The sequence below is a fragment of the Aulonocara stuartgranti genome, assembly GCF_965226115.1.
Source record: "Aulonocara stuartgranti genome assembly, chromosome: 22".
NCBI classification, from domain to species: Eukaryota; Metazoa; Chordata; class Actinopteri; order Cichliformes; family Cichlidae; genus Aulonocara; species Aulonocara stuartgranti.
In genome coordinates this window covers 26215210-26503567 of record NC_138957.1, presented here as the reverse complement: position 1 = coordinate 26503567, position 288358 = coordinate 26215210, and the positions used below count along the sequence as shown (strand labels likewise).

Here is a 288358-nt window from a genome sequence, read left to right as displayed (position 1 = left end):
GGTTGAGCAGGTAAAGGATGGTGTTCTCAACTCCAAGTTGGGACTAGTAGGCAAACTGGAGTGGGCAGCCTATTTGCCGGAGCTGGTGCAGGATGAGTGACGACTCCCCATGGTCTTCATGGTCTTCATAATGTGTCATGTAAGTTCCATGGGTTTGTTGTCCTTACGGCCAATGGGATGTCCCGTTTTTAACACAGGGATGAGGTTCTCAGTCATCCGGGTCATTGCAGTTTAAGGAGCTTGGAAGGAAAAGTATCTGGACTTCCTTTAGTTTCTTGAAGATATTTCACCTCTTATCCGAGACGCTTATTCAGTTCTAAGGTCAAATGGTGGGAAGCCCCAGAGTTTTTTTTAGGTATGAGGCATGTCACTTGCCCCTCCCTTCCTTCCCTCCCCATCTCCAGCTGCCTCCCTCTTCCCGCTCCACCACAACCACCCACACATGCAGGGCCTTGGAGTAGGGGTGTGTCACCAGGGTGCAGAGGAGGCTACCCCCCCCTCTGTCCCCTTCTGGCTGCCTCTGCCTCAATTTTATCCCACAACTTAGACATTCACATTGCTCACACTCTCATTACACATACATATAGGATCTTGGGGGTGGGCACGATACACGGAATCCAAATTACCATCAGGGTGTACACCTCACCCCTGGCGTCGTTGCCCACCTCTCAAGGAGGAGGAGTTGGCCGACTGCGGTCTGGAGTGTGGGGCCTCCCTGCTGCTGCGGAGTCAGGGCGGTCTGCCTCTCCCCACCGCAGGGAAAAGGGTAACACCACCTGGGTCTGGGTGCAGTTCCCCCCTCCAGGGGCAAGGGTACCTAGACCCGGTTCGTAGAGTACGCTTGGGGAGTGTGATCGTGTGCACAGCGTCTCTTTATGTCTGTCTCCACGTTGGTTGAGTGTGGAGTAAGTGCATATGAGAGCATGAGGGTGGGAATGGATGTTTGTATCTGTGTGTGCCTGTATGTCTGTGTCTATATGTCAGGTTGGGTGTCAGGCGCCACCTCTCTGGGGACATCTTAGGCCCTCCAAGGTTTGGAGGCCTATCTCCCCCTACCACCACTTCCCCTGCCAGTGGCGGACTCCCTCAGACATCGGTGCATTGGTGGTTCTTTGTGTCCGGGGATGGGCGTCCAGGTACACACCGGCTCACTCCTTGGCGGCCGCTTATCGGGGCCTGAAGCCTGGGGCTCGCTCGGGCCACTTCGGAGGTGGGGTGCCCCCGGCCTCTCGGCCTGGGGCTCGGTCACTCAGGCACGGCTGGCTGCCGGCAGAGCTCACGGGCGCGTCACTGCAACCCCCCCTGGCTTCTGCTCCGCGGCTGCTGAGTGAGCCCTCATCTGGGACTCTCCTCAGCTCTTTCTGGGACAGTGGCGCAGCTGCCCCTCTGTTGGTCTTCCTTGGTCTCTTGTGTTCTGGGGGCCTCTGGATGTCTGGAGTTTTGATCTCCTCCATACCTGCTTCATGCCCCACACCCTCTAGCAGATCATTACATGAAGGAACCTTTTAAAAAAACAAGCGCGTCCATGCTCACAGGTGTACACACGGGTGATCACACCCACAAACTACACCCTTTTTGGCTCCTACCTCAAAGCACACTGTGTTCTGTTGATCTTATGTGCTGCACAATAATGTTTAACATTTAGTATTTACTGTCATATTCCCATATATCATTGTGATGTTGTTTATTCTATTACTCTTGTTTTCTTCTGCTTGTTTTCTTTTTTCTTTCTCAGCAGGTGATCCAGGTGATCGATATATGCATTTCTTTTTTTCTTTTTTCTGCCCATTCTGTTGGTTTTTGTCTTTTGCCCTTCTCCCCCGTCCCTCTTCTCAACTGTTTCTCTTTCCCTCTTTCTTTCTCCCCTTCTTTCCCCCAGTCAAGTCTGTCCCGTATTCAGTAAGTGAAAATAAAATAAACAATAAAAGGTGAATCAAATGGACCATTACGGCAAGGCTGGGATGGTCAATTTGGTAAAGTAAATCCGTTGGGCATCTTTCTTTGCCTTTAGACAACAATTCTGATGGCAAAAGAGCCAAACGGGACAGGCAAAGAAGTAAAAAAAAAAGAAAAAAGAAAAAAAAAAGGTATGAGGCATGACCTCTTCCACAGCATGGGCCAGGCCTTGAATATGCTTTTCTATTGCCATCATTTATCTCCACTGTTGTCTTCGTCCCTTGTCTTACTATCTCATGTTTACATTTGAACTTCCTGTTCTCAGTCTTTGTCCACTTTATCTCCATTTTTTATCCTGTGTGTTCACTCAGTATCACCTGAGGATTCACAAAAGAAATCAAAGATATGAAGGGAAGCTGATGACTTCTTTCTTCCACATTTCCCTCCCATGAACAGTCATTTGAATCAAACAGCTCTTTAGCTTCTATCCAGGACATGAAGTGAGAGAAAAGGGCTGGCCCAAGTTTCTCTTGGAATGCGTGCCGCTCTCCTAGAGCGACAGAAACCTCGGTGGTGCCAAGTACGCAGCTCTAACTGCTACCAGATGTACAATTATAACCACTTACAACCACCAGGGCCTGTTTGGTGGGCAAAAAAGGGAGATAAAGTACTTGGCAAAATAATGAACAATCTGCAGAAATATTTATCTGTTTCAGCTTTAAACTATTTCTTTATTATGGGCATTTTATTGCCTCTGAGATGCAGATTGTGTGTTCTGAACCACACAAAACCACTGCAGAAGTTACCATGTTTTATAAGCTAATTATAGACCAAACACACACACTGAGTGTGTATTGATTTTCCTCCAGCTCATTATTGAGGGAAATGGAATGAGTCAGATTTTTTTACAAAAAGGGGGGGAAAAATCTAAATACATTACTAACTTGTTCTGTTTGTTGCCTTTTGAGGGTATAATGTTCATTCAAGTTGACATATGGTTTGCTGAGCATGACAGGGAGTATAAAACATCATCTTTCTTGATTTTGCCCTGCCTGAACTGTACTTCATGGGAACTGGAAGAGATATGGAAAAAAAAGCATTTGTTTGAGGAGCCTTTTTTTGGAAAGTCAATTTTATTTCTTAATTTGTGAATTTCTAAGCACTAATGTGATGTCCCAGGTATGATAAAATCAGAAAAGTCAGTCAAGATTAATTTTTATTTTTTCTTTGGACAAGTTTTGCAGCAACACACTTGAGCTAAAGGTGCTTGTTCTAGAAACAAAGCCAAGTTGTTGTATTGGCTGCATAAGGAAAACCAAATGTAGTATCACATACTGGCCATTTTATTAGGCACAGTTGTTCAAGTAGTCGTTAACACGAATATCTAATCACATGGCAGTAACTTAGTGCCTGTAAGGATGTAGACATGGTTAAGATGACCTGCTGAAGTTCAAAATGAAGAATGGTGCTTTCAGGTAATTTGAACTTGCAACGGCTGTTGGAGCCAGATGGGCTGGTCTGAGTATTTTAGAAACTTTTAATCTGCTTGGATTTTCCGACACAACCATATCATTATAGACAGTGGTCCAAAAAAGAGAAAACATTCAGTGAGTGTCGATTCTCTGGGTGTAAATGCACAACTGATAACAGAGGTCAGAGGAGAATGGTCATACTGCTTTGAGGTGCAAGATAATTTAAATTCTCACTTCTCACAACCAAGGTATGCAGAAGAGCATCTCAAATAGTATCCACAGTATACTAACACCCAATGGCTGCTTCCAGCAGGCTAGTGCATCATGTCACAAAACTCAGATTATCTCAGTCAATGAATTCACTGTACCCAAATGGCCTTCACTGTCACCAGATCTCAATCCAGTAAATCACCTTTGGGATGAGGTGGAATGGGAGATTTGCATCATATTTCAAGGACATATTGTAATAGAGTGCTACGCCATTACTATATGTCCTTGAGCAAGATCCTGAATCCTCATGCCGCATTGCTCATGATGCATCCATAGGTGTGTAAGTCTGCATTTGATGCGAGCACACCACAACAAGTCTGCATTAGATTAGATGTGCTTATATCTAATCATGCACCTATAGCATAAAGCATGTGTGAATGCATGAATGTGCCTTTTTCACATGTCTTTCCATTTACTACTTATGTTTTCTTCATTTTAATTGGTCAGTCAACTTTTTAGTGTCTCACAGTCTCTTTCCTGTCATCAATAACACACAAAGACACCACTAAGAGCTGTATGTATGCACCTCAGGCTTTTCATTTATTCTACACAGGATGAGTTATACCAGGTTAATAGAACTAAATTAACAAAAGGCTCTAATACACACAGTCAGCTTTGCTGTTTCTGGCTATTATTTTTCTGGCACCAAATATAACAGTGAGTGCCCTCCGTCCGTATACTCTTTCTGGAGGAAATGATGACACATCATTGGGCTAAATGGAGATGATGATGAGTAATATGACAAATAAACTATTTTGGTAGCTCATTTTATCATCACAACCAAATCCAAAATACTATAAGACCAGGTCAGATACATTTTCCTGTTTTACTAGACTTGCAACATTGTCTGAATTACTCACATTCATCTGCTTCACAACAACTGCCTGTTTCACCAACAGGCTTCCCGCTGGTGGTGCGTGCTGTGCAGTTTATAGCAACAAATCACTTCAATACAGCATCTCAGTATAAGTTTAAAATGGTAAATGAACTGATTCTCATATACCAGTTTTCTACTCTAGTCAAGCATTCAAAGTACTTTATACAGCATGTCTTATTCGCACATTCACACACATTCATATAAGCCCTTTTTTTCTATGCCTAAGTGCTTTCTGTCTAACATTCACACACATTCACACTCTGTCGAATGCATCGGAGAGCAACTTGTGGTTCAGTATCTTGCCCGAGGATTCTTTGGCACGCAGACTGGAGCAGTCGGGGGATTAGACAACCAACCTTCCCATTAGTAGCTGACCTCTCTACCTCCAGAGCTACAGTAACCCCAGAAAAAAGAATGAGGATAATGTACTTTTCATGGTATTTTGGTAAAATGCCATACCGCCTGAGGTTAGCTTCTAAGGTTATCATTCAGAAATGGCAAAATAAACACCATGCCTGTATCTTTTTTCTTTTTTTGCATAAATCATTACTGCATCCTCATGTGAACAGCTTCAGTATCTTCAGAAATCCATCACCTGAGAGGTTAGCCATAAGGATTGCTAAGCTGTGATTGGAAAATTGCTATTCAAGGGATGGCTTTAGCAAACTCTCAATTCACAATGATCATCAGACCGTCCTGGCCACAATTTGATAACACAGTGTAATAGTATTAGTCTAAGATCTCCCATCTTCACACGTGTAATTATACTCTGCCTGTGTGGTCCACTTGCTGATTTTCCTACCTGCAGAAACATTGGTTTGGGTGAGTCATTGTTACTAGTGAAAGGACATTAATCATGCATGTACACAGACTTATGTTTTTTGTAATAATAAAGAATCCCCCACAGCGCTCTATGCGGCAAGATATAATGTTCTTCTTCTCTGGGAGCACAGTCGATACGCTCATCTTGCCAGATCATTTTGAGCCCATTTAGAGTTTAGAAAATGGAGATCAGTATGCCTATATTTCTTATGTTAATTACAGTTTTCCACGATTTAGGCTTTTCCAAATTCTGCTTTAACCATGTAACAATACCCTGTCTGTAGAATGATGGAAAATTCTCCAAGCACCACTACATTCCCGTTCATTCAGTTCAGGGAGTTAGCCCTCAATCAAATACAGTTTTGACAGAATAAATGTGCTGTCTGTCGGCCACAGGGTAAAATACATACAGACGACTACCTCAGCTACAAAAAGCAGGGCTATGCAAGCAAATAAAAAGCTGACTGAGCCAGACTGTGGCTCACAGGTGTGCGACAGTGTATATAAAACGTGGACAGCGTGTTATTACAGGTGTGTAACCACATGTTGACATACCCTCCCTCCTCTGCTGACAGCTTGTTATATGGTTCAGTCTCCTCTGACCCTCAAGGCTTGGTGAACACTTTAACTAGTCACTGTAACCTCATCGTTGCAGAGCATGACACCGTGATATAGTCTCTGTTTTGTGGTTACGAGTGTAATGACTGAAAGAGGCTCACGGGACATGGCAGTTGATCCTAAATCACCAGAGTGAGAGGTGTGATAAATATGAATAAAGGCTCAGTTTTTTAAGGCCTCCACAGAAAAAGAAAAACATTCCATAACATACTGACTTTACAAATTCTTATTTTGTCTTAGAAGAAGCTATGCAAAATGCAACATTCTCTCTTTAAAAGTGGACCGCTTTTTTGTCGTTGTTTCTTGATGCAGATTTAAAACAGTAATTGAGGTCAGAAACTCCAGCAGTCGGATGGAGTATAAACCTCCAGCAAGTGATGACAAAATTACTTTTTTCCAAATTGCTGACCATGGTTTGAAAGGGTATCAGTGATCCTCTCAGAAGCACAAGTGCTGCTACCTACACTTTATAGCTTATGTGAGCAAAATGAGTAATTATTTGATGCTAAACAGGAAACTGCGTAGAAAAAGATATGAGTGGGGAAAACCCCCCCTAGCCCTCAAACTGCAAAGAATAGCAGAAGCATCTTTTCTGGCCATACAACTTGCAGGCTGCCATAGTTTTGAGTTATCTTCTGGCTAATGGATAATGCATTGCTTTAGATGGAGAGGCTCTTGAGGGATGACTGTTATCAGGAAAGGCAGCCCAGAAACTTTACCAGCAGCACAAATCGTTGTGTGCCTCAACTTTCGGTCTTTTACCCAGGCTAATCTGCCATTTTTTGGTTAGGTTTAGGGATTAGAGATATACTAATACTTGTAATTACATGTTGTAACTGTATTTTTTACACTGTTGTCAGTTTTACTTCCTGTTTTTAGAAGTTTTCCCCCTCTTCTGGTTCTTTTTTGTTGTCTACCCTGTCCTTGTTAGTTTATGTTTAATCTGCAAGACTTGTTCCCCACTGTGTACAATATACAAGGTGTTATTTGTGGCAACAAAACCCCCAAATAAATATATAATAAATAAAAAGAAATTCTCTTAAGGAACCAGACTGGCCCTTTATATTCTGAATCATATTTACAAGAATATTTTGACATAAAAACAATATTATGCACAATATTCTCAGTCTTTAATCCAGGCAAATGCAATAAAACAAACAGTCTAACGCTGCAGAATTAAATCTCCCTGCTCAACTTCCACTTCCACTTTGGATGACTATTTTGCCCAGCGGTAACACTGAACTTCAGCATTTACTGTAATATGAAATAACATCAGAATGTAAATGCACAAAATTAAACCAGTTTCAGTTCATAAAATAATAAATAAAAAGTCTGTTACAGTAAATTCAAAAGAAAACAGTTTTTGCTTAGATGCTTTTCCTGCTTTGCTGTGGAGCATCATCTCCAGCGTGTCACCCCTCTGTCAACCACATCTGAAAATCTCCAGACAGGGAATGAGGCACCCTGTTCATTTACTGACATCAACGGTGCCTTTGTGAGTTTGAGAATTCATAAATATGTGATTTGGCTTTTTTGTGCATTTTCAACCTTTCCACACGATGGTCAGATTGGGATTAATTTTTCACAGGAGTGTTCATCACAGAAGCTGCTCCATGCCCAGTGAACCTTTACAGCAAGCTATGTCTTTCCAACAGCTGGAAGTGAGACCTTGTGCATAAGTGACACTCAAAAGTGTTAATGGTTGCTTTCATTGGTCTCCTCGAAATGTGATGATTTGCATTTCTCTTTTATTTAATTAGTGGTAGTTTTCATTTTAAAATTGCACCATGATTACATTCATTCACGTTGTGTCTCTCACGTGACGTCTTTTCACCTGACGAGGTTGTGCTCCTGGTAGTCAAGTAGTGCAGTAATTTCCAGTGGTCCGTTTGATTTGATGTTTCAACTCCTTGTGTATTACTTTTTGACTGTTTTTAGATTTTTCCTGATTTTGTTGAATACCGATATCAGAGGTCCAGCCAGACTGTCTAATACTTTCTAAACCACTCAGGCCTGGCAGGTAAAGTTAACAAAACGCATTGTGTGGCCTAATGTCAGCATACCACAGTGGATGACTGGAAAAAAAAGTTTTATGTTCTGACATTTTTGTAACACAAGGAGTAAATGCAAGAAGGGAGAAACAGAAGAGAGCGATGTGAAATAATTCAAAACGAAACACTAAAAATACTGGTGGGAATATTAAAGCATAAAGGTGTTTTGACTGTTTTGGATTTGGACACCTGCGCTGACTCAATTCCACCCTGACCAATGAGGCCTAGCCCTCTGTTGATCTGAGACATCCAGCAGTGTGGAGACGGGTTAATTCTGCATATTGCTAGTACCACCGATATCCCAGCATCCATTCATCCATTTTCTTAAGCAGTAGTCTGTAAAGGCAGGGTTTACCCTGGACAGGCTGCCAGATATTACACAGAGTCAGCCAATAATTCACACTCACGTGCACATCTTTGGCCATATTAGAATTGACAGAAGACTGTGGGAGGAAACAATATAATAGCAGTGACAGGCAAATTATTTTACCAATTTGTTCAGTCTGTTCAGGCAAGAGTCTGTAATACCCATAGGAAAAAAATAATTTTTTTATCCTAATACTCATTTATGTTGGAAATATGAAATGAAAACCTGACATTAGATTAAAAAAAAGTACCTTGGAATGAATAATTGAAGGGAAAAAGATAAACAGCTTTAAACAGAGAGAGAAATGCCACCATATTAGTAGATATTGTGTGTAAATTTTGGCATGATTAGGTCATATAAAACTAGCTCCAACTGTAGCTTCCAAAAAATTGTGGCACAGATTAAAAGTTTCTGTGACCCATTTGAAACTGTATTTGCACATTTTGAGTGGACTTCTTCACACAACAGTGTAATCCAGTACTTAAATCTGTTGTCAAATGCTGCATGAGCTGGTTGTACGAATGCTAACTCGAGAGGGCTACCATGAGAACCCAAGTCCATCTGTCTCTGAGTAAATTTGGCCTGTGAAGGTATTTGTGGCATTTGCTGCTATCTGCTTGAGTTGACGCTATCTAAATTTTCCTTTTCTGCTTCCAGCCTGGAGGGAAAATAATGCTACAAACTGACACTTCTGTCTCACCAGGGTGGTCTAAGAACAAGTATTTGACACCAAAAACTAAAAACCTTGAAATGCTGAGTGTTTTCTTCTACCATGCTTCAGTCACAGTGTGAATATGATCTACACTGTGTCAGTAGAAGTGACATTAAATATTGGTATTTTTGAAGCTTGATCCAAGCAGCACTAACATACTAAAATTAATTAATAAGTATTCATAATATAAAATGTCCCTTTGGGAATACCGTTGATGCTTGGTTATAATATCTACTAAAACTCATTAACTCACAAAACACCATCTTTGTGGTATTTGTAACACTTTCAGTGTCAATTAACTCTCCCTTGCAAAAATGTAAGAATAAATCATGGTGATTTTTATTATCATTAATTGCCCATATTTGTCTTGTAATTTATTTCATGACACATTTCCCTGAGACAGAAGATACAGCAGATTATTTTTACATTAGAAGAGAGCTGATTTAAAAGACTCTGCAGCTCTGGCCTGAAAAGTTAAGTCTTAAAAACACATATAAAGTCCTTTCAGAGGGTTCTCTTTAAAAAAAGAGAGAGAAAGAAAAGGAAAAGCATGAATGTTAGCTACTGGGAAAGAAACTTTTGCTTTTTTGTTTTTTGATTATTTTTGGTAATTAATGGCACTGAAGACCTCTGTCACACAGACCTTCAGACTGGTTGGGACCCCCTAGGAACCTCTGGTCATGTATTCAATGACCAGTTGATGAGTGGTTGATGGAGGCCGCTGCCAGGTGAAATTAGTCACGACCAAGGTGCTTTACCAATGACCTCTCTTCGATTGCTTTGGTTTGCAAACAGTTTCACTCTAACAACTGCCGGCAACCACTTGCTAGTCTTTTGAAGAATAAATACTTTTCCCTAGCAACTGGTGGTTGCCATTGTGGTCACTGTGAATGATACTTTCAGTTTCACAGTGACTGCCAGCAACCTCCACCAACCACTTCCCACCTGATTCAGCAACCTCGATGGTCGCTGGCTCGCCTCTATGACTGTGTGACTGGGATCTTAATTACCAAACTAGGGACAGGTGTAAAACTCCCATGGTTCAAAAATTCACAATTAATAGCCTAAAGCAAAAATCAAACTTGTTTGCAGGTGGCAGAGCCATGGTGGTCTGCAAGAAAAATGCTTTTTGGTTCACAGGGGATCTTTCCCTTGTGTTCACTGGAGAAACCAGTGAGAAGACCACACCATGTCAAACTGTATTTAATTTAGTGAGAAATCAAGGTCTCACTATGAAAAATGATGGTCAAGTGGGATATTTGATGCTGTTGACAGCATAGGACTAACATTCACATTTATGTACCTTATACAACATAAATCCTTCCATCAAACACTGCAGTCAGTTCTTACAGTATTGTACGTTTGTAACCTAAGATGATAAATGGAAACAAAAGCTCCTAAACTCCATCATATAATTTGTTACACCTAAATATTGATGTGTTATTTTGACACTCAGCAATATGCCATATGTTATGCTGAAAAGCATATGACAAAAAGGCAGCAACCTGTGAATTGAACTGTCAGCATTTTCATTCATTTGTAGTCGAGTATGAATAGAAAGCTTAGAGCTGAAAAACTGTTTCCACCTTCAGCTTTTTTAATAGAATATATTTACAGGTTACATACATATCTTCTGCCACAAAATCGAAAGAGTTTTGGATGCGGAGAAATGATGAGTAAAAATTTCAGGTTACAACGCTTTAATTCATGTTGTTTCCCCTCCTTCGAAAGAAAGCTCGTCTAGCAGTTTCTGGCAGGAATTGAATTTCCACTGATTGTGCACCTCCTGTGACATGCTGGTGGTAACTAGAATTTTAGGAAAAACCACAACGCAAGGTATGGGGTCAAGAATGATCATATAAGCAACTCCCTCTCGGTATAAATACTGGTGGTTATTTTTGGCAGATTGCTGCAGAAAACAACAGAATATTCAGCCATATTTAGAGATACTGACCAATAACCCACACAAAAATAAAACATATGACATGTAGAATTCATGTCTGCACAGAATGATTTCTACACATTTTACTTTACAAAGTCTATTCAGATGACTTGCATGTAGAATCGTCTGCTTTTCATGGAGGGAAGGATGTTATTTCAGTGAAAACGTTCTCAAAACCTGGGACCTGGCAGTTTGTTCTCCCATTTTAGCCTGCTTCAGCGTGTGTGGTTTTTCATGTTAAGAAAGACCACATTCACTGGTCTACAGGTGCACCATGAAGAGTTTAAACTTTGTCAGTTTATGAGAATGTGTTTTATAGAACTGGAAAGAGGACAATAAAAACCACTGCAGGGCTGGACTGGAAATAAACAGTGCCACATACCAGTGTGATCAACACACTTACTAGACCAAAATCATAGTCCGTTTAGCCTGGTCTGCTCTTTCTCGCTGTCAGTTTTTCTCCCTTTTTCTTTCTCTCAGCAGTGTCGACAGTAAGTGGGATGTTTTCCTTCCAGCCCTGGGGTTACCTTGGCAACTCAAAGAAAAGAAACGTGCTCAGAGGCTGTGCAAATTGAGGCGTAGGCCGAATTCTTTCCTTTACAAGCCGCAGGGTCCATGTCAAAGCCAGCCGGCCAGCCAGCAACCTAGCCAGCCACATGTCAAGAGACACCATCCAAGGCTTGTCTCCGGTGAGGGATCTCAAAAAGAAGAGCCGTAAATGTGAAGTATCAAATCTCAGGCAGAACCAGCTGGCAAAACACCATGACAAATCTTTAAGCCTACATCACTCTCCTCTTTGACTTCCATTTACCAGACAGCAATATCAGTCATCACTTTTCCACCACAAACAGCTTTTAAAGAAACTTCTACTACAAAAACACGCAAGCACCCGTAGCAAGAGAGCTATTGTGTGATGACATGACTCCAGAAGTTTAGCTTTTATCACACTTTGCATTTAATACTTTTGAAATGGTCAAAGTGCAGAATGAATGACGAGACTAGATTTATTTTCTTTGGAGTCTCAAGTTTCCCTACCTTGCCTGGAACACACAGTCATAACCCGTTCATACACCCTGAAGACCAGAATCCTTTTTTTTAGAGTTAGATTTTTAACCAAGAATGTGATCTTAACCAAATGTTTCTAAAACAGAAACTATTGTAAATAGCACATTTTATTGGGGAGTGTACTCAGCTGCAGATGAAAGTGTTTAGTGTTTAGCATAGAGTTTAGAAAAGTGACTCAGTGCAACAACTGCTTTTAGTAAAGCTGTATTAAAGCTGCTGTTAGCGTTTTTCAGAGTGACTGAGCTCTTGACCATGACACACAGGAACACTGGTAATTTTAGCCTGACTGACAATTACGTGATGGTTTGCCTGCAAAAATAAACTGGAACATTCAAATGTATGACAGCAAAAATACTTTACCCTGTCTCCAAGAAACCTTCTTTGCCTGGCCTTAATTGCATTTATCTATGCATTTAGCTGGTTAAATATAAAGACAGTGGGCAGCAACTTTAGGGGACAACATGGTGCATTTCCCATTAAAATAAGCTATTACAATCTGATAATGCTGCTTTTAACTTTTACTAACCACTTTTGCAGATATTTGGAGAGCTCTGTGATTTATAGCTGAGTAACACTGGAGTAAAAATAGAATGGCAACCCCCTTGCAACTTGGAAAAACTGGTAGTTGTTTGGTGATTTCGTTGAATCTTTTAGCATTCGGCAACCTAGTGGTTTAGCATGCAACACCCTCAACTTCTGGGTGACCACTTTTGATTGAAAGGTATTTAAACAGGTTGCTGGATGGGAGGCAATCTGTCTTCAAACAATTGCAGACTCTCTAATAACTGCTGTGCAATTTATAGACACAGACAGATTGCACGTTGCAAAGACTCTGAGTGAGTCTGGATCAATAAGTGCAGCTCATCTGGGAAGGGTCTCTTTGCAGCAAGCGACTCGACACGTCTGGTTGCCAACTGCTTGCTTTCTGTTTTCTATTGTAAGTGAGGTTGCCGAGTGCCTATTCAGTTTGCAGTCAAATTTGCATCATGTAGCAACCGCCTCACTGTTTGTGGAGGAACGTCTGAATTTATGTCTCAAATCTATAAGGTTCTGACTGGACTCTGAATGTAAGTAGTTAATGTAAAGTTGCGAACAACAGATTTGGAACTTTCCCCAATTTATCACTGTTAATCAGAATATTAACACAACTATTGGATCTAATTGGCAACTTGACCTCATTCAGTTGGAAGCAGATGGCAGACTGACTACACCATCGACACAGTGATAAAACAGCAATAACATGTAGTCAGTCTGCCATCTGCTTCCAACTGAATGAGGTCAAGTTACCAAAAACAGTGAAAAAACCCTAAATGCTTGTAGCAATGAGCTAAAAGCTTATCTTTATTCAATTAGTTCTATTCAATTCCAACCAGATGTATTTCTCAATAAAGTAGCTGTTGTGTAGTGTATGCATCAATGTAGAGGTTTTATGCTATAGTCACACCTGGGAAAGCAGTGGTCAGAGTTTGTGAAACCATGGCAATTATTGCAACTATGTGCAATGAAGTTGCAATTTCGTTGCTATCGAAATGAATTCTTCAAAGACAAGAATCAGGTCTGTGACCACTTGCAGTGGTTGCTGTCTTTACACCATCGACACAGTGATAAAACAGCAATAACATGTAAAGACAGCAACCACTGCAAGTGGTCACAGACCTGATTCTTGTCTTTGAAGAATTCATTTCGATAGCAACGAAATTGCAACTTCATTGCACATAGTTGCAATAATTGCCATGGTTTCACAAACTCTGACCACTGCTTTCCCAGGTGTGACTATAGCATAAAACCTCTACATTGATACATACACTACACAACAGCTACTTTATTGAGAAATACATCTGGTTGGAATTGAATAGAACTAATTGAATAAAGATAAGCTTTTAGCTCATTGCTACAAGCATTTAGGGTTTTTTCACTGTTTTTGCTGCTGAAGAATATCTTCTTTGTTCAATATTTCATGCCACTAAGCATCATGTAGCATGACAAATATATAAATATACAAACATGCTGTGTAATAGTATTTAGTGCTTCTGAAATATTCAGCTGAGGTGTTTCACATACAGAATGTCACTTTTTGCCCCACAACATCTGAACTAACCAAAGGCCTGAAAAAGTGGGCAAAAATCTTAAATCATTGATAATCACTCAACATTAAACACAAATTGCCTTTCCGTTTCATAACAGCTCTCCGCCGGCTTTAATTTATAATTCCTTGATCCGTCTCTGTCCCAGAAATCAACTTCCCATCCTGATTGGCTGCCTCTCTTTAGCGCTCCCTAAACGCACATATTCACCGTGACGGAGGCTGATGAGGGTGTTCTCCACCTGTCGCACTATTTAACGATAATTGCCTCTATTTTTCTTTTCTCCTCTTTTAAATAAGCCACTAAGGTATTATTTTAGCCATCATCCTAATTTAATTTCATCCCCCTCAGAGCAATTTAGAAAGATGACTGAGACTGACTTTTTTTTTTCTACAATTTCACTCACCCCTTTCCACTCTTCACTGCCTTGCCGTTCTACTTCCACTATCCAAATGGAATACCAGCGCCACATGCATTTTTAAAAAGAGCAGAGGGATGTTGGAAGCTCTGCTTTTGTGTGTACTGCATATGCATGTACTTGTGTAGGAATGCTGCTCGTGGTTTTTGTCTGTAAAGGAAAAACACTGACAAAATAGGCCAAAGGACCGTATCATCTAGGCTTTTTATACTCAGTTTTTGTATATCAGTGTTACTTCTGTCAGTGCACGTGTCAGAATGAGTGTGTAATGTAAGCTGGCACAGAAATGTTGAGTGTGGAATGATGACATTCACACAACCCGACATCCTGTATGTCAGATCATCCTGACCTCACCACTGTGAATAAACATACGGGTTTATTGTGCGTTCTTGCAAAGTCATCTTGCCATATGTCATCATCTTTCAAATCATCATGGAATAAATTGCTTCATACTGAAAACAGGAAGAAAAGGACATGCTTTCAGTGCAAAAAACCTGCCACCGATATGCCTTAAAAAACATCTTTATTTTGCTTTCAGTGTCATCTTCCCCCACAAAAGGCTGTGGGGGGATGAGCTGGGAACAGACATTCAAAGCAGTTGTGGGAAATTTTAAGATGACTGTTGACTACAGGAAATTTAAAGTTTCAATAGCACTTTGTAATATTGCCCTTAAACTAAGGGTGAAATTCCCCCACATTTAGAATGAAATGCCGATGTGATTTTTGTTAAATTAGGGTCTCATCAAATCCCTTGAAAATTCTTGCCATAGGTTTTTTTTATTTACAGGAGAGAAACATGTAAGCTAAATACTGATCAGTTAAATGAGTTAAATACTGATTACTGTATAGTTACAGTATAGTAAAGTATTACAGTAAAATACAGTATAGTTAATTCTGACTTACAGTAGAAGTTCTTTGTTTTTCCTGTAAAAGTGTGAATTGAAGTGTTCTTACATAAGTCACTTTAGAACCTTTAAATCACATCCAAGTTTTACAAAAATGTTACAGTACATCTGAAGAAATGACACACTTAGTCACTGGCTGTATGAAATTGTAAAGTGTTATTACACTTGGGGTGGGACTAAAGTCTAAAGATGAGTTACACTGAATAAAGTTTTTAAATGAATGATAAAGCTGTTTTGTGTTTTACTGTTTTGTCATAAACCCATCAGGTATACATTGTGAGTACTTAACACACACCTGAATGATCCAACCTGTCACAACTTCTGTTTGTTGAGTGGTCAGGGTAGTCACTCATGCTGATGATCAGTTAATCATGTCTATTTCATGAGCAGTCTCTGGCTCCTACTTACTTATGGAAGCAGTAAGGATGTACTCATATTTTAACAGGAAGACACAACAGCCAGTGAAAATGTTCTTTTTCAAAGGACTTTATTTTGTCCTGTTTCATTTTCTCTGTCTCTCTTTATATGATGTGTACTTGGAATGTTTATATAAATTTGGCTTGACTGAAAGTTTCATAGAAATATTGCATTTATATAACTTCACATACATAGTGATAACAGTGTGTATTGTGTGTTACATTTACTTCCTGTTTTATTTTGTGAATAAATCATGTTTGCTGCTGCTCCTGCTGCTCTGAACTTTTCTCTGCCTTTGTGAGTGCCACTGCTATCTCAATAATTTTCCCCCTGCAACTTGTTTCAATAACAAGTTTGCTGCAGTTGTTAAAATTCTGGAACATTTTTTTCTTATTAAAAAAAAATATTCACAATCTCACAAAAATAACAACCACAAAAATTACTGTCCACTTAATCATTGCGCTTCATTGCTCAAAATGTCACTACTAGATGCAATAAATAAGACAGTTGGATCGAACGATTAGTGTTATATCTCTTCCTCTCTGTGCCCCACATGGTGTTGAGGATATGCATGGATTTGTTCCTGTTTTTCCACTTAATCATTTTAAAGTCCCTCATATTTAGATTTATTATTAGACACTACGCAGTGTAAGGTTTATGCCACAGTTGCCCTAAAGTAACAGCAAAGGTATTTACCAAAATTATGGCTTTTTGTTTCTATAATCAAATCCATCAAGAATGATATTTTAATACTGAAATGTACTATTTTACAAAAATTAAAAGAATAGCAAAGTACATCATTATTATCATTTTTATTAAAATGTTAAATTGCAGTTATTTACTTTGATTATTGGACATAAAAAACAGTTTAGCGGTTGAATTATATGCTTGATCAATTAAGTATTTGTGGTTTCTCTTTGATTCAGTTTTAATATTGTCACATATAATAATAATAACTAACTGAGAGGAGACAATCAAATAGTTTTAATTGTTTAATCACACGTGGCTGGCAACACTCGAATACTTTTACTTTAAGTAGGATTTTTCTGGCAGGACTTCTGCCAGAAATCAAACATAAGTGCTGCTAATTATCTACAAGTGATTTCTCTGTTAAATATCAATAAAAGAGATTTCTCTCGTGGAGGGAAGTAAACCTTAACTTTTATAGCTGGTGGTCAGCTGGGTTCATCGGGTCCCACGTCCATTAGATCGAAGCCATTTATCCTGGTAGACAATTTATCAAATACCAGAAAGCAATCAGAGTGTGTATCTGTAATTAACAGTCATCTCTCAGATTGCCTCTACACCATTAAATACCAGACCAATATCTGAGCCTTGTATCCCTATTATCCTCTTCTTGATTAAAAATGCAAATGAAGCTCCCTCTAATTACACATTAACTGACATGGAACTGGACAAAGCAGTGTGTGCCACGTGCATGTGTGTGCAGAGGCTGTATTATTGGAAGGTGGGTAATCAAACTAATGGTTTGAGTGGCGACTTGTGAGGTTTTATGATTAAATTTCAAGGAAGGACAATTAATGAAACTTTGTTAACGTCACTCAAACTTTAAAGGCTGAAATTAATCTCTGCATGTCTGCAGCTGGCATTCACGTGTCAGGTTCTTACAATTCTTTGAAAGCATTTCATCCACAGTAAGGTCTTGACAGAAATCGCCTTAACTGGATCTAATTAATCAGTCAACATATCCTTAAGAGCACCCTGCAGCTTCAGCTACATTTGATTTTTGCACATGCCATAACCCTTGTGTGATGTTAGTTTGGGTCAACTTATCAGATGCAGGTAGTGCAGTAGAACCTGTTTCTGTATAAAAGAGGCCTACTTTTACTTGTCATTTTAATTGTGTACTCCAAGAATTACCTTAATTAGAACTTTTTGCTTTCAGTAGTCAAGAAGTAAAAATTAAACAGTGTCTCGTAAGCTGTGAAACAGACAGCGTGGCATTTATTTTTTAATTGTGGAGATCATTTTGACAAAATCAAGATAAATATAGGGTAGTGTCAACAGCCGTGCTATGCTGTCAGCTAAATGAGCGGAAAGAACAGAAAGTTTTGCTGGAGACTTCGAAGGTTGCAGACATAGTCGGTTACTCCGCTGAGTGACAATCCGTAACATTTCCATTCTGCATCCTTGTGCTCCCTCTCTGATCACTTTATTCAGTAAAAACTGATTTACATATTCTACTTTTTTTTTTCTTATCTAAAAAAGTGAATTAAATGCATACTAGATGAAGCAGCAGTCATTAGCAGGCTGTTGTACTATACAGCATTGTCCTTTATTAAGATCCTTATTTTACAATTGTGACACCGTATGATAAAATCGACTTAAATGAAGGAAAAGGAAAACAGATCTGTTATATTTTGAGCTGTTTCGATGTTTAAAAGGTGAGATTTCAGGAGACAGTTTTGTCTTAACTGCAAGTCTCAAACGACATGTTACTAAACCCAGATAGATGTCTATATCAGATCAGGTGCAAACAAACGGGGTCCAGACAAGGTTGCCAGGTTAGCCACTGCAGGAAGCGCCAAGACAAAAGCTAAGTAAACTAGTCTTTACAAAAACAGATTTCAAACAAAGGCAGCTTAAATGTCACCAGGTAGATTGGGACGGTCTGGCGAGAAACCATGGCAACACCTACCTTTGATATACTCCCTGCCCGATGACTTCATTACAAACAGTTACAGGAAGTTTGAATCACACCAAGAGGCTCCGCCCCAGGGCGGAAACCACCAACAGAGCCAGCCTGGCATCTCCACCATAGAGGAGGAATGGAAGGAGGTGGAAATAAAAGAAAACTCAAACTAGTCCTGCTAAACTATAACAATATCTTTATGTTTAGTGCTGTGCAAAGGTCTGACTGCCTAGCAATTCTTTTGTTTTGCTAGAAAAATTAGAAGTATATCCAGTGATTGATTGACACATGCAAACATACATGGCAAGACAAAAATTCTAAAGTCAGTATTTGGGATGACCGCCTTTATTCTTCCACATAGCCTGAATGCTTTTAGGCAGGCTTTCTTGTAATTTCTTTAAGTTGTCCTCAAGACTAGCTCTCCAAGACACTTGAAAAAGACTCCACAGTGTTACATAGATGACTGTAGGCACTCACTACTGTATATCTCCTGACCTTCTTTTCTCCCTGTTGTCCTTCCTGGAGAATGGCTTCGGGACAGCCGTCCTTCCACTGAGATAATTCCAGATGAAGCATCAGTGAAAAGTGGATGAATCAACTGAAGTGGCTTAGAAAATGGTTGCATAGTATGACTAGACTGAAAATGAGTGAAAAAGCACCCAATGGCCAAATAAAAAAATCTGAAAGACTCTCATAAGGAATGGAGAACTATTGCTCAAGCTCAGTTAAAAAAAAAAAAAAAAGACCAGAAAGTCTGGCTCCTTGGAAGCAAAATATGAAAAAACATAAGGAGCGGCTCAAGTCTGATGTCATCCATTGAACTTTCCAAATCAGATAATAAAGCTCTTTGAACATTTCTGGGCTGGGCTGTGTTTAGTGTAGTGGCCCAAACACTTCACCACACCTTTCACACTCATCATGCAGTGGACACTGAGAAGTTCTCCCACACAATCACTTGAGAAGAAGCAGCTGTAAATTTACGAACCACATGAAAAGACTGTTCCAATAGCATTTGGAAAGTGTGAGCCACATATTATATTATTTAAAGTCACTCATGTGTGTTGGGGGGAAGTTAACAAGTGCGCATTTTTTTTGCTTACTCTCTGCTGGCTTTGCTAAGAGGGAGGCAGTGCAGATGCAGGAATATGTGGCTCATCAAGGTACCTCACAGGAAAGCTGGAAAACATTTTTGCTACAGGAAGCTCAATTTTAACAGCAGGGGAAGACTAACAGTGGTTGGAACAAACTTCCTGTGGGCGACTCGCATTTCATCTCAGATACACAGAATGGTGGAACACGCTGTAACAGATTATCTGTAGTGTGGATGTCTCCTACTCAGTGTAATGCACTACAGTGATTTACAGCGATTTTCAAAAAGTGATTGAAATTTGAAAGTCAGCATTTCAGCACAATAATTAGTCCCAGAAATGCTGATTTTGTCCACATGGAGATGATCTATTTAGCGTTATACAGGTGTTCAGATTAGATTTGTCTCTGAATCACCGGTGGGTCAGTTTGGTTTGGGGATATAGTTTAGGGAATCAGCAACAATGGCTAAAGATGCATTCATAGTGTTTTAATAATTTAAAATGATTATTATTCTGCTGCCATTACAGTTTATATGAATATTTTCCCCATTTTTGCTATTTCTGATTTAATCAACTCTTGGTTATTTTGAACAAAGTTGCCTTGTTCGTAGAATTATTGTGCAAAGATCTCAAAGACAGGCCTAATGTCTTTTTTTGTCGAATAGCCATATAAGTGTTTTCCACTTCTAATGAATTTCATATGCACTTTCGATCTGAGTATGTACAAAGTATTTTGCTTGTTACCAATAACACATTAATGGTTGTCCAAAAAAAGCTGATCCCTAGTCTTCATGCGGACTCCAAAGCCAATCAAAGAGTGACATCATTGCCTGCTGCACCCACTCACCAGATATTTTATTAGGCACAACTGTTAATGCAAATGTCTAGCAGGCCAATTGGATGGAAGTATATTAATCTATTTGCACATGCTCATGATAGCCTGCTGAGGTTCAAACTGAGCATCAACGAGGGAAAGAATGGTAATTTAAGTTGCTTTGAATATGGAATAGTTGTTGGTGCCAGATGGGATGGTTGATCCTACTGGTCCACTGAGATTTTCAAACACAATTATCTCTAGAGAACAGGAGAGCTTAAAACTGAGCAACAATCCACATGGGCTCACTAACACTGGACAGTATAAGATTGGAAAAACATCGACTGGTCTGGTGAGTCTTGATTTCTGCTGCCATGTTCAGATGGTAGGGTCAGAATTTGTTGCAAATAACGGAAAAACATGAACCCACCTTATAGTACGCTTTGTTGCCGACCGTGTCTATCCATTTATGACAACAGTGTAACAGTCTTGTGATGACTGTTTACACCATGCCACAAAGCTCCGACCATCCTAAACTGGTTTCTTGAAGATTCCGATGAGTTCAGTCTGCTCAAAAACCTCCACAATCACCAGAATTATTCAAAATGCCTTTCGGGATGTAGTGAAACAGGAGATTAGTATCAGGAGCTGTCAAATCTGCAGCAACTTTGTGATGCTACTATGTGGATATAGACCGGAATACCTGAGGAATGTTTCCAGCCCCTTGTTGAAGCTATGCCACAAAGAATTAAGGCAGTTCTGACAGCAAAAGAGGGTCCAAAGCCGTACCAGCAAGGTGTATCTAATAAAGTATGTTGAGTGTATATAAAGCAGAAGGTGTATCTGGGTCTGTAAAAGGAAAGAGAAATGTGACTCCCATTGAAATCAGTGGCTTTTAGTTTTTATAATCTTAGCTAGCTGTAATGCTAATGTTAGCCTAACATAGAGCTTTAAGTTTTGTCATAACTCCAAAATTGTATAAAACTGCATATAAAGGCTTAAAAAATAGAAGATGTGATAGAATTTGACATGCAGCAAAGAAAAGATAAACAAGATGGTGATACACAGAGAGAAGGAAATTAAGGAAATGAAAGCATGCAATTTCTTTACCACTTATTTATCTTTAAATGAGTCAGGAGTAAATCAAGGTTTCTGAGCACTCGTCAGCCCGCTGTAGTAGCTGTAGTGACTCATAGAGCCAAATTGACTTCATTGTGTTCTTTCGCTAAATGTTACTAGATTAAAGGAGGAAACTGTTTGAGGAGATATGCATCAAATATTTATCTGAGGAGAGAAGATTAGAGCAGTGAAACTCTAGGGCAAAGGTTTCTGTAAAAAACATAAGAAAAGGAGCAAATATGGGTTCATATTGAGGTCACATGAACTCATATTGATTCAGAGATGGACAGGTGGGACCTTCATTTCTCTCTGCAGCCAGACTTCACTACCTTTCCCTTAAAATCGGACATGACACGTTAAACAGCCGTAACTGGAAAACTAAGTCACGCAAGAAAAGACAAATGGAGAATTTATCCAAGGTGCAGCTAGCCGTGTGTCTCTGCACTGGAAAGAAAAGAAATGAATAAGTGAGCGATAAAGACAGACACTTTGTTATCTGTCTTTATAATTGAAACAAAAAAAGAAAAAAGGCTTTTCTGTCACCACACATGGTTTGACACATATGTGCTGATCATCTGGCAGGACTCATCTGGATGAACTCCAGCTCGCTCACTGTGGGCTGCAGCGCTCTGCTGTATCTGCGTAGGCCTGGTTTCCTCTTTCTCGTGAAAACAACAGGATTGTAGTCTGCCGAGGGAATTTCCTCGGACTACAAACATCTTCTGTTTAACCTAGTCTGTGAGCAAGATGGATTTGGCTTTCTGAGAAAATCAAACCCTTTCATAGGTATTGAGGGCATTTCATTCTCTCAGCTATGTCTACTTAGCCTCTCCGTCTTATTGTTGTAGAGATTTTGCTGGTGGGAATACGAATCTATTATCATTCTATTCTTCTCTGCCTCCACGCAAGCTTTAAATTCCACTGTCACTCTGTCAAATATGTTTGACTGATTGTCACTTTTTCCCCACTGCTTTCTGGAAACCGGGTGGGAGAAAACATCATTGTATTTCAAATACTTAATCATTTAACTGTGATTTGTCTCTTCTCTTGATATTAAAATTGTTCATGAAAGTTTTAAAGCACAAAGGAGACCTGTCAATTCAGCACATAACACACCATAACATTAAATCTTAGACCGTACGGGAAGAAAAACAACAAGAGGATCCACTTTAGAGGTTTAACAAACTCAGAAATGTGCCTCAACAATTTTCTGACACGAAAATAATTACCACTGGGAGGTAGAATCTGCCTATCTGCCTGAGGCAAAGCTTTCACTGTGGCCTTACATATTGAATAAGTACTCCATATCCCCCCTTCAGGATGTCAAAGGAGTGTTTTTAGTCTGTGCAACTGATTTGAACTCATTGAGTAATTGCTGTTAAGGGAATCACACTGATGGATTTTTAAACTACTAGACGCTGAGCAGTATTGAGGGGAACTCAATTTGAGTCAGCTCAAATTTATGTCAGATGTCTTTCAGAATAACCTCGAAGTCTTCAAAATCCATTCAGCAAAAGGGAAGTGCACTGCAGTACTGCTATTTAGTTTATATCCTGCAAAAAATAAATGTAAAGAAACTGTTCAAAGGTGTCTTCGCGAAATGTGCGAATCTAAGCGATCATCAGAGCTGGTAATTGTAAAAAGGCTTGGAAAGGTCATTAGTTTGGAAAGTAGAATTACAGCCTTGTGGCTGAATACATCTGCCAACCAGCGATGTTGCAGTTTTAAGTTTCCATTTTGCCCAATAATTGCAGGGCTGCTGTGGACGGATGATGTCATTTTCTGTTCAGATTGCAACATTTCGGATTTGCAATGTAGGAATTGGTATAAAATAAACCTAGCTGTGAGAATAAAAACAGTAATGTTTCTTAGATGTGTTCTCATGCTTGGCAAAGAGAGAAAGAGAAAATCCTTATGCAAAGAAATGAAAAAAGGAAATTGTAATCATATATACAAACACCAGTATTTCATGTTGAGGTGAAGGGTGAAATATGATCTGGGGTTAATAAATCTGATTGGCAGGTTTATGCATATTACTTCTGAATTAGTTGATTTTTGATGTGCTGCAGCTTGGCATTACTTCCACTTGATACTTTCTCAATAATAACCAAATAATAACATGATCCACTTACAGCCTCAGCACCCTCTGATGTGTTCATGGTGCAGACATAAAGTTGCAGTCGCTGTACTTAACCTAAGCTAGCAAGCTGCAGAAGATGAGTAAGCTTAGGCGAGTAATTGTAAGTCTTGGCAGGCTTTTTCTCTCTCTTCTTTTTGGCCACTCTCCCTCTTTCACTCTCTTGGGTGTAGAGTCAAGCTTACCTGTGCCTTTTCATACTGCACTGATGCATTTGCAGTGCATTGCCATCTCAAGGCTGAGAATTTAAGGATGGGCTTTTATTCTCTACCAGATTGTTGCTTCCACCATTTCTGTTTTTTAGTTTCCTGCCTGGAGTTAAGTGTTGGTTCTCTGGAGAACTCACCTGTGTTCCTATGACGTATCGGAAGATCATGGCCAGCCATTTTTCTCTTTCGCTCGTCACTTACCTGCTACTCACCTGTCTGCTTGCTCTCCACTGAACGTCTGTCCTCTCTGGACCCCAACCTATGCACTGGTTACCCCTCCTGTGCATCAAGGAGTACTAACAAACCCTTCTTGAGTAATCCTAATGGAAATAGTTCCAGCCCAGTTGCTCACCTGCCGGTCATTAATTCCATTCATTCTGTAAATAAATCTTTAAAACCTTTATTTGGCTGTCTGAGTCTGCTCCTCGGGTCAGGAAATTGCAAAGTCATGACAGTAATATTGTTGAAGTTCCAGGTAATGAAACTTGTTAACAAAGCTTAACAAACTGTCTCTGGAGAGTTTGTCCCAAACGGTGTCTCTATATTAAATGTACAGTGGCTGCATTTCTGCTGGACTTCATAAAACAAATTATTACATGGTATATTTCAAACCAATTCTTTTCCCCATGCTACACAAGATCTCAAGATTTCCCCTTCTGTTAAATCCCACTTTAACCCCTGATCACAATCTCTCCAAGTGTTCCGGTATTATGGCGTTAAAGAACGGCCAGACGAATGCAGGATAAACACACAATATAAAAAATTTCCCCAGCCACGTGGAGGCTTAAGAACTAGACCGCTGTATTGGGATGTAATTTACCACATCAGTTCTTGAAAATAGAGACTTTGAAGCAACCTACCTTCTCTAACATCCTCTGAAAATGTGAACTCAAAACTTTGATCTTTACCAGCTAACAACACTGCATCTGAAGTCCTGTGTCTGCATCTGTGTCTGATGGTGGGGAAACCTCAGTCCTCTCTCATGTGGCTGTCTGCCCCTCAGCCCCAGCCTGTCTGTTTTGAAACCCACCAGACGCAAGGTAGAGTGAGGCAACTGAGGCGAGCAGTGCAGCCTGCCTAAAAGCCCATGCTCGGGACGAGGCGTCTCATCAAAGCTCTGGGAACGCCGAGCTCCAAGCTAAGTTTACTTGGCTGCATTTGAGCTCAAATATTTGAGCAGTGCTCTGTGGAACTGTGTGCCACTGGCAGAGCAACACAGGATCCCGTGTCCAAAACAACATTTTTGGGACAGTGTAGAAGGCTTGGAAGGTGGTTGTAGAAGTGCTCTGAATGTTCGGTATGTGCATCACGGATGTTTATGCACAGGCATCTTCAGTAGCCTTCCTTCCCTAATTCAAACTTGATAAAGTTTAATATTAAGGAAGATTTTGGACTGTATGCAGTCCACCAGAGTTACTGCACTTGAGTACATAATTGCAATTCTGTTGGGTTTTCATGTTTTTAAAACACTTCGTTTTACAAAAGCAAAATCTTGTAGCGATACCAGGAGTACATTTCTTGGAGGAGTTGTCCACCATATTCGAAATGATACAACAACCAGTCATGACGGTAAAAGTGTACCGTGGTGCCGAGAGGTTGCTTGGTGAAACTAGTCATAGAGAGGGTGTTAAACCAACAGCCTCATTGTAAGGTTGTTGCTTTGGTTGTTAGCAAATTGCCATTATCATCCATGGTTTGCAAGGCAGAAACAGACTTGTCCATCAAGTTGTAGTGAAACTGTGAAAACTGTAACATAAGCTGGAAATGGAGGTTATTTGGCTTCAAAATAAAAGTTGTGCCAGCTTGTTTCAAAAGGTGCAACTTTTACTTTGAAGCCAAATGGTCTGTGGAAAGCTGGCAAGCGTTTGACAGCTCAGCATGTTGCATTCAAACTACCGGCAACTGCAAGAATCTTTTCCCTGTTGCTGGTGATGGTCGAAGACTGGAGTTTTATCCACATGTCACCATGCTTGTCACGCATCCGAAATGATGAACGATGTCACATGATTAACAGGCATGTGACTGCAAAATAATAAGTAAAGGAAGTTTAGCAGAAAAGCAGAAACCAGTAGCTTCCATATCAGCTTTTAACTTGAAGTAAATGCATATGTCTTCATTTGGTTAAGTTTCCTTCTAATAATTTTTTTAATCTAATAAATGATTACAAGTATATTATCTACATATGCTCATTTTTAGCAACAATTACCTGCACTCCAGTGTTCTCTACTGCACGTTTATGTTATTAAAATAAAAAACAACAGCTACAGTTGTAATCAGATTGTTTTTTTCTGTAGATTTTTAGTAAACATCCTCTAATGTAGAAATAGATAGAGTCAATCAAGTTTAATGTAAATCATTGTTAGTGGAATGCCAGACAGTTGCAAAGACAAATGAGATACATATTATGCCATTCATTTCTTGACCTGAATCAAGGAATTTTCTCCAAAGCTAAGATTTTCAGAACTTTCCATACTAACAAATGCTTATATGATTAAAAAAAAACATTAAGCAGGTTTAGAGGTAAAGCTTTTCAGTGTATCAGCTTGTGTAGTTTCTGTAACTAAAGGCAATTAAAACAACTTAAATGGTGCCCTGACTCAATAAGAATTCTTTTTTCATCTTTTTTAAATATATATAAAAAAGTAGATATACACACCAGTATATCTGTACAGATTAGGAACTTGTGCTTTTTAATAGTTGCTCTTTTATTTCTCAAAGCTCACACAATAATGCATAAAACATACATTCACCACGGTCACCTAACTGAACAGTCCGTGAGTGCTTTACATCCACTACCGAGCTAATAGGCCCTCAGGATGGTGTTTACGTTCACTTTCACTCAACTATTAAGATATCATGTTTCAGGATTGGCATTTATAACGCAGCAGGCCAGTGCCTCTGTACAGCAGACTTACAGGGACGAAACATTAGACTATTGTGTTCCTTCTCCTCCAAAACAATAAAACAGCTCGTTTTATTCAGTCAAATTGCTGAAGGGTGGATTTACTCTCTCGCCTGTTGTACCATAGAAAGAGGTAAAAAAAAAAAAAAAAAAAAAAACTTCTCCAAGCATCGCAACAGCATTTTCACCCACTCACTTCCCACCCTTAACAACATCAAACACGCAAGAACGCTTTTATATGCAAATACTTTTGCTACGTTCTGCATTTTAATACCATGTATATTTGCTTCCCTAAAAACTGAATGCAAATTCCAATCCATCTGATCGACAGCATATTTTATGAAACAATATAAATAAGCAGCAGACTTTACATATGCCATAAGCATCTTGAGCTTACTGTGCTGTATGTATGTGTGACTATGTATGAGAGTACGTCTTGTTTTGCAACTCAGTGCTGTAGTGCCATCTAGTGGTTGTGAGCTGTAGCTGTTAAAATCGCTTCTGGAGACACAAACGAACACTGGCACACAAAAACCTTTCTGTCCTCTCCGGTTTTTACTAGTCACGCAGTCTGGTTTCTGTCCAGCAATCCACGAAGGGATACTTTGGGATCGTTTGGGCCCGAGCTGCCCTCTTATGGAAGGTTAGACAGGACACAGGCAAACTAAACACCACCACCTCTTGCTCCCTTGGGGTGAAATGAAAAACCGTTTCCTTCAATCCTACTGGGACATGAAATGAAATAGGTACGTGTGTGTGTATCTGAGTGTGTGCAAAAGTGGAAGGTTGCACTACTACTGCCCAGAAGATAACTCATTATTGTACTTAACAGTGACAATCTATTCCTCTGCCTCCACTGTGACCCTGACCCAGCAGAATCTCTTTAGATCCACAAACACTGCATTTAATAGTCTGTTAGCGTTGACCTTGGATCATGTGCTACACTTAAAAATGTGAAACCACGTGAGCCATAATGGAAGTGTAGCATTGCTGGGTCAATTTAATCTCCAGAACGCTTCACTGGCGATGAAGCATTTTGCAGCTTAAAAGCCAAATATTTCATACTGTGGGTGGAAATATCTCACAGTTTATCATAATGCTTCCTCTCGTGATACAACTATTTATACAGTGGTGTCAGGTATCGGTGGTTTGATTAAAATACGCAGGCAAGTTTGCCTTGTGTGTTTGACTTACCAAAGCTGCTTTATGACTCTTTGTGCTGGTGTTCATCAAATAAAATGAGGGAAAAGTGAGCCAAAGTTAACCAGCTTCAGTAAAGAAGAAGAAACTCACAGGGGAAAGTAATGAACAATAAACGAGCAATGAATAATGGAAAAGCTAATCAGAAAACTTTAAACTGAACTGACATGTTAGAACTGATTACACACACACACACACACACACACACACACACACACACACACACACACACACAATCACAACAGTATCGATGTAGTAAATCTATATTTTCTGCTTTTACCCTTTTAAAAGATATCCCCGATCTCCTAGTTGAATTAAGAGAAAAAGTCAGACTTTAAATACTCAAAAAATAGTTCTCACTTTAAAACATGAAGCATTTTTTTCCCTTTTTTTTTAGAGAAGACGGTCCATTTTGGACTGACATTCAAACCAGAAGCATATTTCCAGCTGGATGAGTAAATGTGCATATATATATATATATATATATATTTGTACCTGTTTGCAGTTGTTAATTCTATTTTTCTGTATCGTTTAAATTCCTACTGGGTGGACAATAATGAAATTTCCCTTAATGGATGTTTAAACATGACTGCAGTCAACACAGTTTACTGAGTGTGGATGTAATCACCCTGCGATGGAACCCGAGAGCAAGTACAAGTCATTTTGTTCATTTCCAATATAATATGCTGAGGTGCAGAGCCAGAACAAACTGTAGTAATACTTATGGGATACGAGAAAGTAAGTAAGGATGTTTGGGAAGTAGTGGTAAATCCCTCAGTAATGCAGCCACTTCCTCAAACAAATAACATAAGCAGAAATTTCCTGGCCTGCAGACATGCTGATTATTACCATACACACGCAAGAATAGATAGTATTTCATATATGCTATAAGCTTGTTTGTCATGCATTCGTTCACATGAATAGAAAGAAATTTTTTTATTCGCCCCTAAGTCCCTGAACAATGCAGCAAAGTTCAAACAGCGGCTAATATATTAAGGCTGAGAATTTTTTATACATATATTCACATTAATTCTGCACACACACACACACACACACACACACACGGACAAAAGGTTAAAACCCCTAATAGCCCCGTATTTACAACACACGCCTAGCAGCAGAGCCCCCGAGGCTGCTGAGTGATGAGCCCTCTTCTAGACAGCATGTCTGGGACTTAACTCCCTAAGCAGTGACATAGTTCACAGCTGTGTGTGTGCGTGTGTGTGAAGTCGTCATGAACCCACTTCATCTCACAAGCATGCAGAGTCCACTTCAGCCATTATGCTGCCATTCAAAATATTTTGTATTTTTGTAATATTTTACTGAACTTGCCCAGATGAAACAATTATTATGTTTTCAGTTTACTTATGTCAGTTTGACAGGGTTTGTGGAGGAGAGTCGAGTGTGTTTACTGAGATAGCAAACGAAACTGCATCGCTGTGCATAGAAAAGTATTTTTAAAGCAACTTGAGCTTTGTTTGGCATTACCTTTTCTGGCCAGCAGGTGGTGGCAATGCTTCACTGTGCTTCTCTGTTTCTTTTCCTCCATGAAACACTTGACCCACATTTGAAGCTTTGTGAATAAACCAGTTAAAGGAAAACTCAAACTAGAGATTTTAATTCTTAATACTATTCAGCATTTCTCTTGGCATTTGACCACATGTTCTTCTATGCTTACAAACTCCCTTTAATGTCACGTAGAACCTAAGCGTATACTGTAAAACAACAACGTTTCAGATACATAAAGGATTCACAACAAATGACAGCTGCGGTGACTGATGCGAAATATTCCCCTGCGCTACTCCATATCCTATCTGTAATCTCTTCCACAGCTCAGATAAATCAATAAATCAGAACCTTGTCTCTGTTGTTGCCTTTTACTGACTCTATTCCCACAGCAAGGATTTACAATACAGCCCTTCAATCCCTTTTCTTTTGTTAGATACAGAATTTCCAAATAGAGATAGAGACAGATGGAGAATAGGAGGCGGGGGAAAGATATGTTCTGCAGATGATTTATTGGTTTAAGTTCTTTTACGGGCTCATGTAGTGTAGGTGGGCCAGCTGCAGAATGACCATCGTAACCCAGTTCAGTTTTCTCTCTCTTTTCTCCATCTCCTTGTTATTAGCGGTACTTTTTGTCTATCTGAGTAGATAACGCAGGCCTAATAAATACTTTCAACTCTCCTCTTTTTTCCCCCACTCCTGGACCAGTGGTTATCAGAGGTCTTTATGACCCATCTGCCCCAAGGACATGTCGGACCGAAGCTGCAAGACACACACTCCTTTGATCTCTGCTGCTGAGCACTCGGAGGCTGTTACCTCCAGATTAGATTCAGTCATTTACAGAACAGGCTGTGACTCAACGGGAAACCAGAAATGTGCCTGCAGAATAACTGCAGAAATCGAGGCATTGTTCAGAACCCTGGTTCCTATGTCTAATAGCTTTTTTGTTTGATAATTTGTTTTGTTTTTACTCTAACTTGGGAGAGTCATGGTAATTTCCCTGACTGATTTCTATTTCATTCCACGATACTTATGTACATAAATTCACATCGTGCTCAAAGCAAGGCCAGATAAGATTGTTAAAGAGACTAATCGCATTATCTTCATCCAAAACATGAAGCTAGGTTTTACGATAGACAAAAGTGAGCAAATTATGGATTTTGGTTTAAATGGCATCAAACAGAACTCCAGAAAGGGAAGATGCACGTTTCTGAAATGTCAGCTCATTTAACCCCATTAAAATCTAGCAAGAAAAAAAATCACTGAGGGAAAACAGGGAAAAGAGATTCTCACCAGCAAAGTAAAGTTAAACCTGGACAACAAGAGCACAGCAAAGTGTTCAAGCTAACGATCAAACATCCTCAATGGGTTTGACTCAAGGATGACAATTAGGCAGTTTATCTCAGGTGGCCCTGTGTCTCTCCAGTAAACCGTGGTTTGCTGCACAGCACTATCAGTTGTCTGGTCATCATCCCAGACAATCTCATCTGACACACACACACACACACACACACACACATACCTCTGACCCCGATTCAGCTACGTGCCTCCAAGCAATACATTTGAGGCCCTGGATACTGCAGGCTTAAGCTCACTCTGTTCTGACGTCTACATTGAGTGGCACTAATGCGTACTCACCCCCACCAACCAACTGCATCCAAAGTGACACAAACACACACAAAAACATAGCACTGAAGAAAATAAAGGTGATGGTTTGGCCCTGCAACCATTACATCATTTGAAATAGAATTCGCCAATCAGTCATCTCTGTAGGGAGCGTTCCTAATCAGACTTTGCTTCATGGTTGTACAACATATAGCTTTGACCCAGTGTAACTGGCTTACTATGGTTCAGCTACTACCGCTATAAAGCACTGCTCTCCTCAAGTCACACACATCTTTTTTTCTGAAAAGTGTCTTTTTTAAAGCACTCATTTAAATGAATGTTGTCCCCACTTGGCTGTGAAGAGGTGCTTTAATTATTTCTTTTGAAGTTAAGACTTTTGAACCCTTAGACATCTTTCATGTTCAAACTTGTAGTTTCGGACTCGTGTTGCCTGACCACTCGAGGCTCCCAAGTCTCATTTAGTTTGGAAATGTTTCCCACTGAGGATGTTCAAAAGGAAATATGCAAACTAATGAAGAGATTTCTACTTAAGCAAGCCTGAGACTGGTTAAAAATTTGGGAAATACATTTTCTTACTTTGCTCTGAGTAAGATTTGAAAGCCAAAATATAAGAAGCTCATAAAATATGTTTGTGTTAAATATAAAATGTGATAAACGGAGAAATGAATTCAGGTAAGAACTGAGGTACATTCAAGGAGAAGACAGTAATCACATTATTAGGACCGTGGTGAACGACAAGTGTAAAATATGACTGTCCTTCTGTCTTTCTTACACAATATTTTAAACTTTATGTATTTATTATAGCTTTTTATTTATAGTGTATTATGGTTTTATTTAATTGACTGTTGCAAATTTTGTTTGTGCATTGTGAATGTAAAAGCCCGACAAAGGTTTTATTAGCAATAGCTACAGGATACACTCTCTGTGTGTAGCGCATTGTGCTCCATATTGGAATGATGTTAACCTGTACTGCTGCACTGTTACTACACCTGCACCTTGACACAAAATGAAAAATTGAAATTTTGTAAAATGAAAAACAAGGGAAAAACATATGGTAAATTTACAGTAAATATACATTCACTGCACTGCAATGCATTTCTCCCAGTTATATTTAACATTTGCATTCGACCTCCCAAATTTAGGCGATGGTGATGGTCTTTTTGAATGTTGTGTTTTATAGCTGCTATTTTTGTTTCAGTGATGACAGATGTGGAGTCAGTGATTAAACAAGCATGAAAACTCGGTTTCACCTCTCTCTCTCACTCGTGCACAAAAGCACAAATAAATTGTCAATGTTAATTCAACACAAGTGTTAAAACTCAGCAACGTGCCAGAGTTTCTTAGCTCAGAGCCTTTAGAGTTCATTTAGCATGGCTGCTAGTTCTGAACAGCTGCCTTAAATCCATCGTAGCTCTGCAATCAACAGCTGTTAGTGCAAAGAAGTCTGCTGTGTGCCGACCACCTCACACGTTACTGAAACTATCATTATCAGCTTGTTGCTGTTGAAATTATTCAGCCATATAAACCAAGGTATTTATCCGCAGCTTAACTTTGTCTCTGTGAAGTTTCCATGTTAACTACATTTAAAGTGTAGTAGGCAACATTGTGCTGCTGAGTAGAAGATTTTTGAGATTTGATCATGTAAAGTGGGTGCAGAACTCCTTTGAAGCCCATCATTCATCCCATTATCTGTATCAGCACTTTGGTAACTTTAAAGTGAAGTTTAGCGTTGTCAGTGGTGGGACTTCAATGCAGTGTGTGAGTTCTTCTATTTGTAACGATTTGTAAGTTATTTTATGAAACTCAAGATGTCCTAAAGGCAGATTTTAGTAATGACTGCCTGTATCGCCAGTGGAAAGACAGGAGTAGGTGAATGTGAAGGAAACTAAAACTGTGTGGATTTTAAAAAAAAATCATTCTATTATTTCACACAACCGCACATCCAAAGGGTGCCCACGGCCAGGGGACTGATGCCTTAATGAAACTTTTTATAATAATTATAAAACCTTGATTATTAATTCATATGACTTTATTAAATTATCCAATTATGTATAATATATAAATTAAAAATGTTACAGGTCGACTGGTATAACACAAAAATGTAATTGTTTTAATTTTATTTAAATTCCCTGTGACATTTTCTCCCCTGATACAGCTTCTAGGGCACACTTTTGGCCTTCTGAGCTAACCGTGATAACTATCTTTCTTAGTCGCTTTTATTAATAATGACTACATTTACTCCCTACAAGGTCAAATGGCTCATGGTCATGAATGACAGTATAGGGTAACATATCAAGCAGAGTTTTTGCATTTCATATTTGTCTGGCTTTTTGATTTTGTGAAGCACAAATGAACCTGGAACATCTGATTCCAGTTGAACAGAGTGAAAATGCCATGTTAAAGCATTTGTTCCATTTGGGATCATTGTTACATAGAAGAGAGATTCTGCATTCATGAAGCAAATCATTTTTATACCTAAAATAACTATGGTTGGTTATTGCTAATAGAAAATGAAATTAACAGTAATATTATTAAATAAATAAAATGGACCACTGCAAGACAACAGTTGACACATAAATTTACTGGCCACTTTATTAGGTATGCCTGCTCAACTGTTTGTTAATGTAATTCAGCCTGTCACAAGTAAACAGTGTATTTAGCAAAGGTGACCTCCCCAAGTTCAAACTTTAAGTGACTTTGAATGTAGCATGGTAGCTAGTATTGGGCCAAAAAAAGGAGAAAATATATCCAGTGAGCTCCAGTTGTCAGCAAAAAAGATGCCCTGTTGATACTAAAGATCAGAGGAGAATGGCCAGACTGCTTGGAGCTGCATGCAGCCATGGTATGCAGGAGAGCATCTCTGAATGTACAACACCTCAAGCCCTAAAGCAGACAGAGTATAGCAGACTGCACCTTGTGTTTTTACACCACTATACATTTAATCATTAGTTATTTTTAATCTCTGGTCTCCACATTCTGTCTTTTGTTCTGTCTCCTTCCCTCCATCCTCAACTGGTGGTGGCTGCCCCTCCCTGAGCCTGTCGGAGGTTTCTTCTTGTTAAAAGGGAGTGTTTCCTTCCCACTGTCACCAAGTGCTTGCTGATTATTGGGGTTTTCTCTATTACCGTAGGGCAGGAGTGTCCAACTCCAGACCTCGAGAGCCACTGTCCTGCAGCTTTTAGATGCATCCTTGTTCCGACACACCTGAATCAAATGAATGGCGCGTTATCAGGCCTTTCCAAACTTGATGGCATGCTGATGAGGTAATCCAACCATTTCATTCAGCTGTGATGGAGTAGGGATGCACCTTACAATCTAAAGTACCTTAATGCAACTGTTGTTTTGCTTTGGTGCTGTATAAATCAAATTCAACTGAACTGAAGAAGCGATTGAAGGAAAAGTAACTAATTAGGTAATAATTCCCATATATGGTTGACAATTTTCCTAGCGGATATGCAGCAACACTCAAGAGTTTTGTGTAAGCAACTCTGCAGATTGAAGCACTTTGAAGGTTTGATTTTATTTATCTTAAGTACCTTGCACTCTAACACTCTAAAATTAGTTCTTAAGCATTTTTCAGTACCAATATGTGCTCATTATTTAGGAGCTTTAATGAAAGTTCTGATGTGCAATTGGAGGTAAAACTGTTTCAAATTGGCTGCCAAAAGATAGGATTATAAAGGTTTATGCCTTGATGAAAGCGCAAATTCCAAATGCAAAATAACCCAAAGTTGAATGCTATGTGTACTCGAGAGGCCCTTAAAGTGACCCGCTCCACCAGCTTTGAATTACGGAAAAATTACTTTTGCCTCTATCATTGCAAGTCATCTGATTTCCAACAAATCCAACCCAAATGAAAATGTAATTTGCAACTCTCCTCAGCACTTACAGTGTGACTCACAATGACAATATTTTAAAACATGATGCCAGAATTTAAAAACAGCCTTCAAAGGGGGAATGACAAATCACCTAGAAGATCTAAGATAGCACGCTTTTTCCTCTTTTACCTCCAAATGTCCCGCAGAAGTCTGGAACTCATTTCTGTCAGTTTTCAGATAAGGTCATGAGTCGAAGCTTTCATAACACTCTGCAGAGCGCAGGTCTGAGCTGGTCGCACAAAGAGCCCATTCAGCTGCCACGGCAGAAGTATCCTTTCAACGCAGATGCCACCCCTCCAAGTCACATACAGGACACGCGAAAGAGCCCGTGGCTGTAACAAGCGTGGAAACCTTTTGGCAGCTCGCAGACATACACAACTCAGGTATGTGTGGTCGAGAGAAAAAGGGAGCAAAACACAACACTGAGATGAAATGAAGCAACTCTCTGGACTAAACCGCTAAATTGAGATCAGATTTATTAAGGGCCACTCAAGGGAACGTGTCGGTTTGCAGATTAATCACATTTACTCATGGTTACATGTGCAGACACACACCACACATGCTGGCAGAGTCAAGGGACCGGTGTGCAGTTACAGGATAAATCTCCTGAACCTCTCTTCATCGATCGCGCCGACCCCGACGGAGCCCGTGGAGCACGTTCAGCGATTCTTGTCACATTAGAGATATCAAGCAGACAGTTGTGTGCATCCTAATGCCAAATGAAATACATCATTACGTAGGTGGAGTGTGCCACAGTGCAGCGGGCTCATATCAAGGTTTGCGCCGCAAATTGAGCATAATCTCGAGCAGCTGTGAAAGTGATTGCATAATTGCAGATAAACTAAGACATCTCACACTCTGGTTCTCCCAAAGCAGCGCGCTCTGAAGGGCAGTTTGCTAACACAGCACGACTTCCTAGATAGATTAGGACAAATTGGCCATTGAAGTGAATTGTTTGGGAAATAAAATGCAAGCCTCTATAATGAAACGTGATGGCCAGTGTTGTGTTAAATATTTACTTTGACTGTAACCACTGAGAAATGAGTTCTTACATCCCAAAGGTGCAATTCAAACCGATGAGGATGTTGCAGAGGTGGTCCGCTGGTGTCGGTTTTGCACGAGGCATAAAACCAGGACTGCATCAATATTTGAGAATCATTTAATCTGCACCAGTGGGATCAGAGCGCACAGGCGTCAGGCATCCGGTTGGTCTCGAACTGTCGGAATGGATACCATGTGGTGCCTCTACCCAAATCAGCTGCGCGGTACGGCTGTCAGTGGTCGGTAAAAATAGAGGGTGTAAGAGAAGAAAAAGGTGTTTGCGCTGCTGATATCCTGAGACCTTTCAGCAGATATGAAACACAATTAATTGAGCACTTCGTCCCTACACTTAGAAGGAAGTCAAAGTGTGTGCACATTATCTCCAAACACGTCAACAACACCAGGCACTAGGGAGTGGAATAAACCAAAGCCCCTCCAGATACTTTGAATTATTTTATCATATCGAACACGCACACAAGCACCAGCGCCTGACATACATGCACACGACTGAGAACCTGCACATAAATGGCATCTGGTTGTCCAAGTGAAGAGTATCAAGTCATACTCTAAAATATACATGCCTCTAAAAAAGCTGAACTATGTTAAAAGATCTGAAGGGTACATTTTGATGTAAAGTTGATGCAATTCAAATCACAACTAAAGAGGAGAACTGTTTCTCTGAAGTTATCTGATTTACATGTTTCCCCTTTACTTCTGATGTTGCTTAGCGAGATGGCTGTATTCATTAAATAGCCCCCATAGCATATTGGCTAATGCTAAACTCCACCTGTGAGCTTATTAATGTCTTATTTTCCTTTTCTACCTGTGTTAAACAGGGAAGGTGTTGGTGTTAGGACTAAGAAGGCATCAGGACTGAGTGGTTGATGTAAAAGGAGCATTTTGAAAGTGTTATGTAAGATAATGGCTTTAACCTCCTAAGACCCGAACTCTTCCACAGCATGCATTTTTAATTTTTCTTTGATATTTGGGCTGATTGGGGCCCAGTGAATGTAAAAACAAAGAATTACCAGATTTTTTTTTTACCCAATTTTTGTTTCTAAGAAAAATAAGAGCCACAAATGAGGATATTTGTTTAAAATTTCGATAGAGCAGTAGCAGTATAATGTCCTCGTAAGTGGATATCAGGCCCTTGTAGAGCAAAATTTAGTATTTGGGTCTAAATAACCAAAAATGCGATGTCCACATATGTGGACGTCAGGTCCTAGGAGGTTAAAATGGGTGTTCCATGAATACTCAAAGCATGTATTTACATACAAAGTGCACCGTGATATGTGACTATGAAATGCGACATTTTAATTTCATTAAGTCCACTTTGTAAAATGGTGATTTATATAGTTACAAGGAGCTTTGCTTTAGCTGGCAACACCATTAAAGTGCTGCATACATGTTTATGTGGGACATTTTCGAGTCATGGAATATTTTGTTTTTAACAGCTTAGTGTTGCTTTTGCCAGAGCAAAGGATATGAATCCTTGTAACTAGGATATATCAGAACACATCTGAAACTGTTAGTCACGCTGAAAGGTCCATATCTGAGACATTTATTATGTTTTTGAGATAGCTTTCTGTATAATCACAAAGTTCACCCACAGCGCCACTGAGACTGCCTATTATCAACAGACTAAAGACCAAATAGCTTGGCAGCGAGTGCTAGCATTGGCGTATGGTTCTTAGTTTCCAAGCAGAAGTTGGATTTTATTCATTAAACAGCTTTAAGGTGACAAAAAGGCGGCAGTGATGACACAAGAGGGTGCTAGTAAGCATACACAGCATCAAGGAGCAAGCAAAGGCAGAGAAACACACAGAAACCAATTTAAACCCACTTCTTTTAATAGCAGTCAAAAACTAGTTTCCATTTTTATTATTATTTTCTATGCATTAAAGAATTAGCATTCAGCTGTTTGAATATAAAAATGAAGGAAACACTTGAGCAATCTTAGCCTTACCCAGCCGTCAATGGGTTGTTGATTTTGTTGTTGATTTACAGCTGGTAAATCATTTTCTCCTCAACAAATGACATAATGTAGATCAGTAAAGACCGTGTGATGTGCTCCGTAGTGGTATAATCACACACAATGCTGCAGTCACAAATGCTGTGTCACAATCAACTTGCAATTATTTCACTTTCAAAACAGTTGCTTTGAAGACAGGGACGACGTCTGTGACAACTTGCAGTCAGTTGGTGTCTTCAAAGTGACTTTGGTGTGTCAATAAAATGGCAATAAGATAGAATCAGTCTGCAATCTGCACTCAGTTTGCAATTTAATTGTGTCAACTTGTAATGTATGTGCTACATGTAATCTGTTAGTAATAAACCAGCAACTAACTGTGATTAAAGTAATGAAAATTGCAAATCTGTCTATGTAAACACCGAAATTCAAAATAAACTATGTATTTTCAGACTCAAGCCGGAACCTCATAGATCTGAAACATGAATTCAGATGTCTGTTCAGAAATTGTGATGTAGCTGCTGCCGTATCATGATTTAACTGCTAAACATACAACCTTGCTTTTATATAGAAATATAAACAGAATACAACCAGTTGAGTTATCTCTGCTATTGCAAAGAGATTTGTTGCAGTCGAGTTGCACTCATTAGCATTAGACTGACTACGACTGATTGCAGCATGTTGACAATCTGCCTGAGAGTGGAATCTGAAATCACGTTACGCGCTTTGCTGTGATACTGGGTCAGAGAGTGATTGCAGTTAGTGGGCAGCAGTCGTTTGGAGACAGGTTGCCAGGAGGTTGAGATGAGGCAATCAGTTGGTCACTGCAACTACTTGTAATTGGTGAAAAAAAAAAGTCTGTGCAGTCATCAGGCAATAACCAATTTTCCCAGTCGCAATGAAGTTGCTGTTCCACTTATATAGTTGTGTGACTGAGCCATAAGCAATTAATAAATTAGAAAAATGGTGCATAGTGGAAGCTTCAAATAGTTATGTCATTCAGACTTAAAATGCCTGCAACTATGTGAAAAAGAACAAAGTTTACAAACAGGCTTTTGTACCTAAAAATAAATGATTTGCATTTTTATAATGACCAGCAGGGGCCAGCAAGTCTGGCTGTTAAAAATAAGTCAGTTTGTGTAGAAGTCTACTGGAAAACAGCCGTTGACACCCTTGATTTATTTCCTCTAAACACTTTCCTGGTTAGTTTATGGTCTCGGTGACTAGTTTTAAAGTCTTTAATGTAAAACAGCATGATGTTTATTTTGTCCTCATTATTATATGGAAGGACAATTAAGCAGAGTAGGGTTTAGGGCGAGCTGAACTCAGAATAAAAGCACTTCCTGTCAGCACTGTCTAGAGTAAAGCTGTAAATGGCTGCAACTCCTCATGCAGATTTTATTAATGTGAATGCTGTGGTTGTTAATGCTTAGTCTTAAAAGCATTATTGTTCTCTCATTGTAGAGCAGATTTCCCTGCACTTCCTACAGTGGGACTCAAATTAAAACCTTTTACAGAGCCCAACATACCAGCTGAATGGCTAGAATTGTCTGACTACCACGGATATTGAAGTAAAACAATATAATTCATACCAAAATAAAAACAAATAATGGAACCTTGCCCATTGTGTTCAGTAAACTATGTTTTATCACAATCTCATGCCATATTATTTTCTGGCCACAGTCAAATTATCTAATTTCCATACATTAATAACTTGCGGGCTACCAATTGCATTTTCCTCACCAATGTCAACAGGCTGCCTCTGTAATTTTCTTAAGCTTGTCTTAAACACAATCTCGGTTGACCACAGAGTTGGCTGCACGAGTCCATTTTTAAATACTAAAACCCAGTGGCCAATCTCTTTGTATATTCTTTAACCCCGTTACCCAGAAAACTTAGCTGTGAACTTAATTCCAATTAATTGCTTGTTGGAGCCAGATGTGCCAGTTTGTGGCTCATTCATCACAAAACAGAAAGTATAAAACTATCAAAACGGAAACTATCTAAGCTCCTTTCACTATCCAACTTTGTGAATGACTCCTTCGGTGATGACCCAAGATTTAACTGTCCTCGACTTGATGAATAACTGTTACCTTGCAATTATTAATCAGCGGCTTTTAACTATTTTGTCCTGAAATCCAAACCATTGGGTTTAAGTGGAGCGAGGATAAAGATCTACTCCTACTTCTTAATGAGTCAGCATTAGACCTTGTCTTTGGCAGGAACCTTGTCAGTTTAACATCTGGAAGCAGCTTGATGCCAGCTTCTTCGGGGCCATTTGAGGTCTGTTTTAACTACATGCATTACTGAGAATTTGTTACACTTTCCTAGTAGAGGTGTTATTTGGGTTGAAATAATATTATTTGGCTGTTGCATTAGATTGGAATTTAAATTTGCATAGGAACTCTGCACTGGAGTGAACTGAACTTCCCATCTTCTTTTTAACACTTATTTCCTGTATTGAATGTTGTTACATTCGGAAATCTTGCATGATGCACCAGCACAATCTCTCTCTCTTTCTCTTGTCACCAGTTCCCTGCTGCAGTGCCATGTGTGCTTATTTATTTATGTTTGTGTGGTAAGTCGGAGATGGGTGGGTTGATAAAAAAAATGCAACTCAAACATTAATATAATCCCATTTTCTGCTCTGTCCTGCCAATGTCTTGCCCAGGGACAATTGGTGTCCAAGATTTTTCTCGTTTTAGTCTTTATGTCGCTGCCATTTTTGTGGGCTTAAAAAAGTTCATGGAAAGTCTTGTTTGCAAGGGTTGCTATAAGTGTAACAGATTCCTTGCTAGCGCTTTTTTAGGATGACGCTTGTCACCAGCAGTAGTTATAATAACAGGATGCCCCAAAATTAATCAAAGGCGGGATGTTTTCCTGTTAAACATCCTCTCACATGTGAGATTCGCTTTCAATACACCTTTATCATAGCTGCAAAAGAAACAATGTTTTTACATGGAACAATTCAAGCACGGTATATGATTAATTAAGCATCAGTCGGAGGTCTAGGAGGAAAACATTGTGGGCTCTCATTCCTTTTTCATAGTGTGTATTCAAGGCACAATTAAAGAAGCCCATTTTGTAATCCCAAGGACTTGAACCGAATGAATAAAATGCTTTATTCAAACATAACAGGGAGTAATGACGATAGCCATGTAAATATAACCGTAAATTATTTTAGATACAAAGACTAAAGATTTTCAGTAGAATCAAATAGGGCTGAAAGTTGGACTCTATGAGAAGTCACAGGGAAAGGTGAGCAGTCAGTATTGGTTATGACTGCTGTTATAAAATATAACAACCTCAGAATAAAGATGAGGAACACTTCATTTGCACACAAACCCTCTGAGGAGAATTTCCTTGGAAGTCAAGTTTTACACAATGTCCTTAGCTTTTCACCCCTTTCTGTGAAATAAATGTTTAGCCTTTAGTCATTGTAGTCGGGGATTTTTTTTAAAGTTGCACAATAATAACTGAAGGAAGCCAATTTCCCACAAAATAACTTGACAGAAAAGCTGCATTCTGTGCTTGAGAAGCCAAAAATGGAGAGAACTAGGATTTGTTAGGATTTTGTCTTTTTGCTTTCCACCAATTTATGGTTTTGCTCCTTTTAAATCACACTGATGACCACATAATTTATCAGAGGTCAAGACCTCTATTGTAACCATATCTTCTCTCTTTTTCTTTGAGCTGTTCAACATCCATCAAAAGGGCACAGTGACAAGACAGTGATTCATTGTTTACAATCCTTTCTTAAAACTGTGTCATTTCATTTTGAAATCTCCAGATGTAAATTTTATTCCTGGAATCAAAAACATATTCCGTATCAAAGGTAGGAACCACGACAGATTTATGATCTTAAGATAAGTTCCTGTGACGCCTTTGCCAAGTGGCTGGTCATCACCTTCTCAAGTTGGCCAGCCCTGCTAAGGCATGCATAGACGACTGTAGTTACGTCACTAGTAACTCTGGGATTTATACCTATCTCCTTCCTCCTCTTCTGTTGGAGATCCAGCATGGAATGGTCTTTGTCGAACCTGAAAAATGGCACTGACAGGCCAAATCTGACTATTTAATAGCCCCTAAAGAGACCAATCTCCAAACATGAAGAGCTTTTTTGGCAAGCAGAACACAGCATATGAAGGTATTTAGTACAAAATGTCTTCCTCACCGTGGCAGGAGAATTAATAGGACTAGCATGTTATGTGTAGCAACCACTTGATGTAGTGTTGAAAGGCTGGCTCGTTTCCAGTGTCCCGTGTGGTGTTGTGTGATAGGCGAGATACGGATGACATAAAATGTTCCACCCCACACATTTGTAGTTGATTATCTGCTTGGTGGGTCCTGATTGATGCATATGTATTCTGTATTGTCAGATATAGAAATCATAAAATCTGGCATCATTAAGAAGACGTATGGCGAATGCTGTGTGCCCAAATGTGATTACAATTTAAGTGTGAAAGGTCAGGAATTGAAAATGCACTCTTGTGTTGAAAAAGTCCAACAATCCAAAAGCTTTTCACAAGCCTTTGTTAGCGGCAGGCAAACTAACTTTTACTTTTGCCTCAAATAAATACAACTCTGCTTCTAAATGTAGACTTCAAATGGGTTAAGACGAAAGCTGGCTAGAAAAGACCTTTAGAGATGTTTTATCTATTTGAGTTTTGGAGGGAAACACACAAAAAAGAAATAAATTACAATGATTGATTGGTGCTCACTTTTTCCAAAAAATGTTACTTTATACTAGACGACTCTTAGTACGTTAGTATGGCAGTGAAAGAAAACACTGTTCCCATCCACACCCAAGACCTGGGTGTGGTTCATTGGTTTTCAATAAAACATCATCAAAACAACATTTTGATGGTTACGTCTTCAATTCCTCGTGAGCTGAACTGTGATCTTTCTACAGACAACAATATGCTTCGCATCAATCTGTCATTGCCGAGCATATGCATTTCACAGAAATGATCAAAAGTAAGAGCTGGGACAGACCACGCCATCACAAATCCATCGAATAAAAATAAGCTAAAATAGCAGTTAAACATTTTTGGTAATACACTTTACCTGTTTACTTACCAAGAGTTTCTTGCACCCAGTCATGGAATAGCTCAACATATAAGCCTCCAAGTGAGGCCAGTCAAGATGTCTGATTGTTAAAGAAAGAATTTACCCCAAAATAACATTTCTGTACTTTGCCTTTGGGCTGTGGGGCTGTTTATCCACCCAGATTAATCTGGTTTGGTGATATCTGGTATTTCATGACTATAATGGAACTAAACGGTTCTTGACTAGTATTGCCCAGAGCACAAAAAAAAAAAAAACAAACAAACACCTGAGCATTTTAAAGTAGGGAGCATTTTCTCTTTTGGTGAACTTCACCCACCAGCTGGATCACTCTACAGGACAAAGTGTTTGAGTCAAGAGGCTCACAGCAGTGTAACAGAATGTAAACATTTACAATATCTCCCCTCAAGTGAGCCGTAATGTTAGCTTTATTCTTGCTTTACATGATTGATGGATATAGTTAGTAGAAAAAAATGGACCACTCACACCAATTTTTGAACACTGGAACAAACCTAAACTGACTGTTTAACCATCTTCCTTGTGTATTTGTGCTAAGCTTACTGTCTAAGCCAGTGTTTCCCAACCACTGTGCCGTGGCCATAGGTGTGTCGTGAGAAATTATCAGGTGTGCTGTGGAAAATTATCTGGTTCCACCGTAACAGGCAGAACAATTACATTCTCTTCCACTAGAGGGCAGTACAACTACCTGCTCTAATTAAATGAGTTGCCAACTGCCAGTAAAACAGAAGAAGACAAAGAAGAAATTACATAATAGTCATGCTGTGAGATGACTCCAATTCTGCTATATCTAGTATGCTGGGACAAATTATTAATATGCTTTTTGTGATATATTTGTGGTGTTCCGTGTGATTTTTCACATTTGAAAGATCAGCGAATACTAACAGCGATCTAAGCTAAGCTGTCTGGCCCCCACTACATTTGGTCAGTGTACATATGTGAGCATGGGGCCCAGTCACACAGGCAAGAGACCAGTTGCCAACTGCCTTGCAACCACCGACCACCAGGGAAATATGAGTAATTGCTGACCTTTGGGGAATGGTTGCTTTAGGCTGCTTGCTGTTGCTGTGAAATCAATTGCTAATCCCCTAGTGTTGCAAGCCTCGAGACTGCTTAGTAATAGTCTGCCAACCACTGGTCACTGCAACAGGTTGGCAAGTGGTTGCAGGAGTTTGGTGGTTGCTGCTACAAGAAATTAGGTGCATATACACAAACTGCAAGAATGTCTGCCTTGAGAGTAAAAGTTGGCCTTTTTAAAAGTGTTGATTTCAGTGGTAACGCAAAACTTTTACTTGAATGTGAATGTACTGAGTTTCAGTACAATTTTCACAGTTTTGCTACCACTTTGTGGTTAGTTAATGAGTGCTTGCAGGAGAGTTGGCGTCCTCCGTGCAAACTACAGCTGACCGCAGCAATCCCCTAGTGACCCAAAGAAATCACATGGAGTTTTTTGGCAAACTCTCTTTGCAGCAGATTTCACCCAGACACCCACCAACTTTCCTGCAGCAGAGGCTATGCACTATGGGATAACTGCATTTACACAGCATTCTGTGTAAACGTATCACTGAATTATACAGTCATAAAGCAGTAAAATAATTAAATCCAATCTTCTTTAAGAATATAAAAAATTGTTCAGTACTAGTGCTAAAATGCAGAGGATCTGGCTCAGTCAGCTGTCTGTACAACTGAACTTGTACTGCACGGCGGTGGGTGGCTCTCACTGGGACATGGTAGGCATGGCAGGCAATGTGCCGGAGCTGCCTAGCCATCTGTGAGAAGTGGAAAGTGCTGTGTACCTCCAAGCCCCAGCTCTGTCAACTGTTAAAACACTAGAAGCAACAAACAGAACCAGAAGGATCGGTAAGCTGGTCAAACCAGTGTGTCGCGGAGGTCAAGTACCATGTGGTAGAGCTTTTGCTTCCCATTTGCTAAATTAGTTTCCATTTATTTTCACTTGGTAATAGCGGCTTTAGTGCGTGACAAGTTCATAGACAAATACTCAAATAACCACTAAGGACCTGTGTCGTGTGTCCTGAAGGCGAGGCAGTCATTGATTGTGTTTAGTGCTGGCCCTTTGACCCATACAACAATGTGACATGATGTAAACCTTTGTTGCACTTCTGGCTTTATTTAATGTGACATATCTCTTGTAAACATATACACAGCAAGAGCAAGTTTATGCCACTCCCCACCTTCCAACTGACTTCGTGACATCAAACTGATAAAGTTAAGTTATCACTTACGTGAGCACGAATCATTCGGGTTTGAGGAAATCAATTCATCAATTCTGACAGTTTAATGAGACATTTGTTTCTGATCAGCAGCCATAAAAATCACCACTGAGAAGCACCTCAAGTGTTTCAGCACGTAAAGTGTGACGAGGGGCGTGAAGATCTGGCTTTTGTAGCACACTCAGTGTTTCTGACAGATCACCAGGTGAATGACTGCCCGTTCTCTGCCAGACATGTTAGACATGCTCTGCTGCTATTTGAGTTTTAATAGGCAACTAATAGGACTGCTTTCTGGGAGGTATTGAGAGTCCATGCTACGCCGTGTCACTCACTCCCCTGACCTCATTGTGTTTCTAGAGGTTGATGCAAGCGTCACCAGACACTGACGCCTCATAGGTTGTTTCCATATGCAGAAAAGCTGTTGAAAACCATATCTATGTCGCAAGGTGGAAATACTGATTTAACTTTGGCATTATATTGCATCTTTTCTTTTCAGTTTTCTCCCTGATTTTGTAGTAAAAAATGTGATGCTTCCACTTATGAGGGGCAAGAGATACTGTCAGCAATAGTTTAATGTGTTATTTGACTCTTTCTAAACTCATTCTAGTGCACATGATTGACTTTGGCAACAGGCATTTGAACTTTGGCTCAACAGCATTTGACTTTATGAGTGTGCATAGTGTTGTGGTCACACAATACTTTTTTTGTTTGTTTTGTTTTTGTTAAGCCCTTTAACACTTACTTGAATTATGAATCATTTAAGCATAAAAACGGCGTCTAACTCAAGGAACCAGTGTCCTCACAACAGACAACTTCGGAAAAACTTTAAGAAGATGTATGAACTTTAAGCAAAGGGGGAAAAAAATCCTCTGAAGACCCGATACAGAACCCCGAGAGATGAATCTGGCCCTTGATTTGAATGATTTTCTGGTCAAAGGTAAACAGGCTGAAGTGTGATAAATTGCACACAAACTGGATGGAAAATCAGTAGCGTGATTAATCCAAATTTGAAATTCCTGATTCAAATCATTGGCAATATGTTCTGAGAATGTCAGGAGAGAGATACAACAGCGAGAACGCGGCGGACGCTGGTTTGGGGCTGTAGAAAAAGTACCATCAGATTTTGATCCACTAAAGTGGGAGCTTAAGTTTTTTGAAAATGATCCCAAACACAGCATCTTTAGATAGAAGAAAAACACACAATGGAATATCATCAGTCATGGATTAGCCTCCACAGAGCTCGGACCTCAGCATTATTGAAGCAGTGTGGGATCATCCTGACAGCGAACAGAGTAAGTGGCAGCCAGCATCCAAAGATGAGCTTTAGGTAGCTTGAAGAACTACTTGAAAAAATTACAAGAAAGCTTGGTTAAAAAAGTTCAGGCTTTGTTGTGGAATGAAGGTATTTAGAATTTATTTGCTTTTGCCTTATAAACTATATTTACATATATATGTTGCACATCTTTCAATCAATGCCTTCACCTATTTACAATTTTCCTATCAAAACATAAAGATAAGACTTTTGAACAGTACAGGGAGTGCAGAATTATTAGGCAAATGAGTATTTTGTCCACATCATCCTCTTCATGCATGTTGTCTTTCTCCAAGCTGTATAGGCTCGAAAGCCTACTACCAATTAAGCATATTAGGTGATGTGCATCTCTGTAATGAGAAGGGGTGTGGTCTAATGACATCAACACCCTATATCAGGTGTGCATAATTATTAGGCAACGTCCTTTCCTTTGGCAAAATGGGTCAAAAGAAGGACTTGACAGGCTCAGAAAAGTCAAAAATAGTGAGATATCTTGCAGAGGGATGCAGCAGTCTCAAAATTGCAAAGCTTCTGAAGCGTGATCATCGAACAATCAAGTGTTTCATTCAAAATAGTCAACAGGGTCGCAAGAAGCGTGTGGAAAAACCAAGGCGCAAAATAACTGCCCATGAACTGAGAAAAGTCAAGCGTGCAGCTGCCAAGATGCCACTTGCCACCAGTTTGGCCATATTTCAGAGCTGCAACATCACTGGAGTGCCCAAAAGCACAAGGTGTGCAATACTCAGAGACATGGCCAAGGTAAGAAAGGCTGAAAGACGACCACCACTGAACAAGACACACAAGCTGAAACGTCAAGACTGGGCCAAGAAATATCTCAAGACTGGTTTTTCTAAGGTTTTATGGACTGATGAAATGAGAGTGAGTCTTGATGGGCCAGATGGATGGGCCCGTGGCTGGATTGGTAAAGGGCAGAGAGCTCCAGTCCGACTCAGACGCCAGCAAGGTGGAGGTGGAGTACTGGTTTGGGCTGGTATCATCAAAGATGAGCTTGTGGGGCCTTTTCGGGTTGAGGATGGAGTCAAGCTCAACTCCCAGTCCTACTGCCAGTTTCTGGAAGACACCTTCTTCAAGCAGTGGTACAGGAAGAAGTCTGCATCCTTCAAGAAAAACATGATTTTCATGCAGGACAATGCTCCATCACACGCATTCAAGTACTCCACAGCGTGGCTGGCAAGAAAGGGTATAAAAGAAGAAAAACTAATGACATGGCCACCTTGTTCACCTGATCTGAACCCCATTGAGAACCTGTGGTCCATCATCAAATGTGAGATCTACAAGGAGGGAAAACAGTACACCTCTCTGAACAGTGTCTGGGAGGCTGTGGTTGCTGCTGCACGCAATGTTGATGGTGAACAGATCAAAACACTGACAGAATCCATGGATGGCAGGCTTTTGAGTGTCCTTGCAAAGAAAGGTGGCTATATTGGTCGCTGATTTGTTTTTGTTTTGTTTTTGAATGTCAGAAATGTATATTTGTGAATGTGGAGATGTTATATTGGTGTCACTGGTAAAAATAAATAATTGAAATGGGTATATATTTGTTTTTTGTTAAGTTGCCTAATAATTATGCACAGTAATAGTCACCTGCACACACAGATATCCCCCTAAAATAGCTAAAACTAAAAACAAACTAAAAACTACTTCCAAAAACATTCAGCTTTGATATTAATGAGTTTTTTGGGTTCATTGAGAACATGATTGTTGTTCAATAATAAAATTATTCCTCAAAAATACAACTTGCCTAATAATTCTGCACTCCCTGAACTGTTGAGCCCTGTTTTCCAAATGGCTGTTATTAAAATATAATATTAAAAGCATATCCTTTACAAAACATATCCTTTCAGAGTGCTATAAATCAAATCTTGGCACAGTAGCGAGTTTGGCAGCACACAGCAGAAAATCAATGCTGTGTTATTGCCACTTATACTGTATGTGTGATTACCAAGTAATATCTCTGCAAAAATTACACAGTCACCCTACATAGTAAAAACAAATAATGTTCCAGTGTTTCTGCGCTCGTGTTTTGGTTGACTTTAATCAAGAGCTTGTAAAAGCATCATTTTACAGGCACATTAGCAAGTCATTGTGTGACTTGTGCTTTTCAAACTACATTGAATTTGACTGTAGACATAAAAATGTTGCCCTTTTTAATCCCAGTTGCTGTAATGACCTAAGATTTAGTTGAGATATGTCAAAAGATGTGAATCACATATTGGATTTTTTTGTTCAGTTTATCTGCAGTACGGTTGTGTCATCGTCACAACACAGACTGGAAAGAAAAAAGGAAAACTCTGGAAAACTTTATGTTATATGGAGCGGTTATCGATGTGGTGAAAGGCAACGAGAAAACAAAAGCAGAACACCCTAATTCCTTTCGATTCCTGCGGGAGCACATGTGATGTGAAAATGAGGAAAAGGGCAAACCAGCTGACAACAGTGTTTTTTTAACCCAGTCCATGTTTGGTCCAGCCGCCTTATATGTGGTGACATTTCTTCATTATGTGAACCAGTGCAAACACAGAAACATGATGAGGCTGCCACATATGAAATATGGAAATGCACTTTTCATACAAAAATATTTTCATATTGCATTGCTGTCATCGAACATACTGGAACACAGGCTAAGCCAATGACTCTGAGGTGGCGACAGCACATTGTGCAGCAGTCACCTGGGCAGGTGATGACAAATATTCTTCATATTAACAAAAACAAACCCTTCATATTCTATATTCTATATATTGTTGGCAACAAAGCTCAAAATGAATTACTGGGTAGACACAAGACCAATAAAGTGACTATGTATTCAATCAAGTTAAATGATGAACCAGTTGGAAGATAAACTAAGCTTGCAACATGGAGCTATATCATCACCATCATAAAGGAGCAAGTGGCTGATTAATGTCAGAGTTACAAAGACAGAAAAATAAAGAGTCATCGTGTGCTGTCAACAGGTGATTAAAAACTGGAATAAGACCATACACGGAGCGAAAAAGAGTTTGGGAGAATCTGAGAAACACAGAAATTCATCAGTTTAAAGGAATGCGTTTTCATATTAAGTTCCATTATATCCAGACAATTCTTTAAACATTCAATCAAATCCTATTCATAATTCTAAACACATTTTTTGAGCATTTGTTGTGCATCTTTCTAACTCACGGTTGAAAAGTACTTTATTTCAAACAAATGAATGAAAAATGAATGAAAACATTTGCAAAAATGATGTCCAACAAGCAGCAGCACAACACAAGTATAAACCATAATGCAATATTACATTATGAAAATGCAAAACAGAAAATAGAGCAAAATTAAGATACTGAGCACGCCTGGTCATTCCTTAGCAGTTCCCCTCTAATTGTAAACCTAGCAGTAGAAAAAGTGTAGCATGGACCTTCTGTACTAATAGAATAACCGCGTGTCGGGTCTTTCCCTTATTTAAATCTGACCATTAGCAGTTGTCTATAATCTTGGACTTTCATCGTGCTTGATGATCTGTAGGAGTTTAAATAATGATTTAATTTTTCTGTAAACCTGTTTCAATTGCATTAAAAAAATAAAGAATCAATGCATCATTTTGCAGCTTCCAGTTTGGATTAAGGAGACAGACACTATCTCTACTTTTAAGATTAGGCTTAAAACGTTCCTTTTTGCTAAAGCATATAGTTAGAGCTGGATCAGGTGACCCTGAATCCTCCCTTAGTTATGCTGTAATAGGTGTATGTTGCTGGGCAATTCATTCCCATGATGCATGGAGTATTTCTTCTTCAGTCACCTTTCTCACTCACTGTGTATTAATAGAGCAGAAAGCTTTGAATCCATCCATCCATCCATTCGCTTCCACTTATCCTTTTTCAGGGTCACGGGGGGCGCTGGAGCCTATCCCAGCTGTCATAGGGCGGGAGGCGGGGTACACCCTGGACAGGTCGCCAGTCTGTCGCAGGGCCAACACATAGGGTCAGACAACCATTTACACTCACATTCACACCTAGTGGCAATTTGGATTATCCAATTAACCTATCCGCACAAACTGCATGTCTTTGGATGGTGGGGGGAAACCGGAGTACCCGGAGGGAACCCACGCAGACACAGGGAGAACATGCAAACTCCACACAGAAAGACCCCGGCCTGATGGTGGAATTGAACTCAGGACCTTCTCGCTGTGCGGCAACAGTGCTAACCACCGTGCTGCCCCCTTTGAATCATATTTGCTATTAATCTGTCTCTCTTCCACAGCATGTCTTTATCCTGCCTTCCTTCTCTCACCCCAACCGGTCACAGCAGATGGCCGCCCCTCCCTGAGCCTGGTTCTGCCAGAGCTTTCTTCCTGTTAAAAGTGCTTGCTCATAGGGGGTCATATGATGGGTTTTTCTCTGTATGTATTATTGTAGGGTCTACCTTATTATATAAAGCGCCTTGAGGTGTTGTGATTTGGCTTTGTATAAATAAAATTGAATTGAATTGAATTGAATTGAATAATAAGGCAGCATGGTGGCACGGTGGTTAGCACTGTTGCCGCACAGCAAGAAGGTCCTGAGTTCAATTCCAACATCAGGCCGCGGTCTTTCTGTGTGGAGTTTGCATGTTCTCCCCGTGTTTGCGTGGGTTCCCTCCTGGTACTCCGGCTTCCTCCCACCGTCCAAAGACATGCAGCTTGTGGGGATAGGTTAATTGGATAACCCAAATTGTCACTAGGTATGAATGTGAGTGTGAATGGTTGTCTGTCCCTGTGTGTTGGCCCTGCGACAGACTGGCGACCTGTCCAGGGTGTACCCTGCCTCTCACCCTATGACAGCTGGGATAGGCTCCAGCGCCCCCCGCGACCCTGAAAAGGATAAGCGGAAGCGAATGGATGGATGGATGACTTGAATAATAATAATCTATTACTAAAAGTGACTGAATGTTACAAATATGTGTTCAAAGCTCTCAGATAAACTCTTCAACTTATTGCTACTCTGTGCAATGTGACCAGGCCACTATCTTCTTTGTTAAGCTAACATGCCATGTCATTCCTCTAAAAATACTAAAGATGCATAAATGATGCTCTGATCTGATGATCTCTTTATAAACTATAAGAACTGTTCATAAAATTCACCTTTGTGTCACTATTCACAGGATTTTTTTTAAAACTTTGTGTTCTTTATCTTATCTTTTACATGTTTTTAAACAGTTGGTGACTGATTTAGCAGCCCACTAGTACCGTTTATTAACACATTTTAAAAGAGCCAGTATTCTCCTTTCCATTTTCACTGTTTCATCACTCGTAGATAACGCACGTTTTTAAAATAGATGTTCTCTCAAGAGTCTCTATAGTATACAGCACCTGACATGGTAAAGTCTTTGTGTACATTCTCGAGCTCTCGGGAGACTAACCTTCTGTCCATTAAAGGATTACCACTATGACAGAGCTGACAAAAACCTGCTCTGTCTCCTGTTAGCTATATCATACTTCATAATTTTCACAAACAGAGCTGTGAGAAGGTGTACGTAGGGTGGACAGAGGAACATAAACTCTTGTTCACAAGACTTATCAGATTCCTTCCTCGCCATTTTTTAAGGTATGCTAGGGGTAAATGTATGATGCTAAAGATTTAGGCTTATTCTCCACCTGTCCACCTGTTAGATTGTCCTACATCAGCCAAAAAATAAAGAGACACGAAGCAGCATGCAATCCAAGATGTGAATGTATGTCAGATTGTGTGTGACATTCAACTTTAAAAGTGCTTTGTTGCCAACCAGCATGCAGCTGAACAGACCCAAAGCATAGTATTAGCTGGACTTATTTATTGCTCTCTCACATATGATCTCATGTTGCACACACCTACACACTGACTCACTGTGTTTTTGATTCCACCAGCAGGTTAAGTCCAGAAAATAACCATCTGCTGATGTCATGCTCTTTTCCAAAGTTAGGAGGACCAACTGGCCCCATTACTGAAGAAGAAAATACTACGAGACAAATGGCAGCGAGCTGGAATCACATTAAGATGGAGCGAGCAAACAGCACTTGCCAGCAGTGAAATTAACAAAGTAAGTAAGAAGATAGAGCTCGGCTTACTTTGTCTTTTCTGATGTATGTCCGCTGAACAATGCACCCTATCTGAGGCCAACAATAAAAGAACTCTATAGTAATTGATGTCAAACGGTGGTCCAAGTAGTCAAGCTAAATTAGTTATTGCTAATTAAAGTTGCTTTGCTGTCTGATATCAGTTTCCAAAGCCTAATATCGTTATGGAGTGCTGACAAGCATGCTGCGCTTTAACCAGCCTGAGTGGTTTGCTCAGACTGACACAAAGGCATGTTTCTGTTTATGTCCAAAATCTGATTGTGTGAGTTAATGTGAAGAAAACATGGCGATATCAGCATTCATCGGCTTGTATCAGGTGTCAGCTTGCTGTTGCACAGGACTTAATTTTATCTGATATGGCAGGACAGAATGGGAAATGTACGTGAAGAATATTATCTAAAGACTAAGGAATGCGATGAGTGAAGGTCTTAAAGTTTGGAATAGATTTTGAATGCAAGCTGTCGAACCAGCCACTGGATTCAAAAAAATGTACTTGGACGGTGACTGTTTTTTCTTAGCCTTGACAATTAGAAGGCAACATACTGACAACTAGGCAACTGATCAGGACAACTCAAAAACTATGATGGCAGCTGTGTTGCAAGGCAGTGAAATTAGCAACAGCAATTTTTCCTTTCATTTTTTCTTTTTCATTATCATCTGTAAAGCTGTTTTATGGTAATAACGTTTAGCTTGCGTGTCACTACAGTACATTTCACTTTTACTCAAATGGAGTTTGTTTAGTCTTCATGGAGACAGCAGAGCTTTATGGAAAAAATAATGAGGCGCTTCTAAGAGATGCTAAAAGATTAAAATAAGCATTAAATTGTCACTGCATATAGCAATTAACAATTAAACAAGAGTGAATTATTCCATCTATGGCACACTGCCACATAACTATACAACAGCCTCAGTAGTTGTGGTGTGCCTGATGTACCAGACTTTGTTTTATATTTACATGGTGAATGACCAATGACTCTAATACACAGTCCCTATTTTATTTAAGTACACCTTGCTATTACCATAGATTCAACAAGGTGCTAGAAACATTCCTCAAAGATTTTGGTCCATGATTTCAGCTTCATGACATCCCGTTATCATGTTGGAAGCAGTGATCAGACAATTAGTACATTGTGATAATAAAGGGTTGGAAATGTGATGTCAAGTGTGCCCCCAAACCATTACACTACCACTACTAACCTGTTTTACTGATACTGACCAGGATGGATCCATTCATGTTGTTTATATCAAATGTGACCCTTCCATCTGAATATTGCAGCAGAAATCAAGATTCATCAGATCAGGAAACCTTTTCCCAATTGTCCAATTTTGATCAGATATTTTGATGGAATTCGTAGTTACTTTTTCTTAGCTGACAGAAATGGTACCCAGCGTGATCTTCTGTTACCGCAGCCCATCTGTTCCAAGGTTTGATGTGTTGTTCAGCATAGTGTGGAGATACAGAAATTCTTTTATTGCTGCCATATAATCTGCATCATTATAATTGCATTAATAATATTCTTTACAGCATTATTTCATCTAATAATATTTCTCACAGTTTTGATACTGCATTACAGTTGTTTATTGAAGATGTCCATTTGAGGATCCTTCCATTATGTTAACTTTTATTACAAGTACAGTTAGAAGTATTTTATACACATTGCATATCTGTGCTTATTTTGAGTTGATGTTCGGTTCATTAAGGGTCTTAAGCTTCACTGGCGTGACTGTCCAGGTGATACATGCTGAGGGAAACTAGAACATAGAAGGATAACTGCAATGCATGCTTACAGTACATATAATACATATAATCTAGGAATAGGCCTGAGCAGAGGCCCAAATGTTTCCAGCTTCTTGTTGCAAACCTGTTGCATTTTATTCTACTTGGTAACAGATGAGCAGAGTCAATAATTAGCCTCAGAGACCCTGAGGGCTTGAAGTTTACTACCTTGTATGGAAGGTGTTATAGAAAAGAGAAGTTCTATGTCTGCTTATAGCCATTAAAAATGTACGATTACCTGTGACTAATGTCTGGAACCTATTTTAATCTGTCATTGGGGGGGCGTGTACCCCACTGCTTTATAAGTGTCCACAACATGTATTTTGGTCAGAAGACATATGTTGATGTTTTCTCCGGGCTGTTAATAAACTCAACGTTTGATTGCACTTTTCTGGGGCCTCCGTGGTTTGTGACACTGCTCTACATTGATCGATTTCGCGACAATAGCATGCTTGTACAATAACAGAAATGGCACCCAATGTGGTTTTCTGCAGCTTTAGGACTTTGCTTATTACTGCCTCATTATTATTTTATTGATGTGTTGTGTGTTCAGATATAGTCTTCTTGGTTGTAACGTTTGGTCAACAAGTAGATATTTCATTTTTCTCTTACCATGATAGAGATGTTAAATTCTACCTTAAAATTTAAGGTATTTATTTTCCCTAGGTTGTGCTGGAAAACCTCCTCCCCTCATCTGGCTCCAGCAAATATTTAAAGTCACTTACAGTAAATCACCTGTCTTCCCTACTCTTACGCTGGGTTTGCACTTGAACATGCCGTCTTAATCATGTTGACATAATTCAATGTATTGAGTAGCTGCCACAGATATTTGGATTAATGAGCAGTCCAGCAGGTGTACCTGAAGTGGATGGTGAGTGTATATACTCAGTGCCCATCACTTTGGAGCTGACACTTTATATTGCATAATATATGTCAGCCACAAGTACTTGTCATTGCCATTAGTAGCCACTTGTGTCACTTTCCTTAAAGTTGAGAGTAGCTCAGCTCTGTAGCCAACCACGTCACAGGACTTATTTCATTTGAATTCCAATGACTCTACTCAGTAATTGTTGGTATGTTTCGATGTTTGCAGCTTTTTGTGGTTTACAATTGTCCACGACTAGTACAGGCATAGATAGTACAACAAAAGGACAAAGGGTTGTGCACAGTGGAAAAGTGAGAAAGAAAGAAAATAAGAAAAACTTTTGAATTATGAGATTTAGTAAACAATTCCTTTTTTTTAGGTTTTTTAAATATATTGTGTGTCAGTCTATAAATGTAACTTGTATGTTGTTTTCAGTTGTGCTTTCTTTGTCTGTATCTGTGTTTGTGTGTTCCAGTCTTCTGCTTTGCAGAGTTACTGCTCTCTAAAATAGACAGAACAGAGGGTAACATATCTAGAGCCACATAGCACATTCCCGGGGTCTAGCCAAACACTCTTCTGACCTTTGCACCAACCAAATATTGCAGCAGCAAAGGTCATATTTTGTTTGTGCATTTGCTTCCATGTGGCGTTGGTTAACCTTATGATTGCAAATTGAACGCATAGTGATATCATGTAAACTTGACTGTGACAAATCTGATCTCTGTGATTTGATGAAAATTTTATAATACACGCGAGAGACACAAAGTAAACTAAAGCATGCAAATTTGTGGCAGTCTGTAGTGAGGCAGGAATGAGGGTGAGGAGTTGGAAAAGGAAACATCAGATGGGACTGGTGACATGAAGTACACAAAAATAAACAGAACGTCTTAAGGAATACACATATCAACTTGAATTTGAAATTGACTTTGCTATAATGATAAATTGCTGAAGCATAGAGGAAAAACAAACACGAGGTCCGAACCACAAAAGCTTTTGCAAGTGGGCACAAAGCACCCATATTTCTTTTTCATTTATTTATGTTTTTTTGTCTGTTTCTATTGTTTACTGATGCTTTGTCATTCATTTTAGAGTTTTATCATGGTACCAGACCCAACTGCAGGACCACCAACAGTGCAGTTAACTTGACCGTGGGTGCCCCCTTTTTCCTAACTTTCCTATTTCTGTTTCTGTTGAGATAAGAAAAAAGAAAAAACGAGTTAAAGAAAACAGCTCTTCTTCTGAGGAGCAACATAAGATTTAATACCATACTGACAGACAGAAACCTTTTTACTTTTCCATTCACCTCGGCCTGAACTTTGTCTCATGTATCAAGGATGGGTGGAATTGAGGTTGGATAGGGATATGGCATGCTTTGACAGGAGATGGAGGCCATGCCTGTGGAGTACATATCGACCTGTGGATCCCAAGGGGAAAAGGAAGACTGACAGCCACCTTGTGCTAATGGCTTCCCACTGTCACTTTTCCAGTGGTCTCGCCCTGATGACATCATTGCTCCAGCAGGCACATGTCAGAACTGGTTGTTTACAAAATCCATCAAATCCAATGCTGGTTCAGCAAAAAGTAATACGCTTGGCTATTGTCGATCTTAATCAGGATCTTTCTGACAAAAGAGCAGATATCAAGACTGTTGTTATGTATAGTCACATACTGTTCTAGTCAACACAATGCTACAAACTGAACATTGTGCAAGTATGTTATCATAGCCACTGTCAAAATGCTCGAGTTTAGAACATTTAGAATTAAACTATATTACAAATAGCTCCAAATGCAAGTGCAGCTGAGGCTGACAGGAAATCTGCCAGTCAACCAACCACAATGACAGCACAAGTGACCCTAGGCGAGATTTATGCTAGCGTCCACTTCAGTCCAAGTGTCATTGGCTGTTAAATGTGTAGGTCCATGTGGATGTGCCTGCTCATTTTTGGTTTACTTGTGCACAAACTGTGCATGCGTACTAGGCGGTGAACTTCAAAGAAGTAACAGGAGTGACTCCTCAGCCATTGTTTCTTCACTTGTCTGTGTCCATGTCTGCAACCTAGCCTAGCATAATTACGGCTTGAGAGAGCAAACAATACATGCCCTAATAACACCGATAATAGGTGGACAGCAGGATTACAACAGCAGAGATGTTAACAGAAACTATTCTCCCATGTGAACCTGAAATCTCACATCACTCTTGTATTTTTGCAAGTAGCTCAATTTATTTATACAAATCACAACAGTCGCCTCAAGGTAGTAGTGTGATCTTTATGTATTTATCAAAGTCAGTATTGCATATTGCAAAATTCAAACTTTAAAACAGTAACACAGTCCCATTTATTTCTGCATTGTGACAGATATGTCAAGCCATGAACCACATGCAATTCTGGCAGCATCTCCTGCTCTCGTTTCAAATAAATGTTCTCTCCTAGCGGCTTTGATTACAGCCACATCAGACCCAGAAATTGTCAATAAATTTTTCACAATGTTGGGTAAAGTGCATGTCGCTCACCTAATAAATCGTGTTTGTCTAATTCATTTAAATATTCTCCTTTTGCACTCTGTAATAAGGCCAACAACTAAAATACCTGCGTCCATGCTTTCAGTTGTGAAATTAACATGCCAACTCTTTAGTAAATCCCAGCAGTAGCTTTTTTAGCATCAAAAGAGGAGTCTTGTGCTGGCACAGACCCATTAACGTGATTCCAAATCAGCCTGAGGAAATACTGAAAGCAATGTTTTATGAATCTATCCAACATGATGGTGGACTAGTAAATGGTCAAAGAAAACAAGCAAAGGAAGAAAATAAAATAAAAAAAAATCACAGGATTTCAACCTTTGAGGATTTACTGTCTGACTGTCATACACATCTGTATCATATTTAATGGCAGTCAAGCTAGTGTGTTGAAAAAGCCGCATTTTATGGCATCTGCAAAGCAGATGTATATTTAACAGGAAAGTCAAAACTTTGAGCTCAACAGTGAGGTTCCTGAAGTAAAAGTATCATTCATATTCTCCGTAGGGATTTTGACTATGTGCCACAATGTTTTAACCATCCAAAGCCGATTCATTATGAGTGACATTGTGAAACAATGGCATGTGCTCCTGTGGAAACCACAAGTCTGTATGATATAAACCTTATTTTAGCAAAAATGTGTTTTATTGGTAATGTTGTGGAAAAGCACTACACTCACCACAATCCCAAATTGAAACAGCAATGTCTCTGATTGGTGGAGTTCACTGCTACCATGGAAAATTTTAAACCCACGAACCTTACGATTGTTTAGAGAGCATGAAATTTGAAAACTGTCAGAATGAACCTCTGTGCCACAACAATAACTAGGCTATACTTTGTTACACACACACACAAAACACAACACAAACTTTAGAATTATTATTAACTAAATAAACACTACAATAATAAATATAATTAAATTCAAGAAAATTGGACGTTTGCTGTGGAATCTGGGATTTGCAATGGATTATGGGACAAGTAGTTCCTGAGCCGTCACACGGTCTATGTTGGATTTTATTTAGTTTTCCTTCATTTTCCCTCTCAAATCATTTTATGGTCATTAGTCACCAAGAATTTGGTTGGTATGTTTCAAGGATTAAAACTCTGTATATGAGGATTTTCTGAAATTTCAATGGAGAAAATGAACGGAAAATTAAATTTTGGAATCAGAGCCCTTTAAGTGCGCAACCATTGTTGCACTCTGTTCTAGCATGCTGCTTGTTGAACCAAGGAATAGTGTTTCAGGTGGGTCTGCTACATTTGCATATGAGGTTGGTCTGCAAGGAATTTAAGAATTACGTTTTAATTCGACTCTCAACAGGAAATTGCAAAGCAAAATGCGTGTTCGTTTTAGGCCTCGATTTATTTCTACTCAGCTGAATGTCTGCTTTTTTTTCTTAATCCTTTATGTTTGTCTCTCTACGGGAAAAAACCCCCCACTGGACGTTAAGCCCCATTATTATTATCCCACAGGATTTAAGTAAGCAGACTTGAAAACACGAGCCTATTACTCTATAGACTTACTGCAAAGTAGATGAAGTGCCTGCAGAGCCACTGGTGTAACTCTTTACTCCCTGCACATGCACTTCAGTACATCCATTCAGTCTTTCACAAAAACCACAACCACTCAAAGCACCCACAAATGCATAACTCTTTAACTATCACCTCTCAGCCATCTAGCATGAAGTGATGTCATCAATGGTCAAATGCTAACGAGGCTATTGTGTGTGAGATTAACGCTCCTTTGAGGCCCCAGCAGACCAGACCGTGGATCTTTCAGAAAGGATCTCAGGATATCACACATCAGAACTGAACTCAGAACAGGAGAATAATATGAAAATGACCCACATTTGCACTTGCAAGCAGATCCTGCCACTGATATGTCAGTAGCATGGAGGCTGGCACTAGTTCACCACTGCCTTGACATTCGTGTTTAAGCGCGTATTTGTGTCCCCTTCAGTCACCGTCACCATGACAAACTGTTAAGCTCAGGACCAAAAGAAATGGTTCCATCAGTGTTAGGCTGGGTTATACAACCATTTCATCAAATTCAAATCGAGCTGAAGCTATTCAAGCATTTCTGAATGAGTTGCTTAGGTTTGTCACTGGAGTCAAACGGAACGCTTGTGCCTTTTATATCCAGTGACAACACCCTTTATGCCCCACATTGGGGGGGGGCGGGGTTCTAGCCAACCATAGAAGATCAAAGACCCTCACATCTTAATAGTGGACCAATATGCCACTGAGTAAAAATATTTTTTACCATGAATTTTGAGTTGATAATGAGTTTCCAATAAATAAACACAAACTTTATTGTTAGTTGTCATTGGTGATCGACTTGGATGCAGAATAACTTTATCTAACAGTTGTTATCTCAAGTGGTTAATATCAAATAAAAGTTAAATAAAAATAAACGTGTCACAAATTCTTTTTGGTATCATACCTCCATCCAATACAGAAAATATAGTTAATAGTTAACATGTTGCTTTTTCTGTTTACCTGGGATTTGTGTCTGTAAAAAGTGGCATTTTACAAGTCATGTGACCACAAAATGATCCCTATGAGTGACCTCGGCATCAATCACACATGATCATATGATGATCAAATGGGAATTAAAAATCTATAAATCCATATGTTGTTGTTTATTTCTAAAGTGGGGCTGCTGATTAGAGCTGTGATTTTTTTTTCCTGTATGCATTTAAATATCAAAGATTTCTGTCCTGTTGCCTAATAAAGGAAAATTGCTTTAGTTTGTTGGCAGATCAAAGTGAAAATAATTCTTTTGACTGAAGAGGTATTTTTATTCTGTGTTCTAATAGTTACAGTTCCAGCAGTGTAAAAGAGACTTAGCATTAGGCATTAGCATTAGGTTAGAATCAAGTATAGAAACATGTATACATGTCCTGCAGCACTACATTTACAGGGTAACATATAGAGACAGATAACTATTCTGTCATGGTCCTGGGTCATTTGACCCAGCGTTTTGAATTTTCTGTGTTTTTGTCATTTTGTACTACGTTCACTTTAGAAGCACAAATTAATCTGTCCTGACTCAGACAACCCAGGAAGAGCATTCAACCTCCACAAAGAAAAGCCCCTTCCTGGATCTGTTGAACCTAGCTAACCGTCCTGCCAGCTAGCTAGCCTGAGCAAGCTATATGTTACCTTACTTCCATTTATTTATATATATATATATATATATATATATATATATATATATATATATATATATATATGTATACACATATACATATACATATATCTATGTATACATGTAGATTTTTGTATTTTACTAAACTGGGTATGTGTTGGATGTACATGTGGAGCAGGCAGAATGGGATGCCAAGAGTTAGTGAATCATTTTTCTCTCGTTGCTCTGTAAACTGTTTGTTTTCTCAATAAGTTTACATTCCAGTAAGATTTCAGATCTGAGACTATAGCACTCAGTTACTAACTCATAAATATAAACAGCTTGTGTGTTTTCCTTTGCAAAACAAGCCACTGCTGGATGTGAGATGGCTGAAAATTAAGCGTTTTGTGTTCCAAAAATGTTTTATGGACTTTCTTCAACGAAAAGCACGTGGACACACGCATTAATCTCAATAAGATGCTTCCTCACAGGATAAAAGTGATTACTAAGAGCAACTTTGAACTGATTTGCAGTGACCATATAAGGCTACAGAAAGCTAAATGCCCTCTAACCGTAGCAGCTTCAAACAGAAAAAACACATTTATTTAATGTTCTATTTTAATACCTCTGGTTTTCTGTGTTTGTCTGTTTTATTAAAGGCTAAAAAATTAATAAAAAAATAAATAACATTGTTCTTCCTACATTATGCATGTGAAAATATCTATACTGTAGCTTTAAAGGAATACTAAGTCATAATTCCTAAATTTGTTTAGATATTTTCATGTATAGCTGTGCATCAAAGTCATGTGCTGTTTAGATTTACAAGCCCCAGTTCTTACAATTATCTCCTCCTTAGTTTCCTTTGGACACAGGAAAAGGCGCCTCACTTTTAGGACACCAGCAAAGTACGTCAACCTAAGAAAAGCATTCCAAGAGCAAACATGCTTTGTGTCTTGGCCAGTCTGGGTTAGTCAGAGGGTTTGTTATCTTGGGTCTCCTTCATGCATTCATTCACACCACCCCTCTGCTCCCACACACAAGACCCAACTTTTTTCAGCCTTCTGATATCACTGGATACACAAGATGTCAAACCCACACAGGATTACGCAGAATTCTGTGACATGTACTGTGAGTATGCATAAGCAGAAGGATATACATAAACATACGCTGGATACAGTATTTGCACATACATCACACACACAAACAGAAAAACAGACACACTCAAGCATGTACACAAATTTGAATGTCTTGAACTGACGAGGAATGTTGAAATTCAGCCAGAAATCAGACAGCTGTGTCTCCCGGAATCAGAGATTTTAATAGGCTGGCCGTAACAAGGACTTGACCTTTAACCCAGGGTCTTTCAGCGCTGTATTTCCTCACTCTGCCCCTTGTTCTGGCTTAATGATAAAAAGGCATTCCATCTATCCCCTGCTCATTCTTGGATTTCACTTTTGTTTTCATGAAAACGTGACACTGGAAGGCATGTGATATACTTGTGATTATGTAAACTCTTGTAGTTAAGATACCAAGCAAAACGACACCTAAAAAGCGGTATGATTTTAAGTCTAAAACAAGCCATAATAGTTACAGTTTAATAATTTGTTACTCTACAAATTCAGTGGACAAGACCTTCCATAGATCAGGCTCCATACAACCATTTTTCAACCAGATGTGCCAGGTCTTCTACTGCATAAAGAAGTATTGGAGACAAATTGCACTCATTGGCGCAGACTGACTCAGACCGCTTGCAGTGCGTTGGCAATCTGTCTACATTTATAAACTAGACAGTGAGTATTTGCAAACTTTCTCTGAGTGATTGTAGTCTGTCTGAGTCAGACTGCAGTTGTTTGGAGACAGGTTACCCAGGAGGTGACCTGTGCAATCAAAAGTGGTCACCCAGAGGTTGAGGATGTTGCACAGCCAGTCTCTGAGCAACCAGTTGGTCACAGCAACTGCTTGCAATTGGTTGTTAAATGCAATGCAATACAATGAAATCACTGGGAAAAACATGGCTTTTATTAGTCATAAGGAGGTTGCTGACTTAGGTTTGCCAATAGAAAACTTAGCCCATGACAGTAGGCTTTGGCCAACCGAGAACGTGTTGACCACAGATGCTTTGTGACTGTTTGCTGAATTTTTACTTTACTCTATAGTACATATTAAATATTTGCATGTACATATATGTATATACTACTTACAGTATATATAGTGTCAAACAGACTTAGCAAACATTAAATGATAGAATGGTGGGCATTTTTGGTGTTCGAGTGCTCTCTAATAGTATTTTAAATTTACTGCAACAAATTCTATGGAATGAAAGATACTTAATATCTTGTGGTAAATGTAGCTCAGGCGTATGGTTTGCTGTCCATTAGCCACTACGTAGGTTTGCAGTTTGATCCTATGGCTACTTCCATGTAGGTGCTGCAGTTTATAAAACAATGCTTGTCCTGACTATGGATTTGTACTTTCAAGAGATAAGCAGAAGAACATATAAAGCTACCCCGAGCACAGGTGACAAGTTCGTAGCACCTGTTATTAGCTGAGCAGGGAGAAAAGAAGAGATAAATTAAATGCGTGCGTTCAAATTATTATTACTATTATTATTATTTTACACAGGCAAGGGAGCAGGTCAACCACATAAACCGGTCTGAAAGCTGATCCCCACAGTCTAAGCATGTCCTCTGTGCTGAGGTCTCTTTCTGCCAGGATCACTGGCGCACACACACACACACACACACACACACACACACAAACAAACGCACACACAAATACGTCCATGCACAGAGTCACATTCCTCTGCAGGCTCTGCGAGGGGCAGGCGCAGAGTGTGCTGGAAGCTTGGAACTGCTCTTCAGAGTGCGCGTCTCCCTCCCTCCCTCTCCCTCTCTCACTCTCTACCCCCAGTCGTTAAGTTTGCGAGCAGAGGAGGAAAGAACGGCAGAGAGACCAGGGGAGGTCTGACGACACTATCCCAGCATACCCAGCACCTACTTTAAATGCACACTCTGATAAACGCAGGCAGGCTCTGATTTACTGGAGGAACACCAAGAAATATAGCCAAGCTGTCACACTCCAAGACATGTGTGCAACTTTCCCTGCCAGGACAAAAGCTTAAGAGGAGGTTTGGAAACATACATGTGTGTCCCGTCCATGGCAAAAAAGTCTGCATGAACTCTGACTGCTGGAGGTCCAACTTAAGGATGGAGGATACATGTTTCAGGCTAACGTTTTCTGATTCAGCACTTAAGAGAACATCTAGTAAAGCATAGAAGGAGAAACAAGAGACACAAGAAATTTAATCACCCTCAACAGCGCTTCCAGGCTGATATGATGCTGTGGTACCACTACAGTCGTCACCTGCTGTCGCTGGCGGCGCTTCTGGTGATTGTGAGCTGCGGAGGAGGTGAGCAGCGGAGAGGGACGGACGGCAGCAGCAGTAGCAGTAATGGAGGGAGTACTACTAGTAGTAGTAGCAGCAGCAGTAGTAATTCCAATAACAGACGTTTTCATAAGATCCAGCATGGCCAGTGCACCTACACCTTCATCCTACCTGAGGGAGAGGGAGCTGGAGGAGGCTCCTGCAAGGAAGCGAAGGCCAGTAGCTCGCAGTACAACGCCAACTCTCTCCAGAGGGACGCTCCACCACCTGAGCCAGACTTTCCCAGCCAGAAGATCCAGCAGCTGGAGAACGTTATGGAGAATTACACCCAGTGGCTACAGAAGGTAAGGAGGAACTTTATGTGGAGCATCAGGTGCTAGATCTCTCTTTTCATTTAAACATGATCTTGGCTTAATGATAAGCTGAAATAAGAACGCAGTGGAATTTTCCTGTTTTAATCAGAACCACGCTGAAAATCTTAGAATTGCATCTGCATGAGTTTTTTCTTTTGAAGTGGCTGCTGTGTGCTATTTGTTGAGATATTTGTGTCTGCTTGGGTGTGTGGTCTCCCCAGAGCGTCTGTTTGTAGCTTCACTAGATACCTTGTTTTGGTTTGTGGACGAGGCTGTCAGACTAAAACCATGCAGTGTTTGCTGTTTTCATGTAGTCGACACGTAGTTTGTCAAAGTGCTTGTCTGTAGGAGAGTTTATGTGCCTTGGAAAAGTGCAGCTTTCTTTTACCCATACCCCCCCCCCAAAGGGTGATGCTGTGTGGCCACTTTCAAAATAAAATTCCAGAGATTACCACACAAAACACTGACAACATCAAAAATGTTAAAATGCACGGCTGTCAACTGGTTGACTTACACCTCATAACTCCTTCAGTTGTTGAGAAAGCAGCCTGGTCTCATAGTGGCATTAATCTTCTTTGCTTCTGAGTTGACAAACAGACTTTTATTAGTTAACAAAATATGTGTTTTTGATAACACACAAAAGAGGACAGACTGGAGTATTTGGTTACGTAACTGTGTACTGCGTCTCTGTCTAATACATCTCTGTTTTCCTGACGTCTTCCTACTTTTCTCTGTGTTAACCGCAAAATTCCACAGATGCTCATACAGCAAAGGTAGCTATATGTCAGTCACCCTCTGCTCTCCAGTGGGCTGTCTCTTTAATGGCAGGAAGTCAGAGGGAGCCCCAAGAGACTCAAAGAGGAGGAAAAGACATGGAAGGAGAATGCTCTCTTTATTTTTGTTCAAGTGTGAGTTTAGCCTGAAAATCCAGATTCATATAAAAGAAGTTTTATGTGAATATTTTTATTGGAAGAATTTATTGGTTAAATAACTCCTAAATTAAATCCTTTTAATGGGAATTTGAAGATCTGTGAGGTGTTTTGTTCAAATATGTTAATAAGATGCGAATTCTGAAGCCATATCTGATACTGCTTGGCAGGCACTCTGCTTTTTCAGGCTTTGAGACTTTGTGTCTCCGAAAAGCCCAAGACCGTCTCTCTGAAATGAATACACGATTCAAACAAACAAACTTTCAGTTTTGGCATCACAGGATCTCGTGCTCCTGCTCTTTCTACAGTGTTGTTGCTCCCAAATAAGATTAGCATGTCCAGTCTGCCATCAACACCTAAAAGCTGATGGCTTATTTTATTTTCCGCAGTTTGTAAGTCAAACACGCGCACAGCTAACAACTGATGGATTTCATGGATCACAGTGTAACGGGGAATTTATCAAGCTGAATTTCACCGATTAATCTGTTTGTATGCAATGAACATGTCCTTCGAAAGCTCTCAGAGCTACGCTGCGTCTGCTTTTCGTTTTCTCAGAGAAAGTAATTTTCACTCCACGAGTTGGAGGAAATAGTCATTTCTCATCAATTAACCAGGTAGTGGCAGCGGTCTGCTAGAGCGAGATGTTGACTGAGTTCATAATTAAGGGAGGTAGTGTTGGGGGCTACTCCACCCTCCAGCAAATTCAGAATATCTTACGAAACTACAGAACTTAGAAATGCGTCTCAAACCAACTTGGGTATAGCACAAGAGGATTTTGTCGCTACTACTGACTTTATCTACATTTAGCATTCTGTGTGTCACAGTTGTTTATGTAGAGTCACCATTAAAGGGAGGAAAAATGAGAAAAGACTTTTAGTAGTCAAACGTCTGAAAACTTGTGTATGTGTTTCTGTCTGTGTCTTAAGTGCAGAGAAAGGCCATGGTTTATAATAATACCAGCTCTATCTTTGCTCAGTGAACCTCATCCGTCTATGACAGTACAAGGGACCCTGTGAAAACACAACGGCAGCATTCGTGCACTGAAGGTTTGACTAATGGGACCTCTAGAATAACTTTCTCCTCAGATGTAAGGAAGAGAGCACCACTACTGCCATTGTGCTTCTCTCCTGACACCTAGGAGTTTATCGTGCAGGACCAAAGACAATCTTATCATGAATTTTCTGATGTATCTTCTAAATACTGTAAATTTAAATACAAAAGCAGAAAAAACAAGTATCAGAAATAAAGAGGAATTAGCTCTTGGTCATTTCATAAGGGAAGTTTAAACACACAGTGGTAATTCACGCTAATTGCACTACATGGGGGGGAGAACATCAGGATGCAGTTAACATTTTTCATTGGACAGAAGATTAAGCGTCTCAGTCGGTCTATCTATCTTAATCACGCCGGTCTTTTTACTGCTTGTCTAAAAGAAAGCTCGCCCTGATGTTGCTCCAACCAGCCCTGATGAAAGAGACGGACAGAGAAGATTATTATAGATAGCAACCCTGTGCCTGTGCTTTCAGTCCAGTGTGGGGGGTAGACAGTTAAGAGTGATGTAGCAAACAGCTGTTGGGGAAGTGTTTTAAGCCTGAGATCTTACCTTTGTCAACCCAGGGTAAAGTATATGGACCCGGATAACATTCCTAACCAGTCAAAGGTGGCTCGTGTTTGCTCAAGGATTACTTCTTTTTCCTGTCTGCAAGGTGAAGAGCCATGGATAAGCTTTCTTACCAGAATTTCACAGAATTATAAAAGGAACACACGGGCAGAAAACCCCCACAAAAAACAAGAAATGGAGAGAAAATAAAAGACAACAGGTAGGTGACTGTGTTTGGTATGCAAATGTGTTTTTATTTTTGACACTTATCTATAATACTTTTATTTTCTGTTCTTACCAAATATATTGTCCACAGTGATATTAATTATTCACTGATTTGTACTTTAATGGGGTTTATATTGGGCAATAGCTGAAAATGAAAAAAAAAAAAATAGAGAAGAAACACCCTTCAGTGATGTTACAAGTGTTGATGTTGCATAGTCTGTCCACCTGAGGGCGCTCTGCAACTTGTTGGCAACAGGTGTTTGCCAACAAGGAAGAACCAAACAAGTATAGATCAAAATCCTTTATCAGACAGGCTGTAAAACTGGGACAGTACATCAGACATTTCACAGGATTCAATTCCCACAATGCACCTGCTGCAGCAACTCACCTATCTGTTACAAACCAGCCAATCTTAGTACAACACAGAGTGATACAGAATACTGAAGCTAACAAAATGCTAAAATACATACTCAATATGCAGCAGGAAGGTAAAGTACGAGTTTTTTTCGAATTTTCTCCATATCTCATAAACAGGTGTTTTTGCTATTAGTTAGTTCCTTGCTAGAATGCAATACGGTTACAGCTTAGAAGAGATTTTGTTATCTTATGCTGGCAAGTCAGCTTTATTTATTATTATTATTTATTTATTTATTTATTTCAAACATATGTCACCATATGTCACGTCAAAGTGCATAAAAAAATCGTCCATTTTCAATCCAAATCCAGTGTATGCCTGTAAAATTCCACAATGAAACTTTGAATATATATAAATCTCAACCACAGTGTCTCACAAACATCAAACATAATCATTTAGCATCAAACAGCAGCAAGCTAACGTTTCCATTTCTGAAGCTTTTATAACATAAACTGTCTGGTCAATGCAGCAAACCTTATTTTTGAAATACCTAAGTATGAGTTGATCTTCTTGGGATTTAAAATATCTCGTGCTTATAACTTTGTGCAATTTAGGGCACAAAAAGGATTCCCAGTGTCATCTCGCCATAAGGTCTCCTACCGTTTATGTACATATACAGGCCATAATGTTCTAAAAACCTCCTATTAAAATGTTTTCTTCAAGCAGGCTGTCCCAAAATCTTAATGCTATCGGAACAACAGGACAATTTCACCTCGACTAAATGTTAGCAGCCGTCATGGAATAAAGAAGCCAGAAGATTGCAAATGTAACCAGGAGCCAGATTTAAATATGCACTCATTGCATAAAATGAGTTTTGTTGGTGGTGGAAACATTTTTAAAAGCTACATTTTATCAGCATCTACTTTTAAATTGTGTTTGGAGTCCCCCCCCCCCCCCCCTTTTTTTTGGGTTGTTCGATAGAGTGTGGATACAGGCAAGTTTTCATAACTGATATACAAACTGAAATGACCAAAAATATTGACTGAGCTAATAAGATTTTGATGTTCGACAATTTCCAATATTTAGTGTTGCGACATACTTAGATCAATACCAAAACTCAGCTTTATTGACATGTTAAAAGATGAAACTGGTGTTTTTTAGTGCACTTTAACAACAGATGGTGTTCTTTGGTGCACTGAAGTGTAATAAGATCTTCTCATTTCCCCCTCTTGTGGAAACTGCAGAAAGTTTCTGGAGAAGCCTTTGCCAAACTAAGCTGTTGAACATGGAGGGGAAATGACCATCCTGGGTGTCTTATCCCTGTGAAATTCCCATCTTTCTGCCTCTTGACGAACTTGACTGCGTTGCATAAACAGTGCTTTAGAGGATATACCAACATGTGGGCAGCAGCTTGTTTCCCTTCCATATTGGGAGTTCATTTGAGAAAGAGTGAATATGTTTCTCTACTTAATGCTGTCAGAAGGCCACACAGTGTGCCTGGGGATCCAAGGGGAAACCTATCTATTTTAGTAGTGACTTCCTCTATAAGAGTTTATTTTTCACTCGTAATGTTGTCCAAAGCTAACAATCGGATGATACATAAAGACGGGCAAATGCTCCAAGGAATAAAAAGTCTTGTCCTTCTGGACCTCTAAACTTGCAAAAAGGAAACCATAGAAATTACAGAAGGGCGCTCCAATAACAGCTTCCAGAAGGGTTTTCTTGGTTGCACTTGTGCTTTGACTGTAAGTGAAAAGGAAAGAGAACTTTCTGCTTCTGCGTGTCGTGGGAGCAGGGAAAAACATTACAACAATGCCGCAGTATTTCCACACGGACATGAAAATGGGGTTCAACACTGTTAATGTTTCTGATTTTCAGGGAAAGGGGGCATTTAGCGGTTTTGTCATGCTCAATAAGCCGTACCGCTTTGTTTTCAGACTCACCCGTTTTTTCCAGAGGTCGTATTTCAATTAACCGGTGGCTGCGAACATGATGGCAGCTTTGATACTGGCCAGGCAGGTATTGTACACCTATGTCTCTTTAAAGTCACATGAATGAAGCAGTACATTTCTAGGTAATGTGACAGTCCATTTTGAATTTGTCTAGTTTCCTTTAGTGCAGCGATACAAAGTTACCATTTGGTTTCTTTTTCCATCATTCATTTTAGTGAATTACTCTCAGGTGGGTACTTTATTGAGGATTTATTTTGCTTTAATTACAAGGTTATACATTTGGCTAAATGCTTGCAGGATTTATGACATCCCCACTGAAAACACTGTAGCTATAGCTTGTAGCTTGGCACCCATTCGTGCATCTGTAAAATAAATTGAGAGTTTCCTCTTATAGGCTCATGTTTCCGTGCACTCTCACTCTTCTAATGGTGCTAATTTTTCTTCATTTGGTCGTTAGAGGTATTACGAATGTAGGTACTCTTGTGATTTGGCCACTTGGACACAGTGAAAAAAGTCACGCACATATGCTATACCGTATTATTACTTTTAATCATCATTAAAAAAAATTTGGAGGTAGTCTGAAGTCTAGCCCCAGGCCATCTGATTGATGAGAGGTTGTATTCAGATTCCTTTTAGCTCTAATCTGGTCACCACCAACTTCAGAGGGACATATCTGACTTTTCAGCTGCTAAACGCTCCATTATGTTCACCTTTGCTAACTTTGCAAGTCTGCTTTTTAGTTGACATTAAGAACAAAGCGGTTTAACTAGAGCTTTTTTTTTTTTTACTTAAACAGCAGTTTGCCAGGACCAGAAGAGTCATAAGAGAAACAAACCAAACAATGAAGTCAGAAGCAATTCCAGCACTGAGACTTTGAAATAGCCTCCAACTCCAACTTTGTTTAGCTGACTCTCTGGACGCCTTTTAGTCAAGGAGGCCTTTTGTTGAGATTCTTATGGATAGTACCTGTTTTTAGTTAGCTGTTTTCCTTAATTCCTATATTTTATTTTTTGGATTGCTTTGTGAAGATATATCTGTAAAAAGTACTTTAGAAATAAACTTTACTTCCTTACTTATTTATATCTCAATATTTGTAAAAGCTCTGGGAAATTATTTAGAGTTAATAACACCAAGTCATCCATTCATCCACCCGTTCAACTTAGGGTGAAAGGTGCTGGAGCCTATCCCAGCTGTCATGGGGCAAGATATGGGGTAGGTTGACAGACCATCACAGAGCCATTGTTTATACAGCAATACAGATTATATCAGCTTTAAGGTAAGTGTATGTGTATAGGTTTTATTCTAGTGTGGTATTTAAATATTTTCTTATAAAATTGTTGAAATAAGAGGTTTTTTGTTTTTTTGCCTCCCAACAGAACAACCATACATAATATTATTCTGGGCAGACAAGTGAAAGCCATTAGTACTAGAGTGGAAGTTGTTGTCAGAAGAGTTGCCAAAAGCAAAAAGGTTCTTGTCTGCATCTTTGCCACTGCTAAGGTTGAGTGATTATGAGCCAAATATGAGATAATAACAACTTAGATAGAGTGGAACATTAGACATTATGGTCGATGTAAGTGCACGGTTAGTAATGTAATGTGCTGTTATTTTAGCCTGCAGCAAATCACGAGTGTGTTTAAGCTTACTTCAGTCGCAGAGCTGCCTGTTATCTTTTTTGTATTTTTGTTTTATAATGACTCTTGATAAACAGAGCAGATGATAGATAATATTACTCACCCATATCTGCTATTTGTTTTCCTCCAGACTTCGGTTCATGCAGGTCGTACGCTGTAAATCAAAGTTTGATTAAGGTCAAAGGAACTGATATGGCATTAAAAACAAAGCTCTGTTTGGATATTTGATATTTGAGCTGTTTGCAGAGAATACCCCAAGACGTCTAACTCGGTTTGAATTTGCAGTAATCTGTCAGATGTTCTCTTTTTTTTTCCCAACTGGTTTGTTTCCAGGAAAAGATAACTGATAAAATATCAATTTCTTGTATTGCTGATTCTGGCAATGTGCCGCAGAATGAAAAATAAGGATACGCTGTGAATTTGAATGCTCTCGCTACATGCTTCAGTTTGTGTTCATCCAATTTGGAAGTTCACTCTAAGTTGTGTTGTTTGATCTTCGTTTATGATAATTTTCAATCCCGTAGATATTTCTGTGAAGTGGAGGAAAAATTCCTGAAGCCGCCTTAGATGCTGCCTTTGAGGCCGGCTCTCCCTCCAGTGTCTCTTTGACTCTCCCTGACAGATGTTGCATTCTGAGTGGATGTCTTTGTTTGTCAACGCTGGGGAGCCTTCCAGAGGTTCCAGAGGGCAGCGCCGTTTCACCCTGCTTGGAGTTAGCCTTGCAGATTGTGTGTTTCTCGGATTCTAAAGCAAAGAAACACAAGAATCAAGGTCAGATGCTCCAAAATGAGGAGAAAAGGCCGTAGAGTGAGGCCAAGTTGTAGAAAACTGTTGACAGGAAGCGCATAACGGTGAAAAGAAGACAGAAGAAGATTGGGACAGACTCGGAATAGTAGGAAAGAAAACATAAACAGCTTCATTCCCTCGCACTGTGGCCTACATAGATCTTCAAATGAGTAATGGTTGTCTCCATTGTTTTTGTTGCGTTCTTATGGTGGTAGGATGTGAGCCACTTGTTCTTATAAGATGCTTATAAGCCCTTCGTGTCACATCTGAGCATTACTTCACGTATTTATTTAATCGTTTATTGTCTTGTGGCGCGAGTGAGGGAGGCGAGCTGCTCTGTGAGTATTGTGCAACGTATTGAATTACATCTTCAGACCCACACATCTTGATGGAATTCAGTCTGGAGCAATTCAGAAGGGCAGGCTGTTTATAACCTGCCTCTGTTTTCTTTGGGCGCTTTGGGCACATGAAGTGAGTCGGGTCTCGGTTTATCGCTTTAAGTGCTGTGATTGGTGTGACACTTCGTTCAGCCTGCTAGTGGCAATACGCACATGCACGAAAAGATATAGACGCACATGCAGACACATTTGCACCCACAAATCTTAATATTTGCTTTGAAAGCAAAGACACTCGTAACCCTGTACAGAGTTGTGTTTGCGTTAGCGGGGACCTGAGCCAGACTTCTCATATTTCACAGAATACCACAGCTGGAGCTGGCACACTCACTGCAGACATGTAGAGGAAAGTCAGTAAAGTGGGTTACCCTGTGACATTTCTTATGTTCCCTGCTGTTAAACAATAACACCCTCAAAACATCGTACAGTGCAACTCAAGAGTCCTCATAAAATCAATGACTCCGTCGACTGTTTCAGTATGTTTCTTTTCTTTGGTCGTTTTAGCTGTTTGTACTTTCGGTCACGCTGCTATCAGAGCTGTCGATTAGCTGATAAGGAACACCTGCTGCACGACAGAATTTGGTGATGAATTGCACCAAGTATGCAATTCACACGCCTAAAACGCATAATTCGTTTGTTTTTAAAACACAATCTAAGTATTCAATCAAGTACGGTAACAAGAGGCTCTAACGAATAATCTTTTAGGCAAGCAAGCTGTATATTGGATTTTTTCTTTCTAGTAAAGGCTCTAAAAAGTTCAACATTACATATAAGCAGATACTGATTTAGATTTTCATTAGAACTTGCTTTGTTGCATTACACCAAACTATAGCTAATCACTCTCCCACCAAAAAAACCCACCCAAATTGACATGGAAATAGCTCTTTTATATAATTCATAAATTCACTTTAAATGATAAATGTTGTAAAAATCAGTCTATACTTAATTTATCTAGTCCTACATATTTTTTTCTCTGTGCTCACAATGCAAAACCCATACAAACATGTTGATACATATACTCACTGGCCACTTCTTCAGTTACACCTTTGCGAGTTGGACCCTTTTTTGTCTGCAGATTTGTGGGCTGCTGCTGCAAATCTCATTTTCCACAACAACCCAAAGATCTGGTTGCCGTGGAAGCTATTTGAGAGCTGTGAACTCATTGTTATGTTCCAGAAAGCAGTTTGAGATCATTTCAGCTTTTGTGACATGGAGATTTATACTGGTGGATGGAGCCATCAGAAGATGAGAACGCTGTGGTCATAAAGGGATGGACAAGGTCAGCGACAGTACTCAGATAGGCTGTGGCATTTAAAAGATGCTCAGCTGGTACTAAGAACCTCAAAGTGTATCCCCCACAACATTACACAACCAGCAGCACGCCTGTATCACTGATATAATACAGGATGAATCCATGCTTTCATGTTGTTTACACCAAATTCTGACCTTTATAGAAATCTGGACCTTCATTTAGGACTGTTTATTATTGCTACATTGTTATTCGAGTGCGTGTTACAGGGGAAAACCTTGTAAAAACACTGCTGTATTTGGTGTCAGCCTGAAGCATCAAGCTGTTTTTGGTTTAGGCAAACAGTTGGCTGTAATGATTAGTACAGGTGGATTTTAGCAGTCAGTGTTGTGATTACTGGTAGAGAAAGCACTTTGCACACATTTAGGGATGGAAAAAATGTAGCGTAACATTTTTCTTCATGTACTTCCCCTCTGCAGCAACGGTGCAGTGACAGACTACCTCTAAATTGCGCTGCTGCACGGTGACTTAACAGGAACTAACTTAGAAATCTGTTGTTGATTGAAAAGATGGATGTGCTTGTTGGTCTGAGTTTACAACGAAAATACAAATGGTTACAAATAGTTCCAGAAGTTTATTTAAGTTGACATGTTTGCTGTGATTCTGAGGTGGAAAGGTTAATCCTCCAGAGGCCTGGACATGGACGTTAGTAAATCTGCACGCGTGAGTGTGTCACGTTCGTGTCCGTTTCTGCATGCGGGTTTGTGCACGACACTGTTTTATCTGCACAAGCCTGTTTTTTCGCCTGTGTTTGGATGAGATGACCTTGAGCTTAGCCGATAGTCTGAGAAGGATCATATGAGATGTTACTTCTCTGGGCATGTGCAATCACAAGGTGCAGAAACTGGAACAGAAGCTGACACATGCTGTCAAACAGCACTCACATTATCCATGTAAATGTATACACGTCAGTGATACATGATGTCTATGATGTCTCGTCTAAGGGAAGGATGAAGATATAACTTTTAACAGTTACAGATTGCAAAAAAGAATGGGTGATGTCACTGTTTTCCTAAAATCTACCTTGTATGGAGTAATTATCATTGTTTGCCATGATACAACTAAGATTCGTGGCTTTCTCATGGTTTTCAGTCCTACAACAGCACCAGACGGAGTTCGGTTCCAAGATTAGATGTTCATATTTCAGTTTTTCTGAGCGTTGTGGTACTCATCATGTTGGCTTAACAGTTAAGGTTTAAAGTTCATTCACGTCCTCAGAGATGGCAGCTTTCAAAAAGAAAACAAAGCCTCTTCTCTTTTTTTTTTCCACAGTGTTATTGCTTTACAGTCCATTTAGTACCTGGAACCTTTAAGCCCTCAAACTAATCACAAAAAATGGATAAGATGTTTTGTTGTTTGAGCATGACCATTTATGTTTGGTTGCACTGGTTGAAATCATTTGATCCATCCTTTGCTTTTGCTTTTGTTTATAGACATGTCTTGAGTGCCGCTGCCTATGAAATTCAAAAACAAACAGAAACTGAACACAGAAACCCAGGAATTAGACAGGTAATGCACACAGTGTGCACTTCTCTAAATGATCCTTTTCTCTACTTCTGTTTTCTTTAGCAACCTTGCACAACAGAAAAAGATGTGATGTAATTCCAATGACATGCTATGTCAAGAACCTTTCAATGTGTGTACAAATGTACTCGTACTGCAGTTTTTCTATGAAAAACATCAAACACGTGAGCAGCTAATGATCAAGATGCACAAACATGCAACATGTCAACCGAAGCCAAAGATCAAACTGCTCATTAGCTGCACATCGTCGATAAGAGCAGCGTCCACGTCCTTTTAAACATATGTGGTAAACTTCGGGTCAAAGCTGTTTCATGTGTGCATGTTAGCTGGTCTACTTCGGCCTCACTTACTTAGAAGTGCCTCGTGCAGCCACTGACAGTGCGTGTTAGCAACAGTGGAAGCGTGCAAAATGACTGAACAGTAACATAATCTGGACCTGGTGCGATAGTGTCTCTGTGTCTTCGGTATTAAAATCAAAGCGAAGCAAAGATTGTAAGAAAGACTCGGAAATGCAAGCACGTGTAGATGTGCAGATATGGGATGGAGGGAGGCAGAAAGAGAAAGTGAAGGAGGCCGTGCTCAGCTCACACTGTGGTGATTAACTATAGGAACAGTTTATAAACTCCGGAGTCTATGCTTAATGGGATGTTAGGATGAAAGATAAACACGAACGTGACATTGAAGGAAACAACCCTTGTCATTAAAGGCTCATTCGTTTTGATTTAAAAAGACGCCCAGCTTGGTAGGTAGTGGGGCTGGCACACAAACTACTGGAACCATTTTTCCCTGAGGTTTTGCCTGACTAGGAGGTTTAACATACAACGCTGTATGTAGTAAGGTTTCTGTCATGGCTGAAATTAAAACAAAACATGCCCCCTTTCATATATTTCTACAACTGTCTGGCAGAGGAATCTCCTGCTGGGATGTTTTGAGGGTATACTGGAATGCTATCTCAAATATTTGGACGTAATAGACTCCTCCATGGGATGGTGGGTTTGCGATCCCTGTGTGCTTAAGTAAAGGGGCAGACTGACATGGCCAGCAGCATAGACACACAAAAAAAGACTTTTAAAAAAGGGTGCATTCCTGTCCAGATGTGTCCCTGAGGAAAGCTTCTCATGTTGGATGACTAAGTGAGCCACAATATCTCAGGACTGTCCCTCTGCTGGTGCTCCCAGTTTAAGACATCTGGATGAATGGTAGCAGGTCCAGCTTTGTTTGCTTATTTGTTTTTCGTTATGCATTCCCATGTCTTGAATGACTGCAAGAACTTCCTCTCCCATAAGGCTAGATAAGCAAAATTAATTGGAGTAATTTTTGGACCATTTTGACATTAGATAGCACCAATGTAACTGGAGTATTTATGAAAATATACATTCATATGCACACTTTCCTTCACTGTATTTGTTTACATTTGTCATTGAAAGAAACCATGCTTTGTCTCTAATAGCGACTGTTACATCTGCTTGACTTAGGAATCATACATTAAATGCTGTCTTGAACCACCCCTCATTTCTTTAGGTACAGTGATTTATTGAATCATGTCCATCATGCAGTAAATAAAGGCTCTTTGGCATAAAAGAATTCCCATGTTAGAACTGTCTCACGCATGTAATTTCTTTAAGTACTCTGCAGGAGTAGCTCCCCAGTTGTCTATCAAGGTGATCCCATACTGCTTCAATCATGGTGAGGTTTGGGCTCTGAGAAAGTCAGTACATGACTGATGGTGTTCTTTTGTCTTTCTTCTTGTCTTTTTTCTCTACTCTGGGATGCTTTTACTGAATTAGCATCAGATGCTTTCCAGATGGTATTGCATCATGAATCAAAATCTGCTGATACTTGTCTGTGTGCATAATTCCATTCTCTTTGACAATATCCTCACACCACTGGCTGAAATGCAGCTCTAAACCATTTCAGACCCATTCTACAGAAGGCTGTAGATACTCACTGTTGTACCTCTCTCCTGATCTTTGCAAGACTGCTTGCCATTGATTTTCAGTGGGGACTGGTTTTTGTGTAATTTCAGTTTTTACTTAATTTGGCATACCTCAGCATTTTCTTCCTTAAGAATGGCTTCTTGATAGCCACCCTTCCACTGATGCCATTTCTGATTAGGCTTCGATCAATAAATGGATCAACTGACCTGAACTTGTCAAGTGTCCTCAACTTTTTTAAGGACACACTACACACCATGCTCAGATACGCCAAGTTTTTGGCTAATAGCTTTTTGGGAATTGCCTTGTTGGTGCAAAAATACTATTATATTGCTGTCAAGCAGTGCTATCTTGGCATTGTTCATAGATTCAGCTAAAGAAATGAGAATAAAGTGTGTTTTTGCGACAGACTGCCAGTAACCTAAAGTAAGGACCTAAAGATACAATTTTAAATTTATAATAATAACAATAATAAAAGCTTGTTCCTACCGTAGATTTTATGAGATGAGCTTGTTCTCTCGGTTTTATAGGAGTTGTAGCCTGTAGATATTATGATATTTTTATGTTTCTTGTCTAACACTTTGCAGTGATTTGAGTTATGTGTAGTTTCACTGGAATTTAGTCCTAAAGAAGCACCGAGCAGAGCAACTCTGAAAATTCATTTCCAGAATAAATTTTCCTCATGAAAACAAGCAGTGTCTGTATAATCGTATCAAAATCAGTAAATGAAAACCAAACATTGCTCTTGGATGTTCTCACACAAGTGCTACAAAACTCAAGTTCAAGGCTTTAAAATGTCCGTCTCTCTATTTTATGTCAAAAGACCGTGTTTGTCCATCTGTGCTTTTCATAACACAATGCCAACATTGCAATTTTTATATCTCAATCTGTCATTCTGACAAATAAAAGACTTTCTTTGTCGTATATTCTAGTAGTTTATCACTGAATGTATGTGTTATAGACATAACACTGTCAGACTTTGATTTAAAAGGTCCTTCCAAGTTTGACCATTCACGTAAGAGAAAGCATAACACAGATTACACAAAATTTATGTCTCAAAGAAACTAACAAAAAAAAAAAACAGACTAAAAGCAACAAGAGCAACACAAGCGGGTTTTCTTCTTTCTTGGGTTTTAATGTTTTTTGCAGATTTAACATAATCAAAAGAAGTATTAAATCTAAATTTGACTCGGGTTTGTGTTTCGAAATCGTGATTAAGAGCATCAGAATTTTACCCAGACCTTGTTGAAAATCAAGCCTCATTTCAATTGAAGCATTTAAATTATCTACACAGAGATCTCATCAGTTGTTTGGGAAAAAAAATCCCCACATCAAAAGGTATTATGTATATTCCCCCTTCTGTGTTTGTGATTTATTTGAATGGTTAACACTGAGTAATGATATGCAAAGTCGTATAGTTTAAGAATATCTGACAAAATGTGGAAAATATGAACTTCAATTTGGCTTAAAACTTTTGCACTCTGGTTAGAAGTTCTGATTTGTTTTTCCTAAGAAATATCACCCAGCCTTGAATATACCAGCCAGAAAATCTCACTTTCTTTTATTGGCTGCCCTGTTGACAAACCATCATGACAGTAAACCTTTGAAGGTTGAAAAATGGTGTGCGTCTGAACCTGCCAAGCAATTTTGGGTACTTCAAACTACGCACTATAATTGACCTAATCATTTATAAAGAGCTTGGTTTACTTAAAGTTGTGTACACATGTTTCATTATGTCCTTGGAAATACAAAACCACAACAAGATTAGCATCAATACTGTCTTGACAGGTTGACAAACGGGAAGAAAACAAGCAAGAAAGATATAAAGGGGGAAGAAAAGGCAGTGTTGGATCAAGCAGGTGCTGGCAGGCACTTGGTTGTTTTTCAGATGGCCAAATTCACACAGATCAAGAGAGCTGAGAGAGGGTTTGGACAACCCAATTCATTGCGCACTCCTATTCCTATTCTAAATTATCCACCATCAGCATGTTTACTTGCTTTCTTGTATTGCTTACAGACCTTCTCCAATGTAGTGGCATGACTTTCACAAATAATACATTCTGTGGGAACTACCTCCTTGCAGGAAGTCTATACTGACCTATAAAATCCTTCTGCACCAAGGGCACTTCCACAGTTTTTGAAATGGGAAGTCCCCCTGCCTCTCTTTTTAAGCTTTCTACTTTATACTCTGTGGAGTAGAAAATATAATGCCTTGATTGATGCTCAATATTTCAGGTGAGGGAATTCCAGAAAGTTGATTCTGTAGTCTGGATGGAGCATTTTCAGTCGAAGAAGCATTTCATCCCTAATCCAAGTGATTTCTTCAGTCTCGACTCAATGCAAGTTTCCCCAGCCTTACTTGTGCTTCGTTTAGGTACTTGAGTGAATGCACTCAAGGTGCCAACCAATGCAGCAATCCTCTAGAGGTTCTGCTGTTAATATCAATGTTCTCAGTCTTCTGCTTTTTGTGTAAGACATATGCCTTGAAAGGTGCTTTATTCATCAACTATAGAGGTTCACACACAGTGCTCAAGAGCTGTCTACCATATTGAACATGATAGAATCACCAGTCTTGAAGGAAAAATGCATATTCCCAGATGGATTATCGAGAGGTTTCTGGTGGTTGCTGGCTGTCATTGAGCGAAATCAGTCACAAAGAGGATGTGGTGCAAAAAAATCTCCTTTTGGTTATTTTGGTTGTTAACAGATTGCTTAGTTGCCAGTAGTTTGCATGTAAGATGATACCTTGTCTGCCAACACTCTAACTGTGCTAACTAACGGTACACTGAGAAAAAGTGAAACATGAAAAATTGCAACACAAACCCAAAGTAGTGAATGCTTGCCTGTAAAGTGAAAGTTGTGCGTTAGCACTGCAATTTGCATGATTCAACTGACGCGGTGTTTACTTTCAAGGCAAATGGTCTCCATTTCTTGCACAGTTTCACAAATGTTCAACTAGTGGTCAGCAAGTATTCGTAGAAAAGTCAGCATATTTAGTTTGAAATACCGGTGTCTGTAGCAACCTGCTAGTGACTATATCAAGGAGGTTTCATTGGGATATTAACGGGAAGTATTTTCTCTCAAGACCCAAAATTCCTACAGGGGTCACTGACCAATCTATAGGGCTGTGTGACTGTTGCTTCTGGAATGAATATCAGAATGACTGCATCAACCTCCAGCAATCACCAACTGGTCAGAATACCCATTGAATTGACTGGTTGCTGCAATATGATATTGGGCCGTTCTCTCATCCTGTCTGACTGAAGCCTTATTCACTTGATCCAATGTTGCAACACGTTCAAAATGGCAGACAAGTTGACATCACATAGTTAGACCTAAATAGTCTGTGTGAGCCAGAGCGGAGGGAGTGACACAGTTAATGACTCAGTTAGTGACTCGCTACACCAACGCAAGTACGAACCACACAAGAAACACGTAGAAACTTCCAGCTCTCTGCAAGCAAAAAACTTTGATTCAAAAAGTTAATAAGATTTACCATATACCCCAAGCATTTGTTCAGTAAACATGACAACTCATCTTATGCAATGGATGGGTTTGTGTGGTTGCAGCTAGCTGATATGTCTGTCAGGAAGTAGATGAGTGAGCACTCTGGAAGTTGTTAACTTTCATTATATTGTTAGAGCGCTTATCTACAAGGTGAACTAAATAGGATCAAACTACAGTGTTGTTGAGTTTCCAGTTGTAGTTTTTTGTTGTAGTTGTAGATTCTTCATGCAAGTTTACAACAGTCCACGGAAACGATAACTTTGTTAAAATAAAGTTTGCTGCAGCAGAAAATTATGTCACAGAACACTGCATATAAGCCTGGATATTATTCAGTAATTTACAGGTGTGGTGTAGCAAACAGCTCTTTTAAAACTGCCTGATGAAACTGTCTACTTTGACATGCCGGGCCTATGTTTGTTTCTTATTTATTTTATGTCAGTCTTTCTCACATGACATCCTGTTAGAGGACAAAAAATGTGGCAGCAATTGAGTAAATCTCTGGATGCTGGCCACTGGAGCAAAGGTCACAGAGATCTGCTACAAGTTCAGTCTGAGTTGTTACTCATCTAATCTTGACAGACTTTAAGACAGTGGTCCTAAAACCATTTAAAGGTGGCTTTTAAAACAAACAATCGAGTGACCGAGTTAGACAGTTTTTAAGATACGGCAGAAGTTTCTCCTATTTTATACAGCTGCAGAAAGTGGCCTGCAGTAAGTCAGGGTAGCACCTTCTAAAGCCCTACTAGAGTGAATTATAGACCCGGATTTTAAAGAGTGGTGTCAAATTCACCTTCCGCTGTCAGTGAACGATAAGAATGCATAAGTGGAGCCTATTTGCTGGCTTTGGGTCTAAGCCAGCAAATAGGCCTGTGATACATTGGGAAGGGCTGATGCGGGGGGTAGATCATGGTAAGTAATAACTCCCATCCTCTCTGTTAAAGTGGCCTGCAATGCATCCAGGCATGAGTGAAAGGGATGTATCCCAGAAGCCAGGCTGCCCCAGTAACACCATTACCATCACCTCCCTGCATGCACAAAGAGCTGGAGATAAGTAGAGATGTGACAAAGCTCCACTGGAAAGTATTTTAAAAAGTCCAGGCCTGCAGTTTCTTACTTTCACAGTGTCTCTTTGCACTGCTACTGCAATTGTTTAGAAGAAGATCAGAAGTTATTTTAAAATAGTAATCATAACAGAGAGTATCATTTAAAGGGATTATCCTGTGCCTGGCTCTCAAGCATTGGTATTTCAGTAGATCTGCCATAATTATTTGCAGGATCCGTATGTTGGATGTCTGACATGATGCCATTCCAACCTTTTTGCGTGTTATGCTTGGTATGAAAATGTGCTTGCTCAGAACGTTTCTATCAGCAACAGTTGCTTTTAAAGTCTCTATCCTGTCATTTACATTCTAAAGGGCTCAAAACAGCCTGTTTGGTGATTAACATCCAGTTGTGCCTCATAAACTGTTTACTCTGACCAGTCTGTGCATGCAAAGGGTACAGAGTGCACTTAAGGCACTGAAGGATGAATGTCATGGAGCGGAGCATAATTAGTAAAGTCACAGGCAGGCCACATGAAGTCAGCTTGTGCCAAACACACCACCATAAAACCTTAATACTTCTGTAAAGTAGCACTTAGGGAAACATAAACTTGTGTTTATGAGACTCTCACTTAGCAAACAATGATTATCTGAAAAGAGATGATAGATTTAGCCATTTCTAGAAGAAATTAAGAAGGCTCTAATAGTATTAAACTATTAGAAATTAGAAGTTACTTAAGGTCATAGTTATGAAAGTGGACTAATTAGTTTTGGTGAGAGACAAATATTTTCTACTAACCTTTTTGACCTGAGATGACCTGTACCTTAATGTGGCTAACAAGTTTGTCTATAGTCTGCCTATGTTACTGTTATAAGGGGTACATAGCTCTAAGTAATATTTTTCACTTGAAAGTATATAAAACTTTAAAAGCCCCTGCTAATATAATCACTTTAATGTTAATATGGTTTCTTTAGATCGCTCTGTATATCAGATCTTAGGCCCCACTCATAAAGGCACAGAGACCAGTTGATGACCATCTTGCAACCACTGGTTGTGAGGGTAAAATGAGTATCAGCTAAATGGTTGGGGGCAGTTCCTTTGAAACCAGTTGCTAAGCCTCATTCACACAGGCTGAGAGACCAATCAGTGACCCCTCTGCCAATCACCAGCTACTAGGTAGAAGTGCAGGAAGATGCTGAGTGGTTGATGGAGGAAGTTGATAAAAAGGTATAGGATGCTGCGCCAAAAAAACGTCCTGGCTTGCTGGGTTGCTGGCTGGTTTCCATGTTCGCCAGTAGTTTGCTTGGAAGACGCCAACTTGTCTGCAAATACTCACAAAGTACTCGTCAAGCAGTAGTGAGAGAAGTGCAAACAAACTGAAAAAAGTGACCGTTACCTTCAAAGTAAAAATTGGACCTTTTGGAATGTGTTGGTTACAGTGGTAAGGCACAGCTTTGACTTTGAAGGCAAACGGTCACCAGTTTTACTTACACTTTTTCAAATTTCACTGTCATTTGGAGAGTAAATGCTAAGCACCTTCTTCGTGATTGATTTAATCCAGTGAAGGCCAGCAACTTCGAGCAACTACTTACCAACTCATCAGGGAATACATATTTTTCCCTAGTAAACGGTAGTTGCATGGAATCACTCTCTAGGCCTCTGTGACTACTCATTACTACTGAATGAACATTTAAAACAGCAATAAGCACTGAGTGAAGGCTTAAACCAAATTATTTGTGCTGAATATTCATTTTTTTTAATTCCCTGTTTTTTTTTCTATCTTAGCAGAATAAAACCTTTGCATTTTCGTTATACACCCATTTTTCACTATCCCAATCTTGCTGCTGAGTGACACAAATTCAGCTCGGCAGTGGAAAGAACTATTTGCTTTTACTGCCGACAATAGTTTCTGCTGGTAGTCAGTAAAAGAAAAAACACTGCATTTAACTGGAGTCGAGGTTAGAAACCATCTAAATAACCCAACACCCACATAGACCTATTTTACAGCTTCCAAAGTGCTGATTTTACATGAATGGGCGTGTTTGTATAATCTCTTTTCTCCTTGGTACTTTCCACTTATGACCCTCGCAAGGTCCAGCTATGATTCAGCCACACTGAGACAAACCGTGAAGTGATAGCTGTTCTTAGGTTTCTGTCATTTGTCTCTTCAATACCGTTTTTTTTTCCTGAGATGACTTAAGCTGTGCCAAACCTCTCACTGCCCTGAGACTCGGGGCCTATGATTGTATGAAATCATCACACGAACCATAGAGTTCCAGATTTACCGATCACCTTTTCTCAGTCATAGTCTGTGGTTCATTATCAGCCAGAATAATCCATCATTATTAGAACTTTGCAAATTCCAGACTCCTTGTTTTCTTTCTATGTCTTGACGCCAGACCATTGGAGGTTATATGAAAAGTGACACTTATATCAGTCTTGTGTAGTTCACAGCTAGATGAAGCCATATTATGTCTGAAATCCAGCCTGCAAAAATGTTTAATTTTACTTCTATATTGTCGCCAACAGAGGATATTGCATTGTACGCTTAATTCAACTTGGCAGAGCCACACCAATAGCTGAGAACTGGCAATGTCTGCTGAAGAGCAACAGGGATCCGCCTCGGTTCTCTTTTATTATCCATCAGTCTTGGATTGATTAAAATATTGCAGTTCATTTATTTGCTATGAAAGCAAAAAAGTCTATTTTTTTTATCTGCATACAAATCATTTACTGGAAATAGTTGCAGGATAAATGTTTTCTATTGAATTATACAAACAGATAAAAAAGATATTTCTGTCACTTCTGAAAATGTTATGCCCACCAATATAAACTGTATGTGAAGTATATGCATTGTAGCATGTAGCATAATTTCTCCTTGTTTGTATCTGACAGATTTTTAGCCAAGTGCGTAGATTTTAGCCAGTTGTGCGTGGCCGCAGTTGGACACAAGTTTCTTGGTGGATTTCTGGCTACCTGCTATTATTCCTATACCCTGTATCCATACCTTTATATTCTTCACTGTTTAAAAAACCAAAAGAAAAACATGAAATTTCCTAATTATAACAGAATTCAGAGTTTATTCTTAATCCAGGTGATCTATGTAATTAATCTATAGGAGAACCTAAACCTTTACCGCCGTATTGTCATTTGTTTGGCTATGGAGCACAGACTAGTTTGGAGATAAGGAGGAAAAACTTCTATCCAGACAAGCTTCGGCTAATATCTATTCATCTGTTCAGGCATCAGCTAACCACCAGCATGTTTGTGCACCTGTATGAACTAAGGTCATTCTTCAATCGAGTTCCTTTCAAGTAATATGAAATAAAAAGTATGTGTGTATTTTTCTAGATAAACTTAAGAAACCTGGATGGTGAAGATGTTGGGATTTTTTTTCATTTATATGAGTGTATCCTCACATACACAGTGGATGGTATATTCTGGATGTCCGTCAGTAATCACCAGTGTCAGTATGCCACTGTCTTCTTTTTTGGGTGTAAATCTGTTGCTTCTTTCTCCTTGTTTTTTTTCTGTAGATTGAGAACTACATCAAAGAGAGTATGAAAACAGAGATGGCTCAGCTGCAGCAGAGTGCTGTCCACAACCACACTGCAGCCATGTTGGAAATGGGAACCAACCTCCTCTCTCAGACTGCTGAACAAACACGCAAACTCACTGATGTTGAGACTCAGGTAACACTTAAAAAATGCTTTCGAATGTTTTCAAATGCCTACATATTTGAGTGAATTGTTATAATAACACTGTGTAGGTATATCCTGTGCTTCACTAACTATTTTACACATTTTTTCTTAAAAAGAAAAGGCAAACTGGCCAAAGACAATAACGATGGTGTATGAATGCCTATCGATTACTTTCAGTACTTTGAGTACTGAAAGTTGAGTAAAGTTGACCTTTGAGTAAAAGGTGATGAAAAGTAAGTGCACAGGTCATTTTTAGCTCATTTATTCAAAGTACTGAATCACCTAATGGGTTTTCACCCAAGCTGTGCTCATTTTTATTGTTTTATGGGCAATAATCTGCAAATTGCAATAGATTGTGTACGTCATTGGTTACTAAAGCACTAAAACGATAACTGCTCACAATTTTTTTTTAAGTATAAACATAGTAGAGATAAATATGTTCTACATATTCCCATGTTCTAGGTGTAGGCTTGACAAAATGAAAACAAAGCTGGGGATTTATGTGTGGCTTGAATGTACAGTGCTTTGTTTTTTTTCTCAAGTGCTTTTGGTTTATCTTACATTTTGTTACATTGTTGCTGATTTATGATTACTGGGACTAACAAAGTATAATATTGATTTTTTGTATTCCGTATTTTTTTGCCGTGGCAGGTTCTGAATCAAACATCAAGGCTTGAGATCCAGCTGCTGGAAAATTCTCTTTCAACCAACAAGTTGGAGAAGCAATTAATGGTCCAGACCAATGAGATCAGCAAGCTGCATGACAAGAACAGGTAAACACACAATACACAATACAGACTGGCAACCGAAGATAAACCGGAGGTAATAAAGATGATGTATCGATGGGCGAAAGGCCAGCAAATTTACTAAACATTTTTCACTCGCTGCTGCTGTTTGCTGCATGATTGCATAAACAAAATCAAAAGCTTACTACCAGCGCTCTCTGACATTGTTAGCAGATTTTCCAAAATAATATTTAGTTATGTAAACAGCAGCAATGATAAGAAGCTCATACTCTCTTCGTGCTCAGTAGATCCAACTAAACCCCACGAAGCCTCGCTTTCCGTTTTGGACCACTTTGTATTTGTTGCAAAATCAAGCAATTAAAATATTGCTGTGGGATATGTTTTCATAACTCTAAACCATGTTCTTTACAGTGATTAGTCCTGCGGGATTGTGTTACATGATGTCGTTTTTCAGTCCATAGGTCTCACTGCGATATCTGCAGAGACTGAGACAATCACTTAAAAAAAAAAAAAAGATCGCCATTTGAAAGCATAGTTTCTGGTGAATCAGACTTCAGTTATGCTTGAAGCTTATGGACATAGATTTCCGAGAGCAATTTTCCTAAGCTTAAGCAATTATGACATTATTCAATCTCATATGTATTTCCTTTACCGATCTTATAACTGCAGGGAGGATATGATTATGAATTTGATGTCAACTTCTATCATCTTTGAGGTATTAGATTGTAAAGCTCAGATTCCGTAATAGCGTATTCACTTACCTCAAATGGGCCTGCAAAGTGAACAATGAAGCACATGTTTATACTGTGTGAGGAAAACATGGCAACTAACCCTACAGACATCATTGTTTGTATTTTAGTCAGGGAAAGTTCCTGAATTGGAGTTCTCTAATCACCTCATGGGAGATAGTGAGGGGAGTATTGCCACATGTTGATTATAATTACTTTGGGTGTCTGTCATAGGCGGCGCAGTGGGAACCAAAAGTCAAATATGAAGAAATTTAAATAAATATGTTTTAATCACCTGATCCCTGCTCATAATTGCAAATAAATGAAACTGATATGTATTGCATAACTAGTAAATCAGAGGCAGGATTAAAGCATAAACTGCCAAACAACTGTGGATCAGTTTAAATCCTGTGAAAACAAATGCAATTCCAGAGACGTTGGATGACCTGGAAGGAAATAATAATTAACAACTTCACCATGTTCCATAATAAACTCTTTCGTTTTGCTTTTCCCCTCAGCTTCCTAGAGGAGAAGATGTTAGAGATGGAGATGAGACACCGTGAGGAGTTAGAGACACTGAAGCAGGAAAAGGGAAGTCTCCAAAACCTCGTGGGAAGGCAGAGCGGCGTTATCAGAGAGCTGGAAGCCCAGCTGAGCCGGACCACAGGAAACAGCACGGCACTGCAGAGACAGCAGCAGGAGATGATGGACACTGTCCACAACCTGCTCAACCTCTGCTCTAAAGATGGAGGTAAGCAAACTGGAGTCATAAATGTGTAAAAGTTTGGAATGTTTCAAAGCATAAATATTGTTTTACACTGTAGCCATCTTGGAAAAGCATATCCTTTGATGTCTAGTGAAGTCAAGCGGGTTTATTGTCATTTCAAGCATGTGCAATGGTACCGTACACAATGAAGCGAGACAGCGTTCCTCCATAACCATGGTGCTATATATATAAGATACAACAGACAACACAGGAGAGGTCTGTGGTGCCAAAGAAGTAGATGAAGACAAGTCAAGAATTCTGAGGGCAAAAACCTTTGAGAAATACTTTTTATTCATCCCTAAGCAAATTATGTGGTTACAGTTGCTCCAACTTCTTAAACCTAATAGCAATAAAACAGAATTCATTTTAACAGGCACCAAATCAAAACTGACTAAAGTCCCAACAAGAAGTGTTTCATTATCCATTGATAATTCTGTTGTCACACCCTCCCCTCAGGTCAAGAGTCTTGGTGTCATCCTCGATAGCACTTTTTCCTTCACAGCACATATAAATAATATCACTCGGTCTTCCTATTCTCCTTAATATTAACCGCCTTCGACTTCACTCACTCCAAACAGAACTACCATACTTGTCAATGCTGTTGTCACATCTCGTTTAGATTACTGTAATTCTCTTCTTTATGGTCTACCTCATAAATCTCTCCATAAATTGCAGTTAGTTCAAAGTACAGCTGCTCATATTGTATCCAGAATTAGATCCACTGAACATATAACGTTCTTAAACAGCTCCATTGGCTTCCAGTTCACCTCCATGTCAATTTCAAGATCCTGCTTCTTACTTTTAAAGCACTTCATAACCTCGCTCCTCCATATTCATCTGATCTTCTCCATACATACTCACTTCGCTCTTCTTCAGCTCTGACTACCATGACACTCAGAGCCTTTAGTAGTCTCACCACTTTTAAATCACATCTCAAAACCCATCTATTCAGAATTGCATACACCTGATCTGTCTTAGTCCATTTTTACAGTGCTCCGCTTTTATACTTGATTTTATATCTTCATGCTTGTTTTTTTTTATTTACCTTATGTTTAAATTTTATTTTGCTTTGTTTTATTATATTTTATTGTTGCTTCTGTTCTGTGGTATTGTAAGGTGACCTTGAGGGTCTTAAAGGTGCCTATAAATAAAATGTATTATCATTATTATTATTATTATTATTATAAGACAATAAGGACAGTAACAAACTGAATTAAATCAAATAATACAATATATTATAAAGTTACAAAATGTAAGAAATAGCTCTAACATATATACAAACAGCTCAACTATAAATATGCAGAATATTACAGAGATTAAATATATATGATTGACATTTTACCCTAAACTGTAAACTTTGTTATTTGTTTTCACAGTAGAGAATGTGCAAAAGGGTGTAAGTATTGCACTGTGTACAGTGACTAGGATGGAGGAGTTGTACAGGGAGATCCTGTGACTGGCAACCCACTGCTGTGTGTAAATACAGCCTCAAATAGACACTTGCTTAACTTTAAATTCTTACTCTTGTTTCACCCTAAAGCAAAAATCAAGACTGTCCAGAATTCACCGGCTTGGACTATAATGGGGAAGAAAAGTTTATATTTATGTTTCTTTAAGACTTGTCAATCATCCATTGGTCGGACATGCACTGCTCTAAATGTTTTCTACCCCCATCACCGATGACCCCAACGCAAGAAGATGCTTACTGACCTTTGCCAAACCACAATGTGAAAAGCAAAGTTTGTGGATTGGCTATGTTAAGTTTGACCCGTGAGGCAGCAAGCTGTTTTGGATTACTTAGTTCCTCTGGTCAGATCTTTCTGTTACAATAGCTTTGATTTGACAATCCATGCGATATTATGATGAAACCAGTTCTACAAACCTTACCCCATGCAGAGTAACACAGGGATGCACTAGCTATAATGCCGAGCACCATTGAAAGCAGCATGAAGAAAGAAACATGCTTCTTATTGTAACCCGATGTGCTCCCATTAGAGCAATTTAGTGGCTCTCGTAAACCAGCGTGGTGCACTTTTCACAACAATCGCTTTTCACGCTTTAATTTTATAAAGTCCGTGTACACGGCTTCAGCGAGATGTTAGACACGACTCTGTCCATGAAGTAATTGGCTTATTTCATTCCTCTGGGTCCCTCACTGTTAATACGAGACTAGGGATTTCCCTTTTGGCCTAATGTTTGACCCGACAGCAATGCAACCTTTCTTGTTCGGTCAAACGCAGTGAACTCATTTACCCCCTTCTCAGGCATTTAAACATTAAAACCTACTTGATCCTAACATTTGCCCAAAATCCCTTTGGTCACAGGAGATTTGACATGCAAGTCCGTGTCAGGGGGGATGGTTGTAACCTCATTTCCATTTGTGGATTTCCTGCAGAGACGCCTCGAGACCCCACAGTGCTTCTCGACGTTTCCCATCAGACAGGAAACAACAAGGGCTTGAAAGGATGAAGGAGTCATGAGCGGATAGCTGCTGCACATGATTAACACATGCTTTGTATTTATCATGCTGCTGACTTTTGTCATTTTAATGTTCCATGCAGAAAAAGGTCACGGACTGCCTCTATGCTTAGTCTGGATTTGTATATATTACATTTAATTACCGGAGGTCTTTTGGGACCCTTTTGGGCTGCCTGGGCCATATGGATCATCTGCACATTCCTTATATTAAGATGCGTGTCTTGATGTGAGACTTGTAGATCTCTGTTTTGCTGTTGTTGTTGTAATTTAACAACATTGATTAAATTCTCTGGTAATCATTATTTTATAGCATATAACTCAGTGCCATGTGTGGCATTTTTAGAGTTGGTTAGGTGAGCAGGGTATCCCAGCCCATCCCCCAGCCCATGATTGGTGGCTACCCTAATAAGAGGGGATAGAAATGGAACATGGCCACTGCTGCTCTGTGGTTGGTCCTTTCCTCTTCCAAGGGGGTGTTGAAGGTTGGGGCGGGCATGCAGGTCAGAGGTCTGCCCTTTCCTCACCCCAGCCCAGATAAGTCAAACTGTAATAGCTCCTGGGGGAAGCCCTGTCTGAAGAAGGTGAAGGAGTTGGTAGAGCTCACTGGTCATCTGATGCACCGTGCCTGCTTTTCAGCAGCATTTAAAGCACAGAAGAAGCAGAGCTTGTTTTTCTATGTTCAGGGGGGGGGCTTTAGTTTGTTTGAGAAACAAATGAGTGTTTTCATTCGAGGGAAGATTTAGCATTTTATGCCATCGGGGGGCGTCTGCTTGCGTTAATAACTTCTTGTTTGGAAATGGAGCCTGAGCACTTCCTTTAAAACGTGGCCTCAAATCATCTTTGAGTGCGGGGAAACTGACAGATGCTTACAAAAAGCCCTAAATTTAAAAAAAGACTCTTTCCCACCAGCTGTCCATCGCTTGCTTTTCCTAAAATTGAAGTTTCCAGTGTGTGTTTCAGCTGTTGCTATGCAAAGTGAGGCCAGGGAGATATTTTCAGAATGACCAGATGCTGCAGTGGATTTCTTATATAGGTTGCAATCATTACTCGAACCTCATTAGAGAGCACTGAGCCACACATTGTTATGAACAATACCTGACCTCAGCTTTGGAACACTGTGCTAAAAAAAAAATCTGGCTGCTAAATGTGATTTTGTTTTACAGTGTTCTATTATCCAACTAAATGAATGACATTCATCATTTTTACAGCTGCTTAGTCAGAATATAATTATTTTAAGGTTCCATGCAATGCCTAAAAAACATGGCCTTTTCTCTGTGTAATGTCCTAAAAAAAAGAGCATGGTAAACCACTTCGTTAGACGCTCCAGACCAAATTTGCTGCACGCGATTGTTTTCATGCTTCACTGGCTGGTTGTAAAGTGTGTGCAGTTATTTCCATCCACCTGAATAACCTATCCAAAAGTAGGGATAACTCTGCTGCATTTTCTAAGGGTGCAACCGAAATATTTAATTTCTTTGTAGCGATCAAACACGCTGTTGTTGTACGTATAAGGGTAAAACTGCATATTTTATTCTGATATTTATTAAGCTAAAGTTTGCAATTTTATACATTTAAGCTACAAATTACAATTAGCGAGCATTCTAAATTGTTCTACATAATAAAACTAAAAAGATTACATAGACGGCACATATCCCCACTAGAGGCCTTGCATAAAGAATTGTGTCACGAAAAGAAAAGTATTTGGTACGGTAAATATTTCAAAACAAAGCCGCTTTCCAGTCCATGAACTTTGTTTGGCACCAGAGACTTGGGTTTGTGTCGTTTTCCTCCAATGATTTAGGTTGCGGTAACACTTGGTTCAGGTTAGAGAAGGGAGAATGGTTTTAGTTTAGAAGTCAGACTTTTTTTCTCTCGTTAACTAGAACACAATAACCACTAACCCTTTTACAAGCATCAACCAAATGGCGTTTGAAGCCCAAACATAAAAAACATCAAAGTAAAAGAATGATTTAGCTATTGGTGGCGAAAATTTGGCAAATCATGTAAATGTTGATAGGAATGTTGAGTATAAAGAGTTGAGTATCGCTAAAACATGGTTTGCATGTAGTATACCTTCTATGGAAGGAATATCCAAAAGCAAATCACGTGTACGTGTTATGTGTACTTTTTCAAGAGATATAGTTGATATAAAAGTGAGAGAACCCAAAACATTTTCACGATACCAGTGACCCTCCTTATATATTACCCTCAATTCCCTGTTTGACATTCTGTAGACCGTTTTACCCCGTTACATTGTCAGTTCTTTTTTTTATATTTAATGATTTATTTTAAATGATTTTTCTACACTGTCCTGGGCACACATGCTCTAGTATTTTTATACAGTACCTTGCTTCCAATTTCTCTTTGAAGTCTGTTAAGATTTCTGTTACTTGCATTCGTTCATTAGAGACCCAGCTTGGGTCTAGTTGACCTTGAATATAAATAGCATCGTGTTCATCAACTTGACAAGTATCTGGCAAAGGGAAGGGATAGGATTTTAATACTTTGCTATGCGATTTCTGAGATCCAAAAATAGGACAAAAGTAAATCATGTTGTAATAAATCACAAGGGCAATTATTAATCATCACTGCATTACGGTAAATGCGTTGTGGGAAGGAATTGGCATCGTTTTTTGTGTGTTTCATGCTTGATCTGCAAGTACGCAAAATAAAGAAATTCGCTTGCAATCACTTTAACTCTCAATGGCACTGAGGACTGATTATAGTCGCATGGGAGCAGGGATTTCTGTGGTAGTCCATTTAGCTCCTTTATTCAACCTTCCTAGTTCAAGTATTTGGGCTCATTTGGCAAGGATCCTGATTTATGCAAACACCCAAGCCCTGCTGGTCTTTTCACATGAACCCCCTGGTGAATACGAGTCCCAGCTGAACCACAAAATATTTTTTGGTAAATAAATATTGGGACATAAAAAATATTTGTAAAGCTGGGCAGCAAGCTGTTCAAGGGAGCCGCTATGAAGCTGGAGGGTCCGGTCCCCTCAGCAGACAGTCTTCTTCCACCAGGGTAGATGTCAAAGGCAATTGTGAAATAATTGTCCACGCTGTTACAGATTGAATACCAGAAAGCTCCCCTCTGACAGTGATCTTTCAGGCCTCTAAAATGTGTCCCGCTGTCTGCCAGCTTGGGGTCAATTACCACCCGACAGGGCCGTTCTTTGTTGTATTAGAGTCTGCAGAGCAAGGGTCCACTCCGTCAACCTGTCACAGCGGGGGATTCTTGTTGCCGACACTCAATACCTTGTCAAAATGTTCCAATACTACGCCCAACTAAGCAGCCTGCTTCTGCTGAGAAGTTCTGCATCCAGGAGAGGGGGTGGGGCGGATCAAAGGATCACTGACACATTTCACTTTTGCCTGACATTTTCTTTGACTCAACCGTTTCAACAATAAAAAACAGTGGTGTGAAAACTGAGACCAACCCCCTTCTATGAGAGGCGAAAGGCAGGGACAGCGAGGAGAGAGAATCGGAAGGTATTTCCACCAATATAGTATGGCTTGGAAAGTAAATAAAAACCACTTGTTATAACAGGAACTTGAAATTTATAGCTTGTAGTATTTTGTCCTTACCCCCTTGCTTGGTTTCAAAATAACGCTGCCATAATTATCAGCAGATGGAAATGGATGCAGCTGGTCTGTCACAGTCTAAAGCCTTCTCTCAGAGTGTGAAAATATCCAGCAATGATCACCTCTGTGCTGCAAATGAATTGGTTGCTCTAAAAGTTGATCTGGTGGTTACGCTCGCAGTGAGAATTTTATTATCTTTTTTCTTCCCCCTGTGAAATATGTAGATCTGAAATATTGCAGATTGTATCAGCTATGGGTTTGGTGCCAATTTGTGATTCTTATTAAACTCTACTTTTAAGATACAAGAGGTTGCACATTTTGTGGCGTTCAAGTGATAAAAAAATGTGCTTTAATTGTTTGAGACTTCAAGAAGGATTAGTTAATATTTTTTTACTGCATGGAGTGAGATTAGAAGATAAGTAAACTCACGTTTGTGCATTTTTATGGAGCTGGAGTGAGCTCAGTGTAAAAATGGGAAGCATGTGGAAACAACTGTCCAAGCTCACTCCACAGCTCATATAAGACTTCCTTAACCTGTCACACAACCAGGCAGGAAGTCGTTCATTTTTCACATCCAGCAGTCCTGTCATTTCCAAATTTCTTTGTTTTCCTCATTAAGCAAGTAAGAGAATTGTCGAGTTTTGGAGGTTTTGAGATTTTATTTTTCAACTTTTGAACACCACATATGTTAAACAAATGGCTTTAATTGTAAACTTCAGTCAAATATGACGTAACCTAGTGTTTTCCAGAGAATTTTCACTCATTGAGGTTATGCAGACAAAAACATGACGAATTTCTTGTGTATCTGCAGTTGTTCCTAACAGTACAAAGGTCATGGAAGAAGAGAAGAGGTTTCGGGACTGTGCCGACCTGTACCAGGCTGGTTTCCATAAGAATGGCGTCTACACCATCCACGTTAATGCACAGGAGACCAAAAAGGTGGGAAGCCGTGATATCATGCAGCCAGCATTTCTCTGTAATGTGAAAATATCTCAGCTTTCGTCACCTCTGAGGAGCATTTTTATAGTGAATTTACAGGGTTTGACTTGGTTTTTTAAAAATATTGGACTCCGCTTTCTCTGCATGAGCTAAAACCAACCCGTGGGATATTAGCCAATGATGAGTGTCAATGATGAGTGCTAGCTGCTGCGGAAATATTGAAAGCTAAAAATACATTTGGCAGCTCTGAGAGTTCAGGAGTTTACTAGGGAGGTTAGGTGCGAAACAGGACACCACACTGCTGAGCATGGTGACAAAGGTATGTGTGTGTATGTATTTCACATCTACGCTATTGAATTTAACTGAAGTGTATTTATCTGTTATGGCACCAAATATAACTAATCTAAGAGAGAAACCCAGCTTTTCCCTTTGAGCGAGCCCTTGGCCAACTTGGCTACGTTCTCTGATTGATGAGAGCGATGATTTCATGACTTAGGGAGTTTGTGTGTGAATCTCTGTTCATAGCTGTTTGGCTAATCTCCTTTTGAAATTTAAATTCACACAGCATTTTAATGTATAATGTTACTTGAGCTGTTGTTTATTATTCCAGTCTCCACGAAAGATGAGGAAACTATGGAGGATATTTGTTAAACAGTAGGCTATCTAAGCTTCAAGCCTCTGGGTGGATAGCTCCCATAGAAGCGTCTGACGTCTTTTTGGCTGGAAGATGTCCTGTCGACTTCCATGGTGTATTACTGAGAGATCTGCTAATTTTGTTCAAACAAACCAAGTTTGAAAAGTCTGTTTTTTTACATCTATCAATCCATTTCCTTCCGCTTATCCAGTTCAGGGTCGCAGCGGGGCTGGATCTTATCCCAGCTGCCACAGGGCGAGACAGTTGTCTTTTTAGAATGAGCTATATAGGAAAACTAGCTGCTGAGGAAATATAGCTAGCCTACCTGTCTTTAGCCTGGGTTCTTCATGTCAGCACTGAAAATTATTTTGTGTGTGTTACTTGCTATGCATAAAAGATCGACAAAATTTAAGTTAATTTAAAAAAAACATTATTTTATACTATTCTATACTTTTAGCGATGGTTGTAAAGTGGATGGTCATAGCATGTGTGTGTGTGTTTGGCATGCATGAAGAGCTAGTCTTAAAAAGAAGGGTTCTGTCTGGGCTACCGCTTTAATTATACCCAGGCTTTGTTCATGTGTGTTCAGCTGTGTGGTCTGGCTGAGGTGAGAGACCTTCTCCGCTAAACCCCGGGGTATCCGCCTCAAAACAAAGAGTAACACTGCAGATAGAGTGCCAGTACTGCATTATCAGCTTACACACACTGAGGTTAAGGGTTAAGGGCCACATTACACCCAGGTGTCTGCTGGTATGTGTCCATCCTGGACCTCCACTTTGATTTTGCAGAAACAAGGACCACTGATGAGGAACATCTCGAGGGAGCTGTTGAGGGATAAGGAGACGCTGATTGAGTTTGAAGAGGACCTAGATACATTGCATTCCCAAAGATGATTCATCGAGAAAGCAAGAGAAAGGAGTGTCTAGAACCAAATAATTGTCCAAGTGACCCTGCTCTGTTTGTAAATGCCGCTGAGAGTTGAAATGTTGAATGTTGAATTCATTAGTTTGGTAGTTACGTTACATCTTCAGGCTATGCAAAGACCTATGGGTGTTATCAGTGTTCTATCACCTTCATACACAGTACTTTCCAACCCTCCCTTTCTGTCCTTTTAACATTGCATAGGTCTACTGCAGAATGGAAACAGCCGGTGGCGGATGGACAGTCATCCAGCGCAGAGAAGATGGCAGCGTGGACTTCCAGAGAACATGGAAGGAGTACAAGATGGTGAGACAAGACAAATACGTGCACGCACTTCTCCATCCATGCACTCATTCATATCCATTAAAAACGAGAGGATAATGTTTGTTCTTTAAACACGAGACAGTAAGTGAATACACACCCAGAAACTGAGTGAGCGCACTCATCTGTATCCATTAAGCATAAATTACGAAACCGTACGATGAGCGAGACCTCCTGTTTCAAAAAAATACGCTTCCACTGTGTGATGATGAAAAATATCGTGCACACTTTGGCCTTTACTGAACATGATGAAAACATGAGAGTCGGGATGCACTGATCCAAGACCATTTGGAACGCTTCGGCCAGATGTCATTCCTCTTCGGCAATATCTCCCCTGTCGTTTTTGTATTAGCAAAATTGTCTAGGGTGTCTGAGACTTGCACTGCTCCTTAGCCGAGGCTTCACTGCTGTTATTCTTCCTCTTCTCCAACAGGAAATTACTACCTAAATCTGAAAACAAAGCATTTGTTTAGTCTCAGTCGAGCTGGGCCAGGTGTTTGTCATCAAGGATAAAGCTGTGCATATTTGCATTGAGGGTGTTAACATTTCCTACCTAGGCTGTGTTTAGATGGTAACTTGGATTTATTTTTTCTGCCTGTTGAATTGCTAGTGTTTGCTATAGTAGCTGCCTGTGTATACCTTGCACTTGCTTTCAGTTAATGTTTCCTCTTTCCCCGTATAATCTGTTTCTACTTGAGTTTTTACCTCATCTCTCAGCTGCTCTTGTTGTACAATTTATCAGTAAGTGGGAAAAGATAAAGCCATTTGGGGAATTACAAAGCAGAGAATTTGCACACTGGACCAGATATAAACCCACAGCAGTTTTTCAATGAGAAATCTTCATGTTGGCGTTTTTATTGAAAGAGCCTGAACAAAAATCAACAAAAGCAATATTGGAATAAGGCAGAAATCTCTCATTCAAAGCGACCTCAATCTCACTCTTTTGAGGTAAAATAAAAAGGTGAAAGGTCAGCAGCGTAAACGGTAACAGAAAGATATAAAATGATAAAAAAGAAAAGAAAAAAAACCCCAGTGGAAACCTTCCTGCCTTGAACAGGTGCACAGAGGGAGTGCACGGAGTGCATTCGCAGGACTTGGCTGACATTTACGCGGCTAATTAACAGCTTAGAGTCTCCTTGAAAAGTTTACAAGTCATCAACAAGTGTTTTATTGTGTTATCAATTTTCACATTCTTGGTCTCCCAAGTCTTGTACTTACACATTTATTGTATTTAGAAGATCTGTTAATATTTCAGCAAAACCTCAGACTCAGTTTCTTTGTGAGACCACAGAGGAATGTGGCGTGTGCATTAAAATATGATCTGAAGATCATGCATGTAAGTGCATTATCAGGTAACACCTTTATTTACAGTAACTGCTCAGCTGCCCATCAGTCTGAGTCACTTCTAATGTATTAATATCATGCCATGTGTTTAAGGGGGATCAATGTCAGCAAGAAAGCAAGCATTTAAAATGTGTTTGTTGTAGTACTAGATAGTACTTGAAAACTGGCTCCTTGGACCTTCAGCTAATGCAAAAACAGTTGAATTATTGAGCTTAAGTAGTTTAAAAAATATATATATATATATATAGCTAAAAGCTGTAGATAAACATTTGAAACAAAAAAAACCTTTAAAAATACCCATCAATGTGCATACACTACATGACTTTAAAAAACCCTGGATTTAACTAAGCAAATAGTTAAGAGCCTTCCTATTGCACAATAACTTCAGATATTAATTGTTTTGGCTGGCAACAGATTATTTAATCCTAACTGATGCGAAAGGCCATTTCAGAAGGATCAAGTTATTGGCCTGCTTCAATCAACGAAAACAACTGAGGAGATTATTGAAGCGAATCGGGTTTGGAACTGCCCAACATGTTATTCAAATCTGGAATGAGAAAGAAATGTAGTTGGAAAAAAAGTCTTGTATGATTGGAGTGGTGAAATCAAATAGTAAAATAATCAACAGTATGTTTAGCAGTGAAACTGGGAGCATTTCCACACAGACGATGTGAAGAGAAGTCAAGGAATTGGAACAAAAAAACTATGTAACCTTAGGAATATCACTTATCTGTGAGGCTAATAAAAAAAGGCTTTAAGTTGCTACAAGGCATAAAGATTTGACTCTGGAGCAATGGAAAAAGATCATATGGTCTGAGTCTAGATTTACATCTTGATGCATGCTCAATCATCCAGGTAAGTTCTTCAGTCTTAGATGACTGCAGGTTTCCCCAAAGTTATAATCTTATAATCTTATACAAATGTACGGTTTATAAGATTAGGGAAACCTGCAGTCAGCTGAGACTGAAGAAGTCACTTGGAGGAGTGATGAAACGTGTCTTCCACAGAAAACTCTGAGTCCAGATGAATAGAATCAACTTTCGGAGAGTCTAGATTTACTCATTCCAAAGTGATGGCTGGAACATGTTAAGAAGAGCAGCAGATAAATGTTGGTGCCTACAAACGAGCCTGCAGAGGCAGTGTTGTGATCTGCGGTTTCTTTATTTGGCCGGGTCTAGGTTCATCAATGTTATGTTCCCAGATAATACAGTCAGCTGTCTACTTGAATATATTGAATGACCAGGTTTTCCCATCAGCTGATTTTTTTTTCTTTCGTTGATGGCACCGGCTTATTCCGACATGACAACGCCACGCTTCATCAGGATCAAACGGTGAAAGTATGGCTCAAGGAGCATGAGACATCATTTTCACACATGGATTGGCCTCCACAGTCCAGATTTTAACCCCACTGAGAAGCTTTGGGATGTGCTGGAGAAGACTTCATTTGGATGTTCAACCCTCCCATCATCGGGACAAGATCTGGGCAAAAAAAATAATTTGTATAAGTTTATTGAAGGATCGCCATGGTGCCGTCATCAAAGCTAAAGGCGGTCCAATAAAATATTAGTGTGTGATTTTTTTTTTTTTTTTTTTTTGGCTGTGTGGTGTATAAGTGATAGGATGGGTGGTGCTAATAAATGACTAAAGCTCCCCTGACAACCAAAAAAAAAAACAAAGGTTGGGAACAAGTAAGTCAGTAAGAGATATGAGATCTACATATGAGATATGAGTGCTCAACATACACATTTCCTTTTTATCAGGACATTTTGAAAGTGTAACTGACATGCAAACCGAGCGCTCAGTCCAACAATATGACTAACCATCTCCTCATCTTTTTGTGGGCTGAGTGATGTAGATCAGGTTTGCGTGTGAAGAATCACAGAGCTTCAGAATTATATGAGGGAAAACTGTCAAAAGATCCCCACATGCAGCCTCTTCCAAGCAAGAATTTTTGAGATAAACTGTGGTCACAGTAGGAGGCATTGGATCAAACTTAAAGCCTTTTAGATGGGAACATCTCATCAGGAGCAAGATCAATTGTAGCGACAGAGAGAAAAAGAGAGAAAGTGGTAATGGGCCCCAGCCTTTTTCTCTTCCACCCACTCAGCAGGACATGGCTAAGGCCATAGGAATGCCCCGTATTTGTGTTCCCTCGTTGCTATTCTTTGTCACTACACACTCAGAGCACAAACACAACTTCTTTCTGACTTTACCGCTTTGACAATTTCAGCCCCTCTGTTTTACAATCTTTAACGGAGCAGCCTTGACTGTCCTGTCAGACCTGTAATGTCATCTTGCTTAGTGATATTCCCCCCTCTGTAATCCACTGCTCTCGCTGCTGTCAGAAGCACTTTGCCTGTGACCGGGAGCCACTGTGATCAAATACAAACTTTGGAGTTTGTTTGAAGGAGTGTCCATGCATGCGGTGTATGTTTTGGGAACGAATTCTTTAAGTAATAATGACTTAAACATGTGTGACTTTAGTGGAAGACAGAAATGGAAAAAAGGTGTGCTTCTAATTCAGCTGGTATCGATTTTTGTAATTTTATAGATAGGTAAGTCCATCCAAGTTAAAGACTGGGCCAAAAGCATGCTCAAGAAACATGTAAATATGTCTAATATGTAATGGAAGTCTTATCTATTTGGGGTAGGACGCTACAGCAGTACAAGAACATTTCTGCTGGTGGATAAACAACCACAGCATTTATTATCAGAGACGGTTTGTTCTGATCTAATTGCTGATTGATAAAAAGGAAAAAGTAAATTAGAAAATTCCTTCCCATTCATGCCATAATCCTCTAGTGTGAAGATGTTATCATCCAAGGGAAAAGTGATGAGATGAGCAATGAATAATCTCAAGTTTATGCTTTACAAAAAGTATTGTCAGTGGTATTTACATGCTGATTATTGAATTTTTCTTTTCCATTGCAGGGTTTTGGGACCCTGTCTGCAGAGCATTGGTTGGGAAATGAGTACGTTTACCAGCTGACAAACCAGAGGCAGTATGCCCTCCGTGTAGAGCTGACCGACTGGGACGGGCTCCAAGCCTTTTCACTGTACGATCGCTTCCAAATAGGCAGTGAGAAGCAAAACTACAGGTAATAGCAGACAAAGTGGGGGATTGTTGTGTTTTCAGGCCAGTATTTGCTTATTATTGCCATGTTACCAGTGTTGGATGTAGCCAGCTACAAAGTAACACATTATTGTAGTCATATTTTATTGCACAAAAGGACATAGCATGATGGTAAAGTGCAAATTGCATCCAAAACAGAAACAACTGTATTATACTGCAACACAACACTCAGTCTGTGCTAACATCTGCACCATAAGCTCTTTAAAAGATGGTCGAAGCTTCTGTGAGGTTACCTACTGGTTTCTGAAGTCCCATATTGAAGACTCAAGTGGAAAGTTTCTGCAATTGCCATCTTGGTTGCAAACAAACGCATGAGACAAGGAGGGTTGTTTGACTTTGAATCGCATGGTATGACTACAATTTGCAAAATAGACTTCATGTTTTACTGAATATGACACAAAACGAGTGATCGAAGGCATAAACTGATCACTAAAGTGTTTATAGACATCAAGACAAAAAGAAACATCTTGTCTTGATGTCTTGTTGCCTTGACATCAAATGTAGCTTATTTAAAGGGAGAATGCTAACACAAAGCTAATGAATGAAGCCCGAGTGATGTTAGAACTGCGCATGATTAGCGGCCCGGCCTTATTAGCATGACTGTCAGCTAAAAGGCAGTTTAACATTAAAATCTCTCTTCACACACACTTCACCTTCAGTGTGGCAACACTTTCAGGCCAACTCTTTAGCTTAGAACAAATACCACCAGAACCAATGCTATTCCAAACACTCGTACTTCGTGTTTAGTAGCAATTAGCAAATATTAGTATGCCAGCATGGTGAAGATTAGCCTGTTAGCTTTGTCACTGTTCACGTGTTAGCATGATGCCACTAGCGCTTTGCCCAATGCACTGCTGTGTCTCATTACAGCTTCAAAGCCTGCCATAGTTCTAGGCTTTTGCACAATGTTGACACAGTTCAGTCCAAACACAGCAGAGTGTCAGTCAAGTTTTGGCAGTGTTCAAAGCCCAACAAACAATCAAAATTATTCACGTAATATGGAAGCAAACAGTCTTAAAGCATAAAAATATGTTTTGAGTCACGGTTACATACACAGAGTGAGTCAAATGAAAGCTATTACACAGCCTGTGTGGACAGAATTGATTAAGAGCGAAGTATATTTGTTCCATCAGACAGCCGTGAAATGAATGATTGAAACGGCTGTTGTGTAAACAGTAAAGTGCTTTCAGAACTCAACTATCACACAACACAATGGGGTGTTTAATGTGCGTTCGGGATTTTGCCCAAGGGTACTTAGACTTGCAGGCTGAAGAAGTCTGGGATCAACCTGCCTCCTGAGCCACGGACTTCTCAGGGTGTGGACAAAGATTTGGTGTTCTCTTCACCTTTTCGTGCCTACATCATTGCACGTCTGGACATTCTAAGACTGTATCTATAGAATAATTCTGAAACGAAGCAAGGAAAAAAAAAGTAGACCGGAAAATAATACTTTAGCGGTAAGAAAAAATGTTCAAAAGTGTTAAGATTATAACCATGAATTGTAACCGAGCTTTCCAGACACCTCAATCATGTCTTTCCTGTTATATAAGTCTGTGGTCAGGTTTGTCTCTTAGCAAATTCCTTCCAGCCCAAATGTATTGCTTGTCATCGTCTCTTCATTGCAAACTGTACTTTGATTTGATGGATGCTTTGTCCTTGCGTGTTGCAGGGCAAAGGTTTCTGTTTTCTTTTGAGGGGGTTAATGATAACAGGCTTCAAACTATGGCAGATGCTTGGCCCACTTAGATGTGGAAAACTGATGCAAATTCCAGAGCTCCAAGCAATTGCTGGCTTCATAGGCGAAGGTCTGACATCTCCAATTCACTGGATGGCTGGTTCTCTGTGATAAGAAGTCCTTTTAGTTTCAAAGTGACTTTTGTTCATCTTTGAATGATGAACTAAGGAACAAGATTCTGTGGTTGAAAGCCTTTACCACAATCGGTCCAGAGCTCCATCAAAGAATACAAGCTTCAAGCGTTTCCCTGCAGCAGCAAGGCCGGTAGGCCTTTTGCCATATCTAATTTTCAGAATAGTCCTGCGACGACAGGGGTTTCACTTTACAAATTTTCTGTGTTGAGAAGCTTGTACCTGGAGTGGGCTGTGTGTTTTCTCTAAGGGTCTGGAGAATGGATTTCATTTAGGCGGAAGAGATCAAGTTGTCTTTTTTTTGTTATGAGTTGAAGTTTTGAGCACTCAAAATGTGAGGGCCGAATGAAACTCCATCCCTTGTTGCTTTCGGTCTTTATTTCTTGGCTGTGGTTCACAGATATGTGAAGTGCAGGCCAAACGTATTGATCAATATGTACTTTATTGTAAAAGTAAGAACTTTATGAAAGTGTTCAAAAGCTAAACACCATCCTACACATTTACATGCATTTCATTCACACTCATTTTTACAGAAACAAATGCATTTATTTTTTAACACCCTAATTCCGTTTGCTTTTTTTCACACATGATTTAACAGTGATTTCTTACATTTTTATGTAAAAACTGTTGTTTTTGTCACACAGCAGCAGGCAAAGGGCATCCCCAGCCAATCCAGGCTGTTTTCAACTCAGTTTCATACTGCTAAGGAGACATGCAGATCTCTATAAATAGATATGTTCTCGAAAAATAGTTGTGGTATGATAATCACTCATTGCTGCTCTGAAACATGGGCCAAAACAAACCAGATGGCCAGTCCCAAACAAACCGGTATTGCCACATTCTGTTTTGGGCTTTTTTTCTTCTGCTTTGGCACCTACTTCCTCTTAAATGTAAAAGAATCTGCAAGTTTGCCAGAAAGTTCGCCAGACTGCATTTATGTTGCTTTAAAACTTTAAAAGCGATAGCAAGTGATAGGGCCTGTGTTCTAGCTGGTTTTAAAATATTTTCTTTCATCTGAGGCAATTTACTGGAATACTGACTGCGCCAGCACTAGTCAGACAAACATTTATAAAGACCTTATACTGTACAGTCAGTCAGCGTGTTTCTTGCTTTCTTTCTTTCACGAGCATGCACTCTCTAAGCACTAAAGAAAGCAAGGCTGTGAACACAAGCACCACTTGGAAAGAAGGCAGAATTATAATCTAGGTCCACCATTGCGCACGACTCACCATTTATCATAAACAATACTGAGAATTGCTCGCCAGGAAATGCTTGTCCTGCTGCCAGCGTCTTGTTTCATCTACGTATACTGTGAAGCACAAACCACTCAACTTGTTGAGAGGGAGGGAGGTGTGCAATTATTTCTTTGTGAAATATTGGGTCCTAATCCTTTGCAGATGAAATCATGTACACAGCATAAATGTCACATTTATTACAAGTGCTGTAAAAATTTGGACCTGCTATTTATCTTTCCTCGGTCATCGGATTCTTGTGGGGTTTGCCCACTACAATAAAACTGTTAAAACAGCGCATTAGTAATAGTCAGATGATTCAGATAATTTGGGTAATTGATTTGTCAAATGTCAAATGCTGGTACTGGACGTTAAAACACAGACTCAAAGTATTTACCTTTAAACTGACCTGATTTGTTTGGGGGTTTTTTTTTTCAAATCAGCCAATCACATGACAGCTGCTCAAAATATTTATGCATGCGGGCATAGTCAAGACAACCTACTGAAGTTCAAACCGAGTATCACAACAGAGAAGAAAGGTGATTAAAATGACTTTGAACGTGGTATGGTTATTGGTGCCAGACAGGCTGGTTTATTCACTCATCCTTACTCATCTACTGGAATTTTCCCACACAACCATCTCTAGGGTTTACAGAGAATGGTTTGAAAATGACAAAATATTCCATGTTGATGTCAGAGGTCAGAGGAGAATGGCCAGACTGCATCAAGCTGGTAGGAAGGCAGCAGAAACTCAACAAGCCATTTGTTACAGCCAAAGTATGCAAAAAGACATCCCTGGAACCACAACACATTGAGCCTTAAAGCAGATGGGCTACAGCAGCAGAACATCACACCGGATGCCAATTCTGTCTGCTAAGAACAGTAAACTGAGGCTACAGTTCACCTTAGACCAAAATTGGTCTAAGGTTTCAGATGTTCAGATTGACTGGTTAAACAACCTGAAAGCATCGATCCACTCTGCCTTGTACCAGCGGTTCAGGCTGATGGTGTACATTGTTTAAACACCATAGCCTATCTAAGTCTTGTTGCTGACCATGTTCATCCTTTTATGGCTACAGTGTACTGCTTCCAGAAGAATATCATCCCATGTCACAAAGTTGATTATCTCAAACTGGTTTCTTGAACTTGACAATAAATGTACTTAGTTCATTAGGTTTCAGTCCAGTAGTGCAAACTGGAATGTGTTGGAACAGACGATTCATATTATAGATGCTTAGCTGAGAAATCTGCAGCAACTGTGTGATGCTATCATGTGGAAATCACTGAGTGTTCCCAGCACCTTGTTGAAGCTACGCAATGAAGAATTGAAGCACTTCTGAGGAAGAAAGGAGGTCCAATCCAGTACTAGCAAGGTGTACCTAATAAGATTGTAGATGAGTGCACTGTTTGCATGTATTCTTGAGTGCACTGAAGGCCATATTAAGCAGTCATGCCCTCAAAACGTTGTTTCTCCCATAAATCACAAGCGATAATATGGCGAGAGCAGGAGAACTGCATCAATGCAGAAACAGCTCATGAAAAAAGACAGAAATCTACACAGTATCTGCAGGGAGAACGCCGACATCAGCAAGGTTGTCTTAATCATGAATGTGCACATCTTAACACTTTGACAGGTATTTCATTTCACTGGACCTATGGAGTTTGCTTCTGAACCACAAAGTTACATGATTGTAAAGTGAGCTCATTTCACAATCGTATAAGCTTGAATTGTGGTTCAGTGGAAAACTCTATAGGTCTATTTTGGTTTTTTGCTTCATTGTGACTCAAGCCACCATAATTGCAGAGGTTACTTTCTTTATAAACAGCTGAAAAAAGTTCCCTATCATCATATCTAATCTGCTTGGTGTGCCACAGCATGGGTTGCAGAAAAGAAAATGGTCAAATCATTTCATGACCTCCAAATATTGTTCTAACTATAGCCGTCAGATGAACACAATCAGTTAATTACTGTCATTTGTCAAAGTTTTGTTGTTTCATTGAATGGCTCTGCATTGTCAATATTAATAGAAGAGACCAGAAAACATGGTTGTTCAGTATGAAAATGAAAGTTAAATAGCAAAGTAATGCAAAAAAGAATTAAAAATGACTAACTGTGAAACGTAAATGGAATAAACAAAAACAACAAAGATTTAAAGGGGGAGGGGGGATCTACAGAATGACATTTGCTGTTGTTTTATGATGCTTTTATAAAAGGTTTTCTTTGTAAATTAATAAATCACCATTATTATCATGAATCCTAGCCAGCAAAAGAATAAATAAGAAGGTAGAAAAAGTTGCAGGAGAGCTGTGAACACAATTAGCAGGAACAAAGGAATAACACAGAAAACTGACAAATACAGGATATACACAGAAAGTAAACTGCACTGGACACTCACAAGAATAGCCCACAATCATATTTTCACAATGGGTATAAGTATATGGTTTTTTTTGTCAGTCTGATTCTTGGAGGGTTATAGTTTCACTGAACTAAATAAAGATCATAGTTGTCCCAGGAGATTTCCTTAAATGAGAGCTTTTAAACAGCCATTCTTAAGGCAAGAGGAAATAAAGAGAAAAGCCTGATGTATGCCAAATAAAATAAAAAAAACTACACTGAAAATCAGTGGCAACATTTCTTATGGAGTGATGATATTTTGAAACCTTTGGCTCAAATCATTGTCAGTAAGTACAGAGGAAGTCAGGAGAATACACCAGTGAGGTCTTCTGTAAAACATGGTGGCAGCTCTGTCATGGTTTGGGGTTGCATTTGCATCTGTGCTGTTGGGAATCTTGCCAAAACTGATGGAATTATGAATGCAAAGAAGTACCATCAGATTTTGATCCAGAATTCAATAATATCTGGGAAGCGTCTGATTGGCAACAGCTTTATTTTTACCCTGGTCCCAAAAACACTGCCAGTATAAAAGCATACCTTGATAGAAAAACATATGAAGGAACGCCATCATTCCTGCACTGGCCTCCCCAAAGCCTGGGCCTAACATTAATGTAGCAGTGTGGGATGTTGAAAGAGTGAAGGCAGCCAACATCCAAAAAAGAGCTTTGAATGTCCTTCAAGAAACCTGGAGAGCTATTCCCGAAGACTACTTGAAGAAATTTTAATAAAGCTTACATAAGAGAGTTCAGGCTGTGTAAGACATTAACTGACTTTCAACCTTTTTGAGAATTATACAAACTTTGATTCTTTCTTCTACTTAGATTATATTTATATTGAGGTTTGGATATGTTTCAGTAACGACACCAATTTCCCATTTTGCTAGAAGATAAAAAGCAATGAGACGTGGTTCAAAATGTTTGTGCAGTACTTTAGTACTTTTTTCATAGCCTGAGTGAGCCTCTGTAATCTTTAGTTTCATGTAATTATTTCATTAAGCACAGGGAAAGCAATGTGGGTCACTGAATTTAATGCATCCTAAAATAATAATGCACATCTGAAGATCCAGATATGTAAAGCAATCGTTTCCAAAATTGTCTGAGATAGAAAGATTTACATCAGTTCAGTATATGCACATACAGAAATTAAAGTTTACATGAAAAAATCTTTAGTATGCGTGTTCAAAATCTCCCAGCTAGAAGACTTATGCAGTATGTTTATTTTTTAACGAGCCATTACATCTTTATTCAGATTCCCCATTGAGAAAGCCAAGTTCCTAAAATTCAGTGATTTCTCCATATGGTAATGACTAAGGTCCCTGTAGAATCAGATCTCGTTTAGATGTTTTTCCTTTGGAGATTTACAAAAGAAATTGGCAGAGATTTGAGTTGCAAAATATGATTACCTTCTTCTTTATCCAAGACTCACTCTGAGATTATCAGGGATACCTTAAATTGGAGCTAATTGAATCCCGTCCCTGCAAATTTCAAGTTAGATAGATTCTGATTCTCGAGGGTTCACAGCTTTCAGATATGCAACATAAAACTGATTGTACTTTCGTCCATCAATGCTAAGAATTTTCTGGGTCAGATGGAGAAAATCCAGGGTCAGTATGTGTGACAGTAAGCATAATAGGTCTGCATATTTTAACAGGCATGAATAAGATGGATATGGCAGTGGTCTTACTCAATGCAACAATGTAAATTATAAAGTGTATTGCCAGATTATAAGCACTATGACAAATGCCTGCCTGAATGATTTTCTCAGTGGAGCTATATGACACCCATTGGCAAGAGAGTAGCCAGCCAGATACCTCTGTGGCTCTGTGGTAGGAAGCTAGCCCTCAGTCAGAGTGATTAACCTTTGCAGTGGCTTAAGGCGCAGAGGATAATGCAGGACTTTCAGCTGACAGGGTAGTCGCCTATAAGTAGATGGGAAAAAAACAAGCATGCTTAGCCACCATCCGTACTTTATCTCTGGCATTTTCTTCAAAGAGCACCCTGAACTTTAGTGTGCCATACATTCCATTAGAAGTATTGCTTCAGGACTTGACCCAAACCTTCCCAGAATAATTCTTCTATGAAGTTACAATATGACAGAAATGTTCTCCCAGTTCAGAGTAACACAGAGTGTTGAGAAATAGAACATGTCAGCTAAAAAAAAAAGAGTTCAAAGAGGCAACGTGTTCGCAGATCTAGGACCCCACATGAATCCCACGTACTCAGCTGTAATCCGCTAAGTCTGGGAAAAAACAGCTTTAAGGGGTCATTCATGAACACTTTACTACTTTAAATGAAACAGATTTCTACACATATAAAGTTGAGTTTGTGTTAATTAATGCAGCCTTTGTGCTAAATTTTAGCCTAAACTTGAAAAAAAAAACTAAAACGTGCACGGCCTTAATTGTTCTTCTTAATAATGTTAATGACTGTGTTTTAGGTTACAGTCTGATAAAATGTCAATCACTGTAACCTAGTTTCACTTGGAAGTAGTCTCAGATAAACATATTAGTGTCATCGGATAGCTCACCTTACAGCGCTACAAATGATTTCCCACGTACACAGTTTGCAGCTGTAATACTCTAGAGCGTCGACTCATTATGACTGAAACCGAATCTGTATCTAAGGGTTTAAGGGTTCAGCTCAGCCAAATAACACTTATAAAAACTCAGTTTACTTAAGTTGTGTTTCCATATTCAGGTTTATTTGCTCCTTGATGTGTCTTTCCTAATATAATACGACTTTCTTGTGACACCGAACTTGGATATTTCTGTCTTTTTCAGAAACTCTTATTACAGTTTCTGTTTTCACATCTCTTTCAGTTTTTCTTTGTTCTTTTTTAAGATTAAAAAAGTCGATTTGACCTGGAGTAATCACATTACGAGCATATTTATAGTAGGCCTAGCTTTTCCTCATTTTACAGCATCTCAAACTAAGCTTAGGCCTTAGCTTGGTTAATGTTATCGATGAGCAGTTATTTAGCAGAACTTCATGTTGGCACCTTCAGACTCAAGATATGAAAGTTCATTTATGATCTGAGAAGGGGTCTCCTTCACCAAAGGAGTGAGAGCACATAGGAAACATGACCAGTATTTGGAAAAAAATGTCATCCTCTTCCACTCTTTCAACTTCAGCCTCTTCTTCTAAAGTCAGGGCTCTAAAACATGAAAATATGCACAAAACATGTTTACTTATTCCTGATATTGTCAGGATGTTGAATTACTTATTGTCAGCAGATAACACAGGATTTTGTGTGCGACCCTCCCGTCTCCAACAACAGTTGGTTAAAAGCAAACATTATGCCAGCTAATATTACGCTTAAGTGTCCTAAAAGTCACATTTCCTCCCAGATAAACAGTTTGATTACATTCTCACATTATGTAAGGCTTTATTTGCTAAGTTACCAAGTCGAACTATGTTTGATACACTTCAAAGAAAGTTTTATTACGCTGGCTAACAGAGGCTAACAGAGGCTAACAGCAGCGCTTACTGACAGGATTCCTCAACAGCTCAGTATTCACCTCAGTGTTGCTGTCATTGGTTACAAGTGAGAAGATTTTACAGCCACACGCTGTAGAGTAAATAGACAGGACACACAACACATTGCTGAGGTAAGTAGTGAACTAACAGCCTACACTCACTACAGATGAATGGCAGCCAAAGTTGTTACCATAGCTACGATTATGCACTTCAATTAGGAGGAGTAATAAAGCAAAACTCAGTTGACTGCAATCTGCAATCTATTGACATCTAGCAGCATTTTACACACTGTAACTTTAGAGCATCAGAAGCACCCAGCATTTCCAGTGGATGTTAGAGACCTGAGATGACACGTAACTCCTTTCCTGTCACTAAGACAACCAAATAATTCCAAAATTATTTTTTCACTAATGTACCTTGACGAATTGCATTACTAAGTTTCTTTAACGCCAGATCAGATTAGCGTCTATTGCCTTTTTAGTTTCCAGTCTGACTGAGCAGATGTCTGTCCTTTGATACATTTCATTAACAGGAAGATGCCATATCTGCCAAGGTCTTTTTCTTTGTCTAATTCTAAACAGGCTTCGGGAAAGGCATCTGTTCCTCTTGTATTCATAACTTGGCCCCTCTTTGGATTATCCCACTTACCATTTACGTGCTTAATGGAATCTGACAGGAAAAACTGCAGATGTCAGTCTTATTAGGGGATTTTGGTCTTTTAAATGTGCAGCATAGCTGGTAAGCACAGCCACAGAATACTCCGAGCAGTTTGTCAAAGCATCATTTCGAAAAGACTTCTTGAAGATCTGCTTTGGCGATTCATCAGGCAAACGCAGATCGTAAAGAGCTAAAGAAAACAGAGAGAGTAAATGTGAAGCACAGTCTGTTCTTTATCAGAGCGTTAGCAGACCACATCCTCGACATTGAATGCTGTATTTGTCGGGATCAGGAATTAGCTGATGGAAGTCATTCTACATGTAAGTGAGGCAGCACTTTGGGATGAGTTTACTTTGACCTGGAAAATATCTCCAAAAACATCTGTTGCCTTTTAGACACCAGATAATACTCCAATGTGTCACTGATTAAGTTTTGGACACCCATACAGGAACTTGCACATTTAGACACTTTACCGCTTGCATAATTGTAACTGGTCCTTATTAAAACTTGCCATGTCCAGCGGTCATTGCTGCCACTGATTAGAAACATGACTCACCCTTATGTCGTAGGATTGTGCCTTCTGGTTTAGTGGCTTAGCGAATTCCCCTCTGTGACTAGCAGACATACTTTTTACCCTGGTGCACAAATCGGCCGTTTACACAGCTGTCCAAATACAGGAGTCTTTCACGTTGAGTGATTTTCTTTCCTGGGAAGCCTATCAGTCTGGTTCTTTGAGATGCACAACCTGATGCCTCAGAGCTACAAGCCTCAAAAAGGTTTTGGGTGAGTTTACTTAAAACATAAATTACCGCATTTTGCATTTATTACTTTCTCATCAGAAAACTCAAAGTGTGAACTCAAAGTTCACAACATGCCCAAGCTCCCCTGTTGTCGATAAAATAATCTCAAGCAATTACTTTGTTTGGGAGTGAACCGTACTTAATAACAACAATAATAATAATGGAGACCTCACTGGCTTGGTGATGCAATCCTGATCTTTGGATGTGCAATTCCTTCTGCTGGGAGAAAGTGAAACTGAGAGCGTGAGAAAAACAAAGGTATCCATGGAGAAAAAAGTAAATCTGCGATATGGCAGGATAAGAGAAGGCGTGTTCTGTCCAATGGGTGCAGGAATTGTCATATCCCCATGCAGCACATATCACTCACACCAGGATTGAATTCACAGTGGGCCACACCCAGGAGAAATCTGCTTCCAACCTTCATATTAGTTTTCAGCTTGTGCTCTGTGCATTGAGTGTGTGAAGGAATTCATCTTAGTGATGGCTCATCAGTCCCCTAAACATGCTGGATCCAACATGCTATTTCAATAGCATCTCTTAAATTAAAAGGATATTTACCAAGCTCTGCTCTAGAGGCCTCAAGAAAGTATCCCTAAAATACACTTAGATAAGTATAAATCAGAATCAGAATACTTTATTGATCCCTGGGAGAAATTATTTTTGTTACAGTGCTCCATTATAAACCAACATAAACCAAGACAGACAATACGCTAACTAAGAATAGTACAATATATACATATATATACATACATAAGTCACTCATAAATAAATAGCTGGAAAAGAAACATGTGTAGTTGTAGCAGTAACCAGTGTGTTAAGTGGATGCGTTGTACAGGGAGATGGCCACAGGCAGGAAAGATTTCCTGTGTCGTGCTCCTGTGACTGACCAGCATGTCATGGAGTGGGTGGGAGGTGTTATCCAACATTGTCTTTATCTTGGACAGCATCCGCCTCTCCGACACCACCTTGAGGGAGTCCAGCTCCATCCCACATTACTGGCCTTACGGATTCGTTTATTAAGTCTGTTGGCATCTGCGACCCTCAGCCTGCTCCCCCAGCATGCAACAGCATAGAGGATCGCACTGGCCACAACAGACTCATAGAAAATCCTGAGCATTTTCTGGCAGATGTTGAAGGACCTCAGTCGCCTCAAAAAATAGAGACGACTCTGGCCCTTCCTGTAAAGTGCTGTGGTGTTTTTAGCCCAGTCCAGTTTATTGTCAATGTGTACTCCAAGGTATTTATAGTCCTCCACAATGTCAACACTGACCCCCTGGATTGAAACAGGGGTCAAATGTTTCCTGGTCTTCCTGAAGTCCACGATCAGTTCCTTGGTCTTTGCCACGTTGAGCTGCAGAAGCTTTTAAGGTTAAGTAAGCTTATGATTGCAGACGCTTTAAACGCCAGTGAAAATAATGCACTTTGGATTTAATGCACTGCAAGGGAAGATGAAAGTTAGTGAAAAAGTAAATAGATGCACCTAAATGAACTCATGCTGTTTTGAAAAAGCTCTGTTGATTTTTTTTCTCTTAACTAGAAGTTTAGTAAACTTGCACATCTATTACTTTGCTAAAATTAGACTTAATTAGGTAATTAAGAGAGAAAAAAGCTAATTAAGAAACATTTATGGCTGTGTTTACAGGGATAAAGCAAGAAAGGTAGAATCATACCTTCTTTATGTGCCATTTGCAGTTAATTCAGAATAAACTAGAAAAAGTAGTCATCATATGAGTAGATGGATGTTTACGAATCGTACTACTGAAAGTAAATCACTAAATTGGTTCAGAAGCACACTGATAATTATCAGTTACTAGTTTTATGTAGCTATTGTTAAAAATTCTGTGCAAGAATTCCACAACTAAAATGTTGTTTTCAGGTAAGTGTTATCTGCACATCCATTTATTTCTACTTATCCAAATCAGGATCATGTAGGGGTGCTACATGATCGCCATTCGATGTAACCCCATGCATATCTTTGGATTGTGGGAAGAAGCCAGAGTACTCAGATAGAACCCACACAGGCACAGAGAGAACATGCAAACTGCACACAGAAAGGCCTTATTGCTGTGGCAAAGAGGTGCTAACCACCACTCCACAATGCCACCCAATCTAGTGTACTTATAGGCGAAATACTTCGTTCTTATTTCATTCTGGTAGTACTGAACCATCTTCTCATTTTCAGTCTTGAAAAAATAAACTTTACCTGCAGAAAGAATATTACTAATAGTAGCATGTGCACAGTATCCAAACAATCCAAGAGAACTTACACGATAAATCACAGATAACATGAGAAAACTGCACTCCTGCTGCAAAATCTTCCTGGACTTGGTAGGAAAATTGACAGGCATGTTTGGTTTCATGACAAAAAAGTATCGTCCTACATCGTGAACAGAAGAAGTCCAAGGACTATGTACCTGACACAAGAAGCCAGGGAAGAAATATTGTATTGAGATTGTTCCCTGTGTGTCCAGCTATGGATAAATGATTTGTTAAGCAGGTTATTTATTCCTCTTTTACTGCAGGTAGCTGTTACAGGTCTGCATTTAATGATTTAGCCTGTTGTTGCGGTGTAAATCAGCGTTCACTGGCTCTGCAGGCTGACATGCGATTCCCAGACATTCTGTCTCACTCACACTTTCGTCTGTAATTCTTTCATACACTCCGTCTTTCATTCTTTATTTTAGATTCTCTCTACCCTGTTCTTAATGTTGTTCCAGGTGTTCCACATGTACTCTCTCACAACTGAAAAATAAATATCTCTCAGGAGATGTTTCCTGCACCACGTTATGTCTTCTCTGTGCTTCTCTCCCCCACTTCCTCCCACATACATGTTTTCGAGTCCTGACTCACTCCTTTTCCTCCTGATGTCTTTCAGGCTGTTCCTGAAAAGCCACAGTGGGACTGCAGGCAGACAGAGCAGTCTAGTAATCCACGGAGCAGACTTCAGTACCAAGGACATGGACAATGACAACTGCATGTGCAAATGCGCCCTCATGCTAACTGGTGGTAAGTGCATTCACGCAGTGGTTGTAACATTGTAGTTACACATGTAGTCAAGCGCAGGAAGAAGAGCGATCAGATAATCAAATCGCTAATGTCTCAAAAATGCTGCTAGTTTAAACATATTCATTTGAAGTCACCTGGAAAATATGAGTCCGGTCTTTGCTCCGCGTGTGTCTCGGCTCATTTTTGGGCCCTCCTGGGAGAAATGACTGACTCTTTAATTGCTGAATGGGTCTGCGATGTTTGTGTACAGCTCGGTCCTGGTCAGTTTGGGCACACACTATCAAAGCTGTTTGTTTTTTCATAACCAAAATTGTTTGGCTTCCCTAAGGGTTTGTTTAAAACTCTTGTGTTATCATTTTGGGTTTCTTGCTCCGTCGGACTTTGTTCTTCGTAATGTTGTCACATTCCCCATCTCACCAGATTGCTTTGTAAATGTCAACGTTACCACGACCGCAATTTCAACAATTACAAAAAGACCCCAAAGGATAACGTAGAAGAGGTAGAAGTATCGCTTTTCTTACGCAGTGCTCAGGACACAATGCACTTTTACGAGGGCGTGATGCAGAACTATAACTATTCCATAACCACAACCTTCACTGCACAGTCATAAGCTCGGGTCACTGTGATCACAAACCTCCTCGTTCTGCAAATGTGGCCAATTAAAGATCTATCTGTACCTATTAGTCTATATTCTGCATCCACTCCCACATGTGTAACACTGAGGTTGGAAACAAGCACAATATAAAAATCCCTGGGCGCGGCACCAAGTGTCAGAGAGATTTAAAACGTCTCTGCTTCTCATGCTGTGTAAGTGGAGCCCGCTGACCCTTGATGTCACCTCGTAGAAGCTCTGTTGCTGTGGATTCCTGACCTGGTACCAATCAAGGATTTTCTAAATGCAAATTTAAGATCAGAATTACCTCTTAGGTCATTCTAAATGCAGTGGATTACAGGGAACTTGGAATTGATCAATGATCAACACCCTACTCTGCTTGATTCATGGCCCGCCTGTGGCCAGCCGCAAATGAGAAGCATGACAACATGTAGCCTGATTCGAGGCTGAGCTGAACCCAGCGCTGAGTTAGTGGTACTGTATGCGGTATATCATTTGATTTACTCCCTGCATTTATAAGAACAAGTCTGACATTAAATGACGTCAGTACCTTGAATATACAAGGGGAAAATATGTCTCTGTTACCTTTATGAGGACAACCACAGCGTGCCGTGCTAAGAATACAGAGGAGGATACAGTACGGACACACATAATATATATATTTACCCAGCTCCAGAGCGTACAGTAGGGATGACGCTCAGACATCGGGAGTAAGGAGGACATCTTTCATCATGAGAACAAACTGCAGTGCTTGAGAGTTTTTCAAAGGAAAACATCCTCAAATATTTTACAAGTTCGTAAAAAGCTGTGGGCTGGAAACCGGGAGGCCACTAATCATTAATCCCAAAGGATCGAGATGTGCACACTAAATGTTTATGTGTATGGCAGCGGTTGTGTGGTCTGCAGTATATCAGCAAGTACTGTAAAAGATGGCAAGTGGTCCACATTTGCTTTATGGGAGGAAAGAATGCAATTTCAATAAAATAAAGCAGACTCAATAGAACGCGTTGCAAAAAAACAGGTTTTTCAGTTTAAAGACTAATTTTGTCTCAGTTGTTATTTTTATAGTACGTTTAGTCCTCATATATTAGGTGTAAAAAAATTAAAAACACTGGCTTTTTCATTTCGATGTGTGTGTGTGTGTGTGTGTGTGTGTGTGTGTGTGTGTGGGAGGGGGTATGTTTAAGTCTTTCTTGGTCTTCACAGCTCTGTTTTGTTCTCCACCAAGTGCTGGGTTGAAAATATCTCTCTCCTACTTGCTAAATGCTCACATTCATTGCTGAAGGACAAGCTGTTTTCTAGCTCTTGTTTGGTGCAGTGCAGGTTCTCTACATGGGGATTTTGGACATGCATTGTTAGAATTACTGAGATGCTTGATGAGTTTCCTGCCACTTTAAGCAACCCCCTTCCTTAATTATACTTTTTATTCTCAAGCTCAGAAAATAGCCGGCTTTAACCTTCTCTTCACTGAATTTCTTGTGGGAAGTGAAATTGCACTTGTGGTGGTGCAATTTCACTTCCCCACTGGCACTTGCACCTGAAATGATACGCAGCAGTGGAAATATAAAGAGGCGTGCACTGGTTTCCATGCCAGGTTAGCCATTTGTCCTAGGATGAAGCAGCAATCAATGTGAAACTTATATCTGTGTGATGTGTGCCAGCAACAAGGGCAAAACTCTGCTCCTGATTACTGACAGGTCTCAGTGAAATGTCATGCTGTTGTGCGCTGTGGTATTCAGGACCGCCAGAAGGGAGAAGTGCCATTTGTCACCATGTGACTGACACATTCCGTTCCTCCATCTATATCTGACTGTGTTCCCGTGTGTGTTCAGTGATTCAGATATAAGAACTGATCAGTGGCAGATAGGATGACATAAACCAGAAATTCATGAATTCCTGTTTTTCAAAATCGCAAAATTAAATAGATGTGAAACACACAGAAACAAGCAAGAAGTGAATTATTAAGAGCGCAGACTCTGTGGATGAAAGTATAACATAAACAGCATTTTATATCATCATCAAATAAGATAGAAAGGTACAGCTTTTCCCTTAATTCACAAAGGATCACAGGGGCAGGTAGCTCCTGTAGCATGTTTGATTTGTGCCCTTCGTGACATAAGCCCGAAGGAATTTGTGTCTTCTCCCAGGATCAAACCAGGAGATATTATACTTGTGAAACAAATGTCTAAAAGTAAGAGCAGAAACTGTCTGAATAACAATATTGCAAGCTTCACTGATAGGCTTTAAATAAATAAAAAAGACCTCTTACCCAGATTTGTTTTAAAGATAAAGTTTTTAAGATGCTTTTAATGTTATTTCCAATTTGTTTTTGAAAAAGTAGAAGGAGTTTAAAGATGTGCTTGTAGTAACTCTCCGCCCACTGCACAGGTGACACGGAGAATTAATAATCAATTAATATTGAGTTCTGTATTCACTCCTTGGTGAAGAGAGGCCAGGGCTATAAGGGTCTAACTGTGTTATTCCTGCATAGAAAATAAGTTAGAGCCGTGGAAGTGAGAGGAAAGTAAAGCATGATTTGCAGTTTCCAAATCTTTAACAGGCAAAATTTGATTTTCATTTCCCACCAGCAGGATGCTCGTGCTAGTGCATTTTCACAAAACAGCTCACGTTCTGGCAGATTTGAGAACGTTACATATCATTAGTTTTGAAAGTGATTCCATTGTCATTTTTATTGGCAGAAAATCACGGGATTCAAAATCCGTGGGCTGTGTCAACAAATCATTGTTTTGTTTTTTATTTCTTTGTGTTTTTGCTGTAGCTGTCCCAGCAACCACTGACACCGGCTGTTCCAACATTAGGCACATCCATTTTGCAGTGTTCTGCTGGTACTAACTTCTTGGCACAGACACCAGTCTCTTTCGGGTGGAAATCACCAGCGCTGTCACAGTGGAAAATATCACGTATCATTCAAATAAATGAGTTAAAAGGTGGACATTAAATATATGATTAAAGATTAAAAGTACTTCTGAAAGATTACTAATAGGATTCAGGCTACCAAAGATGTAGAAGTTCCTCGGCAGACATTTGCCAGTTGGTCCACAGTTTTAGCCTTTAAGAAGAAATGGAAAGCTATTCCCATGTACTTGAGAAACTGGATAAAACTATAAAAGAGGCCCTCTTAAAAACTCAACATGCCTGAGTTTGGTGCCTGAGTTTTGGCCCCTTCTTCATCTAACCGATATAGTTCAGAGAAATTATAAAATGTGTCACCTTGTGGGTGGAATAAAAGTTTCCCATGCCTCTCACTGCTCTGATGTCCCACTGAAGCACATACATGCACTGCTTTAAATAGAAGAAGGTCCCAAAAGTGTTCAGCAACAGGTACTGGCATGCTGATGAACCCACTGACAGCAACACATTCAGCAGATAGCAGGAAACGGTGTCTGAACTTATGCCAAGCCTTTGCGGGTGAGGCCATGGGAACCTTTCAACCTTCACAAAGCACAAAGCCTGCGGTTGAAGTAACTTTATAACTACAGCAACAATACAGGAATAATTCTCTGGTCTGTATTATATGTTAATAATACGTATATGTTTTTGTCTTTTTCCCAGGTTGGTGGTTTGATGCCTGTGGCCCTTCAAACCTTAATGGTATGTACTTTAACCAAGGACAACACATAGGGAAGCTGAACGGTATCAAGTGGCACTACTTTAAGGGCCCCAGTTACTCACTTCGAGCAACAACCATGATGATCCGCCCACTGGACTTCTCCTAGTCTTTTGAACTTGTGAACTCAACTTCCACACATTAGAGGGACATTTCCTATTTCCTACTCTCGTCTCACCTCATTTTCGCTGGACAGGGGAGTCACCCAGTGAATCTTTTCTTCAGCCTGCGCCGCTGTTGCTTCGTAACCTTTCCCGACACTGAGCTGAAAAAGCCGGCGCGAGGAGGAGGAGGAGCGCAGATCAAGGCGCGACGCACCAGAACTGATTTTCTGTTCCCAAGCGATTTCACAAGTTTGATGTTACAAATGAGGAAGACGTTGTAAATGTGTGAGCTTGTAGGGAATATTCACACAAAATGTCGCACTTCAATTTATTTTCCTGGACCTGTGTTGCAATAATGTCAAGGACTTGAACGTTTTTTGTTTGTTTGAATAGAAAGCAGCTACCACAGAGCTGCACAGACTCTAAAACTGCAGGACAGCATTGTGACTTTTTTTGTAACTTGTAATTAAAATGTTGCTAACAGAACACAGGCCATCAGTATCACGGTTGTGTTACATATTGTGTTTTTAGTATTATTTTTTGTTATCCTAACTGTACTCATGAAACTATCTTTCGTACAGTGTATACTGAATTCCTGTCTGCATTATGGATACTGTAAGAACTTTTAAGATGACCTTGAAATTCCAGTGGTGATATACAGTTGGTAAGAATTAGGAAGGTCGCTTGCAGTTATTCGCTGGCAATTATGCACTTGTTTTTGACAGAGTGTGATTATTTTTAGAGTTCACCGTGTGAGGTTATTATTGGATTAGATTCTGGACTGAGATGTATTTGCCTTGTGTTTTTGGCCGAGAAGCAACTAACACATGCCAAAGTTCACGATATGAGTGATCACCTTACCTTTGCTGACTGTAAAAAAACAAGACAAATATCATTCAAGGACATTAATCCCAATGCATATGCGACTCTGAGGGAAAAACATTCACATTTGCACACTTGCTACAAGTTATTCTTACAGATTTACACTATATATACTGTACATAGCATTCAGTATATAATACCACAAAGCAATTCGTTCATATTCACAAAGGTGTAAATGCTTATATTAAGCTAGCGTCTCGAGCGAGTTGAGGTGAAAGGGGTTGTTTTTTTTTGTCCAATAGCTTTCATCGAATTCCGACCTCTAAACTTTCGACAAAGAGCAGATCATTAGGGCGAGTTACATCCAAAATATTTTCCACAGACATCAACATGACACAGCCACAGAATCCAGCCAGTTTCTGTTTCTCATCAATTCGGCTTAAGAGAAAAAGAAGGAGTCTGGGTTGGATATGAAGCATGAAATTAATGATTCCACCAACTGATCCGTGTGAACATGTATTTCATAACTTCCAACTTATAAAAACAGAATCTACTGTGGTGTATTTACTAAAGGTACACACGGCGAGAAGATGAAGTGTATCTGGAACTTGTAAAATGACAATTGACATGTTTATTAGCATACTAAAATTGTAGAATTTAATGGGTGTGCATATAAAGCAGCATTCCTGCTTTTTTCTTTTCTTTCTTTTTTTTTGCAGTTTTCACTCTGCCAGAGGTACAGTGGTGTTTTTTTTTTTGAAGCTGAGCATAAAACATAGAAGTTAAAATAATAACCCTGGAAAAAATGTGCCTTTGATAACTTTGCTTTTACCTCGTTAACTTCTAGATTTGCTGATTTATTTAAACATCTTTTGTAACATGTGGTCAGTGTTGTGTTGCTAAGATTAAATAAAAGCGCATGTGATGCACTAATGTTTTCAATGTGCGTTTAGGCTGGACTTTGTCATCCAAAAATGATGTGATGATAGACAAAGGTTTAAACAAGGGGCTTCAGAATTTAGCCCTCATTACATCTCCCTTTTATTTCTCCTTTGCTTCAACAAGCCTCCTTTTACGATAAGATCTTTTACAGGAGTGTAAATCTTCATATACAAATGCTGTACTGTAAGCCGGGCAAAGTGAATGTGTTGGTGCAGAAAGACACGAGATAAATCACGTAGATAAACAGACGTGCTTTCATCTTCCTTTTTTTTTTGAAGAACCCAACCAGATGCTGCAGAGATTAAAACTCTCTCCCTGTCCACACAGTGGAGTGGCATTGTGCTGAGTGGTGGCTCACTTTGCTTGCTCACTAGTATTAATGACAGATTGCCAAAAGTGTCAAACGAAGCTGTCATGACTTGTAGTGTCTCTTCATAGTTGACATTCCTGGGCCTACTCAGAATAAACAAATTACTGCAGCCTGTGGACCACAGACTGTCCTTCAGCGCCTTCGCTGACCCAACACCCTCACTGGAATGTGTTCTTTAGAGGCAGTGGAGTGTGAAGAGGGTCCACAAAAACCTGGCAAACACCTTTGTGGTCCTAAGCGTTGTCCTTTGTTGGTGTGAAGACAGGAGGTACTAAAGACTGGGAAGTTTTGTCTCCAGTGATGGCTTAGGGATGTTGAGCAAAGTGGTGTTCCTCTTGTAATCTCCATATACGCACGTACACACACGCCACCAGCTTCTTACACTGACAGACAGATTACCGCGCTGAAAATGGATCCTTTCCTGTTAAGTCAGAAAAAGCTAAGGGTCAACGAGGACTCCCAGAAGGAGGTGAGGACAGACGGCACTGGAGCACAACCAAATCAGATATAACACAATACAGTGCCTGCAGTATGAACAGTCATACCGCAGGCCTTTGAAACCCCCTGAAGAGACCACCTGCTCAACTAAAACAAATACAAGTAATGAGGATTCAGAGAGAAGAAAAGTGAATCTGAAAACATAAGTGTAGCTGTCATCTGTTAATTCAATTATATCGGATTTCATTTTCATATTTCTTAAGAAAGATTATTGTAAGTGGATGGGCTGGAGCATATCTGAGCTAACATAGGGCGAAAGGCAGGGTCGACAGTCGATCAAAGGGCTAACACCGAGACACACACAACCGCTCACACTCACATTTACATCTGTGGCTAGAATATCACTACCAATTGCAGCAGCATGCCATCTTTCCAACATGACAGCCAACTGTTGCAGCATGGGTAGCAAAGCCAGCTCCAGAGGTGGCGGAAAACACTCAGGCCTGTCATGATGCACCTGGAACCACACAGTAAGGCTTTGAAATGGACACGATTTAAAAAGTACAAAATATTAGTATCATAATTCCTAAAGTGTTGACAAGCAGTAAAGTAAAGCATTTAATAGTGGCCCAGGCTAAAGAGGAAACAAAGGATGAATAGGCTGAATGCCAGGTATTAGCAAAAAAGTGTGACCTTTAACCTCCTAGGACCTGGCGTCCACATGTGTGGACATCACATTTTGAGTTGTTGTCACAGCCCTAGCGGGGCCACCTCCTGAGTTTGCCCTTGGGTGGGTGTGTCCTGCTGTCTCTCCTGTCTTACGTGTCACCTTTTTTCTGTACAGCTGACTCTCATCAGCAATTAGAAGTATTTAAGGCCAGAGAAAGGTGAGCTCTAGTGCCAGAGAGCCATGTTAGTGGTTGCAGCAAGTGAGCTGTGTTTTGTGACTGTTGGCTCCTACTCGGTGGAGAGGAGTGTGTTTGGTAACTAATCCTTTTTTACTTGCTTTTCAGTTCACTGACCAACGCTTGAGTTTTGTTTCTTTAAATGGTGATAGGGGCTTGTCTGTCTCTTTGAGTTTGGTTATTAATAGAAGCAGTAATAAAACTCTTTAATTTAACCATTTTGCCTCCCTGTCTCCTTTTTTCAACCTCATCCCTGGACCTTTTTAGGGGAACATAACAGTTGTCTAGACCAAAATACTAAATTTTGCTCTACAAGGGCCTGCTACCCTTCTATCGAAATTTAAAACAAACGTCCTACAATATGTGGATCTCATTTTTCTCAGAAACAAAAATCAGGTAATTCTTTGTTTTATTATTATTATTATTGTTATATTATTATTATTGAAGAATGTGCTGAAGAAGAAGCAGTTGTATTTTTGTAGCTATGTCCATTATTGCAACTGTAAACTAAATGAATGGTGTCAGCGAAATAAATTTGTTGTATCAAAAGCAGATGTTTATCACTGGAATTGTTTTTGTGCAAAATGTAGCTGTCTGTGGAACAAGCAACAAAACACACTCGTCTCCAGACTGAAGAGGCCGTAATGAGACTTGGTTGAATCCAAAATTTAACAAAGTTTGTCACATGAATGTATGTTGAGTCTGCCCTTGGACTAAGAGCAGAAAAAAGCATACGTCTTTGTAGATTTGCATTTAGTGGAGACCACAAATCAGCCTGCTATAAAGCATATAGAACTGTAAGTACTCAGTGGAGTCTTAACCCTAAATTGGTAACTACATCCTAAAGTTCTGCTAAAAAAAATCACTGCTCATGGCAGGACCTCCTGTCCACTGGAATCTCAGTTGCTCTTCTAAAAAGGCAGTGACTATAATAAAGCCATGACAGCTACCAGAAATACATTCGTGACTCTTTGAGAATCTGTGTGTGCATGTGTAGTGTTGCAGCTCTAAAGCCATCTGTTTGTTCATCAGTGGCATTTGGTGCGTTGAATGTGTTTATCTTGGAACCAGTGGTCAGTGGGCCTTTGTGTTGCAGTTGCTGCCCCTGAAAAGGAAAAAATTCCTACATTTCCACAAACAAACGTCTGGTTCATTTGTGGGGAACCTGAAATACCTTGAAGTGATGTAGGAAAAAAGCAACAACATCATTAGTGGGCATATCTTGTTTATATGTTGCACTGTTGCATGATCATTTTTAATTTTATATATATAGCATTGTATAATACATGTATTGTAATGACAATAAAAATACATTCTATTCAATGTCCTTTTGTTCTACATGTGAAAAAATAATACAAAAGGTCTCCAAACATCACTTATTTAGCATTTACTATTTATCTTGCTCATAGTGGTCATCTACGGTTGTAACCAGTGTTGGTCAAGTTACTTGAAATCAGCAATTACTAATTACTGATTACTTATCCATGAAAGTAATCCCGTTATTTTAGTGATTACTTATTTTCAAAAGTAATTAGTTGCTTTATTAGTTAGTTACTTTTTAAAAAGGTAAAACACAACCTGAATACGTATTAAAGCAATGGACCTTTCATCCCAGTTCTATTTTTTCTGCATAACCTATCATATAAAATTGGATCATATGAAATAGTCTCTTTTTAAAACTTGTTTTACTAATTTTAATCTTTTAACTTTATGCACATGGCATCAAGCAAAAATTTAATATGCTACAGTCTTTGGCTGGAAGAAATTGGTTTAACATTTAAATCTATTTTTTTGCATCCAGCATATAAAATAAAATCATTTTTTGTGTTTACACTCGCTCTTTCAGATAGATGCAAGTAAAACACAAAGACTCAGTGGCACAGAGTTGCTCTTACGCCTATTTTAAAATAACTTCCCATCGCTGGTTGTAACTCTGCAAAGTAAATATTTGCATCAAGATGCCAAAAACATGCAACTGGAGGTGTTGCATATACTAGTATTGTTACTATAACAACTGTAATACTTCACTATTGAAAAAATAATTGAAGATTATTTCTGCAAAGACGAGTGAGACAAAGTACTTTTAGTTATTGCAAACACTTGATTGCAGTTCTTGCCGTCGAATGTGGTGCAAAAAAAGAAAAAAATGGCCAGGTAGGTTTGGATAGCTTTTTTCCCTTAACTAATGAAATCATCATTTTTAAGATCTGCATTTAATATCAACTCGGGTTATCTTCGTCGAATATAAAAATGTGTTTGATCTGAAACATTTAAGTAAGACAAATATGCATTTGCAGGAAAACAGAATGCAAGCTATAAGCTGAGCAGCAGGTTAATACAGCAGCAGCGGCTACACTTCTTGGCTTGTGCCTACACATGACAGACGACGCTCTAAAAACAGATTGTTTATATACTGTCGATGATTCTCACACAGTCATATTTTAGAGTTTAGATTCAGTACATAACCAGCCTTGTTGCACATATTAGAACCGAGGCGTAAATATCCATTTAGGGTCTGGTTTGGAAGCTCGTGATGCAAGCAAAGCCACATCAGGTTGTTAAGCCACGTGTGTAGATTAAATTTGAGTACGTCTTCATCTGGCAGACAAAGCATTGTGAACTCAAAAACCTCGCTGAAAGGTTTAGAGAAAAACACCCACCTTTATCAAGCGCTTATCTCAGCAGGAATAATGCAGTGTTTGATTTACATTCCATAAAAAGTGTTGTGACAACCAAACTAAAGTTTCAAATTACAAACCCAGTATTTTTGGATGCAGGCTAAAACTAAAATCCATGTGTTAGATTTGCGACCAAGAAAAGGCTCCTTCCATCATTTTTAGGGTAGAAGTGTATTTAGTGTTTAGCCACATGTTATTTTATCTTTTTATTCCTATGACAACTTTTTTCTGAGGTTTAAATGGATCTCATACACCTTCAGTCATGAGGAGGAAGCTCCAAGACTAGCAACAATAGACAGAATCAACTGCCAGTAAAGCAAGCCATTTAAAAAGATGCAACAGCACAAAGCATGATATTGAAACAGCCTTGGTGTAGTCACCTCTCGAATTCATCAGATTGAATGAGGTCTGATATTCCTCATATTTGAGGTATGTAACTCAAATCATTCCCTTTCTCACTCTGGTACTCTGTAGCTTATCAAACGGAATGATACTTTATTCAGTTTTTTTTCAGTTAAAATGTTACATGTCGGAGTTTGTCCAAATGTACATTAACAATTCTCTGATGTCTCAAGACCACAAAAGACCAATTTTTATCTGGTATCGTCATGATTTACTTTTTCAGATTGTCGATTATAAAGCAGTTTGAATTGTATATGCTGGTCTTGAGCGAAAAGTCCTGCAGTTTAACAAAATAAATGGAGACGAATAGAAAAGTAAACGTATGTTGAGGTGCGGGACTCTCTCATGCAGAAAAACTCAAAAAGAGCCTGACGTGATTGATGGTCTGTGGGAGTAAGAATGACAGTTATTGTACACAGAGGGTGTGAAGCAAAGAAAGGCTGCAGGCAACGGAAGGGACCATTCAAACTGATAATAACACCAAGGCTTTGTACTTGCGTGGTTACTGAAGGGCTTGAAAGCTTTCAGCTGTAAATGTTGATTTGTTCACCAATTTAAGCAAAGGACAAATTATCCAAATGGATTTAGATGATTGTTAAACATCCTGAAGTTATGGGAACATAGTATATACTTTTTGCTTAATTACGCTGGAAAATCTGCAAAAAAGCACGGGTAGTTGGTTTGCATGTCAGGAAGTAGTGGCTAAAGAATATGAGGGCCGTATTTTAGTCGTTTTAATTTGGAACTCACTTTCCATAAAAGATGATGTAACAAGTGAGAAGTGTGTGGTCAATTATTGCTCCAGAGGCTGCTGCGGTTAGAAGTAATGAAGTGTGAGAGCTGAGTGACGCTATGCCAGCCAAAAGCAACATGTTTTTGTAAGATATCTGGTAACGAGAGCATGACACAAAACAAACAGCATGTGTTTTACTAACATATTCAATGCGTCTAAAATGCAGAGGCGCAGGCGTGCAAATGATCAAGAATACTTTGAAAAGCAGCCTGATTTGTCCTAATCTTCAATAAACCTTTTATCACAATCTGCACTTGGCAAGTCTGCGTCTTTATGTCAGAACACTTTGATATGTTCCTTGTTTGCGAGCCACAAATTTAACACAGAATTGCTGTTAGCAGCTGTGACAAAAGCCAGCATGTGCATCAAAGTGGCGTACGTGCAAGAGACAAAACGGGAATGTAAAAGAATAAAATGCCAAAACAGATAGTTGAGAATAATACAAGTTACATTAATTAGTGTAAATACTTTAATAAAAAATTAGATTAAGATATTAAAAGGTGTCATTTTTAAAACACAGGGATATACTTTTCAGAAAACTACTTTCAATCTCAGTAGAGAAGGCCAGGGCACCCAGAGGGAAAAAAATAAACCACTGGTGGATTTGAACCCAGCTCCATCTTGCTGTGAAGCAATGACACAATGGTGCAGCAATGCCAATTACCACTAAAGTACCTGTCTTTTATCATTTTTCTTATTCATTATGATATTTAATGAGAGAAAGTTCTTTATCTGGGTAAAATAAATCTTTGTTTTTGTGAAGTGCATTATATAAAGTGGTCTGATTTTTTTTATAGCAACGGAAAATCATCATTTTTCTGCAGGGAACATGTAGATTATGCATATAAATCTTTGCTGGTTTTATACTATAAATGCCCAACTCTGCAAACACAAGACAAAAGAGAAGCTGCACACTGTGGTCACCAAAATAACTGCGACTGTGTGTAATACACTTGTAACTTGGGTTCTTTGAAAATGGCAACAGCATCTGTGACTACTTGCAGTCAACTGCTGTCTTCAAAGCATCAACATGTCAATAAAATAGCTAAAACAAAGTTAATCTCCAAGAAATCTGCTATTAGTTTGTGACTGAGTAAGATCAATTTGGCAATTTCGTGCAATCTGTTGATAACACAGCGATCAGCCATAAATCATTTTGCAAACCTTTGCCAATCTTTCTGAGAGTGACTGCAGTCAGAGGAAAATAGGTTGCCTTTCACTAGGCAACCTGTGTGATCGCCCAGAGGTTGAAGGTGTTGCACGCACAAACTGTGGGCAACCATTTGGTTGCAGCACCAACTGCTTGTGATTGTTCTCCAACAGCAAAGACATTCAGTGCAATCACTGGGCAGCCAGTGTTTTTCCTAGAGGTTCACTGTTGTGTAACTGAACTATAACTGAGAAATGCCACCCACAAGCATCTGAGAACTTCCAAAACACTGTGCAGACTTTGTTTCACGGCACAAAGTCGAAAATCTAAGCTCGATAACACATTATAAATATTCAAAGTTATCATGTTAGCATTGTAACTGTGAGCGTTAGCGTCATTCGTCTAGATTTGTCAGAAGTCAGTGCTGTGTGTGCATAAGGAGAGCCTCAAAGCCCCTCAAGGAGACCATTTAATCCTTTATAAAGCCTTAGCAGTTATCAGTTACACATAAAAAAAATCTGTAACATTAAACAGCACTACTAATACATCATATAAATGTAAACACTGCCACTATGCTCCTGATTTGTCTGTTATTTTTCTTCCTCGTCTTCTTCCAGGCTCTTCGCTGTGTAAAACACTGTCATCAAACCCAGCGCATAAATCCAAACCAGGGACCTTTAAACTCTCCCTCGGCCTTCAGCTAATCAACTTGTCTGGTTCCAACAGTGCACTCTGTCATCCCGTCCATCCCTCCGCAGGGGACGAGGTCTCTTCTTTGCCTCACTGCTTTGAGCTAGCGCTAATTTACTGTCTTTCCCATCTTTATTTATAAAAGACAAATCACACAGTCAAACAATAACATCTATCCTCTTCGGAAGGAAGTATTAGTGGATTTTATAGTGGTTTACTTTTCCTGTGCCAAGACAGATTTGTACGGCTGACTTCTTTGTCAGGGTCAGCATTGCAGCATTTCAAGAGCTCAATACAGCTGCGTTAAAACTGCAGTTTTGTGTAGGTAATTCCAATTATTTGTCAAGAGCAGTTAGACAGTTATAGATATTGTTTATTGGCCTGAAAATGAAGAGGCATCAAATCAGTGAAGGTCTACAGACAGGAAAAAAGAAACATCCCAGTTACAGCTGTTCCATCTTGTCATTTCACACTGGCCCTGCAAACAAACCCTGACCAAAGTTACTTTTTCAATCACATCTGTTTCATCTGCATGTTGGGAAGTTGATTTGATCATTTTAGCAACACTCTAAGTATGATCAAAAGGATAACAGCGAGCACAACACAAATCTAGGAACACAGGCAAAGGTCAGAGTAACAGCTTGAGAGCCCCTAACAAATGCATTCCTGTACAACTGAGGCGCATTAATATCTGCAGCCAAATGAAACAAATTCAGTACAAGCAGTGCAGGGTAAACAAAACAGCAGTAACACTGCACATGTTCATAAGCACCAAGAAGCACAGGTGCAGTGTCTCTCCTTTCAGACTTCCTCTGCACTCATTGAGTCTAGAGGAACGTTCTTTCTCCTCACCTGAAGCATCTTTGTCACTTTTAGCTCCATGGATTCTGTGTCATTAATTTTTCATTATACAGTGAAAGATCAGGTTTAGTTGTGCAGCGTTGAGAAATAAGATACATAATAACTTCACTGCTCTTTGTGGATTTAGCTATCTGAATAATAACAGCAACATATAAGTAGATGTTTCATGAGCTGCATGGCTGATTTTCCAACCTCTGGACGTGATAAAGGGGTAGAATTCGATGAGTGAATCTAATCAGCATCATCATCAAACTGATATCTACCACTCTTGAGGTGTATGGTAAGCAGACTGGTCTTTATACAATGCCTTTCTACTCAAGCTCTTTCTACTACATGTTTTATTCACTCGAATCCACACATGCGACGCACACACACTCTTGTGGATACATTGGGGCAACTTGGGGTTGAGTATCTTGCCCAAAGAAATGTCAAAATGCATTAACCTGCCTATCAGATGTAATTGTTCATTTACAGAGGGTCCCAGAACACTGAGTCGTTCTGGATCATTCTACCCAGCTGTAACCTCTGATTACATCTGATGGGCAGGTTAATGGTTATTACTGTCAAATGAGTTCATTTTTGCTTGCTGCAGCCTGTTGCTTCCAGAGATAGCACAGAGATACTTGCTCAGTAATAGATGTGATGCTGTACATGCAGAAGACTGGGATGTCTTGCTCAGAATGCAGACTGGTCTGTGCTCTGTGCTCTGTCTGTGCTTGTCTTTATCCTCTTCATCAGACTTGAAGTGTTGCTGCAATGATCAAATCAACATCCCAACATATAAATGTTGGGATGTTGATCCAGAGCTACATCCAGCAATCTGGATGTAGCTCTGGAGAAACAGCAGATCATCTGCAAATCAAAGGTTTGGCGGTTTGAGCCCCTGCTGCTGCAGTCTGTATGCCAAAGTTTACTTGGGCAAGATCCTTGGACCTGAGTTGCTCTTTGGAGTGTGAATATTAAATAGAAAGCACTTAGGTAGAAAAAAATAGAAAAAAGTGTGTGTGTGTTATATAAAGCACTTTGAGCCCACGAGTAGAAAAGTGCTATATAAGCATCATTCCATTTACAAAGTATGGTTATGACTGAAGTGTAACTTTGGTCAGGATTTGTTCACGGAGACATTTTCCCTTCATTTTTATTTATGGAGCACCAACACATGACAACGACATTCGGCTCAATGCAAAAAAAATTTATTATATGGTAAAGACCCTAAAATAATTACCCCCATGTATCCAGGATGTTTTTTGTTTTATTTAATTTCCTGTCTTAGCCCTTTTTTTTTTCAACTCTGTGACGTGTTCATGGTGCACATGTAAAGTTGTAGTCGATCCAAGTGGTAAAAAAGTAAGTACAGTGAGAGGATAACACTCGGTTTCTTTGTTATCACTTTGATCTGCTCCATTTCTGGCTGACTGGCCAACAACATCACAGTCATGCGTATCCCACAGACTGGATGTACCATATATTTTGGCACTGCCCCCAACAGAGGCTGTCTGCGAACACGCCACCACGGGTCAAGGATAATTTCCCAATTAGTCCAGAGGATGTGATATCCATGTTTTCCAAAGAGAATTTTTTTAAATTAATTTGACCACAGAGCAATTTTCCACCTCACCTCAGTCCAGAGAAGATGGCAGCATTTCTGGAGCATTTGTCAATATTCTTGATATTTATAATCACCTCTGTAATATTTTTAATGTGTATAATTGAGCGATTTGTATATATTAGCGCTATTTCTTAAATCTGTAAACTCTGTAACATATTGTACTATTTAAATAGTTTAGTCTGTTACTGTTACTGTCTCGGAGCAACTGTAATTGCAAACTGCATTTGTGGATGACATAGCAAACTGCATTCACAGTGATTTCTAGACGTGGTCCTGAGCCCATGCAGGGATTTCTATGTTTTTAATGCAGGGCTACCTGAGGGCCCCCGAAGATCACACTGATTTTCCTTGGTTCTCTGAAACTTTTGACGATATTTCGAACTGCAGATAATGATATTCTCAGCGTCTTCACACATTTATGTCGAGGACCATTATTCTGAAATTGTTCCAGAATTTGCAAACAGTTTTCTGCAGATTGGTGAAGCTCTGCCCATGTTTACTCTGACTCTGCCTGTCTGTGATACCCTTTGATACCCAGTCATGTTGCTGAGTTGTTGCCAGTTAACCTAATTAATTTAAAAAAACAGTTACTTTTTTTTTGTCTTTTGTTGCCCAACTTTTCGAGAAGCGCTATTATCATCAAATTCAAAATGAGCTAATATTTGTCATAGAAGTAAAATGTTTTATTGTGAATAAAATGTGGATTCAAGAGATTTACAAATCGTTTATTTGCGTTTTACAGAGCATCTCAACTTTTTTGGAATTGGAGTTTTATTTGGATATTTGGATATTTTATTTATAATGCAAATTATAGGGATTAAATTCAATATGCAGTGGAACTTCCTGTCTCCTTAATAGTAGAAAGGCCCTTTTGCTCTGTGTGAAAATACTAAACACATAGGTAAACTATTTGTAGCCTGATGCTTCGTGTACTGCTCCAACAATGAAGTCATAGTGACCTCCAGTGGTAGACAACCAAACTAAAAACTCCTTCTCCAAAATTAAACTTTAAACTCTTAAAAAACAAATTGAGCATTGCCTTGATTGTGACCAACTTTAATGTTTTAGCATATTGGACTCCCTACAAGAAAATACAATTAACACAAAATAGAATGCAGTTATATGTATAATAAAATAAAATAAAATAAAATAAAAGTATCAGTCAAAAAAGGCAAGACCATGTTGAATAGTACTGCAGTACTTTATATTTTGCAGAATGGCTATGTTCTGGGAACTGTTCACCTTTGTATGTAAATACATGAAGCCAAACAGAGGCAGGGAAAGCAGCACTGACACAATGCAGGGTACAGAACATGCAGACATCAGCTGATGCGTGCTGGCATGGAGAGCTTGAATTTCCTGTCTGCCTGCAAGACCAAACCACTTACTGAGTAAGCAGGGCATTCTCATCTTGTGCAAGTATCACATTCTTTACTGGGCAGAAGTGCCCTGTTTCTTATTTTCGCCTCATATTTCTCCTAAATTTAAACCCAAATTTAGTTTCAGCCAGACATTCATAGCTTTTATCTGAGGTCAGTTCTTTTTTAAATCTCGAGTTGTGGCTGTGTGTCATATAAAAACAAAGAAGCCCTGTGAGGTAAATTGTCTCAGGGTGATTTTTTGTACCTAAACACAACATTTATTGTTTGAAAACAAACTCTTTGGCAGTTTCTAGATAAGGAAGTGCTGCATGTTTTGTCAATGAAATACAGTCTGTTCATTAAAAGCATTAAAAATAATGCAGTTTTTTTGTTACTTTGGATTAAAATTAATATTTTGTTTGGATTTTCAAAGCATTTGCAAGCACAGATTTTATTTTATCCCCAGACTTGAAAGCATAGTGAGCCCGTTTGTCCTTGTGGAGGAGCACTAGCCTTCCTCTCTGCACAGTTTGAAACTGTATATATTAACATGCTGAGTTGGTTTGAGAACATGTCCTCTGCTGATGCTCTCTGAGTCACTTCCACCCTCCATGACAGACTGCCAACAGATGCAACTTAATGCCTGTGTGCGTGTGTATGTTCCAAGTCCTATTTATAAACAGGCCCCTTCCTCATCAGACGTGCATATGTAAAATCAACACACATAAAACCATCTTCAAATAAAACAGCTCTTAAAACAGGACTAAACACCCCCTAAGGCTTGCAGTATGTTTTGATGATATTGCTAACGTCAGAATACATGCCACTCTCCACTGAGTGAGATGAGATTTCCTTACCTCTGCATTGGAAGACTAAACCACTGCATGCGTAAGCAAGACATCCCAGTCTTCTGCGGGTATCATATTCTTTCCTGGTTGAAACTCCCCAGAGTTTCCTTTTGTTATACTTGTTCTTTTTCTTTATAACCAGTTTCTTAACTAGCTACCGTTAAAAGCTAGTCGAGTACACAGTTAAGGTGCTGAATTTGTACTTTAAATTGAATATTTCTGTTTTCATGGTCATGTGAATTTGCATAATTATGACGAAGGAACTGACCTCCCAGCCCATTGTTCCTTCAGTGGTGCTAGTTTCAGTCATTATACTAATGTACTGTTGCATTTCTTTCCTTCTTACTTCATGCATCACTGTTGTCTTCAGAGAGTTAATCTGAAACGTTCCCTTAAAGCCCCACTATATGCAGTGAATACTGCAGCCCCTTGACCACAAAATATATTCAGACAGTTAAAGGGTAAAACGGAAAGCTTTATAGTAGCAAGGAAATCAGCAAATGGGCTCAGCAACTCTAAAGTTTCATAACACTGGCTAACATTAGCCACCATAACCTTGTGTTACACCAAAAATGTCAGCTTGTGGCAGTAAAGATGATACCATTAAAAGTGGGTTTAACTGCTTATGAGTTCAACGTATTCTTTGTAAGACTTTGTAAAACAGGTTTATACTTTTTATCAAGAGTCACAAGTACTTTAACCAAAAGGTTAGCAAAAGCTAGCAAAGCGAAGTAGAATATTGTGTAATTGTTGCAGATATCTCCCAGTATACATCATCATCATTAATATCTATGAAGCTGAACATGTTGAATGCATATAAAATGGTAAGTTTTTTGTCATTCTGTTTTGCACTTGTTTTACTGCCCTGTCCACCTCTAGTTACAAGCGCTTTAATCTGTGATGAAACATGAGTGCATGGGGGTGACCAGTGTCAGAGAAAGACGATCACGTTGGTAGCCTGGGATGACTCGAATACTTTCCACCATTAGGGTTTACGCTCCCCAGTTTGGAGCTGTGTGTGGGAGCAGGGAAACAGAGACAACAAAGGTACAGCGAGTCAGGCAGAGGATATGAGTTCATTTTAGCAAATCTTACAGCTTACTTGGGAGGATTAATTGTGCCTGTATTTACAGACTAATAGAGACAATTATGTCAGACAAACACAATGGCCAAGTTTCCCAAAGGAAACCATTCAGCAACAAGAACATCAAGAAGCTCCGCACTATTAGCATGGTGTGCAACCTGGCAAGCAGCTGGCAGCAATGGGTGACAGAGAATGAGAACAAGCAGGCCAGCGAGCCAAGCGGCTGGGCTCCGTCTTCACTGGGTGGACCAGAGGAACCCAAAAAGAAGTGGGTTTCAAAGAAGCCTCCATCCATTCAAACGCAGCAAACAGAAGCTTCTAAAGGTCTCACAGCTACACAAACAACGACATCAAAGACTGGTGAGGTTAAGACATCGGATGAGCCACCAGCGGCGTCTTTTATCAAGACAAAGCAAGTGGTGAAGACAGTGACCAGCAGCGCTCAGGAGAAGAGTGCAGGTATTGGGCTCCTGACAGAAAAAATCAAGAGGGAGCATCTCCCATCAGATGAGGAGATTGACAGACTGCTAAAGAAGAAAAGCTCGCCCACCCGTCGGAGGAAGTGCTCCAACATGGTGTCATCGCTGACCAAAAGCTGGAAGCAGGTGGAGAATGAGCAGAAGCTTGTTAAAGAAGGAGGAGATCCAAGAGAGGGATTCACCTGTGGGCGTAAAGAGGACAGTGGGCCCCTCGAGGCAGATGTAGAGGGACTGGAAGTAGATAAAACACACAGAACAAGCTTTTCAGAAGAAGCAGAGGAAAACAACTGTGAAGAAGACTCTGAGACAGCAGTGGGAATAAAAAGATCCTCAGTTCCAATGTAAGTAGTGTCACTGGGCTTCATTTTGTATTCAGAATTAAGTTTTCAAAAAAGAAAATGTTAAGAGGGAGTATAAAATGTTCACCAAATCAACTTTCATCCAACAAATTCTAAAAACTCAAACACTCTTTACTTCTTTTCAATATTTAAGAAATAGAGAATTGAGCTGACAGACTGGATGTTTTCATTAGACCACACAAAAACTTGCACACATTTATCATTTTTGTCTCCAACAATTACATTTAAAAGCAAGTAAAACCACAAGTTCTTTCTGTTGATTACTGAAACCCTGTTTAGTTATACAGGTAACTTTCTCATTAAGATTACACCTTTCTTTTTCAAATCAGATCTGGCCAAGAGAGAAGCAGAAATGATAACCAATATAACAATAAAAACCAGTACTGAGTGTCTTGTTCATTTTGTATTGACTTGTTGTGTCACTTGACATGCTTCACAGCTACAAAAAAGAAGCTGAGGATGCCAACAAGATCAACACGTTGTCCAAGAAATACAGCAGCGTGGGAAATCTCAAGAGCCGCTGGCAGAATTGGGCCTCTGAGCACACAGTTAATCAGAAACTCAACCCCTTCAGTGAATACTTTGATTATGACTATTCCATGTCCCTCCGCCTCCAGAAAGGTCAAGAGGGTTACGGACGTCCAAAGGAGGGTAGTAAGACGGCAGAAAGGGCCAAACGTGCGGAGAAACATATCCACCGTGAAATAGACGACATGTGCTATGTGATCAGAACTATGGCCGATCCGGACCCAGATGGAAAGACCCGGGTCACATTTGGAGAACTGTTTGACAGATACGTTCGGATCTCTGACAAGGTGGTGGGGATTCTGATGAGAGCCAGGAAACATGGGAAAGTGGAGTTTGAGGGCGAGATGCTGTGGCAAGGCCAGGATGATGGAGTTATTATTACTCTTCTGGTGTGATATTAACACCTGGGTCAAAGTTGTTCTTGAAATCCTCTTACAGCTTCTTTGCTTGCACACTGGAATTTGAACCTGAAATAACCCCCGTCATTGTCAGACAGCACTAAGAGGAGGATTTAAGATGCAGTTTGACCCAGGACTACTCGGTGGACACTTGCAGAACAATATCAAAAGGATACAAGCTGAGCTCGGCGGATGTGTCTCTCTACGGATTATCCAAAGAATACTTTTGCTGCTATTTTGGTAGATACTTGACGACTCTTTCTGTCAGTGTTTGAGCTGTAGCTGTCTTGCTCAGTGTTTTGCGAAATCTGCAGAGACTTAAAAGCTTTAAATCACAAGCGCTGAAGAGATAAAGTGTTGGGGTTTTGGTTCCTTAAAATCCATTCAGAGTAGCTTGCAGATTATCACGAGTGTCTCTTTTTCACTTCATGGTTTATGTTAATGAGATACTTGAGCATGTGCTAACGTACCAAATAATCAGCAGCTTTGCAGTATTCTGTACACTAATTCAAACATGGGTTGGGTTTCGCTGCCTGAATACATGCAGCTCAGCTTTCATTGCGCTACACCAGACACAATGCAGTGGAACGCCACAGTACTTTAAAACACCGTGGCCTTTTAGACCACAGCTCTTTGAAATGGTATCGAAGGTTGACCAACACTGCAAGGGAAAATGGGAAAACTCATTAAATTGGAGAAATCCACTTCATGAAAACCACCTGGCCAATACTGTGTAGGTCCTCAGTGACGGCTAATAGTCTTTAAGTCATTTCCACAAGACAGCTGTGGCTGCCCTGTGGCAGAAAACCTCCTGTGGGTTGCAGCAAAGGGTCTACTTTGATCAGGCTGTTGCTTGGGATCATTCTACAATCTGGGAAGTACTGAGGCCTGGTGAGCACTTTGTCCTCTTTTAGTGTGTTGCTCGAGGTGCTTTTGCTTACTATTAGAGGATGTGCTGGTACAAGATCACATTAGAACAGGATAATCAGTGTTAATCGCTTCAACTGTCAGTGGCTTTACAGGAGTGCACAGCAGTAAAGTGTGAATAAGTCAAAATTAAAGTGCTGAAATGAACGAAATTATAGTTATAAGCTGGATTCCTAATCATACAGTAGCCTATGATGACTTGCTGTATTCTGTGTTTTGTGATGCTTTTTGTCTTGGGATTAAAAATAAAAAAGAAATGATAAAAATAAATGCTTGGATATGTTTACCAGTTAATCACTTACTAAGCTGAGGGCTGGACTGGCCTCCGGGAGCACCTGGACATTGTCTGATTGCCTGAGGGTCGTTTTGGGCTGCAGTGAACATTCAGCTTCATCAGCAAGCAATTTACAGACTGAGCAGGGTCTGAGGATTACAAGCGACTCTCTCAGAGACAGACTGTGCACTTTCCTTTTGCAGTCTCCCTCCATCACACAGGTGATGCACACAAAAGACACACACATAAGAAGCCCCATCACCCTCCCTCTCGCTTAGGAAGGTAATGTTACCAGGTAAACCATCTCTTGTTGAGATGACATCATACAATCTAGTAAGAGTGGTTAGTTGCCTGGATCCAGCCACTCTTACTGGATTGTATCATGTCATCTCAACAAGAACAAATTAAGTTGCTGAATTTCATGTAGATGCTACATGATTTAATTACGTTTGCCATAGAAACATCAAATCAAATTAATTGAATGTTAATGTTAATATTATGTTAAACCTACACACATATATCGTGTTGACACAACACAACCAAGATGGATTAATATAACATGATTTGTTTAGATGGAATATAAGTGGCAAGATAAAATTACGTTCATCCAATTAATTATTATTTTTTTGAGTGTAGTAGCACCTCTTAGTTGCCTGCTATAAACGAGACTAATATCGTGGTGAGTGGTGAGTGTGAAATGGGTTAAGCTGCATGTGGTTAAATAATGAACTGAAACATCAGCCAGGTCCAATTTTTTGTAGATCTTTTTGATCAGTTTTATCACAAAAGTGTCCAAACAAAGTATTTTTACTACACAGTTGCTTATTAGTGTTATGGTTGGTTCCGACTGTAACGCCGTAGTTACATTTTTTTAATGTCAACATTCTCTAATCTAGGTTTGAGAAGGCAGACATGCCCTTTTGCTACTCTCATCAGAAAAAGTCCATTACACCTTTCTATTCTGTTGTAAAAGTTGCATTTAAATATGTTCATAAATAGCAAATGAACCAAAAACCACAAGAAACAATGATGGAGGACAAAGTAGCAGAAAAAATGAACAAATAAAATGTGCAATAGTGATCGACGGCTGCTAAGGTGATATAGTCCTCTTTCAGGTTTTATTTTAGTCTTTGCTCGGGCTCCATGTCTTCCTCTTCCTTGTATGATTAAAAAAAATGTGCAGATTGGCTTTCCTTTCTATCAAATAGAACATTGTATTCTGACTGGAACTGATATGAACACCCTGACATGTCTGTCAAGAACACAGGATCACCATGAGACATCATGTAAGAGCTGATAACATAAACTCCCATTATGTAAAGCTCTTTAACTAAAATGATATTCTTTAAAATTCTAAATAGTAACTGTTTTCAAGGAAGCGTTCTTAACCAGATATCCATTAGTTCATTGCAGAGTGGCTGAACCCCAAGTGAACAGGAAAAGTCTGCACAAGGTTTTGGAGGTTTCAGACAATATCACTGCCAAACAAGGCCGAGTGGTGGTTAAGTAAAGTGGTGGTTAGTAAAATCAAGAACAACTAATAATCTGGTTCTGCAGGATTTTCAGTCATGTTCAGATTACTAACATGCTAACAATGAGAAACATGCCTAGCTGACATACTTTATAAATTTGAACGCCAGCTACTGCATATACTTGTGCAACAGACCAGTGAAAACTTTTATCTCCTAATTCAAATGTGAGGCACTATAAATGTACACATGGTAGCCAGTTTCTTACTGTAAACTGGATAGTGTACTCACACAGCCTTCTTGAAGCTCACATACAGACTTAAATCCCACTCAAGGACTGCTTTCAAGGACGTTTTCTTAAAAGATTTCATGTGATTTTGTAAAGTTTCAAACTTTGCTACGCAGCTATATAAGAATCAGTCCATTTAACTAATTAGGACAAATCTGCATATAATTTTGAATGTAGCATGCAATATCACTGCCGAGCAGCACCTAGGGATGGTTTGATAATGGGAGACTAAAATGTATCTGTTTCCTGCTTATATATCTGTACTTACGGTAATTTTAGTCAAAAAGTGAAATCAACTGTGAAGTCTGCAGGTGTTCAATGTGAACACATTATATGCATGCAAATATGCTTTAACAGAAAATACCGCCCATCATTTGTATGTTGAAGCACTAAAGGGAGTATAAATGAACCAGGCTGCGTCTTGCTGTAAACTGGAGAGTGTAGCTGCACAGTTTTGCCTAAACTTAGACGCACGTTTCAGTATTCGCGTCTTCATCTTTTTGACCTAAACAACCAAGCAGACAGGTGAGACCATTTTTACTATAATTACAATCAACACCAATTTTAAATAATTCTTAAATAATTAAATAGTTCTTTGTGTTCATGTTCACAGAATGCTTGTCGTTGTTGTCGTTGTTGTCGTTGTTATCGTAGCGCTTCTTGTGGCTTCTGCTTCAGCTTCCTGTAAGTGGCAATGAGGTGTATCTGATATTTCAGCATTCAATTATGTGTTTTTAAAGCATTTTAGGGATTTACAATTAAGTGACAAGCAATAATAGTAAACTGTGCACTGTGTTCACAAAGTATGATCTGCTTCATCGCTGTCAAACAAATTCAGCTGCCTCATGACGTCTGTTTTCTCCTCCTTGCAGTCCAGCCTCAGTACTCTTTCTCCCCTTCTGTCGGGTCAGGAAGTGGCACCTAATTTGCTATCACTGGAGAAGATAGGATCACAGCTGTAAGGGTCTGGGAAACCTACAGTGGCCACATCATAGGGTGAATATAAAAAAATAAAATTACACCTTGTGATATTAACACTGCTTTCATTCAAAATTAGCACAAAAGAGATAGGTCTATTGATCTATTGGTCATGAGAATGCAGCATATTAACCACCAGCAATTATCTTACATTGTCTTTGTCTGTGTCTCATTTATTTATCAGCATTCAGTTCCACTATGGCTGTTTTTGATCCAAACTACAACAACACTGCACACTGAGGACCGTAGCATCATCTGTTCAGTTTTTGGACAGGAATTGCACTTTGCACAAAATTCTTTAGGGGTATTTTCATTAGTATCTAAAATGATAAAGTATCTACATGAAAATAAGTTATAATTACTATTTTTTTCTTCTTATCCTTATAAAGTAGTTAACCTACTGCTTTTGCACACATCAGTGATCGAGAAAACGGGTGTTGATAACTGTAATTGTTTTCTTTTGGCAATCTGTCATCTTTCTATTACTCACTGTATACTTTTAATGCCATTATTCACCGTCCTCCACACGATCCAACAAAAATACAACTATACGTGTAAACTGGAAATTAGTCGATTTAATTTGCTGGCTCGATGGAGTTTAATTCCTGTATCTTTAAATAAGAAAGCAATAAACATCTACTTAATGCATAGATCATAGATGCATAGATCTTCTTTGAACAAAACGTTCCACTTTAACTAGAGTAGAGCCGCGAGACACATTATGGGACACAGCCTGGCTGAAGCCTAAGCGAACAGGAAAATATTCAGTTAAAATAGAAATCTGAATATACTGAATGAAACTTGAATATATTTGATGAAAGTCAGATTATATTGAATGAAAGTCTGGATTTATTGAATGAAAACTGACGTTGCAAAGGCTCTGGCGCCATCTTGTGTTTAAGACGTATAATATTGTGTCGCTACAAGAAGTAGCTCAACAGGGGAGCAGCATTCCTAAGTAATGAAGACATAATTCTCTGGAAAATGCTTGTACTGTCGTAATTAGTACTAGTAACAGTAACATATATATTAATTCCCCAATCTCCCACGGGGCTGTCTTTATCCTTCGAGCTTGGCTCCAGTTACCATGAGGACCACTGTTTCCTTCACCTCCACATCTTCTCCAGCTCCTTTCTCAGCCCTTGTTATTTCTCAAGTTTCTTATGTTCCTTCTTCTTAATATTGCGATCACTTGGTATAGCTACATCAATCACTACAGCCATCTTCCTCTGCTTGTCCACCACTACTATGTCTGGTGGCCTCTACCTGCATTGTTGCCTCAATAATCCACCTGTTAGTAGTAGCTGAACCTGATTAACAATCCCCTCTGCTACCTAACTGACTAGATCAATATCCCAGAAATTTGACTGACTTGATGCTATACTCTGATTAAAAAGGGTTTCTATAGTTTTGTGATGACTGTAGTGATCACTGGACTGTAGTCACTGTAGGCAGCGTAGGGTTTATATTAATTTTTAAGATCCCGAATTTGGTGCTTTGATGATGTTGGTCAAGCACTGTCTAGCATGTCAATCTAAAATCTGTCATAGATATATCATTCACTCAAGAGATATGGTGACAGCACAGACCACCTGGATAGTGACAGATTGAGCTTAGGCTATAATACTAATACTAATACTACTACTACTACTAATAATAATAATAATAATAATAATAACAACAAAAGCATCTGATGTAACAATGGACTTGAAACAGATTTGGAAGGTGACAAAGGAGGTGCCACATCCAGTCATCAGGCCCCAGTGTGTGAAAGCTCCACTGTTCTATCAGGATCCAGTAAGACAGACAAAGAGCTACAATGTAATTATCAGTGAAATTAACTCTTGATTGTTCTCTAGCTGCTACAGTAACAAAGTGGTGGGATTGTGTTCAAACATTTGGCTCATGAACTACTGACCAAAGACCTAATTAGTTAAAAGGAGGAAGCAAATTATTTCTCCTGCGTAGACAACAGGATTTATCTTATATGTCAGCTCCTGGCTTCCATTGTGTAATTGTACCAAGCTTAAAATCTAGATCCAGTGGGCGTGCTTTCTCTCACATAATATGCAAGCTAATTTTTTATTCTTTTTTTTTAACTTGTGTGTGTGTGTGTGTGTTCTGTCCTGCAGACTTTGATTTAATTGCGTTGAAATGTGCTGCGTACACAGACATTTGCCTCGCTGTTTCCAGCTACGGCTAAAACTGCTTTCTCTGCAAAACCCAGGAAACTTCCTCTTCCTTCCAGTAAGCGCTGAGCCTACACTTCCCAGAATCCTTTAAGGCGCGGCAGCAGCTGTGCGCTCCGGCTTGCCCGCAGCAAAGTGGTGATAACACACCAAACAAGGTACAATGAGCGAGCGTTGACTTTTACATTTCGTCTGCTCCCCTTTGCGAGTGATGCCCAAATCTGTGGAGTAGCACCATGGCCGTGGAAGGTAAGGCGCCTCACAATGCGCTGCCCACACTGGCGTGTCAGGTTTTTTGTGTCCTTTCTAATATTGCATACAATAGTATAGTTATCATATGAAAGGATTTACACGATTCAGCCAAGACACAGTCAGGTCAGCTGTGAAAGGCTGTGATTGGGTGATGTTGTAGCCTCTGCTCTGTCAGCGTTAGATGCGCCGTTTTGGTCATCTTCTCCGAGCCTATTATTACGCTGTACAATTGAATCAATGTACGGCTGGTATTCAGAGTGCTGATCCATGATCACACACCATAAAGCCTCGTGTTAACGCGCAGCCTCTTTCTGTATTTACATTGTGGCAGCCTGTGCGCCTCGACGTTGCTCTGCGATTGGAGCCCCGGTTAACAGGTCTGCGACCGAGGATCGCCGAAGTCCTTTGACACGGTCGCCTCGGCATTTTCTCTGGAGGATTCTGAATCACTTTTATGAGAGAACATTAAGATAAACCCATCTCTGCTAGGATTTATTCACGAGTCTTTTTCGTGATGCAACAGCGCGCCGTGTGAGCGCTCAACCTGTTCCACAAGAACAGTCTCTTAGAGGCTGCTCGCCTGTCAGCAGGTGGTGTGGCATGTGGACAGGGGTGGTCACCTGCCTCTCCCCGTGAGTGTCAATACACAGTTAGTTAAGGTGCTCGCTCCGGACGTTTGAGGTGAGGGAAGTGGCAGTCAGTGAGTCACAATGCTCGGCCAGTCTCCTCACCTTATCGGAGGCATCCTGTGGATCCAGAATCCAATGAGAGGTATGTCAGAGGCATGCTTTAAACGCATTGAGTGCAGCCAGCTCTCTCGCTTGAGAGGGCTTCTCCAGTCCTTTGTTTGTGTATTTCCCCACGCAGGTATGTTTGGTATGACATTTCGAAGCGCTTGCATAGCCAAGATCAGGTTTTTTATGTGGGACGTTTGTGTGCACAGCCATGTCTGTGTATTGTCTGACCTGAACCAGTCTCTCTTGTTTTCTTTGGTTTAAGTTATCTTAGTGAGGATACGGGTTTTTTTGTTTTGTCCAGGATGTATGTGTAGTGGCATTGATAGCACAGATTAAACAGCGAGATGAGATAAATGCTGTCTGACTGCTGTTCCCTTCATTTTCTCTAATGTTAAGGTCCTGTTTAAGATTTTAGTGAAGCATTTGTGCTTGCCCCTAGAGCCTTTGATCATACTTCTCCCCTCATTGGTTAAACCTATTGTAAGGTTCAAGGCCGCTTTAAACATTCTCAAGCTCTGTGTTTGGCCCCCAGTCGAGAAATGTTGCAGCCACGAAGTTGTGTCTTTACTGCTCCGATGATATTGCATCTTAATAGGGTAGATAGCTGAACAACAGGTATAGAGACGTCATCTGTTTCAAAGCATCTTAGATACAACCTTTCCAGAATATTCCCCTGTATAGTTTCATTCATGCACCTCTTGAGATTCATCATTCAAAGCTGTAAGAGCAAGGCTGTCTGCAGATGCACTCTTTGTTCCAAAGCTGCGTAGTTTGTCTGTTGTCCAGTTTCAACCATTTCTTCAAGGAGCAATAGCATCAGTCCTCAGCCACACCACAGCTAAAAGTCATGACATCACTTCATTTTTCCCATGAAATGATTTAATGCTCCCAAAATCATCTTACAGGATTGGCACCTCTATAGGAGATAGTCTAACAAAATGTCACCACTTAAGGCTTGAGCAGTTCATGCAGCTATGGAATAAATCTTTGCATTCGAACACGATTCATTTACTTGTGTCACTCACAGAGATGAATTATGAGTCACGTCCCTATTCACTGAAGCTGCAACAGCCACAATCTGAAAGAAAATCACACACACACAAACCAAGCTCGCACAAACTTTTCCAAAGCTGTCAGAAACATCCTGCGGAGCCTTATGCTGAAGGTAAAATGTACTGATGCTACAGAAATACTGTGACTCGGAGTAGAAGAAAGTAATATGGTATTCTCTTACTGATTCACTTTTTCCTTAAATTTAAGAGGGAAATGTTTACTTTCATCTGACAGCTGTATTTTTCACATTATAAAAGACATAGAAAAAGGATCTTACATTGAACTTAGGAGGCTTTGGGTGTGTGATACCTGAGTGGGCTACAGCTTCGGGGTTTGGTTAGAGTGTCTTGTAATGTTTCAGTTATCTAGAATTGCATGATCCTAAAATTAAATTCACACTTTATTTCAAGGCCCAAAGAAGTAAAATAGTTCAGCACCTGACAGTAAAGCAAAGATTCAGTCCAACATCAAAACATGAGTGCAGATTTGCTTAGATTACTTGATTAATCATCCCACATATTTATGTGAGTAACCACAGAGGCACACACTTCAACTCTATAATTATAATTGAATTCAGTTCAGTGTCATTTATATCGCACCAAATCACAACAATATTCACTTCTACATTAAGAGAGAGGCACACTCAACAATCACATGAGCAAGCTTTTGGCTTTTAACAGGAAGAAACCTCCAGAGAGGTGTGGCCGTGGAGTGAGGGGCAGGGAGACAGGAGAAAAAACAGGCTGTGGAACAGAGCCAGGGATGAATAATAACTAACGATTAAATGTTTAATCTGTAAGGACACATAAACGAGCGCCACTTCCTGTTTTTAATAACACTCACAAGGATGTATTTTTGCAGTTGAGTAGTTTTAATTTTGATGCTTTTAGCTCAGTTTTCTCCTTGTGATTCTAAACTTTTAATTAAGTACCGGTAAGACTTTGTAGATGTTTTTATGACATAGTATGTTTTTATTTGCTGTTGTGTTATATTTGCTAAGCAAAGGGCACTAAACCTTTTTGAGTCCAAGCTCTCTATAGTCAAATCACCTGTCAAATGAAATAGTTTATTGTTGCAAAATTAATCAGTGACTATTTGTCTTTTTTTTTTTTTTGAATACAAGAGATTTTCCATGATTTTTTGTGTTTTGTTATTTTTAAAACAGAAAAGTTATATTGGTCAGGGTTCTATTTGAGCATTTTATAAATTAAACCAGCGATCCCCAACCTTTTTTGGCCATGGACCGGTTTATGTCTGACAATATTTTCACGGACCTGCTTTTAAGGTGTCGCGGATAAATGCAACAAAACAAAACCAGTACCAAAAAAATAAATAAAATTGATTCATAACACACAGGAAAAGACCCAGGGAAACCGAATTAACGATAAAAACGCTTAAAAAAAATAACGATAAAAACCGATAAAACCCCTTGAAAACCATCAATTTGATACCCGAGCCTCAACTCTTGCAGCCCGGTACCAAACGACTCACGGACCGTGGGTTGGGGACCGCCGTATTAAACAATCAAACAGAAAATAAAAGTAAGGTTTGCATACAGTGCAGGTATATTAAATTATATGTCCTGCTTTTGTTATTTCTCCTTCCTGTTTTGGTTTCCTATGCTCACTGATCTCTACTTCTAAATTTGCCACAGTTGGCTAAAAATGCCTCTCTTTTTTTTATTTTTTATTTTAGATCAGATCTAATTAAAACCATTATTTTCTCTGCAGTTATTGCTAAACTGTCCCTGCGGGTGGGACAAAGCTTGCGGCAGCATCATCACTTTTAATTTGAGATGTGATGAAAAAACAAAAAAACATCACAACAACTCTGCTGTGTCACTGTGTTCTGTTCCAGTTCTCCACCAACCCTTCCAAGACAGAGAATATAGGTCAGATATTTAATAATTTATAAGCTATGAGAGGACAAAAAAGCTCTTTGGGAAATGAGGGCTTTCGAGACTGCCACCCCAGGACCCCACTGAGCTTTACTTTGAAAGGCACTTTTGATTAGCTGTGCTTAGCCGATTCAGTTTACACAAAATAACAAAGGAAGCACAAATGTTTGCAATGCTCTTTAATGATAAGCCGGCAAATAGTTTACTTTACACTCGAGAGGAAGGTTTAATTAGGGTCTTTAAATGGTGTGAAATTTGATTATAGCTTCTTTTAAATGATCTGTTTAGGGGCCACTGTTTTCTTGTACAAGCACTGCTTTTTTTTTTGTTAGCATAAAAAATTCTAGAAAAAAGTCTAGTCTAAATGAAAAAAGTAAAATCTGAGAAAGAAGATGGTCATGTTTCTGATACACTCTTTGACACATTAGATTCTGAGTAAGTGAGGCAGTGTTGATTGCTCAGAACAACTTGGAGATTGATGTACATGTGTATTGATTGCAATTTTCTTGTCCCATTCCAATTTCCAGTAATTTTTTTCTGAGTGATCTTCCGATGATGTTTTAACTTTTTAACAATTCATATTTTTCTTTCATAGATCTTTAACTGACATAACAGAATGCGAGCAAAAGTCAACATTTCCTCAATGCAAAATGTTGTTAGCAAAATTTTAGGATCTTCTCTCGGTGAAGCAACTAAATATAATGTGCTGTGCTACTGGAAAGAGCTACATATACTGTAATTAACTGAAGATGAACCTTTACCTGCTGATATATTTTACCTTAAGAAAATAAGCACATGCAGCAGTCATATAACAAAACTAATCACAGGTACTTACTCAATTTTGCAGAATAACTTAGGTAACAAAACATTCACCCGTTTCTCTTTTTCGCTTTGATCGTTCGCTCATATTGAGGCTGCTAGCTGGTGGCTAGCTTTGCGTCTGAATAGCTTTAGCTTTAGCCACTTTGGCTTTGTTAGCTTCTTCAAACTGGACATGTTCAGCTTAGGTTTGATTTTAGGAAGATTTTCATACTTAGGGTTCCCCCTTGGTTTACTTTGGCAAACTTTGTGTATTCTACACTCAGACTGAGTACTGGCCACAGCCGTCATGCATGCTGCTTATAGCATGGCAGTAAGTATGTGCATGACTATTTGCTTGCTATTGCATGAAACCAACCATCTCATCTGACATACATGAGGCTAACTGACCGGTCACTGGTCAAAGCCAAGACTGCTGGAAATTGTCAGATTCTGGTACCTGGCTGGTTGATCAGTGCATCTCTGGGATGTCTAGTCTGACACATAGTTAATTTGATAGGCACTGAGGTTATACTCCAGAAACTTGACACAGGATCCTTAGTGACGTAGCTTAAGATAATTTCACCTGGGGCCCTTAGCACAGATGGAGACATCAAGTGACCTTGCTTCATAACAGCTTATGTAAACAAAGTCATGACTTAATGGGGGAAATTAATTTTAGCGTTCTGCTGACTAAAGGTTGTATCATAAATGTACTGGTACAATGACTGAGTGTGAAGCTAACCATCGTATGGAGGGTAGGGACGCAGTACTGTTAAAATATGAGTATAATAGTGTATTAGTGTCTGACTCATTTATTAATGTGACAGAAATTATGTTTCAAATGAAAGAAGAGACGCGAAGAGAGAAGTTTAAATGCTGGCTCACTTTGGGTATGAAGCACGAGGGAGTAGATGCGTGGGTGTTAATGTTGGACTGTTGGTTTGGGAACTTTACAGAAATGGTCACACGCACCCACATCAGAAAGGTGTGAGCACTTCTGAACAGCAGTTCTGATAGAAGACATTGGTGCCTTAAGGCCATGTTGGGACCAAAAATAGAATAGTGTCAAACTGAAAGTGTTGGTACCGGCGGTCGCCAATGCAGGAGGACTCTTGCAAACCAAAACAATAACAGGGTTATTAAGCAAATTAAATCTTGCTTAACATTTTCCACATACCCTAACACAACTAAATCGAATAAGCTCAAGTAGATTAGCTTGTTTTATTTATGTTACAGCATTTTTTAAAATCTGTTGTTTGCAAGCATCTGTTCAGAGCAGCAAGTCAGTGTAGCTGTGATAACATTCCAGTGTATCTGATTAACCCTTCAGACCTGCTAGGTGATGTTTTATTCCCTCACTTGCAACTTGCCCATGCTGAAACTGTTTTATAAGATAACTCAGTTTTAAGATAATCTTGGGTAGATTTTAATTTTTGTAGGACAGCATAGCAGCTGTGTCTCCTACAAAATTTGATTATATCTGGTAGCGATCCGGTAGCGCAATCAGGGTGAGAACACCACATAGTAAACGTCTTAATCATTCAGCCGCCAGCATTCATTGTTATTATCAGCATGACAGAGGCTCTACATTTTTCCAGTGCTAACGTCATTATAATTTAACCAGGCAAGCTACTAAAAGGCTAACATGTGTCAGGACCATGAATTATGTGGACGTGTGCATGTACACACATATAGAAAGCGGCAAGAGCTGGACCCCAAGTCTAGTCGCAGTAGTGTTTACCCCTGTGGCTGAGGTTGTTCATTTCCCTTCTTTCTATTTGCCTCTATACATCCAGCCTCCTTGATCTGCCCTGCCCTGCTCTGCCTGTCTGTGCACCCATTCAGAAAACTCATTTCAAATCCTTCCCCCGGATCTAGCCCAGGAATAGAATTAGGAGAATAAACATGTTTATTTGAGTCAGTGGAATGGGATTACATCTTAGTCAATTTAATAAGGAGCTACTACATCGGACGAGGATCTTTCAAACCTTACTCAGCAGGAATAGGATTAAGATGACAGAAGCGGATGCAGCAAATGTCGAGGGAGAGCAGTGTTGTGCAATCGTCCTCCTTTAGGTAGGCCTACAGCCATGTTTGATGTACCATACTAAAGTGCTGCTGCCTGGAGTTTAGCATAAGAGATAAGCAAAATTAAAAATAGAAAATTAAAGTATTGGTAGGCACAAACATGCCCTCAAGCAACGTGCACAAAGGAGACTTTCTCATTAACAGACTTGCAGAGATTTCCACTACTTCCATGGATTGATGTAAAGGGCAAGTACCTGAAAGAGTCTGTCTAACAAATGTCAATGGGTTATTCATTACAATTCTATTGGACCTGTCCCTGGTCTGAGTGCTTTAGCTGGCTCAGCTTGCATTGCTGTCTCTGACTGTCAGCTTGAGAGAAAGAAATCCAGAAGGAGAAGGAAAGGCCAAGTGTGTCTGGTCTGGACACTTTCTTTTTCCGCAGCACTAGTTTATATTCCCTCAGTTTTACTAGAACGTGTTCTGTACAAGTAAAAGGACCAAATAAAAAACACAGAAAAAAAGGCAATGACTTTAATGTTAAACTAATAAAATATGGTATGTTTTCTTAATGCCTTTTCTTATTTTGATTTCTTGGTAGTACCTCAGCAGTGTAGTGGTTGATAAATTCAGCTAACATCTAAAAGCCACTTGTTTGAGACCAGGGGGAGACATAAATGCAGAGGGTTATGTCGGAAAGGTATCTGGTTTAAAAATGTGTGCCAAATCAAGATATGTAGACGTATTCAACCTAAAGAAAAAGACTGATTTAGTAGGGAAAGTGGGCTAAAGTTTGGCTTACTGTTGTTGCATGGGTGTGACTGGGTGTGCTTGTAGAGTTTTTTCTCATGTTTAAAGACTATTGCAGCATCTTGCTCTCAGTCCTCTGGGAATCTTTGAGCTCCTGTACTGAGTATAGACACACTCATGTCTTCCACCTGGCCATCTTACAAAATCAAGAGGTGCACAACAAACCAAACCAAAGTGACACTAACGTGTGAGCTAGGGATGCTGTGATACCATGGGATGTAGTAGTTGGTACCAGTACCAGCAAAATTACACTATTTTCTATTCCTACAAAGTGAATATTCCATGTACCCAAATGCTGGTGACAGACTGTTTATTTGAAATGTCAACATTATATTTTGCATATACAATATTAACGCTAATTCATGTAAACCATTGCAAACAATTTGGCCTACAGGGACATCTGTCTAAAAAATGGTAACATAAGAAGGATAATACTTTGAATTGATGTTAAATTGAAACTCATTCACCTTGAATTCTTTATTAAGTTTTGTATGCTGATCTTTTAGGTGCTTTGCTAAATTGGAAGTATTCTCTCGCTTGGCCTGAAATAAGCCAGAGAGCATCACCCCTGGGCTATCCACCTGAAGCGCAAAGTACCATACCCAACTATGCTATTCTTATCATATAGTCAGAGCAGCTGCGCTAGCTGCTTTTGGGTGTCCTCTTTTTCCTCTTCTTTTCTAAAACACTTGGAGGCATATGATGCCCCTGGTAGTTCTGGAAGAACTGCAGCATTTGTACATGAACAGCATACTGTGCCTACAGTATATAAATTGAAAATATTGATTCTGGTGACTTCCATAGCATGGGTTTGACATTAACTAGGTACTGTTTGGCTCACTTTACATCAGAAGGTACAATTGGCATCTTTCAGTTAAGTATATTAATAACAAATAAGCCTATTTTCACTTGGTAGAAATACTATATTAGTTAAGATATTAAGCCTGCATCTCATGAGGAAAATGAGGATGTGTGTTAATATTGTTTCTTGTTGCAGGAACAACTTGATTTGCTTTAGAAGTTTAAAGGGTACATCAGTACCATAGATCCAAAACAAATATCCTAATTGCACTTAATAAATACATAAAAAAAAATTTGCATGCCTAGTGTCACTTTTCAAACTACATTGTTTAACACAATGTATGTACAGATGATTGAAGAATAATAAAAGTCGTTCTACAAAACTACATCCTTATCATTTGAAAAAAATGATGTAAAATGATGTAACCATTAACCAGCTCTCTAATTTAAAAGCACCATTACAAATTGTAGTTTTTGTTCTATTCATCTATTCCTATCACACCTGCATTAATACTTCCCTCTCATTGTATTTAAAGTTTCATCTGTAGCCTCGGGATGCTTCATGGTACAGCTCAATCAACTTGAATCATGAGCCATATGCTAATTCTGTTCTCAGAATTATAGCGATGAAAGGGAGAAAAAGTGTAAATTTTCCACATTTAGAAGTGATGAATATGCAAATTAATGAAGACAATAATGTTGTTTTATGCAGATAGCTTCTGTCTAACCTCTGTGAAGGCATTCTTAAAAATGCATTGTAAAAATACCTGGCTGATTGCATGGGTTCTTGTCCGTACCGCAAAACAGGGCAGAACAAAATTTACTGTATACAGTAACTTTATCGACCTTTATGAAGTGTGACCATCAGGGAAATTAAGCCCAGGGGAGGAGACAAATTTTGCTGAATGTTCCAGTCATTCTTTGCTTATTTCATCCTTGCAAAGCGCTCCCGGCCCTTTGTGCACTTCTCGTCTCTTTCCAAAAGGATGCCCTTTCTGCTTTTTGTGAATATTTGGCACCCCGGTGTGTCAAGTGCAAAAACTTGGCTTTGTGTCAGCTTCAGTCCCTGGTGACCATGAAGTCATCTGCGCTCCATTCTGCTGACTGATTGAAGCTGCTGATCTGAGAGTTTGGATGTCACTGATGATATAGTGGGCACAGATGGAGAGTCATTGTCAGGTGAAGAAAATCGTTATGTGGCGTTTTTAGTGCTGTGAAGCTGATTCTTTAAAGTTCTCTTAAGGTGGAATAAACAGGAGCTTTGGTTCAGTTAGGAAGTGTGTGTGAATATGGCCCATAACAATATGGATAACTGTAAAATTACATTTTTAAAATGCAACTTTTCTAGTAGTTGTACTTTCAGAAGTACTCTGTTAAACTATATGAGCAAAGGCAGATGGTAACAGAAACGCATCCTCCACTTACAGCAGTACTCCACAGTGAAGGCCAAAAATGGACAAAATGTTAATTGTAATTCAGTTGAAGTGTTTTTCAGGGGGGTGGCAACAGAGCTAATTAGATCACTACTAATTTAATCAGGCCGTTGAAGAACAGCAGTGTGCTGGGGTACAATGAGCTCATTGCTGAAAACATCAGGGGAGCACTTTTAGATGTGCCTTACAGTGGGAAATTCAAATAGTTTTTTTTTAAATAGGTTAGATATAATATCCTATAATTATCAATTAAAGGACTAAAATCCAGTGGTTAGCACTGTTGCCTCATAGCAAGAAAGTCGTGAGTTCAATTCCACCATCAGGCCGGGGTCTCTCTGTGTGGAGTTTGCATGTTCTCCCTGTGTTTGCGTGGGTTCTCCCCGGGTACTACGGCTTCCTCCCACAGTCCAAAGACATGCAGTTGGTGGGGTTAGTAGGTTAATTGGAAACTCTAAATTGCCCATAGATGTGAAAGCAGGAGTGAATGTGAGTGTGGCTGGTTGTCTCCTGTCTATGTGTTAGCCCTGCGACAGACTGGCGACCTGTCCAGGTTGTGCCCAGCTGGGATAGGCTCCAGGGAAGTGGATATGAACATCAGGCTGTCAAAGTGTTTGGCAAAGGTGGGTAGAGGTGGTGTTGTACCATAGAATCAGAAGGACAGACTTTTTCTCGTGCGCCTTTCCAGTATTTAAATCTTCTATCTAGTTTTGTTTCTTGGGTTGTCTTTAATATCTGCATAGTAAACTGTATGAGTGCCGCGCGGCGTGAGGCCTACATACAGTCATTCTGTCAAGTTAACATATGGCCACACAGAGCTGTAGTTTTGGGTTTCTTTCATTACCATGTTGGTTGACCAACCATGGCTTGATCGAATATGACTGGAACTAATGGAGAAATTGCATTGGTCACATCATGCCTGATGGCTGTTTAATCAGCCGGTCCCTCCTTAAAGCAGAAGAATGTAAACAGTTTGTGTCTCTATATGAATTCTGCTTTTTGAAGTGACACTGTGATACCGAATCATGACTCTGCATTGTAAGCATTACGTGTATCTTAAGGCAGTAAAAGCTAGTTGATATTGAAATATATTACACATATAAACATATACGATGTCTAGGATTGCTATACTGGTAAAGCAGCTTCAAACTTCTTCAAATAAAACAAGTGAAAGGTTCAAAGCATGTCTTGTATACCGTACCTGGTAACTGATGAGATTTGAGTCAAAAACTTTTGATATTAATATGTAATAGTTTCTGTTGTTTTGGGCAAATGGAGGAAGTTTGAGTTTCATTAAATATTAATAGTTGTTACTCAGTTCTAAATTAAGACACTCTATTTTTTCACCCTTTTACTGTCTGCCTTTGAAGCAGAGCATGCTAACAGCTTTATGCCTGGAATACAGGCATAAAGCAGCATCACAGCAAGCCAAAGTGAAAAGCAGTTATATTTAGCTCATATGTATTTGCAAAGTGGGTCAATTCGGTCTGTCTTTTTCTTTCCAGCTCTGTCTCACTTGACTCATTGTGTCTGTCTTTCGGATTTTTACTTTAAGTCACCGTCCAACTTTTTTTTTTTTCCACCGTCTCTCAATCCATCATTCTCTCTCTCTTTTTATCCTCCCTCACACTCTGCACCTAAGAAATATTCAAAGCTGAGCACATCTGCGCCTGCTTGACACAGTCCCAAGCAGCCATGGCTGATGGAGCCCTGGGGTTGTAGAGGGCAGTCTATGAAGTTTGAATGCAGTTAACTTTTGATGGGATGTCAGGGTGAATTAAGAGCCCGTAGAGTCTAGCTGGCTGGCTAACTCATTACATGGTTTCACTTTGATAGTTAGTCATGCAGTCAATCCTCATTGTCTCAGCAGCTGACATATGAACATAACCACAGCCTTATGAGTGTGCATGAGCAAAATTAATGGCAACGATTCCAAAAAGCTTCTTTTAAGGCTGACTTAGTCGTCTGAGTATCCTGTTTAAAATCCCATCTAATCATTTCAGAGTAGTGAGATTCTCTCTTTGCTTTCTACGTATTAAATGCACAGTTTATAAATTAAGCTGCATGGGGCTCTCTTGATCACAAAAATAACAAAAAGCATATTGAAATGAAATCACGAAGTAGCGTAGTTGTTGACCTCACCGCTGCTTATGGACATCTGTTAATTGATCTCTGGGCTCCCCCAGAAAATAAGACAATATTTTCGATATATTTGCATTAAAATGACTGATAAATTTAAGAAATAAGGAATAGATATGAGAAACACCCTTCAACCATGTTAGGAGTGTTGATATTACATAGTTTGTCCAACAGAGGGCACTCTGCAACTGTAATTAGTGTTAATGTTTAGAGCGTAAACAAGTAATTCAACTCCATTGTCATATTTTCCCCAGTAAGAACTCTTAAATAACTCCTTACTAACCAATGTTTTGTGTGTCTGAAAGGGAAAAAATAAAATCAGTACTGGAGCAGCACCGTGGAACAGTCGTTAGCACTGTTGCCTCACAGCAAGAAGAATTTGAATCCACCACCTGGCTGGTGCCTTTCTGTGTGGATTTTGTGTGTGTCTAAGTTAGCCTGCCGACAGAATGGCAACCTGTCCAGGGTCTACCACGCCTTTTACCCTGGGATAAGTTCCAGCGCCACCACAATCCTGAATTGGATATGTGGGAGAAAATGGATATACGGATGAAAATATCTGCATCAATCTTAAAAATCCTTAATTATTGTGCTCTAATTGTTTAAGATGTTTTCATATTGTGTCATTTCAGTCTAATTAAACAGCCACAGGTTACTAATGAAATGTTGATTGCTATTAGGGAAATCCCCAAATATTTTTTTTTGTTTTGTTTTTGTTGCATGGATGTTCAATTTTTCATATCAGAATATTCTGATATTCTTTTATAAAATGTGGACATATGTAGCTACAATTTAAGCTTGGAAGCTCATTCTCCACTCTGGTTACTGTGTCCGATTTAATGACTTTATTGCAGGATTTACCAACTTTTTTCTGTAACCGGCCCTCCTCCTGAAACCCTCTCGAGTCATCTCCGGAAAAATGTATAAACAGTATTTTGTGATCAAAGGAGCCCAAAACCTGATAGCTTCTTGGGGACAGCACTGTTGCTAACTAAAAAAAAATCACTGACATATAAATGTGGAAATCTTACATATTATAACTTTTTACTGCTTAACCGAATCACTGAAGCCACTGAACCTAAATGTAACATTTCGCGCTCGTGTTTCCATGCACAGTCAGCCTGATCTTAATCCTTGGCGCACCTACCTGCTCACAAACGGGAAAAACAAACATGTATGTATGTAAAATGTAAAATGCATTGCACCATGGGGCATATTACTTTTGCATTACTTTAGCAATACTCTGCTTCTGATGCACTGTTGCATATTTGAGATTTAACAATATGAGCCTTAGGCCACCTGTGTACACACTGGCACAAATCTCTGTTCTAATGAAGGCACAGGAGTATTAACAAACTGACAAAAAGTTGGCAAAAGCACATCGCAGCACTTTACAGAAAAATCTCGTGCGCACAGCGATCCTTTTGGATGCTGCAGGTCTAACTGCTGATCATTGATTTTGCTACCTGTTGAAGGTCAGGCTCTGGCGGCTTGTTGTTGGTCGGCATGCACTCGGCATTAACATCAACCGGGGTCCAGGGTTGTGCATTATTGTGTAACAGAGTTAAGCATATTGTCATGATGCTTGCAGAAAGAGCTGATCTTCCGATAGAGATAGTGGGTAGTTGTTTGTGGCATGGGCACAGTTTTGACTTTATCATCACATTTTTGTCTTTTCGTGAAATAAAAATTAAAGCGAGCATTTATATTTGGACTCCTCAAATATTGTAGACCACTCCACTAGTTTTTTTTGTTTCTTCTGCCACAAAAACTTAAGTGAGCTGATTCAATTTCAAGTGTGCAGAAAAGGGGCATGTTTGACTTCAAATCTGGTGATGACAACAACAGAGCTGACCCACTGAACGTCATGTTCTGTGACTGTTACCTGAGCTCACCTGAGTCCCAGATTGCAGAGGCAGCTCATGAATGTTAATGTAGCCGGGGAAGGCTTTAACAGTAGGTGTATTAATAACTCATGGATCAGTTAGTGTAAAAGAAGGGTGCCCTACTTTTTCAGTGTTCAGAAGCATAAAAACCTAAACTATGCACAGCTTGAAGTCAAATACCACAGAGCAAATGGTTTACATAACCATGTGTTCTCCTTCTACTCAAAGCAGCAGCACCTCTTCTGTAAGGCACTTTAAATACTTTTAACAAACTTGCTGCAGTCTCTTATTAAACACTGCCAATTAAATTTTGTTACTGAGCAGAAAATGCTTAAATTGTACATATGGTTGTCAAACTCAAAGAATATCTTGATCTTGTTTAATTCTGATAGAAGAGCCTTTGAAATCCTTTTTAATCTTAAAGAGCTTTGCAAAAGAATAAGTAAAGCGATCACGTACATGTAACTTTCTTTTGTCTCTCTGGGCAGCGAGTTTATTCTACAGGCTCCTGTCCAGAACATCCGATACCGGAGGCCATGAGGTTCATTTCCTGTCGCCTTCTAGTTTTCAGATACATTCTAATTAGTACTTTAGTTAGCATGTAACAAGGATATAACTGTCTGCTGTCCCTGACTGATGGAGATGCTCTTTCCAAGGTCCTCGGGGGCAGACAACTGAGCAGACACACTCCTCTCACACGTTTACACACTCTTCTCACATTTTCTTTTCTAATTTGGAAAGCAGAGGATGGACACCACAAGTAGATTTGCTAGGTTTGCTCACTTTCTCCGAGCAGACTGGGCGAGAATTACAAACGCACACAGTGTTTGGAAGGTGTCTTCACAGCTTGTGCGTACGTCTTTGTCTGCATATATACATGCAGGGTTGTGTAACGTCTGCACATCACTCTGAATGCATGCAGTGTTCGCCTGGGCACACATGAACGTGTGGGAGCTAACAGGAGAGAGATAACAGATGGGGGCAACTGACGATGTGCCTGGAAAATATGTGCAAATCCGCACATTTACTCCCAAATGCCTTAGTTATTTTAGATGTAGAGTTTTGCATGTTTCCAGCCATGTGACAGAGACTGATTTCTGATTCAGCTCTAAGCTACCGTTAACATATAAAAAGAGTCACAGCTGCGCAGTTGACTGAAATGCCATGTTCTCTACATCCTGCTAGTTTGGGTGCCAGAAAACCTCTTCAAATTCCCCTAGAGTGTCTGCTGGCGCAATTGCTCTGGAATGAAGGCACCCACGTCCTTCCTGTCCTGTGTACATGACTGTTAGCTTATTACATATTAACTTGTTTCACTAAAAGTTCTGGAAGCAGGAAAAAAACAAACTCAAGGTCTCAAAGCAGCAGTTTGTACAGTCTCCAGTCATCTGGCTCGCCCTGGCCTCTTTCTCTAGGCTTTGTTTCTGGGTCATAACAGTTGATTCTATTCACAAACATTTCATTCTGCTACACCCTGGGAGTCAGCCAAAGAGAAAGAGATCACTATGAGCCTGAGCGCCCACACAGAGCAAACATCACTTTTGATTATGGACCCACTACTGGTTTCACTTTGAACCAGCTCGTGCTGTGAAACACTGGCTCTAAAGTTAGTGCAGAAATTTGCTGTCTGGCTTCTTCCATTTCCCCTCTTGGAAATGTGCTTTTTCTTTCCACTGGGTTTCTTGCATGGGTGTAGTTTTATGAGGAGATAGGGAAACACATCGGCCTCGGTACATATTTAAATCATCTCACCCTCTGTTAGCTCAGTTAAGTGTTCAATTATAGGAATTCACTTGGTCATTCAGTCATTAGATTTATTGAAAGCTTTTTTTGCATGAAGAAAAACCATAAATGTCAGGCTACAACCACGTTGTACAGCTGATGCAGTGGGCTGGGGGACTGCATTTATATTTAAATATCTCCAATTTAATTCTGAACATAAAATACCCAAACCCCTGGAAGAGTCTGAACGTTAAGTGCACAAGAATGCCATTTACACAGTTGTTTAAGTGGGTAAATATGCAACATACAGTCCTGTTCAAGTCTTAAGCTACCGCTCGTTTTTTTATAAATTGGTAGGACAATGGGAATACGGTGTTTTACTGAATGGTGCGAACATAAATGGAAATACAGCATAATGTTTCTAATGGAAGTCAGTATTTAGACATGTGTCTTTTTGTCTTTCTCTCCTCACTCCCAACCAGCTGCAGAAGATGACGGCCCCTTGTTAAAAGGGAGTTTTTCCTTCCCACTGTCACCAAGTGACTGATTATAAGTGGTCGTCTGATTGTTGGGGTTTCTGTGTATTACTGGAATGTCTTTACCTTACAGTTTAAAGTGCCTTGAAGCGCCTGTTGCTGTGTTTTGGTGCTTTATACTGTAAGTAAGACTGAATTGAATAGTTTTCTGTGTTCATTATTCTATCAGTTTTGAAAAGATCCCCAACACCACAGGCTGGAATCCAGCCCCAAACCATAACAGCATGTTTTACAGATGGCTGTAGAGAGTCATTATTGTACATCTCTCCTGACCTCTGACGATGATGGTCGACTCTACACCACAAATTTCTAAGTTGGGTTAATGAGTCCATAAGATGTGTTGTCCCAGATTTTCAGTCCAGTTCTTGTGTAATTTGGCATATCTCGGTCTTTTCTCGCCATTTCCTTTCCCAACCTTCCACTTTTTTTGAGCTTCAGTGAATAGTATATGGATGAACTGATGATGCATCACATGTGTCTCTCAGGTTCTGTCTGGTCTTCGCTGTACCCTTTTACCCATTTGTTAAGGACATGACTTTGAGATACGGTTTATCTGCTGTAGATAGTTTTTAAGGTCTGCCACTTCTTATTTTTTCCTCCACTTGTCCATTTTCCTAAAATTTTTACAGCAGACTGTACAGCATGCCAGGATATGCCATGTTTTGGGCCAATAGCTTCCTGGGAATCACAGTTAAGTGCAAAAATAAGGTTATTTTTGCATTATTTTTGTTATATTTTGCCATCTTTGGAAGTTTTCATAGATTCGTCTAAAGAAATGGGAACAAATTGTGTTTTTGCGTTAGGCTTCTTGCAACAAAGTGTCTGATGATATAATTCAAAATGGGTTGTTTTCTAAATTGTCTGGTACGTCCCTTGAGTTCGGTGCCCTTTTTATATTTGAATGGTCAGAGTTAAGTGGCTTAAGAAACCAAAAATATATCTCTGAAAATGGATCAGTATAAGGATTTGACTAAAAATGAGTGAAAGGGGACAACATCCAAAGAAAAAATGTGAAAGATAAAAGCCTGAATAACTATTGCTCTTTTGCAAAGTACTGTATGTAATATTACACCATTTCAGATTGTATTACAGCTACAGACAATGTCCCTATCTATTAAGCATCACACTAATCAATTAAAATCTTACCCAATAACTGTCCAATGCAGTAAAATATTAAATATTCACTTAATAAATACATTCAGACTTACCCATTAGATATATCTAATTTTCCATGAGATCTCCAATGCTCTCTATTAAACTGCAGTTGGTGACATTTGCAACCATCAATAAATTTCTTGAGTGCTTTTTATTTAAACTGGTTTTCCACACTGTGCTTACTTTAACTGTTTTTATACACACAAAACATATTTTCAAGAAGTTAAAAAAATATTCTGATCTTTATCTTATTCATATTTGTAGGCTATTCAAACATTATTTGAGCTAACAAAACACTAACTTCAGTCATTTCCATCTTTATTGAATACACCTAGTAATAACTCACAATGCTGAAAAAGGAAAGTTAATATGTGAATCTAGTAACTCTTTGTACCAGCTCTAGCAGCAAAAACTTCTATTAGACATTTTATAGCAGCCTCAGGGACTTTACTCAAATAAGAAGCTATTTTTGGACCTGACATTACTGTTTCAGTTCGTTGATATTTGTAGGATGTCCTGATTTAGGTCATGCCATGGGATCTCAGTAATGTTAAGGAAAGCGCTGGGAATTCTGAATGACTTCTTGTTGATTTACTGGTGTGGTCTGGGTTACTGTCTTGTTACATCACCCAACTTTGAAGTCATGGACTGCAGCGCTGACGCTCTACTGTAGGATTTCAAGAGGTGTGTCAAATCTCAGTGTTCACTGGTACTCTGATGCAATATTGAGTAGTTCTAAATTCGGCTTGTTGCACCTTTAACACTATAGTGCTGCAGAGGAGCCAATTCATGGCCAATGTATCAGCAGTGTCACCAAGATGCTTTTTTTTTTTTTAAGTATGAGGGGATGTGAACAGGACTCCACATTGATGTAAAACACTTATTAAACTTAAAAAGACTGTTTGACTTTCTTTTTTTTTTTTTTTGCTATTACACTGAAAACAGTAGATCCAAATTTAAAATGGAACAAAAGCTGCAGCTGTTGCAGTTGTCGTTTCTTTCAATTATGAATCCCAGTTTTTCAACGTCTGTGAACTTCTGCCTGAGAGGGGTTACCCTGCGGTCACTGAAGTTGGACTTCAGTTTCTGGCAAAGATAAGACACAGCTGCCTGTCTCTTCAGGAGTGCACAGTCTGAGAATACAAAGATCCTGATTATTTCTGGTCAAATATGACATGACTGGGCTTCTCTGCAAACAGCCCCGAAAAGCCTTCTAGACTAAATAAATGTTAAGGAAAGAAAATGCATGCAAAACTCCATATGCATATGCTAGCCACGCCTTGGCCGGATTACTGGCAGACCTGATGAATCAAGAAATCACTTAAATAGAAGCTGTCTGACAAAGTGAAGCAGGGTAAACGATCTCAAAAGTGTGAAGTGACACAAAATCATTGACATACATCAGTGAGGAAGTTCAGTTCAGTTCAGTTCAGTTCATTTTTATTTCAAACAATTCAAACATGTGCCTTCACAATCATTACAAAATATCATTCCATTATTTGTTTGAAAAGGAGTAGGATGAAGTATTTACTTATTTGTCCCTACCCCCTCAAGTTTTACCTCTCATTCATTTAATTTTTTTTTGTCTTAAATTAAACAAACAACATATGAAACATATAAACATATGAAGTAAAACAAAACATAACATACATAAATCAAAAACAAGAAATTAGCAAGCCCCACCACAGTATAGTTTCTTTCATATGAAAAATACAGAATGTGTATATTTGCAGATACACAAGTTATGGAAAAACAACAAACCAAAACAAAACAAAAAAACAAAAAAACAACCAAAAAACCATACATCAGTGAGGAAGTGATTGCAAAGACATTTCTAAGCCATTTGTAAACCTTCTCAGGAATATAATGACTCCAAGACTGCACTGATGATTAATCCAGGAGGTCACAAAAGTCCCCAGAACAACATCTAAAGAACTGCAGGCCTCACAAAGTCAGTGTTCAGTATTCAACAAAAATAAAATGACTGGGCCCAAATGGGAGAGTTCCAATAAGAAAACCACTGGTGACCAAAAAGGATACTAAGTCCTGTGTCACAAAAACATCTTGAATATCCACAACATTTTGTGAAATGATGAGAAAAAGTTTAGCTTTTTGAAGGTTTTGAGTCCCATTAGATCTGTTGTAAAACCACAACAACATTTCATAAAGAGAACATCATATCAACAGTCAAACATGGTGGTGGTAGTGTGATACCTGGATGGCCTGGATGACTTGCCAAATTTAACGGAACCATGAATTTTGCTTTCACCAGAAAATCCTAAAGGAGACTGTTCAGCCATGAGTTTGTGCTCTGAAGCTCAAGTGCTTGGACAATGATCCAAAAACACACCAGCAAGTCCACTCGAATGGCTCAAAGCAGCCCAGTCAAAGTCAAGGACCTCTGATTGGGATGCTTTGGCATGACCTTAAATGGGCTGTTCATGCTCATAAACCCTCCAGTGTGGCTAAATTAAAACAGTTCTGCAAGGAAGAGTGGGCCAAGGTTGCTCCACAGTGATGTGAAAGACTCATTGCCAGCGCTCGATTGCAGTTGCCAACTGTACACAAGCAGTTATTAGGTTTAGTGAGCAATTACTTTCTCACATAGGGCCAGAAGAGTTTGAATGTTCTTTCCCTTAAAATATGAAATCAGTGCATTTTGTGCTTATCAGGTTATCTCTGTCTAATCTTTGTTTGATGATCTGAATCACTGTATATATTTTTTTGTCGGCATGAACTTGTCAAGTCCAAAACCCTTAAAATTTTTATTATAGCAGTCAGTTTATTCAGTGTGCCTACAATTTTTCATGGCAGGCATACAAACAGATTCCTGCTGGTTGGTCCTTTTCAGATTCAATTGATAATGGCTGCTCGTTTAAAAGTCATGTACAGTAATTAAGAGAACCAGAGTTACGTAAGACTAATCTAATTCTTACTTTATCCTCCTCTAATAGAAATGCATTTGGCTTTGAAGCGATGGCAGTTTTCGGTAACAATTCTACGTAAGTGTGCTCCATTCATTTTCTCTCCTCATTTCCCAACACCGAGTTCCATTGATAGAAAAAGAACGGAGTGGGAGAATGGAGGCGGATATCCTCCCTCATCTATCTCTCTTCCCTCGCAAAGCTTTCACGGCGCATGTCAGCGAGGAGAGAGGGAAGAATGTAATGGTGCTATTTATAGCAACTGTTGCTATTTTAAAAAAAAGAGAGAGAGAAAAGAAAATCTATCTTTTAGCCCTCTATCCACTCACCCTTCTTCCACAGAAACGATGACAGGCCAGTGCGGCTGTCCTTTCTGTTTGCTGTGGTCCTCCCCCTTTGCCTAACTCCTCTCACCATCTTCTCACCCGTCCATCCATTTAGTCTACTTGTACCATTGTTCAGATGCTCTTAGCAGAGGATGTATAATTCATTTCTCCTCCAGAGTGGTTGCACACCAGTCATGAATTTAGTCAGGGTGAGGAGGGGAAGGGGAAGGAGTGAGCTGGGAGGAGAGAATAAAGAAGCAGTGAGAGGGAGCAATGCATCGTGCCACGCATCTCAATTCGGCTTTGTTTAAAACATGGCCCGCTCATGTATGATCTTTGTATGGTTTAAATGGGGCTTCACGGGGCTCTGTTCTTTAATCAGGAATCAAACAGCAGGACTATAGCTGTGTCATGTTTGACATTTTTCTTTAAAGTAGTAATACACAACATAACATAATGACCGCTGACAGGTGAACAACACTGATTATCTCTTCATCATGGCACCTGTTAATGGGTGGGATATATTAGGGAGCAAGTGAACGTTTTGTCCTCAATATTGATGTGTTTAAAGTAAGAGAAATGGACAATTGTAAGGATTTGAGTGAGTTTAATAAGGACTAAACTGTGGTGCCTAGATGGCTGTTTCAGAGCATCTCCAACACTGCAGCTCTTGTAGGGTGTTCCCAGTCTGCAGTGGTTAGAATCTACCGAAGGTGGTCGAAGTCAGAAAGAGTGGCGAACCAGTGATAGTGTCACGGGTGGCCAAGGCTCACCGATGCACGTGGTTCATACGCTCAGCATCTGTGGGATGTGCTGGACAAACAAGTCTGATCCATGGAGGCCCCACCTCGGAACTCACAAGACTTAAAGGATCTGTTGGTGACAATTTGGTACCAGATTCCACAGCACAGCTTCAAGTGGTCAAGTGGAGTCCGTGCCTCAGTGGGTCCGGGCCGTTTTGGCACCGAAAAGGAGACCAACAGAATATTAGCCTCATAATATTACACCTGATCGGCGTTTGTAGTCCATCCATCTATAAGTAAGCCTTGTTAGTTAATGTGGCATATTTTAGAGCAACTTGCCTTTTGTCCTATTAGAAAACGAAGAAAGCTGGTTAAAGATGTCACACAAAGAGTCGGTCAGTGTGTTAACCAAGTGTAGAGTGATCCTTAAACAATCAGTAGACTGCCTCACACTTTGAGTACAGGTATCAAAAAACACAAGTAAGAAAAGAGGCATGTGGGAGAGGAATAGTTCATATATAGTTATATATTAAAAGCTTTGCTTAAACAAAATTTAAATCATAAAAGTAGCAGAGGTAGTTAACGGTGACGTATCACAGCACGCGTACTATTTTAAGGCTATTTAAGGCATGGTTCATCTTGCTTTAGAATAGGTAACTCACTCCAATGATTCCTAATGTAGGGATTAAATCACAAATTAAAGATTTTAATTATTTTAATTACAGGTGGTTGGTATAGCAAAATGATATCACAACATTTCAAGAAAATCTCCAATAATTATTTTTCGGTCGATATAAGGAAAAACAAATACTAAATAACATCCAGTCAGACATTGCAGCTTGCAGGCAGGAGCATTTACTTATTGGTGCAAACAACATGAGCGACCTTTTTCCTTTTCCTTCTTTTCCAATGAACTAGTGTCACTGATGACAGACTGCCTAATTCACAGTGTGAATCCATTACCACAAGGTGCAGCAGCATTATAGTGCAATACATCAAATGCAAACCCAAAAGCAGCTTAGTCAGTGTTTTCCAAATGTCAAACATTTAAGTAAGTAATAATAACAATAATATTAACAAGTAAAGTGATGTAACCTTGAAACTTTTATAGAGCCTGCACATTACTATCAAATAATAGAACTTGAATTGATTAATATCTTCCACCTGAGATGTTATATCTTGGCTCAGACCTTTTAAGCAGTTGATTAAAGCCATGTAACTGCATCACTAATTTCCATCCACCACTTGGTCCTCCTGTCATGTAGAGTCTAACTAGTGAGATGCTCGGTTGATTACTTTTTGGTTTCACTTCAGCCGCCATGTCTCCTCTTTGTACTGGTGGTTTTGCCTCAAGTTGGGGTTTTTTCCCACCTTTAGCTGTAACAACTTTCTAGCAGTCTGGATTTGTGCACTAGCAACATAAATGCAGATTATATATATCATCAGTATCATGATAGGACACTTTTATATTGCGTACAAATTCACTTTTTAGAAGTAACGCCTCCAGCATGGCACCCTTTATTTTAACATTACAACAAATTATCATCAGGCTCATCACAACAGCTATATAATGGATTCAATGTATTGAGCATAATCATCTGTAAGCTGCTTTGCAAACCACCCCTGCCCCAGTTTTTTCTTTCCATTCTGTGTACAGCTCAATAAATATTAGATCTGTTGTTAGCTGTGGTATCAGCTTTGTTCTTTGCATCTCTGGCTCTAGCTTTTCTTCTGTTGCACATAAAGAGAGCTATACTGCCAAATATAAGTTACTTAAATTATTAATAAGAATCTTATTGTGACTTCATAGGTCCTCAAAAAGATTGTAATATTTTAAAAGCAAGTAAAGCACTAAGTGGTCTTTGTATTCTGGCATTTGGACAGGGTAACAGTAATCTGAACAAAATCTGAGTCATTCAGGCAACTTTTGTATTAGCTCAAGTGCTCTGTGACTATATAGAATAGAATAGACTTTATTGTCATTGCACATGTCACAAGTACAAGGCAACGAAATGCAGTTTGCATCCACCCAGAAGTGCTTTAGCCATGAGATCTATCTATCTATGGTGTGATTCTAGGTCAGATATTTGAACAAATGTAGTGCACTCTCTCCCTTATTTTAAATGTGTTCACACTCTATTTCCCAGACGTATAGCATGTTGCAGTATGAGGAGGAACTATAGAAGTGAAATCTACTGTAGGTGGCCCCGCTGGTATGTTGAATGGCAGCACGGATATTGTTGCTGTTTTGTTTCAGTCCAGTCTGAACTGTGTCAGACTTGTAATTGCTCTCTGACAGTGGTCTCAAATAAGTCGCTAATTGGCAATTTTCCTGGCCGTGCTTGTCTGCCAACAAGCAGACTGGCATTTTTGTTTGGCCAGTAGAATAGAATAGAATAGAATAGAATAGAATAGAATAGAATTCAACTTTATTGTCATTGCACATGCACAGGTACAGGGCAACGAAATGCAGTTTGCATCCATCCAGAAGTGCTTTAGTGATATAGATATATTACAATATATATTAGCAATAATATAGATATGTGAGTATATTACAGAAATGGGTCTATTATGTTATAATGTACACGGTATGAAGTATGTTGTGAATATTCTATAACTATAAGTATGTACAGGCTGTAGTGAGTACAAGCTATGTACAGGATATGGACAGGATATAAATATGAAAAACTATACAGAATATGAAATAAATAACTTTACAGGAATCTGAGATATACAGCTATACAGAAATGGGAACTATGCAAGTTGTAAACAGTTGTAGGGTTAAAAATTATCATATGTACAGAATGATTGTTTACACAGGGCTATACAGTAGTGCAGTTAAGGTAAGTGAGGGTGTGGATAATTTCTACAGAGGCTATATAAAGTGCTAGTGGTTGTGAGTGGTGGTTCACTCCATGTTATTATTGTGTGTTTGAGGGTACAGTTGTCCATTGTGTGTGTGTGTGTGTGTATGTTCAGTCCATGAGTTAACGTGGGTCAGATGTCAGGAGGCAGAGTTCAGGAGTCTGACAGCTGTGGGGAAGAAGCTGTTCCGGTACCTGGTGGTCTTAGTCCGGAGGCTCCTGTAGCGCCTCCCAGACGGCAGGAGGGTGAAGAGTCCATGTGATGGGTGACTGGGGTCTCTGATGATTTTCCCAGCCCTTTTCAGACACCGCTTCCTGTAGATGTCTTTTATGGCAGGAAGTGGTGCTCCGGCGATGCGCTGGGCAGTTTTCACGACCCTCTGCAACGCCTTCCGGTCCGAGGCAGAGCAGTTCCCGTACCAGACTGTTATACAGTTGGTCAGGATGCTCTCGATGGTGCAGCGATAGAAGTTCACCAGGATGTCTGAGGACAGGTGGTTCTTCCTCAGAGTCCTCAAGAAGAAGAGGCGCTGGTGAGCCTTCTTGACCAGCTTGGAGCAGTTGGTCGTCCAGGTGAGATCCTCGGAGATGTGGACTCCCAGGAACTTGAAGCTGCTCACACGCTCCACAGCCGTCCCCTTAATGTGGATGGGTGGATGTGGGTCAGCATTCCTCCTGTAGTCTACGATGAGCTCCTTGGTCTTCTCGGTGTTAAGCAGCAGGTTGTTTGTGTCGCACCACTCAGCCAGACGATCCACCTCCTCCCTGTAGGCGGCCTCATCGTTGTCACTGATGAGGCCAATCACCGTGGTGTCATCTGCAAACTTAATGATGGTGTTGGAACCATCAGCAGGTCTGCAGTCGTGGGTAGTAGATAGCTGTCGTCCTTTTATACCCTCCCCAAAGCCTATGTGTCTATCCAAGATATCAAGGACATTCAAATATGTATTTATTGCAGGCAATTATATGAGACACATTGCACGGTTGTGCTTTTTTTTCCCCTCCTTTTTTCAAGTTCATTCGGTTACTCTTTTTAGACCTTTAAGTAAAGCCGAATGTGCGGCTTTCGAAAAACATGTTTTTTGACCTTTTATCCAAGCAGACTTCAGGTGTGATGAAAAGGGTTTTTGACTTCCATTCCACATGAATGAGACGCTGGTGTTTTTAGAACAAGTGCTCAGGTTTTATGATGACAAATGGCCTATTTTAGTGACACCTAACAAGTCACTGCTAGCTGTCACTTCTGCTCCTGCATCACTGCCTGATGAGACTAAAATAGTGTTCGAGTCTGACACCTCCTGAAAAACACAACTAAAAATAAGCCCTTCATGGAGGAAATGGTACGATACGGTTTTACACAGAGTAATACAAGCCTTCTGCCAATATGTGACTATTATCATTCATCTCTTACATGCATGCAAATTGATTCACAGGAATTGCTTTTGCTGTTTTCTTTTTTAAGTCATCTGCCTGAGACATGTCCTTGAATGCCAATTTGTGGCAGTCATAACACAAGTTTTTACACAGATTTCCAGTTGTTTTTTTTTATCAAGGCAATCAACTGTGCAGGATTTTTGAGGGGGGAAAAAACAGAAGAAAAAAGGCTTTTGTGGCTAAAGATAAACTCTCCTGCTGTAGTGCTCAGCCAGTCTTGGGTTATGCTGAGAATGTCGTCAATTTACAATGCAATATTTTTCCATAAAAACTGAAAGTCTTAGGCAAGTGTAACATGGAAAAAAATTTAGTGTGGTCCACTGAAGTCCAAAGAAAATGTTTCTTTCCGTCTGGAGTAATTTGTATTTCGTGGCATGGCAACAAAATGATCTAGCACAGCTGGCATCAGTGACAACAGAGTCGACATGAAGTCAGGTGGGTTGCTGAGCGGCTTGCAGTTGTTACAGAAACTGTTGGCAGGTTACAGAATATTCAATAGCACACACGTAATGAGATGTGCCAGTTTGCTGAGAGACTAGCTGATCTGTGCTGGCACTGATATCATCTGATCTGCCAGGCCGGCAGCTGAGCTCGACTTTGTAGCCTGCCTGAACTTGTTGGAATTTTCAACTTATGGATGCCTGAACGCTGGCTTTGCTGGTAGTTCCACACTAACAAAATTCTCTTTGTCTTCTTTACTTTTAAGAGCATGAGATTCATAGAAGGGTCATTACATTAAGGATAGAAAAACTAAATTTCTGATGTATGAGACAACTCCTTTGCTGTTGTGCTTTTTCACAGTTTTCAGTTAAGTTGTCTTTTTGGAGAACTTGTCATGGTTCTTCTGTGGATGTTTGCCTGTTTATGTAAATTCCAGATTATCTCCGTGGGGGCATATCATCTCCTGCATAACTTGCTCATCTTCTTGTTTGCAGAAGATATTTTTGTGCCTTACATTTGGGTTGTTCTCATCATGTAGAATCATTCTGGGACTTGTCTCTCTGATGTTAGTGAATAATAGATAACACTTAGCTTTTTCCTGAAACTTTGCTGTTATTATTTATGCTCTAATACAGATTTTGGATAACTGTCTGCAAACAGTCCACTGTATTAAGAACTGTCTGGTAGTAGGAGACAGGTTGCATTACAATGAACTACTGAGACTTTCACTGGCTTACTCACCATAAGTCACTCTCTGCTGCCATCTTGTGGAATTTCTGAAGTGTAGCGTTCAGTGTGTGAGGACTGGGTTATTCAACATGTGTTGCTCACAGTTTGGAATTTCACCAGGAAATTTAATAATCTAACATTTAAGAGAACTGTAAAAAGAGACCATTAAAAAAAGATGTTATACTATTACAGAAACGATGTAGTACTCTTGTGTACTACACAAGCATTGAAAGGCCCATTTATAGAAAACTGCAATCTTAATTTATTAGCTAGTAGCTAGTACATACCTTAGCTAGTACATACCTGAACCTAAGTGATTCAAATGTAATGCAAAGCACCTCCAGTTAAAATTGCAATACTACACTTTCGTCCTATTTATGGCAAATGTCTGCTGTTACCCTTTGCTAATCACTTGGAAATGTTTGCCTCTGACACACTCAGCTGTTCACTGCAACCTGAGCCAGAATGGCATCGACCACCAGATGTGCCAGGAGAATATGACGTCACAGCTGGAGGAGGAAGAAGAGTCTGTGGACGTGGGGTCTGTCCTGCTGGATGACGACAGCCCAAGCTATCAGGATGTCAGCCCTCCTAGGTACCAGCGGCGCTCCCCGCCACACCGATCTGTCTCAGAGTCTGAGCTGACCCGGGTAAGACTATCTATCATAGCATATATTGTTTTTGTTTTTCAATTTTTAATTTTTCAATTATTAATTATTTAATCTCCTGTTATTTCAAGCATATAACAACTCCAACTCCTCTTTTTCTTTGCAAATCTGTACTCTGTGTCTCCATAGTGCCATATGGCAGCGGTCCCCAACCTTTTTTGTGCCACCGACCGGTTTAATGTCAGACAATATTTTCACAGACCTGCCTTTAGGGTGGCGCAGATAAATACAACAAAATAAAATGATACGAGCAAGACACAAACTGGGGTATTTTTCAAATATAATAATAAATGCGAATTCACTGTGTAATTGCCTAACTTTATTGGCAGCATCCACCTACAATGACCAACAAATTGAGTGTAACATCCTTCTCTCTGTCCCTTAATACTCTCTGGTCACTATGGTAACGTGTAAATATTTCTTTGAAAACACACAACTACAACACGGGAAAAGACCCAGGGAAACCGAGTTAACGATAAAAAAAAACCCTGGAAACCATAAATTTCACACCCGAGCCTCAACTGTCGCAGCCCGGAACCAAACGACTCACTGGTATCAGTCCGTGTCCCGGGGGTTGGGGACCGCTGCCATAGTGTCTTCATAGTGTTTTCTATCATACTGCAGCTAAGGGGCGCCAGAGTCAGCAGTTTTCAGACTCATGGTAACTGTAAGAGAAGCTTGGATTAATAAAAGAAAACAGGTGACTGATGGCTAATATTTATATTACATGTTTGTCCATTAAGTCTGTGAGTTAGACACGTGAGTTTAGAATTGAAATAGTCAGGGGGAGTGTGTTCTCACTACTGGGATGATTTGGGTGACGGTGCTGTGTGAGTATTGCAGGTGGCAGCATGCTGAATGACCAGTTGCTAGCAAATGCTAAATACACTGAACTGTTACATGTATTATCTTTTATATTATTTGGGGGGTACAGACTGTTTAATGTCTTTTGATGCGTAGTGTTTTGAAAAATTCAGGGCTGCTAGGTACATTTTAAAAAAGAATGTCTCTTTGCATTTGTTGAGGGAGTTGTAGTTTGATCTTTAACTGTGAAATTTTCAAAAGGTTTTTAATGCCTTTGAAAAATCCATCAAGTCCACAGACTGTGCGTAAAAGTTGGATATAAGCTCTCAGTGTGTCATAAATATATATTTATTTTAAAAGCCAGAATGGGCAGAATGAAAGTGTGGCTGTATAGAAGTCTATGAGAAAAAGGACCTTAATCCTCATTTGACTAAAACATTTTGCCCAGTTATGGTCTCAGCTGCTATTTTCTGATCTTTTTTCCTTTCAGCATAATGTTGTAAATCAATCCAATCTAGAGTAAAATAAACAATAAACCTGGAAATAAAACCTGCTTTGGGGGTGACTGTTATTTCAGTTTTTATTGCTTTATGGCTGATTAGCTGCAAACGTGTTTGCTCTACATTCTGGCTTGACAGCAAGCTTCAGGTTGTCCAATTTTTTGTGTCCAAATTCCCAAAATAAATATAGGCCACCTCGAGCGCACTAAAAACTGAAATGATGAAAGTCTTAGTATTAGATTTACACTTGTGACCCCTCAAATTAGCTGCTTTGTTTTGGATAAAAGTGTAATTACTGTGTTTTCTTAAGTGCTAATTAGCAAATGCTGGAATGCTAACAGGCTAAACCAAGTTAATGAAATGCTCCACTGTATCTAAACAAAAGTATAGCACTTGAAACACTGTAGCACAAGTTCTCAGATCTCACAAGGAATTCACATAGCATGCTTAACTGCACTGTGGTGATATAACTGCACTTATTACTCTTATTTGATGATACATTGATGGTATTTGTTGTCACATTATGTGGACGGCACACATCCTTTTGCTTTCCACGCACAAAATAGTATGCCAGTCATGTAGATAAAGTAACCCCTTATGTTTCTGTCCACCTTGTAAGCACCAACAATAACTTTAATGTGGAATAAGCAGTGACAGACAAGCTGTTGTTTTTCTTGGTGTCCCTGATAATAGATGAAAGGACCCATCAACAGCAGTGAAGACTCATAAGTTGTTTCCTCTCCAGAAATAGACGGATTGGGAGAGTAGTGTTTACTTCCAACGTATGCAAACTGCCATATGCTCTTTTTCTTTCCTGATCAACAGTTACGACAATGAAAGAAGATTAAAGTACTTTGAGTCAGACACCAGCTTCTGTGTAAACCTCTTTGAAATACCAGACCTGCAGCCTGGCCTGGTTGAATTAGTGCAAACAGAAAGTTGCAGAAATTATTTGACAACTTTCAGCCTCAATGTCACATGTCCCTGTGCGATAGATTTAATATCTCCTATCTTTGGAAAAATCTAAGTAGACTAGTCTAGAAAGAGTTTAATTATGTCTCATAGTAATCTGTACTATCAAGCTTTGGAGACACAGGACAGATAGTATTTATTAGTACTTACAGGATTTGAGGTTAATTAAATGGTGTTCAACTTCAATTAGTATTACATATGTGTGCTATTATATGACCACATTCTTTCACATTCTGTATGGCTCGGCATATTATTTTTGATTTCATAAATATGCATGCACTACCAAGTCTAAATCACGGTGATGCTTCAAAACCTCCCGTTCCCTCATATCAAAGTCCTCATAAGTGAAACTCTCACCACTCGGCTGTCATCTAGGGAATGCCTCCTGGCAGTTATATGTGCAGTAGGTGATAATCTTAAAAAGCACAGAGCATAGAAACTGCAACCAAATCCTGTACTGTGATACTTAAAAAATTTGATGTTTATTTGCTGCAAAATAAGGTTTGAGCACCTTAGCGTCAATGTCTTTACCTGATCCTGCCAGAGTGTTTTACTAATGCTATAATTAATAATATTATGGGTGAAAAGCCAAGAAAAGTACACTTTCCTACATCTTTACAACAATCTTAACAACAACATTTGTGCTGCGAGCAGGCGTCAGTGGCTCATATGTTCCCAGGTTACACTGTTGTTTGGTTCCTTGCCTCCTCTGTTACAGTATTTTCCCCTTAGATTTCTCTTCAGCACTCCCTGATTGTCATGTCCCCTCATTACAATGTCTCAACTCATTTGCTTGTTGGTCTTTGTGTGGTGCCAAGTCAATGGACCCATCAAGGCAAGACCATTGAAGGTGCCGTGTGGAGTGTTGCACCATCAAATGTTGCTGCCCGGGGTGCATCAAGCCTCTCAAGTTTAACTGGGAACAGTTAAAACATCTTGCCATCAGTTCATGCCTTGTCTCTCCTCAGACCACTGCGGGTTTGTACTCAACAGTGCCAAACTGGGCCACTTGATAAGTGTTGCTCTTTCAGATATGTTCCCGTCCAGTCATCTGGCTGCAACTTCACCCTTGCCAGTCACTTAGTTCTTTACTGCTGCCCATTTGCGCAGCTTTAACAGCCAAATGTTCAGTTATAGTCTAATTAATCCCAGACCTTGAAATGCATCATTGTATAATCAATGTTATTCACTACATCTGTGAGCAGTCGTAATGTTTTGGCTTGTCCGTGTATATGCATATGAGTCCAGGGACTATATATCTTGCAAATAGAAATTCTAATCAAATGTTGTTGGCTGTTAAATAACAGCAGCCACGCAGATGAAACTGAGAGTCTGTATTAATTCTAGAGTCAACACAGCACTCGTGATTGATACCTCGCCCCGAGAAATCTAAATCCTGTTTAACTGAAACTTTCCGGTGCCACATTCGAGTGCTTTTTCAGCCCTACAAACACATTTCAGTTGATAGAAGAGAAACGTTACCAAGCTTCATCGGCTTTTCCGGTGAGAAACTCAACATTTTGTCAGGATTGCTGACTAAGAGGGAGAGTTTGATGCTAGGGCTCATTCATCTCATTTTTCATGTGGAGTGTAAGTACCTGTTTTAACGATCCATCAATTAGCACTGAATAAATGTGAAGACATAATAAATCCAGACCTTTGTGCCATTCTGTGGAACAGCATACAGCAGGTCATTTCAGTTCATCACATCAGCGGCGTTAATTTTTAAATATTGGATTAAAGTTGAATCATGCGCCTGCTCGGATTTATAATCGAGTCAAGGCTCAGCCATAGATTAAACATGAAGCATAAAACAGCCATTTAGACTCTGTGGATAGCTATAACATCCATAGCAAATAACCTCATCTCAGTCGTAATCAATATGAAGCCCAAGGTGAATATATCTTGTTTGGTGTTAACACGCCCTGCTATGCTTTATGGACCCCGCTGAATCCCAAGGTCAGCTGCTCTGAAGGGATCTGGTGTACTTTCTTTGATGTGCCTGAGTAAAGTTGGCATCGCCTGTAAATCCAATTTCAAACAGAGGCTCCTTATTAAGGCTTATTAATTTTTCCAGCACAGCGTGTTATTCTGTCAGCTATCCACAGCTCTCTGGACTCCTCTCTACCCTGTCCACTCACACATACACGCACCCGTATCACGGTTTCATCCCAATTCCTGTATGTAACAGATTAATTAATACAGGGAATTTTCATCTCCTGCCAGCTCTTGCCGAGAGAAATGGAGCGAGGCAGAAAGAAAAGAAAGCGAGAGAGAACATGCCAGAGCTGTTAATTAGCTGTGCAGTGGAGATAGGGCAGGCGACACAGGGCTCCGTGTCTCAGACACCCATTCACTCAGTCAACATGACATTAATGGCAGCTGCCTTGCTCTTCTTAGTGCTTCTCCGTCAGTCTGCAGTTAAACGTGGAGGCAGTGTTTAGTGGTGACACTAGAGGGTAGTATATAACAGGGAATGTGACTCGTGTAACATAAGGAAGTTCAGGGTGGAGGAAGAAGGAAGCGTCTAATACAACCTTTCAGTTTTCCCGCTGCTGTTGAGAACTGAGGGATGGAATTAAAAGGTAAAATCAAGATTAGATTTAGGGTCTAGAATTATAACTTATACAAAGAATGAGATATGTGGTAGCACTTTGTTTTAAGACCTTATGTAAATACAGGATTGCATTTTTGAGAAGCTGTGAGTATATTGGTATATTTAGCTATAACAGTGTTTCCAAATAAGCTGTAATGTTGTCTAGAATAAAAACCAAAATACAATTTTGCAAATTTGCAGTTGATTTAATCTCTAGATTTAATTGAAAGTAAAAATAAAAAAACAATCGAAATGTTGAAACTAATGAGTTTTTTTCTTTTAATATACACTGATTAGCCATGTGACTAACACCAATAATTTTATTACAATGCAATTTTCTGCTTGGGAAATTCAATTTCTGGCATTCATTTGGTTTTTACTCGGACCACTTGTTGTTGCTGAGATGCAAACTACCCCTGGCAGGGCCGTTTTTAAAAAAAAATAATAATAATAATACTGCACACAGTATTATAGACAGTGGTTTTAATGTTGACTTGTTTACACTCACATTGAAATTTATGTCAGCAGCACATTTAAGAGAACCACTGTCTTGCATCCTGATCCATTTTTAACACTTTAAGCATTTCAGTAGTTTTGATAATTATATTTTCAAATGATACATTTTCCCGTCCTTTACTGATGTACAATCAGCACTGTTTAACATTTTAGGACCTAGTTTATCATATATTTAGCTTAATTCATCCACCCATCTATTGTCCAGTTGGGGGTTATAGGGTATCCTATCCCAGTTGTTGTAGGTTTCCATCATCTTGCTAAAATAAGCAAAGCCTTTTCCTGAAAAAAAGATGTCTGGATAGCATTAATGGTGTTTTCACAGTAGTTCAAGGTTTCCGTGTGCACTCATGCACCACCATGAATGGTTCAGGAGTTAATCATCCACCAATTGAAAGATCACTCTCTGGCTCCTCCAGTCTGCATGTTGCATGTCCTTGGGCAAAATACTGAACACTAAATTCAGTATTTTGCTGATACTGTGCGATCAAACATCAAGAGTTTGTGAGTCTGGTATAATAGTTAGAAAGCTCTTAAAGGCATAGAATAAACCTCTGTTTGAATGAGTGTGTGAAGGTGTGACTGTGGCGTGTTGGTGACTTTTGAAATGAGCACTGATAATAGGCTCTCTTCTTTCTACTTGAGGCATCCATAATTTTATGAAAATAAGTTCAGATTGGCTGTCAGGACCTTGTATTGTCTATGAAAGTTTATGAGCCAGTGTGGGAATTGTTTTTCAATCTTCTAGTCTTCATAGTTATTTATTTGAAGTGAATTGCTAGCACATTAAATAAGCATTTATACAAAACAAAGCAACTGAAAAACTCTAAAATTACATGATTCTGTTTTTGCCGAGGCGAGCCGTGTGGAGTTGGAAAAAGGACCCAAGAGCAAGCAGTGTATGAAAAGATTAGTGGAGTTTATTTACAAGGTGTCAGTGGCAGGAACAGAAAACGAATAATGAGACAAACTAACGGAAACCTAAACTGGGAAAACTAAAGAGCAACTGAATGAACAAAAGCATAAGGAAACACAAAACACTGAGTCCTCAGACTCAGGACCATGACAGTACCCCCCCTCAAGGGCTGGCACCAGACAGCCCAACAGAAACACAAAAACGGACCAAAACCAAAAAAACCCCCCCACGAACCAAAAAACAGAAAACGACCCGACCAGGGCGGGCGGTGGGGGTCCAGGACGGAGGGACACAGTCCGAAAAGGCCCAGACGGACAAGGTCAGGGGGCCGACCCGGAGGCCAAAACAGTTCAGTTCCGGGGGCCGACCGTGTGAAAGGCAGCGGCAGTGGGCCAGGTCCGGAGGCCGGCCACGTGGAAGGTAGTGGCGGCGTTCAGGAGGGCGTTCAGGAGGGCGTCCACGGTGGCGGAGATGCCCAACAAGCGGCCTGGCAGATGACCGACGATGTGGAGGTGGTAGTAGGGGACCTGAAGGCTGCGTGGCCCCTGCAGCCCCAGACGAGGCGGAGGCTGGACCAGACGAAGCTGATGAGGACGCTGAAGCAGAAGCCGGACCAGACGACGAGGATGAAGACGAGGATGCCGGACCAGACGACGAGGATGAAGACGAGGATGCCGGACCAGACGACGAGGATGAGGATGCAGAGGCTGGACCGGATGAAGCCAAAGCAGACGCTGGACCAGGCGACGAGGATGAAGCCAAAGCAGATGCTGAAACCGGACCAGGCGAGGCCGAAGACTCTGAGGCCGCAGCAGGCGAGGGTGATGAGACTGCAGCTGGTGATGAGACTGCAGCTGGTGGCTGGACGGGCTCCTCGGGCCCCCCAGCTGACGAGGCAGATGGCTGGACGGGCTCCTCGGGCCCCCCAGCAAAAACAGTCTCAGAACCAGTGGGCACTGGAGCCCCTGGCACACACAGAACAGAACCAGCAGGTGCGGAGACCTCTGGCAGGAACACAACAGAACCAGCAGGCACCCGGGCCTCGGGCAGGAACGCAACAGAACCAGCAGGCGCGGAGACCTCTGGCAGAAACAGAACAGAACCAGCAGGCACAGTGGCCCCTGGCAAACACATAGCAGACTTCAGCTGCCCAGAGCGTTGACTCTGCTCAGGCAGTGACAGCTGGGTGCAGTCCTCAGCTGGCTTCTTGACCTCCAGGGATCCAGAATCAGCTGGGGGCTGAACCCCGGCCTCTGCGGAGGCCCTGGAGTGTGTCGCAGTCTCAGAACTGGCCAGCTTTTGAGGACTGTTGACAGTATTGTTAGATTTGTCTCTCTGCTTGTAGTGGATGGGCGAGGAGCAGTGTCTTTCGGGTAGAATTGACTTGTATGGTTTTACAGGTGGAACAACTGACACAGGATGCAGGGCTGGTGGCTGCTGAACAGGAGGCTGAACTGAGGGTGACTGACATAGTGGTTGTGATGACAACGGTGGTGGAATTAGAGACTGAGCTTGAGGCCGCGCGGCTAACTGAGCTTGAGGCCGCGCGGCTAACTGAGCTTGAGGCCGCGCGGCTAACTGAGCTTGAGGCCGCGCGGCTAACTGAGCTTGAGGCCGCGCGGCTAACTGAGCTTGAGGCCGCGCGGCTAACTGAGCTTGAGGCCGCGCGGCTAACTGAGCTTGAGGCCGCGCGGCTAACTGAGCTTGAGGCCGCGCGGCTAACTGAGCTTGAGGCCGCGCGGCTAACTGAGCTTGAGGCCGCGCGGCTAACTGAGCTTGAGGCCGCGCGGCTAACTGAGCTTGAGGCCGCGCGGCTAACTGAGCTTGAGGCCGCGGTTCAAATGAATAAACAGTCCTAGTATCATCAGAGCTGGTGTTAATGGTCTCTGGGTTATATGTCACAGTTTTAGCAGACCCTGGGTTGGCTGACACGGGTTTAACAGTTTCAGAAGAACAACAGCCCTTTGCTTTCACTGAAGTCTTAAAAATGCCAACCTGGGAGAGATCGGTTACCACGAAGGTAGGTAGGCTTAGCGAATTAGCTCCCACTGACACACCCCGAACAATCCCGGAAGAAAAAGTCTTAAGGTCCGAATTGGAACTGTTATCCTTCCTACTCACCTCAGTCGGCCGCTCTGATATCCTGGGGTCCGACTGTGGCGAGGGGCGTCGACGGCGTGAGTGCTGATCCCCATTTGAAGGCTGGACCGACGGGCCGGGCAGGACACTCTCCGTCGGGTCGGGGAGTGAAGCATGAGTTGCAGGGTGGGTGGTAGCAAGGGGGAGAAGATGAAGCTCGTTCAGAACAAAATTCTGTGTGAGCGGGTGAAGTGAGCTGAGCAACCAGGGGAGACCAGAAAGTAAGCGCTGTAGCCGAACAGCTATGCTTTGGCGGAATTCTCTCCCCTCATGCTCCAGCCATAGGTTAATTAATTTGTCCACTGAGTACATAATGTCCTCCCGGAGCTCCTCGGGCGGGTTGACTGCTGCTGGGTCCATAGTGGCCGGTTCGTACTGTCACGGCTGCCGAGGCGAGCCGTGTGGAGTTGGAAAAAGGACCCAAGAGCAAGCAGTGTATGAAAAGATTAGTGGAGTTTATTTACAAGGTGTCAGTGGCAGGAACAGAAAACGAATAATGAGACAAACTAACGGAAACCTAAACTGGGAAAACTAAAGAGCAACTAGAAATCCACAGGACACGGGGTGAAAGGCAGAGAGACGCAGACTGACGGAGGATACAAAAACGCAGAGAGACACAGATGAATGCAGAAAAGCGCGGACTTACATGGAGTAATACAGACGAACCGGCAACAGGCAGGAGAACACACAGGGCTTAAATACACACACCAGTAATCAGGGGATAAGAGACAGGAGGGCAACACAGCTGGGAGAAATCAGAGCTGACGGGACAGGGGAAATGTAAACTGAACACACTCACATCAGACATGAACCTTCAGAATAAAACAGGAAATTAACAGACAGAGAACCAGACAGGACACTGAACTTGACAGGCAGACTCATGAGCAGACACAATAACACCATGGACAGACAGAGGGAACACAGAGAAGTGGGAGCAGGCAGGCAAAGAACAGAAACCTAACAAATGGCAAAATAACAACAGAATACACACTCGGAATGAACAAAAGCATAAGGAAACACAAAACACTGAGTCCTCAGACTCAGGACCATGACAGTTTTTGCATCCTACATTTATAGTAATGTGCAAAAGGACACAACTTTCAGATACTGTTTACCTAGGCCAGTCACTTCACATACAAAAAAACCCAATAGCTCTTTGGGAATTGTTATCATGAATTCAATATGCCTGTCAGAAATTATGTTTTGGTTTTTTGTTTTTTGTCTGCTGTTACAATAGTTAAAATTGTGTTTTTGCTTAGTTGTCTTATCTGTTTTGTGTCAACACTGGTTCATCCCTTGAGTAAAGTGCCATTTTTATGCCTGAGTGATTCATAGGTCAGTGCTGTTAAGTGGCTTAGCAAAGAAAAGAGAAAACCATTCCTTTAAAAATGAACAAGTACAAAGGCTGGAAAATCGGTGCAAAAGCAATGTCCAAAAAAATACTTTGAAAGACCTTCAGAAAGCCTAAAGACAACAAAACAACAAAGTCTGGTTGTTTAGAAGCAAAATATTAAGAAACGCTGACTTTTACACGCAACTTTTGGTACTGTGTGAACATTACTTCCATTTTTTTTTTTCATACCTGTTTAGGACAAAAAGGGAATCAGCTACGATTTATTCAACAAACACCGCTGCGCCTAATGAAGGCTACTAGACAACGGTTTTAAATAAAAGGAACAGCACTTTGCTATCAAATAGCTATCGAGTATTTGTTCTGCCCTTGTGTGCATTTGCTCAATAAATGAACTCTGCCACTTTATATTGTCCAGGGAAATATCCAGAGCCGAGGTTGAATTTGAGTTATTTCTGGTAACTAAGCAAAACTCAGACGAACTAATAAATCTGTTTCACTTCATAAGCTCCTTGTGGTCAGTTTAGCACTAAATTCAAATTATTGACAAGACAATGTCCTTACATGAGCTAATTGCTGCTGTAGTTAACATTTTTAATTGAGTGAAAAGCCATTTGACCCTGCAATCAGCCCGACAATCTTGGAGGCAAAATGAAAACCGCGGCACGGGGATGAGGGGGGTTTGCAGTTCTCCTAAGAAACAATTATTGCCGTACAACACCACTGCCAAATTCACTCTCTCAGTCACATGGTGTTTGTCTCTGGAATGCTTTTCAGCGCTTTTTAATTCCCAGCTCTTTTTTGTATTCCAATACTGTCCTCACAAAGGGGCCATGTGATTGCCTCTTGATTAATTTAGCTGAGTGCATTCATATTGGATCTTTAAATGCTTATCAGCGTTAGTGGGATTACATGCTTCATTATGTATGTAATAGTTGTTTTTTTCCAGTGTGACTGGAAATGTATGTTTTTCGCAGACTCTGGTTCATCTTAGGGTTGTGCGTTTTCCCCCCAAAAGGCTTTATTTCTCATCTTTTAATTTTTGAGGTTGTCCTTGCTCTGTTGCTAAGGTAACGTGAAGAATACTGGAAGCTCTACTGGGCTTTCAGATATCAATTAAATCCAAGGACATCACAACACTGTACGCATATCGGCACAGATGGCGGTCATATAAATGTGCCGCGTGCGCGCGTATGCATTGCATTTATGCGCATTCCTTCCAGTGTGAACGCATTTGTGCGAACGGGCTGCACATGTGGATAAATGCGTGCGTCTTTGTGTGCTCGTTCCCAGACGTATTCCACTTAGAAATAAAGCGGGCTTCCTCTCTCACCCCTGCGCTGTCACTCAAAACTCTAATTGGCCTGGAGTCTCTTGAACACGGCTCTTTGAGCATGATTGTACTCTTGTTTTCTTCTCTGTTCTGTTTTCTCTCCGCCCTTTGGCTCTGCAGGCTGGCTGGCAGGCAGAAAGGCACCGGCTCACCTATTGTACAGGCCCAGGGAACACAGCTATGGGCTAAATCAGTGCAGAATGTAAAACACAGATGGCCATTGACTCACAAATGGGTTCATGGAAAATGAGAGAGTCTCCTGTGTCAAACTCTGCTGAGTCTACCATGGAGCACCAGGCTTTTTGCTTTTCATTCCTCTGGATCATCTGTCAGTCCGGCCATCCTTCACACTCCCAGCCTCCTCTCTTTTTTCTTTTTCCTCCTTTTCTACACTCTACTTTCTCACATGCTTTCATAACACACACACACACACACACACACACACACACTCACACTCCTCTCTCTCTCTCTTCTTTTCTTCTCCATCCTTCACTCTTACGACATCCTGGCCTCCCTCTCTCTTTTGTCGCCTCAGGCTTATAGTCGGGGTTAATTAGCATTGAGTTGAGCTGTGTTTAATGGTTAATGTGGTTTCTTCCTGTAATACCACACCCTCCCCTCTCTGCAGTTTCTACACCTATCCTTTGCAGGCTGCCAAGCAATCGTATTAAGAGAGGCGGCCTCGCCTTTCTGCGTACATAGCTACCTGCTTTCTTTGGCTGTCTGTCACTTCGCCTACCTACACGGGATACAGACCATATGCCCAAATCAGCATGTACACATCCCTCAATTTCTCTTTCTCTCAGGGATGCCGCGTGATGAGTGGGAAGGAGCGGTGAAAAGACACCGAAAAGGCAAGAGTGAGGTAGCACCATATAATAAGAAACAGGTGAGAGAAGGGCGATGGGAGAGACGAGGGCTACAATATGCGGGGAGAAGAAGTGAGAAAGACAACGCGATAGATCTGACAGGGCCTGCGTGAGATTGAACGTTGGGGAGAGATGAGACGGGATAGAAAGGAGGAGCGAGAAGGCACAAGCCGGGAGAAATGCTGCCAGTACCTGCTGCTCTGCTTTCTTTGGGTGGAGGAAAGAGGGGGCTTCCATTGCTATGCCGCACCACACGGCAGCCAGAGAGCAGGCTGAAGTGGAGGGGAGTGGATGTGAAATTTTAATCACCTCTCTGTGTTTGTAATTTTAGTAGCCCCCTCAATCAAAATCAAATCCATTGCCAGCACTTTCAAGAGCAATCCGCTGGCAGTCTACTGCATAGCCTGCTGTTGAAGTAGTGCGTTTAAATAAGAAAGGTGTCTTGCAGCAAGACTGCAATGCAAAACAGAGAAGTGTATGCATGCACTCGTTCATAGTTCTCTGTCAAAACTGGCTACAGCTACAATGTTATAGGTTTTGGATACTATTGGCCCTGGATAGCAGTAAGTGTTGGTCCTCTTGTGCTTTTACAGTATGATATCTGTCTTTCTTATGGTCTAGTTTATTCTTTTTTTATTTCAGATGCCCATACAGAAAGAATAAAACACTGCAAGACTTCCCAGCATACAGCAAAAGTCAGTCAACAAGAAAACTAACAGGACACTTGAAGGGGCATACTTTTAATTTCCCTCAGAAGTGCACTAATAGTTTAACTCTTCATTGCCATTACACGTAGTACAATGAAAGTGTGGTACTGTCCCACATCGGCGCTTAAAGAAAGCCTAGCAAATCACAATAAATAATAAGATATACAGAGAATAACATATGTTCAATATGTGCAGAGACATTTGGTGGTGTTGATGTTGGCTGGTCTACTGCTTGTGTGGAAATATTCTTATACTGGTTTGGTGCATTTGCAGCGCTCAGAGCTTGCATGCATTCTTGACATCTGTAATTTTGATTAACGTGCTTATCAGGCGTTAAAGCAAATAATCAAAATAGAAAACTTAAAGTTATCCTCTAAGCTTCGTGTTATAATTCAGGGGCCAAATTTCCGCACATGTAAAGAGACGACAGCACAAGGTGTTCATCTTCTAGCTGCTTATTTCGAGTCCATGTTTTTGATCCCTTTGTGTTTCTCAGTTTTCTCCTCACAGAATTGATTTGCACAAATTAACACCACCTTTCTCTCAGTCATCATTTTTTTTTGTGTGTGTTTAGATACAGATTTTTTTTGTTGTTGAGGAAAAATGAGCCATTTAGTGTTTAACTTTAACGCAAGCGATACGTTTCTCTGAGCTGTACAATGTGAACATATGTTGAGAACATATGTTTAATTCATACATAACAGTGTGTGTAATTCAAAATTTAATATTTTACTTTGTGCTGAGCTCCCAGCTGTAGATTTCATGACTGTCTTTTTAAACATTTTTCTGGAGTTATAGTGTAAAAAAATCACTTATTAGCCATTGATCACTGATGCAGAAGGGAAAATGTCACAAAGCAGCCTGTAAAAATTCAGATACACTAAAATACAGTTAAGAAGTGAAAGTGGCATGATCCCACCAGGTCAAAACGGAAAACACTGACACATAACAGTATTTTACCTGCATCTTCTAAATCAAACGATTTGACCAAAAAGAGGAAGCGGTAGTCCATAAACGTCATAATCAGGGTTTATTAATGGTTATAAATGGTGACTGTGTAAAAAGATTTTAAAATAAGGAGTTCTTATTTTTTTTATTATTATGTTTGTATCTTATACAGACAGGATATGTGAAGCTGTCCAAGCCAGTGGCCCTGTGGACCCAACAGGACGTGTGCAAATGGCTGAAGAAACACTGTCCCAATCAGCACCAGATCTACAGCGATTCGTTCAAACAGCACGACATCACAGGTAGTTTTTGGCACCTGTACAGTGGCTTCATTTGAGGAGGTTTATGGCTTATTATCCACGGGTTTCTAGTAGCTCGTTGCTCTTTTAAAACCTGGTTGATTTTTTTTCCATTCACATTCATGATCAATAGGATAAGACGAAATGGATGTATAGATACTGAACTGCTATATCCGCTATATGGACAGTTTAGTAGAACTCATAGTGGCGGCTTTTAACGTAACGTAACATTACAAACATGTTTCCATTTGATATCAGTAATTAAATAAGTGCACTTCTGAGATACTCACTTCCTGAGAGCTCTGTGCAATCACAGAGGTTAAGCTAACTGTAGAATTTAAAGATTTAGCATTTCCTGCCTGGTAAACTCCAATTTTTTATTACCGGCTTATTTAGAAAAGGTGCAACATGCATGTGTGAAGAGTTTAAATATATTTGCAGCCACCTTTGTCAGACCTCTGCTAACTAATTAAAGAAAGTAAGAAAAAACAAAGCAAATCTGTTTTGCTCCTGAAAAAGTGCTAAAGTGCAAGTAACATGATATGCAGCAAATATCACAACGTTAAATCACTGAATATCTCTCTTTAAATGAGGTTTGGAGTCAAGTTCATGAAACTGGTACATTTATCACATCTGCTCTTGACAAAACCAGATCTCATTCATAACATCCCAGGTGCTCTCTGCACCCACTTTCTGCCACCTGCCACCCGGCCTACATCCCTCGCTTCCCACTTTCAGCGTTCCCGCCGAAAACAGCCGGCCATGTCAATCATCTTCCTAACGAGGCTACTCAAGGTCACTCTGACCTAACGACACTCCAGCCCGCGTGGCAACAGACGAGCGCTAATTGCCGCACTCTCTACCTCTCAGAGCACGAATGATCGCATTAATATGTTTATTTGTTGCTGTCGAGGACCTCCTCGACTCAGTGACTGGCTGGCAGGATAAATCACTTGGTGGTCATGATGAGTGGTGTAATGACTCACGCTCCCATTTCACCCGTTGATGCATTTGTTCTGTTATACGTCTGCATAGAGGATTTTGAGATTTAGCATCTCCTGTTTAATGGCCTGAAAATATGAATCTCGCCGCTTTGCAGCTCAAGTTGCAGATATATCTCATCACCAGCATAGAGGTCTGAGAGATCCACAGTTCATTGCACGCTTGCTGAACCACTGCTGCGTTTTTGTTTTTTGTTTTTAAATCCGTTTTCAAGCGAAGGCATTTCAGCAGATTTTATTTTGTTTTCTTTTCACTCAAGGTAAAAGCTAAAAGTGATGTATTGACGAGTCACTTGTGAAACATTAGCTTCTGGTTTCTGTGGACTGATTCGGAGCTCGTGTGCTAAATAAAATATTTGCCGATTCAGATGACTTACAAGGCAAATATAAAAGGATGATTTAAAGGGCCTGCCTCTGAAAACACTCTTAATCACGCAGTTAGAGCGCTTATCCATCCACTCATTTGAAATTTCTCATGAGGTCCATATCTGAATACGGAAAAATTAATCTAACTTTAAGATTAAACACCTCTGTGTGCCTAACAATTCTAGTGCATCCAGTTAGTCTGTAAATTAATTACACTTTTAGTCTCCCAGTTAATAAAACCCTGGAACCTAGCTTCCTAATAGTGTATTAACTTAATGACCTGTGATTGTTATTAAGGTGTAATAATGTTTGCGGGCTCTAACAGGTGTGGAAAGGGTTAACCAAATGAAAACTCATGCTCATATTGTACACACACGCACACACATACACATTCACGCTGGCACAATTAGGAGATAATGACATGCACAAAACCTGCAAGTAATTCAGTTTGTCTTCACATTGAGCATTAATTAACAGAGCCCAATTAAAACAGGCCAAGCCACACCAATTGGGCTCACGAGGCAATTTGCATCCCAATCAATCTTTGAAATATTATGCAGATATTTTTCTGTTCCTACACTCTATTAGAATAAACAAGGGGGAAACAAATGATGGAATATTGTTGTGGAAAACAATCATGCGTAGACAAACAAACAGTGAGTATGAATACATTTATAAGAGCATGCAGGCGTGCGTCTGAGAATATCTATTTGTTCAGTGTGCTTGTCAGCCATGAGCTGTGACCCTTGAAAATCAGAACCATGTGTGTGTGCGTGTGCGTGCACATGTGTATGCATGAATAGATTTTTGGCTTTTTAGCATCGGAGTCTCCAGACCGTAGCAATTCTTGACTGTATTTTCTGACAGAAAAGTCAGCCCTCTTTTTGGCTGCCAGCGGTACTCAATCTCACTTGTCTTGGCAACGTAGTCGTCCCTTCATAAAGTAGCAAATCAATAAACGGTCTCTATTTCAGATCATAATTCAAACAGGCATTTGTGTCCTCCCGCTCCTGACATAAAACAGCGGCGAGGGAAATGCATTTTACTGCGGATCAGGACTGGTGCAACATTTTAACGTTGAGCGACTTCAGTATGCAGCAGCTGGCTTCCTTCTAGGCTCCTCTAACCTCTGCCAAAGAAATCAATGTTTCCTATCCTCCCTCCAGCCTCTGCTGCCAAGAAACCCTTTCCCTTCCTCAATCTTCACCTCCCACCCCCAACAGAGACGGCAGCGAATTTGACTTTAACACTCAGCTGCCATTAAAAATGCATTAAAGCATATTAAGGCATAATTAGATATTAGTCCCTAATCCGTTGTAATTACAAAGACAAAGCTCTTTTGGTTGAGAGAATAGCTTGGCATGGTAAATTAGTTAAACACACCGTTTCCGATACTTTAGATGTAATCAGCATAAAAGGTGCGATGACATAGGTAATCAGAAGCAAAGAGGATGAAGGAGGAAAAATGGGCGAGTCGCTATTAACTTATATTTTCTGTCAGAGGAGACCATTACATCACAGTGTGGAAATTCAGAGTGTCTCTAAGGGCGTACAGTGACTGAATTAGAAGCAGCTGTGGAGGCTGGCTGCAGGGGCTGGTTTTAGAAAACTGTCGAAGATGGGGGTCCAGATTTGAGTGCAGTGTTTTGTTTTGTTTTTAGGATGAACCACATTTATACAACAGTTTTCAAGTTAGGATTGGATGAGATGGTAAAAACTTCCAACCGGTTGCTGTCACACTAGCATATGCCAGGGTATTTGTGGTGGTGTTTGTGTGCCTCAGGGTTACTCACAGGGTGCTTTTTTAAAAAAAAAAGGAAAAAAAAGTTACCATCTGTTTATATTTATAGTTTCATAGTTTTAAAAAATGTGAATGTGTCTTGCAGTGAAAAGCACTTTGAATCGTCATCAGGACAAAAAAACACTATATAAATGTAACTCATAATCTAAAGAGCTTTTGTTTCATGAATGCAGTGATTTCTACAGACTGCTTCCAGGTAATAGATGAGAATGCAAACAGCAAATGAGTCAAAGGGACTAACATGGCTCCAAATCAAGTGGCGAGCCACATAAAAGATCCATCTGTGGTTGTTGTTTGAGTGATTGAGTTGTGCAGTGAGCTGATGAGCTCTTAGGGGGACAATCTGATCCACAGGCAGAAGGAATCATGGTTAATGAAACCATTAGCAAGGCGATTACATGTCAGTGTGTTACATGTTATTAATTACTGTCCTGCCAATTGCATGTTTAGAAAATGGCGTTCAGGGATAGCTCAGTAGGTAAAGTGGTCGCCCCATGATCGGAAGGTCGGCGGTTCGAATCCACTTAATGGCTACCCTGAGGTACCCCTGAGCAAGGTACCGTCCCTACACACTGCTCCCCGGGCGCCTGCTTAGTGGGCTGCCCACTGCTTCACTGAGTGAATGGGTCAAATGCAGAGAAAAACAAGTAATTTCCCCATGGGGATCAATAAAGTATCCATTATTATTATTATTATTATTATTATTATTATATAGAGAATTAAAAATTAATCTGTAGAGACCGTGAATGACTTGTCGTTAAATAGTGATATAATAATAAACTGAAAAGAGATATCCGTTTATTGATGAAAAGAGGGAAAAAAATAATGTCTCGGCCCAAAAGAGAAGCGCAGATATCCAAGTGATTGCAGCTCGTGTACCAGTGAGGCTTTTGTAACGATTTTGAGAAAATAGGACATTTATTCAAAGGCAACTTATCTCATTGCCACTATGTGTTCATATGATTACAGTCTCAAGCACAGTAATCGTGTCACACTGTTCTGCTTATGTCTCCCAAGTATTTTACTAGTGTGATTCAGCAATGGAAGCAAAGCCTGAAAGCAGGCAGTGCCTTAGAGAAGCCTGAAGGCATGTGCATGGCTTTTTTTCATTTTTTTTAAATGTTCTTATTTTATTTTTATTTTTTCTTTAATTTTTGTCTTTTTTTAAATGACATGCATTAATTATATACACGAATTAGGAACCCTGGTTCCAAATTGCTTCCACTGCTTTAGCCTACCTGTGAGTTATGATGAGGAGTAGGCAACGTGATTGGAATTCATATCAATTTACTTCTCTTGAATAATGTTAACTTGGGTTTATAGGGGTGTATACTGAGCTCACTCCTGTCCTCACTCTACACCTACGCCTGCACGGCCACTAGCATCTACAATTTCATTGTGAAGTTTGCGGATGACACAACAATGGTGGGTGACAGTTTACAAGGAGGATGTCAGTGCCTTTAAACTCCAGTGCTAAGACTACCATCTCACCCTAAATGTTACAAAACCAGAAGAGATGATAGTGGACCTCTGGAGGTGTAGAAGAGCACATCACCATCACCATCAAGAGTGAACAGTGGAAAGAGTGAACAGCTTCCGTTTCCTAGCTGTACATCTGGCAGACCATCTGGTCAGTTCATACAAACAGCATACACCTTCATAGTCAGCACAGTGTTACATCACGCAGCGCAGCATGGTGGCTGCGGTGACACCGGTGTGACAGCAGCGCGGTGTGACCTGTGTGACGTCACGCAGCTTTCGCAGAGGTCAGCGCGTTGTTACGTCATACAGCCATCGCGGACAGCAGCTCGGTGTTACGTCAGGGGTGTATACTGAGTGTTAGAGTCAAATTGTTAAATGTTGTCATTGTGTTACTTAAATTTGCAAGTCTTGGTTCAAACTATATGGTCAAAGACATTCTCCTGTTTCTATTGCCCTCCCCAGGCTGTTGAATGGTGGAGGAGGCTATAGTGTTTTATTATAGGGACACATCCTATGTGAAGGTTCTGTTTTAAACTTCCTGCCTTTATGACCCTTTGGTGAGCAGGAGGTCAGACAAACGCACCCCCAAACACACACACACTCACATGCATACACATACACGCACATGCTCGCACATACATGCACGCACACGCACACACGCGCACACACACACACACACACACACACACACACACACACACACAAAGACACAGTGTTTTAACCTTTTATAGCCATGGGGTTTTTTACAGTGGGTGTTTGTGTAAACTGTGTGTCACAGAAATAAAAGGCTGCAGGGGGAGATGGTTCTTCAAAGTGGTCTGACACCGAGGGCAGAAGGGCTGCTCTGAGATCCTTCCCTTGCTAGCATGTGAAAACCCGGTTGAGCTGTTCGTCTTGCTTCGTTAATGGGAATAAGTCTCTAAACCAGCGGGCCCTGTGGAAGCACAGACCCAACACTGAGCCCTCTCCTGTCCTCACTCTACACCTACGACTGCACAGCCACTAGCATCTCCAATTTCATTGTGAAGTTTGCCAACAATTCAACAGTGGTGGGTCTTATCACCGGTGTCGCGCGGTGTGACGTCATGCAGCCTTCATAGACGGCAGCGTGGTGTTACGTCAGGGGTGTATACTGAACTCTCATGTACTCACGCTACATCTACAACTGCACGGCCACTAGTATCTACAATTTCATTGTGAAGTTTGCTGATGACACAACAGTGGTGGGTGACGGTTACAAGGACGATCTCAGTGCCTTTAAACTTTATTGCTAAGAGAACCATCTTACCATCTTACCCTCAATGTCTTAAGAAATAGTCCTCCAGGCTATCTGAAGCCATTCAGGAAGAAGAGGCTGAGGTATGCCAGAGAAAAAGAACCGAACCCAAAATCTGTGGCAATGTGTCTGATGGTGTGATGAATCCAAAGATCTGGTTCAAGTTGTTATCAGTAAAGAAGAGGTCAGGAGCAAGGTACAACAGTGTTTACAGTTATCTGTTTAGGTTCTGTCTTGATTTGCGCTGTATTTCAGCCCCAATATATATATTTCATGCTTATTGTCTGTGTGTATATGTGAAGATGTTTGTCGCTTAGCTATGATTTCAAGGGGTTACCCTGAGGATGGGGTCTCTCATAGGTAGTTCAGCAGACCAACTAACCAATCACATCTTCCTACCATCCTCCATCTTTATGGCTTCACTAGAAAAACCTTGAATAGTTTACAAGTTTTCCCTTCCAAGTAACACCTGCCCCATATATAATATCTCATTCACAAAGTGGTGTATGGAGAGCAATGTGCAATACTTGTGAATGGCTTGTTTTTGTGTAGGGTAAAATATGGGCTGTTATCATAATGGCCACTTAAGTGGATGGTGGCTTTTTTACGTGTCAGCCTGAATTGCTGTGATCTATTCAGCAGGACCAAGCTCTCTGCAATAAATATTTTTGTGTAAGACATCTGATTCTCCTAAATGTTTCCTGCATCAGTAAAACTAGTCTCACAAGGTTTCCTTAACGCCATGCACATAGGACTGTATATGTGTTTACATATTTTGCTTGCCACATTTTTAATACCTACTATTTAGAAACTACGAATTCACAGTGCGTTTTAAGTGCAGCATGCCCATGCGCCACATAGAAATAAATGCAATATAGAAACATCAAAGGCCCAGAAAATCTACAGTATTCCACCAAAAAAGTAAATATTACCCAAATATAATTCTAGAATAATAACTTTCTTCTTCCTACTACAGCAATAGATAACTTGATAGTGTAGGTGAATTCAAGGTTGGTATGACAGATTCAAAGCAGGTTTCACCTGGGTCATCACAACCTCTCTGGCTCACAAGTGTATCCAGCAATCTACTTCATCTCGCAGAACGGTAGTTATCTAAAATGACAAGCGATTGTCCTTCCATAATAACCATCGAAAGATGGCTAGTTATTGCCACGGCAAACTTCAAGTCATCTCAGTAATTTAGATGGATTCCACAGTGTTAGAGTCCAAGTGAGCTGTCTGCATGTTGTTAGCTGTGGCTATCCAACAGAGTTGCAGTATAATGATCGGCAAACTTAGAATACATCAGTAATGGTGAAATCAGCATGAGGCTACTACTGATGTGACAAGTGGAGGATTGAGGCGGCTTATTATCTGTCTGGGTGCATGTAATTGTGTGTCTCTCCATCTCTGGTGGGACTGTCTTCATTACTTAGACTGAACCTTGTTCTCTCTAGGATTATAACTGGGCTTTTCTCCTACACTCTGCATTAGCATTAGCATTGGATCACAGGTGCTCAGTAGCTTTAGTAGCCTTTTAGCTCCAGGGCTACAATCAGTTGCCATTGACTTTAAGGACTTCAAGCTGCGCCACATCACAGTGAATACTAGTGAAGGATATGCCCAGTGCTGCCACAGTTTTGTCACTGCACGCTAGTTGAATCCAATTCTGTTATCTTGGTTTTATTCTTGAGGGGGATCCTATCACATATGGCAGCAAGAAGTGTACTGGATATCCAGCGCTCAACACTTGCATGGCTTGTTATGCTGCGCTTGACAGATTGTCGTGCGGGTTTGGAGTGCAGTTTTCCAGATGCAGCTCGGTGACATTCATCCCCAGAGGACACCCATATGAGCACAGCTGAGAAGGAGATTTGAGATGAGTGACTGGTATGGAAGACTTACCTGAGGAAAAGTCTTAGAATACATTCCTGCTCCGTATCGAAAGCTTTGAGCACAGCTGCCAAAAATTGTCAGGGCTGAAAAGTGCCATTTTGGAAATTGGAGGCAGAGGACTGTTAATTTGCTGCCTTTGTACTCCTGTCCTTACACATGGCTGCCTCACACACAGCCATAATTAGTATGCCGTTTTAGCTCCACCTGCAAAATGAAGTGGGCTACTGCAGGATCAGTGTCTGGGTGTGAGTGCTTTGTCTGTATATGTATTTGTGTTTGTGCGTGCGTGCGTGTGTACAGATGCACTTTAAGCTCCCATTCATCACTGACTATGGTCACGCTATAGCTGCAGATTAATCTGCAGCCCAACACTGCTGCTCACCCACCACTCATTAATCTAATTCCCAGGGACAATGTATTTGTGTGTACGTCGGTGTGTTTTTAGGAAGTATGTGTGCACAACATGTGTACCCATATTTGGTTTGTGTGTTAAAATACACAGAGTATAATGAAAATAGAGCACCTCATCTCCCTGCTGTTCAACACTTGAAATTCAGACATTTGTGTTGCAGGTAGAACATGTGCAGCAACACATATACACCCTTTCCTTTTAACATCCTACAGACACAACTGATAGACACATTTTCAAATTGCGTGTAAAAACACTAGAGTAGAACAAACTCTGCCTCTGTTTCTGTGGAAAATAGTTCAGTGACAAGGGTATCATCTCAATCCTCTCAACATTCAATTCACTACATGGTTGACCTGAATGAGTTGGGTGGTTGTTTATATTTGTATTTATTTTTTTGGATGGTGGTGGGTTGGGTCTCTCCTTATAGGCCTCAGGCAACTAGTTTAATGGCTTAGTTACACCAAAGTAAAAATAAGATGGCAACCTCCAGTTGCCCGGTGATTTACAGCAACCAGCTCATTGCCCACAGGTTGCCTGATGGGAGACAGCCTGTCTCCGAATAAATGAGGTCTGTCTCACACTCACTGCATTCACTCCCAGACAGATGAGGCAAATTTCTAATTGCAGACAGCTGATTGCCAACAGTTTGCAATCGTTGCCGGTATCAATTGGTTGTTTTTTTGTTGTTGTTGTTATATTCCTATATAAAAGCAAAGTTGCCAAGGGCCTTTGTCCTTTTTCAGTTAAATCGCCCTCCTGCTGCGACTTAACTGCTATTTGTGGAGCAGCTTCTGAATTTCTGTTTCAGATCTATGACTTTCTTATTGGACACTTAAAGTAGATTACCATATTTTCCTCACTATAAGGCGCAATTAAAATCCTTTAATTTTCTCAAAAATGGACAGTGTGCCTTATAATCTGGTGCACCTTATGTATGAATTCTAGTTGTGATTATTGACCTCTAACTGATTTTATGTGGTACACGGTGCTGAAAAATCTGTCAAAAATGTTTTGGTATGACTTTGGTAAGCTACAAAGCCGCACTGCTTGATGGATTGTCGGAGCATTAGTCGGGAGCCTCGCTTGCCCAAAGTCAGGTCCCAAAGTCAAACAAACACTGCAGCATCACTGAGATTTTAAAACTGTCTAAATTCTTTCATCTTTAATAAACTGATCAGCGTTGCTGCTTTACCAGGTGTAACAATTAATTTTAACATCCAGGCATCCATGAAAACAGAATTTATTAACTTTAATGGAGTTAGCAGGCGTTAGCTCGCTAGTTTCCACCTAAACATGATATAGCATGTTCTTACTGAGAGATTTCTGAAAAAATTAAAACATACAGCTCTGCTATCACTTCCAACATAAATGACGACAGAAAACTAAACAGCAGTGACTTTTGTAGGGTTACTGAAGTTGGACTAGCTGGTATATAATGATGTGCTACGTTACAGCGACACAGCTATGTTAGCATAACAAACAGTGAAGCTGGAGGATGAATGCTAACTTTTTTCCACTCAATAAAAGTTAACGTGAGGGTTCCCGATGGTTAGGGACCAGTGTTGCCAACTTAGCGACTTTGTCACTATATTTATCAAATTTTCAGACCCCCTTAGCGATTTTCTTTCTAAAAAGCGACTAGCGACAAATCTGGTGACTTTTTCTGGTGTTATTGGAGACTTCGTCATAAATAAATCTCTTCTTTATGTCTCTTCCCCGATGTTATTTCTCTCTCGTAGGTTACAATTACATTAGCATGGCCAATTATGCAAATTAGGCAATGACGTCATTTAGCGACTTCTAGCGACTTTTAGGACAGCCAATAGCGATTTTCCTTACTGAGGAGTTGGCAACACTGTTAGGGATAAATGCGATCGCATGGCAGGATGCTGTAAACGGACCAAATTTCAGTCAGGAGAACAACTTAGATAATCCATCAACAATACGAGGTTAGTCATTAATATACTGCAACAACACGGGAATAGAGCAGCTGTGATGGAATTCAACATAAATGAAGCAATGGTACGGAAGTGGAGGAAGCAAGAAGAATGAGTTGAGTAAAGTTTGACTTGATTTGTTTCACTTAATGCGCCTTATAACACGGTGCGCCTTATGGTCCGAAAAATACGGTAAATGTCCAACACTCATAGTTGAAACAGGGGTGTGTGTGATGTCTCCAGCTTTGTCCAGATCACCACAGCCTACAAATGAATTAACTGGATAAACACCAACGGCGCGTCTGCAACAATGACTTGCCACAATTCATCAGTTTTTGCTGCTTGATTAATGAGGACAGGAAAATACTAGAGCTTTAACACCTCAATGGCCAAAATTGGAAAGTCGAAGGGTTGTCATCTTTGCCTAAATTTCATAAATAAAAACTCTGAAGTAGCATTTAAATGGAATGAGCGAGAAAGGGGAATGAATGGAAAAGAATGATAGTGAAAAAAAGAAAGAGGGTAAACCCTTTCGGTTTTCAGAGATGGATGAAATTTCTTGTCTAATCAATATTCTGAAAGAGAACGAGCTGTGGTGACTGGATCATAGCCAGCATTTTTCTTTCTTGCCTACAGTAACAGGACAGTCATTATGCACATGTTGAGAACTAGATTCATGACCAAACGGTACGCTTTTAGGTCGGGAAAGGATGACAGTGTCACAGTGTGAGTGTGTAAACTATATGTTTTAAGTAAATGATAACTTAATGGTTTTCTGTCATGTTGTCTTTTTGCCATGATCTTTATGTGTTGGCATGTTAAATGAACTAAGGCCATGCTATATCATAGTGCTATAACTGTCTTGGCCAAGCAGCAGAACACCAGGCCGACATAATATTTCGTTCGCAACTCTGTCCACACAGCCCAGGCCCTATCTCATTTTTCTTCTCACCTCTGCATTTCTGGGGCCTTTTACTGCTGATTCACTGTTTTTCTTTCGCTTCCTTACGTTCAGCCTTTCTTAAATCTTCTCCTCCCCTTACCTCATTTATTTCCTCTTGACCAATTTCCTCTGCTGTCCACCTCCTCCTTCTCCTCCTCTTCCTCTCCTCACAACCACGCTACAGTGCACAGTGTATTAATTGTGGTATGAAAAACTCCCAGCTGAGTCTTGGTGGGATTGTCAAAGCAAATGGCTCAGAACTGCGGGAAAGCAGAGTGAAAGCCTGGATGCCTTACAGAAGCTGTTCCACCCCGCTAATGCTGCCTCACTGACCGGAAGAAGCGGCGCGTTGGCATTCACCGCTGAGAACTGGCAGCTTGTTCATGATAATTGCAGAGCTTGTCATGTTGCAGGCATTCACAATATTCCACTAGACTTGTGAGATTAAAAAAGCTAGACTTTTACTCAAATTGCAACTGTGCAGCTTATGGTTGAATTTAAACTTTAAGTTTCTAGAAGGAGGGGAGCTCATATCCGCCGAAGGGATGTTCGACTAATGCCACTCTCCAGTGACATGCGGCGAGTGCTACGCTGTGGGCTCTTGCTGAATGAAGCTAGGACAGCCACTGATGTTTCTTCATTAGTGACAGTTTTCTTGCGTCCACATTTTGGCAAATCCAACACTGAACCAGTTTCACAAAACTTAGCAAGCAGTTTGCTAACTGTAGCATGGGAGACGGGTGGTCTCGTAGGGTGTCTTGCATTGAAATCTACTGCAATGACCCGGTTATTGCGTTCACCAAATATCAACACAATTTCGATCCACTCACGTGTTAACCTCTTCGACATGTCAATGGCTGTGAACAAAGAGAAACTTGTAAATAACTCATGAAAGAATAAAGTTACGTTGAAACCAAGCACACCATTGTTTTTCTTGTGACATTAACAATAAGTTTGATGTGTCACATGGCCCTCTTCCTATTGAAAAAACAAAAGTTGTATCCAAGATGGCCGACTTCTAAATGGCCGCCATGGTCACCACCCATCTTGAGGAGTTTGCCCCCTCACATATAATAATGTGCCACAAACAGGACTTTAATATCACCAACCATTCCCACGTTATTACGGTGTATCAATTAGAGATGGACCGATCCGATATTACGTATCGGTATCGGTCCGATACTGACCTAAATTACTGGATCGGATATCGGAGAAAAATAAAAAATGTAATCCGATCCATTAAATATCACGAAAGCACCTCACAAAACTTGCAACACGCCGTAACTCACCTCAGAACGTTAGCACGTCGGAGCAGTATGCATCACGTGATAGAGCGGCTGTGGCATGCGGGACCTGTCGGTGGTCTGGATAGCATGTGGAGCTTCGCTAGCAACCCGGCATTTCATCTCCGACAAAGTTATCCCCGAGAGAAGTAAAGCAAGTGTGTAAGTCCATCTCTGAATGTTTGTAAAGCATTCCTGCGTTAAGCTTACCAAACGATATATGGAGCGACTGCTTCTTCTGGCTGCTACTTCAATCATGAAACTGCTTAACGATCAGCTGATCGGCTTTTCTGTCGCGAGTCCGTCTCTCTGGTTTGTTTTTGGCCCACTTTGCACCAGAAAGAGGAAACCATCGGCTGAACAACAGCAGCACGTTTAAGCTTGATAAGCTGTTGTTAGAATTTATTTATTATTACTTTCTACTCGAGGATCTTTTTCTACGTAGCTGACGGCTGGTAACTGTGCAGGGGCGGATCTAGCAAAGTTTAGCCAGGGGGGCCGATAGGGCATGAACAGGGAAAAGGGGGCACAAAGACATACTTTTCTTTCTTATTCTCATTTAAAATGTCTAGCTTTTAATAAATAATTATCCGAATCTTACACCCAAAGTTTTAATTTGATGTAAAATGAATAGAAGTCCATTACTGTATATAGTGACTATTAAGTCTAATATATATACCCTAGTAAGCTATAGTACTTTTTCCTTTGGGAAGGTACCATCTGTGCAGTCTGCAATTTTGTTGAAGAAAGATGTTGAATCTATTTAATATTTCTTGAAAAATAATTGATTTCTGTGCATTTTTTTTCACACTGCATCAAATTAAGGTTGATTACGTTGATTAAGCATCATGAGGTGGAGTGTGAGGGGTGGTTCCCTATTTTTTATTTATTTATTTTTGTTGTTGCTGGGAGTTGGAACCCTATTAGTTAGGTTGCTTAATATTTACGCTAAGTACTCTTTAAAATACCAGAATAGGGAGGATGGTGTAGGTTTAAGTTTATTAGATTGATCAGTATTGCTGAACTATGAAATTTTTTTTTTTTTGCATATAGGTATAACAGAATAGCTTTAGTGTAGTTGTTGTTTTAAACTTGAGTATGAACTTATACAAAATGCAGCAAGATATTTAAAAAAAAACAGTTTTGTTGATTAAAAAACATTATATCGGATTCATATCGGTATCGGCAGATATCCAAATTTATGATATCGGTATCGGTATCGGACATAAAAAAGTGGTATCGTGCCATCTCTAGTATCAATATAAATGGCCCACCCTGTACATTAGAGAGTTACCTAGGCAACCGAAGCAACAGGCATATGCAAGTGACAGGCTATCGGCTTCAAAGTGACACACTACAAATCGCTATATTCAAAAGTTTGAAAGTAGAATCAATTTAGGAGTTCTGAGTTCTACAAAGAACAATGGGGGAAATATCTGCATACAATACAGTGCATGTTGTTGTCATGCCTCATGATAAAAATCTGTTAAAATTACAATCACATAATAATTTTAAAAAAAATCTGGGAGTAAAGATAAAAAAGGGTTGAAGCTGTCCTTAGGATAAGCAAACAGGGAAAGTCTGGGTGGAAGAGATCAAAACCAATTATCACGTAACTGTTCAGCTTATATGTTGGACTGGCTTCAGCGGGGGAATCATTCACCCGTGATGGTGACATTGTAGAGAAAGAAGAGGAAAAAGACATTTAAAAACATCATGCCAAGGTCCACTTACTACGCCATATGAGTCACAAGCCATCTACAAACAAAGTAATGTCAGGGTCCAATGAGAGCAGTTTCAGCACATAATAATGGCAACAGAGGAAAAGACTGTAAGCCTGCCCTTCAGATTGTACACCAAGAGCCTCAGCAGGTACACAAACAGGTGAAAGCAAGGGAATGTTACAAAGTAAGAACATATGGTTGAATGAAAGTTCTTCCTTAAACTTATTGACCTGAAATAAGATATATGAGGTTTAGCTTACCTTGATTCTTTTAAGTATCCCAATCTTCTGTCTGTGGTGATCACACAATGTGTGGGCAAATAAATAATGACGGGTGGGTATTAAAGTTGCGGAGAACGTAGTTATTATACTTCTATTTTTCTTTATTAGTTTTATTTTTGTTGTTTGTTTGTTTTGACTTTTTGTTCTTAATTAAAAAAAATTTCCAGAGTGTTTCCAGTTTTTATTGTTTGAAAAATGTTTCATTGTAGTTTAGTTTTTATTAGTTTCACTGCTAGTTTCAGTCTTTTTAAGTATTGCCAGTATTGCTTTAGGAAACATTAGTGTCGGTATTACAGTAAGTAACACAGTGTTTTTAAAGCAGTCTTGTAGATATCCTGAGTCTCAATAAAGATGCCCATTAAAGCTTCAATAGGCAAGTTGTGATAACAAATTTTAGTAAAGTAATAAATACTAAGGGGAGTTTCTCTAAAGCAGGGGTGTCAAACTCCAGTCCTCGAGAGCCGGTGTCCTGAAACTTTTAAGCTGAGGTGGCATTCAACAATTTGATTCATGTTGCAATGAAGCGAAGCGAATGAAGATGGTCCAATAAAAGTACATTTTTCCAAACACTTGCATTTACTTCCATTTATTTACATTTACTTCAGTAGGCTTAGGGGTTGCCACCTCAGCATGCAGTCTATAGAGTCTTGCTAATGGCCTACTAATCTTATTCATGTGTGTGTGTTGCAGCAGGGACACATTTAAAAGTTGACTGGAGTTTGACACAAGTGCTCTATAGTTTTATTTTAATTTTCCAAATTCATAATATCAAGATGATAATAATAACATATAAAGATTCTAAGCATGCATTATTATCCATTATGTAAAGTATGCCGTGTTTTCTTTGTTGTTTCTACTGTTGTTTAAGGTAGACTTTACAGAAGCACAGAAAAAGCAAACCTCTGTTGCCATGCCAATCTATCTTGAGTTACAAGATCAGGTGCCAAGTGATGGCTGGTCAATATTTATAGACTCATAACAGCATGCTTTATGTGTGCATCCTTCTTTTTTTTTTCATTCTGTCAGTTTGTACGTCTCACTCTTCTTTCCCGACTTTCCACTCTCAGCCTCCGATTCCACTCTCTTTTTTCACATCAGTAGTCTTCGTCTTTCCATCTTCCCATTTAATATGCTCCTCTTACTTCTGAGTCTTTATGACTCTACTTAGTTCCCCAGTGTTTTTGTAATGTCTACAGTCTTTCAGTGCGACTTCAAGTCTTAACTATATTAGGCATTTTACCCCCATCTGGCCGTAGGGCAGAGTCAAGAGCTTCTTTTGTTAGAAAGAAGAAAATTGGCCAAACACAGTCAACATTTTACCGATAACACTTAAGGGTACTTAGCTTTCCAAGCAAACTCCCTTTTGTGCTGTGGTAGCAAAGTGGTAGCATGGGGCTCAGCATGCCCAAACAATCTACAACAGATAGTCCAAGAAAGTCAAGAGACATGAAATTGTAAAGTCTGCCTTTTTTTTGCAGGCAGGCTGGATTTGAACAAAAGGAAACATTTTTATATTAAATCTTTATTATTGAGCCTTCGCATTTGATTGTTGTTGATCAAACCACAAATAGTCGTGGAACAGAGGAAACTAGAACAAAAAGAAGATGGGGACGAATATGAGAAACCAGCATCCATGAGGCTTTCAGGACCGAGCTACTCTCTTGGCAGTCAAACCAATCAGATTTTCTTGTCCAGACAGCCATCAGGGCGAAAGAGGAAAGGGAGCTGCTGGGGACGAACTTTAATGCCTAGTAATTGCTCTGCAGTATTATCCTATCTGCTTACCATCCCACATGTTACAAAGGCACTCATAAGAAGCGTTAATAATTACACCATATTCTGCATGGCTTTTTATCAGCAGCCTAAATCCCCTTCATACAAACTGATTGCATGATTAAATTATGAATTTTTATACAAGGATTTGCAATTAAGGAAAGAGCTATGAGGGATCCTTGCTCAAGGGATACACAGTACTGATATTTATGCAGAGACGAAACTGCTTTGCAGTGAGTTGCACTGGGCTTAATTGGAAATTTCAGGCTAAGTGACGGTCACATAAAAAAGAAAGAGTCGTAAAACAGTTTCTCTTTATGCTTTTATAAAAGAAAATATTGCGTCCTTGAACAGCTTTAGGAATTTGCACTTGAATGCCGTTGACACTCTGCTCTTCCACAGGCACGAATACGTTATCGGTAGCCCTTTTTGGAGTGTCTCCAGCTGTGCATGTTAAATTTCACCCAGGCGTCTCACCTTTAACCTTCAGATTCATTTTGCGTGTTTTGTTCAGGGCGGGCTCTGATGAGATTGACGGACAGAAAGCTGGAAAGAATGGGCATCATGCAGGAAGCGCAGAGGCAGCACATCCTGCAGCAGGTCCTGCAGCTTCGTGTCCGGGAGGAAGTCCGGACTCTTCAACTTCTCACACAAGGTAACTTTTAGGCAGAACATGTTCTTCTTCATCTGCCTGTATTTTATTCCATCCCTAGCATCCTCTCGAACATCAACCCTCTGCATATCCTCCTTCACTACATCCATGAATCTTTCAACCCAAGCCGTCCCCTTTATTTAGGCTTGGTTCTGGCACTAGGATTTCACTGGCCTCCCTGTGGCTGGGTCTTCTAAGCAGAACCCTTTGCACACAGTATATACGCTGGACCATAATGCTGTCAATCTTCATCAGCATCTAGGTTTTAAGCGCACATATTTTATCTGCCTGTCAGCAATGTAAAATTCTTCTCAATAAACCCAGCATGTCACATTTTGATAAATATTCAAATCATTTAATGTGCAGCATTTATGCACATGCCATCTGTAGTCATGGCAATCACTGCATGTTTTAAAGCCTGCAGGAAGTGGTGAATCATAAATGATTATGCAACTGAGAGAGTCATGAACAAATTGTTTCTTTTGGTATCTTTTGGTGTACTGTGATCACAGACAGCTCAGAGTGGTAAACATGATAACTTGTTGATGTTAAAGGCGTAGTTTAGAGCTATCCTGCTCCACATTTACCTGGTGGAGCATGATAAGTGTATATATCTCTTTAAGGCCAGATGCAACATCATCGTGTAAAACCCTTTAAGACGGTGCGCTTTTTGCAAGCTTCTCTGGAACGTTATATATGCTTTGCATTTTAAAAAATATATTAACTACGCTTACAGCATGTACGGCTCTAAAGAGAGATGCGCACAGAAGTCGCTGCCTTTTAAGATTTACGACTTTACCTGCCTACACAGGTCAGGCTGTGATAACTTATATGGTTACACTGTAAGGTTGTTTGACAAAACATTTCAGAATAGCTATAAAGAGTCTACCTGTATGCCAGACATTCATCTCAGCAATATGTGTGGGTGCTGCTAAACTCCAACGCAAGCACAGGCATAGGATCAATGCTCGTGTGCTGACAGAAGAACAAAATACCTTCAGTTTTGCAAGCAATATGTTGAGTTTATTAACACTAAAGGAAAAGGAATGATTTTAATTGTAAGTGGACAGTTTATCTGCATACTGTAGAGCTGTCTGAATTCAGAATATGTTCTTAAGAAGTAACATTGCAGTATTAACTTAGACTGTTTTAACTACTAAACATATTGCTTTCTCTAATAATTTTGACAGCCAAGGTTTAACTGTTTTTGTCTTACTTTCCCTGCGTTAGCTTACTCTCAATGCATGTAGCAGTAAATGTACTGTTAACAAACACACTTTAGAAATATGCAGTATAGGAGCAATACAGCGGGTATAAAAATGACGACTCTGTATTTAGGTCATGCCAAAGCAGCTCAGAGGGATTTAAGTTTAGATTTTGTTTTGGCTACTCCAAAAGTTTCATTTTGTTTTTGTTTTTTGTTCTTTTTGGAGCCATTCAGAGGTGGACTTCCTGACCTGTTTCAGATCATTGTTCCGCTGCATAATCCGAGTGTGCTTGAGCTTTAGGGCACAAACTGATGGCTGGACGTTCACCTTCAGGATTTTCTCGCAGAAAGCAGATTTCATGGTTTCATCAATTATAGCTAGTCATTCAGGTCGAGAAGCAGCAAAACAGTGTCAGACTATCACACTAGCACCACTATATTTGACGGTTGCTATAATGTTCATTATATGAACTGCTGTATTAGTTTTACACCAGATGCAACAGCACACAAAAAGTCCATCTTTTGTCCTGTCAGTCCACAGAATATTTTCCCAAAAGTCTTGGGAATCATCAGGATGCTTTTTTTGGCAAATGTGAGACAAGCTTATTGTTCTTATTAGTCAGTGTTTTCTCCTTGGATCTCTCATGTGGATGCCATTTTTGCCCATTGTCTATCTTATTCTTGAATCATGAACTCTGACTTTAATTGAGACAAGTGAGGCTCGCAGTCCTTTACATGTCGTTCTGGTTTAATCTGTGTCCTTGTTGATGCACTCTTGAAGTGGATAATGGTGCATGTCATCCACAAATGCATAATTTGAATGCAGTTATATGACAAATAATACAGCTCATTGTGCAGTTAATTGCTGATTACTTAGCACTCCATCTGGCTTCAAAAATGCTAATGTTGGCACATCAAAGCTCAGACCAGTGGCTCTTCATGGTGGTTATGGGTTTCTTTTATATACAGTCTCTGGGGATTACATGAAACAGACGGAAGAAACTGAGAAGTGTAAACAGCCTTACAAAAAGCTCACCATTTTCCTCCATTTATGTTCATGCACAAGGATACGTAAATGCAGTTTGTCCTTCAGTCTCATTTTTTGCTTTTGACAGACCATTCATCTGACTTTCCACAATACATTCTTCAATACATTCTAAAGTGATCCAAAATTAATGAGCTTGTCTGTTGCTCCAACCCCACCTTTTTAACAAGTTTCATCAAATTCGGCTCAGTAGTTTTTACTGAATCCTGCAGACAAACAAACATACAGAGAAACAAATAAACATCACTGGAAATATACATCCGCCTCCACTCTATCCTTGGCGAAGGCATAACAGCCAGCCAGGTGCTGTTGTTTTCCATCTTCTCCCCTCTCGCTCTCTCCTCCTCACCCTGTGAATTCTCAGCATCCCTCGTCTCTTTCTCAGCAATTCTAGCTTCCCTCCACCAGCTACCAGCAGCACTCCTCATCACCACTGTTTCCATCAGCACCCATCTGCACAGACTCTCAAGCAGAGCTTCGCCTCAGGGGCCAAGAAACAGATTCTAGGGATCTTTGTCACTTCGCAAAATTCTTGGAAAACATTTGGAATGTGATAAAGCTGGCACTGTCCCCCGCTTCTGTTTTGGTCCCTTAGCACGTAGAAAACATAAAGACAGAGTGGAAAGGATGGAGATTGTCTGAGTGATGACACTTTGCTAAGGGCTACTCTTAGCTTCTTTGTCACAATTTGTGTCTCATCTTCCCCAGTCTTCTTCTTTTTTTTCACTCTCTCATTCCTCTCTGTTTTGTATTGATGATATGGGGAATGACAGCCCACCAGCCTCAGCAGCATTAGGCCACTGGCCTCAGCAGGGAGCAGCCTGTTAGAGAAGCCTATCTGGGCCTCAGGGAGAAAAAACAGAACGACCAAAAATACTAATTTGATAACTGTAGGAAATCTGGAAACAGAAAGAAGAAGTAGAGGATGAAAGGGGATGTAGAAAATGTCTTTTTGTGTATGGCAGTGTGATAAGAAATTAATAAGAATAGGGTCTTTTAAGGTCTACTAAGCATAAATTAGCAATTTTCTAAAGTATGCATAAGCACTTTTTATTCACAGTAATATCAAGAACACCGGTCATGCTTCAACTTCTATTCAGCAGTCATAGGTGGTGCATCCAAGGCACTTTATATCACTGAACTTTGGTGGGAAGTGAGAGGTACTCTTAAGCTGTTGCTTCTGGACATACTTTTGGTAGTAAAAGGGAAAAAAGTGGAAGGAGAAGAGATGGTGCAGTATTTCTAGGCCCAGGGCGAAGTTCCTTCAGCTGTTGCTAAAGTGAGATACAGCTGTACACAGTTAGAAGCCGAGCCAGTGACAGAGAGAAATTAGGTGAGAAAGAGACGGTGGTTGAGTGCTGTTGAGATAATGAAGAGAAAGAAAGGAGGAGGAAGAGAAGCATTGAGAGTAGTGGGGAGAGAGTGAGACAGTAGGTGACGAGAAGGTAGGATGAGAGAGAAAAGGCGGTGAGAAGAAAGAATGAGTGAGGAATGTGAGAAAGAGAGGGGGTGAGAAAAGGAAACCCTCCTCACTTAGAGATGTGATGCAAGATATGAATACATCTCTCTTTCTGTACCTATATAAACACATCTCTCTATCCACGTCAGTTCAGTGTCACGGTTGGGCTGCAGCTTATCCTAGCTGTCATAGGATGCGAGGCGGAGTAAAGCCCCAACAGTTCGCCAGTCTGTCACAGGACTAACACATAGAGACAGGCAATTCATGCTCACATTCACACCTACGGTCAATTTAGACCATTTAACCTAACCCCGTGTATATATTTGGACTGCAGGAGGAAGCCGGGAGTACCTGGAAAGAAACCAAGTGACAAAATGCAAAGAGAAAGGCCCCAGCTGGGGAGCGGTTTCAGACCCAGGATGTTCAGGAGGCGACTGTGTTAACCACCATGCCGCTTTCTATCGGTTTATGTCTGTCAAATATATACTTCATTCGACTGAGATATTAAGAATTAAGAGGTTGGAAGCCGGGTCACCACCTGAGGCTGTTTGTCCTGTTGCCTGAGCTTTTTTTGTTGTGCTGTAAGAAGTGTTGTCTTGAACTTGACACGTCTGTGGTTTAATCATATCTTAATTGCCTAATTTGAAGTCCACTGTAGTGGTGTACAGACGCCAAATTAGAACAGTTATGCCCTTGTCTAAATACTGACACAGACAGAGACACAGACAGACACACAGATAGACAAACAGACAGAATAAGGCATTAGAGGAAGCAGGAGAGGGAGAGCGAGAGACAGGTGTTGTAATTACTGCAGTGTACCCAGACAGAATTAGCTCAACGGACAGTGATTAACCTTTAAGGCTTGCTGGGCCATGGGAGAGAAGTAATTAGATTTCTCCCCTCTCTTTGTCTCTCCCTTTCTCTCTTTGCCACGAGGACAGCGGAAGCTCACGACCACTTATTCCCTACAGTCATCAGAGATGGGCTGAAGTCCTCCAAATGGAAAGTGATATCCAGTGGTATATCCAGCCTTTTAATAGCAGCCTTAGAGATGCTTTGGAATAAGAGCAGGGTTCAGAATAACACTGATCTAAAGTGGTGTGGTGCACGATACCAGTGGTAGCATAAAAGCAAAGCAGGGGTGTGCACTGTAGGTTCAGACTGAGAAATGTGGAGCAGCACTGGAGCTGAAGGAATCTGATTAATGTTGTGCAACATCGTGTCTTTTACATTGGCAAGATTATTCCAGCACTTGTGTAGAGAGTAAACAAAAGAATAATTTGTGTTGCTGTTTCTGATGCTTGAAGGGTGAGCATGCTGAAAGAGGTGAGAAAAGAACTTTTCCTCCTTTAGCTGAAGTAAAACTACTACTAAACTAGTATAACAGTATGGAAGCCCTCAATATATCACCTCAAAAATGAATGAATGAATGAATAAATAAATAAGGCTTTTTTTTTTTTGTCAGTTTGAGAACACCTGTCAAATACAGCTGCTAATATTTCCGCTTCAGCAGGGAGGAAATGAATAAAAGATAAAATCAACAAATGACAGCTTTTCTACAGTGTCTAAACATATGAAAGGGTCAGATATGGAATAGGAAGGACATTAAGGTGAATCCATGACCGAAAACCAATAAAACTGAATATCATAAGGTGATTCAGTACACCATATTGTCACAACTAGATGAAGCATCATTTCAGCATTACTTTTACCAGTCGCTTTTCTGTTTTCCAAGGATGTCCACACTTCTTGGTGCCAAGCTAGCATGAATTAGCATTTTGACCTGTCCTGTTTTTATGTGCATTTGTGCTGTGTCAGATTTAACATAAAACAAAAATAACCTGTAATGCAAGTTTTGTAAGAATTTTTATATAAATTGAACCAACTGTTTATCCAATGCATTGATGACAAAGGTCGGAGTTGTGCCACGCTTTAGCAGTAACCACTGTTACAAAGTGGCCTGATAACTTGAGGCGAGTCTCCAACATCTCTATGGTGGAATTTCCACCATGCCTTCTTTCCTGTTTTAATGTCCCAAGCCAATTTCAGTGCATTTCAGATGTGTTCGTTGACTTGGCCACTGCAAAGTCGTTTTTTTCTCCTTTCAAAGGTAGATTTAGTCTTATGCTAGGTTGCTGTCCTGCTGCATAACTTCATTTGAGTTTTCAACTTAAAGACTGATGTTCTTCCTCTGAATTTTCTAGCAGTGGGAATTCTAGTAATGATGTTGGCCAGGTTGTTGAGAGTGTCTCCTTCTTCAAGCACTTCCTAGGCACCACTATACACCAGTCTATCATGGGAATTAAACACCAGTGAGTAAAGCCCACCAGAGAATTCTTCCAGTAGCTGAGAAAATACAGGGTCAGTCGGGAAGGTATGACCCAATTTTACACAGCTGTTACAGATAGTCCTTATTTTCTCCATCCTGACTAGAACAGCCAGTCACAACAAACAAAAGCTTGAACAAAGTAGTATATAGAGGCTCCAGGATCGTTGGTTGGGTTTTGCTTTCCATACCTTCATACTATGCCACCAGGAAAGCTAGTCACCTTCAGTCTTCTCCCATCAGGCAAAAGATACAAGAGTATTACTAACAGAACGTCATGATTGGGGTACCTACCTTCCAGATATTAAGCGCTTTTATACCCACTGAAACGCTTATAAATAACAGTTTAACCTACATCAGGTTGTGATCAGAGAATCCGAATATATTATGCACTGAAACGTATATGTTTGTATCATGCATTTGTAAAATTAACTGAACGTCTTGCAGTAAAAACTGGCCCAAGAACCATCTCACCTCTTTTTTGGTCACTGGGAAGCATGCAGGATGCAATGGCTGCCGTTTTCTCCATCTTTCATCACCACAAGAACTATGGGGCTACATCACACATTGTGTGACTTTTCTATTAGTGCCATTTGCGGGCAGGGATATTACTGTGGGCAGGGATAGCTCAGTAGGTAGAGTGGTGGTCCTATGATCGGAAGGTCGGGGTTTAAATCCACTGAAAGACTACCCTGAGGTACCCCTGAGCAAGGTACAATCCCTATCCACTGCTCACTGCTTTACTGACTGAATGAGTTAAATGCAGAGAGGAATTTCCCCTCGGGATCAATAAAGTATACATTATTTATTTATAATTATTATTATTAGCTTTTCATTCAGCCTAGAATTTCCGGGGATGTCTTGTAATCATTTGACAACAAGTGTTTCTGATTAAGTTTACAGCTGTCATCAGTGTCATGCTCTTTCTATCCACAGTAGTGACATCTGTAGTGACATCCACAGTGGTCATCTGTAGAAAAAACAAAAAAATACCACATACACAGCCAAAGATATATTTATTGCTATAGTTAATTTCAACAGTAGTTAAAAAGGAAATATTAGGATTGTATGAAAATCGAATGGTGATGTGTTACATATGTGTATTAAGAAGGAGAGCGGTGGCAGTTTGCAGCCTGTGTTTGTTTATGGCTTCTCTTGACAATAGGACAGATATTGTCCCTTTTAAAAAATATATATTTTTTCTACCCAAAATGTAAATGGTATATTAATTGAAAAATAGCATTTTTCATACTCATATCTTTTCAGATGGATGGTTGGATAGATGGATATATGAAGGTTATGAGGATTAGGACACATACTTACAGCGAACTCTACACGATGTAGCATCCACTTATTTGGGATGTTTCACTGTATCGCAAGTCCACCTGGAGAGGTTGCAAGCCTTTCTTCACACAAATGCCCTGGAAACCAATTGTAATTGACCAAACGTGTGGAACTAATAAAGGTTTATCTCTCTCTCTCTAATGAATAGATTAGGTAATTTAATCTTTGTCTGGTACCAGTGTCAACTCAGATGTATCAAAATCAATCCATTAAAATCTACAAAAGTTCTCCTCGATATCTGTGTGAATTATCAAATTTAGTTCCATTTTAAACATCTAAAGCACTGTTGTTGTTAGTAGTTTGTCACTGAGCAATTTTGTGGTTCTCACATCTAGCCCTCATCTGTGATGTAGACGAGCGGTCCCCAACCCCCGGGCCTCGGACCGGTACCGGTCCGTGAGTCGTTTGGTACCGGACCTTAACAACAGTGTAGATTCTGCCTGTGCCGCATTGTCTTTTGTGAAAGAACCATCAGACACAGACATGAGGGTAGAAATAAACACAAAGAAAAACAGGGACAGGTATTTTAAAAGCTATAAAGAATACCCATACCATTGTTGTTGTTTTTTTTTAAACTATACAAAAATGAAACTTTTGTGGGTCCAGATTTTAGAATTATACACATTGTTTCATATTAACAAAATAATACAATTAATACCATAAATATATTTTTTAAATATTCGTATAAGAAGGGATAATGGAATAACATTTGGGCAGTTTTCCTTGCCTTGTTGTTTCTAGACATCTCTGAATGTCCTGTTTTGTCTCTTCTAATGGATCCAGTTACAGAGACTTGTTTTGTTGTGGCTGTATGACCTCAAAGTCTAGTGAAGAAGAACAAATGATAAAGAAATGTTTCCCTTAAAAATCCATGTATCCACAAGCATTTGTCTTGGTTAAATGATTTAAATGAATATTTAAAATGAATTTGTTATTTACCACTAAGGTCTAGTGATGATGTTCGTTCACTATTCCCACAATGACATCATACTCCATTGGCTTGATCTAATGTGGCATGTTAATAACTACCTTATAACCTGAACACAAAATAATTAGCCAATGGATTTTATATAAATTGGCAGACAGATAGTATTTCTATATAGTGATTATGATTCATATGAAATTTTGCATTTCTCAGCATAGTGTACAGTGCGTCCTTCACATTAGATAAGCAATATATCCAGTAAATGAACAGTAAAAGATAATCATGTGTAATACTTAAAGTAATCACAAGAAAGCCTTTTTAAGAGGTCAGACTATGTCGAGTACTAAAAGTGGTCACACCAAAGGTTTACACTGTAGCTTAATTAATATTTATAGAGAGTTTGTATCTCAGAAAAGGTGCACAGCGCTAGTAAAATATGGATTATGAATTCTTATTGAGATGTATCGTGTTTGATTGTCGAGTAGTTTGTCACAGACAGAAAGATAAAAACAACAACCATATACTGTTTGGGAAATTTGGATGGTTAACAAGCCTCCCTGCCAAAGTGAGTGCTTGGTGGTCATCTGCTTCTTCTTCTTTCTTTCTTTTTTTTTTTTTTTGTTCGAACCCCAAATATCACGGCATCAATATAGTCAACCCATGTTCCTGGGTGGTCACCGACAATTTTAAAGAAGTCTCTGACAGTGTTTGTTTGCAGATGATGGGGCAAACACTGATATTTTTTTTTAATCTAATATATATTCAACATTTCACCGTTTTGCTGAGCTGCAATAATATATAAAATGCACTGGTTTTAGTCTCTTTACAAAAATAAAATTTCAAGCATAGTGCAAATAGAAATGCATTACAGTAAGAGTTAAAACATATACCAGTCATACAAATGTCACACACAGAGTTATCAATACCAGGATGATGGTTCTGTTTGAACTGTAACCTGAAAAACAATATACAGCTCTTTTCAAAAATTATAATCATTAAATCAAAAACTTTGTTTGGACAGGAGATGACATAGCCATCTTTGAAAATGTAATAAAAATTATTTATGTCATCAATAATCAATAGAAAAAATGGCATTACAATGATTAAGCCCTTCCTATAACTACTGGTCACCTCCAGGATTCATGTTTTAGCTGAAATTAAGATACTTAAAATACTTTAACCCTTTCATGCATGAATTATGACAAAAAAAATCCTGATTAAGGTTTAATTGAAATGTAATCAGGCAGTTTGTCACTTCTATGGCTGATTTGGACTTCAGCAGATACACCTGTGGTCATTTTGTGATGTAGTCAATAAACATGCAAACATACTGATTTCCAGTTTTGGTTTTTGTTAGCTTTCCAGTAAGATCCATTCCAACCAGTTCAAATGACTGGAAAACCATAAATAGAAATGTCACAGCGAGTGAAGTGAGCCGTGTGGAGATAATGAAGTAGGATCCAAACGCAGGCACTTGTGAAGGTGGTTTATTGAAAGTAAAGTACAAAATAGAAAAACAGCAAACTGGACTGCAGACTATCTGTACTGGGAACAACTAAACTACAAAACACGAACCAGGACACGAACATGAAGAAGGATGGGCGGAGGTAAGTGATGACGGACAGCAGGGAGAACACACGGATGAAATCCGATGGATACACAGACGGACCAGCGACTACAACAACAGAAGACACGACTTAAATACACTCAGAGAAACACAGGGAGATTACACACAGGTGGGGGGACACAGCTGGGAGTGATTAACGAGACAAGGGAGGTAAAACTGAACACACTCACATGAGACGCAGACCTACACAATAAAACAGGAAACAAGAAAACACTACACAAAGACGCAGACTTGACACTGAGAGACAGACAGAATATAACACATGGAACTTGAACTATACTGAACATGAGACACAACCGAAGAACAAATCCTTAAACATGAATAAACAGAAACATAGAATTCTAAATAATAATCAACGAGGCACAAAAGTAACAAAACGATCATTCAAAAACAAAACCTAAGAACTCAAAATGCTGTCGAACCGACCCAGAACCGTGACAAGAAAGACATATTAAGTAAATTCATCATATAAAAATTAAAGACAGTGCTCGAACATCCAGGTACGGCTGTCCCATACTGTTCATCTGCATATGGTTAGTAGAAAAATGTTTGGTCAACCATCCAAGTGACTTCTTATGATTTGCTGCCTGCAGGTTCTAACCTCTGACTAGCCTTTATTGGAGTGTACTCTACAGTTTGTTTGTTTTTTATTGTAGTAGCACTTGCCTGACAAACTGTGCACTGGGAAACCTGAGCAATTATTGTGGCAGGGGAATTTCAAATTATTAAATGAACACCTTTGTTAATTAGAAAGTTCTAACAAATGACTTTTAGCCTCGTTTAAAAAAAAACAGTTATAATATTTGGAGTACCCACCCAGTTATCGATGTCTACTGACATTCGTGGCCAGTACAAACATTTTGAAATGGCTTCACGTGTTTTTGTTTGCCCACAGTGAGCCTCAGTGGGGCTGGCATGAAAACCAGAGAAAGTAGTGTTGGCTTCATTGTTCCCACACACTATCTTTGTCATGATAGTAGTGATGGGTCGTTCGCGAACGAAATGGCTCTTAGAGCCGACTCTTTGACGTGAACGACGCGAGCCGGCTCCTTATCGCGAGCCGTCACGTGGGTTGTTTTTTTTTTTCTTTCTCTCAGCCTCTCTCTCGCACTTTTTTTCCGCTTCACTCTGCACGCGAGCCTTGTGCTTTACGCTGGGCAGAGGGGGGAGGGGCGGTAGTTACACTCAGTAGCACAGGAACAGAGCCAGAGAGAGAGAAAGAGAGGCAGGGACAACAACATTAGAAAGGTATAGTAATCATCCACAACTATTTTCAGTTGCAGATGATAAAGGATTGAGAAAGTTTATTCATGCAGGTCCATATGACAGAGAATATGCATGTTCTTTTAGTTTTCATATTATAATTTATATTTAATTGTGTTGTGGTTTGCAGTGTTTTGTGTTCTTTTCACTTTAAATTTGTGAAAGGAAAAAGCTGAAAATTTAAATAGTTAAAACTTGAAATGTGAATAGTTGATTTTTGTATTATATGATTTATTTATTACATTTTATGTGGAGTGAATAAATAAAAGTATATTTACGGTGGCCCCTAGAGACAAAGCACATACAAACTTCAAATCACGTACGAACTCTGAAGCATGTACAAACTCCAAAACACGTAAAAACACGTACAAACTCCAAAACACGTAAAAACTCCAAAACACGTAAAAACACGTACAAACTCCGAAGCACATAAAAACTCAGAAGCATATAAAAACTCAAAACACGTACAAAAGACAACAGAAGTGCTCCAGGATGCTGGGCGCAGTGTTGAGCCTTTGTTATCTTGTGGCTACACAAGCCAGCAAGTACCAACGACCGGATTTGGTGTGTGGTAATAACAGGTAAATGAACTTTTTTTTAAATTATTTGAATATATATATGAGTGCCTGTGTATAAATACACAAACAATACACACATGCTTTCAATTGTGTAATTTAAGTGATCTAGTAGCTCTGCTTTGGAAGTTCAGTTCATGCTAGAAATGTGTTTTGGAGTTTGTACGTGTTTTGTCTCTAGGGGCCACCGCATATATTTATATATAAACATATATAAATAAAACCACTTGTTTTTATGTTAGTAATTCCTTTTGTGCATAATTTTATATTATTGTTAATAATAAATTAATTAAAGCAACAAAACAACCTGAAGAGCCGGTTCGGAGCCGAAAGAGCCGGCTCTTTTTAGTGAGCCGAACCGAAAGAGCCGGATCTCTAAAAAGAGCCGGAAATCCCATCACTACATGATAGACCTGGCAGTGCTTTTGTGATGCTTGTGAAACAGCTGCTCTCCTAAACAGAAGGAAAAAAGTATATAGAACATTTTTATTGTAGGTTTACTAGGGGTGTGTATTGGCAAGAATCTGGCAATACAATATGTATCATAATACAGGGTAGACGATACGATATATTGCAATACTAAAAGCCAGACGATATTTGTGTTTAGTAGGACTAAATTTAATTAGGAAAACTCAAGTAAACAGTCCAAACTGTTTAATGCTTGACATGAAACATCTGAAACAAAAACACTCTAAGTTCAAAATGAATGGAGAAATTAACATCTGCCTTATTAGAAGTCATGTCAAATAAACAAACAAAGACTACTTTACTGAAATATCAAGTATTTTTTAACATGAAAAAAGTAAACATGTAACACTGAAGTCTTTCTAAGTACTATGATTGTAAAATACTTATCCAAAAACTGCTCTATGGAGCATCAAAACAAAGTACTTTTTATGTGACCTTAACATAAACAAATATAAATCAAAAATGAAATTGCTTGAAGAATCCATCCAAGTAAACATTAACAAAAAATGTAAAGTGCTATTACAATTAAGTGTTAATAAAATAAAGTACAGCTCTGCAGTGTCCATCAATGGAACACTTTTAGTACAACCCGAAAAAAGGAATTTACTCATCTAAATAAAAGTGCTTATGAGACTCAACCAAAATGTCAAACATTCTCATATCAGAGATTTTACATGTGTAGTGTTTTCTCAGTGTTTATTTTTCAATTTCCAGATTTTTGTGCAGGAATACAAGATGATCGACATGGTCAGCTCTCAGGACACTTCTCTGTGCATTTACTGTCTCCTGCAGAGGAGAAAACTCTCTCTGCAGAGACACTTGTTCCAGGAATGCATAGGAAACTCCTTGCTACTTTGGATAGCTGAGGCAAGTCTAGCCGCGAGAGCCATGTTTGGTGCATTATCGGTAACAACAACAACAAGGTCCTTTGCGTTCAATCCCCATTCAGCCACAGCGTCAGTTAGTAACACTGCAATGTGCTCACCTGTGTGACTGTCATGCATGGCTCGGGTTTGTAGTACATGAGACTGAAGGTTCCACTGGTCCGTTATGTGATGTGCTGTAACAGTTACGTACGATTCAGTGGCTCTCGAAGTCCAAGCGTCGCATGTCAGAGCAACTGTCTCAGCCGAGTTGAGAGAGTCCAGCACTGTCGCTTTGACTTCTTGGTACAACTTTGGCAGAGCGAAGTCCGTGATGTGTTGTCGAGAAGGAACGGTGTAACGGGGCTCCAGCGTTTTAATCATATTACGAAATCCTTTATTCTCCACAACACTCAGAAGGCGCATGTCTTTGCAAATAAAAACAAGTACTGACTGCGTTTTTTTTGTTGCACGAGTTGAAGTTGCTGGTAGTTTCGAAAAGTTAACTTCTTCAATTGTCCGTTGAGAGGGATCACCTCGTTTCGTTTTAAAATTAGCATTTGACGCTACGTCGCTATGGTGTCTAGACACGTGTGTTCGTAAATTTGTTGTGTTACCGGAATATTTGACTCTGGCGGTGCAGATTCTACAGACTGCATAGCTCTTGTCATAGTCTTTACTGCCTTCTTTTGTCCTAAATCCAAAATAAGTCCACACATCAGCTTTGAAAGCTGCGGGGGCCGGCTGTATCCTCTCCTCTTCAGTCATCAGTTAGCTAGTATCACACACGTCCACTGACTGTTCTACTTCGTTCTTTTGGCAAACTAGAGGCTTCTACAGTTATCGCGAGACCTCGTTTTTACGTCATAGTAAAGGTGGTAAACTGCAAACCAGTGGCCGGAGTTTGAATTCCAACATACAAAAGAAATAAACAATAAATGCATGTCATTTTTCAATAAAAAAAATCGATAACAGTGATTTTAAATATCGATTCAGTATCATTGCGCGAAATATCGCGATATTTCGTTGTATCGATATTTTCTTACATCCCTAAGGTTTACCCTGATAATGGTAATATGTGGTAATGAAATCTTTCCTTAGTATAAAATATGCACAAATTAGTAACTTGGGGAGAAATTTTCACTGATTGTCTCATATTTTTATGAGCTGCCCCCCTCAGAAGCCAAATAACTGATGCCAGATACACCAGAATAGTATGAACAAGACCTCCAGAAAAACTGTCATGCTGAATGCATTTAATAGTAATTCTGAAGTTTTATATTTATATTTCTGGTTATATTTTTCCTGCAAATATTCACTGAAATTAATTTCATGATATATTCAAGGCTGTCACTCTTGTCACACACATTTAATGTATAACTATGCTGTATAAATATGCTTCCACGACCAGATTTATAATTTCTGACAGTTAACAAAAGGTTAAAAACTGCAGATAAATACATAAAGGCCTTCATGTGGTTTTTGTCCCTTTTTGGTTATGTAATAACAATTTAATCTTAAATTAATCAAGGCATAAACTGTAAATAACAATTCACATTAAATTATAAATGAAGTAAATATGTGTTAATACTGCCACCTTTAAGAAAGTAATATTGCTTGCTTTGTCAGTGCTGTGTACTTAATAGCAAATTATGCTCAGAGCCTAAAAACATGTAGAGTAGAATAGAATAGAATAGAATAATCCTTTGTCCCACAAGGGGAAATTTGGTTGTAACAGCAGCAAGAAAAAAAACTATAGTAACTAAATCTAGATCTGCTTAAGTTAAAAATAATATGGTAACATTCATCTTTCACTGTTTCATAAAAGCAAAACATTACTACTTGAGAACTAGTGAGCATAAATGAATTTACTCTGAATTATAATTATAAATTGCTCGATTGTGTTCTTTCTGTTTAGTTGTCCCCAGTTTACACTATCTGACTAGCACAGAGTTCAATATTCAACGTATCAGTTTGTACACCATTTTGCCAAAAAGTTGTGATGACATGATGCCATTCATCTTCTTGTGGTTTACCAACTGTTTCCATGGATGCTTTTTTAAAAGGGATTTTTCAGATGTTGTAGTCATGAAAACTTTGAGGTGTAATTTCTTGGATGTTTTGCGTAGAACTTATTGCAACATTGTTGGAGGATTTGTGGAATTCCAGCCACTTCTGAGAGATGAACTGTTGTTCCCCATTTTCAGCAGCTCAAAAGTAACTTTGCTCATGAAAGCAGTGGGATGAATTGTAGTCTCATCAATAAACACTAGCAGGGAAACAATCCCATTGCATAACATTGGCTCTACCATGTTTGATGCATTTCTGTTGCATTTCTTGCATTGTGTCATTCTGGTGAGACTTTGTAGCCAACTTTGTTCTTCTGAGAAAGATCTACTGAATAAATGATTTGACTTTGCAGGACTGTTTGCAATCAGAGTTGTTTCTAGTCCAGCTGCAAGCACTTATCAGTGCACCAGACTTACCAACCAAGAGGGCAGATATGTTTTTGTGTTAACAGAGGTTGCTTTTCCTTTTATGTGTCACATTTTATTTGAGGGTTTATTAAATGTTCGTGTTGGATCTACACAAAAACAACCGAACAACTCCCATCTATTCATGTTAACGTAAATGTCTTCATCTAAGGTATAAATCCTTGATATTTTCCCCTGACATACTTTGGGCATTAAGAGAGAATCAAAAGATCTGTCCATGTCTGAGGCAAAGTAAGGAGGACTGGATGAAAAATAAAAATATCTGCCCTTCTCTAGCAAATTAAAGTGAGTTATGGCTTCACATTAACTCTTCTGACACCTTAAAAAGTCAAACTCTGAGACAATGGAAGAGGGAATGAGATTGTTATGATTAATTAGGTTGTTTTCTTTATAATGCCATTTAGCCATTCAGATAGTTGTGTGTAAAACCCTCTAGTGAGTGCACTGAATCTCCACGAATTAACTCCAAATACAAAGATTGGAAGCTGTTAAGCCATCGTCTTTCTCCTCTTAAAAAAAATCTCATTTTACTCTTCTTCTGTATTCAATTTCATGCTTATAACCATTTCAGAGTTTTCAATAACAGCCCTATGCCAGTAAATATGCTATTACTGGCTTGTGAAATCATCGCTCTTAAAAGAAACTTGAATTACACAGCTGACAGAGCTCTATGAAAGTGGTTTTCTGAGTACATAGTGCTAATCTGTGAATGTAGACACAGGCTCACTGCTTATGCTTCATTTACTGTAACAGAGACTCATTTAAAGGAGAAGATGAGGACACCTTTGAAGAAATTGGACATAGCTGCTTGACAGTTTCACTTTCTTTCACTTTGTGCACTTGTGCCTGTTATTGTCCACTGGATTCGTGGCATTTGTTCTTCGGTTGTTGACACGTTTGTTTGCTTGAATCAACAGTATAAAACACTTTTTAAAAAGATGTTAAATGTAGTTTCAGCTCCCATACTTTATCAGTGACATAATATATGCACGCGAACATTCAAAAGTAAGTAAACAAATAAATCTTAGACATCCCTTAATGTTAGTGCTGTTTTTGATTCCTTCCAGATAACAAGAGCTACTGTCTCTTTTCTTTGCTTAAATCTCTGAAACTATGGCCTGAATTTCTTATTCCTTTCCCAGCTTTTGTAAAGTACTATGGCCCGGGGGCAGTAAATGAAGAAAGTTTTTCTGTTGGGATTTAGTAGACCTATGTTTCCTTTGCTTCAGGCCCCTTAATGAATGATCTCCCCCTGCTTCATGGATTTATAGAGGAAATCTCTTCAGTAACAGGATACCCTCTCCAGCTTTTTTTCCATGTTTTTTTAACTTGTTCGACACGCACACTGTGCCGAAATGAAGATTCCAAGTAACTAGAGACACTTTACTAACCATAAATAAAACAAATTTCACATATTCCCCCTCTAGTAAATTACTGCATCATTTTACAGTCCAGTGATTGTGGGATAACAAGCAGTCAAATCAATAACATTAATGCTTACAACCACAAAGTGGGAACACTGTGAGGTTGGCTCAGAAGTGGTAAGACACTGTGATCATGTACAAGATTAAGAGATCTTTTAGATTTTTTGCTTCCAAGCTGTACCCCTGGACCTGTGTGCTAATTTCCAGGTCCATTTGTTTTTCTTGACTCTCTATGTGAGTCACAGTTCAAAATAATCCTTCTTTACCTTATACTGTCCTTTATAGTTCCCTTTGTCCTATTGCCCTCCTTCACGATGATTTCAGCAGGTGGTTGTGGCTGCTGTGCTCAATACTAGTGCTGTGAGCCTAAGATCAGAGGTGGCAAAAAGTACAGACTTTCTTTACTAAAGTAGAAGTACAGATGCCTGAGTTAAAAAAAAAAAAAACCTAAAGTACTGAAGCAACTTTTTTACTCAAGTAAAAGTGAAAAAGTACAAACTCAGAAATGTACTCAAAGTAAAAAGGAATTCCTTGAGGGACAATTCTACTAACCGTTTTTGTACAAAGGTAGCTGAAGAGTTTGCTGTATTAATATAATAAAATGATATTAGTACACAAGAACACAAAAATTATGATTTATTCCCCCAACACTGACACTGCTTAACCGGACAGCTTAACCTTTAGCTGGCAACAGCACGTGTGTGCTTGCTGTTTGTTGAGCTGATAGAAACATTTCATTTTAAATACCAGTCACTCCCTTCACCCTTCCTCCTCTTGACCCGTTAAATGAACCAAAAGTAACGAGTCCGTTTTCAAAATGTAAGGAGTAGAAAGTACTTATATTTGTTTAAAAATGTAGGGAGTAAAAGTAAAAAGTTGTCCAAAAAACTCAAGAAAAGTACAAATATATATAAAATTTCGGCTTAAGTACAGAGGAAAGAACTCCACACACGCTTGCAAGACATCTGCCTAAGATGACCACATTAAACCAGCGGTCCCCAACCTTTTTTGCGCCACAGAGCGGTTTATGTCCAACACAGACCGGCCTTTAAGGTGTCGCGGATAAATACAACAAAATAAAACCCGTACCAATACCAAAAAGAAAAAGATTTATTCATAACACACGGGAAAAGACCCAGGGAAACTGAGTTAACGATGAAAAAATAAAGATATTAGAGCAGCAAAAACTGTCAATTAGAATGAAATCAGGAATTACTTGTACATGGGCTAACCTTAATATTTAATACATGAAGTCTAGGCTTTGTATCATCACCATGCGGTTACGAACAACTCTAAAAGTGCAGTTATAAACATTTGGACATATTTTTGTTGCCAGTTATGTTCAAATAGAACTAAATAAAAATAGCCTGAAAAGTTTTTAACTTTTCTTCCAAGTACATGGGCCAAAAACAAGATTCATCGAAAAACAATAACTGACATATATGCTTTTAACTCTTAAAGTCACAGAGCAGTGTCCATCTTTTTATGATACTTGCATTTTTCAAAGTCTGCTGCATTTAACTCTGGATGTTTTGCACATTTTCATAGGTGAAACTGTGTACAAATGTAAACATTTTTAATTAAAAACTGAACAAAACGTCTTTATTCTGCGACCTTGATCTGCCAAATTCAGCACATCCAGGGCTTTTGGTGAAGGATGGCCAGCAGCGTAGGTTATCTGTGTGTCCCGTTGGCCATCATAAGTGAACAAAATATCCTTGCTCCAAAGACTTTATTGAAACCACTCACTCTGAAGAGTTAAGGAGCTCAGGGTGACTACTGTCCTTCCTTTGGGCTTTTTAGCAAATCAGATGTCTTGCAAGAGTGTGTGGAGAGCTGAGAGCTCTCATTATACAAGTTCTCTCCTCAGGCTTCTGCCCTCTGTGGAGGCGCTTCCTCCTTAAACCTCTCTTGATGCCATTTCTTTCTTTCTTCTTGCTTTCTATCTATCTATCTTGCTTTCTCACTTGCTTGCTTGCCTTTTCTCCCTTTCTTTTTCCTGCCACAAGCGAAGGTCAAATTAATTATTTTCCTTAATTTCCTGTCACCCAGATTCCTCCCTCAGAGACTCCATCTATGGTGCGGTGCCTGAAAGATGTGATTAAAGTGCAGACAAAGTGAATACCTATGTCTGACAAAGTGAGCCATGTTTTTTCCTTTTTCATATAGATATATGGAGCGTATGGCAATATCGCTCTTAATAAAGTCTCGCAGACTCATTTTTACTCTTCTCTGAATATTAATTCGATGCCTTGGGTGACTCCACATTAAAAGCCATTTTGAGCTCATACAAGGGAAATGTCAGTTAGGAGCAAATGGTTTCACCATTCAGACAGCAACCTAACCTTGGCCATTAATGGCAGTGGTCTCAGGGATACAAAGCCCAGCGGCAGACATCCACTGTATAGCAATACACCTCAAAGAAGAAGAAAGAAAAAAATAAATAAAAAGAGAACCAGTGCAGCCTATTTTCCTCAGAGTATTTCTTATAACCTCAAGCTATAATTCTCTTTGGCATGCAGTGAAATCTTCCTTTTCAGGGCCCCAATTACATACTTTCCCTTTTCACCTCCCTCGAAGCGCTTCAAACTGGACTGCTAGTTGGCTATTTTCTTCTTTTTTTGGGGGGTGAGGAAAAAAGCACAGATAGCTGAGCAGAATCAAGGTTAGGCAAAACTCATTTCATCTAGTTTTACTCTCGGTGAAGCAAGAGATGCATAAATGCACCAAGCCCGCTCTTACCTCCAACTCCGGCTCACAAGGACACCAGAGCAGGATGCAGCCAAGTATGAACAACATGTGCAGATCTCTTAATGAAGCTAAAGGAAAGAGGGCACTGCTGGAATTCCAAATTATGTGAGGAAACGGATGAAACCAAGAGAAAATGAAAAGGAATAAAGAGAGATAATAAAGAAAGATGTACCCAGAACCAAAGGAAGACAGAGAATGGGTGGAAAAGGTGGAATAGCCCGAGGAACAGCATCAGCAATTGTCAAATGTGGTGTGTGCACTTGTCTGTGTCTCAGTGTCCTGCCATCTGACCCATGGCAGAGGGAAACAGATTGCTTTGACAGGTCCACTGACATCATATGATATGATCTGCACTTTTGAGAGAGTCTCCAGAGAGTCCTGGGCTGCCGAACGTCCAGTAAGGCTTGAAAGCATTATGGTAGTTTTTGCCCCGTAACGTGACTGCTGTAAGGGAAAATTTACAGCGTTAATCCATCATTATATCATTTGTATAGATGTGGCCTTGCACCACAAAGGCCAAATGTTGTCAGAGTCTGGATGCCAGCAGTTATGAAAACTTAATGAAGTTGGTGCATCATGCAGAAGTACTCTGTAAACTGTATGATGGTGGGAAATCACAACCTGAACTCTATATAAAATGACCTCCACAGATGATGAATCCCAAGCACTCAATAGTTTGCTTTTATATGCCTTTTTAAACCAGAAGTAGCGGGTAAGGTTTCACTGTGCACAGCCGCAGTCATTAGTTTAAAGCTAAATGAGAAGCCATTAGGAAGTCATCGTACTGGTCGCCTGGCAGCATTGGCTGGTTCCACTTAGTCTGCAGCTGCCTCCAGCCTCACTGACCACCTCCGGACATCCAGGAGCCCAGACAGCGTGGACAGACCAGACTCCTGAGCACACGCCTTCAGCTTCCCAGCATTTGCTCATGATCTTAGTAACCTGGATCAATAGCTATAGGACACGTACTTTACTCAGAGACTAGCCATTACCCATAAACATGCCCAAGTACTGGCTCCAGACTTACTGTGCGTATGTGTAATGGAGAAGAGGAAAATGGCACTCAAGAAGCTGTTTTGCCCACTGTTTGTCAAGGCAACCATTATGCAGCTTTGAGGTAGTGTGGCGTTAAGCCCATTGGTTAATGCCTTATAAGAACAGACACCACAATGTGTTAATGTATTTCTGTTCCATGGTACTTTAATTGTGATAATTTATTAATAAGATGGATCTGCAGTGTTGAAAGTCTCCAGCCTACTTAGAGGATAGCGCATAATGCATTAGAACAATGCTTGAATTAAAATTATGTAGCATAAATGGCTGTTTGGGTTAATGGGTCCATTAGCAGCAGCTTGGTAGGAAAGGGCTATTTAGGTGTATTCCATTTACCTGTGCTCTGGTTTAAGCACTTTATACTGGTAGGAGAGTAACTTTTTCAAAGTACTGCTGAAATATTTGGAATACTGAAAATGTTTCTAATATGGAGATTTGTATGAACATATGAACTTTATTTGCATAGCACTTTTCAAAACACAGAGACTTGCAAAATGCTTCACAGTTTGAAAATAAAAGCCAAGATGAGTGAACACGTTCTAGCACACAGACTCACAATCATACAATAATAATATAGTCAGACATTCATAACAACATACAACACTTCAATTCATGCAAACTGAAGCAAACAACAGCCCAACTAATGAAGGAAAAATTATGGGTAAAGCTAAAAAGTCAGTTGCAATGATAAGGTCTCAGTTGCTCTATAAGCAGGGGTCTGACCATCTAGAGCTTTATATGTTCATTTAAAATATTTTAAAGTTGGAGGTTCTCATGTTGTATTTGCTGGAATCATTGGAAAGCTTGCTACCTTGCATCTCATTGCTTTCCATGTGTTTGAGCACACATGACACCCCCTCTTCTGCTGTAAATTCAATGCACTATTACCTGTGATATTCTCATTAGGGCACAGCTACTGTAAACAGCCCACAGTGTTTGTACTGGGAAACTGGCAGGTTAGACCTCGATCATGCAAGCTAAGAGAACTGTCAGCATCCAGCTGGTCACTATGAAAAAAATCAGTATTCGCCATCAATCAAGGAGTATGTTGGTGCAGTAACTTCCAGAAACTGCTCGCCAACAGGTCATGGAATGAACATTTTTCCCTCAGAAACTGTGGTTGCCAGATGGTTGCTGTCTGGTCTCTAGTGTGTCACTGTGTGACTGGGACCTTAAAGAGTTTTTAATGTCTGCTCCAGCTATGTTTGACGTTTGCATTCCCACATACATCTTCGTCAGGTTTTGTCTAGAACAGTTCAGAGCTGAGGTGCATTTATGAAAACGTCTATAGACAGCAAAGCCGGGGCTGAGACTGAAAGACATGCAAAGAAAAATCATCAGGCATAAAGGAGATCGAGAGAATGGTGTCAAGTGAAAAGGAAGCGAGATACCAAGGACATTTGGAGGGAAATGGGGTGCAACGAGCAGGTACATAAAAGGAAATGATGTATATTACGCCAGTACAGCATCGTGGTTAGTGTGTCAAGGATTTATGACGGCGTACTTAGCAAGAGTACAGCATCACAACTGATCATCCATTATTATTGTAACATCTCTCACTCTGGGGGCAGATATGATTGATGGCAAGCTGTTAATGACTTTGGGTTGAAATTGTTATTACAACAAAAGTGACAAAAAGTATTTTAAAAAGGTCTTGTTTGCAATTGGACATTATCTGAAAAGAAGACAGTCATTTATCAAACTATTACTACTAAAATGGGAGGAGGACACGTGGAAGAATAAGCAAACTTTTATAATATGCCCGACTTGACTTTGGTCTCTTTTTTTTTTTTTTTTTTTGCATTCTTTGAAATATAAATGCAATCAGAAAATGTGCATTGTGTTGTACCAATTTCTTTAAAAGTATGCATAATGTACAGTACAAATGCCTCGTAGCATGCATGCATGTGATCTGATATGTTTCTGTAGGAACAGATTTTATGCATACTGCTGTTGCACCCATGCTTCACTTGATCTTCTTCTTTTTCCCCACAAAAGTGACAGTAATCCACTTTAAAACGCAGAGTAAAAAAAGTTTAAATCAAACCCTTTAGTAAGAAACAGTGATCAGCCCACCCTACATCACTTTTAATTGGTGCCATTAGTCTTTTCATGCTTGATTGCGTGCCAAAATGTCAGCCTATCTATTTCCCTCTTGTCATTTTTTTTGTTCTGAGCAGAGTAATTAAAAGTAATTGTGTACTCGTTTCAGTGGAAACTTTAAAACTTAAAAATATATAGTTTTCATTTTACCTGTTGATGGAAGGTCTAGAAAGCTGTACTTCCAAATGCGGAGCACATCATCACATGCACCATCCTGTGCACGCACATTTTCTGCACTTTGGGTCATGATGAAAGCAATTGCCACAGGCAACAATCAGCAGCATCCCAACAGAATGCAGGAATTGGAACTATTAGCATTTGATGATCTTAGTGCACGCTTGAAAGTAAACCACATGCATAAACTGCTGTATTATTAGTGAGAAGGTTTAAACCCTGGGTCTTTGCATCATTTATATCGCCAGAGAAGGTGGTTTACTAACCACGCTATCAGGGAGGCTTGGCTGTCTGCACACCTTTTGATAAACTGAGGCGATGATGTCATATGTTCATTTTTGGGGGTGTCTTTCACAGTTTGATTTTAAACTTTAAAACAGCCTAAGTGTTTCTATTCTAACCAAAGATAAGTTTGGGTGTTAGATATCACACATTCCAATTTGGGACGATGTGATTAAGTTTCATGCTCACAAACACAATGCAAGGACATAAAAGAGAACATAAGGGAGGAGAAGAAGAGAAAGAAAATAAAAAATTACAATAGCTTTGCTGCTTGGACCCTTAAAGACCCATAAGGTCTGCAGCAAATGGTACAGACGAGCAACACTAAGTACAAAACAACTAAAAGGGATATCATCTGATTTTATTCATACAGTGAGTGTGTCACTGTATAAAATATAAACTTTATTTCATCACAGAGTTGCTAATGTTAGTTTGTGCATGTATTTTTTTAAGTGGCATGATTTGCATGAAAGTTGCCTGCAGGGTTCTTTAGCATTTCATCATTTAAACATCTTAATTTGTCCATTATTAAGGTTTATAACAGAAAAGAAACTCCTAAACTATTGATGACTTTATTTATGTACAGTGGAGATGATAATTATTTCACTCGCTGAATTTAGAAGTTTGCTTACTTATAAAGGAACATGTCTGTGAAGGTTCTCAGTTATCCAGGTCATTGTAGTCTAAGGAGCTTGGAGAGAAAAGCATCTGGACTTCTTTAAGTTGCTTGAATCCTTTCACCTTTTATCTGAGAAGCTTCTTCAGTTCTAAGCTCAAATGGTGGACAGTCCCAGATTCAAGCCCTATAAGAGTGTCTCCCAAGAGGGACATGGACCCCTATTAATCCTCTACTTAATCACATAAGCCAATGTGTGAAAACGGATGTAGCAATTGTTTCAGGTGAACTCATTGTGAAACCTAGCCCCACCCTATCATGTGATTTCCTGAGGTCAAAAGGTCCAGGATATGAGTGGGCATTAAGGTGTCTGGGAAGGGATCTAAAAACTGGATTGTAGATGGCAGTCTCAATTTTTATCGTAATTTCTCGTTGAATAATGAAAGACAGAATATCACCAAAAAACCCCAAAAACACATTATAGAAAAGTTATAAATTGATTTTGAGTCATTGAGTGTAATAAGTAATTGTCCCCCTACAACCCAGCCACAATTCTGGGTATATATGTATATATTATATTGGTAGAAGGTGGCCACTGGCACCATTAGCGTTAAAGCAAAGCATTAATTGATCCCATGATAGCTGGCTCCCTTTTTCAGAGTACTTTACTCCTCAGATATGTTTTAGATGGCATTGGTTTAAGCTTAGAATTTTCAAAAGAACTAACTGTAAGTGAGCTTTTTATCCACAACACCACCAGAGGACTTAAAGCTTCAGATGCTTTTAACTTTTATTTTAATTACTTAATAAATATTTAGAGGAAAGGTTGCCTAAGGGATGAAATATAAATGAGGCTTTTTTAGAACTCTCTCATTATGTAATCTTTTTTTCTCTATGTTGATTTCACTTTGGTGTTTTAGGTGCTACATGAGTAATATGAGCCATAAGTGCCCTGCTTATAAATGGTCATGTTCCCACTAAGCTCTCTTTGGAACAGGTAGGGTTTTCTTCTTGCTTTCCCATGCCTCTGCTGTGTTATGTACGTGCAGCGAGAGACGAGTTCTGGGCTGAACTTGCCCTCCGCTGAAGATTTAGCTTGTTCACAGAGGGGAGCTATTAGAAGCGGGGGCCCTCGCGCCCCAGGAAGACGTTTCAAATCAAGACCAGTTTGTTTCATTGTCAGAAGATTAAAGCCAGTTTGTTGAAAGGTCTTTTTGCTATTCCACATGATTGATCTTCCTCCACCCCCCCAACCTTTCACCCCCATTGCTCTTTCATACACCAGCTATGAATCCCAAACTCCTTGTCGCTCACTCTTTTCTCTTCACACTTTCTGTGTACACATCAGCGTTTCACATCTTTTATCATCTGCCCCACTGGAGGTCTGTGATTTCTTAAAGCTGTTTTCTCTTTACTTTATTCCCTTTTTTCTCTCTATTTATGTATTTTTTGTCTTTCTCAGTGTTTCTGTCAGTGAATCTTCTGCATTTTGTGCCTGATACTGTTCGGTGTTCCTTTGCCTCCTGCCAGTCACCGTGCTTCAGGGGCATTGCTGATACAATCATAGTTTTTGATTATCGTCCAGACTGACCCGAGGATGGCCTGGCCCCAGTGCAGCCAGTCTGCCAGCCGCTGCTACTGCTTCAATTAATGAGGGATACCTAGTATTTCCCACTGCTGGCTGGCACCTTGATTTATTGTTTCAGTCATCTCATACCTGCGGCTGCATTCCTGTGCATTAGGAAACTGTAAATAATAAGTTTACTCTGCGAGTGCTGTACCTTTTTTTTTTTCTTACTGACAAGCACAATGATGCTAAGCAGCAGCACAACTCGAGCTGTGACGCCGTGCTAGGTGTATACCGTAAACTCTGTCTGCATTAAAACACATAGATCTTTGGAGATCTGTGTCACTCTCCGAAGATGAAAATACATGGCTAAAGTTTGTCAGAGTTAAGCTAAATAATCAGATGACAAATGGTAGCTTCACTGCAGAACTGTGATACATTTACAGGTTCAAACGTTTATATTCAGTTTTTCATATACCATGAAATGGCAATGATAATCATCTCAAGGCAAGTATTATAAGGTAAAGCATAAAACATAAATAGACGACTTGGAGATGAGATGATCCCCTAGGTAACTCGAAGAGGAAAAACTCCTTTTATAACTGGATGAGACCTCTGGCTGAACCAGACTCATGGAGGGGCCAGCCATCAGCCCCACGTATTTGAGGTGAAAGAGAAGCGAGGGAGAAGAGAACATTGCATCTTTTATACAATAGAAAATTGATCCTGTACAAAAAGTATCGCATCCCTGGTTTAAGAATTATACCCATTACTATTCATAATCCTGCATTCAAAGTTAACTGGACAAACTAACGTCATTTTAAAAATAAGTATTGGCCATAATACTTGGATGAAGATTCTTCATAGTCTGTGACTGCCAGACTTTTGTTGCAGCAGCTTCTCTCAGCCTTCAGTTCTATCTTCAGTAACTGAAAAGCATGCTTTGTTGGGTTGATATCAGGTGACTATCTTGGCTATGTATCCTATGTCTTTACCTTGAGAAACTGTTGGGTTACTTTTGCAGTTTGCTTCGGGTCATTATCCATTTGCACTAGGAAGCTCAGTTAAACCCGTTTTGCAACATTTGGCTGAATCTGAGCGTTTTAACTGTGTAGACTTAATAACTGCTCCTTCTATCAGCAGTCATGTCGTCAACAAACGCTAGACCCTGGAAGCCATACATGCCCATGTCATAACATTGCCTCTTCCATGTTTGACCGATGATGCGGTATGCTTTTCTCCTCCCATCAGTCGAGTTAACTTTGGTTTCATCTGTCCAAAGAATTTTATTCCAGAGCTGTGCAGCCTCTTTTAGAGGCTAAATCTAATCTGGCCTCTGTCTTCTTGAGTGGTTTGCACCTTGTTGTAAATTGTATTTACACATCTGCTGATTTTAGACCATGATAATAATACACCTGCCTGTTTTGGAGGTTTTTTTACTTCTTCGTTAGATGTTGTGAAGTTTTTTTTTCTTAACCATGTTAATGATTATGTCATTGTTCACTTTAGGTGTCATCCGTGAACTTTCAGCTTTGATGAGTTGGTCAGTGCGTTCCTTCTTTTTTAGAATGTTAAATTTTTTTGTTGTTTCTCTGATAAGTTTATTTAGTTTTTCACTCTAATGATGGCCTCATCTCTTTGGACCTCATTAAGAGTTCCAGTGAACAGCTACCCAATGCAAGTTCTACACTTAGGATCAATATGGATGAGAGTTTTATAACACCAGCTTGTCATGAAAGAACAAGGAAACAGGCCTCAACTAGCCATGAAACTGCTTGTCAGTCAACCATCCAATTAGTTTTAAAACTTTAAAAATAGGGGAGTGTGTACAATAATGGCTGTAATTTCTAAACAGTTTCAATATTTTTGTCAAACCCTTGGAATTAAAGCTGAAAGTCAACATTTAAATCGGATAGAAAAAAATGTGTCTGTTTTCCTGTTTTACCACCTACCTCAAGTTTCTTCCATTACTCTGACACATTGTGACATAGTGGTGAGACATCGTAGTTCAGACGCAGTTCCTGAAACAAGAAACAGCATCATTTTAACTTTAATTCCAATAATTGATTTAAAATGACCTCACCACATTTCTGCGGCATTCAGGGATGAACTAACTAAACTCAGCTTTCCAAAACTTTTGATTAATGACAGTTAATTTATGGTTTTTCACATCAGGCTTGGTTTGGACAGCTTTTTCTCCCTTAATAAAGGAAATCCAACAAAAAACAGAATAATAACTTTAAAAAGAGAAATCAGGAAGGGGGCAAATACTTTTTCACAGCACTCTGAATCCACATTCATGCATTTATGTAATGATTTTTTTTTTTTATTGAGCTGATACAAACCTCTAATTTTAGCACAGGTGTCATTTCTAACTTAAATATCATCATTGTTTTATATTGATTGTGAATCTGTGCGCAGCTGGACGATGAAGGCACTAAACATGAAAGAATGGCTTCCACATCAACTTTCCCTCCTTTGTAATTAAAACAGCTCCTGTGGTGATAATGAAAGGAAACATGCTTGGTGTTCATAACCTTGGCAAATCAAAGGAAACCTCTGTGACCCCTAATGCCTGGTTGAATGTACAAATGTACACACACATGCATACACAAGTGCTTGGTGTCCTAACCGTAATTATGCAGATTGAAGGAAAGCAAGTGGCTAGCGAAAACACTTTAATTTGAATTCCTCCTTTCACCCTCCGTGTTTCACTAATAGTTCCATTTACAGTCATTTGTTCCGCCTCGGGCAGTGAGCTTATAACAAAGGCGTTTGGATGTAAAACAAATGTACAGCACACGTGTATGCATGCATGCACATACACACCCTTTGCGCCCGTTCCCTCATTCTTTATACAGTTTTCCTCCCCTCTGTGCTTTGCTCAACCCCATCTCCACCTCCACCTTTTCTACACAGTGTTATAGCGTTTGGCTGCAGAAAGTGCAGAATTATAGCACGTCACTGTTTTAAGTGCTGCCACTATAAAATGGGCGCGGAGAAACCATAACACGCAGAATGAGGCAGGCCATGCTCTGCTATGCCAGCCATTTACTGCCCTGGCACGGCAATATCATGATACACTGCACACTTGGGGCGCATGACACCAAATCTACCCAGCAGATATTTATGGGGGATATATTATTTTTCATTATGCACACATTAAATCATCAGTTGAAATATTAGGCCGAATACACATTTTTTCCTTTTTTCCCCATCAGTCTGATTTGACCCTGGAGGCTGAAAACATTCATAATAACTCTTGGTTTTGCTTTTTCTTTGCCTATTATTAACTATTATAACTTGAAAGTAGTTCTCATCTAAGTTCCTTTAATTTCAGCACTGTCTATTTAACTCTAACAAACACTTTGCAGTAGAAAATATGCAGCTTTTCTCAGGCCATAACTGCTATGTGATCTTTCGGGGGCATTCTGGTTTTTTGTGTTGACTACATCAATAATATGTGAGTTGCACTGACCGCACAAAGAGAGGACATCATCATTATTAAATAGACTACTGTGGAAACCAGAACAGGCTTAGCATTAGCAGTGTGACAGAAGTTACAGGGCATTGCAACTTTGAATTTTTTGCATGGGGGGGAAAACACAAAGAAGGGCATGGTGACTTTCATCCATCTGTTAGACATCACACATTGCTTCCTGGTACCCTGAAGAGATGCTCTATCCAGCTTTTATGGGAATTAGCAGCACAGGCTGAGATTGCATAAACCCGACATCGGTTTGACCTGTGCAAGTTTCATATCGACTGGCACACAAGATGCTCTGTTTGCTAAGTGTTTGACACAAACTTCACTGGTGCAGCATCATCTGTTTTTACACCTACATCACACTCGCTAACCCTTGCAGAGTAAAAGGTTCCTCTGAAGCAACGATGCCGCCCCGTCACATGAACTGCGCGAAGGTAACTGACATGTGGGTGTGAGTGAGTCACCGTTTGCTTTGTTGACTGCATTGTTTATCTGTGCATCGGTTTTTTTTGTGGGAGGGGGGAAGTGGACCCACAGGAGTAGGCTTTCAGTTTTTCTGAATAAGAATGTTAATCTTAGATTGCTGACCTGGTTTCCTCTCCGTAGGGATGTAACAATTTCACATTTTGTCTAAGTTTATATTTAGTTTTGTATTTTCTGAATAAATAAAAACTGGCTACATTTCATAGCTAATCCTCGTTTTATGTACCCCTCAGCCATAATGAAGCATATTGCATGTTATTTCCAAAATTCTTTTGCAAACCATGTATTTACAACAACAATAATGACAATGAATCTATCATTTGATAGCGGCCCTTAAAGATTGTCAGTGTGGGAGTGGTGCCTGGCTCTAATCCTGTTTTCTCTCAAATTAATGCAAGAACCTGCACATTTGCACAAAGGGTATTTAGCTGTAAAGAAGTAAGTGACATCCATATGCTTCCTCCTGTGAGCTTTAAAAATGGCTTTGAACAGTTCCTGCTGCAGTGCACTTAATATCGTTACCAAGTGGAAACTTCTTAAACAACTGCTACAGAATAACACTGTCATTTTATTTTTGTTCAGATTTTCACAAAAACTATTTTGGTCATATTTTGGTGAAAAACATGAACAAAATACACGTTTTCTTTCCCAGGCTTGGAAACACATTATCTGTGCTCCGTGCTGATCTTGGGTTTCATGCATTTCTAAATGTAACGTGCTTCAAGATTTGTTGCCACAGTGCTGGTTTGAGGCTGTAGTGGTGATGCTCATGAAATTCATACTTATAAATGTCCTGTTCCTAACAGTTGGCTGTAAATTAAATGATATTTACATCAGATAAACAGAGACCCTGCATTCAACCACACGATACTATTCTTACACATTTTAAACACGTCTGCTGAGTCCAATCTAGTGCCTCACAATTACATTTTACATCGTCTGTGTGTGTGTGTGTGTGTGTGTGTGTGTGTGTGTGTGTGTGTGTGTGTGTGTGTGTGTGTGTGTGTGTGTGCGTGCGCGCGCGTGCGTGCGTGTGTGCCCTCTGGTAGTGTCTCTGACAGATGATGGAAAAGCAAGGCTGGTGTAATTAAGGTGTTGGACTGAAAAGCTGGTTATGATTCTCTCACTCATAATTTCCCAGGTTATTAAAAGGTGAGACTTACAGGCGGGTTTATTGTAATTCAAAATTAAAATTTGCTGTGTAAGTGCAATTGCTTATCTAATGATTGTGGCTACATGGGATATTATCATTGCCCAGCTGCACCCACATTTGCTGGTCCACTGGAATATGAGCGGTGATGAAGGTCTTGCCCACCCGCCTCACGGATCCTGTAAGCATCGCTAATTCTATACGGATTTATTGTCACAGAATAATTAAACATAAAATAAGTTTTCATATCAACATTGTTAGATTTTCTTTATTCTGAAATATTAATCTGGTTATTTGTCTCAAAAGGAAGGAAAGTAATGTAGGAGAAGAGAGTGGGAGGTGGAGGAAAGCGGTTTGCTTTACTCCCACCTTGTTAAAAGCTCTGGAGAAGAGCAGAAAAAAGAAAAACATAATCCTCTGTAATATCAGACTGAATTTCAAACACTGAAACAATAACTGACGGATGATGTTTTTTCTAATAGCTACATTTCAAACGTTTACATATTAAACAACACAGATGCTCCTCTGTACATTCATCTGCACCACTGGATGGATGTAGACTTGAATGATTGTTTTTAATGAAGCTGTCGGGCTTTAATCATATTTCCTCATTTTCACTTTTTGTCACTGAGTTTTTAATGTTATTGATGACTTGAACTGAACTATTTTTAGTCATTTTTACCAGAATGGGAATGCGATCGTTTGACAAATTGAGCAACGGAAATGCACATCTCTCACACGCCACCGAGAAAGATGGCAGTCATCTGCTGTTATTATGTTCAGCCCTGGATGCTATCCATTCTTGTTTACCATCACATGGGAACGCTGGGAAAACGTCAGACAGATGCTTCAAAGTTCATCGCAGTGAACCATTTTACGACAAGAGGTCATCATTTATACACACACACACACATATATACATTGTCTTTCTCAAACTACAAACATCACCCAACCTTTTATACCTCTAAAGCTATTAAGATGCATTAGCCAATCAAAAGTTGGGCTTACCAAATATGTGGCCTGTGTCAAAATTAAAGTTTCCAACTGCATAGTTTAATTCTGACTAGCAGCCAACAACGCTGCCTTATTCATCACCTCCATATTTGCAGCACAGGCAGTGCAGCGCAGGGACTTAAAGCCAGTCTGTCACACTCTCCCATCTTTACACAACATTTTTCACCTTCTGCGAGAGAACACGAGATGACGTGTCAGACTTCCCACGCATTCCATCTCTTTTTCATAATCCCCTTCCTCGGCTTTCTCCCTCTCGCTGTCACTCGCTGTCCTATTCCCCTCTTGTACTTTTGAACTTTTTCCCCCTTAATCCTATTTCTCAAAATGGCCCTGTGTCTCCAGCCAGCTCGTCCAGGCTGCAGCAGAAGAATTAAGGGCCATCCGTTCGCTCTCCTGCCAAGTGTAAATGAACAGAGTCAGAGAGGGAGAAAAGTAAAGAGGCCAAGACAAGAAGAGAAACCCAGTGGCAAAAAGGCAAAAAGAGGGGAGATATCAAGGTGTGGGAAGTGAGTGATTAAACCGGTTACAGAGCTGTCCATGAACCAGATTACTAAAGTCAAATCAGTACCTTCACATGGTTTCACACTTTTTTTGTTTTGTGCTACTGTCTCTGTTCCTTTTGCTTTGTGACAGAGAGGTGGGACATGCTTTTTTCTCTCCCATGGCGCAGTGGGTGCGACAGCCAGACGGAGGCAGAGAGACAGTTAAATAGAGAGGAGGGGACAGACACATGTGAGCAAGAGAGACCTTGAGAGACTACTTACACTGCATCAGGCTCAAGGGAAATCTAACCAGGCAATATCCAAACCAAGGCGCTGTGCTCCCGCCACCTTAGCCCCACACAATTACAATACTATTGGACAAAGATATTGAGCGCAGGTCCCCTGCTATTTTTCAGGCTGCATGCTAGAGACCGATTTTTTATATATATATTTAAGTAGCAAAAAATGGGATTAACAGTGATTCATTGGAAAGCAAGGCCATGCAACTAGGCAGAGCGGGCTAACATAATTAGAATATGCTGACGTTCCCAAGTGAAGAAGGTGGCCGAAGTACGTACACTTTGCAGAACTTCTGCAGAGCTTGCAGCTGACCTACAGGCACAAACTTATAGAATAAAGAATTACCTGTATGTTTGAAGATTGGATGAGGAATAAAAGAAACAATGCAAGCAAATTATTCCTTGTTATGAGAACAGAAAAGTTCAGTTTTCAGTTTAACCTCAGTTTAAATGTTGTTCCAGAAGATGTTGTTCATTTCTACCTGGTAGTTTCACAAAGTCTGTCGGAAAATTGCCTGACATACAACTACTTTTGCGCACCTTAGGGGTTCACCAGACCACAGAGAGTGAAGAAGATGAAGCATTGAGGAAAATACCTGCAGATACTTTCCCCAGTGGCATCCTGAGTTGCAGAAAGTAGGAATAAAAGGCTCCATGTGGATGTTCGGTGTTTTTAAACTATGGTGCCATTTATCTGAGAAGTTGGTTCATAGTTCTAAGTGGAATACTTTCTGTATTCTTCATTTTTGGGAAGGAGAATATTTTTTCTTCTCATTTAAACCTTCTCACTAACCGTTTTTAAATGTATGTCTCTTTGAAGCCAACCTGACACTCTGAAAACAACCTTTTCAGTTTTTGAGTCACATCAGTTGCCTTGTTCTTTTGACATTGCTCTCATTTTAATGAATGTCTGCAGACAATGTTTAATTTTAAAAGTTTCTTAAACCCTCCTGAGGGCTCTTTGAGGCCGCGTAGTCCACTATGGTCCTTATTTTATTTTTCTATGGTCTAAGCAATCAAGTGGAGCAAGGTTAAAGAAAGTTCAGCCTTTGCTTGTGTAACTGCTTTACTGTTCTTTTCCCAATAAGAACTGCTCGAATGATGAAGTAAAGTCAGTGTGCAAAACTGGCACACTAAGCATACAGTATATGTGCATGAAATCACAGATTATATTTATCTTTCTGTCATATACTCAGCAACTCTACTGTCCCTCCTTATTGTTGGAACACATTTCTAACACAGCACATCTTACATTACAACAGACTACAGATGGTCTGAGGGGATAACAGATGCGATTTATCACCAAAAGCGTTTTCTTTTTTGGTAAATTTCCATTAACATTAATTAACAAAATTAATTTTCCTTGTCCAAAGACTGCGATTTTATCAGAAGTGCTAACTTACAGCATAGCTACCTAATTAGAATATAAAAGGTTTAGTAAAAAGTGCAGGCGCTTACAGCTCAGTTGTATAAAACTGTGACTTTTGTAAATGAGGTCTTGTCAAAAAGTCTGCTCCAGTTAATGATCAGTGTAGCAGACATGTAATTTAATAATATAAAGAAATTGTTCCTGGTTTTTTTTCCCCATTAAGGAAACTTGTTTCATCTTCCATAAGCCCCAGCTGTTTGAACCTTTAGCTAAAACACGTATTATATGTTCAAAGAGTATGTTTTCACTTCTAACCAAATAACCAGCATCTAGGATGAGGATGACGTCCCAGCTCCTATGGGGCGAGAGGTAGGGTACACCATGGGCTAACAGAGAGAGAAACACCTACCTATAGCCAAACCAGAATCACCAGTTAATCTAACGTTAAGGCTCTTTGTTCGGCAAATGAAACACTCTCAGCTAATGCTGACTGGGGTGATGTGCAACTTTATCAAAAGGCCAAGTCAGCGCTGCTAATTTTGTTCTTATTAGGTTTTCCTAATATAATGTCAGTCACCCAGCTTTGACTGTGAGCAGAGAAACCCCACACACATGTGGTTCGGAGTAGAGATGGCACGATACCACTTTTTTATGTCCGATACCGATACCGATATCATAAATTTGGATATCTGCTGATACCGATATGAATCCGATATAGTGTTTTTTAATCAACAAAACTGTTTTTTAAATATCTTGCTGCATTTTGTATAAGTTCATACTCAAGTTTAAAACAACAACTACACTAAAGCTATTCTGTTATACCTGTATGCAAAAAAAAATATTTCATAGTTCAGCAATACTGATCAATCTAATAAACTTAAACCTACACCATCCTCCCTATTCTGGAATTTTAAAGAGTACTTAGTATAAATATTAAGCAACCTAACTAATAGGGTTCCAACTCCCAGCAACAACAAAAATAAATAAATAAAAAATAGGGAACCACCCCTCACGCGCCACCTCATGATGCTTAATCGACGTAATCAACCTTAATTTGATGCAGTGTGAAAAAAAAATGCACAGAAATCAATTATTTTTCAAGAAATATTAAACCCAGATAGCAAGGAAACATTGAAACAATGTTGAGTCAATATCAGGCTGTGTCATTGAATCAACGTTGAAGTGTGACGTTGACCTAACGCCACTCTTGCACCCTTTTTTAACGTTGAAACAACGTCAGGTTTTGATGTTGAATCAATGTTGAAACCTGACGTTGATTCAACGTTATATTTTCTAATACTGCTGACATTGAAACAATGTCAGATTCTGATATTGAAACACTGTTGAGCTATGGTGTTGATTTTCCACCTCTTTCGCATATTTGCTTTTTATTAAAACAACAGTTAAATCATGGCTGGAAATCTACCTTTCTTTATAGGTATTTTAACCAATACTAAACTACTGCATGTTTCCATCAATACTTCAACCACCTAAACACATAATTGTACTTATTCCTTAAATTGGACACCCTTTATAAAAAAAACCCCAAATGTCTCACAATGTATCATGTCAATATTAATATCCTAAAATAAGAAAGCATTGCATGTGATGTAAGAGAGAAAAAAAATAAACAAAAAAAGGTCAATAGGCATGTTTCGTTTGCTAAATACTTTATTAAAAGACAGTTTCCTATTTACGTTTATATGATTCACAGAAGTTTGTAATTTTTTGCATGATGTGCGTCCTGCACCACCCAAATGATCTGGGGCGTATCGGAGCCATTTCTGCACTGCTTGTGCAAAGACAAACTCGGACATAGAGTTTGCCCCTAACTGCTGCGTCAGGCTCCAATCAAGGCAAAGCGTCTCACCTATAGACACATTTTAAGAGATGGAATTAGCGTGTCTCATGTCTTAAATGTGTATGCAAGTGCTTGTGTGTTTAACCAACAGGCCGTTGTTATGTATTTAAATCACATCTGACAGCTATTACACTTTATAGTTACAAAGTGTACATAACCTTTATATACTTACCATTGCCTTATTTGCCTCTTGTGATTGAAGAGCTGGCTCTGCATTGTTTAGCTCCTCAATGTTGTGCAAGGGCAAATCCAGAGGCAGTACCCCAGCATCTACCGATTCATTGCAGCCGGTATTGCGGATGGCTCTGACCTCCTCACGGAGTTCGTTAACAGCTCTCGTCAGGTCTGACAGAAAAAGATAAATTTTTTTTAAGTATTTAAGAATACAGACAACTTATCAAAAGTTTCCTTGTGTCACACACAGATATGTACAAAGACACTAGACAGTATTTTATTACCTGGTATTTTCACTCGAGGGGCCTGGGGAAACCATTTCTTTGTGGGCTGCTCATCCTCTGAGTCACTATATGTGTACAGGGGATTTGGTCTAAAGAAAAAAAGTTGAAAACGGTCATAAGTAATTACAAATGTGCTTTTGGAATATTTTTTCCTAAAGTTACAGTTTGATTTATAACAACACACACAGGAAACTGAGATGTGCAAGAAGGTACAGTATACAAGGAATTTTTGAAGTGCACAAGTGTACACGGCTTTGCATTTATAAAAAGTTTACAAGCTTCCACTTTTTGGACTATATTATGTGGTGATATAGCAGTATGCAAGCACCACAGATATGTATAAAAGACAAGATCATAAATTCTTAGCAATCAAAGATGTGTTTGTGAAATAAAAACAGTTTTACTTGTGCTTTCTTTTATGACTGGTCTGAGTTTCAGCTTCGGACTGAAGGTCAGACATATCACAGTGTTCACTTAGATATTTCTGAAGACTGCGTTCTGCTTCGTGAAATGTGTCTGGAAGTACAAACACAATGTATGGCCAGACATAAATTAGGACACGAAAAACTTGTTATTGTTACATTTATACAACACCAATCCAGATGATACCCACCATGGCTTATTAGAAGTCGGACTGGTGCATAGGTGAGCCATGTTGCACCAGGATGAACTCTCCTCTTTACTGCGTCGTGGATCCTGAATGTGTCTCACGGAGGATATGGAGGCCATGACAATTTCTCCCCATTTATCCATGATCTAGGGACTATTTCTGTACCACCAGTGCTAAACTGCACAATGCACCAGTCTTTCATTTTTATCTTTTTTTTAATTTGGAGTCCTTTTTTGCCCTGTCTAGGATAAACAGGAAACAGATAATTACAATATATTTCATAGTCACTACAAAACTTGATCTATTGATTGAACTAAATAATAAATAATAGCTTAAAATGTATATAGGCAACAATTACAAGCAAACCCGTATATGTAAGCATTTAAACACTGAAGATAATAACATTAACAGTATTTTGTCTAAGTCTGCCATTGTAGGAATTCATGGCACCGAGACAAAAACTTGGCGCACAGTGTGGTGTCAAAATAGGCGCACACCTTTGACGCTGCGTTTTCTCCGTCTTCCTCGTCCACACGTAAATGCTAAACGCAGTTTACGTGTGGACAAAAGGTGCAAACGCAAGTTAGGTGAGCGTGCAGCGTAAAGTTAGGTGAGCGTGCAACGTAAAGTTTGAATTGAGTGCGAATCGAAGCGGGTGCTCTCCAATCATTAAAAGTAACAAAGTCATTGAACACATTTATACAGTTACCTTTACGTTTATCAATCATATATCACAGATTTACAATTTTTTGTAGTACTATGCTAAAAAGCAACTACAGAGCGAAAGTCTGGGTCAAGCGCCGAGGTGACGGCAAGAACAAAGGAACCCTCGAAGCGTTAAAGCTAGCTTTGTAAGGGAATATAACGGAAAAGTATGAAACGAAAATGTTTTCTTTGTTGATAGACTTTGTTTGCAGTGCACTTTATTTGTTGCCGGATTGTAAGATGAAAGTAGACACAATTTCGGGCTCCCACATTTTATCCGAAACTTTACATTAACAAGTTTTTTGTTTTGTTTTTTTTACTGTTATCCAAATGCAACCGTGGAAATAACGAATAGAACAAAAGTCATTCATTCTTACCTTATACTAATCGTGGTGCAGGCCAGTGCAGTGCATGAACTGATGCCTTCTCCGGTCAATTCCGCTGAGAGTAAATCTAATGTCCCACTCTACTGTACAAGACAATGGTTACCTGGAGGGATGTACCAATGTGATAGGGGTGCTGCGGAATAGTCCAAGTGGTAGCAGCTTTAATTTCCCGCTCAACCATAAATCGATGGTTTTTCAACGTGATTGTTGTCACCTTGTCAACTATAAATAGATCAACAATCAACGATGACAGAACAACAGTGAATCAATGTTATTTCAATGTCAGTGTAAGGTTTCATCAGTATTTCAATGTTGTTTCAACATTGGTTTTGTGTTGACATTTCAATCCTGACGATTCTGATGGTTCAGATGGAAAATCAACATCTGTTCAATGTCTCCTTGCTATCTGGGAATAGATTCAACATCTTTCTTCAACAAAATTGCAGACTGCACAGATGGTACCTTCCCAAAGGAAAAAGTACTATAGCTTACTAGGGTATATATACATTAGACTTAATAGTCACTATATACAGTAATTGACTTCTATTCATTTTACATCAAATTAAAACTTTGGGTGTCAGATAATTATTTATTAAAAGCTAGACATTTTAAATGAGAATAAGAAAGAAAAGTATGTCTTTGTGCCCCCTTTTCCCTGTTAATGCCCTATCGGTCCCCCTGGCTAAACTTTGCTAGATCCGCCCCTGCACAGTTACCAGCGTCAGCTACGTAGAAAAAGATCCTGGAGTAGAAAGTAATATTAAATAAATTCTAACAACAGCTGATCAAGCTTAAACGTGCTGCTGTTGTTCAGCCGCTGGTTTCCTCTTTCTGGTGCAAAGTGGGCCAAAAGCAAACTAGAGACAGACTCGCGACAGAAAAGCCGATCAGCTGATCGTTAAGCAGTTTCATGATTGAAGTAGCAGCAGGAGAGGCAGTCGCTCCATATATCGCTTGTTAAGCTTAACGCAGGAATGCTTTACAAACATTCAGAGATGGACTTACACACTTGCTTTACTTCTCTCGGGATAACTTTGTCGGAGATGAAATGCCGGGTTGCTAGCGAAGCTCCAAATGCTATCCAGACCACCGACTGGTCCCGCATGCCACAGCCGCTCTATCACGTGATGCATACTGCTCAGACGTGCTAACGTTCTGAGGTGAGTTACGGCGTGTTGCAAGTTTTGTGAGGTGCTTTCGTGATATTTAATGGATCGGATTACATTTTTTATTTTTCTCCGATATCCGATCCAGAAATATAGGTCAGTATCGGATCGATACCGATACGTAATATCGGATCGGTCCATCTCTAGTTCGGAGAGGCAGGCAATCAGATAAAAAGTTGACTTAAAGGACATAAACCCCAGGGTGGCTGTGGCTACAATGTAGCTTGCCATCACCAGTGTGTGAATGTGTGCGTGAATGGGTGGATGACTGGATGTGTAAAGCGCTTTGGAGTCCTTAGGGACTAGTAAAAGCTCTGTATAAATACAGGTCATTTACCATAAATAAAAATTGTTTGAACTTTATAGATCACAAAAAGCAAGATTCCGGAATAAAAATATGGAGTTGGAAATTATCTTTAAAAGTTGTCTGTGGTGATTAGTGACCTATTCTAAATATATTGATCTTGCAAAGCAGATAACATTAGTTGATTTGTTAGAAATATCTTGTGCCAGATGTCCAGTCGCCTTAAATAGAAGTCAGTGAATAAAAGTGCTTAGTAGTGGTGCAACGGATCACGGTTGATTCGTAATCCGAACCGATCCCACTCCACGGTTCAGTACGCACGTGATTGGAAGATTCGAAAAAGAAGAAAAAAAAGTATGTGTATGGTGCGCGTGGTGGGTCTGTCAAGCGATAGTTATGGCCAGCGCTAGCGGTCCAAGTGGAGGAGCAGAGGAGTTTGCGGTATTTAAGCAGCCCTTTGCTGCCCAGTCCGACCGGGCTAAAGCTATTACAAAAGCTACTGGGGTGTTTAGCTGCAGACGAGAGACAGATATTCCGTTGTGCAAAACAAGGAGTTTAAACTATGATGAACGTGCTTGAGCCACACTATGATATCCCGTTGCGTGTCCACTTTAGTGGCAAGATCGTTCCAAGCATGTATGAGCAGGAAAAGATTTAAGTTATGGCTGAACTGTACCAGGCATCTTCTGTTGCTCTAACTTCTACAAATGGGTGGACCTAGGGTTGCCAACTCCCTGAAAAATAAATAAGGGACACCTCGTGGCCAGGGCCGGGCAACCCAGTTGTCTTCACCATTCCCAGTGTGGTGAATTTTCTAGCTCTTTTTTTGTGTGTGAAATTATTTTTTTTAACCATTTGACTTGAAGTTGATTTAAGTAGATGCATATTCTATTCTTTGTGATATGAACACATGTGAAACAAATGATCATTTAGCCATTTATTTTTAGCTCAAAATGACAACATTAACACAATAAAACAGGTCTCTTTCTTAAACAGAAGCCTGTCATGCTTAACTTTTGAGAATATAAGTAAATCTTTCTTTAAAAGAACTCTGTCCTGCTTAACTTAAAATAATAGAAAACAATAGAAAGAAAAATATTCTTGTAACAGTGCACATTTAGTGCATTTAGTACAATTGGCTTCAGTTGAGGTATTATTTCAGCTTTTCTAATGCTAATCAGCTGCTCCTGTTTGTAAACCCGCTTGTTCCCATGATTACGCATCATAACTCATCATCATTATTCACCTATGTATTACTTTTATGTATTGATTACAACAAATAGATGACTATCTATCCTTGCAGTTGTTTATTACACAAAATAAATTATATTATCACACTTCTGGCCACATAGCGCTGATATTCACTGCACATGCCCATATTAACTTTTTCCAGCCAGGTGTTTTCCTTTTCCCATTTTTCCCTTTCTCTGAGGGGAACAAATATTGCTGCTCTAATGCTGGGCTCGCACTGTGCGATTTTTGGCCCATTTTGAGACGATTTTTGAGTCGTGCGACGGTTTTGGCGATCGGCCCGATTTTGCCCTTCATCGTGCGTCGTGTAGTATACGTGGGGTAACGAGAAGTGATTAACACCTCACGACCAGCTCCCGATCATCAATCGCTCGTGAGGGTCTCACCACAGCCGCTCACACTGCTCACGCGCAAACACGTAAACGTCGGTGAAAAAGACGTTGCAGCACGGCTGTGCAGCGTGCGATCTGGACACAAGCGATGGAGGCACAACTTGTAGAACTTTGGAAAGCTCATCCGAGCCTTTTCGATGTGGCCTCACAAAATTATCACGACCACAACAAACGTGAAAATAGTTGGATTTACACTGCTGCTCAATCACAGCTGCCTGATAAATGTTTTTCATTAGCAATTTAGCAAAGTTGGTGGTGGTGGTGTGTCTGTGTGAGTGAAAGACAGAGAGAGCGAGCGAGCGACAGATTTTCTGTTATAACCTTCATTTTATGGACGCACAGTGTGAGCACTCAGGTCGCATCAGAGCATCGGGCGGTATAGTGTGAGACCTGCATCGTGACCTACCAACTTCTAACCCTGCGAGTCAATCGTGCAGTTTGAGCAGGAGCTGAATATCGTGACTGAAAAAATCGCACAGTGTCTGCCCAGCTTTAGGTGTACTGTCGTCCGAGACTTGCACCGCAGTGTCGGCGTTTGTTTCCCTGTTGGCCATGCTTCTTGTTGTGGTCATCTGTTGTCTTCCGGTATTTTCTCCGCAAGCGACCTTTCCTCGACCAATGAGATGAGCGGTAATCTGAATTGTCATACACTTATTGTCATAAGTGTGCTGTCAGCTCATTGGTCACAAAGCAGGAGAGGGGCTGGGAATTATGTTTTCAAACAAAGCGTTAATTCCATTAAAAGTTATAGGCCACTTTTGATTCTCACTGTATTACGGGACAAAGTGCGTCCCTTATTAGCTCAATACGGGACGTGTACTTTTGTTTCGAAATACGGGACGATTCCGTATTTTAAGGGACGGTTGGCAACCCTAGGTGGACCTCCAGGTCAACGGAAAGCTACGTGACCGTGACAGTTCATTGTATCACAGCGGAGTGCAATATAATGAGCGGTATGTATTATTGTAGGCTCTACCTTACAATATAAAGCGCCTTGAGGCGACTGTTGTTGTGATTTGGCGCTTTATAAATAAAATTGAATTGAGTGGTAGATACAAAGCCCTACACTGCCATATATTGTATCATCAATTATTTTTAATAATTGCGTGGAATGAGTCTTGAGTTGATTGTTTTTAACAGGCAAAAAATACCTTAACAAGTGAATAAGTAAATGTTACATTTTTGTCTTTTTCTTTTTTTGCTGATCCGAAAATTGATCCAATCCATGACTTAAAACCGTGATCCGATCCGAACCGTGAGATTTTTGATCCGTTGCACCACTAGTGCTTAGTGTACAATAATGTTTTAGATTTCTTTGGCTTATATTTTATAGAAAAATAATTTTCACTCAACACTGTCAGAGTCTAGGGTAACACAGAGAATATAAGCTAGCAGCTGTTAACTGCTTTGCTCAAGGATACTTCAGCAGAGTGAATGCTTACAAACCATGGGGCCTGACCTCAAGAAGAAGAAGTGTGTAGTTTGAAATGTGTAGCTTCAATTGATATACTCTAGCGAAAATATATTTTGAAATAATTAATATCCATTAATAATGGGTGGTTACAATAATATTTTACAGCATAACTGCCTTGAAACGCCTAAAAAAAAACCAGACTGCGTTAACATGTGAACACATCTTTTTTTTTTTTTTTTTTTTTTTTTTTTTTTTTTAAATGACATCAGAAACAGCAGTATGCGACATTACGTGATGGCAGAGCTTCAGTTCATCCTTTGTCATTTTTTTTTTTTTTTTTTTTTTTTTTTAATAAATAGGACAGGGGGAATGAATGAGAGAGAGAGGGGGAGAGAAAGAAAGAAAACCCAAGGGGAGAAGAGACGGTGAGAAGGGGGGGGAAGAGAGACAAAAAAAAAAAAAAAACTCCTGGGTCACCTGTATGGAGAAAAAACAAACAAACAAACAAACAAACAAACAGAGGAGACAGCAAACAACAAAGAGCAACATAATAATAGAGAAAACAAAGCACCATCACAATAAACTAGCTAGTCATAGATATCAGTATTTACTAAGTAATAAACGATATTGTGCAGCACGCAAGATAGACAGCGCACAGTGTGCTTTGAGGCAGCAGCCAAGAAAGCTTTAGTCCGCGTCTGTGAATACCCATGTGTGCATACCTGTGTGGATCAGCATGCTTGCATTCCAAAGGTTTCTCCATGTAATGATCTGCTAGGGAGTGTGGGGGGGCCACAGCCCCATCCTCCAGGGTGTGAAGCGGGTATGGAGGAGATCAAAACTCCAGACATCCAGAGGCCCCCAGAACACAAGAGACCATGGAAGACCAACAGAGGGGCAGCCGCGCCACTGTTCCAGTAAGAGCTGAGGAGAGTCCCAGATGAGGGCTCACCCAGCAGCCGCGGAGCAGAAGCCAGGGGGGGTTGCAGTGACGCGCCCGTGAGCTCCGCCGGCCCCCAGCTGCGCCTGAGTGACCGAGCCCTAGGCCGAGAGGCCGGGGGCACCCCACCTCCAAAGGGGCCCGAGCGAGCCCCAGGCCCCAGGCCCCGACAAGCGGCCGCCAAGGAGTGAGCCGGTGTGTACCCGGACGCCCACCCCCAGACACAAAGAACCACCAACACACCGACACCTGAGGGAGTCCGCCACCGGCAGGGGAAGTGGTGGTGGGTGGAGATAGGCCTCCAAACCTTGGAGGGCCTGAGGTGTCCCCAGAGAGGTGGCGTCTGATACCCAACCTGACATATAGACACAGACATACAGGCACACACAGACACAAACATCCATTCCCACCCTCATGCTCTCATATGCACTCACTCCACACTCAACCAACGTGGAGACAGACATAAAGAGACGCTGTACACACAATCACACTCCCCAAGCGTACTCTACAAACCGGGTCTAGGTACCCTTGCCCCTGGAGGGGGGAATTGCACCCAGACCCAGGTGGTGTTACCCTTTTCCCTGCGGTGGGGAGAGGCAGACCACCCCGACTCCGCAGCAGCAGGGAGGCCCCACACCCCAGACCGCAGTCGGACGGCCAACTCCTCCTACTAGCCCCCCCGCTCCAGCAGGCCGCAGAGAATGGGGGTGGGAGAAGACTCCAAACCTCCCTCCACCCGCTCATTGTAGTGTTGATGCATATGTGTTCTAAGGTGCAATTAAAACCCAGGAGGGCATGGAGCTACCTGCCAAGGAGCAGCAGGTAAGCGCATGGTCCCTCCTGCTAGCCCTCAATGACTAAGTGTATTTAAAATTGAGAGGTGGGCAACGACGTCAGGGGTGAGGTATACACCCTGATGGTGATTTGGACTCCGTGATTGTGCCCACCCCCAAGATCCTATATGTATGTGTAATGAGAGTGTGAATAATGTGAATGTCTAAGTTGTGGGATAAAATTGAGGCAGAGGCAGCCAGAAGGGGACAGGGGGGGGGGTAGCCTCCTCTGCACCCTGGTGACATACCCCCACTCCAAGGCCCTGCATGTGTGGGTGGTTGTGGAGGAGCGGGAAGAGGGAGGCAGCTGGAGATGGGGAGGGAAGGAAGGGAGGGGCAGGTAACCCCTCCCTGGGGCCAGCTCCCCCGCTGACCCCAGTAGGCACTCCCACCCTCCGCGACCCGCCAGGGAAGGGGGGCCCAGGCCCATCAGACCGGGGCCCAGTGCAGTAGCGCCCCCCGGCTCCACAGAGCCCTGGACAGTCCACCCAACCCCACCACAGAGAAAACTGCACCCACCCCACCAACCACACATCTTCCAGACTACATAAGACGGTAAACGCCCAGGCTGAGATCTTCCTCCACCTCTCCTGTATCTCCCCCTCCTGCAGAGAGTTCCTGAGAGAAGAAAGCTCCTGCCAGATGTGACCATCCCCCCCACCAGTTGAAGAGCCCCCCAGGCGGCTCGATGCACCGGCGGCACCCTGCTCCAGGGCCGGGCCCCCATGCACCCACCCGCCCACAACCCCGGCAACACACCAACCAGGACCCGAGCCCCCGAGGCCCGGCCCGGGCCCCCGCCCAGAGACGGAGCACCCCCAGAACCTCACGCCCATCCCGGACCCACCCAGGGGCAGCCAGGTTGCCAGGTCAGTAACCCACGTCCGTCAGCACAGACCCTCCCCTAGCCCCGCTGCACGCAGCCGCGAGGAAACAGTCACCTGAGAGCCAACAGAGCCCTCAACCGGACGTGACCGCTACCCCGGGTTGAGCCCCCCAAGGAAGATGCCTCCGGGGAACCCCCCGACGCCCTAAGCCTGTCCCTACCCCCTCACCAATCACAACAGTGAAGGCGGGACCAAACTATGACCCCCCACCCCCACTAGGTGATGGAGCTGATAAAAGGGGCCCAGAGCAATTGATCTGATGTGGTGGCAGAGGCTGTGTCAAGACTAATGTAATCTAATAGATAATTTCTATATTGGTTAGAATTAAGATTATTTTTATTTTTCCAGTTCATGAGGACTGTTTTCTTGGCTATGCATAGGGCAGTGGAGATCATATGGGCTATATTCTTTTCTGAAGTGACATTATCTAAGCTGCCCAACAAACACACTAAGGGGGAAGTTGGAATGTTACATTTCAGACATTTTGATAAGTCTTCACATATCTCGCGCCAAAACTTTTGCACTGGTGGACAGAACCAAAGAGCGTGGATGTAATTGTCTGGTGTATTGCCTTGACAGTGTGAGCAGTTGTTGGAAGATGTAAAGCCCATCTTAAACATCCGATGACCTGTATAGTGCACTCTATGAAGTATTTTGTATTGTATTAATTGCAGACTGGGATTTTTAATTAATTTAAAAGTTTTTAAGCAAATCTGAGACCAGAAGTTTTGGTCTAGGTTGACTGATAAATCTGCTTCCCACTTTGCAGTAGGAAGGGATATTGATTCATCTAATTTAGAAAGTGTTCTGTATATTTTAGATAATAATTTGGGGGATTTAAGAGTAAGAAAATGTGCCGCACTTAGTGGTGTTTGTAATTCAACTTGACTGAGGTTAAATTTCTTTTTTACTATGGATTTAATTTGTTGATATTCTAAAAACCTTGTCTTGTTGATCCCATATTGTTCAACTAGTCTGTCAAATGGAATAAATTCTGTTCCCTCTAATATATGTTCTAAGTATTTAATTCCTTTACAACTCCATTCTGGGAAATTAATCATATTATTGTTTTGTAATATGTCAGGGTTATTCCAGATAGGTGTACGTTTGCATGGGATTAATGAAGACTCCGTTATTTTTAGAAACTCCCACCATGCTGTTAGAGAAAAGCTGATGTTGATACTTTTAAAGCATTCATGTCTTTTGATGTTTGAGCTAATAAATGGTAGGTCTGAAATCTCTAGATCCTTGCATAGTGCCTGTTCAACATCTAGCCAGGGCTCAACTAAGAAGGTATGTTTTAACCATTCTGAGATGAACTGAAGCCTGTTGGCTAAGAAGTATTGGTGAAAATTAGGCAGATCTAATCCTCCTCTATCCTTGGTTCTTTGTAGCGTTTTTAAGCTAATACGCGGGGGTTTATCTTTCCAAAGGAATTTGGAAATATATGAATCCAGAGATCTGAACCAATCTTGTGATGGTTTGTTAGGGATCATCAAAAATAAGTAATTTATTTTTGGCAAGATCATCATTTTTATAGTGGCGACCCTTCCCATGAGTGATATGGGTAAAGATTTCCATCTAGTCAGATCGCCTTCTACTTTCTTTAGAAGTGGGATGTGGTTTAGTTTAGTTAAGTCTGAAAGCTTAGGAGAGACATTAATACCTAAATATTTAATATTTCCGGATTGCAGTGGGGCAGAGGAAGAATTATGGAAGGAGCAGTTAATGGGGAGAACTGTAGATTTTGGCCAGTTAATTGAATAATCTGAAACTCTTGAAAACCAGTTTATTAAAGTAATTACCTCAGAGAGGTTGGTTTGTGTGTTTTGCAGAAAAAGCAACACATCATCCGCATAGAGACTGATTTTATGTTCTATGTTCTTACATTTTATGCCCTTAATTGTTGTAGCCTGTCTAAATGCTGCTGCTAGAGGTTCGATAAAAATTGCAAAAAGTGAGGGGGAGAGTGGGCATCCCTGTCTGGTGCCCCTCAGGAGATAGAAGCTGGAGGATGTCTGGTCATTTGTTCTGATACGAGCCGTTGGGGAATTGTATAATATTCTTATCCAGTTTATGAAAGAGTTTCCAAAACCAAATTTGTGTAAAGTTGCGAATAAAAATTTCCAATTAACTCTGTCAAATGCTTTTTCTGCATCTAGAGATAATATTATGGCTTCGATGTTTTTATCGTATGAGTAGTCTATTAAATTAAGTAATCTACGAGTGTTTGTTGAGGAGTGCCGACCCTTTATGAAACCAGTTTGGTCAGGATGAATTAAGAGGGGGGTCATTTTCTCTAATCTCTTTGAGAGAGCTTTGCAGATTATTTTAAGGTCTACATTTAAAAGAGAAATTGGACGATAGCTTGAGGGAAATAAAGGGTCTTTGCCTGGTTTTAGCAGGAGACTAATGTTGGCAGAATTCATATTTGGTGGTAGTCTGCCATTTTCCTCGATTTCCTGCAACATGCTGTGGAATACTGGTGCCAAAATTGTCCAGAATTCTTTGTAGAATTCTGCAGGGAAGCCGTCTGGACCTGGAGCCTTATTATTGGGCATACTTATCAGGGCTTCCTGGAGTTCACTTGGCGTCAGTGGCGAATCCAATTCCATTGCTTGACTGTCTAGTAATTTTGGAAGAGTTACGTTGTCAAGAAACAGATCAATTTCATTTTTAGATGGGTTTATTTGTGGTGAGTATAAAGTTTCATAGAAATCCTTAAAAATGTTGTTTATTCTTCCAGGATCATATATTGTGTTCCCCGATAAATCTTTAGCAGCACATATAGTTGTTTTTTCTTTATTTATTTTTAGCTGGTTAGCTAGAAATCGACCTGATTTGTTACTGTGTTCAAAATTCTGCAAGCGAAGTCTTTGTATAAGGAATTGTGTTTTTTTATTAATAATTTCATTTAATTCTAGTTTTGTTTTGCATATTTTGTTCAATGTTTCCTGATCTTGGTGGGACGCGTAGGCTTCTTCTAGTGATTTGATGTTTTTTTCTAATTCCTGAATATTTTTGTTTTCTTCTTTCTTTTTGTGTGATGAGAAAGAAATTATTTTACCTCTCATCACAGCTTTCCCTGCTTCCCATAGAACAGAAGCAGATATTCCGGGAGTGTCATTAAAGTCTAAATATGAAGTCCATTCCTTTTTAAAGTATTTAATAAAGTCTTCATCTTTAAGTAGTGATATATTAAATCTCCAGTTTTTACTTGGCATAGTATTATTCTTGTGCATTAGTGTTAAAGATACAGGAGCATGATCGCTGACAGCTATAGGATGAATCTCAGTGTCTGAAATGTCACACAGCAGTGAGCTGCTGACCAAAAAATAATCCAGACGAGAGTAAGAGTGATGAACATGCGAGAAAAAAGTATATTCCTTACTGGTGGGGTGAAGAGAGCGCCATGCATCGCAAAGACCAAAGTCGTTCATATACTGTTTGATTATATTTGTGGACTGCCAATTACGCTGAGTTCCTGTTGTGTTGAGCCTATCCATTTCTTCATTTAGTCCAAGGTTGAGGTCACCGCCAAGAATGAGTGTGCAATCAAGGTGTTCAGAGAGTGCACTAAAAAAACCGTGGAAGAATGAGGGTTCATCAACATTTGGACCATATATACTAACAATACATAGTTTTTTGTTCAATATTGATAGTTTAATAATTAGAAATCTACCCTCTGGATCTATAACTGTATCGAGTACTGTAAAATTAACATTTTTATGTATTAAAATTGCTACTCCCCGTTGTCTAGAATTATAACCGGCTGCAAACGCGTTAGGAAACTCAGGTGTTTTAAGTTCGTTTAAACCTGTGACAGGTTTGTGAGTTTCTTGTAATAAAACAACATCTGCCTGTAGTTTTTTAAGCTGGTTAAATATTTTTAACCTCTTTCCTCTGGTGCCAGCTCCATTTACATTCCATGTGACAAACCTCAGCATGCCCTTAATTGTGCGTGTATGTTTAATGATGTATGCTGGGTGTTTCGTTTAGACAGGTGGAGAGAATATGGAAACATCCCTTGTTTATAAATAGAAAGAGAAAAAGAAGTGTGGTGAGAGACTCCATAAGTCTGACTATGTGTGTGAATATTCACTAATATGAACAAGCGTGGCTTGCTTATGTGTCCTGCAAGTCTGTGCGTGCTGTGAGGCTGTTGTGAATGTGCTGCCGTTGAGCTGATGTGTTTGCGTGATCGTGTTGTGAAAATATGGAGAAATAGAGGGTGTTGTTTGTAGGTGAGTGGGGAAGTAGGTGATCACAGCAGTGAAAGACAAGAGAAAGAAAGAAACCACATGAACTGTGAGCGACAACAAAAAAAAGGAAACGAAACGGAAACATTCCAATTAAAGCAATGACGGAGGGTGACGGTATTATATCTGCTATGACATCCTACTGATATTACTAGGTTAAACACATTTTAAAGGAGAAAGTGTGAATGAATAAGAAAAGAGTGTAGCGGGTTCTTATCTGGAGTGCAGTCAGTATAACCACGGTGTGGTGCCGGGGTCGCGGTACAGCTGTCCGTCCACGTAGAGCCGGTCCACAGCGATGACAGCACGGGAGCCTTTCTGGATAAAGCTACGTCGAACTGGGAACAGGACCTTGCGTCGTTCCAGGATCTCTTTGGGGAACTGGTCGTTCACGCTGAAGTCCGTTCCTTTCAGCTCTCTGCCGCGACTCTTCACCTGTTCCTTTTGTTTGAATTGGCTGAATTTGGCCACAATAGGCCGTGGTCTCCCGGTCCGCGACCTCACGCCCCCCAAGCGATGTACTCTATCGAAGTCGATGTTCTTTACGGTGTCCTCCGGCAGCTTCAGGTGGATTTTAATGAAGCTTTTCACCGTTGCCTCTGCGTCCTCTCCGGCAGTTTCTGGAATACCAGAAAACACAAGATTATCTCTCATGCTACGGGCTTGTAAATCGATAACGGACTCTTTTATTTTTTTATTTTCAATGTTTAGCTGGGTCACGTTATCGGTGAGAGATTTAACCGACTCCCGTAGCGTGGCATTTTCAGCGGCAAGCGTTTCCACCTGCCGCTGGCTGAATTCCAGGGATTCTCTCAGAGATTTAAATTCCCGGTGTAAGATCTCCACCAGGGACAGCCTCGCATCGAAACTGGACAATCGCTTGTCGATGGACTCCAGGATTTCTGCGATGTCTTTGCCGGCAGGCGATGTTGTACCGGGGGAGTCTGCCTGGCGACTTCTCTTCGATGACGGCGTCTCGATTTTGGCCGGGGAAGATGCACTCTGGGCCTTATGCATTACTAAATCTTGAAAACAGCGGTCGATGTAATCTTGGAGAGCGTCTAAACTCTCCCCGTTGTCCTCCAGGGTGTTAGAGATGATAAAACAGATGTTGTTAGTTATATGACAATTGATTAGTATATTTGGAAAATATTTGGAAATACTGAAGCTTGGAAAACCTTTGTTAAACTCTATGCTACCATTTGCTTTTTCTCCGCCAAAATCTCCGGCGTCTGACGTCACCTACAACATCACTTCCGTCACTTACCTCTCCTTCCGTCACTTACCCTCCTTCCGTCACTTACCCTGAACACATCTTTTCAGTTAAAGCACTGGAACTTCATGTTCTCTTAGAGATAATGTTTTCTTTATGAGCCTTATGGATGCACTGCAAGCCTCAGGTCAAATCTTTTTCCACTCAATGGATTCAGAATGTAAAGCTGTTGTATGATCTGCAAATGGGATATGCAAATGTAAGACTAATATATGATTTAGAGAGGAAATGTTCTATGCATTCAGCATTAGTAATTTACAAATGTATGTGCAGCAACAGGTGCTTTTTCTGCATTCATCTAGATTTTGGTCTTTGCCACAGTCATGCTTTTGCATCTCATATTACTTTATATTTAATAAAAGATATAATGGATGCAGTGCCCTCACTATAGGTACTAGATATAATACAAATGAATAGATGAATTGGAAATGCTTAACATACCTCTAAGTATGAATGAACTCTGCTTGGCAACCAGGCATGCAGCTATGAGCAGAATAGGCAAAACATGAAAAAACAGTCATGAAATAGATGAGTGGATTGATGATTAATTGATGAAGACCTCACTGTGTAAATACTGTATATAGACTCAGACAGGAGTCTAGTTAGGGAAATGTAGAAGCTCAGTGTAGAAGCACCCTGTAACGAAAAGAAGAGAAGCATTCTGCTTTGACTGAAGAAATGGATGAAGTAAATACACAAACATATATAGAGTATGTTTAAGCAGCATCTTCATATAGCTGGGGAGGTGATGTTACTCAGTGGCTCTGACAAAAGGAGGCCAAGCTGGACATGGCAAGCAAAGACTTTATTGGGAGCGAGCAGAACTGACGAGATTTAAAATGAAGACGTCAGAGGGACAGCTCGGGTTGAGCGTTTTGGAGACAAGGTTCGAGAGACAAGGCTCAGATTGTGTGGGCAAGTGTAGAAGAGGGATCGTGAAGAGGGCTCAGAGCAACACGTTCTCACTCCTAAAGCGTAACATTTTACGCTAGGTGACAAATCGGCAGTATAATCGGCCCAACACGCCACGTTTTTACGAGATCGGAAAAGTGAGGAAACATGAGAACCGTTTGGAATGAATCTACACATGTACGTTTATTTTTGCTTAAATCGCTTTGGAAAACACGTCAGCGTCATTAAAGTGGTGGTTAAGGTTAGGGTTAGGGTTAGGGCGGTAATACATCGCTGGAATCTACACATGTATGTTTATTTTGCTTAAATTAGGGTTAGGACGGTAATACATGGCTGGAACGTCTATTACCGCGGGACCGTCATTCTACTGGACTTCATCCACAACCCGCCGCGTAGCATTGGAACGTGGAAGGTCAGCTTTTGCATTCCCATGGAACGCCTCGGGATGTGACAAATCGTCAGTATATTACATCTCAGGAGTGAGAACAGTCTGCTCAGAGTGTAGTGGTTAACGTTTACCTAACATGCAAAAGATTCTCAATTTGAGGCTGGGAAGAGACACAAATCCCACGAAGAAATCTCAACCAAATCCAATTTGCACCTCCTTCTACTACGGTGACCCCTTGTGACTGAGGGAGCAGTTTATACCGAGTCATTAGTAGTAAATTGTAGTAGCCAACATATTATATAGCTGTGAAATGCATTTAGAAAGACTTAAACACAAACTTTTGAAATGTAGTTAAAATGTGTGCTTAAATCAATAAAAAACACAAGAAACCTCACTGTTGATAGTTACTCCCATTACACAAATACTGAACTACAGCAAAGTTAGATTTGTGTGTATTGCTGGAAACATTTGCATACGTGTGTGCTTATGCTCTAGTGCCTTCACGAAAGCATCATTAACAGACCAATGACACAATTATGGTTTACCACGACCACATGTGCCCTTCCCCTTCCACTGTAATTTTCCCTTGTCTTGACTTTTGCCATCCACTGTCTCCGATGGGCGAATTCACCTAGTTTCACGACCCCATCAAAGAGTTTCGGCAGTCCTCAGGTGAGCATGTCACTGGAAGGGTTTGTATCTGGAGGTGCACCTTCCTCTCACCCCTAAGAATCTCCCTGAGAGCAGGGAGTTTTTAAGTGAAAGTCATGTTAACCCCCATTACCCTCTGCAGCACTGTACTGGAGGATTAGTAGAATACAAATAGCCCCTCTTGCTCCTCCTGTCCTCTACAGCTCAGCTTCTACACTATCTCTGTAAGAGCTGCTGACGATGAGAAAGAGTGAAATATGATTTGGGGCCAAGCAGGTGTTTACCGCATGCTAAACAGTGTCCTGCTGCTCATTATGCGGTCCTTAATGGTGGGGATGCATTAGCAAACGGTGTGAAATTTTAAATTGGGGAAGGGTGATGAAGTACCCTCTCAAAATGTTGTTGCTGCTTGGTACCATGTGACCCTGCCTTGCAGAAGCTCAGATCATGGTGTGGATCAAGACAATTGGCAAAGGGTTTAGAGGCGAATTAATATTTGATACTTCACTTCTTCTTTTTCTTGTTTGTATTGCTCTTTTTTTTTTAGAGAGAGAGAGAGAGGAATCAAAAAGCATAACAAATCAATGAAAGCTGATCTACGATGAGCAAAACATGCCCACAAATCTGTAACATTCCTACATGTTGTTTAGAAAAGTGGATAACAATGTAGTGAACTCTGCTTTCCTTTTTAACAAAGGAAACATTTACCAAAAGCCATCGTTTATCCACATATTCATCATGATATAAGTCAGCCCACATATTCTAATAGGATTATATTCATGCGCATTTAGCCTTTGCTTCATGACCAATTTTTCAGTCTAAATATAATAAAATTATGGAAAATTTTCATTCAGTTTTTAGCTATGGTGATATGCCGGCTAAGAAACGCACCTTTTTCTTCTCACAAGATCATTGCTACATTACCAGTAGTACAGTACTTGTGATTTCTGCACATTCAAGCCAAACTACACACATCTGTGTTTCGAGATTACAAAGAAACCCCCGTGATGATGAGTGTTCAAGCTAATAGGCAGGGATGAAGGTAGATAGATAGGTAGCCATCCATACACTTCAACTGATGCAGTTGATGTTCATATTCATATCATGATATTCATCATGATATAAGTCAGCCCACATATTCTAATAGGATTATATTCATACGCATTTAGCCTTTGTTTTATGACCAAAAAAAATCTATTATGTGGGGCAGATGACCAATTATTAGGACAAACAAAAGTTTTTCAACTTTTGTTTGTTTGTTATTGAGGTTATCCTCAATAACCGTGACAATTATTTGCAAACACAACAAATAGCCACAGTGTTATCAAAGGTTTCTATTAACAGAGTAGATCTGCAAAGCATGAGTTGTGGCTACATATATGGTAAACGGCCTGTGTTTGTATAGCGCTTTACTTAGTCCCTAAGGACCCCAAAGTGCTTTACACTACATTCAGTCATCCACCCGTTCACACACACTGGTGATGGCAAGCTACAGTTGTAGCCACAGCTGCACTGGGGCGCACTGACAGAGGCGAGACTGCCGGACACTGGCACCACCGGGCCCTCTGACCACCACCAGTAGGCAACGGGTGAAGTGTCTTGCTCAAGGACACAACGACCGAGACTGTCGGAGCTGGGGCTCGAACTGGCAACCTTCCAATTACAAGACGAACTGCCAACTCTTGAGACACGATCATCCCTATCTGCATATCTGTATATATAATATACATATTCCTGCTACGAGACAGTTAACAACAGCAAAAATATTTCCTATACACATAATTATCTATATTTCCTGGGCAGCTATGGTAGTTAAAGGTTCTTCTGACATTATTCATTTATTTATTCAGTTACTTATATTGTGTGAGAAATCTGCATCCCATGGTTTCATTAACAGGCTTAAACAGTCATTAGCTCTTAAACTTTAGCCTGAACCCAATTCAAACAAGGAGGCATAGCGAAGCCCAGAAAGAAGGTAACTATTCATTTTCTCTCCACACACCCGCCATCTGTGTACTCGTTTCCCATCTCTGGTCTCCTTTAATGTCGCCTTCTTTCTCTCCTCTGTTTCTGCTCTCTTGTCTCATTCCCATCGCTCACTCTGCTTCAATTCATCCTTCTATTTTCCATCATCTCCTCCTCCGTGTTCTCTTTTGTCCTCCGTGGCAGCTCAGACCAATATAGTGCAGACCAATATGAGATTTCTTGGTTGATAGAGAGCCACAGCCACTCCAGCACACTGTATTTGTGAGTGTGTTTATATGATGGTGTGTGCGCATGTGTGTGTGTATGCGCTTTCACCTTTGTCTTTGTTACTGTGTTACTGTGTTTTGTATGTGAATTTATTTTGGTGCAAGACAGAGTGGTTTTTGTCAGTGTGTGTGTGTGTGTGTGTTTGCCTGTGTGTGTGTGTGTGTTGGTCACAAAGCAGGTCTCCAGGCCAGGGGCTGTCAGTCTAATTCTATTTCTATGGGGAGACAGAGATGCTGCAGATAACAGTGTTGTGTGAGCTACTGTACTGCCCGGGCTTGTGTTTCAGTGGAGTTTCAATTAAAGTGAACTGACTCCTGGGAGAAGAGTGGTGGCCATAGCCGCGCTGCAGACACACACTCTATTCCCTGAGACTGATCGAATGGTTCCACGCTATACAACACAGCTTGACAGCACACAGCCTGATGGAGAATAGTGAAGGAGGCAGGCAGGTACCGCACACACAAAAATACACACAGTCATCACTCTGCAAGTAAACACACACACACAAATGATGACTGTCTTGCACACACTTATGAATCCTCTTTGATTGCAGTTTTGTTTTGAAGGAAGCTCTACATGATTACTGGGAGTCGAATGCCTATACATGCATTTGCTGCAAATTGGCTACCTGACGTTGTGCATGACTGCACCCTTGGAGCCAAAATTGCTAAACTTTGTCATTGTTCGCTTGATAGAATCCATATTGTTGCCACCTGAAGTCTACTGTGTGCATAAATTTTTAGGGTTATTAATCATAGTGGCATCTCATTTTTGCCCGCTTATTCCTCAGAGAGTGTACAAAATGTCACTGTCGTGCGACGTCGGCTCACCATCTCCCGGGGAACAAATGTTCTTAGGCTGAGAGTTTGCATGATTCTTGCATGGCATCAGCACTGACGCGATTTCTCTCTTGAGGTCATGAACTAAGTCTAATGTTTAGCACACAAAAGTAAGTGTAATAATTCTCGCGGTGCTATATTTTGGCACAAGTTTCTTTAAAGGGGAAGGATTTGGGATTTACTGAAGTAATGAGGTGATTTACATAGAAATTTACTGACTAGCTGTGGAGGAGAGACGTGCTAACTTTTATTCCGTTATAATGAACAGCAAAGTGAGCAGGGACTCTTCCTCACACACATAACAAAGCATTTTTCAGCAGATAGTCCAAAAGGCTGTAAGTGGAAAGCGGTCACTTGTGATGATGATCTCACTTGTTTCAATTGTATTAAGACTTAAAGTTATATTTGACAAAAGATGTGGCCTCTTCAACCACCACATGGCTATACAATACTGTGGAAAGGTCTTGAGCCATCCTTAATTTCTTTATATCTTGTGTCCAAGGAACCTGAAAGTGGTCTTGAGCAATAGTTCTCCAGGGTTTCTGAAGGCCTTTCAAGGGTTTTCTTTAGACATTAAATGCCGTTTTACTCATTTCCCTTTCAGTCCTTGTACCTGACCATTTTACAAGAATGCTTTTTTTTTTCCTTTTTGCTATTTGCTTGTCAAGCCACTTGGCATTCACCCATGAATCATTCAAGCAGAAAAAAAGCACCTTAACGTCTACGCGTAAGAGACGAGCAAAACGGTATCTTTAGGCACTTTGTAACTCTCAGCCTGTCACAGAAACTCGTAATTTGTTCCCACCTCTTTAGGTGAATATACAAAAATGCCAAAGCTAAAACGGTTATACGGTTGTATTTTTGCACCAAGGTGATTCCTGAAGAGATTTTAGTCAGAAATTTGGCATGGTATTTCATGGCATGGTGTGTAGTGCATTCTTAAAATTTTGAGGAATCTGTGCAAGTGGAGGACAAAAGAAGAGGTGAAGGAAAATAGTATATAAACAGCAGATGAATGGTATCTGAAATACTGCTAGTATTGTCATGTCCTTAAGAAATAGGAAGAAGAAAAACGAGCAAACTGCTGACACAGGACCTGAAAGATGCATGTGACCCTTCAGTTGGACCATGTAGTGTAGATCTCAGTGGAAGAATGGCTGTCAAGAAGCTGATCTTACAGGATAAAAGACAAGGATGAAGTCAAAAAAGGCTGAGGTATGTCAAATCATTCAATGCATAAAGGTGATAAAGGTTTATATAAGAAAGTTCAGGCCGTGTCGAAGAGTTAAACATTCTCAAACGTGTTTGTGGTATGCACTCTGGAACGTATTTAATGCAGTTAATACACAATAAGATGTTTTTTACTGCAAATAAGCCCTATTTTGCAGTGTGTGCACCCTTTCAGTCGGTAGATGGGCAGAGGTTTCTATAGATGATGGCTGAGTAATCCACCTCGACAGCCAAATTTGGTCAGTGGATGGCAAATATTCCAAAAGCTTCAGAAATGGGTGATTTAAGCAGCAAGATTATAGTGAACAAGTAGCAGCTAAAAAGGCAGATATCTCCCTAAGCTGTTGGTGGAGACTCATCTTAAATATCATCTTAAATAGAAATGTGATAACGTGTCAGCGTTCAGTTTGTGTGAAATGTTGAGGAGAAAACAATCGCACCTGAATATTCATTTCATTCTTGTCAACATTGTCAGATCTCTTTTCTATCCCTTTGCATCGATGTTCACATCCATTTTTTCCAAGCATATTTTACTCACATTCGTATAAAAGTATGTGAGAGCCAGTGTTGGTTAAGTTACTTGAAAAAAGCAATCAGTAACTAATTACTGATTACTTCCCCAAAAAAGTAATCCTGTTACTTTACTGATTACTTATTTTCAAAAGTAATTAATTACTTAGTTACTCAGTTACTTTTTAAAAACACGATTTACAACCTGAATAGGTGATAAAGAAATAGATCTTTTAGCCCAATTCTACTTTTTCTGCATAATCCATCATACAAAATGTAATCAAATGGAAAAGTCTCTTTTTAAAACTTGTTTTATTAGTTTTAATCTTTTAACTTTATGCATCAAGCAAAAATTTAATTATATGCAACATTCTCTGACTGGAAGAAATTAGTTCAATATTTAAACCTATTTTCTGCACATTCCAGCAGATAAAATAAAATATTTTTTGTGTTTACACTCACTCTTTCAAATAGATGCAAGTGAAACACAGCAGAAAATAAATAAAATCAAAGACTCAGCGGTCCTGTTGCTCTATTTTCACCTGTAAAGCAGGAGTGGGGTAGGCGGAGGTTTGCCCTGGTGCAGGTGTGCCGCAGCGGTCAGTTGAAGAATCCACGAGTTTCTCTCTGAGTTTCCCATTACATCGTTGCGCACTTGGTGCTTGCTTGGAAGTTTAGGGGTTTTTTTCACTGTAAAAAGAAGTTTTCTTCTCACGCACAACGGACACTAATGTTTTTGTCACTTTTTATGGAATCAAACTCAAAGTAAGGTCAGTACTTCCACACTTTAAACGCTGCACGCTCATACTCTCTCCCCACTCGATATATGATCCATTGTTGATCTGCACACAGCTGTTGTCACTAACGTCGCACTCGCTTACGTCACTGTCATGAGACATTCTCGCAAAAAAATCACGGTCTTAGTAACGCAGTAACGCAGCGTTCCTACGGGAAAGTAACGGTAATCTAATTCCCGTTTTTGCAATAGTAATCCCTTTCTTTACTCGTTACTTGAAAAAGTAATCGGATTACAGTTACTGCCCATCTCTGGTGAGAGCCAAACGTCCACAAATTTATGCCAACTAGTCCATTTGGGTATATGATATGAGTGGAAGCTTCTAGACAGCCAGGTATATGAGCTGCTCTTTAGAAGATTAAGAATGTACACTGATGACTAACGAAGGTAGTTTGCACTAATATCTTCTAATGTAAGTAAACAAGTCCCAGTTGCTATCGGTTTCTGGAAAACATATGGGTTTTTTTTTATAGCTGTAAATAAAACAGGGGTGCTGGCAGCCCAGTGTTACACAGGAACAATGCAGCATACAGTGTTTGTTTTTCAGAGCTGGGAGAAATGAAAAGCAAGCCAAAAATTCAAAGCTTTGTTGAATCAAATTCAGTTTAAAGCTTTGCAACTAAGCAGAAGCCAGTTAACAGCACACCCTTGCTGCAGCAGTGTTTGTCTGTACTGCGTTTCAGGTGATATAAAGCCGAACATGCAGTAATTTGCCATTTGTCTGGTCTGCTTTACCACACTGTTGCACAGAGTTTTCCCACTATTCTCCCTATGCAGGCCTGTCATGTCAAACAAGCCAAAACCCACTGTTTGTTTCTTAACGCACACTTACTGAGTATCCACTGACTTAACTTGTTTACGTGTAATAACATGCCTTTAGTAAGCCCAAAGAGGGTCTCCATCAGTATACATGAGAAGGCAGTGTTTACTCAAGTCAGCGCTCTTTAATCTTGACATGTGAAGAACGACACTAATTTCCTCTCTTCTTTTCTCCTGAAGGGGAAAAGTGTTCTGATGATGTAAACACCTTCGTTTATTGTGGCTGCTTTCAAATTGCCTGAAGTGGCTGTTTCTGTAATTGTGGGGTGAAGCAAAGTGCAAGTGATTATGCGCGTGTTGAAGACTGAGCTTGTCTGTGCAAAAAAAAAAAAAAAAATTGAAAAAAATTACACATTTGTGTAACAAATCATTTTCACGGATTCTGCGGTGGTGACATGACAAGTGTGTCGTAAATGATCTTTAAACAGCCACCTTAACTTGAGACTCTATCACACTTACACCAGGATAAAGATCTTTAGGCGAATGTAATTACCTGCCAGCTACTCCTCTTAAATGTACAGCAAAGAAGGGACGAGGGAAGCTTGAGGAGAATGTTTAATAGTGTTTGGAACAGCAGGGATCAAAAAATTGCCCTTCTATCAATCAGAATCCGAAGGGATTGCCATCATAGAAAAGAGCAGTTTCCTTTGATGAATCAGCAGGGAAAATATTTAACCAAGACAAAAGTACTACAAACTACTTGGTTAGGTTCAGAGTACGGCACTTCAAATCAGTAATCCGTCGCGTTGAGGAATTACACTCGCCCAGTGTGTTTAACTTCATTGCAACGATCACAGCCGTACAGCCAAACGCCAAAGAACACCTTCTACGTATCTGTGAGATGCCAGCGGCTTTCACAAAACAGCTGTTATTGACATTCTGGTGAAATGTGGGCTAAAACAAGGCCAACAATTAAGTCTCTAATGAAGGGGAAAGAGGGAGATGCAAACAGAAACTGAAGGTTGTTTAGAGTGAATGGAGGATGGAGGAATCACAATGGAAGGTAGGAAGTGATGATAATGAGTCTCCTCTCACGAGTCCATTTCTCTATTTTCCGAGTTATGACACTTATCTCTTTGAGGTATGCTTCGTATGTGACAGAAAAAAGGCTGTGAAATGTCTCAAAAGAAAGTATGATGTATATAGAACTTAACTAGAGAAATCCTTTTCTTTTCTGCACTTTTCTCCTGTAAATATATAATATACATGCACCCAGGATGATGACCATAAACAGTACTGTTTATGGTCATCATCCTGGGTGCATGAATGCAAGGGTCTTAAATCAAAGGGTAAAACGTCAAACAACTCAGGCGTAATCTTGAACAATAAAAGGAAGCATTTGAATGCAGATTTTTGGCATTGATTACCATGGCAACTAGCATTTGCATCAACCCTAATATAAGCCTTGCTATCTCAAATATTAGCCGATCGTGACAGGCTGAAAATGTTTTTTTTTAAAGCAGTTTTGCATTCAAAGAGTGCTACTGGGTATATATATGCGTTGCAGTATTTAACCAGGCGTCGTCTTCTGCGCGAGCAAATGTCACTCTATCTGTGCTGAAGATTAACAATGGATCTTCACATCTCCATTTTCCTCCTGCCTTCAATCTATATCTCCACTTCCTTTGTTCCTGTTTTGTCAGGCATTGTAATCCCCATCTTTTCACCTCCTACAAATTAAGGCCTGCATTCAGCCATCAATCACACAACTGCAGCCTTAAACAGAACGAGGAGATAAAGAGACGAGGGCGGCAATGCTTATTTGTCTATCAACTCCCTCCAACTGACTAACTGTCTGAATCACAGTTAGCTTGCCAGTGATGGCCTTTTGTTGTGTACGATCTGTGTTATTTGGTTCAGTCTCTGAAGCCGTTCTGGTTATTTGGTTGTCAAACTGAGGTGCAAGGCGGTTTGTACTCTACCTGCTTGCTTCGCCACCACTGGTGCATGAAGACAAACTAATTTTCTCCTCCACCGGTAATGAAGAATGAAATCCTTTTGTTCAGCAGCAGTGGGGTTTAGCGCAATTGTCTTTACTCCTGCGTGCTCTTATAGAGCAGGTCAAGTAGATTTTTCTGAAGTGCCTTGTGCTCTCTCAGTGAGACATATGATTCATTTAAAGAGGCACTGAAGCATACGTTGTTAGCTTGCTGCCTTTGATACACTACCCCATGGCTGCTAGTCTGAAGCACGTGCACATTGATGTGCTTATTTACAAAAACATGCAAATTTTGATACCACAAACCACATGGATAGCTACATGAATGTTGGACACTTTCCAGAAGTCTTGGGCACTTCATGTTATTTGCTATTTGAATTATGACCCATTACGCAGGAGGGTGTTACTGGTTCCCAGCTCATGAAAAACTACATATACCTAGGGATGGGTATCGTTTAGGTTTTATCCGATACCAGTACCAAACCGGTACTTTTGAAACGGTGCCGGTGCTTAAACAGTGCTCAAACCGATGCTTAAAGAATGGAGAATACAAAATTGGTCCAAAAACCTCTCATGTTCAGCTGTTTGGTTTTTTTTGTAAAAAGATAACAATGTTAGCCTTTTCTGCAGCTATAGGGGATTTATGGCATCACTCTTGGCTGGAGGCAGTGCTTAATCAATGGAAAAAACACAAACTTTGTCCAAAAACCTCTCATGTTTAGCTGTTTTCCACTTTTTCTTTGGTCATTTTAGTCTTTTTGGCCAGGGTGAAGGGAGTATCTGCCATCAAAGAAGAAGACAGCCGCATGTAACTACGATGATGTTTGCTAATTCACCTTACGTGCATTAATGTAATAACGTGGTTAGCCTACTCAACCTAAATTACACACGGACAACATTAAGCTACTCACGCAGAGAAGAACGGCTGCTGCTGCATCATCATCCGTCATCATTTCTGCTACATTGGCAGGGCTAGGGGCCAGGACTCTCCTCTTCGGGTTTTTGGGGGATGTTGCTAACACCGGGTCCAATAACAGGCAACCCACCCGCAATAGATGTGCCCGGTGTGAGGTCTCGCAGCAAGCTATCAAATATGGTGCATTTCTCGGCTTTTAACAAAATGCTATACGTCGCCAGGTGTTTTATCAGAGTCGAGGACTTACCTCCTTTGCACAGTATCAGCTTAAAGCACTTGTTGCAGGCTGCTGAGTTTGCATATTTTGCTGTGAAGTACAGCCAGACTTTGACCACTTTGCCTTGGGCATTTTTAATCTGTAGCTCTGCTCTAAAAGAACGTATGTACCTGAGCCCGCCTACTACGCTCGCAAAGGTAAAATGATTGGCTAGAATCCAAAGTGTATGACATTTCAGGGGGAAAAAAAGCACCAAAATGTGCGCTGCTTTTCAGTCTGGTTACTACCGTTTATGTCAGAACAGATACCGGTACCCATCCCTACATATACCACATAAGAGGCAAAAGCAACTAAAACAGCCTAACTGCACAAAAACAGAATAGAATAATCTTTATTGTCATTATTCAAGTACAACAAAATTTTATATCTGCAAATATTACAAATAGCAATAAATAGACTATAATAACAATATTTAGGCAGATAAAATTTGTATTAATCCAATAATTACATAGGATGGAATGAGATCAGTGCAAGTTATTGTAGTGTATGTGTGTTGAGTGAGAGGTGATGGAGGCTACAGCGCTGGGAAAAAAGCTGTTCCTCAGTCTGTTTGTGTGTGATTGTGTAAGTCTGTATCATTTGTCTGATGGCAAAAGTTCAAATAGAGGGTGACCGGGGTGTGACATGTCTGAAATGAAGCTGTCTTCTCCCTCAGACGGGTGTTGTAGACATCCTCTAGGTGTGGGAGCTGCAGCCCTACTACACACTGTGAAGTCTTCACCATTCGGTGTTGATCCTTCAGCTCAGCAGGTGTGCAGCTTCTGTGCCACACCATTATACCATTTATGAGGATGCTGTCGATGGTGGGCTCAGGATGTTGAATAAGGTGTGTCCAAGAAACTTTTAGTTTCTCTACTCTCAACTGCTTGTCCATGCATGTGAAGGTACTTCCACTTCTCCTGAAGCCTTTGATTAACTCTTCGGGCTTGTTGGTTTTAAGGACCAGGCTGCTCTTCTCAAATCAGTCAACAGAGTGTGCCTCCTCAAACCTGTAAGCTGTTTCATTTTTGTTGAGAACTTTAAAATTGTAAAAGTTGGTACAGCACCTGCGCAATGTTCCCAGACAATAAAATTATCATAAAGAGGGAGCTACACCAAAAACCTTCTTGTGATTGCTTTGGTCACTTGCAGATTGCTGCAGTTCCTCATAGTTTGCACAAAAGATGCCCACTTGTCTTCGCTTGTCCCCAAACTGTAGTGAAACTTGGGACACAAATGGGAAATAGCCAAACATTTGCCTGTAAAGTAAATGTTGTGTAGAACAAAACACATTTTAAAAGGGTCGGCTTTTACTTTGATGACGAACATTCTGTTTTTTTCACACTTTCATGACATCTTGGAGAAGGGATTGCTAGATAAGTCATTATATATAGTACACTACTAGCAGCTGCTAGCAACCAAACACTTGCAAGGAGGTTTTCGGTGCAACACTGTGTTTGCAGTCATTTTCAAGACTGCTAGCAACCTCCAATGACCACTTGTCAATTGGTTGCAAAAACATCTTTTTTTCTCCAGTTCAGGTTAGTTACCAGGGGATTACTGATCTGTCTAAAGGTGTGTATGAATTGGGCTGCTTCAGCAATCAGTTTCAGGGCAACTGACAGTAATTACTAACAACCAGTCAGAGAATACAGTACACATTTTCCCCTTGTGACCTGTGGTTGCCAGTTTATCACCAACCTGTCTCTAGGGCCGTGTGAGTGGGGCCTAACTGATGTGATGGTGTTCTTTCTGAAAACAGATTATACTTTTATTGCAGTATTTACATTGTATCTCTATTTATATGCAAAGTGCTTTAACTTTTATACTCTCAGTAATTACCAGTATAAATTTCTAGCTGTTAATATACTGCACTATTTACGCATCTTGTATTACATGAATGTGATTTCCTGTTGTTTTTTAATTAAGATTTAGCAACTTAACATACAGTAAATTTTGAGGGGCTAATTCAGTGTCTACCCATGTTTTTCATCCTAAAAATTTTTTAGAAGCAGAAAAATACAACTTACTTTTGTATTTTAGATATGTTTCTTAGAATATTTCAAAATAGCATTGCAGCAGAGTTTTGGATTAGTCTCACCTCAGCACAGTTTTCAGCATAGTAGACAAGCTTAGCAACTAGTCTGTGAATTGCAGCATTTAGAATCTGATATTTCCCTCTGGAATTGCTGGAAACCAAAAGAAAAAAACAGCTAAAAGCGAGGTGAATATTTGAATTACGTTTTTCTTACAAGCACAGCCTCAAATAAATGCAAATGTGTCTGCGTGCCTGCTGAATGTATAAACAGGCGACACGTTCATCGCATCAAATTCTCAAGATAATTGTGTCAGTGTTGTGTTAACTGCTCAACCCCAAATGGCAAAAGACGCGAGTAAGTGTGTCGAGATGTATTTCAATGAAAGAAAATAGCACGTCTCCAGTAACCTGTGTCACAGACACACACACTCATGGCCTCTGAAATAAATTAATCTTTCTTCTCGGGTTGGTAATTAGGCATCCCCAAGTTTTCTCAAATCATCTCATTTCTTGTAGAGATGTGATTATCATAAAGTGGATGCTTGAGGGGAAAAAAAACCAATTTGCATTTCTTTCTGTACTTCAGTCATTTCTCCCCAGTCTTAGCCTTACACTTGAAGAAGCAGAAAAGCCAGGCTTGGTATCAGAAGGATATGTAATAGCCCTTCATTAGAGTACTGGCTCATATCCAGCGTACCTGAATTTCATCTGATCCTATTGATATAGCCTACGTCGCTGCAAACCAGGGTCAAATAGCATTTCTAAATTATTCAGTGTTTATTTGAACCTACATAGTGTGGTTAGGTAGAGGTATTGTAGAAGAAGACGCAGGGACATGCAGTAACTAGACTATGAAACGCTTTTCTTTGATTCTCTTTACTGTTTGGTGTTTTGCTTGTGTTTTAATTCTACCCTAACCATCTGCCACACATATTAGCCAAAGACATTTTCAAAAGCTATACCGACTCTTCTCTCTTGTTCAAGCGCTTTGTATACCTCCCACTTTGCCACATTCATTTAGTACTTTGTTCCAGCCATAGTTTCCATGTTTTTAGGTTGTTCCTTTCTCCTTTGCTTCCATCTGCAACACCGTTTTTGTGCTGTTACTTTTTCCCATTTAGTATAAGCACTTAGTATAGTATTTCTGGTCATAGCAGGTATTCTTCTGTATAAGTTCACACCTAATATGTGGAATACTTTCTAAGAAAACCCTTTATAGCTTGCCTATTAATACACTGCTAAGAAAAGCCTTGATAATAGGCCCTTGGTGTTAAGGGGTCAGTCCCAAGCCCACAGTGCTTCCTGTGGCACTTATTTTCTCTCTTCAAACTGGCTAGGAGTGATGTGGGATGAAACGCTGCCATCCAGTAACATGGCAGATGTCTCTCACTGTGTGATTACTCAGTGTCAAGTAGGCGGTGAAAACAGGTGACACGTTTATTTGTGGGGGGCGCGTGCAAACAAGGCTTTGGCGATTAGTCATCATTTGTGCAAATGTTCCCTCTCTTCACTTTCACTTCCCAAAGAGACCAGTTTCAGTTTCAAAAAATAAATAAAATAAAAAACAGTGGACACCTTTTGCACTCAAGTTCTTCAGCATAAGCAGTCGATTTCGCTTGTACAATAGCAGACTCCATCATACCCTGCAGTAATCCTCTGCCTACTTCCGTCTTGCTTTTATCTTTGAAGGACAACTTGTACAGTCTTCTAATGAGCCTGTTTAAAACTGAATTTGATGGGTCAAATGTATTTTTTATGATTCATTAGCTCTCCTAATTTTGCAATACAGTATCTGCCTTCAAATATGCTTAACGTGTGCAAACCAAATCCTTTTCTGAAGCCACAGAGGGCTCTGAGATAATGCAGTGGGCCCTTTGGCACAATCTTCTGATATTTTACATTCTAAGCCATCAGCAGTCAAACAATGCAAAAGAAAACGGGGGGTTGGGGGGGTGAAATCAATGTTTCACACATAATAAAACATGAAATCAGACTCTGTTGTTTCACTTTACTGAGCCTAGTTCTGCTGGAGGTTTCTTCCTGTTAAAAGGGAGTTTTTCCTTTCCACTGTCACCAAGGCATTTCTTTTTAATATTGTGAGGTCTTTACCTTACATTGCAAAGTGCATGCATAATGCCAATGCATAATATTTCTCATGCAAAAGCCTTGTTTGACACCCTGAAAAATAACAAATTAGACTTAATAATAATTTAATATTCACGTTTTTCTGCCTGTCCATTTGAAAAAAATAAACAAAAATTCAAAGTTCAGGAGGTTGTTGTAATGCAAGGTCTTTCTATGTTGGAGATCAAATCTCAAGTTTGTCAGATGCCTCAACTGTATCCAAATGGGTGCAGCTCTGCTAGCGCTGTTCACCAACTGTGTCTAATACATCTAGCAAACAATGCTGATGGTTGCCAGCAGTGAAGCAGATACACTGTCTGCTTCACATTAACCTCCCTCTGCGTTACCAATGTCTGTTGACCCAGACATATTATGAAGCTACAGGTAGACACTGGAGAGTGTGTTATCAGGAGATGTGTGTGCCTCAAAAAAGACACACACCAGAGAGCAGCGCTAGCCCCTTGCACAGTATGACCACCATTGTCGCAGGCGGTGTAATGTGCGTGTAATTTGAACACACTTGGGCGCGCACAAACACATAAAGCTCTAACTACAGTTCTCTGACTGGAGGCCATGCTAGAGCACACTGCCTCGTTGCAACAGCAGGTATGGCACTATTGATTGGGAATGAATGTATATGTTCAATTCCCACCTTGATGTATTTCTTTACAACAGCCTCCCCGGATATGCTGCACATTTGATGATTAATATTCATCATATGGTTCCTTCATTGCCTGCAGATGGCCCCCTCTGTATCCGCAGGGACCCGCACACCCTGACGCGAAAATTATATCCATTTATACATAGTCTACTCGACATGATGTGCCTGTGTGCTCTGCTAAGGTTAAAAGTGTCTAGCTCAAGGGCGATGCGGTATAGTCGTGGCAGGTATGGCCCCGCTGGGAAACCAGGAGCTTCGTCACGTATTCAGACCCCTAGTTGGTAAATACACGTTTAATGCTACAGAGTCAGGCGGGGCAGGCGGCGTACCCAGAATACACAATTACTTCAGGTGATTTATTTTTAAAGCAGGGAGGGTGTGAGGGACTGGTGGGAAGATTTCGGTGTCAGCACATGAAGACTGAGCACTGCCTTACAATATAGGAAAATCCACAGTGACCTGTTAAGAGTTTGGTGGAAGCAGTTTTTGCATTATTTTGATATCAGTTATTACAAGAGTGAAAAATGGGTTTGAGCTGTCTTCTGCTGTAATTAGTTGCATCAATCAAAAGTATAACAAGAACAAAATTAACTCGTTTGCTTGCATTGCAGTTATGGCTTGTGTTGAATTACTAATTTGGATATCAGAAATTTGTAAAACAAAGACCGAATGTGGCAGAAACACAACATTAGAACGACAACAAACAGCCCTAAGGTGCTACATTTGCATGTATTTTGAGTTGTTTGCGTTTCCATGCTTGTACAAGAACTCTTATACAAATCTCTCCAGATATCTGCAAAAATTATGTGTCTGCCATTAGCTTTTCAGCAGGCATTGTAAAGAGTACATTGCGCGTGAAGATTTTGTTTGTTTAAAATATTAATTAGTGCAGCTTTAAGGCAAAAGAACGCTCAGCATTATGTGCTGACGTGCAACAATTGTGCAGGGATAACCCTGCAAGAGAGTGCAGATGCTAATTTGCCACTCACAGTAAACATGTCTCATGGAAATGCAGCCAAAAATTAGTAGGGGAAGTAGCGCTCCCTCTTTTTGCCTGAAGATACTTGTTTTATTGCAGTTGCTATAATGTTCCTATCATTATCTGTATTGCTCTCTCCTCCCACTCGAACTGAATGCATACCTGTTGTCTGCAGGTTGTTCAAATACATTGTGGGAGATTTATGAAAAAAGCAAAGCAGCCTATGCAAAACTTTATTTTGTATAAAATACCTCACAATTGTGTGCCTGATGACACTCGAGTCAGGTCCTCAGCGTTATTGCTAGAATATTGCGAGAGCAGCGGTAAAGTCTAAACCGGGCAGTTCGTTTAGGTAGTCAACAACACCGATAGCAGTCTGCAGGATTCATGTTTGTTACAGATGTCTCGTACTGATGAATTACAGAGTTCTTAACGTGACGACGTGTTAAGGTATGCCTGCATTTCTCAGATTCACAAAGCACAGAAAGCAATCACTCTCACAGAAAAAGATTTTCTTCCACCCACACAGCAAACACCCCGAGAAATGTGCATGAACACTACTGTATGCACACACACATGAGCATTTGCACACTCAACTGGCTTGGATGTGCCAGCGGAACTAATTGTTTGTAGAATTGATTTCTTATTTAATTACAAGACAGGCAAATTAGTTTAAACTTGAAATCCCAGAGCCACTCAAGAGGAATTAAAGTGCTTCCAAAAGTTTTCAGCAGAGAGGAAAATGAAATTTTCTTTCATGGTGATTGGTTATGTCGCTGAGAGGAAGGCGCTATATTGCGCTACCACACAGATTTATTTACCGAGTATACACAGTGTCCCCTCCAAAGAGAATAGCGAGAGCTTCCTCACTTCCTTATTGTATCTCTTCCACTGGCTAAATTGACAAGAGAATGTATATTTTCAATAGTGCACCTTTGGTAACTGCAACCAAATGCTGAAAACTGTTTCTTTACGTTGTCACTGCGTGAAAGAGGGTAATGATTCCATCAGTGGAAATGGTGCCTTCGGGGACAAAACGGATGCATGAGTCAGATTAAATGGAAATTGAGGAAAACACAAAGAAAATGTCTTTAGTTGTGGTTTTCAGCAGTTTGCTTATGATAATTTCATGCAAGTCATTTTGTTGTTATATGAAACTGACAGAATGCTTGCAACAATAAAAAATGCGCAATTACATTAGATAAACATTATTACACCGCAAAATACACTTCATATTATATTAAGTCATTTTCTTAGGCATTTTTTAGCCTTGCATGAAAATAACATCTTTTAGCATAATGTAGCCATTTCAAGATATAGGCTTCATTCATTTAGTTCATACACATAGAGCCTGACAAGGCCACTCTAACTGTTCTCATTGTACTCTTGTTCTTAAGATATTTTTTACCCTTCTTGGGTAAAGGTAAAAAATGAATTGTTGTTTAAAAAACAATAATTTAAATTTTAAAAAAAGACAAAGGCTCTATTTATTAGCGTCTACACCAATCAAAACAGAGGTGGCTAAAGTACAAATGTTCTTCACTTAAAAAAATACTTTGGTAGAAGCTGAAGTACATTAATGTCTTATGTAAAAGTGAAAGATACAGACTTTGAAATGTATATTTGAAATAAAAGTATTAAACAGAAAAAGTAATTTGTTGGAGGATGTTTGTAACAGGCATTTTGGTCCACAGGAAACTGAAACATGTGCCAAATTAACATAGAAAAACCACATACAGTACAACAACATACAATACAAGGAAATAAAAATGTTATTTCAACTTAAATTATAACTGTAATTAGGGAGTCAGCCTGACCATCTGTTATGTAGAACACAAACAGAGAAAAACAGAAAAACAAACAGAAATAAAAAGAAAAAAAGCTGTATTTGCTGTTGCCTAAATTGTAGATTATTCACTTCACTGTTATGAACTGCCTCAAAGTAGGATGTATGGAGTTCACACTAGAGGTTTACTTAAGGTAAGCATGCTTTTGTTGTGTTATTCTTCCCTCCTCCTTACGTCTGTTGAGTAGAAAGTAGAGATAAAAATACTCAAGAAAAGTAAAGAACATTTTTAAAATCCACTTGAGTACAGTTGTACTTGGTTACATCCCACCTCTACTATCTACTCACTGAATTAGTCCTTTCAAATACCATTATCTTGTTGCAGTAGTCTTCCAACCCTAAAAGCTTTTCCATTACCATAAACTCTAATGATTGGAATTCTCTCCTATTTAGTATGCTAACAAGCTAAACTAGTTCATCACAGCAGTACAAGAACAATGTTGTGTCTCTATTAGGTCTCTTCTTTGTCATCATCTTGTTCCAGTTTTGTTCAGTGTAGCATTTTAAAGCAGGTCAATAACTTTAAAAGTCAATCACAGGAAAATGCTTGGACCAAGCTAGCATAGCACAGCTAGCATAACTCAAACACAAGCAGTAGCCATTATTCTAGTTTACAGATTGACAAATTGGGTTATGTACCGTGCAATAATGGGAACATTGTCAGCATAACAGTAACTAGCAATGGTCAAACCTCTCAAGTCTGTTTTACATTGTTTTGTTTTGTTTTTTCATGTTTGGGCCACAAGGTGATGTAGCTAGCTAAAGCATTTTGAATGCCTCTTTGTTTTCCTTTGCCTAATTTGTTTTCAATCATTGGCGGTCACTTTGAACAGAAGGCAACAAGCGGTGCCATCTTCAACACAACTGTTCACAGTTAGTAGAAGAGCAGAGACCTGATAGTGAGAAATAAGATCCCATTACTCCAGTGACAAAGGGAAACAAGAGTTGCCAGTGTTTCAGAGCCATGGTGATGTGAGGTCATCATTATTCACCAACAGCTCTTAGGGTTTCTGTAGTAAGAGACAGAAGGTGAGAGAGAGAGACAAGAGAAAATGCTGAGTGAAACACATTGCAGTTTTTTCCTTATTTTGAGCACCACTTCCGTGCTCCCTCTGTCTACATCATGGCCGTCCTCCCTGTTGTCGAGTCATCAAATTTCTGTGGAAAATGAGATTCGCTGTGCCACGAAGACTGATGATCCCCTTTAACCTCGGCTACTGAAGCACTTTCCCCATTCGAAAATAGCAACCAAGCCTTTTTGTCTGTGCTATTTGAAGCCCCTCTCCCATATCTTATATTTAAGTGCTGTTGACTTTGAACATGCCCTGTTTGAGTCTAGATAGGCGCCGCATCAACTGAGAAGCTTGAGTGGGATAATTTCCTTCAAGTATTCTCAAAGTACATTTTAAGGCATATCCCAAGGGCAAATTGGATAGCACTGTGGTAATAGTATTGCTTTCTTCACTTGAGCAGTATATCATTGGCTTAGAGGCTTGTCCTAGAATCAGAATTGTTGTGGTAACGCTAATTTCTCTCATGTCCATTGGCTTTGGTTACACTCCATGGAGAATTTTCACATAGCTACACATCGAGCTGTGATCGCATGGTGGGACTGGGAGAGTTAAGCATGGGATACACCGCTATATTGGGAAACCACACATATAACAGCTGAATTTCAGTAAAAAATACTGATGCAGTCCAACTTTATTTATAAAGCACATTTAAAATGGCAGAGCTGACCAAAATGACATTCATAAAATAAAAGGGTCAGACAATAAGAACAGAATGACAGCGGTAACTGGTCTATAGACCTCTGTGACCTTGACGGGACATAAAGTGTTAATATCCCATTAAGAAGTTTTAAAACATACAATAAAATGTTAAAATCAATCTTGAAGTACGCAAAGAGCCAGTGAAGGGAGGTCAGAACAGGGGAGATGTGATCTTGCTTTTACTGGTTACAGTAAGGAGACATGCAGCAGCATTTTCTGGACCAGTTGCACCAATAAAAAGTCCATTACAATAGCTGAGATAAAGTCATGTATAACCCTCTCAGAACCTGACCTTAGAAAGATGCCGTAACCAGATATTTATTAATGAAGAACGTGGACACCTCAGAAGTAGAGTTTTAAAAGATTCAGTGATATTAGAGGTTATTGTATTACATTAGATTATTAAACTGAATTTATCTCAAAAGAAATCTTTAATCTGCCAGGCAAAGGCCCATTTATGAATAAAATGTACAGTTTTACATTATATTACACTTTTTAGCCTCTTTGTTTGCTTTTGTAAGCACACAGAGGTTACTCTTTGTGTTACAAACTATTTATGCCGCTTTCATTTCTTATACTTTGGGTTGAAGAGCTAAAGTAGCCAAATCTATTTTGAAATTGCTAGAAATTATTGTGTAATAAAGGTTATGTATCGCTTTGTCAACCAAAGCTCTAGTGTTACATTGGGACCTTGCGTAATTTGTATTACTAGTATCTTAATCCTTTGCAGCTCTGTCATGTCTTTAATTTTGAAAATAAACGCAGGCAAACACAATGGGTAATAATAGTGATTATATTGTATTGTGTCCAAATTGGCATCTTGGGCTCGGTCTATTTTCTTGTTCGTTTCTATTGTTTCACTTACTTCTGTCTTTTCCCCCTTCTTAAAGTATATAATAAAGTGCAAAAAACAAAGTTAGGTGCATGTTGGGTGCAAAGTCTGGAGTCTCGTGTCACTGCACAACATGTATATCCAGTAACACCAAGATCAAATGCATGAAGACTCAAAGGATGATGATATGAGTGGCATCTGCTATTATAGGACATTTTCTTGTCAACAGCAATGTAGGCTCTGTGGCTCATGATGAGACTCTTGTAATCAATCAGTTGTCATGTTATGCAGGGATAATATTTAAAAAATGTGTCCTCAAACACAGAGGTGAGTGGTACCTGCTAAGGTGTAGCTGAGAGGTATTTCATCCACTGCACTGAGTAAGGATACCTAAGGTTTATGTAAAAGTATTGTATAGCTAGTTTAAAGTTTTGTGCGGGCAAACATGGCCAGTGTGTTTATTTGTGATTTTTTTATATATATATATATTTTTAGAGAGACATACTTTCTTAGGGAATTGGAGATAAAAAGAATATTATCGCTATACTGAAGGGGGGGGAAAAAGTGAGGAAGAATCTCATAGAGACTCAGATAGGGAAAAGTCTATTCTCAGGAAACACAATGCTGGATGGCGTGCTCAAGCTAAATAAATTATCACGGGGGCTATTTTTAAGTTGGAGTGTAAATGCAGTAATCCTTGGAGCAGGAGCTGCGAAGAGCAACGCACAGAAACCACATCGGGGAATACAGCTCAGCCTTTATCTTCCCCATCCCGCCCGCCACACACTCTCTTCCCTCTTTCTTTTACTCTCTCACCCACATGCATCCTTCACTCCGCACATTTTCGCCCCATCCCAGCACCTCTATCTGTTCTCACTTTATCTGTTTCCCGTTTCTCTCTCTCCTTTTTCTTCTCCCTGCCTTTCATATGGTAAAAGCCTCTTTTCTGTGTCAGAGTATTTTGCTTATCACTGAGTTTTCTATGGGGACTCCACTGAGGTCTATTGTAATAAACAATAACAGAGCTTTGAACAAGACTGGGAGGGGAAACAAGTAAGTGGCATGTAAAGAAGAAGCAGTCAGAGGATATTAGGATACAGTGGGTCATTCTGTAACTTGCCAACTAATCTTTTTAGCTGATGCTAAAATGCTAGGCCTGTTTTTTTAAACCCTCAGCTCCCTGCAGGACAACGTTGTCAAGCCCAGAAAGACTTTCCCTGAAAAGCAGTATTGTGGTGTTTTGGTATGGGGGAAGAAAACCTCCTCTGCTGCTGTTTAGCAGCATATAATGGGGCACCGTTAATCATGAGCACAAGCTGAGGTTTTACAAGGTTAATGACGGCATAGCCAACCTCTCGACTGTGTCCCATTCCTCAGGTATTTATCAGTGTCAGCAGAAACCTGTGAGCTGAGGGTACTTCATATAGTTCTCTCATTGACTCTACCCACATGTCTTAAGCTTTTCTTTTTGAGTCCACAGTGCTAGAGCCTTGCTTTTTTCCTTTACATTTCTCCTCAGGGGTCGGCTTTTGAGTAAATCACTTAAGAAAAACAGAAATATACCAAACTGTGTAAATAGAGCGCAGAATGGGTAAAATTATTTGTCACCATATACTTTATCTGTCATTTTGTATTTCATTTTATTTTGTACTTAAGAAAAACAGATAATAAATCATCACAAAATTAGATTCGCCCAGCTCAGGCATTAAAGCCATACTTTGCTTTGCTTGGCACAACTCTGTTTATATATTGTTTCATTGACATCTAAGTTAAAGATAATCAGCATCATACTGAATACTAATTCAATTTCAGAATTTTCAAAATCTACCTTGCCCAACTTTTCAATAGACACAAATATAAATTTTTAGTAATTTTATATATTTATTTTAAAATCTTACTATTCATATAATTGCAAGGGCAACAGATGTAACCCTTGTGACCTAACAAAAACAGAAAAGATTTTTTAAAAAAAATACAAAGAGGACTGATCTTTAGTCTACCTGTGGTGTTAGCATATCGCTCGGTTATGTCCCTTCCTCTTTGTTCGTGTGATCTCATGGATTTGTCCCTTCCTTTTCCAAGTTAAGTATATTTATTGGCAGCATGGTACATATGTTGTGGGACACAACTTTCAGTGCATAGTTACTGTTCTTTGAAATATGTTAATTTAAAAAAAACAAACAATCAAGTTACATGTATCAACGAAAGCACGTCTTCAGCAACTAGGTTTGCACTTTTTCTCAGAACGAGTGTAATTTACAATGATACATACGTACAAATTTAAATGTATGTTTTATGTTGTTTGGGATGATTTTCAAATTCATGGATAGGATGGAAAATGTCTTGCAAACAAATACATTAAGTGCTATATGAAACCGTTCATCACATTCCTCATTAATAAAATCCCGCTTTAAATGTTGCAGCAGTTTGTGCTGTACACGATGTTCCAAACACAGTGTTGGGAGTTTCCAGGGTTTGGCTAACCTTAGCAATGCTAGCACCAGTAGCCTTGGTTTCTTCCATGCTAGCATGAACATCTTGATGTAGTATATTGTTACTTTTTGCTTCATCTGACTTGTTATGTTCCAGTTTATTCTGACAAACGTGACTTTTTTTTAACATTACATGACAGAATTACAGAACAACACTAGTTAGCACAGTTGTTTACTTTCCAAATCTACTCATTTACAACGTCTGTTCACAGGGAGAGCAAGCTCACTGTGCAATAATGAAAAAAGAAAAATCAACTAGTACCTTCTATCTGGGGCTGACTAGAGAAAGCAGCAACATATAACCACATTTGACCAGACTGGCAGACTAAGAGACTTAAGCTGTTCAGCTTTCAACCAAAATGTGTAGGTTTTAAAGGCAAACTTCCTTGGTATGTATGACACTTGTTCAGTTGTTATCTAAGCCTCAAGTATGGAACTGCAAAACTCTGATGAAGATGTGAATGAAATCCCCTGAAAAGTTACTTGAGATTTTCTGTTACAGTTACAGTCAAACTGTAGTTTGAATATTTCTTGTGTATAAAATAAGTACCAACATCTTCAATCTTCTGAATCCAATTTAACAGATAATGAAGATCTGCTCACTAATTTGCAGCACAGCCTGCAATGCTCAAAAAAATAACTTTAGAAAAGTAAGGGATCCGTGTCAGCATCCACTAATTGAGACAAATTTGAATTTTGCAAATGTTTTTATTCGCAAAATTGAAGATAAGTAATGTTACTTACCATTTGCAGTAAGCATCCTGAATTGGTATTAATCATAACAACCAAATGTTGACCCAGTTGTTTAATCTCATTGTTGTTTTAGCTCTAGAAGTAACAAATTGTCCAGTGTCTGTTGTGTTTCTGCCTTGATTCAGTCGATCGAAACCATTTCAAGAACTGGAATATAACATTCAGAGTTATATGTCATTTTTCTTTTATCATAGTGATCTACTCTTACTTGAGTCTCATTTTAGCAAGTAAACGGGTAAATTTTAGATGTAGCCCTGCCTGAAGAGGTTGCAAAAACTACACAAAACCAAACATTAGGACCTTTATACTGGGGTCCATGTGGATGATGTGCTGTAGAGATCCCCAAACCTACTTTCTTTTATATCAGAAAATCCAGAATAATGTTTAACATTTGAATTCCATTGCTTTTGTTTCATTGGTTCTGTTTATTTATTTATTGTAAAAGGCATCTCGTGACCCACCTGCTGTGCCTTAATGATTCACTAGGGGGCTGCGGACCACACTTTGGGAGTCAATGATCTAAAAGCATATCTACGCAGACTTCCCCACATAGACATGCTTAAAAATATAGATACAAACAAATGACAGCATAGATGTTCTGAAATAAATGAAAAGCTTGTTTTTACTGTTTCGCTTTTTGCTTCTTTGTATCACTGTTTTTTTTAAAGCCCTGACGATGTGACAGCTTCGTTTCGGTAGAGATATCCTGCATGATAGAGCAGCACAATGCTGAGCTCAGTTTGACAGTGCCCTGCTGAGCAACTAAAGGAAGCCGAACCATGGAGGCAAGGTCTGTGCATGTGCAAAGTGCGAGTATGTGTCACTGTATGTGTTGGCAGGTGGCACTGGAAAAGGCACAGTAGCAAACAAATTCAACTTGACACGAGTTCGAAAACCAAAATACAAGCACTTTGAGGACTTCCGTTCCCCTCTCGCTCGCTCTGCATAAAATAAACTTATTTATTTAACCTCTCTGGGTTACGCTGATGAGGAGCTCTGCTTTATAGAGATAGATGGAGAGACGGAGAAGGGGAAACATCCCGTCAGTTGTTTATGTTGTTGAAATCAGGGCAGGAAGAGAAGCAGGCATGCTTGCTCTGACTCGCAGAATAAGATGACCTATTTTAAACAGACGCTGGAAGACGAGGCTCCATAAAGCTTATCTGAGCACGACGGAGGCTCGAGTATCTACATATCTTAAATAAGAAAATCATCGATTGGTACATTTAACGGGTCACAATTAATTTATGGATTATAGATTCAAGCAAAAAACACTATCAACTCTCTTAGTAAGATGCCACCAAACTCCTTATATATCCCCAGCATTGATCTAAAAGTGTCTCGGCTTCTGCTGGAGGGACTGAACACCGTTCTTCCACATGATTTTCCCTGACTCGCTGCTTTGCTTGCGGTGGACATCTAAAACGTCTGATTCCCAAAGGTGTTCAGTTGAAGGCCACAGAAGACAGATGTTCAGCTAAATGTGGTTAACCATGATTGTGTGTTTGGTATAGAGTGCATGACACTAATTGTATTGTAGCAAAAATAACTCCAACAAGAGTAAACTGAGTTAAATTTGTTGGCGTATTTGTGTATTCATTGGACTACATTCACCCACACATTTATGCACATTTGTTGCAATAATAATCTGTGTGTGGGACTGGCTCAAAATAAACTACAGTGCCCACATTCATTGTAATGAAGGAACCTGTTAGTCAGTGCAACGCCGTGGCTCAGTTGTATTTTTTTTTTTTTTTTTTTTTTGTGGACATAAATGGAGCTCCTGTCTCGGCAGACTTTTACTGCATAGATGACACTTGACGCTGTGGATTCGTCTTTCCGTGGGATTTGTCGATAATGAAGAGCAATCCTTTGAAAACTCATCTTAATGTGACCCAGCAGCAGGACACCACCACCAGGTGCAGGATCCAGCCCGTATGGAGCAGATAGTTCAAAGCAGGGCGGACAGAATCGGCGCAACCGCGTCCTCGTTTACATTTTTACATCGAGACGCAGCACGCAGCAGAGAGGCGGCAGATGAAGCCGCACGCTGAGGTGTGCTTTGATTGAACAAGCAGGACAGCTCTGATTACAAATGCATGGGTGCAAGCTGTAGAGGAGACGAAGGAAGGGGGGGGGAGAAAAAGACGGCAATGACAGCGTGAGTGAAGTATGGCAGGAAGACAGACGGGGGAAATTTGATGATCTGGACATTTAACTCCTTGTTTCTATAAAGCTGCTCATGTGTTAATAGAGGCAAATCACGTTGATCAGTCATACCGGTGGCACAGAAGAGCGAGCCGCTGTCGATACAAGAGAGTTTGTGTGCACGTGTTGTAGGCCTGCAAGCATTTATGTTTGAACATACGAACATATGGGCATGAGATGGAATCCGTGTGTATTACACTGTGAAACAGAACATTAGTAATATATCAGTTTTCCCTACGTATGGGCCGTAAACATGAAAAGTGGGTTTTGTAATTGGTGAGTTTAACTGGAGACAAACCAACTGTTCTCTGCCTCTCATTCACTCACACTCGCACACACACTTGCGATTACACACCACAGACGCATGCCGAAATCATAATTTTCTGTCAGATGCTGGTGCGCGCACACACACACACACGCTCCACACTTATGTCAGGGAGGCATTCACACGCTGCTCAGTTTAATTTCGGTTTGGCAGATTATAGTAATTATGTTAAAGAAAAGATTTTTCAAAGTACTTTGCCCTTTTCTGTCCTTGAAGACTGAAACAGTGCTAGCTAAAGGAGCCTCATACTCCATTTTTTTTTTTTGAAACTCTGCTTTTTACTGGGTCAAGTAGATTGGAAAATATATTAAAATAAAGGATCTACGAGGAGCTATGGTTTTATTGTTTTGCGTGGTTTTATGGCAACAGTAATCTCTGTGGCATTCAGGGAAATGTTTTTCTAGTCATAACAGAAAACTATCCTTTATATTAAGATGCTGTGTGTGCGCGTGTGTGTGTGTGTGTGTGTGTGTGTGTGTGTGTGTGTGTGTGTGGTAGCAGCCAATAGAGACGCAGTGACACCAACATAAATTGGAAATACAGAGTATGTCATTGAACTGCACCTCTGGGCCTGCTCTCCATTTAGCACTATGTCAGAGTAATGTGTTTGCATACGCCGTGTGCTCTATTGTGTGTGTGTGTGTGTGTGTGTGTGTGTGTGTGTGTGTGTGTGTGTGTGTGTGTGTGTGTGTGTGTGTGTGTGTGTGTGTGTGTGTGTGTGTGTGATAGTCAATGTAAACTACCCATGAAATTAAGAGGGTTTTTTTCATTTTGCTTTGTAAATGTAGACGTTTGCTTCTGCGTGTGACAATGCAAACTATCCTTGAAATTAAGATGTAGACCAGGAGGCGTGTACGTGTGTGTGCGCGCCTGTGCATGCGTGAGTGTGTGTGGGTAAACAGATAGCTCTCAGTACTCTCCCGATCCTCAAAAGACAGAGCGAACCTCTAAAGGGAGGGTGGGATTTGAAGAACATTTTGAGCATGCTGACAGCTTGTCAGGGCCCTCCTACGACTGTAATGAATTTCAGCCTTTTGTGGTGTGTGGTCCTGCTGCACCGATAAGCCCTGGCACTAATGCAGTTAACAAGGAGTAAGAGTGTGCGCCCAGTTGTGTGCGCACCGCCTGACGTGATGTATACATGCTTCTGAGCATGCATCACTCAACTCCTACACTCCTTAAACAAGCTAATCATTGCCGGACAGTCTCAAGTGTGTTTCTAACAGTATTTAACGCTGCAGTGTTTTTATTTATATGGCTGAGGGTTAGATTAGTAGCATGTTAAAACTCAGTATGTGGGAGAAGGAAAAAACACTTTGAACCTAAGACTTTAAGTAACCAGGTATTGGAAGCCAAAGCCTTCAACTTCCACAGCTGCATGATCCTTTGGGTGGTGGGTCTGCAGTAGGGCCGGCACATGCGGCTCACTGGAGTTGAGCCAACCCTGACTTCATGAACTAATGCCCAACCAGTAGCAGTTCACCCCTCCCCCAGGTCTGGATCTTGGGTGGGGTCTCTGGAACCCAGATACAGGTAGCAAGGGTGTTGTTGTTGTTTCCATAGAGGCCTTATGAAATATACTTAGTTTAGGTTGTCACCCAGCCAGTAGAGCCAATACCAGCAGCCATGTTGCCCCTGACAACATAGCTCCAGAGTTCACTTGGGAAGTCTACCCCCTCCATCGTGATAAGGATAACAATCTCATCTCTGCTTTTTTTGCACTGGCAGAGACACATCTTAAAAAAAGTTAAGACAGGGCCATGTTTCCCCACTTTGTATCATCCCGTCTTCTTTTAAATACAGCCCGTAAACATCTGGGAACTTAAGGGAACCAGTTGCTGGAGAGGAATTTTGTCCCATTCTCGCCTGATTCGAGCTGCTCAACAGTTCTGATCTTCTTTGTTGTAGTTTTCATTTCATAACCAGACAAATGTTTTCAGATGGTAAAAGATGTGGACTCCAGGCAGACCAGTTAACCAACTGAACTCTTCTACTCTGAAGCCATGTTGTTGTAATAGCAGTAGTATGAGGTTTAACATTGTCTTGCTGAAATATGCAAGGCTTTCCCTAAAAGAAGATGCCGTCTCGATAGGAGCTTATGCCGCTTTAAAACCTGGATATGCCTTTCAGCACTGATGGCGCCTTTGCAGATGTGCAAGCTGACAGTTCTTTAGGCACTGATGCATCCAGTCCAGTTCTGCCTTAGGTCCCAACGATTGTGGGCGTCCACTGATTTTTGATCTCGTCCCCTGCACACAGAGATTGCTCAGATTTTCATCATCTTTGACTGATATTATGTGCTATAGATAATGAGATATTCAGAGTCTTTACAATTTCACACCAAATTTTTCCTCAATTTGTCACAGACATAGTTATTTGCAGATTGGTGAACCTTTGCCCATCTTTACTTCTGGTAACGCTGCCTCTCTCAGATGCTCTTTTTATACCCAATCCTGTTTCTGACCCGCTGCCAATTAACCTGATTAGTTTCAAAATGTTTTTCCAGCCGTTTCCTTTTAGTACCACTTACTTCTCCAGCCTGTTGTTGCTCACTTCCCAGCTTTTTTGAGATGTGCTGCTGCTATTAAATGTCAAATATTATATGAACTAATAATTTTTCATGAAATGGTACAATTGTAACCACTTTTAACATCTGTTCTATTGTAAGTAACATATTTGTGAATAATTTATTTTAATGTGACAAGAACTTATAGCTGCAGCTTTGTACCAGAGAAAGACAATATATGAGACTGCATCCAGTAACAGTTACAGATCAAGTACAAACCATCATCATAAATACTATTGTTTAGATTATTTTGAAAAGAAACAGCCATAATTCATGAACAGATGCACAGCATGTTCCTATCATATCTGCAGGGTGGGGGAGGGGGGGGGTGGATTATACAATGAAAAGAAGACTCTCATGAGAGAATCAAATGTCAAACAGTGCGCACTGGGAAGTCTGCTGATGTGTTAATCTTGTTTCTTTAAAGCAGATCTATGATACTTTTCCATTTTTTTAAACCTGCCATATGCATACTGTTACAGTGATGGATGCTCATATTACACATTGCCAGATTTTCACATTTTTGGTGTCAGCATGTGGACGAGTATTCCTTATGAGCCAAACGCTCAGGCTTTAGACTGCTCTGTTTAAGGCCGTTTTTTTTTATTCTTGGATGTTTATGATGTCAAAGACAGAGGCTATTCCTTTATATGGTTATCTAAGGTAAACGGCTCCGGCCGTCTGTGCGTGAGGAACAGCCAATCAGAACAAAGTGGAGAAACTCTGCCTTGTTTCTCAGTGATGAACTTAGTGGATGTACAAAGAGCCAGTATCAGATCATTCAATTCATTTTAACCTGTGAATCATGCATAGCATCTAAAAAAAAAATATTGAGCTAGAAATATAAGTAATAGATGACCTTTGAAAAGAGTCTGACCCGAGCATTTATTCAACTTTTTTTCTTTTGAGCCAAAAACACTCAAGTCAGAAGATCTTTAGTTTTTAAATGATCACAAAAGACTTCTTATATTTTATTAAAGGATTAGTCACATATAATCGACTGTCTAATTATATTTTATAGTTTGAAGTGAAAGGTTGAGTACTTTTGGTTACATTTTGCTTTTTTCATTTGTTTTAAGTGGATTGTAATACACGTGTTCTAATTGTAATGGAGTACTGTCAAGGTACATCAAAGTACTGGCTTTTGTACTTTAAAGATCTGAACTGTACTTTTAAAAGTTTTAAAAATACATCTCAGCTTTGTGTTAGCTATTTGCCCTGAGCTTCAGCTGTCACTGTTGAAAAGAGTAACGTATAAAGTCACAAATCTGTTGCACCAAGGTCTGCATTCACACTCTCTCTCACACACACACTCACACACACACACACGTACAAAAGCTGTTGTCAGAGGCAGGGTTGGCATGTATCTTTATGCCTTGTCTTTACATGCTCCGAGTGAGCTCTAAATGTCACTTGTCTCTCTCCACTTCATCTGCCTGACTCATCCTCCTTGTCTTCACTCTGCATTTGAAGTCCTTGTGTGTGTGTGTGAGAGAGACAGAGACACCATGTGCTGGTGTGTACTTGTTTGATGGACACACTGCTGCTCTCCACCTCCCTTTGTACGGCTCCTGCAAGCACAATGATGCCCACTGCATTGATTTTCTCGTGCCATTTTATAATTATGTCTCCTCTTTTCATTCGTCCTCCCCCTCGCTCGCTCTCCCGCTTTCTCTCTTTTATCCTGTCTCTCTTATCTCGCGCCTCTCTCTTCTATTTTTCTAATTCCACCAATCCCACCACCACCACCCCACTAGATCCATTTTTATGCCTTACTGTGCCCATGCTTGTTATCTCAGCCCTTTCTGTTTTTTTTCCTCTCTGTTTGATCTCAACTTCTTAATTTCCTCTCTCATCTACGTCACTTTGCTTGGTTTCGTTTTGAACCCTTCTCCCGGCTCCTCCAGAGATGTTCCTCATCGTTTCTGTTTTTGCTCTTCTGTTTTTATCTTATTTTTCTCCTTCTTGCCATTTCTGATTTTTCTCAACCTCATCTCAGCGGGGACTGTGTTTTCTGAAGATTTTTTTTCTCATAAACTTTTTCCAATGTTCTTTTTTTTCTCATTTTCTGCAGCCTCTCTGGAGTGCACTCCGTCTTCACCATAGATTGATGGAGAAGGGCTTCCCAGCCGCAAAAGGACGCTGATATGCATCGCCTTGTCGACACCCACCTACACTTCTTCCTGGACCTATCACAGCTCTCCATCTCTTCAGTGTCCGACCTCTATTTCTCCAAAGACCGATCTGGATGGAAACCATGCCTTCGTCCCAGCCACTCCTGTGAACTCTCACAAGTTCTGACTCGCTGTTTCCTCGCAGTTCAAACAATTGCTCGCAGCTTCTCGGAGCCTGACCGATATTTTCCATTGCAGACGCCCCATCCCCAGTCATTCCTGACCTTTGCAGCCAAACCTTCTCACGCATTGACTTCTCTCATAGCTCTCTTCACTCCTTCTCCCAAAACTCTAGCCTAACAAGGTTTCCAAAAGGTATTTGAGCAAAGAGATAATTTCTGCTTTGTCTGTGCTTTTAAGGCTCTTTAAGGACCCCACCGCCGCCTATCTATCCCTACAGTAAAAAAGTGACATCTACAGTATAACCCACTTTCCAATCACTCAAACACAAGTCCTGAACTGTTTGTGGCATGTTAGCTCCTTCATCGTAGCACTTTAATGTGTGTTTTCTCCCGTGCGTACTCTTGTGCTGTATTACCGATCCCGGTTCTACCCCGCTGAGGACTCTCAGAAAAGCAGCAAAAAAGACTGTCCATAGGACTGCTATTATACTACTCTATACTTCCCTTTCTACCTTTTTTCCTCCATATATCCAGATTGTACTTCCTCAAACATGAGAGGGGAACACCAAAACACACACAACCATGTATGTGCTTTAGTGTCCTTCCTCTTTCTCATTCTATGCATAGATCCTGTGAACAGTGTTTGACAACACCCGGTGAAGTGTCCATTGTGTCTCCCTCTGCCCACTATATTGTATATATCTACGGGTAGACAGTAAGCCTGAAAGAACTTCACTGTGAAAACAAACAACATTTAGTAGGAGAATAAAGACTGAACCTGGCATCACATTAGGTACGCTTAAGTTGGCTCCCTGAAACAAGTCACACTGTTGCGAAAAGCAATCCAGTGGAGATGAAGCAGAGCCTGAAACGGAGATGAACTGCAAGGAGGAAAGTCCCTCGGTGTCACTGAAAGCCTGGTGCTAGTAGGTAAACTAATTTGGCAACCCAAAGGGGGGTTGGCTGAAAGAAAAAAAGAAGAAGAAGGCAAAGCAAAAGGGCTCCTTGAACAAAGAGGGGCTTTGACTTGAAATTCTTTACTCTAATGAGGAGAGAGGGAAAAAAAAGAAGAAAAGACATCAGAGATAACAAAAGAGGAGCCTTTTTCATTTCCTCCCCTCTGTTTCACCAACTCTTTATTGCTTTGTCTGCTTTCCATCTCACTGCTTGAAACTATTTTTAGATGAGATATATTGAAAATAGTGTAGTAAGAAGACGTGCTGTGTGCAAAAGCTCAACATGGAAATGTTTTCTCTCAGTCATATTGGGAACATACACCGCATCCTATTTATGTCAGATGGGAAACTCAAATCTCTACTGTCAATGTGAATAATGGCCACTCACTGTTGATATTATAGACGTTTTAACAGCACTTAAAAGCACATTTGTCTGTAATGAAACAAAACAGCTGTAACTTGGAGCACTTCATGATGTCTGTGAGTGTAAAGACATTATAAAAATCTGTAGCCAATATAATGACCTCTCAGTGTTAGCTGCTGATTTCAGTGTATCAGAGTGATATTTATCAGAAGCTCGTATCCACGCTGGTGTAGCAGGAGCTGTTGTCACAGCAACATCTTTTTCTTTCCTGGATGGGATCTGTCAATCAAAGGCACATTAAAAAAAATAGCAGCTGCAGTTGGAGGAGAATAGGGGGTGGGAAAAAAACAAAAACGGGGTCGACCCCTGAGAGCCATCACATTTTAGTGGAATTCCATTTGCACACCGGTCCTTCTGTGTCCACCCATGCATGGTTTGTATAGCAGCCGCGGCCTAATGCAGCAAAGACTTGCAAGCAGATTGAATAGTATTGATCACCTCTTCGGGACATACACTTGGTCCTCCAGGATTACAAAAACTGCGGGGGTGGGGGGTGTATTCTGACAGTCAAGAGGAATGGAGTTGTTCAGGCTAAAACACAAGTGGTTATTTCACGGTTGGGTGGTGGTGCTGTGTCCATGGCTGTCAAGGCTACAGCAGGGAAGAGGAGGGCTGAAGCTTCCTTTAAGTTTGATTTCTTTACTACTTGATTTCCTTTTCTTTGGAAAATGCCCATAAACAAACTTGAAGGAATGGTTTGAATTGGTAAAGAGTTGCTGAATAGAGGTGTGCGTTAAAAAATTCAGATCTGCCACCATGTGTCAAAGAATCAGTGGAGGGTGATATATTCGTGGAGGTGTTATTCATTGAAACAAATCACCAATTTTGGGATTAGAAGACCTAAAGAAAACAAGCTGTACAACATGTAAGGTCTTGTTGTGTCAGTGGAAAGCTAGAAACATGTGGCTAATTTGTAGCAGTGGCTCTGGGCTAGCATGTTAGCTTAGAGAAGTATTGGGTGTTCATGATACTATAATCATTAGTCATTTGTGAGCAGCATCAAACGGGCATCACCAAACCTGTTACTAGGTATCTCTGATATCTTTGTCATAGCAAATCTGTACAAATCTAGCTCTAGCTCAGCATAGCAAAAAAACTAAAAAAGCGATACCAGTCAATTAAACATCTAGCTCTAAGAGGTTACATTTTAAGTTAAGGAGTTTACTTGTAATAAGAATAAGACTAGATGACAGAATAAGATCAGAATAAAGTCTTGAAATTGTAAAAAAAACAAAACATCTTACTGTGTTTAAAAAGTTTAACTATTGTATCAGTTTAACTCTCATGTCTACCTGTAGAAGGTTTCATGCAGCAACCTGTTAGCTTAGCTTAGCATACAACAGAATCTATATACCAGCACTTCAAAAACTTAGAAATCTGTAGAAAAGAGAAAGAAGGTGGGTCTTGTTATGTTCACACAGACCAAAGCTAGCTGTACCAGTTTCCAACCAGTTTGCTAATCTTTATTGGACATAGGAGTCATACTGGGAGAAGCATGGTGGTGTGGTGGTTAGCACTATCGCGTCACAGCAAGAGGGTCCTGGGTTTGAATCCGCTGGGTGGGGTTGTTCATGGGGAGCACTCATGTCCTAGTACTCAAGCTTCCTCACACAGTCCAAAGACGTGCACATTTGGGTAATTCCAAACTGGTTGTAGGTGGGAATGTGAATAATTAGCTGTCTCTCTGTGTTATCCCTGCGATAGACTGGTGACCCATCCAGGGTTTACCCTGCTTATTGCGCTACGACAGCTGGGATAGGCTCCAGCTCCCCCCGCAGCCCTGAATTGAAAAAGGAGAAGGAAAGGAAAAGCATGTTTGGATATGGTCAAAAGCACACAAGAACCTGACAAGGCAAATGTCCAGGCATTCTTAAAATTTAGTAGGAAATGAAATCAACCCTGACTTCTCTGATCTTCCAGTACATGAAACAGTTGCATAGAATTTCATCATTTTCGATGGTAGTCCAGTAAAGAAAGCACTCTGCTTTCTAACTCGCTTTCAGCTCAGCACTTCAGTGTGGTTGTAAAGGATTATTCAGAGCATTCATATCAAAATGTGTTTCCTTCCAAAGTGTCTTTGAAATGAATTTTCCCAAATTAAAAAAAAAATGGGGTCAATTTGCTTGCAGGCATTCCACTGCATAACAAATGTAGCACTGTGTCTTAGTGATCCATATGCCAGACTGCAGCACTATGGTAACCCAGGGTGTAGGGAGTAAAATATTGATTTTGTATTGATATTCTCTAGAGGGTGTGTTCCCTACTTGCAGGGAGGGAAGCAACGGAATAGATTCAACTCCAGTGGCATAAGGGGAAAGTTTCCACAGTTTTTGCTGGCTCTAATATTCCAGGTATAACCAGCTTGAGTTGTGGCACCTGTACCAAGGTGTCTAGGAACTTGCCTGAACTGGCCTTACAGACTTCTAGTGCCCCTAAGAGTTTTGGCACACACTCACAGACACTGATACACAGTGCACTGTTACACAAGAGATCCCCAAACCTCACACAAACAGTTATTGCACAAGCACTTTCACACATGCTGACACACGTGTAAAATCCATTCAAGGACACAGACTTTGCGTGTAAACAAATGCACAAGCACATACACAGAGTGACAATGCAAGCAGCGCACACATCAGTTAACAGGAAGCGTAGTCACAGCCGCTGACATCTTTCACATTAGTTATGCGTAAATACATGTAAACAAATGACACCTCAAACAGAATTTAAATAGAGGACAAATCTCAGATTTGTTTTCTGCCCAGCTGATAGCATGTTTCAATTCTGCTCAGAGTGCTTTTGTAACAGGTATATGAGCGAAGTCTCTTCCCCCAATCTATCTGCATATAAGGTGCCTAATAACGGATGATAATGGAATTGATATCGTAATAAGTGTACATAATAAAGAGATTAATCTTCATGTATATGTGTTCTCTGTTTATTCCGCCTACTGTATTACACATCCTCTAAAAAACTGATTTACACTGTGCAAGGTTGGCTGTTTTTGTGAGTGTGTACAGCTCATGCACTTTAGGTTTAGTGATGCTTTTGTTACTGTTGTGGGCTGACTGATGGGACGTTGCTACATATTGGCTATAAAAGAAAAGCACTGCCTCCAAGTCTGAAAAATGAAACCAATGTAGTTTCTTAAACCTGCATTCTTCGTGATGGCCACCAGGAGGCGACTCCTCTGGTCAAACTGTACAGAGGTTTATGAGAAAATTGCCCCACTGCTCACTTGATTTATGCCCTCGCTAAACACTTTCTTGATGATTCCACGTGTCAGTCAGTAGATTTAACTTTTATTTGATACATTGTGGCGCTCAATTACTAAATCATGATCATATTTAGAGTAAAATAATGACGCCGTGTTTCATGGATGCGATACGGTGTTTGTATTTTAAGAAACTGCGAATGAGTGGATGCTGAATTTTGATTATTACTAAAAAAGATTATTCTGTATTCTGAAGTTAAAATAACCCCTAAAATTAAATTAATTTATTAATGTTGCAAGATATACTAACTTAGACTTTGTGTTTGTGTCTAGGTGTTTGATTCACTTGGTTACTTTGCAAGCATGTTTTTAGGACTTTGTTTAGCGTGTATATCAGTATTCACCATCATTTTTTGTATAGAGTTGTAAAGCATTGTTTTCTTCAATTCTGTACTAAGAGAATACTACAATACCCATGAGCCTCTGCCACCAATATAATATAATATCAAATCTAAATTGAAACCAATTAAAGTGTCTGAAGCTTAGTAAACATACTAAACAACCTTTTACTGGATATTTCTTGCAAAAATGAGAGCTTTAGTCAGTGTCTGCATTTTAATTTTATACAGGCTTAGACTTTTTTTTTCCTAAAGGCAAAGATTCAATTGAATTTGCATCTTAATCTGATATGTTTTCTATGTGGAAAATTAGTATGCCTGATGATCA

The 288358-nt window shown here is 39.9% G+C and overlaps 4 protein-coding genes and 1 long non-coding RNA gene across 7 annotated transcripts; 3 read left to right on the top strand and 2 right to left on the bottom strand.

Moving 5' to 3' along the window:
* The first annotated feature begins 63875 nt into the window (after positions 1 to 63875).
* Positions 63876 to 120821, top strand: angpt1 (angiopoietin 1). Its single transcript, XM_082521710.1, has 9 exons — positions 63876 to 64784; positions 85521 to 85676; positions 86337 to 86458; positions 87678 to 87910; positions 94800 to 94927; positions 96687 to 96788; positions 101079 to 101245; positions 114582 to 114712; positions 118899 to 120821. Exons 1-9 carry the CDS (start codon positions 64389 to 64391, stop codon positions 119060 to 119062), a joined length of 1599 nt encoding a protein of 532 aa, XP_082377836.1. The 5' UTR covers positions 63876 to 64388; the 3' UTR covers positions 119063 to 120821.
* A 12966-nt stretch (positions 120822 to 133787) lies between these two features.
* On the top strand, positions 133788 to 136568 carry abrab (actin binding Rho activating protein b). The gene is made up of 2 exons (XM_082522016.1): positions 133788 to 134830; positions 135288 to 136568. The coding sequence occupies exons 1-2, from the start codon at positions 134076 to 134078 to the stop codon at positions 135769 to 135771; spliced, it is 1239 nt and encodes a 412-aa protein (XP_082378142.1). The 5' UTR covers positions 133788 to 134075; the 3' UTR covers positions 135772 to 136568.
* A 5409-nt stretch (positions 136569 to 141977) lies between these two features.
* On the top strand, positions 141978 to 287338 carry samd12 (sterile alpha motif domain containing 12). 3 transcript variants are annotated; one of them, XM_082521718.1, is made up of 5 exons: positions 141978 to 142149; positions 169047 to 169255; positions 183094 to 183223; positions 199910 to 200050; positions 204093 to 205477. In XM_082521718.1, exons 1-5 carry the CDS (start codon positions 142137 to 142139, stop codon positions 204320 to 204322), a joined length of 723 nt encoding a protein of 240 aa, XP_082377844.1. In that variant the 5' UTR covers positions 141978 to 142136; the 3' UTR covers positions 204323 to 205477. The 3 variants fall into 3 exon arrangements, with proteins under 3 accessions (XP_082377844.1, XP_082377843.1, XP_082377845.1); XM_082521717.1 differs by lacking the exon at positions 141978 to 142149 and adding an exon at positions 142376 to 142923; XM_082521719.1 differs by lacking the exons at positions 141978 to 142149; positions 204093 to 205477 and adding exons at positions 142385 to 142923; positions 282817 to 287338.
* Positions 205818 to 207969, bottom strand: LOC309698964. Its single transcript, XR_014274225.1, has 2 exons — positions 207408 to 207969; positions 205818 to 207054 (listed from the first exon to the last, which is right to left on the bottom strand). It is a non-coding gene; the product is annotated as an uncharacterized lncRNA (long non-coding RNA).
* Positions 235521 to 238560, bottom strand: LOC309698043 (uncharacterized protein). Its single transcript, XM_082520314.1, has 6 exons — positions 237910 to 238560; positions 236831 to 237069; positions 236622 to 236733; positions 236218 to 236306; positions 235932 to 236104; positions 235521 to 235768 (listed from the first exon to the last, which is right to left on the bottom strand). The coding sequence occupies exons 3-6, from the start codon at positions 236675 to 236677 to the stop codon at positions 235739 to 235741; spliced, it is 348 nt and encodes a 115-aa protein (XP_082376440.1). The 5' UTR covers positions 236678 to 236733; positions 236831 to 237069; positions 237910 to 238560; the 3' UTR covers positions 235521 to 235738.
* Positions 287339 to 288358: the final 1020 nt, after the last annotated feature.

Coding starts and splice junctions, on each gene's coding strand:
- angpt1 (XM_082521710.1), top strand. CDS start 64,389: ATGATGCTGTGGTACCACTACAGTCGTCACCTGCTGTCGCTGGCGGCG. Junction 64,785..85,520: donor ACACCCAGTGGCTACAGAAG/GTAAGGAGGAAC, acceptor TTTTTTCTGTAG/ATTGAGAACTACATCAAAGA. Junction 87,911..94,799: donor CCTCTGCTCTAAAGATGGAG/GTAAGCAAACTG, acceptor GTGTATCTGCAG/TTGTTCCTAACAGTACAAAG.
- abrab (XM_082522016.1), top strand. CDS start 134,076: ATGTCAGACAAACACAATGGCCAAGTTTCCCAAAGGAAACCATTCAGC. Junction 134,831..135,287: donor AAAAGATCCTCAGTTCCAAT/GTAAGTAGTGTC, acceptor CATGCTTCACAG/CTACAAAAAAGAAGCTGAGG.
- samd12 (XM_082521717.1), top strand. CDS start 142,863: ATGCTCGGCCAGTCTCCTCACCTTATCGGAGGCATCCTGTGGATCCAG. Junction 169,256..183,093: donor CAGAGTCTGAGCTGACCCGG/GTAAGACTATCT, acceptor TATCTTATACAG/ACAGGATATGTGAAGCTGTC. Junction 200,051..204,092: donor TCTTCAACTTCTCACACAAG/GTAACTTTTAGG, acceptor TTTGGACTGCAG/GAGGAAGCCGGGAGTACCTG.
- LOC309698043 (XM_082520314.1), bottom strand. CDS start 236,677: ATGTCTGACCTTCAGTCCGAAGCTGAAACTCAGACCAGTCATAAAAGA. Junction 236,307..236,621: donor AGTCATAAAAGAAAGCACAA/GTAAAACTGTTT, acceptor TTTTTTCTTTAG/ACCAAATCCCCTGTACACAT. Junction 235,769..235,931: donor AAGAGGCAAATAAGGCAATG/GTAAGTATATAA, acceptor ATGTGTCTATAG/GTGAGACGCTTTGCCTTGAT.